The 272,243-nt window shown below is 47.5% G+C and overlaps 1 protein-coding gene across 2 annotated transcripts; it reads left to right on the top strand.

The window, feature by feature from the left end:
- The first annotated feature begins 79,727 nt into the window (after positions 1-79,727).
- On the top strand, positions 79,728-250,962 carry LOC146800040 (uncharacterized). Of its 2 annotated transcripts, none has more exons than XM_085620943.1 (7): positions 79,728-79,951; positions 104,737-104,863; positions 126,506-126,613; positions 127,643-127,750; positions 151,293-151,388; positions 159,501-159,596; positions 249,564-250,962. In XM_085620943.1, the coding sequence occupies exons 1-7, from the start codon at positions 79,928-79,930 to the stop codon at positions 250,481-250,483; spliced, it is 1,479 nt and encodes a 492-aa protein (XP_085477069.1). In that variant the 5' UTR covers positions 79,728-79,927; the 3' UTR covers positions 250,484-250,962. The 2 variants fall into 2 exon arrangements, with proteins under 2 accessions (XP_085477069.1, XP_085477070.1); XM_085620944.1 differs by lacking the exon at positions 249,564-250,962 and adding an exon at positions 226,311-226,416 and having other exon boundaries at positions 79,748-79,951.
- The last annotated feature ends 21,281 nt before the right edge of the window (positions 250,963-272,243 follow it).

Genomic DNA, 272,243 nt, shown 5'->3' with positions numbered 1-272,243 from the left:
AAAAGAATGTTCAGCAGTAACATTGTAAACATGTCTAGAAATAGGATAATATATGTGCAATAATATACTTGCAGTAATTATTAAAAGACTTGAGAAAAACAAAATTAATAACGTCACTATGCAATGACTACGCAGTGATTTACAGTACGCCTGTCGTTTCAACATTTTTCGGGTGCTTTCTCTATTCAGGTCCAAGGGATACATGTCAGAGACAATTCAACCGCTTCACCTTGGAGAGGACTTAAACAATCAAATTGCTCGACTGATTGGGCCTGAGCTTTAATTTATAAAGTTCGGAGTCACTTTTTTCCACAAAAGGAAGTTTTGAGTCAATGGGTGAAGACACACAAGGTGTGCTATTCACATCTGATTTCAGTCCATGAAATTTCTTGATATGACTTGAATGAATCCATCCTTTTCTGCCTTCGATCTTCACGGCTGTTCTTGTTGTGAGCAACACCAGCTGAGGTGACCTCCACCTAGGTTCCAGCTGCGTCTTTCGATCAAAGTTCCTCACGAGGACTAAGTCTCCCGGAACCACGTCATGGGGTTTCACCTCAGTATTGTCAGGAAAAGCTGCAGCTACCTGTGAACGACAAGATTGTAGTGCAGACATCAAGGAAGCCAAGTAATCTGTCAGCATGTTACAGTCAATATCAGTTATTTTGCGTGGTATAGGCGTCCCCCACATATTTGGTGGTCTGCCGAAGATCACTTCATACGGGGATAGCCCTGTTCGAGAGTGTGCTACCATTCTTGTGTAAAAGAGTGCAACTGGTAATGCTACTACCCAGTCGACACCTTTTTCTCTGCATATTTTGGATAATCTTATTTTCAGAGTCTGATTATGTCTTTCTACGAGACCCGCTGCTTCGGGGTGTCGGACACAGTGGAATTTCCACTGATAGCCTAACAAAAGTGAAACGTGTTTCATTAATTCGGATGAGAACGGCTGGCCGTTATCTGAGTGAACAACACGTGGTAAACCGTATCGTGGGAAGAATTCTCGAACCAACTGTTTGGCAGTAGTCGGGGCAGTGTAATCTGAAACCGGGTATGCCTCCGTCCAACGGGAAAGAGCACACACAACTACGAGAACATATTTGAATCCTCTGCATCGTTCCATCTGGATATAATCCATCTGGAGGACTTCAAAAGGGTGATCAGGAGGCTGAAATCCACCCTGTTCTACGGGAACGCTTTTTCCTGGGTTGAACTGGCAACAGATCAGACAGGTACGAACCTTTTGTTTGGCTGCAGCTCGTAAATGCTTGTTGAACCAAATATGTTGAATGCTGTCTAGCATAGCTTTCTCTCCTAGATGCGCTGGACTATGGATAGTGTTAATAATGACTTGGACCATTGAATCAGGAAGGAACCACACAGACTTTTCCTTCATCAACCATCCTTGATCCGTTTGGATCCCTCCTAATTCCGTCCATTTCTTTATTTCTTCTGGTGTAGCATGTGTCTGTATATCAATTACGTCAAGAGTAGGATCTTTAACCGTCATACAATGTGTTGGCGTCGGGACTATTGTCTTTGTCATATCGGATGTTTGAGTTTGAGCAGTCTGTTTAGCTGTTCTATCAGCTAGATCATTGCCTTGAGAAATGATATCAGTAACTTTCGTATGTGCTTTGCATTTCATAATCGATATTGCAATGGGTAAATGTATTGCATCTAATAAGGCATGAATGAGGGGTCCGTGCTGAATGTGGGCACCGTGAGAAGTTAAATAACCTCTCTCTCGCCACAGCACGCCGAAGTCATGTACGACTCCGAATGCATAACGTGAATCAGTGTATATGTTGACTTTTTTATCTGTGGCTCGAATACAGGCTTGTGTCAGAGCGACGAGCTCTGCTGCTTGAGCGGACAAGGTATTTATGCAATTTGTTTCAATGATTTCAGTATCTGTTGTGACTGCGTAAGCGGCCACTAACTCTCCTGTACTTGTTCTCATACATGAACCATCTACATACAACGTCAGGTCTGGGTCTGACAATGGGACATCTGTCAAGTCTTGTCTGGGTTTCGTCGTGATTGTAATAACATCAATACAGTCATGGGCTAGTGGGTCTGTTCCATTTACAGGTAAAAGTGTGGCAGGATTCAATGTGTTACAACGTCTGATTTCTATATGTGGCTGAAACAGTGTTAGTTCATACCCTGTAAGTCTTGCTATAGTCAAATGTTGTGTTTGCGTTCGATTCACAAGAACCTCCACTGCATGTGGTACTTGTACTGTCAATGGATGTCCTAACACTATGGCATCGCTTTGTCTGATTGCTAAAGCTGTCGCTGCCACTGATTTTAGGCACGCAGGCAGAGCCTGAGCTACGGGATCTAATGTACTAGAAAAATAAGCACATGGTTTGTGTGATCCTGCTTGTTCCTGTGTGAGTACTGACAAGGCAGTACCTTCGCGTTCTGTAATAAAGAGTGTAAACTGTTTACTGTAACATGGTGTTGCTAAAACAGGTGCTTGGCATAGAGCTTTCTTTAAGCTTTCAAAAACTTGTGTATGTTCCTGAGTCCAAGGGAGAACAGTCGATGTGGCTGCCTCCTGTGTTGTCAACTGAATGAGTGGTTTTGCTAGAAATGCATACTGAGGGATCCACTGTCTACAATATGAAGTGAGGCCTATAAAAGCCCGCACCTCCTTTTGTGTCTTGGGTATTGGCATGTTAGCTATTAACTGAATGCGGTCTGGTGTAAGCTGCCTTCCCTCCTTGGACAGCGAGTGACCAAGGTAAATAACTCGCTGGACACAGAATTGCAGCTTAGAAGGGGACACCTTGTGCCCCTTTTCGGCTAGAAATTGTAAAACTGTCAGTGATGATGAGATATCGGGGACCACAGGGAATTGTGGCACAATACACTTATTTAATTCGCGCAGATCAACAACCAATCGATATACTGGCGGGGCCTTCGGATCTGTTCGTTTGAGAATCGGAATTATCGGTGAATTACATATATTGGAGTCGGTTTCTACAACCACTCCTTGGGCAATGAGTTCGTCAATGATTTGCAGTAAAGCCACTACAGCATCTGGTGGTAACTTGTATTGTCGCATTCGTGGTAGTACCACTCCTGCCTTTAGTGTGACTCGATATGGTGTAATATTCATACAACCAACATCAGTAGGGCCTTGTGCCCATAAATGTGTAGGTAAAGTCTGCAATCGGGGATCCATGTCTCTAGACACATAATGACCTTTAAAATCACGTAAAAACAATCTTACTCCTTCCGGAGAACAACATATTATAGCTCCTAGAGCCTTCAGTGTTTTTATTCCTAACAGGTTTTCTGGACATGATTTAGTAAGCAATAAATCTGTAGTTCGGGTCAAAGGTCCTATCGTAAGTGGAAGAGGTTGTGACACTTCATTAACAATAGGTTTTCCTGAAAAACCAAGGGAAATATTCTGTGAGCCTGAGAGGGGTGCCCCTGGAACTTCACTACGTTTTATGGTTGTTCGACTTGCCCCTGTATCGAGTAAAAATTTTCTGTCTTGGCCTAATAATTCACTATGTACATAAGGTCCTTCTTGATCTACAGGGATCTCGATAAGGGGTAAGTCAACTTCCCTCTCTAGGCTGGTTCATGCATATCGTTGATAATCAGGATAGTCATACTGTGCGGTCTGGTACAGTTGTCGTGTCGTGGTTTGCGTGGCAGCAACAGGCAACGCTGGTGCAGCTGGCACAAACTGTATAGACTGTTGTGGAGCTGGCATGGACTGTGCATGCTGCGGTGCTCCTTTTTCATTCTGATCCTGTCTAAGTGGCCGTGGTCTTTCTTTTGTAATGCCCGTGGCGATATTACGTTTCAGGACTGGACAATCGTGTACATGATGACCTAGTTGTTTACAATAGTTGCATGTCCCTTTTACAGGTCCCGCTAAATCGCCAGAATGTGTCGTACCCTTTTTATGTCCTTCAACTGGAACTGTCTGGGAGACTAGCATTTTCATTTTCGTGTCTTTCATGCGTCTTTGTTCATGATCTTGTTCCTCTCTAATTCTATTGTGATGATACTGTAACATTTGTAACATTTGTGATGGAGTGTTACCTTGCCAGGTACTCTCGAATTTTAATACTCTATTCTTCACTTGGGGCAAGGAATTTTCAACTAATTTTGTCACAAACAGATGTGGGTATGATTCGCTACTTGCTTTTATACCACTATTTATACCAAAACATTTTTCAAATCGTGCATAGAAATCACTAGTGTCTTCATCTTGCTTTTGTTTACAGGCTGAAATTGCACCCCAGTCTTCCTTTTTCGTGGTTAATAAACGTGGCAGTACCTGTACTAGTAGACCTGGTAGTGCTTTAGTTTTGTCCCCAAGCCCCGAACCTGGACCTCGGGCCTTTTCTTCTGCTTCTAATGCTGTCCAATCTATCTTTTGGTCTCCTACCTCCCACTCTTTTTCCTTGAGTTTTTCATAAATGCCAGCAGGCATCAATACCTTTAATATTGTCATAATGTCGGGATAGGTATACTCTCCCATGAGTAACATGTCTTTAATTTCTCGGTGGAAACCCGCTGGGTCTTTGTCATGACTGGGTACCACTTTCTTCATTTCCAACAATTCTATTTTCGATATGGGCGTATATACATATACACGTTTAAACTCATTGTCCTCGCCCTTTATTGGGTGCACTTCTCGTAAGGGATTCTGTCTGTCCATGTAATACATGGTTCTTTCCTTGATGGGCAGTGAGACATGTTCTGGGCATATAAAAAGAATGTACTGCTTTCTTGATTCTAGTATTTCTTTAATTAGCTTAGTACCTGAACCTCTCCATCTATTCGTGAGTAATTCGGTCAATATATCAGGTAGGGGACCAGGATCTGAATGTTGGCTTTTATATAGTATAAGAAGTTGTTGAATCATATAAATCCCAGCTAAACGCTGTTCATCTGGGGTGAGATTCAAAAATGTGTGTGCTACTGTGTCATCACTATACTTCCCGGGACTGTCAACCCAATGGACAGCTGACCTGGCTAATTCTTGTTCATCCATAGAATCGAGAAAATGATAACCCCTTCGTTCTCGGAGTAATTTATCTGCTGCTTGGAATGAATGCTCGTTAGACCTTATATTTATTATTGGTGTTTGAAATTTCCTGTTATTTTCTAGACACATCGGACGTATCGGATCAGTAAGACATCTAGTACTATTACAAGATCTTCTTCTACCTACATAGGCTATAGTTTCTGACTGTCCTGTGGGCAGTCCTGATGCTTCTTCCTCGCTTTGTTCGAACTGGTCTACCGCTAATCTTTCTTCGTGTAGGCGTTCTATTTCTTTACGGATCTTTCGGCACATGGCTATTATACAGTTTTGCTTATCATGTCTCCCTTCTGATATATTCTGGCTCCATCTGGTAAGAATCTGCATTGCTTCCGAGTCTACCCCCGGTCGGTCTTGATTTCTGATCACACAATTTATGAGGAAACGCAACAGTTCCCCCTGTATTTCCACTTTCTGGTATTCCATAGCTCTGTTAATACATTCAGAATCTCGCCCGGTTTGGACAAAATGATATATATTATCTAGATGTGCAGTCATTCCTGGTAATTTCCCTAAATACACAGCGGCTCGTCTGATACGTAATGATGCTAGGGTCATTTCGTCCTCTTTTCCGGGCACAGGGTCATATCTACAATCTATAAGAAGTTCCTTAAGCGTACGGGCATTTATGAGTTTGGGGGTACGTGAATGTGCTGACTCTTGAAAAGTAAGTTTATTTATTCTAGGTGGCGTAGAAAAGATATTGGTAGCACCTCCGGTAGCCCCATCTGGGGTATCGGGTGTGAAAGGATTCGTTGAACGTGATACAGCAACTATAGGCATGGATACAGCTATAGAAGTAGCTGTAGGAACAGATGCAGAAACAGATGTGCTTGCCGGAACTTGTGTCAGAACTTGTTGCTGTAGCGATACGGGTACTGGATCTTGGCGTTGAACCTCCCTGGCAGGCGGTCTATGTGGGGCGGGATGAGCATACTCGGGAGCTGCGTCATCTAAATATGAGGAAAGAAAAACATCTTCTGCGGTTCTAGGATGCCCCTTAGGATGTACCTTTATTGGAAATAATAGGGTTGGCAAGTCTTTTGGTATCCCTGGGGTAGCCTTAGGTAATCCTTCGGCCAGAAGGGGATACATACCATTCATAAGGGCATTTCTTTGTCTGTCTACTTGTTCTGATTTCACTCGTGCACCTTCTTCAATTAGTAGATTTTCTCGGACTTCATTGGAATTCTCTTTACTCTTCTCTTCCTGTCTACGTGCTTTTTCTGTACGTCTATATGATTCTTTACGCCATAATTCAATGGCGTCTTTCTGTGATTGTCTAGCTTTCTTTTTCCATAATTCTTCCTCTACTTTCACGATGCACTCTGCATCCCAGGTCCCCGCTGCGGGCCACCTCTGACTTTCTGGTAATTCCTTAGTGTAGTCTACCCATAGATCAAGAAATAATATGGCGTCTAGGCCATGTTTATGATACATGAAGTACCCTGGAGTGTCCCTAGGAGGAATGGGAACAGCTTCTTCGAGTACCCCTTTTCTAGTTGTGATCTGTCTTAGTTTCGAAAAGAGCGGCATATTGAGAACTGATCTGATACTTGATCTTGAACAAACTTAATACAGTAATCACAATAATGAACAGTCATTCATACCACAATATGCAGAACGTACTATAAACATTTAACATTTAACATTTAACTGAGCAACAATAATGATGACGATCTAAAGAAAACTTAATCATTAAACATGATACTCGACTTGAACTGAATTATTCTGAATTTATATACTTGATATACTAGATATACTGCTAAACAGTACAGATACACTGCTGAAACAGTGCAGACCGGATTTGTGTACCCAAACCCGTCTGGACCGGCACAACTTATGTGCACGCCAGAACGCCTCCCCAGTAATGGTACTCACCGGGTAGCTCGGAAACGGAAGGCCTCAGAAACTGGACTGAACTTGAACCGGACTGGACTCGACTCGAACGCTTCGGACACTGGACTCGACTGGGGACTTCGGAAACTGGTGGGCCTCTGTATACCTCGGATCTTGCTCTCTCAGCTAGGCTCTGGTCGGGATACTTCGCACTTCTCACCGCCTCGTCTGGGTGTTGATCGCAGCCTCAGTCGCCCCCGCTTGACCGGAGGGAGACACAGGAAATCCTGCTGGTACGCGTTATTGTCCGTCCAGCTGTGGCAGGAGACCGGGCCTGCAACGCACCGCCGGCGCGTGAGATGAGAAAGTGTCCCTATTCGGGCGCCATTCATGTGGTAAATAATTTAATTACCGGGACTTAATTTGATACGGAAACATAATAAAAATAGCTCAGTAAATAAGAGGCAGAATCCGTGGTATTAGAGGTTCGGAATGGGCTTTATTCCAGAGGTCGATTATAATCGGTTGCTCCAGGTTCCATCACCACGAAGGTTCAGGAAGTGAAGTACATACGTTATTGACAATCAATTACTTTTATACAATAAGCATTACAGTGAGGCCAATACAAGAGGCGTAACAATTGATAGTGGTGATAATATATTCATACGTAGCAAAAATAGGCGTAACTGGGAGTGATGAAAGAACGTCATCAGATGTGATGTCATAAGAGGGTGGTTACATGAAAGAATTTCGCAATGTCAGCAGAAATATTTGGCTGATATGCGCGCGCAGCAGTATGACGTGTGATTGACGTGCAACTAGGGGGTGAAGGGGACTTGACATTTAGCTCTACATATGGCGACAGAAGTCTGGAGGGTCAAGTCAACCTAATCCCAAATCATATCTAACATCCTATGTTTAAAGAACTATGTTATCCAAAAGAGAGGTCTCTTCGAGTGGAATCTTATTCTATACTGACTATACTGACTGTTAGTGCGTGTACAAGCGTCTAAGTGTCTACACTAGATGCGAGGGCGGAATCTTCCATAGTAACAGGGCTATGAATTATTTGCATGAAGACAGAGAAGCCGGGCCTTTGCTTGGTAGCTGGAAGAATGTTTACTTAAGCTACTAGACAGGAATGCATTGGGCAGGGAGCGGGGCAGATAATTTTCGAAGGTGAAATACAGTTTTTGGCAGGCAGCAGGCTGATGTCAGGCTTCGTGAGCCGCGCAGAGAATGAGACAAAGTTCATGGTCACAGATGCAGGCTCGGACTGGAGCTTCAGAGACAGAAAGCAAGAAAAGCTTGATGACAGAATCAGGGCCTACTTGCCTGGACTGTAAAAATGGCATAAGTGAACCATATAAAGGCAGTGGCCTTTCGTACTTAGGAATGGAATATCCGGCCCATTCATGGCGGATCAACAGAGGACATGTTAACGGTGGACGCACATGTATTTGCGTCTTCATAACTGGAACTGGAGGGAACATACATGTACTTGTAACATGCACATAGAACCGTTGGGGTCCAAGATAGGGGACATAACTGACCAGAAAAATCCATATTTCCACACCGGAACAGGGCATTTGGTAGACCATTGGGCCCTGCAGCACCCTCTGATTTTAAATTTGTAATGATTTTTAGCACTGTTCTTGTGGGGTCGGCACAGAGACTTCAGGTAATTTGTGAGTCGAGTTGTTATTGACTAGTCCTGCACCAACAACCCCCTTCCCTTTTGGTGTTCTGTTATTCGGGGTGTTTGAGAGTGGGATTTCGTTATATAAGAGTTCAATATGAGCTCTCCAAGTGGCTTTCATTATGTCCGAGTTGTGGTGTCGTTCTTGCCGTTTTGTAGCTGGTTGATGTGTTCCCAGAAGAGCTTGGAATCCCTTAGTTTACAGGCGTGAAGCAATTTCGCCCAGATGTGTTCGTGGAACTCTTTCTTGGCCGCGTTAGTATCCCTTTTTAATACTAAGAGCAGGAGTTCCTGGGGGGGGGGGGTTTCTCGGCCCCAGGTTTGTAATTGCCTTAAGTACTTGTTTAACTGTTGTTTTTGTTTACTTAGTCTTTTGGTGAACCAAGCTGCCCCTTGATCTTCCTGCTTTATGGCCATGGGCATAATTTGAGAATGTTTTATTTACTTCCTGAATGAAGGATTCCCAGGCCTTTATGCTCAATGGCTCCACGTTGAATCTCTCCAGAAGACTGGTGTATGTACCAATGATATCCTAAATGCTTTCCTTTTTCCAGCAGAGATGTTTTAGGTTGTAGCATTGTATTTGAAGAGACAGCGCCTTAGCTTTCGCTGGAATTGCGAAGGTTCCTAATAGTGTGAAAGATTGTGGTTGATGATCACTTTCCGCCCTATCTATTATTTGAAAATTCACAATGTACGGGAGATGATCGTTGTCCGTAAAGGTGTAGTCGATGGTCGAACGTGTTTTATGAGTAACCCTTGTGTGTGCTGCGGGGTAATCTGTCGGGCTTCGACCGTTAAGTACACAAATTGAGAGATCGTCCAGACGGGCTGCGCATCTGTAACCGAATGTATTGTGTCGACTAGAGACTGGTGTGGGCGCTATCGTGCCCTTTTTCCTGTTATGCTGTAAGTTCATATTGTAGTCACCCGACAATATGATGTTAGCGTCGGGATAGGCAAGTTTTAAAGTTACTAATGATGTCATTAGTTGTTCAATTCTTAGCCTCTTTTGTTTAGACACAGGGTGAATATAAATATTCAGTATTAGCAGACTGTTGAATGGTAAGGCGTCTAGTGTGACGCATAGCAACCAGGAACAATCTAAGTCTATAATAGAGTCATGCCATGGGATATCTGTCGAAATGAAGGTAGAGAGACCCCCCCCTTTGCTCTTCCATGTTTTGTGGCTCTCATGGCTGAATTCCTTGTAGCCAACTATTGATGAGGGGATTTTCTGCCAGGTTTCTTGAAAAAGAAGGATGTTATGCTGTGTAATAAATTCCAAAAAGTCGGGATCTTCTAATTTCGTGCTCAGGCCTTACACGTTCCAAGAATAGATGTTGCAACCCTGATGTGAATTTAGAGCTATTGAGGGGTTCGTTATTGCCATTCCAGATGATGTGCCTGCCGAATTAGAGTGCCGGGAACCCCAAGGCTTAATTCTGGATGTTCAAAGGTGATATTAATTTTCCTGGCCATGTGCTCAATGCCCTTTAATGGGCTATGTTGGTCCGGGCCTTTTGCTCCCTTTAGCAGACCCTCTTTGTGAATTGGTGGTTGTGGCGGGCTGGGGTAACGTGGAGGCACTATCTTTTTTAACTCGATGCCCCATTTGGCGAAAGAATTCCTCTGCTGCCAGATCTGCTTGGTGAGGATGTTATTAGCAAACGTAGCTGTTGTAATTTCTTTAACATTGGGATTCGGGTTTTGTTTGAACTCAATGCTTTCAATGTCGCTAGTGGTAATATGGCTTAGTGGAGGGAGGACTTTGAATAGTTTAAGCAATATGCTTCTATTAAGGATATCATGGGTTTCCCTTGAGACATATTGGGGATTGAAATCCAATTTGTTGTTATTTGGAAGGACACACTGCGACACATTAGCTAAACCCGTTTCCATTACTTTCTTTACTACCGCAAACTCCGAGGGGATCGGAGATGAATTCTGAAGGGCCTGTGTGTTTACCTGTGGATAATTTTTGGTATCCCTTAATTGGAAACCTTTGTTGCCTCCCTGGTTTTGGCTGTACGGTGTTTCCGGATTGCGTCTTTCTTCTCTAACTTTTTCCTCAGCCAAGTTGACCTCGCCTGGGCAAGTGGTTCTGGTTGCAGTCGTGGTGCTCCCAGCTATTGCTGTAGATTTCGCAATTTGAAATTTTGGCCTGAATTTTTAAATTGTGTTTCTCCTTCCTTACGGGAGGTTTGAATAGACTATATATTTTTTTCTGGCAGAGATTGCTCCCTTGTGTTATGATTTGGGTTTCTAGGGATGGCGGACGAATTAGGTGATGAAATCAATTGCTGCTTGATGCTTGCTGCTTCCAGGGTGGTTCGAATTACTTTGTCTTTGCGTTGGTTCCCTTTTTGAGCTGACGGTACTAGGGGTAGATTGGGTACCCAGCTTGTTTGTTTGCCTTTTCTTGCCTTTCTCAGGCATTTTCTCTCCCGTTTGGATAGCGGCTTGATTTGTTTTGATTGCCATGCTGGTGACTGCTTACGTTGGTTAGTGAATGAGAGATCCGAGACACCTGAGTTGTCAAGTAGTCTTGATGGATTAGGTGTGGTTGTGTTTTCCTTGGTTGACGCTGGGTTTGGTTCCATTTTGCTTGTTTTTTGCCCCTTAATAGGACTGGACCATTCCAAATCCGTTTCCCTTGATACTTCTTTTTCTTGTACTGCTAATGTTGAAGGCCTGGTTAAAAACTCCCTAGTTGTACCCAGTAGTTCTGTCAGCAGGGTTGGAACTGTAGCTCATTTATCAATTATTTTAGTGCAATGGCAGTGACACATTTGATAAGTTGTTTCCCAATCTCGCTGCACCTTTAGAATCATCTCATTAAAGTTGTGCAACTTTTGTTCGCCCGCCTGCATGTGAGTTGCTAGGACATTTAAAAGATCTACTTGGGTATCCCACTTGTCTGCATGGTAAGTCATTGCTTTGCCGATTGTATCCATGGTGTTTAACAGGAGCGGCCAAATTGAAGGTGTTGATGAGCAAGTTTGTTCCACTGTTGGTGAGTGAGTGCTATGTTCCCGTGAGACGGGCTCTCTGACAATGGCTCGCTCAAAAAGCACTTAAGGCAGTGAAAGCCACGTGCAAGAAAACACTAAAGGCAGAGACGACAAGCTGCAAAGAAACGCTAAAGGCAGTGACGACCAGGTACGAGACAGCGCTAAAGACAGTGACAACCGGGTATAGAAAGTACAAGCATACTTACCAGCACAAGAGAGAGAAGTGCCACACGACCTTGAATGGGGTGTGACGACCCAGCTCGGTTGAGCAGCCGATGCGTGCCAATTGGCCCGTGGCATCCGACACACCGAAAGGCCTTCAGAATAGTGACATTTTTCAATGGCTGCTGAGAGGAGTGCCAGATATGGTGCAGCTGGGTTCCTGAAACCACCACTTCCGTTCAATATCACCAAAAAGCAAAAAATTGGCACCAGATGAACTGCCTAGATTGAAACGTTCGATGACTATGGAAGAAGTAGATGACAAAAAGTTCATATAAATACTTAAAGAACCTTGCAGGTGACGGAGTAAAAGAGTTGATGAAGAAAATATTACAAGCTGATGAAATATTATACCGTCAAATCAAGAAGACGTTAGAGGACAAGTTCAATCCAATGCCGAATGTCGACTATGAAAGGTTAATTTTCAACCAAGCAAGACAGCAACCTGGTGAGACGATGGATGAGTTTATTGAGAGACTTGATACACTTAGAAAAGCACTGCAAATTCAATGATTATTCTTGCTTTTATTCCTACTTAATGTCGATATTGTATGTATTACCCTCATTCCATCCTTTTTGTAAAGCACTCTGATATCCTTCGGGATCTTGTTCACACTATAAAAAACTTTATAAATAAATAAAATAAAATAAATAAATGATGAAGAAGCCATGCGTCTTAGAGTTATTGATGGTTGCCTCGACGCATGCAGAGAGAAACGCTCAGTTTGGAGAAAGTGCTCAGGGCTGCATGAGCAGAGGAACGTGCCGACAGACAAGCTGCTGATTTGGCGTTGTTGAACAATTTATGAATACTTTGAAAAGTTCAATGTGCTGCGCTGGAAGGCATCAACCTCAAGTCTGCTCTGTGCCCATCCCTTCGGGCCTACCATTCCAAGACAGGAGAAAGTCCTGCCACCTTGCTGTTTGTGAGAGCTCTTGGAACGAAGATACCTCAATGGACCACCAGCCGGTCAATAGACCCTGATCAAATTCATGTCATTGACATCTCTCACAAATGCAAAATGAAGGCATATGCCGACAAGTGCCAACATGCTCAGGACACAGTTTTGGAGAAAGGAGACTTGTTAAGCAAAAGTGAAAAAGACGGACACTCCACTTGATGCTGAACCGCTAAGAGTTGTGGCGAGCAAAGGACATAGGGTAACTGCCCAACGACCTGGAAAATCCATAACCAGTGACTCGTCACACTTTAAGCTTTTGCCTCGATGTTCGTCCGCTCCAGACCTTGCGAGTGAGGCAAGTCCACCTGAGTGCCCAGTCAAGCATCTGACTCTTCTCCAGAGGTGCCAGATGAAGGTGCCCCTCCTCTTTTTCATACAACTAGATCTGGAAAGCCGATGTGAGTGTCAAATCCACAGAACCCTCCTCGGGATCCGGTCGATGCTCAAAGGGGTCCACATCTTGACATCTCCAACTCTGACCCTTGAGACACAGAGTATTGAGGCGATCAAGTGAGGGAAAGGAATTAGGGTGGGAAGAGCCAGGAAAGGGACACCGATAACCAAAAACAACATAGGTTATTACGCACCTACAGTTCTAGCTACTCTCAAAAGGTCTCAGTAAGGGGTGACTAATACCTGTTATACATGTTCCACCAGCGTGGTGTTCCTTGGCGACCTCTCTACCTCACACGCGATTCGTCTCGCACAGGAGGAGGTTTCACCTTTAATACAAAGCACACACATTACTCCACATTCATAACCCCTTCCTGTTCTTATTCAACTTCTTTCATACTCATACATACCCTTGTTGTCCATTTCCCCTTTTTTTTTTAAATAAAACTCAGAAATAACCAAGAACCAAATTGTCACCAGCAGAGATAAGGAACTGTAAGCATCACAAAGTAACAGTATGGACTCCCATACCCTGTGGGTCTTTAAAGAAAACAAAATCCCTTGAGTAGATAATCCAGCAAATTACTGCATTCGCCAGCACCAAAGTAAATCCAAGTTCTAATCCAACACTTGGATCCAATATATATAACTCTGCCTATATCCATTCTAATATTGTGCCAGTATCAGATGGAGGTACGGTATTTCAAAAAGTATAGTTTTGGATCATTTCCAATGTATTCACCATCTTTACATGACTAATAGTTCGTCGCCTAGACACATTTCTATAGTCGTAATACAATAGAGATAGGCCTGTATCCAATGATAAAGCATTCCTATACAGTTGACACAAATCCAAATTTCCATAAATTAAAGCAGTATTATATATCTAATCAAATGATGTCAATTGAATAAGTCTTCATTTAAAGGTCTGCAGTGGTTTAAGAACCGGTAATCACTATTAATTTAGAACTAAAATTCGTACCTTTAGTAATTTAAAGTGAATCTCCTCATTAAAACGTTCAAATGCACCGCATGAATCTAATATTGAGTGTGCTAGTATTTAGTGACATTGTGTTACTAAAATCTATTGTATTGTACATTGTTTTTGAATTGTTTCATAAATAGATTGTTCTCGTTAAATTATATTTACAATTAGTTTTATCATATGCGTGTGTTTCGATTAAAAGGCACCATTATGAATCAACAAACTGAGGTACAAGTCCTTCTCATTGCTTGTAATATATACAATAAGAAATATATGTCATGTCATAATCAGCACTTTTAAAGTCTTGCCTGCTTTTCTCAATAGCAGGTTTGAACGCGTGGAATTGGGATCACTTGGGTTGTTAGGCTGGGCGTCTCTCCCTTGTGCTAACTAGGTTCACAATAGTAATTGGAATGTGTTTATGGACTAATTCTTACTAGTACGTTGATAATAGATGTATTCTTTTCTTTGACTCCTCCCAACTAGAAATCTCCTCTCCCTTAAATATATATTTTTTCTTTTAAATAGACGCCCCTATTTTTAAATAAACTCTTCCAACTGATAATTTTCTTTAACCACAATAAATATTTTCTTTTTATACTCTTTTGCATTATAAAAGGGAATACAGTGGGTCGGTGCATTTCTGCTTCTCCTTCCTGATAGCAGATTCAAACTCGTGAGGTTGATGACTTTGGGTTACTGAATTGGACACCGTAACCAATGGACTAATTCGGATCATGTTAATAGCATGATGTGTTTTTGCCTTAATTTTGATGCCAATAAATTTCAATGACTAACATTGGCTTAAGGGACAACCAGTGAGAGTCAGGCTTTTTGTTAGAGCATGTTTTCTTGCTTTACAGCTACTGGCTCACGCACTGGTGAGTACTAACTAGAGAGGGAAACGTTTATCCAAATGAGGAATAGAATAACCATTGTTTCGATTGGCTACCATATATTTAGCGGACCAGAGAGGAAACAGTTTATTTAAATGAAGAATAGAATAACTAACTTTACGATTGGCTACTCTATATTTCGTATCAAATTAGGTATTGGATAATGGGAGGTATTTAAGATGCTAGCTTTGACCATACGGTTGCAGCGGGATTTATTCAGCCATTTTGGAATTGCACTACAATTTAGTCATAAGTTAACCTATAGCTTTGAATAATTGTTTATTATTCAGAAATATCATCACTAAAATACTCCATGTGTTTATCTTTAAGAACTTCACTTCCTAGCAAGATTTGAATAAGATCGCTTGTTTGAAAAATAGATGCGCAAAATTAACGGATATTAAATAGGTAAGAATCATTTAAGTTAGACCATCAAATGTAACCATATTGGTCTAATTTGACCACAGCCTTAAAGATTTGCCATGTTTCTTCTTTTCCCCCCTTCATCTTAGATGAAACTTCTCTAAGAATACTAGCGCACTCAATATTAGATTCATGCGGTGCATTTGAACGTTTTAATGAGGAGATTCACCTTAAATCACTAAAGGTACGAATTTTAGTTCTAAATTAATAGTGATTGCCGGTTCTTAAACCATTGTAGACCTTTAAATGAAGACTTTTTCGATTGTCATCATTAGATTAGATATATAATACCTCTTTAATTTATGGAAATTGGGATTTATGTAAACTGTATAGGAATGCTTTATCATTGGATACAGGCCCATCTCTATTGTATTACGAATATAGAAATGTGTCTAGGCGACAAACTATTAGTCATTTAAAGATGGTGAATACATTGGCAATAATCCAAAACTATACTTTTTGAAAAACAGTACCTCCATCTGATACTGGCACAATATTAGAATGGATATCGGCAGAGTTATACTTTTATTAAGATCATGTTTCTCTTTGAAGTGACAATTGAATAGTTATATTTGCTTTTTCTATTATTTCAGCCCTGATTTTTTTTGAAAACTTTCTTTATTGGCATTTATAGATAGTATAACACACGGGCACAGGCGATATCGGCATTATCACATAGGTTTACATTTCAAGTGCACCCGTGCACCGTCCATACAATCGTGCAGCCTTCTGGCCCTTCAAGCCATTCGTCGCTGTCCTGAGTGGGGCTGCAGATGTGTGCCCGGGCCAGCCTCTGGGTGCACCCTACTGGAGCGCGCCATAATCGCCTTGCCGCAGGGGTGTCATGCAGTAGGACTACCCCCCCTGTGAGGGGCGTCGCAGGGGCTATGGAAGTGCAGCCATTAAGTAACCATGAACTAACTGGGGGCGGAGAAACCGGGGAAAGGGGAGGGTGCACTGTGTCGCCTTTCGGGAGTACTGGGAGCTGCGCGCTCATACGCTGGACCATCGTGTGGGAAAGGACCGGGGTAGTCGCGCACGCGGAGGTGAGGAGGGGGGCAGGGGGGGGCGGGAGCATCAAAAATGGCCTATGAGGGCTCTGGTCGTGGGGCCCGGGGATTATTTCAGCCCTGATGACGTCTTTTTAAGACGAAACGCATTGGCTGAATTAAGTATCACAACAAAGAGTGATCTGATTTATGCAAGAAAGCTGCAAGTCTTTAATTTGAAAAATCGAATGACTATTCATGAAAAGAACTTGACTCGAATTACAATAAAGAAGATTGGATCTGAATCATGAACTATCTGCCTAATGACTTCTTTTCGTTTTGAGGATTTGATTCTAATATAGATATTATTGTATTTAAATTGTGTTGCTCCTTCTCCTTGCAAGTGAGTATTTATTAGTGTGGTTGTTATGCGGTAAACCACGAGAAGTGAGCATATTATAATTTGTTTTTTCTTTATTACTTAATCTCTTTTGACATATGAAAACGCCTAGTGCGCTAGAGCTGGAAGCCCTACCGCTTGAGTTCTGTTGAATGTATTTAATCAGGTCTCTCATTCCCTTGAAAGGTAATCCCAGTATACCAACTGCATCAACAGGTGTGGCCAAAAAAGTAAGTAAGTTAGCTCAGAAGTGTGGGCTTCCCAGTCCAGTGTCTCTCACGCCACCATAAGTACAAGGACATCAACAGACGTTGAGTTGAGTCCCGCCTTACCCGGTACCGCAGTCCAGGATCCTTGATGCCGCAACGCCCTCCCAGGCACTCGTAGAAATGAAAATGCAGACTCCGGTTAAGCACACCACCGCGAGTCTGCTACTGAACCCGCAATGGCTAACCACAGACCAACTGGTAGCTGCTGGAATCCAAACCGAACCGCTCCTTCCTTCAGGACGGACAAACCTCCACAGCCAACGTGATGACACGATTTCAGAATTACGCACGCTGCTTGCCGTGCATTCACAATTTAAATACCTGGAGGCCCTTCCCCTATGGCCTTCTGGGAATTGAAGTTCCAGGAATGTCTGCCTTAATAACAGCACACTAGGCAGGCGCTCTGGGTCATTACCTGACAGTGAGCACCTCAACCACCCATCGAGGAGTTGTAATGTGTATATATTTGTTCGTACTTTTTATTTACCAAAAGGTAGGGATGATTTGTCCTGCGTTTATGTGCATAAAGACTCTAGTGGCACTCGGCAGACTCCTTTCAAGTGTTATGTAATCTGATGGCTGGGTGTGGTTGATTGTGTGTGTTCAGTTAACGGTTGCATGCTGACGAATAATGACGTGCAAACAAGAGCTCTGTGTGTGGCTTGGTCTATTACATGCTACCGGGCTGAGGAGGATGCTACAATTACATTCACCTCCCTTTAGGCAATCCAAGGTGCAAGGAGGTGGCTTACTCAGTAAACCAATCATTTAAGTGCTTCAATGAAGTGGTAGTGGGCACTCAAGCACATACCAGCCAGGACCTCAGTGGGCATGGCACATAAACTCCATGGCACAGAGTTGTTTACTGCAGAACTGCTTTCAGTTGTAATGTATTTAAAGACAGGCTCAGTAGGCACAAGAATGTGATGCTGAAGGGAGGTATGAAAAAATGCAAATCTTGGCTGGTGCATATTGGAACAGTCATGAAGCTTGGGATTGGGTGGTGTCGGGATGGATCAGGGTGGTATTGTGTGGTGTAGGGATGCAGCAGGAAGATATTGTGAGGTTTGGGGCTGGAACAGACACAGACTGGGTGGTGTAGGGACAGAGCTACGGTTGCTAATGGAAGCAGCTAGAACTGCATAGGAATGCACGAGGCAGGTAGACCTGGGTTTTCCTGGCACTAGAGTAGCAACGCTGCAAGGGAAAAAGAACACCTTCCAGAGAATACCTGCCCACCCTCCCCATGGCCTCATAAAGTGCTATGAATCCCAAGGAAGGGATCTTACTCCCCAGGCCCTTCCAGCCATGATCTTGCACAGCAAGGCCCACGAGTGGGGGTCAACCCTTCCAAATATCACTCATCAAAGGTTAGATGAATGCATGTGTCAGTCTTCTCTGTATTTCTGCACTGAAACAGTTTATCACTTAATTCACAGAGTTCATATAACTTGAAGCAATTTATTATTTTGGACCACAACTTAGCAGTTTTTTGCCAGTTTGAGCTTGGAGAAGACTTGACAGCATTTAACTGCTACTTGTGGGTGGGGCCCTGCTGGATGGTCTCAGTGTGAGGAAAGGTGGGCGCTGTGTCAAGTAGCTTATGAACAAGAAGGCATGTATTAGCAGAAAGGCTCCATTTAAAGGAGATATGTTGGTGCAGAGTTGAAGGTTTTTTTTTTGCAATAGATCTGGCCAAGAGGAGGACACACCCCAAAGAGAAAGGCTAGCTCCATCCACCCGCTCTGTGTTCTGGTGCTTTTAGTTCTGCATTTTTTAGCAGGGAGGACTACAAGTCTGAGATGCAAAATAAGACAGCTTTTCCTTTCTCCGCTTTATTATTATGTAAAGCTCATAGCAGCCAGAAAAGCAGAACAAGAGTGAACTTATAACCAGAAATAGGAAAAAACATCCTTTGGTCACCAGAAAACAACTCGAAAAGTTCATTGCGTAAAACATCAACTCCCATCAGTCCGAGGGATAACCCAGCGTCCAAGTCCTTTCACGCTGTCCATGACCCCTAGAAAGCTCCTCCATTCCGTGAAGCCCTCCTCTTTCTTCGCGCAATTCACGCCTGGACATCACTGATCTTGTTTAGCTCCATCATTCCCTGCATGTAAAGAAACACGAGACTTTACTACTGGTTACGCGGCCCAGCCGGCAACACAACATCTCATAACAAGGTCACAAAGCGGCAAATCAACAGCTGAGTGAAAACTGGAAACTGGATTACTTACAGCAGAATGGGGGGGTTCGCACCATCGTGCAACGGGAGGGATAATCCTCGCCTCCGTGTCCTTAATAGAATTGAAACTTACCGTTACCCTGCTAGGCAAATTTCGATTCTATGGCAGGACCGGAGGCTCCGATTATGCTAGTTCAAAGCTTACTTACCACCAACTGAGCCACATCTACCACCGGTTTAAAATAAAACCTCTTGAAGGTGGAATCGGAAGACCAATCTGCCGCTCGCATAAGATCCTCCAAGCAAGCTCCCAAAGAAAACGCCTTAGACGCCATCGCGCCTCTGGCCGAATGCGCTCCAAACTGTTTAGTATCAATACCCGCCTCTTGCATGACCCACCGCACCCACCTGGCTATCGTGGGCAAGGAGACAGCTTTGTGCGGTTTTCTCAAGGCAATAAGAAGTTGCCTTTCGCCCGGAGGGCGTAATTCAAGAGTCATGTCCTCATACGTCTTTAGACAATTTACCACACACAGTTTGGGCGCATCCGTAAAAGCCGGATAAGAGATAGTCCTTGAATCCGATTTGGTACGTCGACCCAACGTAAAAGTAACCCCTTCCGGGGAGAAGGTTTGTGCCGTAACGTCCAACGCCCGGACGTCAGAAACCCGGCGACAGGAAACTAGACATAACAACATGGCTAGCTTACCGGAGAGTTCCTTCAATGAAAGATACTTATTTCGCTGCCAGGATAAGAAAAGATTCAAGACCAAATTGACGTCCCAGAGGACCGAGTAGCGCGGTTCCGGAGTAAGAGACAGACGGATACCCCGCAAGAGGCGACAAACAAACGGGTGCTCCCCGATCGGGGCTCCGTCCACCGGATAATGAGCTGCAGAAATCGCCGAGCGAACCGCGTTAATAGAGCGGTAAGCCAGACCCTCCGTGGCCAATTCAGCCAGAAAATTCAACATGGGAACGACGCCTGCGACCATGGGATCAAGACCCCGTCGAAGACACCAACGCATCCACTTAGTCCATGCGGACCGATAGCGTTTAGAAGTACTGTCGGCCCAGGCCCTTGACAAGAGACCTTGAGCCGATCCCGAAAGGCCTGGGAGCGACCAGCGTCTCCTGAAAGCCTCCATGCCATGAGGCGGAGAGATCCTTGGCGAATGAGGTGGTGCTGCTCCCCTTGCGGATTCAGAAGAAGATGAGGAAGCGGGGGGAGTAGGATTGGAGAATCCCAAGATAGTTCCAGAAGAACTGGAAACCAAACTTGAGACCTCCAACAAGGCGTCACCACCACTAAATCCGCTTCCAGGAGCCGGACCCGGGTTGCCGTTCGTATCACCATCGAAAACGGTGGGAAGGCATAACCGTTCTCGTGGCTCCAGTCCTGGAGAAACGCGTCCGTGGCCTCCGCTAGCGGATCGGGCCTTCAACTGAAGAAGCGTGGGAGCTGGTGGTCGAGGCGAGACGCAAAAAGATCCACCGAGAACGGACCCCAGAGGCCGTCCAACCACTGAAAGACCAGGACATCCAGCTGCCATAGGCTGGAGTCCCTCAGATGCCTGGAATGCCAATCTGCCACCTGGTTGGCCTGGCCCGGCAGGTACTCCGCCGTCACCGAAATTTGGTGTGCCAAGCAATACTCCCAAAATTCCTTCGCGAGATGCGCCAAGGCCCGGGACCGGGGACCTCCCAGTCGGTTGACATAACGGACCGCTGAAACGTTGTCCATCTTCAAAAGCACACACGCGGTCGCTTGGCGCTTGGTCCAACAACGGACAGTGAACGAACCCGCCAAAAGCTCCAAAGCGTTGATATGCAACTTCTGCTCCTCTGACGACCAGACGCCGCCTGTAGAAAAATCTCCGCACCGGGCACCCCATCCTGACCTGCTTGCGTCCGATTCTATGTCCAACGCCCGGACGTCAGAAACCCGGCGACAGGAAACTAGACATAACAACATGGCTAGCTTACCGGAGAGTTCCTTCAATGAAAGATACTTATTCCGCTGCCAGGATAAGAAAAGATTCAAGACCAAATTGACGTCCCAGAGGACCGAGTAGCGCGGTTCCGGAGTAAGAGACAGACGGATACCCCGCAAGAGGCGACAAACAAACGGGTGCTCCCCGATCGGGGCTCCGTCCACCGGATAATGAGCTGCAGAAATCGCCGAGCGAACCGCGTTAATAGAGCGGTAAGCCAGACCCTCCGTGGCCAATTCAGCCAGAAAATTCAACATGGGAACGACGCCTGCGACCATGGGATCAAGACCCCGTCGAAGACACCAACGCATCCACTTAGTCCATGCGGACCGATAGCGTTTAGAAGTACTGTCGGTCCAGGCCCTTGACAAGAGACCTTGAGCCGATCCCGAAAGGCCTGGGAGCGACCAGCGTCTCCTGAAAGCCTCCATGCCATGAGGCGGAGAGATCCTTGGCGAATGAGGTGGTGCTGCTCCCCTGGCGGATTCAGAAGAAGATGAGGAAGCGGGGGGAGTAGGATTGGAGAATCCCAAGATAGTTCCAGAAGAACTGGAAACCAAACTTGAGACCTCCAACAAGGTGTCACCACCACTAAATCCGCTTCCAGGAGCCGGACCCGGGTTGCCGTTCGTATCACCATCGAAAACGGTGGGAAGGCATAACCGTTCTCGTGGCTCCAGTCCTGGAGAAACGCGTCCGTGGCCTCCGCTAGCGGATCGGGCCTCCAACTGAAGAAGCGTGGGAGCTGGTGGTCGAGGCGAGACGCAAAAAGATCCACCGAGAACGGACCCCAGAGGCCGTCCAACCACTGAAAGACCAGGACATCCAGCTGCCATAGGCTGGAGTCCCTCAGATGCCTGGAATGCCAATCTGCCACCTGGTTGGCCTGGCCCGGCAGGTACTCCGCCGTCACCGAAATTTGGTGTGCCAAGCAATACTCCCAAAATTCCTTCGCGAGATGCGCCAAGGCCCGGGACCGGGGACCTCCCAGTCGGTTGACATAACGGACCGCTGAAACGTTGTCCATCTTCAAAAGCACACACGCGGTCGCTTGGCGCTTGGTTCAACAACGGACAGCGAACGAACCCGCCAAAAGCTCCAAAGCGTTGATATGCAACTTCTGCTCCTCTGACGACCAGACGCCGCCTGTAGAAAAATCTCCGCACCGGGCACCCCATCCTGACCTGCTTGCGTCCGATTCTATGACCAAATCCGGTGCCGAGCCGAAGATTGCACGGCCGTTCCAGGCCTCCATGTGTGTCAACCACCATGACATTTCCTCTTTGGCCTCCTCCGACAGGGGGACTGCCTGGTCGTATGAAAGCCCCCTTCTGAGATGATGCGCCTTCAGGCGCTGCAATGCCCGGTAATGAAGGGGTCCCGGAAAGATTGCCTGGATGGAGGAGGAAAGAAGTCCTACTACCCGGGCAATCTGACGGAGAGAGGTTTGGGGTCTGGAGATGGTCTGCCGCAAAGTATGGCAGATTTTGGCCATCTTGCGAGATGGGAGGCTCAAGGAGGCCTGAACGGAATCCACGATGAAACCGAGAAAGACCAGACTGCGCGTTGGTGTTAGGACCGACTTCGTCCCATTGATGACAAACCCCAGGCTCTCCAAGAGGGAAACCGTCTGCTGCAATTGAGCCGTCAGCCTCAGGGGGCACTGCGCCATGAGAAGGATGTCGTCTAAGTATACAATCATCCTGATTCCTTGCCCCCTCAAAAACTCTATCACAGGATGAAGCACCTTTGTGAAGCACCAAGGTGCGGAAGAAAGCCCGAACGGAAGGGCAGTGAACTCGTACACCTGGCCCCACCAGAGAAACTGGAGAAATCTGCGATGGGGAGGATGGACCGGAACTACCAGATACGCATCTTTGAGGTCTAGCCTCACCATCCAATCGTGCGGCAGGAGTACATCTCGAAGAAGGTGGATCCCTTCCATTTTGAAATGCCGGTAGACCAACCACCCGTTGAACTCCTTGAGGTTGATCACCGGACACCGCCCCCCATCGGTCTTCTCGACCAAAAAAATATTGCTGAGGAAACCGTGTGGGTGCAGAGCTGATCGACAGATGGCTCCCTTCCCGAGCAGGGCGGATACCTCCTCGTCGATCAGCTGCGCATCGGGGGCGGAAAAAACAATGGGACGTGGAAATTCCGTCTGAACGGGCAAGTCGTAAAATTCTACGTGAAATCCCTTTACAGTCTGCAAGACCCAAGCATCCGCCGTAAGCTGCGCCCAAGCGTCCTGAAAGGCCGCCAAACGGCCCCCTATACGCACGTGCTCCGCTTGCATGACACTCACCGCTTGATTGGCCTCCGCCGGTATTGTTCTTAAAGCCACCACGGCCCCGGAAGCGTTGACCTCTGGTAGGGTAGAAGTTGTTGTAGTTGGCCGAGGAGTTGTACTGCCCTCGCCCGGAGCCTTGTCCCCTGTTACTAGTCTGCTGACCGCCACGGCCGGTCGCGCGGCCCCTCCCGCGACCGGCCCCTTGGGAAAAACGAGTTTGGAAAACTCTTTTAATGTTGGATTGGGCCTTATCTAAGGAGGTGAAAGTGGCCACGAATTTTCCCAATTCTTTCACAAAGGGATCCCCAAAGAGGCCCCCTTGAGCCACCGCGCCTGCCTCGGAAGATGCCAAATCGCCCAGTTTTGGGTCGAGTTTGATCAGTAATGAACGGCGGCGTTCCGTTGAGAGGGCGCAATTTGCATTTCCCATAAAGATTATCGCCCTTTGCGCCCAGTTGGAAAGCACCTCGGGGGAAATATTAGAGCCCGTGACTTTTGCCTCCTCCGCCATATCAAGAATCTTGGTCATAGGACCTATGGCATCCAGAAGCTTATCCTGGCACGATCGCCAGGATCGGTCTATACCCTTGTGGGGGTCCTTCACATATTTAGCTAGAAAGGTAGCCATCTTCGAGTCTAACTCTGGCGTAAGGGCTACCTTCCCCTCCAAAGTGGGGCGCGGACACTCCGCTCTGAGACATCCCCGTGCTTCCTTCTCTAGAGGCTTGCGGAGGCGTCCCGCCACAAACTTGGCCACCTTGTCCCCCGGAGCCCAGGCTGCGGAGCGCGGATGCATGATCTCATCCGGATCCAGCATACCCGTATCATCCTGGGGCAATGCGCCCTTGGAACTGGCCGGACGCCAAGAACGCGAAGACCCCTCCTCATCATCGGTATCCGCCGGGGAACCCCCAGTCTGGGATGGCGAGGGGGGTGGCGGTGGGAACTGCGGGCACCGGCGGTGGAGGAGGCGCCGAAGGTGGTGGACCGGATTTAGCCAAGAAAGCCTGCCTCAAGCGTTCAAAGGCGTCCTTGTCCACTCCCTGCGACTCCTCCATGGCGCCCTCCCTACATACTTTCTTGGGGGACGGCCCAACCTCCTCAGGTAAAGGACCTGGTACAGGAGAAGGATCCCCCCGATAGGCCTGCGCCAACCTAGCGCATTCCGCCACTATGCGGTTAGACAGGCGTTCTTCCATTGGGGCTACCACCTCACTAACACACCTAAAGATAGAACTATCTACCGCTTCATAGAAATCGTCGTCCAGAGGTAAGTACTGCGTCCCCTCTTCCTCCTCATAATAGTTCCCTTGCTCCATACTGCTTCCAGATACTTTAAGGCAATGCCGTAACCTCAGAAGCTGGGAACTTCGTAACAGGTAAGCAATAGTGCAGGCTGGGACCAACAGACAAAGTGTTTAGCAGGGCAGACGTGTACTGGCAGCGCCAGGACGAATTTGGGCAGATCGAAGGAACTGCAAGGATTTAAGTGCGGTTTAGCCGCTGTGGGTGGCACACACACCCCAAGCGCGCCGGCCCTCAGCACCTGACAAGGCCACACCGCCACCCAGCGCGCTGACAACCAAAAGTGCCAAAACTTGCCCTCAGGCGATAACGGGGCTCGGAGACCTCCGCTTATAAATACGGACCCTCGCGGGCGTATAATGTTGAAAAATTCGGGACAATACTGACCCCGAAGGGCGTCTTGGTGAGGCGGCAGGGGGACAGGCTCCGGCGGACTCGGCTCTCTCGCAGCGGCTCCCTTTGAAGAGACAGCCGCGCTGAGAGCAACGAGACGCACGGGCTCCCCCTAGAGGCCAGCAATGGCCGCCGCAGGTGGGACGGCCGCGAAAGGAGCGAAAGAAACGCTCTCGCGGCCGTAAAGGGACTCTGTGGAAGGAAAAACCAATACACCGCATCTAAAAACACAAGCGAGCCCCTAATTTATAACCACCAAAGCGTCAAAGCACACAGAAACATAACAAATCCCCAGAGAAACAAGTAAGGGACTTAACTGGCTGCCCATCACGAGTCTGGCAGACCTCGGAGTGCCAGGCTTGTAATAGGTCTCTAAGTGTTTCTCCTGGGGGGATTTGTTTTAGTTTGAGTGTGTGCCTCTTTGGAGTGGATTCCTGCTTCACGATCACAAGTGGGGCTGTGGAAATCGGAAATAATTGCTGTTAGCATGAGCTGAGGCCATCCATTTTGTTAGCCTTGGGATTCTTCCGTCTTCACTGTTGCTTGCTTTTCTATTCTGCTTGAGCTTTAGTTAACTCCTTCTGTACTGAGCCAAAGCCAGATGTGCTGAGAAAAGGCCTGTAGCTGCTAGAATGCACCTGGCTAAAAATGTTACTGTCTACCATTTCCTACTGATGTAAGCAGTTATGTTCCCCCTCCCACTTTGCTGACTAAATAATATCCATCTGCCCATGTTTGTCAGTAGTTATTCCTGTGTATGCTTGCACCTCCTATGTGTAACTACATGCTTACTCTGTAACAAAGGGTGTATATAAGCACCATGGTCTGTGTATTCCATGTACTACCTCCTGCAGCACTTGAGGGTGTTGTATTGACGTAGTCCCACTCATGAGTGAATAATACACTTGTTGTTTTAATTCCAGCTTCAGTGCCAATCTCTTCTTTGTTAGTCTAAGGACCCGTGGACAAAGATAAGGGTGAACCCTGCCCCGGTGTGCCCCTTAAAAGGCACACTTCCACAGTTTGGCGCCTGACTCGTGGGGCTCATCGGAGACACAGCCACCCGAAGGAGTGGTCTTGACGGAAGAGTGGAATTTTGCTGAGGAGACGTCCTGCATGAGGATATCCTTGTCTTTGCAGACCGAAGTGATTTTTCCGTTTTTTTCGATTTGACCCTCCAGGTGGTGGCCGGTCCCGACTGAGACTTCCTTTGGCGCAAGTTTTGCAGTGATCATTAGGTCGACCAAGAGATTGGCAGTTGGAGGTTGGAGACTCTTGTTTGGTAAGGTCGCTGAAGCGGCACTCTTGATTTTGGATTTGCTTGGCCAAGATCCTGGTTTTGTTTGTTTGTTTGTTTATGTATCTATTGCTAAAGATAAAGGCAGCTAATGTGGAAATTTTTCTCTACTTTGACATATCTGGGATAAGTAATATTTTACAAAACTTTGGTAGCATGCCTGCTCCTTGCACACTCCGTAGGTTGTGTTGTCGTCTTGGAGGTACCAAAATGGATTTAGAAAGAAGTCAGCCGGCTCCCCCAGAGGGAACACCTAATAGGCATATGTACATTAAATACGGTATTTTTTCCATAATGTATAGTACACTGTGGAACAAATATACGAAAAAGGATCCTGACTTACTATAGCCTGTGAAGGGGTCATTCGACTTTAAAAAGATTCAATATTTAGAGCAGTGTTTATTTAAGAAAGAAACTCGACAAGATATGTTTGATTGTGTACGAATGTGGGAGAAAGAAGTGCATGAGAGTGAGGAAAGAAGAAGCTATAGCAGAAAAAGAACAGCGTAAAACGATATATCAAAAAGCGTTAGAATTAAAAAATAAAGAGATGAATGCAATAAAAGAAAAAGAGGAAAGGGAGCTTCATTTGGAGGTAACTGGCCAGTACCCTATTAGGCGCCCCATTTATCCCATACTTAATAAACCTCAGGAGGATTCCATCTTGTTAGATCGACCTCCACCCCCGTATAAATTCCCTTGTGCCCCTGAGAATGAGGTGTCTGATGAAGAGCATTTGTCTTCAGAAGAAAAAGATATAGATAAGCAAGATGGGCGGAAGACTCGCCCTACTTTGACAACTGAAGGCAAGGCTCGTAAAGCAGCTCGTGGGAGTGCCTCTGCTCCAGAACTCATAGTAATGGTTCAGCAGTGGAAAGATTAAGAGCAGTTATATTTTGTAGAGACGTTTACTTGGGAAGTAATACTCAATTTTAGAAAACATTCTGATGATCTAGAGCCCTCTGATATAGATTTTGATTCTAAACAATTAAGTGATGGCATCTTTCTTCCTTCACAGGTGCCTGATCTAATTAGGCGAGTGGTTAAATTGCGCACTGACACGTTCCATCTGCGAGAGGAGAAAAAAACAGCTGGTAAAGCTACAACTGAACAAACAGTTCAGACCCCGGAGCGACAAGAGGGAGCTACAGGGACAGATAAAGATACTAGTGATACTGTAGTTACTATGAAACCCATGTGTGAAGCAGTAAATATTCAGATGATGCAAAGGGATATTTTGTCTATAATTGGGTCTACACTCCTTGGAGTAGAGCAGATGTTATGGCTCTTAAAGTTGCTTTGCCCAACCCGCGGAAAAATCCGGCCGCTTTTTATGAAGAAGTGGAAGGAGCTATCAGCTCCTGTACTATGACTCTGCCAGATATTGACATGTTTTTTGGACTTATTTTGCCCCCTGATATGTGGAGATCAATTCGGAAGGTAGATGATAATGTAGCCTATGGTGATACTTGGGTGCATTTAGAGGAAATAGATGCGGCTAGAGAGTCTGCGCATAAATCACGACAGGAGATATTAGATCTTCCCAAAGCTATTGTGACTAAGTTGAAAACTCTTATACACCCCAAGAAAATAGATTGGACTACATTAGCGTCTTGTAAACAGAAAGCGGAGGAGTCAGTTTCTTATTTCTTTACGCGATTTGAAGAGACATTCCATGACTTTAGTGGGCAGTCATTGACAGATGACACGGGTAAGCATCTGTTCGTCGACAAATTTGTCGCCAACATGTTGCCAGAAATAGCTAGTCGCCTAAAGGCCAGTCAGAGTTCATGGACTACGTCTTCCCCGTCTCTGTCTTGACTATGGCCCAGTAGTATGAGCGTCAGGAATTGGAAGGAAAAGGCAAGGAGGAAAAAAAGGTTAAGGATTTAAAAACAAAAGTTATGTTGGCTCAAGTATATGGTCCACCATTTAGAGGTGGTGGAAGAGGAGGACGTGCGATGTATCGCCCTGGTGTACCCCCTTTCCCTCTAGCAACTTTGTCTTCTGATCAGTGTGCTTATTGTAAAGAGATTGGACATTGGCGTTCTGAGGGCCCCTGTTGGACTTGGCCCTTTTTTGCAGGGTCATCCCTGAACTTTTTGTCTTCCTCCTATATTTTTTCTGACCTGTTGTTGGCTGTTTTATGACTCTGGGCACTTTACCACTGCTGTTCAGTGCTAAAGTGCATATGCTCTCCCTATTTTAAATTGATATATGGATTAGTGATTCCATAATTGGCTGGTTTGGTTTACCTGTCAGACCCTAGTACAGTGCACCAGGAGTGCCCAGGGCTAGTGATCCAAATGCTGCTAGTGGGCTTGCAGCACTGGTTGTGCCACCCACAGAAGCATCCTGTAAAAGTGTGTCTAAGGCCTGCCATTGCAGAGCCTGTATGCAGTCTGGTACTGTCATGCTGACTGGGCAAGTGCACCCACTTGCGAGTCCCTGAACCTTCCCTTTTCTTCATATCAGACATGGCTGGGTGCATTGTAAGTATAAGGTAGGACAAGCCCTGATGTGTGTGGCATGTCCTAATAGTGAATTACAGCCATTTTTGTTTTTCACTATTGCAAGGCTACCTGTTCCCCATAGGCCAGAATGGACAGTTTGATTATTACATCTTATAATCCTAACTGACTCAGGGAACATGGTAGAAATTCGAGTTTAGTATGCCTGAACTCAGAATGATAAAATGCATCTTTTAGTGAAGTTGGTTTTAACATTCTGTGTTTGAAAATACCACTTTTAGAAAGTAGTTATTTTCTTGTCTAACCATCCAAACCTGCCTCTGCTAGGTTGTGTATTCCTTGTCTGGAGTTTGAGTGACAGGGGCTGGGGAATTCCAGGGGGCTGGGGAATTCCCGGAGACAGGGTGAGTCAGCACAGGGCAGAATAGAGAGATCTCCATGTAGATGGGTGGGAGGAGTTGCACCTGGGACCTGAATAGGGCTGTGCTTTCCCTCCACAATGCTGGCTCCACCTCCTGTGGTACATCTGATGTCTCTGCCCTGCACTGTGAAAGGAAAGAAGGAGTCATGTCAACAAAGTGCTCCAGGACTGACCAGAACTGGTTTGGACTAGTCAAAGGCCTCTCTGCCTTCAGAGAACAAAGATAAACTGTGTATAAAAAGGGGGACCCAGACTCCAGAACTTTAGATCACTTTGGGAAACAAGAAGAAACCTTTGCTGAGGAGGGGAACCAGAAGTGACTGAGGAGAGTCTATCCCTAAGCTTGAGGGATTGGCCTGCAGTGGTTACCTGACTGCCAAAGAGAGGAGAAAAGGAACTTTGTGTACTCTATTCAACTTGTGAAGGATCTCAAAGGGCTTGAGAAAAGAGCTTGCCTCCTGCTGAAGTCTCAGGGACAAAAGACTTCACCCACCTGCTCCCCAAGAGTTCTTTGGAAGTGCCTGCTGTTTTGCAAGGCTTTCTGAGGGATTGCGTGTCGCAAGGAGCTGGAAGTGTGACTCACGAGTAAGAAGCGTGTCGCCACACTGCCACTGCCGATTCACAACACAAAGCGCCTCGTATCGCCAGAGAAGAGGATCGACGTCGCAGCAGACGCCGCCGCATCACCGGGAAGCGGGTCGCATCAAGAAGAAAAGCGCCATCTTTGTTTCTTTGCACCAGATCTTCAACGCATCACCGTCCTTGTGTGTAAGGGACTACTGCATCACCTTCCCTGCAACACTTTTGTTGACTTGCGTTACGCATCTTAAGTAGGGCTCCCGGTTTTATGGTATTTATTTTTTGGCCATTTCCGTCTGTATTTATCCGTATTTTTTTTTCGACCATTTAATCTGTATTTATCCATATTTATTTTGTGTTTCACAGATAAATTAAGTTGTGAAACTGTACATTTCCATATCTATTTAACTGATAAGACGCGCACTCATACTTTGATGTCTGACGTGTTTTAGCTATTTAAGCTGCCAAATATTACATAACAATACATCCACTGGTGAATACTAGCATTATACCATAGATGTATATTGACATATGCTGTTATTTAAAGTAATTTCATCCTGTTTTTTAATTTCCCATGCAGTTTATCTGCTCAGTTGCTGGTCTATAATTCATGAAAGACAGCACGAGAGTCACTTAAAATAAGCAAAATTTTCTGTATTTAAAAATAAATGCAGACAGACAACACATTGTTTTCTGTCTGTATGTATCTGTAAAAATCCGTAAAAACGGAAAACAGGGATCCTTAATCTTAAGGTACATTGAACTCAGAGTGTCGCACTTACCATCTTAAGAGAACTAAGCTTATTCATCCATTTTAAGTACAGTATTGTGGATTTTTGTCGTTTGTGGTCTTGTGATAAGTCTATATAAAGAATACTTATTTTTTATATAAAACTTGTGTGGTGTCAATCTGTAGTGTTGTCACTTGATTACTGTATGTGTTCACAAATGCTTTACATACTACCTCTGAATTAAGCCTGTCTGCTCGTGCCAAGCTACCAAGGAGGTGAGCAGGGGTTATTTTAGGAGTGTACCCCCTTACCCTGACTAGACGCAAGGGTCCCTATTTGTCAAAGGTACCTACCTCTGCCAACTAGAAACCCTCAAATCTAACAGCCCCCTTTTGCGAGGTCAGCAGTATCAGCGGGGTAGAGGAAGTATGAGAGGCCACCCAGGGAACTCAGGAAATAGGGGAGGCATGGATAATCGTACCAAATTTGAGGCAGTTGAACACAACCCAAATTCTTCTAATACCTTTGATAGACGAAACCAATATCAAATGTCTGATTATTCGGTTGATGGTCTCAAGGATTCTGATTATGCATAGGAAAGCCTAGGATGGGGTAAGGAACCGGTTGAGGTCCCAGTAGATTAGAAGGGTCCCTGTGTTGATGCAAATGTTTTGGGTTCTACTGATCGGTTTCTGGTTGATACAGGTGCTACTCGTAGTACTCTGTCTAAACAATTGGTTCCTAGGGATCCCCTGTCTGGCACAATGATAACATCGATAGGGTTCGACGGGACACCTACACTTAGCCCACTGTCACAGCCACTTGCATTTAGTCTTGATAAATTCACTGCAGAATGTCCATTTCTGCTTTCCTCTAACACACTGGATACCATTGTGGGTATCGATATGCTTAAACATTTCCGTGCTACAATACGTTGTTCCTCAGAAGGTGTGCGTGCTATTTTAAATGATAACTATCCAATGGTTGGGACTCTTGTCTCTTTAAAGAGGATGTTGCTCTGGCATCGTTACCTAGTACTTTGTGGGCTACATCAGATACCGATGTGGGACACATGGTTATTCCACCAGTACATATTCAAGTGATGGAAGGTGCTTCGTTGCCTCGACTTCCCCAATATAAAATATCTCAGGAAGGCGAAGAAGCATTAATACACATTGTTCAGGATTTGATCAAGGTGGGGGTTGTGGAAGAAGTCACTTATAACATTTGTAATAGCCCTATTCTTCCTATTTTGAAAAGAGACACTGACACTAAAATTTACAGATTCATTGTTGATTTATGAGAGGTTAATACAATTGTGGTGCCCCAATACCCGGTAGACATCACAACACTCCTTACTATGGTTCCTCCTACTTCCACTACATTTAGTGTCATTGATTTAAAGAATGCATTTTTTTCAATACCTATTCACCCTGATAGCCGTTATTTGTTCGGCTTCACTTTGAATAATAAATCATACAGATCCACAGGGTTATACAGAGGGTCCTAGCATTTAAAGTCAGGCACTGAAAAGGCAACTTGATTCTTTTCCTGTACCGAAAGGGGTGGCTCTTATTCAATATGTCGATGACATCTTGCTGGCTGCCGAGACCCCTGAACAGTGTGAAGAAGGTACACTGTCCTTATTGTCATTCCTTGCCTCTCATCATCACAAAGTCTCTCGGAAGACGTTGCAATTTTGTAGACAGCAGGTTACCTATTTAGGTCACCTCCTGTGTAAGGAGGGACGTGCACTCACACCAGACCATATTCAGACCATTTTAGATACTCCTGTGCCGTACTCAGAAGGACGTCCGTGCATTGATTGGCCTTACTTCCTTCTGTAGACAGTGGATCCCTAGTTTCTCGTACATTATTAAACCCTTGTTGGCCCTTTTGACTGAAGACACTCAGATGCCTCTCCCATGGACTACTGAATGCCAGAATGCTTTCCATCAGCTACGTCAAGCTCTTTGTTCTACACCAGTATTAGGAACTCCAGACTACACTAAGACTTTCACACTCGAAGTACACAAGAGGGAAGGTTGTGCCCTCTCGGTTTTAGCATAGACACACAGTGATAAACAACGTCCATGTGCATATTTCTCAGCTGTCCTTGATCCAGTTGCCCGACCGCTGCCTGGTTGTTTTCAAGCAGTGGCGGCAGCAGCTGTGTCCATACGTCAGAGCGAGGGAATAGTCTTGTCACATAGATTGTTTGTGTTAGACTGAATCCTGCTACATTATTGCCACTTCCAGCTACTCAGTCTCGGTCACAAGAGTTACATGACTGTATATCCCTTACTGAAGAACAAGCAAAGGGTTGTGTTGATCTACAAGATACACCCCTTTCTAGTGTTGATGGGGAATTGTGGGTTGATGGGTCCTGCCTGAAGTTGCCTGATGGCACTACATCTGCTGCTCATGCAATCACAACACTTCAGACAGTAGTTGAGACGGCTTGTATCCCACAGAAGTTAGCTCAAGCAGCTGAGTTGATAGCACTGTCAAGAGCATGTGAGCTTAGTACAGAGTTGCTTGTTAACATTTACACTGATAGCCAATACGCCTTCGACGTGGCTCATAACTTTGGGCAACTCTGGAAAGAAAGAGGCTTTCTCACTTCACATGGGACACAAATAATGCATGGGGAATTAGTACATAATCTTCTTACTGCCTTGACATATCCTAAGAAAGTAGCAATTGTTAAGTGTAGCACACACAAGAAAGTGACCGATACAATGGGGCAGGCAAAGCCTTTGTGGATCACACAGCTCGAGAGACCGCAATGCAGTGAAGTACCACATCTATGTATGTAGTCAAATCAAAGGCTAAACATTGGTATGATGCCAGGCAAGAGGTCCTGGACATGCAACAATCTGCTTCTGTTGAAGAATTAGACCAATGGTCTAAGGAGGGAGCATTGGATGATAAGGGCTATTGGAGGAATAAATAAATGACAAAATGGAAGTTACCCACAGCCTATTTACATCCTATGATTCACATGGCACATGGGCCGGCACATGTTGGAGCATCTTCAATAGCAAGCAACTTATGAAAGTTTGGGATCATCCAGAGATTGTCAGTACGGCTAAGAAATTAGTTCAGTCCTGTCTGATGTGTCTCCAGTATAATCCTGGAAAGGGAACACGAATTCCAACAGGAGGGTTTGCAATACCTACTGCATCTTTTGAGGTCCTGCAAATTGATTACATCCAGCTTGAGCGCTGTAACAACCTGAAGTATGTCTTGGTAGTGGTTTGTGCCTTCAGTAAATGGGTGGAGGCATACGCTACGAAAGATAATACAGCTCTTACTACAGCAAAGATGCTCCTAAAGAAGTTCTTTCCCTGATTCGGCATTTGTCGAGTTTTTTGGAGTGACAAAGGACCCCATTTCATTGGGCAAGTTGTTGATTACCTCATGAAAGGGTTGGGAATTAAGCAGAAGTTTGATGCTGCTTTTCACCCACAATCAGCAAGGCTAGTGGAACGTTACAATTCTACCCTCAAATTGAAGTTGGCCAAAATACAGGCTCCCACATCTTTGAAATTGCCTGATGCACTGCCCTTGGCATTGCTATCTAATAGATCAATACCACATACACAATCTGGCCTCACACCGTATGAGGTGGTTTTTGGAAGGCCAATGAATACTTGGGGGATTCCTAAGCCACGCCCCATACATGATGTACCTTATGTATTGATGAATGACTATTTGTCTCAGTTGACTGACAGTTTGTCTTCTATTTCAGGAGACTCTACCAGACGAGTCGCAAGGTGAGGGCCACTGCTTGTGCCCTGGTGACTTTGTGGTCGTAAACTTCTTCCAGAGAGCCAGCTCCCTAGCACCGAGGTGGCGAGGCCCTGAGCAGGTGTTGCCAGCTACCAGGACTGCAGTTCAAGTGAAGAACCAGAAGAACTGGGTCCCTGCGACACACTGTCGAAAAGTGTTGCAGGATCTAGTGAGCCCAGCTGTGTTGGCAGATCATCGCGATCTTCTGGTCACCGAGAAAGGAAAAGCTGTGCCACCTGAAGGACCTGAGGAAGTCTTCCCAGACCACACGATCCCTGGTACATCTCGATATCAGCTGCGACCCAGGAAGAAAGACATTTCGGTGCTGAAAAAGAATGTTTGAGCCACTGTGCTGGGTAGTGAAAGCCTGAGTTACAAAGGGGGGTAACCTTTTAGTAACTACTCGTCTCAATCTCAGTGAAGAAACCAACGTCTGCCCAGGACCTTAGGGCACCATCTGTTTTGTCGTCTGACACGAGGTGAACATGCCTAAGGAAAAGAAGCAAGCTGCTGCAAGAGTTTGTGATCGAAAGAGTATGTTCATTATTGGACTCACTTCGATTGTTGTTATCATTGCTACAATAACATGGGTTGTAGAGAGAGTAGCTCCTGCTCCAAAATTACTGACTGTTACTACTCCTGTCCCCATTGAACATCATTATTTTTCTCTTCCTTATCATGAGCAGAAGCACAGAATGTCCTATCTCAACAATACGTTCATTCAAATGTTGCATCACACCCACAATGCTACAAACATTACCAACTGTTGGGTGTGTGGAATGATGCCAGCTCAAAGGGAGGAACACCTTTTATTCCTTTGCCGTTTTCACACAATTGCTCCTACAAAGCCTGGTTTGCATTGTTGTGGGCTTCTGAAATTGCTAACATTACTTATGCTGATACTTAAACAGAGTTTGTTACCCTGCTGAGGAAGGAGATCCACAAGCTGAAGGAACTGTATGGGAAATGGAGGAGTATCGCCGAGGAAATTCCTCCACACACTATGTTTTCCCCAACACTCGAACTATCAAAGGTAATGGACCTCATGTTATAGCTGTTACTAGAGCTCGAGCAGACCTTTGTGTAAGCAATATTGGCAGTATCCCTGTGGGAAAAAGTGACTGTGCTACAGTGCTGAACATTACTGGAATGATCAGCGATCCTTCTGTTTCTGCTGGGGGCTGTACTGCTGGCCGGGCCCTGCTCCGCCGGTCTGCTGGGCCGGGTTGGACTCCGCCTAGTTTTTACATGCAATCCGTGGACCCCTGGCTTACCTGCAGCTGCTTCCTGCTTTCTGCTTGGGGCAGAATTCCGGGCCAGGCTTGGCTCCACCGTTCTCCTTGGCCGGGCTTGGCTCCGCCATATTGGCACTACATTTCCCGTCATCCCCTGGCGAGGACGCCGCAAATGCCATCTTGTAGCGCCAGGAGGCGCATAAAGGATTGGTTGGCTCCTCGTCACGCGGGACGTGCCGGGAGAAGCCCGGGACAAGGGCGGGCCGTCTGGGACCGTCAGGGGCTGTCGGAGGCTGGGCTGGGCCACACCTCTTTCAAGTGTGCTTTGAGACTATTATCTCCAGCCGTATACAACCACAGAGAGAGGTACTTTATTGTTGTACGGGAGGGCCATTGCACCTATATAGTCCAGCTACCAGCGAGGTGTTGTGATAGACCCTGTTCTTGGTGGCGGGTGTAGTGTTGTATTGCCTTCTTCAAGAGCTCTTGTTGATAATGGGAAAAAAGAAATTGCCAGATGCATCCGGTGGAGCCCCTAGTAACATCGGTGGGGCTGCCAAAAGGAAAAAGGCTAGGAAGTCTACTAAAAAACAAACTCCTACTGGTACAATGGACCGTATCGAGTCACTGGTTAATGATTGTGAAGTGATTCTTGATTCTGCTCAACATCCGTTGTTGAAAAATGTAGCCACTGGCGTATGTTTGAGCAAAAGTCCACTCCGCTCAGTGACAATTCCACAAATGTTTTGTAAATTGCCATCCCGCCATCTAGCTTCTAGTAATGAAAATATGTGTGAAAATGTGATTTCCCCTGAGGTAGCTTCTCCCGTTCCTAATACTATTTTAGATGGTAATAATCACATACCCCTTGAACCATTAGTCGTAGTTTGGGCAAACCGCTATGCGGTTCTGGCTGATACTCTTGACACTCTTGATGTACCAGATGAGCCTGAACAAGTTAAGGAATTAGATCCACGAGCTACGGCTTTTAGGGGTGTGGTGGGGAAGCTCCCTGTTGTGGGTGGAAGGGAAGCATCTGATGTCATGGAAACTATTGCTTCCCTTAGGCAAGAAGTTGGCAAGATGAAGTTACTGATCCTAGAATTGCTAACTATTGTCAAAAAATCAAACGTGAATACTTCTTATTCCAGCTTAGGGGGCCCTCCTCTACCTCCTCTGATACCATCTTCACAATCTCACTTCTTACTTTCAAATCACATTGGCAATGAGTTCCCCTCTGCTATTTCTCCTAGCCATGGTAAGAAAGACTCAAGGCAAATAGGTAACAGGAGGGTTTACCCCCCCAATCCAATTATGAAGCCTAGTCTGACTTCTAGCACGACAATTTTGTCCAGACCGCCTAAACTACCTAGTAACACTTCTGAGCCTTCTCCCTCCTCTCCCTTTCTAAAGAACCAGATCCCTAATGTCCCCAAGCAGCCTACTGTATTTATGGTTCCTATCTCCACGGGAAGAGAAGACGAAGGTTCTCTTATAAACAAGGTTACACATTGGATTCGCCACGTTAGGGGCTGCCGGTCTTTAATAAGGAAGGATATAGTCAGAGCCCAGAGGTATAGATCTGAAGATAATTCTACTGATACTATCAAACTTACCTTGGCCAGTCACCCATTGGCTGAGGGTCTCTTGGCACTGGAATTTAGAACTTCTTCTCCAGGTTCCTCGCCTATCCAGTTCAGGCGTTTTCCTCTTGTTGAACCACTAACATCGAGGGGCTTTGAATCAGACCCACTGAAAGTGGGTCAATCTACTCTTGACAACAATGATTGACTTACTTCTGTATCTTTAGCTGCGAATTCTGATATTGTTTGCCCATTAGCTCAACCCCATAATAACATAGTCTTACCCCGCACTATCTGTGAGAATAATGGCGATGGATATAGTGATTCTTTACCACGCAAAATGTTTGATCATGTTGATGATATCTTAACGCTCTCCACGTCAAATCTTAAAATAATCTCATGGAATATTGCGGGTCTATGTAATTAAATTGTTGTTGCCAGACTGGAATAATTATATCGAAGAACACAATATATGTATTTTTCAGGAGACCTGCAGTCTCATGCCATTATATAAATCCTGCTTTACTTGTTTTTCTTACCAGCAACTTCTATTGCCCGTGGCCGACCTTCGGGTTTGGGTTAGTAGTAGTTTTAATTGTGGGGTAAAACATCTTGAGAGTATATCTTTGGATTTGATGCGGCTAACATTGACAGGGACTAGAGGGGGTCCTGTCATCGAGCTTTTTAATGTTTATGTCAGAGGTATGAAGGGTGGTCAGAAGTCGCCACTTGCTACAGCTTTGGGTGACGAACTTACCTCCTGTCCGCCTGACTCTTTAATTTTGCTGGCGGGGGATATGAATTGCACCTTCGAACCTTTGGCATCAGAAGATCTGCTAGAGACAGAGGTTGAGGATGCCAGGTGGGGCATTCCATCCCTCACTTTACCGCCAATTAAGAAGTGGACACAGCAGGCCATCCAAATGAACGCTTTAACACTTGAATTTGGCCTAAGAGCTGCTAACGGCAGAATGCCCTCTGATATCCCTGGTGCTAACACCTTCAACAGAGTATCATGCCCATCTTGAATCGATTATATTATAATTGATTGTAGATTATGGAGATGCTTAGTGGATTTGGTTATAGTTCCTACCACCGAAACTGATCATAATTCTTTATGTTTGCCTATGAAGAATCCTTGGTCTTCTGATTTCTCTCATTTTGGTTCTGATCGCATCATGTCTTCAAAAGAGGTAGTTCCTTCTAACTGCAGGAGGTATTTGAAATGTCCGAAAATTGTCTGTGATGCTCAAAAACTGAATGCTATAAAAAATGTCCTGCTGGCTGAAACCACAGAACTGCATACAGTATGTAGCGTCGTGGGTGGACCCCCTAATATCGGGAATATCTACCTAGAGACAGTTGAGTCAATGGGTTCTTTTTTTGTGGCATCACCAACTTATAGTAACTCCAATAAGTCCCTTAAAGTCTCATGCTTATGGTATAACTCGGCGTGTAGGCAAAAAAACGTATCCTGATAGCTGCTGTTAAAAAACGCGATTGTCACTTGGTACAGAGTGCTAGGAAGGACTATAAAAAGACAGTATTAAGAGCTACGCGTGCCTGGGAAGAATCCTTTTGGTTAGATCTAAAGGCTGCCAGTCTGGCCAAAGATGGGAATGCCTTTTGGAAACTGTTCAGGAAGACCAAGGGCCAGGACCCCGATATAATTCCCAATCATATTACGAACCAGGAGTGGTTCGATCAATTCAAAAAACTTTATTCTGGGGATGTCGCTCATAGCTCAGGAGACTTCTCTGGTTCTTTTATGTCATCCTCTCTTATAGAGGCATTTGATCCTTTTGTGGAACCTGAAGTCTTGGCTGCTATTAATAAAATAGCTCTAGCCAAGGCTTCCAGACCAGATGGCCTCCCTGGTGATCTGTTCCGAGCTGATCCTCAAAAGTGGGCCAGGTATTTCACCATCTTGCTTAATGCCCTTCTTAAAGGATCCCCCGTCCCAGAATCTTGGAAGGGGGCGGAGGTGATCCCAATATTTAAGGAGGGACTTAGGGGAGACCCTGCCAACTATCGACTCATCAGTCTTATTGACGTTGGTCAGAAGATAGTTGGCTGGGTCTTGTTAGAGAGAATCTTGACATGGGTCAGCGATAATAACATTCTGTCTGACTACCAAGCGGGCTTTAGAGCAAATACGGGTACTACTGACCAGGGCTTTAGGCTCCTTCTTTTATATTGGAAGGTGGTCTTGATTGGCAAGGGCAGTCTTTATCTGGCATTCATAGATTTAAAGACTGCCATTGAAATAGTTCCCCGCGATCGCCTGTGGCAGGCCTTGAACGAAATGGGTGTTTCGCTGCCCATCCTAGACCTTTTGATCTGTCTCCATGTGGGCAATTATGCCCGGGTGAGGTGGGGTTCTCAGGAACAGAAAACGGATAAAATCCCCGTTAATAGGGGAGTACGCCAGGGCTGTGTTATGGCTCTCACCCTAATCTCTTTGTATGTGAATGGGGTGGTAAGTTTCCTGCGGAAAACTCCAGCTGATGCCCCGACCCTGGCGGGTGACAAAGTTCCTGCCCTACTCTTTGCCGACGACACCCAGTTAATTTCTAAAACACCGGCAGGACTGCAAAAACTTTTGGACAGGTTTAAGTTGTTCTGTAGATTGAGAGGCTTGACCATTAACACTTCGAAGACTAAACTTCTCTCGTTTAACCCCTGTAGATCCCTTAAAATAACTCCCACTCTGGATGGTGTTCCGCTAGAGCTTGTTAACACTTTTGATTATTTAGGAATTGGGTCACGGGAGCAATTGGGAAGGAACATCGCTCTTCGCAGAGCAGGCCCATTGCTCCTGCCCTTGTGATTTATGCTGTTAAAGCCGTTAGTTCGGCACTTTATGGGGCTTCGACAATGTCGATGAAATCTCAAGATCTGAAAACAAATTCCTCAGGGACTTGGTCTCGCTCCCCAGGGGTACTCCTCTTAAGCCCCTGATGAGAGATATGGGCAGGCGCTCATTTAGGGATCTTGCTAGACTACGTCCCTTGCTCTTATGTCGTACCCCTGAGCTATCTAAATATGTTGATGGCCTAAAAGAAGTGTTGAGCTTGACGGGCTCATATAGGATTGGTTGGTTGTCCAATGTTAAAAAAGCTTTCTGCTCAATGGGTCTAAGTGAAGTTTGGGAGTTTGAAAAACATTTGAGTAAGGCCGATCTTAAGAAGGCCTATTGGACCTGGACTGACAACCTGGAGTATAGTACTCCCACTATAGGTAGTCTGACTGGGGATTTTTATTTACATAAACAGGTGGTTAGGCTGGAGCACTATTTTAATTTTATTCAGAAACCTAGAGATAGGACACTCTACACCCAGTTTAGGTTTGGCACACTCCCTACTCGCGAGTTTTCCAGCAAATGGAAACCCCCCCATCAAACTATTGCAAACTGCCCATGTTGCAATGGGGAGGTTGAGACTATAGCGCACCTTTTGTTCGAGTGCCCTGCCTACAAAAACCCTTGTGTAAGATGGCTCAGTCCCGTCTGTAGGCAGTTGGGCACTGCGAACTATCGTGTTGCACTTAGAATTTTACAGTCAGATACCAGACCACTGCTGGTATGTGGTGTGGCCAAATTTCTTGGCTGGTCATGGATTATTAGATTTAGGTCTCTCCATTTTCTGCTATGATTTTTTTTTTCTTTTTAAAATTTAATTATTTATGGCTGTTTTTTCGATTGTCGATTGTCCTTTTGGGGGGTAGAAATGTTTGGTGTAGCAATGTATCCCTCATTTTATGCTTGCTCCCTTTGAAACCATACTCCTTTTATCTTCTTTTTCTTTCAATTTCAGTTATTTTATTTTTTTATAACAAATTTGTATGCTTTTATGATATGTTTTTTATCGAAATAAAGCTTGGATGATGATGATGATGATCAATAGTAGTTTTTTGTCCTCATATAACACCCATTTCATTTGCAGAAATAAAGGTTATTACCATCTACCTATTGGTTGGTCAGGTAGCTGCTATGTGTCCTTTTTGCTACCACCTGTGTTCTTGGCACCTGCATCCTACCACAAAGACTATAAACTGTATAATTACATTTCCAAGAGTCGATTTAAAAGGGCACGATGAGGTGGATCAAACTGATACTGCATTGCAGCAGAACATTGACTTTAATTTGGGACTATTCTTCTTTGTTGGTGTGGCTTTAAACAGCAGAAAGATAAGGTGCTTGACACTTGTTGTAGAGGCTGTAACCAATCAGACAGCCATGGCACTTGGAAATATCACGGAAGAACTACAAATTGCAAGAATTGTGGCGCTCCAAAACAGGATGGTCCTCGATATCAGCCTGGCCGACCGTGGTGGAGCACACAGCATCATTGGAAGCAGCTGTTGTGTGTACATCCTTGACCACACCCCTTCAGTTTTTAAAGCAATTTCTAAATTGCACAAAATAGCCACTGAAATCCATCAGGTTTCAGGGACATGGACTTTGACTGGATGGCTATGGACTATGTTTACTGTATGGGGCTGGAAAATATTGTCAGCCCTATGTATATTTTTTGCAATTCTTTTCACCTGTTGCCTATGTATCCAGTGTGGCCCGATGCTCTGTTCCCTTTGTATTTCTAACTGTACCTCATGTATACCAGCTAAACAAAATGTTAAGAATGTAAATGCCCGCCTAGCAATGGACCAGGCAATTAATGAACTCATGAGAATAGATGTACAGGATATCTTCCATGCCCCTTCTGAGTCGTAGAGATGTCTTCAGCCAATGCTAAAAGGGCCGTCTGTGGAAATCAAAAATAATTGCTGTTAGCATGGGCTGAAGCCATCCATTTTTTTTGCCTTGTGATTCTTCTGTCTTCACTGTTGCTTGCTTTTCTATTCTGCTTGAGTCATCAGCTTTAGTTAACTCCTGTACTGAGCCAAAGCAAGACGTGCTGAGAAAAGGCCTGTAGCTGCTAGAATGCACCTGGCTAAAAAGGTAGCTGTCTACCATTTCCTACTGATGTAAGCAGTTCTGTTCCCCCTCCCACTTTGCTAACTAAGTAATATCCATCTGCCCATGTTTGTCAGTAGTTATTCCTGTGTATGCTTGCACCTTCTATTTGAAACTACATGCTTACTCTACAACAAAGGGTGTATATAAGCACCATGGTCTGTGTATTTCATATACTACCTCCTGCAGCACTTAAGGGTGTTGTATTGACATAGTCCCACTCATGAGTGATTAATAAACTTGTTGTTTTAATTCCAGCTTCAGTGCCAATCTCTTCTTTGTTAGTCTAAGGACCCGTGGACAAAGATAAGTGTGAACCCTGCACCAGTGTGCCCCTTAAAAGGCACATTTCCACAGGGCTGCGATCATGGAGCAGGAATCCCATCCACCGGGCAACCAGGGATGTTTTTCAGTTTTTTGGGGAAGCTACCATTTAGGCAAGGGTCGATCCCCTGGGGGCATATACTATCCATGTTTCGGCCCCCCTCTGGGCTAGTTTGCCCATTTGTCGATCTAGACGCCAGAGATTTGATTTTATCAATTTGCTGGGAGCAACCCCTTGGGAGCAAAATGTTTTTTCTGTTTTTCGGCCCCCCTGGAGGTTAGTTCTGACATTTCTTTCGGACAATCTGTTCCCTAGGGAAGTCAAACCCACTAGATGCCAGGTATTTTACTTTATAAAATTGTGGGGAGCGACCCCTTGAGTAAGGGTGGCTCCCCTGGGGAGCAAAATATTTTTTCTGTGTTTCGGCGCCACCTGGGGGCTAGTTTGGCCCTTTTTTGGGTGATCTGTCTCGAACGGGAGCCTAAGCACACTAGATGGCAGGGATTGTTTGTCATTTTATGTAATTAAGTTGTGGGGAGCTACCCCTTGGGCAAGGGTCACTCCCCTGAAGGGCCAATATTTTGAATCTGTGCTTCAGCTCCCCTGGGGGCTAGTTTGACCCTTCTTTCAGCCAATCTTTCCCCCAGTGGGCTCGAAACCCACTATACGCCAAGGATTTTATGTAATGAAATTGCAGGGAGAGACCTCTTGGCAAAGGGTCGCTCTCCTTGAGGTATAATGTTTTTTTATATACCCCACCCCTTGAGGGCAGTTTAGTCTGCACGTTGGGGTTGGCAGAATAATTTTTTGAAGGGGAGCGATTCCTTCTGGTAGCCATTTTATTTTTTCTATTCTGCCCCCAAAGCCCATTAGACACCAGGGATTATGTTTGCTTCTTGGGGGCCATATTGTTTTGGTCTTTTTTGAGTCGTTGGCCCTCAGGGTGGGTGGTAACAGTTGAGTCACCTAGGAATAAGGTTATGGGATCAGCTTCTGGGGTAAGGTTTACTTTCATTTGGTGGTGTCTCTGTATTGATATTTTATCAATTTTATTCATGTTGTAATTTTCTTTTCTTATTGTAGAGCCAATCTTTTCCTTTGTCTTTTTGGTGAATCCTGTTAGCGGGTGCAGCTTTGGCAGATATGCAATTTTTTGGAGTTGTAGTTGGTAAGCAACTCATTTTGTAATCTTTTCATCTAATGTGCATCCTTGGCCTGTTTGTACAATTTTCTTTGAGAGCTGTACTAATGTTTGAATCCTCAGCTTTTTGTGAGATTGTCTTCCAAAGTAACTTGTGCACGTTCTTAACTCGTTCTTAACTGCCTTGTGATATGTGTGATCTTTTTTTTTTCTTTTCCAGTGGGTTTCTTTGGTGCTTGCTGTCTCTGTTTAGAGTAGGTGCAGTTGATCCTCAGATTTGCTGTCTCTGGCAAGTGAGTGGTATCGCTCTTGAGTATTTAGGGATTTGTGTGTTTTGTATTGATTGATCTTTTCTTCAAGATTAATAAATGCTAGTAGTTTACTTTCTGCTTGATAAAGCTACACTTTGCTTATTACTTAATTTACACAGCGTTGGTTATTGTTGACTTAGTTGTTGTATTTATTTTATTAGTAAAGAGAAAGGATTCTGGCTAGCAGCAGGATTAACGATCAGCAGGTTGTTTGCTTGCTTTTTGAATCTCCCTCTGACCATGGTACTGAGACTGACTCTGCATCTGAGGTGGAGGAGGAAGTCCAAAATTCTGGTAGTGAATTTTCTGTCAGAGAGTAATCATCTGAGGATGAAGCCACTTTCCGTGCAGAGGAAGTGCCTACTTTAGACACTGTTATGACAATAGTGCAGAAAAAGGCCTCTGGAATGCAGCCTGGGGCTGAAAGTCTTCCTTTGGAAGTGCTGAACTCTGTGTTTCCCCAAATGTGGTGCAGCCGGTGTTGCCCGTCTTTAGTGGTGTTACAGGGTGTAGACTATGTTTTTCAGATGAGATTGTTGACCAGACTCATTCGTATGCTGATCATTATTTGAGGGACAACAGTGCCAGACTTAAGCCCCACTCTCGAGCTACCCGGTGGACTGCGGCAAATCTGGTTCAGATGAAGAAGTTCTGGGGTTCAACTGTTTTGATAGGTTTGATAAGGAAGCCATCGCTTGCTTCATATTGGTCTACTAATCCCTTGATGGCAACAGCTATATTTCCTGCAACCATGAATTAGGATCGATATTAGCTTCTGCTTTGCATGCCGCATTTTGTTGATAATGCCTCAGCATTGCCACAGGGTCCTACTGATTGTGACCGTCTATTCAAGATTCGGGCTATCCTTGATTATTTTGTAGATCGCTTTCCAGAAATCTATTTTCTAGGGAAAGAAATATATGTGGATGAGTCTTTGGTTCTGTTCAAGGGCCGTTTGGTTTTTAGGCAGTACATTCCTAGCAAGTGAGCATGTTATAGAATTTGGATGCATATGCTGTCTGAGAGCAGTACTGGATATGTATATCATTTCAGGGTCTACACTGGTAGGGATTCCACTATTGGCCCCCTTGGTTGTCCATCTACTTTTGGAGTCAGTAAGAAAATTGTGTGGGCACTTGGTAGAGGGCATTTTTAACAAAGGACACCATTTTTACATAGATAACGTTTACACTGGTGTGCAATTGTTTAAGGAATTGTTCACAGTGGACACTGTTGCTTGTGGCACAATCTGCTCTAACCCTAAAGGTTACCCTATAGAGCTTGTTTGTAAAAAAAACTTCAGAGGGGACAGTGTAATGCCTTGCGTAGGAATTAATTCTACAGTGAAATCTTCAGAGAGGAGAGATTCATGATGAAAGTACTGCACCTGTGACTTTTTGGGGTCAGGTGCAGAAGTGCACAAACCTGCAAACATTTTAGACTACAATGAGCACATGGGTAGTGTAGAGTAGCTTTTCAACGCTTTTTAGATGACACTTTTTATCTGCTTCTACACTGTTTTTTTTTTAAACAAATGTTATTGTCAAATTGCACAGAAGACGCAGGGCTCTGTACCCCAGAGTTCTACACTGTTTTAACTCGATAGATTGATGTGCAATTAGTTAGCCTGCGTTCTTTATATTAGTCATTACTGTGACATGAGTGTGTTTATTGTATTGCTTACTATTGCCACTGCTTCTGCTCCTCCTGGCGTTTTCCCACCCTATTCCGCTGCGGCTCTGTGCCATTTGTGCGGCAGGCCTTGCAACTTCTTTCAGGCTCCCTCAACTACTTCCAGTCTTACTCTTGGCACTTCCTGTGGTGCGCGGTCTAGTCTTTACCGCCACCACACTATTTAACTCATGCTGAAGCAGAGGCGTGCAGCAGGCGCGCCAAAGGCAAGCCCGTCTGCGCCTGGACCGCGCCCCAGGGCCAGAAAACCTGGCTCGACTGAGTTAGGACCCATAAGGTATTCAGGTAAGAAACTACTAGACCTCGCTCATAATATTTGATTGCTGCTTCCAGCAGAACAGATGGTCAGGGCATGTTATGAGCTTTAATCTGAAGTGCCTACAGACCTCAGTTTTGGCAGACTTTTGCTGCGGTCTTATTAACGTTCGATCTCTAGCCAAACATAAATATGAAACAGCGGACCTCATTTCTCATTATAATATGGATGTTTTATTCCTCACTGAAACCTGGGCCGACGCAGCGTCATACCCGGGCTTCGTGATAGCAGCACCCCCTGGATTTTTATTCTCCAGGGTGGACAGACCCATTAAGAGGGGAGGTGGGCTAGCTATAATATATTGTGAGACATTTGGAGCCACCTTTTCCTCAGCTCCAACCCCCACTGTGAAGCACTTCACTTTGCCCTAGAAATAAATCCGAAAAGGATCTTCAGAGGCATCCTTCTATATCGCCCCCCAGGCTCAAGGGTCAGCTTTGTTAGCAACTTAGATTCCCTTCTTGAATACATTTTCACTACAAATGAGTTCACAACTCTGGGCGATTTTAATGTCTCCCTAGAAGATAATGTTGATAGATACCTTAGGGACTCTAGGACTATCACAGATGGTGCACAAACCAACACATGAGGCAGGACACACACTGGATGCTATATTTACGTCAGAATCGAGCCTGACAGTAAAGGATATCTATCCTCCTACTTGGATAGATCATCTTATAATTCCATTTAATCATACCATCCCAAAATCACCAGTGGTAGCAACTGCTAGAGCACACCAAACCGTTTATAAAACCTGGAACAAAATTGATGAGGGCTTGCTTCAGACACAGCTGGGTATGTCACTGCCTATGTTAAGTTCAAATCCAGATTTGGCGGCCAGCGAATTTACAGACTGGCTCAATGAAGCTTTAAATGTTACGGTTCCCACTTGTAAAAATTCAGGTAACTGCAAATTACCCTCTGCTCTTTGGTTTACAGAGGCACTGCGGCAAGAAAAACAAAAGTGCTGCAGACTAGAAAGACGTTGGAGAGTACAATATGTTGAATTGGAAAAAAGCAGCTATAAGTCTGCATTTGGTTAAATACAAAACCATGCTGATCACCGACAAATTGGCTTTTTTCACCAACCAGATTGAGAGAGCCATGAACTCAACTAAAGAATAGTATGGGTTAAAGAAGCTCACCTCTGTGCCTAGTAAAAAGGCCAGAGAAAGCAATTAATACTTCTGCGACGATATTGCTAATACCTTTAGGAATAAAGTAGATTCCTTTAACCGCCATCTCGCACAAACTAACTGAGGAAACCCCTAATATTGACACTGACAAAAAGATGCTTCTGGGCTTTTCCCCGGTATCTAGCGAGTTAGTGGAAAAACTTAAATCTGGGTCACCTTTGGACCCTTGTCCTCCCGTAGTACTGAGAGGCATAGCTAACAAAGTTAGTCCTATTCTTACGGAAATCTTTAACGCCATGTTCACTTCATGAATTTTCCCTGCCTTATGGAAGGATGCATCGATCCTTCCATTAATAAAGAAATCTAATTTGGACCCATCTAATCCAAGCAATTACCGTCCCATCGCCAGGCTGCCTTTTCCAGCTAAGATAGTGGAGAAAATCGTGAATCAACAGCTAGCTCAATTTGTCCAAGAGAACAGTTCACTTGATTCCTCCCAATTTGGCTTTTGTCCGGAACACAGTAAGGAGAATGCCTTGATCAAGGGTACTGAGGAGATTAGGACAGTGATGGATAGAGGTGGTGCCTCTGCCCTAGTTCTCCTAGATTTGTCGGCAGCTTTCGATACTGTTGACTATAGTCTGCTACAATTGCGCCTGGAAAAATTAGGGGTTAAAGGTTGGGCACTTTCCTTGCTATCTTCTTTTTTGATGGAAAGTAGACAAACAGTAACCCTGGATCATTTTAAATTGACCCCTTGTGTTTTGTCTTGTGGGGTTCCGCAGGGTTCCTCGCTTAGCCCATACCTTTTTAATATCTATGTGTCGGAACTGGCTCCTCTGATCCAGCAATTCGGCTTCAGCTTAACCTTTTATGCCGACGACACACAGATTGTGGTAGCTGCTTATAAAGATCAAGCCTCCCCTGTACCTCAGTTTCAAAATTGTATGTTGGAAATTAATAGTTGGATGGGCAAGCATTGTCTAAACCTTAATTCGTAGAAAACCAATATAGTGTTCTTTGGTAATCTCTAGCCTAGATGGGATGGCTTTTGGTGGCCTGTTGAGATGGGAGAACTACCAAAACCAGTAGAAAAAGCTAAAAATCTTGGGGTACTGATTGATAACAAACTAGCATACTCACTGTAAACTAATGCTATTGTTTCCGCTACCTTTTATTTGATAAAGAAACTGAAGAAGGTTATTCCGTACATTGCTATCGATTCTAGGATGGTTGTGATTGCACTTGTGCTATCAAAGCTGGATTACTGCAATGGACTGTATCAGAATATGCAGAAACAACATCTAAAAAGGCTGCAGATGGTACAAAATGCAGCCGCAAGACTCTTATTAAATCTGTCTAAATACAAGTCAGTCTCTAAGGATATTCGGAAACTCCACTGGCTTCCTGCAGCAAGCCACGTCAAGTTTAAGAAGCTATGCTTAGCCTATAAAGCCTTGAATAATATGGGACCTGTGTTCTTAAAAATATTTTCTATTGGTATCTTCCTGGTAGACAGTTACGTTCTACGGGTACTCGGCTTATGATGGTTCCTAGGATTGGCACCTCCAGTTGGGGGGCACCGAAGCATTGGTTATGGCATGGCCAAACTATGGAATATGCTTCCAATGCATATTACGTCAGCATCAGCAAGTACACTAGCCTCATTCAGAAAGAGTCTTAAAACCTGGTTTCTCCAGGATTAGTTCATGATCCTTTGGGCTTACTTTAGTTTCAGCGCCAAGACACCTCCGGGATTTGTGGGCTCAACAAGTTATACTAACATAACATAACATCAGAGGTTGGAGCCTCACAGTGCTGTTCATAAGTCAGACATTTGGTATAAGAAGTTGGCTCTCCATTTGTTTCTTTTGGCACCCTTCAATGCTTCTGTTGTATTCGAGGATTGTTCTCCAGATTCAAAGGTGACTTTTGTTCAGTTTCCGTGGTCTGTGATTGGCAGCCTTCTTGTAGTGGAGCAGGAAAGTGTTCCTAGAGTTGGAGTGGTGGAGGGTTTGGCTAGATTGAAAGATCGCCACTTTCCTGATTACATCCCTCCCACACCCAAAAAACACTTTCCCTGTAGGAGATGTAGAAGGGGCTGCTGCCAGGCCCATACCTCCCAGACACCATAACTCCTGCAGAGTTGAGAATAGGAGATCCCCACTAACCCCATGCATAATTGAGGTAATACCGGGGTTGGAGCTAGGTATTTGCCACACACAATTGATGTAACACGTGAGGCCCATTGTCTACAGTGGTCTCCAAACTTTTCTGTACTGAGAGCTACTTATGTTCAATGAAATGCTTTGAAAGCTTCTAATATTATTACATAGTAAAGGCAGTCCCCACATGCACATCGTCTGTTCGTCCCATTAGGGGCCGCGCTTGTTGCTCTTGCAAGTACACTTGCTCAAAATAAAATTCCAACGGGCCTGAATCTGACTCTGTGAATCAGGTGTTCGCGCTCGGCAACTGCTTATGTACACCTCAGTTGTTATTGATGAGCAATAGGCATACATTAACTCATACTTTTTCGAATAAATTAAGGATAAAAAAACAAACACACAAGTACCAAGTAAAATGATGCTAACGGTACAGATGGAGTTGCAGGATCGCAAGGGTCACCAGCCAATAAATAGGGCACCAGTTGGTGGCTGCGCATTTGCCGAGAGTCTCAGTTTACAGTTCTCCTTTCAGAGCGTGGTTTCGACGTGGTCGTTCGTGCTTGTCGCAGTTTACCAGACGGAAACACCGAAGGGGGGTCAGGTACACACGCAGATAAGGTCAAAGCGACAGGCAGTGACTGCGCTTCACATTTAAAAGTCCGGCGGCGTCCAACTTGGAAACGAAGGAAGGGGAGACGGCGAGAGGCGGCAAGATGGCCGACAGTGGTTTCCGACACCCACAAAACCTGCTTATTCATTTGTTTTTATCTGTAATTACTTATTAATCAGGAATATTAAACAGGAGCCGCTGATAGAGATCAGGGTGTGTATAATATTCCCACTACCACGGATAAAGTAATCTCACAGTTACACGCACATGCATACATCATACGCTAGGGCCCATTTCACTAACATACGCTCAAATACTCTACCAGCAATAAACCTGTGGAAGGAAAAACACTCCTAAACACCCTGCATCTATACCGAGGTCGATAAGACCTGGTTTTTGTGACTGTCCCTAAGCATAATCTATACAATATATACAACAATAATCAATAATGCAAACCCAATAATTGACAAGAAAGAATATCCAACACCATGTTTAAAATTATATTGCTTTATCTAAATTAGTCAAGGAAATCAATCAGAGTAAATCATTTCTCATAGTTACCTATTCTAGCTAAATGTCAGAACGGGTCAGGACAAGTCTCTCGGTAAATGTCTCTCAAGACGAAGTCCCTTCAGCATCAATCCTCAGCAACGCAGATTCGGTACGCGGCAAAGGCAAAATGGCAAGTGGCAAAGACCCTCTCTAGGCTAACATCTCTTATAGTTTCTAAACAATAGAAAGATACATTGGGAACATAGAAAAAACTATAATGTCCGCCGGACCTGCTGAGCAGAGCGAGAAGGAAAGGATGTAACATCGCTACATTTGAGAATCTCCGCTCAGGAAAAGTACACATAATGAAAACTACGGAACAGGAACCAAGAAAATAAAACATGTATCATATTAATCCTGCTTCTCCTCGGCTATCGAGCCACAGTTCAGAGCTTCTCTCTAAGGCTCCTTTGTTTCCCAAGGCTGCCAAGGACACTTTCATTTCACTTGGAGATTTCCCAAAAACTGCTGCTGTCCTCATGGAAAGTTTTTCAAACACGCAAGCAAGGACCATGGTCAGTTAACTTCAGGACCATTTCCAGCAGGGGTCTCCCTCGTCACAGTTTTCATATTATAAATCACAGCCAGGCTCACAAGTCGGCCATCTTTTCTTAGGCCAACATAGGCCTCAATAGACCATCTTAATTAAAAGAGACAAAATCAACGTTACCACAGCATAGTGATTAAACAGTGTTAACCCCACTAATACCCTTATGTGTATGCATTTATCTAGCACTTGCAACATAAAAAAGCATTAATTCAGAAAGCGTTTTGTGCTCAAAAATAAACAGCACATAGCAACGTTTAAACATGAAAACACGCACGTTATTTTTTAAACAGCATATTTATGCACACCCACGTGTAACTCTCTCCTCTCTTGTTAGGACAAACGGATTGATTAATATAAACGCACTTGCACAAGACAAATAATTAATTATTAATTATTAATAAATTAGTACAACGAATAGACATGCCAGAGATTTCAAAAGCCACAGAATTTTCAAACTGAAAACTCTGCTCCAGCAATCCCCCCTTTGGTGATTTTATCACCAAATAAACCCAAAAAAAAAATTAGTGAAATTTAGTCCCATTTTAGGAGAAATCGGAAATGTCTTTTCCCCTTTACACAAAATTAAACACCAGTCACTCTTTCATCATCCCTTTTTGTCTCTAAGTAAACACTCTCCCTCAATTCTTCTAGTTCAATTTCTTGAGGTTCTCTTTTCAATTTCTTGTTTTTCTTTTCTTTATTCAATTTCTTCCCTCCCCTGTTTTTACAACACACACACACCAATCTTATTATTAATAAAGCAACAATTATACAAGTTAAGGGAAACAGTATTCTACCTATAATAGTACTACCTATTTTTGCAATAAAATCCTTAACAGCTATCATTTTATTAGCTATTTTAGTCCATAAACTCTCAGCTTCAAGTGGTACTAATTCTTCATGCAAATCAGTAATATTTTTGATATAGACTTTCAGGTCTTTGCTTTCGTCTGGAATGTAAGTGCAACAATGTTGAACTTTCAGCATTCCACAGACTCCACCCTCCTTGGCCAATAGAATATCAAGGGCAAGTCGATTTTGCATAGACATGGCACGTACGGCACTTAATTCCGTATTCACCAAAAGAAACCCTCCAGCGGTATTTGTCGATAAGCGATCAACCACTGTGGACAGTTTCCGAATTCCATAAGCATTCAAAGAAATTCCCACTGCTGGAATCAAAACCCCAAAAATATCACCCACTATTTCAGACCAAGTTTCTCTCTTAAAACGCATTAGTAAGTTAATATGTTCTACATCTGTTATTTTATCTATATGAAAAATCTTTGGAAAAACTAGGCCCACATAACATGTGCCATACCAATGGTCAGGCAACTTGTAATAAGCCTTATTCCCACAAACATAATATACTCCTGGAAAAATTGTATCTTCTCCACCTCTGAAACCCCAACCTGTTGCAATGAAGTATGTATCATGGCACTCACTAGTCCCGACAAAATATGTATCATATTGGGATTTCCTTCTCGTAATACAAAGTTTACCCTTCTGTGGTGCATCTAGAGCTAAAGTTGGACTAGCCCCATTCTTCAACTCTTTTCCCATCTCAATGTCCCAAATTGTCTCACTCACTTTATATTTTCCTGCTTTCTCATGCATGTTCAATCTCCTTTCTTCTACCATATCCAGGAAAGCTTTCTCCTCTCCTTTCAAACTGCAAGTTAAATTATTCTTAAAAATATAATCTAATGTTAATCCTTTTTCTTCAATAAAAATCTCACCAAAAGTGTTAGCTTCTTTAGCTGGATTCAGCTCTTTGTTCATTGGCAAATGCCCAAAAATACTATCCCTGTTAGACATCTTATAATCTACTTTCCCTAACAAATAAAAAACACTACTTAAAATACTACAGGAAATACCATATGTAGCTGGTAAATGATGATAAGTAACACCCTCTGAAACAGATGCAGGTAATTGCATACAGACGTAGCAATCCCTTACTTCCATTGTTTTCACATATTCATATAACAGTTTTGAAAAAACATTACTAGAAAAGTTATTAATTGACCTATCTTTGTATATGTATGTATTACTAATTCTAATTGGAACTACTTTTTGTGAATTCTTCTCTACATTTGTCACATTCTCTGTATGCATCTCAAACTCTACTTTAAAAGTCACTAATAAAACTAAAACACCCCATAGAAGCATTAATAATCCAGTACAGCAGCAGCACATCCTACACCACCTTTTAAAGAAAGCACATCTGTTTCTATTATCCTCTATGTTAGCCATTTTAGTTTAGCCTCTACTACTCCACTACTGTTTGAACTTCTTCAATTCTTCAGCAATTCTTCAGCTTTCAGTTTTTCCAAATGATCTTTCCGTTCACTTAATCCAAGTGAATCCTTCCTTTATTCAGTTTGGATACTTGTCATTCTTCACTTCAATTTCTTCAACATCAAATTGTATTAGATCTCCAACATCAAAATCCTCAGTACTCGACTCTTCTCCAATGTCAGTCAAGAGTACTTTCAGAATTTCACCAGTATCTTCCTCAACCACTTCTCTCAAGATCTCTTCCGGATTATCTCGAGTCACTGTTTCTTCTTTTCCTCCTTCAGACAGTGCCACATAAGACCATTCCGGTGATCTGTACTTTTGGTTGGGTCTTCTTACTCTTTTTATTTCCACTGGTTCGTTTGACTCCTTTGATTCTTCTCCTTCAGCCTTTGAACTTTGACTCGAAACTTCATTCACTTGTTCAGCTTTCGATGTATTTGCTCTTATTATTTTGTATCTCAGCCTCTTAACTCTGTTGTTAGGCCAACGGTCTCCTCTTAACACCTTTTTCGGCTTTATTTCTTTATTACTTCTTTCTCCAATCCAAGTTCTCTTTCTCAGAACTCGACCCTCTGTTTGTTCATCCTCATCATCTGTTTCAAGTGCCTCTTGTTTCCGTTTTCCAGCAGCTTTCTTCTTTTCCACAGATTTTTTCACCACTCTTTGAGACTTCCCTACTCCTGTCCCTCCTCGGGTCTCCGACACGCAATCTTCTTGCTGTCTACTTGTCCCTTCACCTGGCTCATCAAGAATGTTCCCTACACCTCCTCGGGGGTCTTCCGCAATCTGTCCCTCTCTATCTTCTTCTGACCCTACTTCTTCAAGTATAATCTCAAGTGGTTCTTCAATCTCCTCCTCTTGTGATTCAGGAGTAGTCTCTGTGTGATTTCTCTTTTCTTTTCTTTTTCCTTCACTGCTGTTTGAAACTTCAGGCTCTTTTACAGAATTTGATCTCTTCTCTGATACTCGCAGTGGTTCATTCGAAGCTCTTCCTACTTCTTTCCCCACTGATTCTGTATCTTCATCATCGCTGGAATCTGACTCTTCAAAATACTCTTTACCAGTCCCTTCTTTTGGGTTTGGAACTCTCAGAGTATGACTTGCATGTACCCAGTGCTTCACTCCAGCACACTTTACTGCAGTCGTCGTAGTCAGAATAACTTGTCTCGGCCTTCCCCACCTTGGAATCAAGCAATTTCTTCTTCTGTGAACTTTTATCCTCACCCAGTCTCCTGGACTCAGATCATGGGCTTGCTTCTTCTCAAGTGTGGTAGCTTCTTCTCCAACCTGGTGAAACACAGAATGAACTGCGTCAGCCAGGCCTTTACAGTAATCCAAAATCATGTCATCAGTTATTGTCACCAATTTATTGACAGGCACGAATGCATGGCGCATTGCACGTCCCATGATTATCTCGTGCGGGCTCAAACCAGTAGTTCTATCTGGAGTAGATCTCATAGTCATCAGAACTAGAGGTAAAACATCTGGCCATTTCATGCCAGTGGCTAAACACATTTTTCCAATTCTATTCTTGATTGTGCCATTAATCTGCTCAACCACACCAGAAGCCTCTGGTCGGTATGCACAATGTAGCTTCTGCTGTATTTTCAATGCTTCACAAATCAAAGCCATAAGCTCATTTTGAAAATGTCCACCTCTATCAGACTCAACTGTTACTGGAAACCCGTACCTAGGAATCAACTCCCTTAACAGTAACTTTGCCACTGTTAATCCATCATTTCTTCTAGTCGGGTAAGCTTCCACCCACCTTGAAAACAAACAGACTACCACTAGAACATACCTCAGTCTGTTTACTTGGGGCATCTCAATGAAATCAATCTGCATTCTTGTAAAAGGACCTCCTTCTCTGCCTATTGTCCCCAGACTCACCACTGTCTTTTTCCCAGTGTTAAATTGCTGACAAACTAAACACCTCTGACAGATGCTTTCTGCAATTGTCCTGAACTTTGCATTGTACCAGGTTTGCTTGAACGACCTAACCATCGCGTCCCTCCCCAAATGTCCCTGGCCATGATACATCCTTGCCATTGACGACAAGATGGAGTTGGGCATCACTGGTCTGCCATCTCTGTAGACCCAAACATGGTCTGTTTCTCTTGGAGCACATCCTGCCTTAATCCAATCTTTTTTCTCTTCCTCTCCTGCCTCATCTTGCAACTGTTTCACTTCATCCCAGGTTTCTAAGACATTAGTAAACATCACAGAGAGTAAAGACATTTCCCCTTCTCTGTCCCTGTTGATGGACTGATTTGTTTTGGCACAATATTGTGCAACATCGTTTGCATAACGGTTTCCGACCGTTATAAAATCCTCCCCTAGTCCATGGGCAGCACATTTTACAACTGCTAACTCCTTAGGCAGCTGTATCGCCTCAAGCTATTTACCAATCATTTCAGCATTCTTTATCGGAGTTCCACTCGATGTCAAGAAACCTCTTTGTAGCCAAAGTTGGCCAAAATCATGCACCACTCCAAATCCATACTGACTATCAGTCAATACAGTCGTCCTCAAATCTTTCCCAATTTCGCAAGCTTTTGTCAATGCCACCAATTCAGCAACTTGCGCAGATTTCACTCCTTTCAATGGTGATGCTTCCATGACCTCTGAAACTTTGCATACCGCATATGCTGCACATAGCACACCATCATCATTTCTCAGGCATGATCCATCCACAAACAACACATGATCACTCTCATTCAAGGGTAGATCCCTTATGTCTGGTCTTGGTTTTGTACAATACTCAAGCACATCCAAACAATCATGATCATCTTCCATCTTCACACCCACATTTTCAATATCTGGTAAAAGCGTCGCTGGATTCACATTTACACATCTCTCAAGAGTCACATTTGATGCTCCCAGAATCACTTTTTCATATTTAGTCAATCGACTATGTGACATGTACTGAGTCCTGCTTCTTGTCAAAAGAATTGCCACATTGTGAGGTACGAATACCCTTACAGGATATCCCATTATGATTCCCTCACTCTGTTCCAGACTCCTGCATGTTGCAGCCACAGATTTCAGACAACCTGGTAAACCCACAGCTACAGGGTCAAGTGTCGATGAGAAGTACGCAATAGGCCTTCTCAGTAATCCATGCTTCTGAATTAACACTGAAAGTGCACATCCATTTCTCTCACTGCAGTACAGCTCAAATTCTTTTTCATAGTCAGGCATACCCAAAGCTGGAGCCTCACACATTTTACTTTTGAGCTCTTCAAATGCTGCCATTTGTTCTGCATCTAGATCCAATGGATCCGTCATTTCACTTTTTGTCAGTTTAATCAGTGGCTTTGCTATCAAGGAAAAATTAATTATCCACTGACGACAATAACCCACCATACCCAGGAACATTCTCACTTCTCTCTGGGTTTTTGGAGCTTTCATTTCTCTGATTATTCTGATCCTGTCAGTAGTCACTTTTCTCAGACCCTTTTCAATATTGTGTCCAAGATAATGCACCTCTTTCTTGCAAAATTGTAATTTGGCTGGAGATACCTTTAACCCTCCATCTGCCAGATGATTCAGTAAAGCTATGGTATCTACTTCACAAGCTTCACGTGTCTTTGATGCCACCAATAGGTCATCAATGTACTGCACTAGCACTGAACTCTCGGGCATGATCAAACTTTCCAACGATTTCTTCAATAACTGATTGAATATCGAAGGACTCTCCGTATACCCCTGTGGGATTCGACACCATGCTAAGATACGCTGGCCAAACCTAAATGCAAAAATCGGCTGGCTATCATGATGCAATGGAATTGAAAAGAACGCATGACACAAATCAATCACTGTATACCACTCAGCATCATGTGGAATTTGATACAGGATCACTGATGGATTTGGCACAATAGGACAACATGCCACCACAATTTGATTAACTTTTCTCAAATCCTGTACGATCCTAAATTTCCCATTGGGCTTTTTTAGTCCCATTATCGGTGAATTACACGGACTACTCAGTAGTTCTCTCAGGACTCCTTGCTGAATCATTTTCTCAATTATAGGAGTTATCCCTTCAATTATTTCTGGTGTCATTTTGTATTGAGGAATGTTAGGATATGTGATTCCCTCTTTTACTGCAATTTTCACTGGATCTACATTATTCATCAATCCCACATCCTCTCCAGTAAAATCCCAAACTGTCCTTTTCACTGTGTCTCTCAGCTCTCGAGGCAAATCCTCCGGATTAAACACAGCAAATGCACCAATTAACTCACTTTCTCTATTTTCTAGAGTCACTCGGTACAAAACATCTTCATCTGGTGTCTCAAAGGCTATTCCATCCGGTGTACAAAAAATTGTGCAGTTCATTTTGCACAACAAGTCCCTACCCAATAGGTTCACTGGACTCGTGTCACAGACAATGAATCTGTGCATGTCTGAAAATTTCCCTATCTGTACTCTTACAGGTTCAGTAAGACGTGTTTTGATTTGTGTATTGGCTACACCAACTACTTGGATTGCTTCATCCGAGAGAGGAAGATTTCTAACATCTGTTGACCTGACAGTTGATCTTGTCGCACCTGTGTCTACCAAAAAAGTAACACTCTCCTCATTTATTTTCCCATCCACAAATGGTCCTGCCTGGTCTATTTCTAGAGTTGCACCAAGTATGCACTCTTCTTCCTCTCCTCGGCACCGTCAATAATCACCTTCAGACTCACTCCCTTCACTCTTTAACAAGTACTGCTGTACTTTGTTAGAACGTCTTGGTTTGTTTACCTGCTCATCATTGTAGAATCCTGAATCCTGATTATATTTTTGTAACCCTCTATTCTGCGGCAAGGGCGGTTTTGGCTCTTGACTCTGCTGTCTCACAACTTTCTGTTGTTGCTGCTGTTGATTATTTCCTTCGTTCTGCACCTGTTGATTTAAGGATTTGTTTTCATTACTTACTAATGGTGGATTAGGACACTCCGATCTCCAATGCCCCAATTGGCCACAGTTGTGACAAGGAAACTTTTTCTTCGCTTCCTCAAGACTTCCTTTTCCTTTCCCTGCATATCTAGGTCTATTCCCTGCATTATTTCCTGGATTATTCGCCTGTTCCACTAACTGTGCTTCCTGTCTCTCCGCAACTTTCACTTGTGCCCACATTGCTTTCTCTTTCAGCTTTCTTTGTTTTGCTTCAATTTCATCACTGAAGTATTTTGCATGTCTCAGGATCTCATCTACTTTCTTACTCTGCCAATCCACTGTGTGCTCACGAATTCTCTCACCAATTTCAGGTCTAAGGCCATATACAAATCTGTATACAAAATGACTCAAATCTTTGTCACCCAGGTGTTCATCCCCACTGAATTGTTTAAATGCCAGTATCAGCCTCTCGTAAAAAGCATGAACTGATTCTTTCGCTTCCTGTTGTGTTCGATCTATCTTTACCCAATCTGTCTCTTTTGCAGGTACTTTACTCTTCAGGTATACCATCACCTGATCATACTTCCTCATTACATCTGGATCTGGTGCCCCTGTTCTTGGGTCTCTTGGATATTCCTCAGTAGGCCAACTCACAACTATTTTACACTCAGTCCACAAGTCTGCTGGAACAATTATATCAAACAGACTATTCAGGTCAACCCACAGCACTTTTGACAATTTCACAAACCTATCTACCTGCCTATACCACTCGACGGGCTTTTCTCTCAATCGAGGGAAATCATTCGTAAATGATAAAATATCCTGTCTGGTCCATGGAACATGTACATATCCTCCTCCAGGTATTTCTCTCATAGGATAATTATCCACTGGTTTCTCCTTTTCTCTCACTGGAAATGCTGAATAAGTTGTTCTATCTTCAGCCTCATCTCTTTTCTTGTACCACCTATCCTTCCACTTTTCTACATCACCCCATCTTCGCAATAATGCTACCATTTCCTTAATCTGTCCTGTTCTACCAGTAGCATTCAAATTTTCAATATCCTTCTCTGTAAAATCCATCCTGTAAGTTCTTTGTAAAGCTTTCACTTTATCAATGTCAACTCCCTGCTCATTTGCTATTGCTCTTAGCCTGTCATGTGTATTTCTTGCTCTCCAGGTAACACTCTTGCACATAAACATTAGTTCACCATCATGATGACTCTTCAGAATCTCTGTTGGAACTGTTCCTGTGACAAGCTCTTCTAGTTCTACACGTAACTTAGCTACGTCAACTACTTGTGAATCTTTATCCTTTTTCTGTAGAACCTTCATCCAATCATTCAAATCATCAACTGTTATTTCAGCAGTTTTTCTCACTGGAACCACTCTCTTTTGCGGTTCTAAAATTGGCATCCCTGAACAACTAGCTTCACTAGCATCCATTATTTCACTACATGTGTCATGTCTTGATTGTCTCAGGTCTCTTCTTTCTGCTCTTTTGCCTGAATCTCCTGAAGGACCAACTGAATTTGTCAGATTATTCCCAACATATGGAATCACCAGTCCATTCTCACCTGTTCTCTGTTTGTCAAACACAGGCATAACTGGACCTATTGTTACAGGCACTGTAACAGCTTCTAGATTCTTCGTTAACTCCCTAATCTTCTCTGTCAACTCTGTTGTAGTTCTGGCTAATTGTCTGGCATTCTCATCAAGGTAATGATCACTCCTTACCTCAGGTGTCTCATTTTCCGTCTCACTAACACAAACTGTATCTCTTATCGGAGAAACAACTGGTGTACTTTTATCCGGTTCTGGTCTATATGGAGGTGGTCTCTTGTAAATCATGTCATTCAAGACCTCATCCTCATACTCATTAACTCCATATTTTCTTATTTCTGACTCAGGAACCCTTTCTGCTCCTCCTTCAACTGTTCTCATCGGATATAATCCCTCTGACATACTAACATCTCGCCACCTTTTCATTTGATCATGATGAGTCTCACGATCATGTCTCCTCCCAAACATATACCTATAATACCCTCCAGATCTTTGTTTTTCTCTCTCATGTACTTCTTCTTCCCATTCCACTAAAGCCTCGAACTGTGTAGGTCTCGGTTTCGGGTCAAGACATAGCATCTTTTCCCGTAAATTTCTCAACACGGCCAGATTAAATGAACCATGTTCTGGAAATGCTAGAACACCATCTTCTTTAGTATACCTAACCCAATTCTCCAACCATATACAGGTATGAAACCCATGTCTTGCAGCCATGAAGGATGCAGGTGTTTTCGGTGGAGGTAACAACTCACCCTCTCATGTTTTAACATTTTTATCCTTGCTAAACCACTTTTTAATTTTACCAAAAAATGTCTCCTTCTTTTTCTCTTCTTGGTAATACATTTTAGCGTTTACAAAGAACTCTCTACTCTTTCCGTATTATAAATATACAATACGATTTTTCAACCAATTGCAGCGCGACTCACACTAACACACCAATCCTGGAACGTTTACGTCACTAAATAGCCCTTCCAATCCTTGCGCGGCTCACACTAACGCACCAATCCTAGCGCGAGCACTATTCTGATCTACCATCCAATCAGAGCGCGGTCTTTCTGACGTCAACAGTCGCTGCAGTTTGTCTCCTGTCTTCTGTCACTCGTCTACCCCTCCTTTACAAAATCTTTTCAGTAGACTTTGTGTCAAAATTTCTACAAAATCTATTAGTTACAACATAAAAACATCTCCATTGTCTGCTTCGCTAACCACAGAATAGTAAAAGAGAGTCTATTTCATAAGAAACCTTTCATTGACACAGTAGTACTTCTTCTACTCTGCCCTACTAACATACATTCATTAACTGTTTCCTCTAGGACTTGTCCAAAGAGTCTTACAATCAACTAAATGTACAAATATTCACGCACATTCATACAAGGAAATATAGTACATATGCACAGAATCCTGCTTCCCGAGAACAGACAATCTGCTCCACTACAGAATTATAACATACATCAACTAAGCAAGCTTTCTTTGCCCAGTTCTTCAAATAAGCTTAGAGAATACCTATTACTCCTCCCGCGATAAGCTTTAACGGAAATCCTTACGGATCCCTGGGACTTAAGACCAGAGTTTCACAGATAACCTTCACTATCATACACACTCCTTATATACCAGAAATATCTAATAGTAACATACGACGATGTCACTGATTCCGAACCCAGACAATGTGACGCACAACTTCGATTGTCACACGTTATTCCTCAATTCCGTCTTTCCCGAGAGCAGCATATACTTCCCTCTGCCCTACTACGGAACTGCTACAGCTTCCAAGTTCCAGAAGCACTACATATAACTCAACATTACGACTTCAACATATAGTATTAGTACATATACCAACATGAACCAATAATCAATAATCAATAAAAACAATCTTATCAGATCAAGACAATCATCAAAAACCATCAAACTCTGCTACCAGGAAATTGATAGAGATCAGGGTGTGTATAATATTCCCACTACCACGGATAAAGTAATCTCACAGTTACACGCACATGCATACATCATACGCTAGGGCCCATTTCACTAACATACGCTCAAATACTCTACCAGCAATAAACCTGTGGAAGGAAAAACACTCCTAAACACCCTGCATCTATACCGAGGTCGATAAGACCTGGTTTTTGTGACTGTCCCTAAGCATAATCTATACAATATATACAACAATAATCAATAATGCAAACCCAATAATTGACAAGAAAGAATATCCAACACCATGTTTAAAATTATATTGCTTTATCTAAATTAGTCAAGGAAATCAATCAGAGTAAATAATTTCTCATAGTTACCTATTCTAGCTAAATGTCAGAACGGGTCAGGACAAGTCTCTCGGTAAATGTCTCTCAAGACGAAGTCCCTTCAGCATCAATCCTCAGCAACGCAGATTCGGTACGCGGCAAAGGCAAAATGGCAAGTGGCAAAGACCCTCTCTAGGCTAACATCTCTTATAGTTTCTAAACAATAGAAAGATACATTGGGAACATAGCAAAAACTATAATGTCCGCCGGACCTGCTGAGCAGAGCGAGAAGGAACGGATGTAACATCGCTACATTTGAGAATCTCCGCTCAGGAAAAGTACACATAATGAAAACTACGGAACAGGAACCAAGAAAATAAAACATGTATCATATTAATCCTGCTTCTCCTCGGCTATCGAGCCACAGTTCAGAGCTTCTCTCTAAGGCTCCTTTGTTTCCCAAGGCTGCCAAGGACACTTTCATTTCACTTGGAGATTTCCCAAAAACTGCTGCTGTCCTCATGGAAGGTTTTTCAAACACGCAAGCAAGGACCATGGTCAGTTAACTTCAGGACCATTTCCAGCAGGGGTCTCCCTCGTCACAGTTTTCATATTATAAATCACAGCCAGGCTCACAAGTCGGCCATCTTTTCTTAGGCCAACATAGGCCTCAATAGACCATCTTAATTAAAAGAGACAAAAACAACGTAGCACTTGCAACATAAAAAAGCATTAATTCAGAAAGCGTTTTGTGCTCAAAAATAAACAGCACATAGCAACGTTTAAACATGAAAACACGCACGTTATTTTTTAAACAGCATATTTATGCACACCCACGTGTAACTCTCTCCTCTCTTGTTAGGACAAACGGATTGATTAATATAAACGCACTTGCACAAGACAAATAATTAATTAATAATTATTAATAAATTAGTACAACGAATAGACATGCCAGAGCTTCAAAAGCCACAGAATTTTCAAACTGAAAACTCTGCTCCAGCACCGCTATAATGATAATTCAGCTAATGAAAAGACCTGCCACCCTTATTTTAATTAAGACACTCCTGCGATAGAGGTGAAATTCTTGGAAATGAAATTGTATATCTGTGTGTTTATCAGTGAAAAATAAAGAATTACCTAGCAATTCAGTTTCACTAATTAGATTGAAGCAATTTTAACTAGTGTGAAGAGGAGCTCTGACTCCAGCAGACAGCCTTCGACTTTGTGTAACTAAATTAGGCGTTCAGAAGGCAATGCGTAGTTAAATATAAGGTGACACGCGCGGCGAGAGCCTGGAGACACCTTGTCCTCCAATGGGGGAAAGTGTCGGTATACATTTTTTCCGCACACAAAACGTGGTGCTGAGAGGTCCACTTGGCCGTTAGAAGTTCGATAACAACATAACACTAAGCACAAGATATACATGGGCCATAAATAGGCTGGCCAGATTTTGAGAAGCAAAAACCGGGACAGGTCAGACATAAAAGTAGGACTAAAGCCTTTTGCCTCACTTTTATATCGGGCCTGTCCCGTTTTTGTGCCTACATAACATTGTATATGGCAAGACCAGGGCTTTATATGGGCCGGGTCTCACCGGTGCGGATCACCGGTAGATTTTTTAAAGGGGGCCTCGAAACGGGTCTCCATTGGGTTATGTTTTTTTTTTTCACGGACTGCAGTGACAGCAGGCACTTCGATGTACCCTGCTCACACTGCTCACTTCTCACTAGTGGAGAAGTTAGGGCATGACATAATGCTAGGTGAGCCTTGTAGGGGAAGGGAAATCCTTTAAAGAGAGTCATTTTCTCTCTGGATTTCCCTTCTCTTTTAAAACTCAAAAGCAGCATTGTCCTGGTGTCACCACCAGGGCTTTAAGTGGAAGCTTTTCAATATTATATACAAGCCATAGAAACCAGGTCAGCAGAGCTGCCCTAGAGCCAGAGAACCAGGTCAGCAGAGCTGCCCTAGAGCCAGAGAAACCAGGTCAGCAGAGCTGCCCTAGAGCCAGAGAACCAGGTCAGCAGAGTTGCTGTAGAGCCAGAGAAACCAGGTCAGCAGAGCTGCTCTAGAGCCTAAGAACCAGGTCAGCAGAGCTGCTGTAGAGCCTAAGAACCAGGTCAGCAGAGCTGCTGTAGAGCCAGAGAAACCAGGTCAGCAGAGCTGCCCTAGAGCCAGAGAACCAGGTCAGCAGAGCTGCTTTAGAGCCAGAGAAACATGTCAGCAGAGCTGCCCTAGAGCCAGAGAACCAGGTCAGCAGAGCTGCCCTAGAGCCAGAGAACCAGGTCAGCAGAGTTGCTGTAGAGCCAGAGAAACCAGGTCAGCAGAGCTGCCCTAGAGCCAGAGAACCAGGTCAGCAGAGCTGCTTATGAGCCAGAGAAACAGGTCAGCAGAGCTGCTCTAGAGCCAGAGAACCAGGTCAGCAGAGCTGCCCTAGAGCCAGAGAACCAGGTCAGCAGAGCTGCTTTAGAGGGAGAGAACCAGGCCAGCAGAGCTGCTGTAGATCCTGAGAAACCAGGTCAGCAGAGCTACTCTAGAGCCAGAGAACCAGGTCAGCAGAGCTGGCCTAGAGCCAGAGAACCAGGTCAGCAGAGCTGCTGTAGAGCCAGAGAACCAGGTCAGCAGAGCTGCTGTAGATCCAGAGAAACCAGGTCAGCAGAGCTGTGTTAGAGGGAGAGAACCAGGTCAGCAGAGCTGCTTTAGAGACAGAGAACCAGGTCAACAGAGCTGCTCTAGAGCCAAAGAAACCAGGTCAGCAGAGCTGCTCTAGAGGGAGAGAACCAGGTCAGCAGAGCTGCTTTAGAGCCAGAGAACCAGGTCATTAGAGCCAGAGAACCAGGTCAGCCGAGCTGCTCTAGAGCCAGAGAACCAGGTCAGCAGAGCTGCTTGAGAGCCATAGAACCAGGTCAGCAGAGCTGCTTTAGAGCCAGAGAAACAGGTTAGCAGAGATGCTCTAGAGCCAGAGAACCAGGTCAGCAGAGCTGCTCTAGAGCCAAAGAAACCAGGTCAGCAGAGCTGCTCTAGAGGGAGAGAACCAGGTCAGCAGAGCTGCTTTAGAGCCAGAGAACCAGGTCATTAGAGCCAGAGAACCAGGTCAGCCGAGCTGCTCTAGAGCCATAGAACCAGGTCAGCAGAGCTGCTCTAGAGCCAGAGAACCAGGTCAGCAGAGCTGCTGTAGAGCCAGAGAAACCAGGTCAGCCGAGCAGCTTTAGAGGGAGAGAACCAGGTCAGCCGAGCTGCTCTAGAGCCATACAACCAGGTCAGCAGAGCTGCTCTAGAGCCAGAGAACCAGGCAGCAGAGCTGCTGTAGAGCCAGAGAAACCAGGTCAGCCGAGCAGCTTTAGAGGGAGAGAACCAGGTCAGCAGAGCTGCTTTAGAGCCAGAGAACCAGGTCAGCAGAACTGCTGTAGAGCCAGAGAAACCCGGTCAGCAAAGCTGCTTTAGAGGGAGAGAACCAGGTCAGCAGAGCTGCTTTAGAGCCAGAGAACCAGGTCAGCGGAGCTGCTCTATAGCCAGAGAAACAGGTCAGCAGAGCTGCTCTAGAGCCAGAGAACCAGGTCAGCAGAGCTGCTTTAGAGCCATAGAACCAGGTCAGCAGAGCTGCTTTAGAGCCAGAGAACCAGGTCAGCAGAGATGCTCTAGAGCCTAAGAAGTAGGTCAACAGAGCTGCTCTAGAGCCAGAGAACCAGGTCAGCAGAGCTGCGGTAGAGCCAGAGAAACCAGGTCAGCAGAGCTGCTTTAGAGGGAGAGAACCAGGTCAGCAGAGCTGCTTTAGAGCCAGAGAACCAGGTCAACAGAGCTGCTTTAGAGCCAGAGAACCAGGTCAACAGAGCTGCTCTAGAGCCAGAGAACCGGGTCAGCAGAACTTATTTAGAGCCATCGAACCGTGTCAGGAGAGCTGCTTTAGAGCCAGAGAACCAGGTCAGCAGAGCCGTTGTAGAGCCAGAGAACCAGGGCAGCAGAGCTGCTCTAGAGCCTAAGAACTAGGTCAGCAGAGCTGCTCTAGAGCCAGAGAACCAGGTCAGCAGAGCTGCTGTAGAACCAGAGAAACCAGGTCAGTAGAGCTGCTGTAGAGCCAGAGAAACCAGGTCAGCAGAGCTGCTTTAGAGGAAGAGAACCGGGTCAGCAGAGCTTCTTTAGTGCCAGAGAACCAGGTCAGCAGAGCCGTTGTAGAGCCAGAGAACCAGGGCAGCAGAGCTGCTCTAGAGCCTAAGAACTAGGTCAGCAGAGCTGCTCTAGAGCCAGAGAACCAGGTCAGCAGAGCTGCTGTAGAACCAGAGAAACCAGGTCAGTAGAGCTGCTGTAGAGCCAGAGAAACCAGGTCAGCAGAGCTGCTTTAGAGGAAGAGAACCAGGTCAGCAGAGCTGCTTTAGAGCCAGAGAACCAGGTCAGCAGAGCTGCTTTAGAGCCAAAGAACCAGGTCACCAGAGCTGCTCTAGCTGACACTGACTGACTGACACTGACTGACACTGACTGAATGACACTGACTGACACTCAATCAATCAATCAATCATGGTATTTGTAAAGCGCACTACAGACCCGCGAGGGTCTCAAGGCGCTGGGGGGGAGGGGGGAGGCTGCTACTGGTTGATTGTAATTCCACCTTTTTTCTGTATCCCCGAGTGCGTGGCCCCCCCCTGTGCGCCCGGTGCCCCTGCTCGTTGTGCTTGTTTTTCTCCGCCTTTTTTCTCGTCCTTTTCCCGCCTTTCTCGTCGTCCGCATCGCTTCTTCCCCTGTTTTCTCGCCACCTTCCCAAAGCCGTTTTTTCCTCGTTTTTCCCGCCGCCCGCCTCCCGCTTTTCCCGCCGTTTTTGCGCTCCTCAAGCGTAATCCCATTGGCCCACCTACCCTCCCGCCTCCCGCCTCCCAGCTGACCCCCCCTCCCCGGCTACCCCATATATGGCGGCCGCTGCGAGGCCGCGCAGCGGACGCGCGCAGTGGGCGCGCCGCTGGCGCGCTGAAAGCGCGCCTAAGGCAAGCCCGTCTGCGCCCGTCCGCGCCTGGACCGCGCCCAGCACACGTCCCCCTGGTCCCCACGACCCCCACCCCCTCCGCCACCCCCGCCTGACCTACGACACCACCACCCTCACCGCCCTCAACTCCGGCCGCACGCCCGGCTGCTACCGCGCTACCCCGAAGCGGACCCACGGATCCTTCACCTGCCGCAACTGCCGCTTTACCTGCCTTCAAACACACATCGCACCCGACAAGAACGACTCCCCCGGAAACAACCTCGACTGCATCCTGATCAACACCCGATCCGTCCACAGGCATGCCATCGAACTATGGAACCTCATCGACGCAACAAACCCGGACATCGCCTTCCTCACCGAGACCTGGATGAACCCCTCCTCGACACCCGACATCGCCATAGCCATCCCCGACGGCTACAAAATCATCCGGAAAGACCGCACCAACCGCACCGGAGGAGGCATCGCCATCGCACACAAAAGCTCCATGCGCATCTCGACCCACGTCGACAACTCACTCCCCGACGCCGAACACCTCCACTTCGCGATCCACATCGACCCCAAGACCACCCTCAGAGGCACCCTCATGTACAGACCACCAGGACCACGCACTAAGTTCAGCGAAGACATCGCAGACTTCGTCAGCCCACACGCACTCCCGTCCACCGACTACATCCTCCTAGGGGACCTCAACTTCCACCTGGAGAACCACACCGACAACAACACCACCGCCTTACTGGACAACCTCGCCAACCTGGGACTGAAACAGCTAGTCAACACCCCCACCCACTACGCCGGACACACGCTCGACCCCATCTTCTCCTCCAGCAAACACATCTCTTTCAGCCACACCACCGAACTCGCCTGGTCGGACCACAGCTGTGTCCACTTCAGCTTCAAGAAGACCACTGTGCACCACCACACCCAGCAACCACCAAGAAGACAGTGGAATCGAATCACCACGGAACAACTCACATCGACCCTCTCTCAGAAGCAACCCACCAGCACCACAGACCCCAACGAAGCCACCAACAACCTCACGAGCTGGATCTCCGACTGCGCCAACCTCCTGGCCCCCCTGAAGACCCAAGCACACACCAACAACCACAAGAAAAACTCCTGGTTCCCACCCGACCTCAAGGACTCCAAAAAAGAATGCCGCACCCTCGAAAAGACTTGGCGCCTCAACCAGACCGAGGAGAACATGTCTGCTCTCAAGAACGCCACCCGCCAACACCACCAACGCCTCCGCGCCGCACGAAAATCAGCCTTCCAGAACAGACTAGACAACAACGCCCACAACAGCAATGAACTATTTGGCATCGTCAAAGAACTCTCCAACCCCGACGCAGAAAACAACTCCATCCCTCCCTCACAGGACCTCTGCGACTCCCTCGCAGCCTTCTTCCACCACAAGATCACCGACATCTACAACAGCTTCACCACAACCAACACGAACCCACCACTGGAACTCGCCACCGACAACACCACCATCCTCACCTGGAACCCAACCACCACCGAGGAAACCACCCGCATCATGAACTCCATCCACTCAGGATCACCATCCGACCCCTGCCCGCACCACATCTTCAACAAAGCCGACAACATCATCGCACCCCACCTCCGAGACATCATCAACGCGTCTTTCACCACCGCCACCTTCCCGGAGAAATGGAAACACGCCGAACTCAACGCCCTCCTAAAGAAACCAACAGCAGACCCCACCGAACTCAAAAACTTCCGGCCCATCTCGCTCCTACCGTTCCCCGCCAAAGTGATTGAGATAATCGTCAACGCTCAACTCACCACCGCCCTGGAAATCAACGACTCACTCGACCCCTCACAGTTCGGCTTCAGAGCTAACCACAGCACCGAGACCGCCCTCATCGCAGCCACGGACGACATCAGATCCCTGACCGACAAAGGAGAAACCGTGGCCCTCATACTCCTGGACCTCTCTGCAGCCTTCGACACGGTATGCCACCATACCCTGATACGTTGCTTCAGCAACGCCGGCATCAGAGGCAAGGCCCTGGAATGGATCATCTCCTTCCTCTCCGGAAGAACCCAGAGAGTCCGCCTCCCCCCCTTCAGATCCACAGCCACAGAGATCATCTGCGGCGTCCCCCAAGGATCCTCCCTCAGCCCCACCCTCTTCAACATCTACATGACCCCCCTGGCGAACATCGCACGAAAACACGGACTCGACCTCATATCCTACGCCGACGACACCCAGCTCATCTTATCCCTCACCAACAACCCCACCTCAGCTAGAACCAGACTACACGAAGGCATGAAGGAAGTAGCGAACTGGATGACAGACAGCCGGCTTAAACTGAACACAGAGAAGACGGAGGTCCTCATACTCGGCCCTACACCCTCCGCCTGGGACGACTCCTGGTGGCCTCCCGCCCTGGGCAGCACTCCCCAACCCACCGACCACGCACGCAACCTCGGCTTCATCCTGGACTCATCCCTCTCCATGACCAGACAGGTCAACTCGGTGACCTCGGCATGCTTCAACACCCTCCGCATGCTCCGCAAGATCTTCCGCTGGATCCCCACCGACACCAGGAAGACCGTCACCCATGCCCTCATCACCAGTCGCTTGGACTATGGGAACACTCTGTACGCCGGCATCACCATCAATCTGCAGAGGAAACTGCAACAAATCCAGAACGCTGCCGCACGACTCATCCTGAACATACCCCGCCACCACCACATCTCCGGACACCTGAAGAAACTTCACTGGCTCCCAGTCAACAAGAGGATCACCTTCAGACTCCTCACCCACGCACACAAAGCCCTGCACAACCTCGGACCAAAACTCATCAACCACCGCGTCTCCTTCTACACTCCTCCGCGCACCCTACGCTCGACCGGACAAGCCCTGGCAGCCGTACCCAGCATCCGCAAAGCCACCGCCGGAGGAAGATCTTTCTCTTTTCTGGCAGCGAAGACCTGGAACTCCCTTCCCAGCCACCTTTGCGCCATACAGGACCACCTCTTCTTCAGAAGGCAGCTCAAGACCTGGCTCTACGAGCACAGACCACCCCCCCCTCCCCCCCAGCGCCTTGAGACCCTTACGGGTGAGTAGCACGCTTTATAAATGTAACTGATTTATTGATTGATACTGTTCGAAGAGCCAGGTCTTGAGAAGTCTTCTGAAGGTCAGAAGGTATTCGGTCTGCCGCAGGCGGATGGGGAGGGTGTCCCATGTCTTGGTGGCGAGGTGGGAGAATGATCTGCCGCCGGCGGTCACTCTTCGGATGCGGGGGACGGTGGTGAGGGCGCGGTCTGCGGAGCAGAGCTGGCGGGTGGGGGTGTAGAGGCTGAGTCGGCTGTTGAGGTACGTTGGTCTGGTGTTGTGGAGTGCCTTGTGTGCGTGGGTGAGGAGTTTGAAGATTATCCTTTTGTTGACAGGGAGCCAGTGTAGGTCTCTCAGGTGGGGTGTTATGTGGCTGCGATGAGGGATGTCGAGGATCAGGCGTGCTGAGGCGTTCTGGATGCGTTGGAGCCGATTCAGGAGTTTGGCCGGGGCTCCTGCGTAGAGTGTGTTTCCGTAGTCCAGTCTACTGCTGACGAGGGCCTGGGTGACCGTCCTTCTTGTTTCGGTGGGGAGTCACTTGAAGATCCTGCGAAGCATGTGGAGGGTGTTGAAGCAGGAGGAGGAGACGGCGTTGACCTGCTTCGTCATGGAGAGGGTAGAGTCGAGGATGACCCCCAGGTTGCGTGCGTGGTCGGTGGGTGTTGGGGGTGTTCCTAGTGCAGTCGGCCACCAGGAGTCGTCCCAGGCCGAGGGGGTGGATCCGAGGATGAGGACCTCCGTCTTGTCCGAGTTCAGCTTCAGTTGGCTGTTCCTCATCCAGTCGGCGATGGCCTTCATTCCTTCGTGGAGGTTGGTTTTGGCGGTGTGGGGGTCCTTGATGAGGGAGAGGATCAGCTGGGTGTCGTAGGCGTAGGAGATGATGTTGAGGTCGTGCAGTCGTGCGATGTGGGCGAGTGGTACCATGTAGACGTTGAACAACGTTGGGCTGAGGGATGAGCCTTGGGGTACGCCGCAGAAGATCTCGGTGGCTTCGGAGCGGAAGGGGGGGGGGAGGCTGACTGACTGACTGACTGTCGCGGCCAGGAATCCTCAGGATCGTGCGTTGCTCTATAGGGGTCCACCTCTCGACACCCTCAAGGTCTGAAATAGATATTCACAGACTCTCTGAGGTGGTCCAGTGGGGGAAGGAAAGGATGGGGACAGCAGGGAGGGAGACCTGAAACGAGAAAGAAGAGGAAGATCAGTACACCCCTGCCCTATCTGCCTTTCTGCTCTGTCCCGGCCCCTTCCCACTCCTAGTGCCCCGACCCTACCTGTAAAGGAAAATAATGCGCTGCTCTGGCTGGAACCTATTAGGCATAGGGAAGGATTCCCTGAGTTCTAGAAGAAAGATAGGAAATGTTACAGGAGCTGGCACCCACCCGTGAGCCTCAAGCGCACTAGACTGATAATGGAGGTGGGGTAGGGACATACCATACACTCAGAGTCTTGATGTAACACAGGGGAGCGGAAGAGCGGACCTCCAGCTCACTCACAATACCCCTGCTGAATGATAAGAAAGAAAATGGTAAGTCTTTTGGCCTTACGAAGGCCCACAATCTCCGGGATCACACAAGGTTCAAATGCGTGCACATTAGTATTACATCATGCGGACACTTTGAGGCATAACCAGCATTTTCCAATGACAGTGATTCAGCATTAACAACAGTGTTTCTCGCAAGTACTAATACCCTCTCGCAATGCAGGCCAAATGTACCACGCCCTTTCTGTCCCCGCATGAACCGTGGAAGCACCGGTTCGCCAACGCGGGAGAAAGGCGTACAGGGGTCACCGTGCAAGGCGACCGTAAGGAATTGTATCCGTTAGCTTCCAAACACGGAATGGTTTGGTACTCGAGAGGTAGGAACACAGGGGTCCCCTCAATGGTTACTTGTTGTTGCTTCGCAAGGAACCTGAAGTCGGCTCCGCCAACGAAGCAACGGGGCAATTATGAAGGACTCGGGTTTGCTTCGCATGGAACCCGAAGTAGGCTCCGCCAACGAAGCAACGGGCAGTTATGAGGGACTCGGGGTTGCTTCGCATGGAACCCTCCTGGGAAACCGCCAACGAAGCAACGGGGGGGACAACGAGGGATTGGCTACAATACCTGAGCTGTGCAGAAGTCTCCGAATAGGAAGCGTGGTGCTCACAGCACCCTTACCAGCCTCCTGCTCGAACGCGGCTCAGCTCCCGGCATGGAGTAATCGGCGCCATGACGGTGTCCTGGAAGCCCTTTGTTAGCTTCCGCCCCCTGGCGTCATGACGTCACTGCCGTCTGCCGCCCGCAAAGGCTCTTGGGGATTGAAGTTTTCTGTCCCTTCGGTTGCGCTCGCGCGCGGGTCGTCAGTGTTCCTAGGACCCTTCTCCCATGAGCCCTGACAGTACATCCCCTTCTCGAAGAACACTGACAGAGGCAGGGTTTCCTGGGATAGCGTTGATGAAACAATCTAACAAAGCGTGGTGCATGAACCCCTTCCGCAGGTTCCCAGGAGTTCTCTTCATCTCCGTACCCCTTCCACGCTATGAGATACCACAACTTAGAGCGGTGGATTTTGGAATCAAGAATACCCCTGACTTCATATTCCTCTTCCTCGTTTACCACCACTGGGGGAGCCCCCTGATTTCTAGCTGAACGCGCTGGTTTTAGTAAGGAAGTATGGAAAGCAGGATAGATTCGTAGAGAAGAGGGGAGTAGCAATTTGACCACCACAGGGTTGATGAGTTTTACAACGCGATAGGGACCAATATACTTGGGGTTGAAGATGCTGTATTTTTTAAAACTGATGTTTTTGGTGGACAACCAAACGTAGTCTCCACATTTGTATACTGGCCCTGGTCTCCTATGTTTGTCCGCATAGGCTTTATATCGCCCCTTCGCTTTTCTCAACATGTCTTGCACGAACCCAAGGGTTTTCTGGATACGCCTGACTCTTTCCCGAACTTCAGGAACGTTTTCTGCTTGCCCAGGATGTAAGAAGGGGATAAAGCGGGGATGAAAACCGTATGTGCAGAAGAAAGGGGAAAGCTGGGTGGAACTATGTGTTGCGTTATTATATGCAACCTCTGCCAACCATAACGTGTCGACCCATCTTTCTGTTGTGCGATCTACATAACACCGTAAATACTGTTTAAGTGTTTGGTTCACTCTCTCCGTCTGCCCGTCGGTTTGGGGGTGGAAACTGGTGGAAAGATCTGGGGCTATTTGTAGAGAGGTACACCATTCCTTCCAAAATTTTGCCGTAAACTGAGGTCCCCTGTCCGAAACCACCCTCCGCGGCAATCCGTGTAACCTGACTATGTGTGTCAGTAATAATTGCGCTAACTGACCGGCGGTGGGGAGCTTTTTACAGGCTATAAAATGTACCATTTTTGTCAGATAGTCAACTACTACCAGAATCACCGTATGTCCTTGATCACTGGGCATGCCAGCAACGAAGTCCAGGGAGATATTCTGCCAAGAGCCTTCTGGAGTGGGCATGGTTTGCAACAGTCCTGCCGGACGGGCGTGAGAGGCCTTCATCTGTTCACAGACCACACACTTCTGGACCCATTGACGTATGTCTGCCTGAATTGACGGTCACCAAAACTGTCGAAGAACTCTTTTCGTGTTTTTTTCCACCCCTGTATGACCAGCGCTTGGGAGAGTGTGATACCATCGAAACACTTGTTGTCTGAGGGCATTGACAGGCACCAACAGCTGTCTTCCTCGAAGGGGTAACCCATCTTTCAGTCCCCACTCTGGATGTTGCGATAACCATGTTTTCCATTTGTCTGTTTTCATCGCGTTTGCCACGCTTTTTAAGAAAGGTTCGGTGACCGTAGTACATACGACCTTGCGCGGGTCAATAATGGTCTGTTTGAGTGGTTCTTCCCTGATCTCTGAGCTGGATTGCCGTGTTAGCGCATCTGCCTTTTTATTGTCCTTTCCAGGACGATACGTGACCAAAAAGTTGTATTCTGCAAAGAATAATGTCCACCGCAACTGACGGTGTGATAGATGTCTAGCTGCCGTCATAAACTGGAGGTTGCGGTGATCCGTGAACACCGTTACCACGTGTTTGGCTCCGAGAAGATAATGTCGCCACTCCTCAAAGGCGTCTTTGATGGCCAGAAGTTCCTTCTCCGCGATGGTGTAGTTGGATTCTGCAGAGTTCAGCTTGCGGGACCGATAGGCCACCGGGTGTAATTGACCCGTTGAGGGGTGGCGTTGTGACAATACCGCTCCCACCGCATAGTCAGAGGCATCCGCCTCTACTATATAGGGTCGGTCCGGGTCCGCATGTACCAATACCGGTGCAGACATGAATGCCTTTTTGAGCTCCTCAAACCCCCTCTGTGTTTCTTCTGTCCAATGAAAGGGTACCTTCTTCCGCAATAATCGTGTCAACGGGGTTGCCAATCCAGAAAAATGCCCAATAAACCTCCTGTAGAAATTGGCAAAGCCGTGGAAACATTGAATATCTCGAACGGTCTTGGGGATGGGCCAATCTCTTACTGCCGCTATCTTCCGCTCTGACATCTCCTGGCCGTGAGGAGTTAGTATCACCCCCAGGAATTCGACGGTGGAAACTCCGAATTCACATTTGTTAATCTTGCAATAGAGGTGATTCTCCTGTAGTGTCTGCAAGATGGCGCGCATGTGATGTACATGGCTCTCGACAGAGGGGGAATAAATGAGAAGGTCGTCGATATATACCACCACGATACGATCAAGATTTTTGCGGAGGACGTCGTTCAAGAAGAAGTGGAAGGCAGCGGGCGCGTTACATAACCCAAAGGGCATGACGAGATATTCGTATAATCCGTACCGCGTTTTAAACGCGGCCTTCCACTCGTCGCCCTTTCGCATGCGTACCAAGTGGTATGCCACTTTCAGATCCAGTCGAGTGTAAATGACGGCCTTCTGTACTTGTTCCAGTAGTACCGTTATTAATGGGAGAGGATACCGGTTTTTCACGGTAATGGCGTTTGGCGCCCTGAAGTCTATACAAGCTCTTAGTTCACCGTTAGCCTTGGGAATGAAAAACAACGGAGAGGCTGCAGGAGACATAGAGTTCCGGATAAAGCCAAGAGCAAGATATTTGTCCAAGTACTGTTTCAGAAAGATGTTCTTAGGCTCTGTCAAAGCATAGACTCTCCCTGTGGGTACCACCGCTCCTGGGATCAAGTCAATCTGGCAATCGTATTGCCTATGAGGGGGTAGCTTTTCCGCTTTGTCTTCATTGAACACGTCTTTGTACATCTGGTACGCCTTGGGCAACGTCACCGGGTGTTCCGCCGCGGTTGCTACATGGTGTATTACCGCCAACATCTTTGCTGGGCGATGATCTTGGGGTAAGCACTGCCTCATACAATACTCTGATGTGAAGCGCAGTTCTTTCTTCACCCAATCCATGTGTGGATTGTGCTGTTGTAACTAGGGCAACCCCAATATCAATCCATATTGAGGCGCCTGGATGACGTTAAAAACCAGTGTTTCGGCGTGTTCCACTCCTATGCGTATTTCCAGGGCTTCCGTCTGAAACCGAATGGGTCCTGCCGATAGTAGTTTCCCATCGACGGCATATACGTTTTCTGGAGTCTTCTTTTCGTCAAGGGTAATGCCTAAATGAGATACCAAAGATTGATCAATGAAACATCCCGTGGCTCCGGAATCCAACATGGCCACCTCGTTATAGGATTTTCCTCTAACGAACAGGGAGAGGACAATGTTGAAGTGTGGATTAGGGATCGGTGTCTTCGAACACAAGGAAGGGATGTACCTCTGGCTTAAAGAATTCCCTTCTTTCTTCCTTAAGCAGACTCGTTTCCCAGGGCTCCTTCTGAAGTAGCCGCGAGTTGTTTGCGGGGCTCCGCGCGGGGATTCTTGCTTCTTAAACTGCATTCTCTAATAAAATGCCCTTTCTTCCCGCATTATATACACAGGCCTTTCTTCCTCCTGTAGTCACTCTCTTCACTCGTGAGGGTGGAACGGACCGCTCCTACCTCCATAGGTTCATCTCTAGTAGTTGGTGTTGTCTCCGTGCTACGGGGAACCTCCGCCCTCCAAGACCCACGGTCCTTTTTTCTAGTGTCACATCTTCTTTTGCTAAGTCTATGATCCAAGCGAAGAACCAACGATATCAACTCTTCGCATGTAGCTGGCTGGGGGTCAATCTGAGCTAAGATGTCCTTCATCTCCTCCTTGAGCCCTCGATGGAACACTGCAGACTGCTTGACCTCGGGCCAGTCTGTTTCTGCGACTAAGCGCCTGAAATCGTTAAGATAAGCGATAAGATCGCGGTTCCCTTGTCTCAGTTCTAGAAGGTCTTTATCCGCCGAAAGAGTAGCGGCTCGGCGGTTGAAGGACTTCTCAAATTCCCTGATGAACGAGTCCCAATCGTATAATAAGGGATCATCTCGTTTCACCAACGGAACTGCCCACTGAGCTGCGTCCCCTGCCAAGTAAGAGATTAAGAACGCCACTCGCGCATGATTGGTGGAAAAGGCCTTGGGTTTGCATGAAAAGTGCAGCATGATCTGCGTGAGAAACACTTGCACCATGCTCCCTTCTCCTTGGAACCTTTCTGGGGTTGCTAAGGGAAGCGGGGTGGGGATTTCTACCACTAAAGGAGCCGAATGAGAGGCTCCGGGGTTCCCGATACTAAAAGGGTTTCTTTGTATTCTGTCTACGGTGACCTGTAAAGCTGCGGTTTCCGCTCTGGAGGCAGCTAACTCCGCTTGTACTAACTGTAAGGCAACGAGGACGTCTTCTAACGTTGCCATTGTATCTATTACCCAACGCACAACCGGGAGGATAGAAATCGTGGGCCGATTACTCTGTCACGGCCAGGAATCCTCAGGATCGTGCGTTGCTCTATAGGGGTCCACCTCTCAACACCCTCAAGGTCTGAAATAGATATTCACAGACTCTCTGAGGTGGTCCAGTGGGGGAAGGAAAGGATGGGGACAGCAGGGAGGGAGACCTGAAACGAGAAAGAAGAGGAAGATCAGTACACCCCTGCCCTATCTGCCTTTCTGCTCTGTCCCGGCCCCTTCCCACTCCTAGTGCCCCGACCCTACCTGTAAAGGAAAATAATGCGCTGCTCTGGCTGGAACCTATTAGGCTTAGGGAAGGATTCCCTTAGTTCTAGAAGAAAGATAGGAAATGTTACGGGAGCTGGCACCCACCCGTGAGCCTCAAGCGCACTAGACTGATAACGGAGGTGGGGTAGGGACATACCATACACTCAGAGTCTTAATGTAACACAGGAGAGCGGACCTCCAGCTCACTCACAATACCCCTGCTGAATGATAAGAAAGAAAATAGTAAGTCTTTTGGCCTTACGAAGGCCCACAATCTCCGGGATCACACAAGGTTCAAATGCGTGCACATTAGTATTACATCATGCGGACACTTTGAGGCATAACCAGCATTTTCCAATGACAGTGATTCAGCATTAACAACAGTGTTTCTCACAAGTACTAATACCCTCTCGCAATGCAGGCCAAATGTACCACGCCCTTTCTCTCCCCGCATGAACCGTGGAAGCACCGGTTCGCCAACACGGCAGAAAGGCGTACAGGGGTCACCGTGCAAGGTGACCGTAAGGAATTGTATCCGTTAGCTTCCAAACACGGAATGGTTTGGTACTCGAGAGGTAGGAACACAGGGGTCCCCTCCCCTCAATGGTTACTTGTTGTTGCTTCGCAAGGAACCTGAAGTCGGCTCCGCCAACGAAGCAACGGGACAGTTATGAGGGACTCAGGGTTGCTTCGCATGGAACCCGAAGTAGGCTCCGCCAACGAAGCAACGGGGCAGTTATGAGGGACTCAGGGTTGCTTCGCATGGAACCTTCCTGGGAAACCGCCAACGAAGCAACGGGGGGGACAACGAGGGATTGGCCACAATACCTGAGCTGTGCAGAAGTCTCCGAATAGGAAGCGCGGTGCTCACAGCACCCTTACCATCCTCCTGCTCGAACGCGGCTCAGCTCCCGGCATGGAGTAATCGGCGCCGTGACGGTGTCCTGGAAGCCCTTTGTTAGCTTCCGCCCCCTGGCGTCATGACGTCACTGCCGTCTGCCGCCCGCAAAGGCTCTTGGGGATTGAAGTTTTCTGTCCCTTCGGTTGCGCTCGCGCGCGGGTCATCAGTGTTCCTAGGACCCTTCTCCCATGAGCCCTGACACTGACACTGATTGATTGACACTGACTGACACTGAGTGACTGACTCTGACTGACACTGACTGACTGACACTGACAGACTCTGACTGACTGACTCTGACTGACTGACACTGACTGACTGACACTGACTGACAATGACTGACTGACACTGACTGACTGACTGACACTGACTGACTGACACTGACACTGACACTGACTGACTGACACTGACTGACACTGACACTGACTGACATGATTGACACTGACTGACTGACACTGACTAACAATAGGTCTCGCCTTTCATTAAGTTAAAGCCATTTGCTTTGCTATACAATACCCTTAGCAAAGCAAATGGCTTTAACTTAATCAAAGGCTAGACCTATTGAATTTTCAATGCTTGTTTCTTACTGGGAACACAACGCACTAATGTGATATTATTTCCTTGTACATATATTGATTTCTTTCAAGAACTATATAAACTTGATTGTGAAATACAAAAAGTAAGGTGTATGAGGTCTTTTCCCCTTTTGACATCACTCTAACCCTCTTCATTGCCATTGTGCATAAGTATTTCAATATCACTTTGATATTATTCCACAGGAGCCATTGGCACTACAAAAGGGGCAGTCACTGCCAGCTTTGCTTCTCTTAAGCAACAACTATTATTACAAAATCCATATTTATGCACACCTTGCAGGTTTTCGAAAGGCATAAATTAGAAGCATTGTCATTACAATGACAATAGCTCTCAACATCTTGCAAATTAATTAGGTATCGCATTTACTTGAGTTTATGCTATTGGCATTGTAAATGCATTATATTTATGTTGTTTTTAAAAAAATAACATTAATAAAAGACATAATCATTTACAATGCCAATAGCTCAAACTCGTCTAAATGCAATGCAATGGGTTTGGCATTTACAAGAGTTTAAGCTATTGGCATTGTAAATGACAATGCCTTTTATTAATGTTTAAAAAAAAAAAAAGCATTGTCAGTTACAATGTCAATAGCTGAAAATAATGTAATTGCGAGACCTATTGAGACCGAGCCTCGGCTCGCACGTGAAAGTGCAATACACCAGCGCGTCAGAGCACACGCATGCGCAGTGCACACTGGACACTGGAGACAGCATGACACGGACAAGAATACGCTCAGGATGGGACGTGGTGCTGCGTAGACGCGAAAAAAAACCTTTCTAATGCTACTGCTTGCGACAATGAGAGATATAACCAACCTATGAGCGTGCGTGATAGAAGTGATTACTTCAGCGCATGCTCAGTCGTGGGTTCGCTAATAATGCGCATGCGCATTCAGTCCGAAGCCCCTACCGCCCCCTTTCGACTGTTTGGTGCTCTTGCGTGGGGCCGTTGCTTGTTGGTGTTTTGGTGATTTCTGTCAGCGGTTGTTCGGAGAGGAGCTCGGAGTCTGTGCTCTTCCACTTCAGCCTCTGTCCACTCCTAACTCGGACTTCACGTCTTCACCCGTGGAGTTGCAGTGAAGAGCAGGAAGGAAATGTTCCACCACGAACCAAAGAATGTAAGTAATAAATGTGCTTGACGGCAATACGCGCACTATATCCAATATGGTCACAGAAACTGTTGTGTCTATACCCCGTGCCCCTGTTAACGCTGGGATGCGGGGCTGGAATGCGGACTGTCGAGGGAAGATGGGATCTGCAGGCTGAGCACAGAAGGCCTTGCTCTGGTGGGTGTCCTGTGGATCAGCTTACATCACGGGTGTGGAATTTTATGAAATATCTACGTGCTTAAAGAACGCGATGCCTCAGGAATCCACTTGTCCCTTTTGGTGCCGTGCAGTTCGGTGACAAATTATAGCATCCTCTCAGATTATGCTTATATTGTATCAGGGTTTTGATTCTAGCAGGGCCCAGGTTTTTCCACAAATCTGCAAATGTACGTGTAAGGTCTGGAAGTAGGTGAGAAGTGATAGTTCCAGGTTTGGAATGCCCTGTGAGATTGCAAACACCCACTAACTTGCATGTTGGCGAGTATTGACCAAGTCTGTTCCAGTATCTTCCCATACTAAAAAAGGTTGGAAGTATATTTGTGGCAAGGCCAGGCGAATAACTTTTTCCAGGGTTGGAAAGATGTTTTTTTATTTAAAGTTGCTGACGAGACTTTTGCATGTACAAATGAATAGAAATGTTTCCAGCATATGCAACACGTTTTAGATTCTATTAAGGACACGGAGGCTAGGATTATGCTTCTCAATCTTTAATACTCACTTTAACAGCAGCCAACCAAAATACAGTAAAACATGTAAACACTACCAATTCCATGAAACTTTGAACCACGCCTCCATAAACCACCAATCGGAACAGTCCAATGTCTACAAAATATCGAGGCACCATCTTACTGCCTCTTTCTGTACAACAAGAAGTCTTCCTCAGTGTAAATCCAACAGGATATAGTTCTAGCTCTCAACGGAGAGAAAGTCCAAAACACGTCCCAGAAGAGACAATTTATCCATAAGTAGCACAGAGATTTCCAACCGGCACTGAAACTTCAGATTCAACTCAGTTTTAAAGCCGTTCCTGAAAACGGAAACAAGTTTTGAAAATCATAAAACCCAAGAACCTTATCATATCAAGGGAGGGAAAAACAGGAATGTCAAAATATATATCGTATGACATCATGGCAGTTAAGAACCATTCTTACTTGTCCCACTGGGTGGGATAATCCTTGCCTCTGTGTCCTTAATTGAATCTAAAATTCTTATTGCATATGCTGGAAAATGTTCTATTCTATGGCAGGATTGAAGGCTCTGATTATACTGGTTCAAAGCTGACCAACCACAACAGAAGAAACCTGTACAATCGGTTTGTAATAAAAAAATGTAAACTTTGAAGCAGATGACCAATCAGCTGCTTAAAGAATGCTTAAAGAATACCTTCCAACCTGGATCCCATAATGAAGGCTTTGGACGCCATTGTGCCTCTAGTAGACTGAGCACTATACACAGAAACATCTATACCAGCTTCAGCCATGACCCAGCGAACTAACGTAGCAGCCGATACCTGGCGGAAGGGTTTTTGAATTGACAAAAGCAAAGACCCTAAGGTTTTAAACATTTAACCACATATAGCTTGTCATTGTGAGGAAAAGCAGGATAGTCAACTGAATGTGACATAGTCTAAGTTCTCCTGGATATAATGAATGATACACCATGTGGAGAAAATAACCTATCTGCTAAGTCAAGTGCATATATGTCTGACACTCTCGTCAAGAAATGAGAGACAAACGCACGGTAAGTTTAACAGAAAGTTGTTTTAATGATAAATCTTTATTCTCTGGCCAAGACTCTAATAAAGATAACACATTAGAATCATTTCATAGAGTGTTATATCTGGGTTTCGGGGGTCGAGTGACTCTTTTGCCTTTCAATAATTTGCAAACAACCAGATGAACACCTACCGGTTTCCCATCTATGTGATTATGCCCGGTAGACAAAGCAGATCTAAAGTTGTTTACCGACCTGTAACATAGCTCGGACTCTGCACGCTCTGATAGAAAATTCAAGACATCTTTCAAATCAGTTTAAAGTTGTTTACCAACCTGTAACATAGCTCGGACTCTGCACGCTCTGATAGAAAATTCAAGACATCTTTCAAATCAGATCCCACGGGATCCACCTCGCGTTGAAGGCACCAACCCACCCAAATATCACCAGAATATCGTTTACGGGTGGAAGGAGCCAAAGCCTGTTGTATAAAACCATCAGCCGCCGATGAAAGGCCCTCAATTTGTTTGTGTCTCCTGACCAGACTGGGTCCAGGAGTAACTGTGGAAATACAGGAAGTCGAAAAGGTAGATCTACTGACAACTCCAAGAGAGTCGGAAACCAGGATTGTGTCTTCCAAAGAGGTGTGACTAAAACCAATGATGCTGACTGGCGGCGGACTTGGGCCGCCACTCTCGTGATTATTGCAAAGGAGGGAAAGGCATAATGCGTCTGAGGTCCCCCAAGGATGAAGAAAAACATCTGTTCCCAACACAATCTGATCCGGTCCCCAGCTGAAGAACCAGAAAAGCTGAGCGTTCAGACGAGAGGCAAACAGATCCATGAGGCAAGGGCCTTGAATAGCCATGATCTCTTGAAATATTGAAGGACGGAGCTTCCAATCGCTAAAGTCTCTCTGGAATTCCAATCCGCAACTAAGTTGACTAAGTATTCCGCTAGCACCATGATCTTCTGAGATAGGCAGAAATGCCAGAATTCTTGAGCTATGTAAGCTAACGGACATGATCTCGTACCTCCTAAACGATTTATGTAACGCACCACTGACGAATGAATGACGTTTCTTCGCATACATTCACCACGCATGGCTTTACAACGCGGTCGTTACAACGCGTGCCATTACATCGCAAGTCATATCAACGACTTGCTGTAGGGGGAGCGCTGGACTTAGGAATAGTATTAATTACTATTCCTACTCCAGTTTGTGCAACAGCAGGGAAGGTGTTGAATTTAAAATCCAATACCTTCCCTGGTGTTGCACGCCCCCTACAGCAAGTCGTTGATATGACTTGCGATCTAATGGCACGCGTGGTAACAACGTGGTCGTTGTAGAAACCCCGTTGTAAGGCCAAGCGTTGTGGAAACAGCATTGTAAGCGCTGTTTCCGACCGCTGACATATTGTCCATCCGCAGAAGGAAACAACAATTGCTCTTTACTGGGGAAATCGACTTGAGGGTGAACGAGCCTGCCAACAGCTCCAGACAGTTGATGTGCAGGTTCAGTTCTTCTTCTGACCTACGACCGCCGGTAGCGAATTCTCTGCATCTTGTGACCCAGCCCCAACGACTGCCATCCGATTTGATCACTACATCGGGAGAAACTCCGAAAATGGCCTTGCCATTCCAAGCCTCCATGTGGTTCACCCATCATTGAAGCTCCTCTTGCACTTCCAGTGTCAGGGCAATCAAGTGATCGTAGAGTAAGTTCTGCTGGAGATTAGTTTTAGGCGCTGTAACGCTCTGTAGTGGAGCGGCCCAGGAAAGATCACTTGGATGGAAGATGCCAGCAGGCTGACAATCATCGCTAGGGATCTCAAAGAAACAGTCTGTCTCGACAACATCGATTTGATTTCCCTCTTGATGGATTGTATTATGGCTAGAGAAAGGAATAATTTGCTGACACTGAATTGATCTGGAATCCCAGGAAATCTACCTGCTGAGAGGGAATCGTCATGGACGTCTTGAGATTTATTACAAAGCCTAGGTTCTGTAGGAGAGAGACAGTTAATTGCAGGTGTGTTAGTAGCAAGGAGCGATCTTGTACTAACAGAAGCATGTCGTCTAGATAAACGCTCATGAAAACTCCCATTTCTTGTAATCCAGTCACCACAGGTTTCACTAGTTTGGTGAATACCCAAGGGGCGGAGGAGAGACCAAACGGTAGAGATTGGTACCAGAACCACCGGTCCTTCCATTGAAACTGGAGAGAACACTGTGAGGAAGGGAAAATTGGGACTATCAGATGAGCATCTTTTAGGTCTAACCAGGCCATCCAGTCTTTTTCCAGTAACAGATCTCTCAGGAGATGAATGCCTTCCATCTTGAAGTGTCAGTAAGTCACGAAGGGATTTAAAAGTCTGAGTTTTAACACCAATCTCTGACCACCTCCTTTCTTTCGAACCAAGAAGATGTTGCTGCAAAAACCTTCTGGCTGGAGAGCTCCTGCAGCAATGGCCTGTTTTGTCAAAAGATCTAGCAGCTCGGAGTCTATAAAAGACTCTTCTTGTTGGGAAAAATGGAGAGGTGGAGGAAGGGCATGTTGGGTCGGTGGGGTTGTCAATTCTGTCTGATACCCTTGAACAGTGTTCAGGACCCATGTATCTGATGTGATCTTTAACCAATTGTGTATGAGATGCATCAATCTGCCCTCCAAGGAAATCAAAGGAAGAAAAGGTTGAATCAGTACCTGAGGACTGGGCGTAGTTGTTGCGGAAGCCTCTGTTGACGAGGCCCCTTAAACCTCGTGATCTGGTGGGATAGAAGCCAGCTTGGGCCGGATTCTGCGCATACCCTCTGCACCTGGGGTTGTAGCCGCAATGAGGACTTTGCTGGTTGAAGCACCCGGTCGAGCGTCCCCTACCATGACTGGCCCTATCAGAGAGGGGATGGAATACTCTCTTGAGAGATGACTGCGATTTGTCCAAGGATGTAAAGGTATTGACAAATTTAGCGATGTCCTTAACAAAGTGATCTCCGAAAAGTTGAGCTTCCGCCAAAGGACCAGGTCCTGCAGAGGCCAACACGGCTAGTTGCGGTTCAATCCTTAGAAGAACAGATTTGCGCCTCAGAGGAGAGCGCGCAATTTGTATTGCATAGGAGGCAAATTGCCATTTGAGTCCATCCAGCAAGGACTTCAGGGTGTATTGCTGCACCCGTCTCTTGAGCTTGAAGAGACAGTTACAGTATTTTGGGCAGAGGGCTGGACACATCTAAAATTCTGTCTTGGCATGCTCTCTGGGCTCTATTGATTCCCTTTTTTTGACCTTTACGGAATTTCTTGTGGAAAGTTTGCATAGATGCATCTATATCAGGAGTGAGAGCGGTTTTGTTAAGGAGGTCTGGGCGGGGACATTCGGACCTGAGGCAGGATCTGACCTCTTTGTTGAAACTCTTTTGCAGATTAATCTGCATATATTCTGCCACGGCCGGGGCCCAATCTGAAGATCTAGGGTGAACAATGCTAGCCGGGTCGAAAGTAAAAGGGGACTGAGTCACTGGAGAAGAGAGACGCTTGCGTTTCTTAGAACGTTTATGGGGATGTAACTCCTGTGAGGAAGAGGAATTTGTATCTGCGGTAGGGGAAGGCAGAGGGAGAGACTGTGGCGGCAGGGTCAACAGGTCCGTATTATAGTCCTGATCCCTTGCTTTTTCCGTAACTTTAGTGTAGATTTTAACATGAGGCCAGGAGTGGCTGGGGGGCACTCAGCGGGGAGGGTTGGAGGGTGGGGTGGAAGGAGAAAGTGGGGGTTGCTACCTGCCAGTTAGTCAAGGTGTTGCGATATGAGTAAGAGGGCAGAAGACAAGGCTTTGTCAAGTTTCTTGTCTAGGGTTTTGTCAATCAAGGTCTCCATATTCTTGTCATTATAAAAATCCTCCTCATCCTGTGGACCATTAACAGCCAGGTCGTGCTCACACACCTCATAATCAGACATGACGTATGGAAGAAGATTCTTCCCAGCTCAAAATCCCCAGAGGGAAGCCAATTGATTACAGCCTTTAACTGCTTAGATATAGGGCGTAAGGTAGGAGCAACACAGAGCTGTAGCAGAGATGCCCAGGTACCCTAGACTGCTTTCACAGGACTTCAGAGCGGTGGGGTCCTAACAGCCTAAGCCGCAGCTAGGGGTTTCAAAAATTATTAGCAACATTCTCAATTGCCAGACATGTGCAGGATGTCGTCCGATTTAGAAAATATGTAAATTGGCCCTGTACCGGCACTACAATCTGCTGATGAACCTTGTTTTTCGAGCCCAGGTTAGGCGTCACCAGCTCAGAAAACGGGATACTGCCGCGTGCACTAGCGCGTGCAGTCTTCTGAGGTACGCATATGCAGCCCAATTGGGCTGCCTATGCGACCTCGCTCCTGGGAGGGGCCACTCCCTGGGCGAAGAGTGCATCGTGCGTCCACTCAGACAACGGTCGCGGGCCAATTGAAAGGAAATATGAGGGTGTGGACGGCGCAACACACGCCGAAGCGAGGGGACAGAAGGTCCACGGGGGGGGACGGGGACACTGGTTTCCATAGCGGAATGAGCAAATCAAACGATCCTCATTTTTTTTATAAACTCTTTTTATTGGCATTTGTAGTATAAACATTGCATACATTTCCACAATCGAATTTACAGTAGATACGAGCCCTTGAACCGGAGTGTACTGGCGCTGCTTGTATAATCAGCAGAGCGTGCAGGCGTATAATGTTATGGTCTCAACCTTATCTCTGAGTTGGGAGCCGCTAACTAAGCCTATGTCTGGGCCCATCCCGCTAATGTGCGCTGTGGATGCCGCCCCATGCGGGGGCTGCTACATGTATCCTTAGCCCCTGTGTGGGTTGTCACATAGGTCGTGGAATTGCAGCCACCGGATTGCTATTAATGAACTGGGGATATATAAACTGGGGAATGCACCAAATCTGGGAATAGAAGCATTGTGAGTCTAATGTCGGGAAGCAGTCTCTGTGCCTGTTGCAGTGTTAAGGTTTCGCAGGCGCGGGGAAGGGTCGGGGGAGGGGGGTAACGGTGGGAGTATTGCTCCTCTTCCGTGTACAGGCCCAATAGGAGAACATTTACAGTCTGCATTTAGGAACCGCCGGGCGCCTGGGACTCTTGCGTGCCGCCCCGATTGGCCTCCTGAGTCGCGGAGGCCTCCTGGGAGCCAATCGTTCGCGGACCCACCGCCGGTAACGTTTCCTGTGCGAAGGAATGCATTAGCATCGCCCAGGGCAGGGAAATCGGGTGTTTGTGGTGTCCCCGAGCCTCCTCCGTTCGAAGTAGCGTTTCCTCCGCTTTCCCCCACTTCTTAACTGCCCCCACCCACGCCGCCAGGGAAGGTCCTTCCGGTGCCTTCCAGTGCATAGTAATGCAGCGTTTGGCCAGAATAAGCCCCAGGAAAGCAAAACGCCTCTCTACCTTCTTATTCGTGTGCCGCCCATGTATGCCCAGGGCGCTGGCCTCCCATGCGTGTAGGTCTTGCAACCCCGTGACTGCACGAATGGCAATATGCACCGCTCTCAAGTAATTATGCAGTGTCGGAAACTCCCAGAGCATGTGTAGGAAAGAGGCAGCCGGCTCCAGACACCTAGGGCAGGCGAACGTCTTATCAGGAAAGTATTTCTGTAATTTTTCAGGAGGTACGCCCTATGTAGGATGTGTAACTGTATATTCTTGAAGCAGTAGTTACGGGACACTTTTTTTGTATATTCAAGGGCCCTGATCCATTCCCTGTCGTGTAGTGGCCTACGGAAGTCATTTTCCAGTGTTCCCTTAAGGGTGCAAGTGTGGGTTGCCTCGGGGTCCGGACGGCTTTGTATATCCAAGTAACTAGGTGTTGCCCAGGCCCCATCTGCAAAATCGCGTGGATGACCGGGTGTGTGGGGGGTTACGTATCAATCACGCGCCACTGTTTGCGACAATCTGTGAGAAGCTGTCTATGTCTTGGGAAGCTCGAATTCGTCTACCAGCGCGTCGAATGTCTGTAGACGCCCCTCACAATATAACATCCCCACCTCCGTCACGGCATCTAAATCAAAAGATCCTCATACAGACACAGTAAATAAATTGGGCAACGTGCGAAACCAGTAGAAATCGTGAGCACAATCAGTTAAGCAATACACATTAAGCATAAACATTAATCCATAGTCCAAGCATATCATGGATATCAAATGACCATAAAAATAACAAGGCTCTTATCGTGACTGCGGAGCAGCAAACAAAAGAGACAGTAAGATGGTGCCTCGATATTTTGTAGACATTGGACTGTTCTGATTGGTGGTCTATGGAGGCATGGTTCAAAGCCTCATGGGATTGGTAGTGTTTAAATGTTTTACTGTTTTTTGATTGGCTGCTGTTAATGTGAGTAGTAAAGATTGAGAAGCAGAATCTGAGCCTCCGGTCCTGCCATAGAATCATAGCATGTGCGTACATTCACCCTAGAGTCACTGCAGCTAATCTGCACCTGAGGTGATCATATCCGGGGGTGTAGGTCACCTTTTCTACCCAGAACCCACAATAAATTTTATTTAACAATTATGTGAGGAGCTCAGAGTGCAAATAGATTTTTTTTTTTTAAGGTACTGACTTTAATTTGCGGAATGTACCATCTGTGGCACAAGTGCATGATTAGCGTACTTGGAGCCGTACTGTTTAGACAGAAGATTCCGAGCTATGCTACAACATTACTGTATAGGAATGTTTAATTAACACCAGTACCCACTGCTATGTTAATACTCAGAAATTTACTCAATAAAAGGTCCATCCCCTCATTATTTTAATCAGAATTAAAAACCTTTCTCATCTCAAGCAGCCTATTGGTTTTAATTCATTTTCACAAATCCAATGTAGTGCTTTTATATTCAGACTTGTATACAGATTAATTAAGAATCAGTTCCAGAAACCACAACCAGCATTGCATGTGTTTTGAATAAACTGTCATTCTCAAGGCGACCATCTTCTCTCTTTTTCTTTTTCGTGTAACTTGCCTGTTTTAAAAAAAAAATTCAGTAGTTGGCCCCAGGAAGGTATCAGCAAACAAGCCGCAGTAGAGGATGTCCTCATGATGGACCTAAATGCTTGTTCGATTAATCCTTAATGAAGAAGTCTGTATACTTACCTGCATTTTGCGTGGGGCTTGTCACACTAGGCCAAGGGATTATGAGGTTGCTTCTCGCTCACACAGGAGTCCCTCTGTCTCAGGGAACTTGCCTTAGACTAGGATGAGTCTCGTTCATGCAGTTCCAGGAGAGTTGTCACAGGTGCAGAGTATCCGCCTTTTGCTTTGTGCAAAGTCCTGTTGTCACAGACACAGGTCCCTTCTTTGTCCTCTTTGATGCAAGTTGGATCAGAGCTGAGTTTCTGAAGTCAGAGGTGTCCATTAAATCCTAGATTTAGGGGAGGTGTGGGTAGTAGTCAATGGGCTGCTAGTACCTGCAGTTAGTCTGCCCCTGTGGTAACCAAATCCAGGGGTGTAGGTTACCTCATCTACCCAGAACCCAATATTTCTACCACTTATACAAATGAGAGAAGACTTTCTTAGGTGTACAGTCCAGGCAGCTCACACTAGGAGCATTGCTAGCCTTCTACGGGTGTGCCCTTCCTGACTACCCAATTCTCCAACCTGCCCGAGTGCAGTTGTGCCTGGGGCAGGGGGAGGCTATTCCTTCAGTGGGGAGCCAGCTCGGATGCATATCAGAGACGGTGTATTTAGCCTTTGAAGCTTAACCTTGTTTTGCCACTTCACTGGCCAGCCTGGGAGAGAGGAGGTGTGACCTCCTTCCTGCACAAGCATTTGTTACTGACTCCTGGGAGTGATTGCACTTCCTGGCAGGAGGTCAGAATCCTATCTTTACAGCAGCTAGCAGGGTCTGTCAGCAAGAGCACAGGGAAGGTGGGGGCAATCAGGTGGGCCAGCTCTAGTGTGCCACTGGGTGCATACCACAACGCTCCTGGCACGAGATTTGTGCCAGGGTTGAGGAGGCACGTTTTTTTAATACCAAACATGACATTTAGGTGATACCATAATGGAGCTGCCAACCTCGAGTTTGCCCAGGTGCCAGCCCGTGTTATCCTATCGATTGTCTATCAATTTTAGTGCCCTTTAATGGTAAAGGGCAATATAGGGTCATATAAGCTTGGACTTACATGTTCACACTCTTTATATAATGCACTCTGCCTCCTGGGCTTTAGGGGGCCTTCCTTAGGTGTGACTGGCATATATCAAAGATAGTGCATTGACTTTGCCCCAAATCGTGATTGCAAAGTCGAGTTCGACCAGATTGCATTGCTCCTGCAGTCTGCAATAGTAGGGCTGCTGTCAGTAGTTTATTTGGGTCACTCAGAGTGGCACAAATAGTGCTGCAAGCCCTGGGGACCCCCTTACCACCCGTGCTCTGGTACTATTGGTACCATATACTAGGGACTTATAAGGGGGGGTAAAGTCCTTGTCAATTGGGATTTCCAATTTACACATAACTGTTTTAGGGAGAGAGTACTGGCATTGGGTCCTGGTTGGCAGGCTTCAGTGCACTGTAAGTCTAAAACCAGCATCTTGTTGTCCAAGTGGGGGGCATCTGCAAAAGGAGTCTGTTTTCTTACAATTATGATTAAAATGAGTAGACAGACCTACTGAGTACATCACAGGTTCCAAGCTAAACCACCTGGACTCTATAGAAAGAAAACATTGAGTGCTTGAGGTTTTTACAGCAGGATAGGCAGGCATTCATTTGTTACTTACAGAATGTTCTGGCACGGCTCTACCAACATTTAACAGAGATTTGTACTGGAGGTAAGCGACACAATGCTCCTGTCAGGAAGAAAGCTCCCATTGTAGTACAAGTGTCCTTTGCAGGAGTTTAATGTGAGAAAGCCAGTGGCTTCTGGGTTTAATATTCAATGTTTCTTTCAAACCGGTCATCTGCCACCCGCTGAAAGTCAGTACATAGTTTATTTTGGGACTCGCTTCTTGGTTTCTGGTATTGAAAAATGACAAACTACAACATCTTTATGACAAATGCACTTTTCTAACACGTCTGTTTTGGCCTACTGAAAAATTCTTTCAGCTATGTATCTTGAAACAGATGCCCGTGGTTAAAGAAATAACATTGCTCAATGTTAGACTGCGTTTTAATATAGGCTTACTCATCGAAATTATCATTGTGCTCATTTTGAACTTGTGTTTACAGATTGTGAATTTGTTTTAGCAGGGGATGATGTCTACCAGTAGTGTGTATATGAGAGTACCCAATGTTGCTGATGTGTTAGTACGAGAACGAGAGTACCCACCCAATACTGGTGTGCAAATTACAAGGCAATGGAAAGTATCTGTATTGTGCATATGAGAGGGGAAAGAGAGTACCTAATGTCACTCATGCGTTAACCGCTGATTCGTTAGTAGGGGAATGAGAGTACCCCATATTGTTTTGCATATGATAGGGGAATGGCAGTACTCATATTTTGCACATGAGAGGGGAGTCGGAGTACCTGGTATTTTTGTCCATTTGAGAGCAGAATGGGAGTAACCCATTTTGCTGATCTTAGTGCTGCAATGAGAGCGCCTGATATTGTGCATAAACCAGGGGAATGGGATTACACTTAATTATATTTATTGTGACCAGAATTAGAGTACCCTCCATGTTCTGCACATGTATGTATTGATTGTAATTGTACAGATTTGTGGTGGCTGCTCTTTAGCGCTAATGAGGGAATGTTGGTCGTAACATGGGTTGTGATTCGTGAGTGTGCTTAGCGAAGGTGGAAAGATAGTAGTGTGGTTATGAGTTGCACAATAGTAATATGGTTTAGTGGATGAGTATGCTGGTGTACAGACATGTAGTTTAGGTTTTCATGTGTAGTACAAGGGGTGGTTGTGCAATAATTATGTCCTTGTAAAGAATGGAATGTGTTGTGTCTGTCTCTGTTGTTATACTGAAAATGAATGTTTTGTATCTGTGTCCTATGTCTATATTACTTCTCGGCCTGCATGAGTGATGACGCAGGAATGGAATGTTAAGTGTGGAATGTTGGCTCTTTTCAGAGAGAGGCTGAGCAGAAAACTCTTTGCTTTGGTGGGGTGTCCTAGTCACCAACTAATATCATACATATTCTTTCCCCTTTGAGTCCACTTGGAACCACAAAATATAGAAGTATCCTTCATGATCGGGTGGGTTCTGCCTCTTGACTGAAAAGGTACTTGAATTCTAACAAAGCCAATACACAGTAAGCCATACCATTGCATGAATGCAATGCATTTGTGATAATCTACTAATATCTAGTTTACTTCTACTCAGTTTACCACTAATGGAAGAATGTGTGGGCTACAGATCACAGCTGAAGTTAGTGAAGAGCGTATAACTCACAGAACCATCTTTCTGGCACAAGTCTTTTTATTGTCATTCTTTGACTTGGTAGTGGTTCTGATGGGTGTTAATGCAAAAACGTTCCTGAGATAATAGTTCTCTTTCAAGAAGTTCATGTGACCGGAACCATGTTTTGAGGCTCTAGGCAAAATAGCATTTTACTTTTGTGAGCTTCCCTATTGCCTAATAAAAGCCGTTTGGGGCGTTTTCTTTATATTTTGGTGTCACCCATTACCGTTCAACTTCCCGAAGCACCTCCTGTGCCCAAGATTAATAGGAGGAGTCTTTATTATGTTGAATTAGTGAAGTACAGTACATAATTACGGCTATTCTTGGGAGTCAGAGTTGTCTGAGCTTTGTGGTGTTGCATGTTTTCCTCCCATTTACTGTAGCAAGTACAGCAATGCTGCGTTTTTAGTCTATTCATTTTTTTCGCAGACTTCGGAGTAGAATATTTAACTAGTCTGTATCTCCCAGACAGTTGCATAGCCTATATTGTCCAGTTAATTTCAGAAGGAAATAGCTGCCAGTGTCTTAGTAGTTCTGGTCAGATTGTATAATGTGATATCTATAGATGTCATCGTGTAGTGGGAGGTCTATACTAATAGTGCTTTAAAAAAAAAATGTAACTCATAAAAGCCCATGGAGTTAACGACCCTTGCTAGAAGAAGTTTCATCCTGGTGTCTTGATTTCCTCATCTACTTTTTACAGCGATATTACATCCTTTGTAGATACTATTAGCGTCAAAACCTGCACCTGGACTGGTATGCACAGATGTCACTCAAGTCTCACACAAAGTCTGGTTGGTTTTTGTCACAACAACCAAAGATGTCCAACTTTTAGTGTCTTGTGACGAACTTCTGGTGCCTTAACATTCTTGAAACCATCACATACAAGAACTCCTTCAAATGTGAGTTCGGCATGTCTTTTGTACAAAAAACTCTTTAGTTTGATGTAATAGACCAGGGATCTCCAACATTCTCTCTTTTTTATTTTAAAACTTTATTTGGATAAAGACACGTTACAGGTTATGTATTTAATTGCATGTCTTTTAGCCAAGGCACTTTCAAGAGGCATTCAAGTAATAACAGGAGATTAAATATGCCTAACGGTATAATTACAAACTGGACACAGAAACAACATTGTGATTAGCATACCCGATGTTCTCTACGTCTCATTATCGCTGGGGTTAAGTCTGCCACGCTCCATGTCAGCTTGCTCGTTTGTGGCTACAGTGTCTAAGAGGTGGTCGGGAGATTGGTCAGCCCCATCTGTCTGTTGGAGATAGGACACCAGGGGGGCCCAAATGTCATGTGGTCTGCTCGCTAGGGGCAGTAAATTCCAGTACTTACACAAGTGCGACTGACAGTGTGCCGCGTCTGCTAACCAGGTTTTTGAAGATGGTGTCGGCTTACGGCCCCAGTGAATCGTCACCCTGCGCCTAGCCAGTACCAGCAGCATCGTGACCAGTCTTCGGTTGGTATCCGAAATATCCTTAACATATCCCACGAGGCATATGAGGGGATCGGGTGCAAGGGTGTCAGAGGTGATGCTGCCTATAATGCAGCATAAATCTTGCCAAAAGGTCGCTATTCTCGGACATGCCCAGGCGAGGTGCACAAATGTTGCGTTGGGGCAGAGCATCTTGCGCACTTTGCGTCCTCTGCCAGGCCCATTCTGCAAAGTGCTGCAAGGGTGCGATACAGTCTGTGTAGAAATTTGAAATGTATCGGGCGTAGTTGATAGTTGGGAGAACGGTTTTTGGACGGATTGCAGCAATGCTGCCACTGTTCTGGCGTGGGCTTGTCAGCTAAGTACATTGTCCATGTGAGGCGTGCCCGTTCGGTGTCTACCGGGGAGGCTGCAAGAGTCGGCGCATATAACCTAGTTACAAGTTTGCGCGGGGAGGCCACTGTATGAATGTATTGGAGTGCAGTGTTTGGTTGTGGAGGGCTGGGGAATGTGTCATTCATGTTTTTGCAGGTTGCTCTTATCTGATAATATAATAGCTTATCTAATGAAGTCGCATTTTCGGGGAGAGAGAGAAATTAGCTGTTAGGATAGAGGTCGGCATTAGTGCAGATGCCTAACGCTGCGGCGAGCCATGCTACCAGTGGGGGGAGAGGGGGGGGGGGAGAGAGTGGTTATTAGCCAGCTGCAATGCCAGGGCGTTTCATGTGAGTGGGGGGAAGATGGTCATAGTCCCTTACTAATCATGTAATAAGCATAGATCTTTCTTGTACTGGTTCTGGCCCAGAAACAGGGGGAGGGGCCCCTATCCCCCTAATTTGACATAGAACTTTGAAGATGTATCTGGGCAAGAGTAAAGTCTTAGATTTCTATGGAAGAAATGTCCAAATCAATGCAGATAGATCCGATGTTTAGTCATATATTCGTACTTTATTCGCCAAGTATGAATAAAGAAAAGAGAAAGGCACAGCCAACACGTGTTTCGGTCCCTAACAGGCCATCAGGCCTGGGGCTTCCTCAGGGCGGGTAGTCTCGTAATGGGGTTTCAAATGAAGAGAAAAGGTCAATAAACCCGGGATTCTCAGGTCTCGGCTAATGCCAGAATCAGTGAGTTTCTTCGGCTTAATGTGATTAATTGAATTAATCACATTAAGCAATGCGCGGTTGGCGTCCTGCCCATAAAAGCGTAAACATATTGGAGCTCAGTGTCTTGAAGAAGTGAGAGGTGAGGGGCAGCGGTTAATTTGTATGACAGAGAACCCTCCAAACCACATGACCTCTCTGGTGAAGAGAAAAGGCCATTCTAGAGAGTCAAATGCCTATGTGGCGTCCAGCAGGGCCGCTACCGCCGGCAAGTCGAGATTGATCTGGTGCATAATCCGTTTACCGTGGCGGTAATTCTGCCGCGGTGTGGGGTATTTCATTGAGTGGGCGGGGCAGTATCGGCCAACGGACGTGCGCGGCACTACCGAGGTAGTGCTCGCGACAGCTGTTGGCCGACTGGCGCAACAAAGGAGTTATTGGAGAAAATGGTGCGCAAATTATGCTACGGATTGGTCCGGGCGATTAATAAGAGACATGAGGGGAAGAAGGCGGTTGGCTAATAGTTTTGCGTAGATCTTGTTGTGAGTGTTAATTAATGATAGAGGGCGATACGAGTCGCAGCACTCCGGCAGTTTATCAGGTCTGAGGAGAAGAATGATCACTGTCTCGCGAAGGGTGGTAGGGAATTGGCCGATCGTGACGGACTCATTGTGCATCTCAGCGAGATGAGGAATGAGGATAAGCACCTATTCCTCATAGAAGGCGGCCGTCAACCCGTCCGATCCGGGTGCCTTATCCCCCGGGAGGCCCGAGATCACTTGCGCATGCCTTATCCCCCGGGAGGCCCGAGATCACTTGCGCAATCTCCTCAGAGGTGAAGGGTTCATCTAAATATTCGCGATGAGCATTGATGAGCCATAGCAGCTCGATAGTGTACTGTTAGAAGACTTCCTTGTATTAAAAAAGAATATCTTTATTGGGCATTTTCAACAGTTTTTTACAGGAACCAAAAACCCAAACCACCCGCGGCCCCCGTCCGGCCCCCCATCCCCGGGTCAGGGAAAAAAATATCAAACCGTACATCATCATCTTCAATATATCAGTTGGAAAGAGACTGGGGTAAAACCTGCAGTAATAAAACACAGATGTAAACAACAGACCATTATTTAAAGTGCAACGTGCAGAATAAATATAATGACAGGGCTTACAGTAATAAATATTAACAAAGCTTCCAGCAGTTACACATACTATTTCCTTCAGCACAGTAATATAGTAAAAGACCTGGACTTCCATCACGGGAATACAGCTCATATACACTATATCACAACAGAATTCAAGAAGCCTGGGCAATCCCACCTGTATGTTCAAAAACCCCCTCAATTTTCTAATCTGGATAAGGGTGCCCATATTAACTGTCCTTTTTTCCTTGTTTTAACACCCTTCCTGGCATAAATTGCTTTCTCCAAACTGGAGATAACTAGTAAACCGGCAAGCCAGTGTTGAAATTGCATAGGTTGTGGATCTAGCCATGCTGTATCAATTATCAGTCTAAAAATCGTCATAGCAACAACCAGAAAATAATCTATCTCCGGAGTTTTTTTCTCGTCAATAACCCCTAGTAAGATTACCTTTGGGCTCAGTAAGACTTAAATATCTATTTTAGTAAGGAAAACGTTTTGTATTTCATTCTTAAGAAAATTCAAAGATGGCTATGTTGCGAACGTATGAACAATGTCGGCGCTAAACGTGGAGCAGCGCGGGCACTTAGTACCTTGCTCCAAGCTCCACTTTGCATTTCTTGCAGGTGTATAATAAAGCATAAAGCAAGTTTTAAAAAAACACTGTTCGAAGACTTCTGATGGTGTCTCAGCGCAGACGGTTTATGGGTGAGACTAGAATGTAGAGATTCTATCGATTATATCTCGGATGGCGGGGGGAGTGGTTCTGCCCGCAGTGTCAATATGTAGTTCCTTTATGTAGGAGGAGGCAGGTGGCTTTCTCAATAGGTTTGCCAAGTTGCCAGGCCGGTCTCCCTTGCCATAGCGGTGAGCCTGTGCTTCGCGACCGAGGTGTGTGACCTCGTGCTCCGCTTCGGCTTGGTATTCGGTCATCTTTAAGCATATGTCCGCTAGCGTAGCAGGGGAAGTATTGCTAATATAGCTGTGGTCAAGTTGCTTATGTTCTGTTTCCAGCTTCTCCAGGGTGCCCCTGATAGATCTGAGCACACCTAATTGTCTTGCAATACATTCTCCCCTGACCACCACTTTAAAGGTCTTCCAGAGGGTAGAGTGTGAGTCCACTGAGCCGGTGTTTAGTTCGAAGAATTCAACAATGGATGCATGAAGCTCTTCTCTGAAAAAGGCATACCGAAGTGGTGGGGGGAAGGCGCCATGCAAGAATACGGTGAGGGGTCTGCGGGAGTCGGATAGCCAGACTCACTTGTGAGTGGTCCGATAGGGTGCGTGCTAAGTGTGTAGTGGAGGTGGTCCAGCCCAGTACGTCCCGAATAACTATGCACAGATCAGTACGGGACCAAGAGCTGTGTGTATTGGAAATGCAGGTGCGCTCACGCTTGTCGGGGTGAAGGTGCCTCCGACTAAGCAATTGTCCTGCATAAGGATATGCAGTGTGGCAGTGACCTGTGGATGAAGCACGCACGAGCCCGAGCAGTCTAAGGTGTTCTGTGGGGCAATATTGAAGTCGCTGCCCCTTATCAATGGTAGTGGGTTGAAGGAGGAGGTGAGTTTCAAAATTTGAGTGTAAAAGTCTGGATTGTTCGTGTTCGGGCCGTAGAGAGCAGCCAGAATCACGAGATGGGCGTAAAGGGTGCCAGTGAGGATCAATATCTCCCCTCTGCGTCGATAAGGGTGTGTAGAATAGTGACACTCCTCCTTTTATTCAAATTATGCAAGGGGAAAGTGTCCCCCCAGTGTCTCGATCAGAGTCTGGCGGCGTTATGAGCCGTCAGATGAGTCTCTTGGAGAAAACGGACGTCGGTCTTGTGCCTAGCGAGGTATGTGTATGAGATGTGCTTTGCGGAAGTCGTTCATTCCTCTGATATTCCACGTTAGAAATGTTAGCTCAGTCATGGGGGTGTTTCTATTATGGGCATGAGTGCGTGTCTGTGATTATCTATCCTGATATCAAGAATTGGTGCAACATAAAATGCGGTGTCATTCTAATCGAATGCCATCACATTCAAGTTTAAATTGAAACATGTTCAACGATAAAACATGGCCCTGGTTGTGAATCTGCAGCATCACCCATTTCTGGGACATCCCCTCCTCCCATTCCAAACGCCCAACATGGTTGAGAATCAGCCCTCCCCTCCACACAGAAAACCCCAACGTGGCAGGTACCAACATGAAGCAGGACTTATTCCCGATGAGGTACGTGTGCTCAACCAGTCCTCCCCATGCCGTGAGGCAGGGTGGCCGAGCGTGGCAGGTCGCAACGAGGGGAAAAATAAGTATGGTTAAATCACAGCAGTTGGTATTAAGCAGGAATGCAGTGAAGGATTTTACTATTAAACTAGATTAGTTAAGGCCTATTGGCAGTAGGACCACATCAAAGTCACTATCAGTCATAGATAAATTCAGTCATTGTCACTTGCGTGGGTTTCTTCAGTATGCGTCTGACGGTCTTGGAGGAGTGATTTTTGCAGTTTAGCGAACACCAAGGCAGCCTTAGGGTCGGGGAAGTAACAAGGCTTGTTTCCAGAGTCTATGCGCAACTTGGCAGGATACATGAGCACATTTGTAATGTGAAGTTGTTGAAGTATGCGCTCAGTTGGGTGGAAGTCTCTAGGGGCAGCTTGCACAGTTAGTGTAAAGTCACGGTAGAAGGATAATGTGTTACCTTGATGCCTGCTCTCCCCCATTTCTCTTGCCTTCCGGAGTATTGAGTTGCGGTTGTTCAGCAGACAAGCTGCTATTGGACATGCGGGAGTTCCCTGTGAAGGCCGCGGGCCAAGTGATCTGTGCACCCCCTCAACTAGGACGAGCTCTCATAGGGCCGCGCCGAACAGATCACACAGCAAGGATTCCAGGTAAGTCTCCATTTTGTCAATGGCAGTGGATTCGGGGAGTCCCACGATGCGTATGTTCCTACGGGAGCGGGATTCAAGGTCTTCATTTTTTTGCGCGGCTAATGTCCAGCACTTTGTCCATTTTCAGGAGTTGCTGTCGGTTCTCCACCCCGGTATAATCTGTGTCAGAGAACCCCGCCTCCAGTTGCAAGATGCTGGGTATCATGAGTGTCTACCCGTTGTTTGGCCTGGTCAAGATGGGAGGTGCGATTGTTAAACTTGGAGTCTATGGTCTTTAAACTAGATTTAATTTCGAGGAGCAGGGAATATATAATGTCCTCTACTTGTGGAGCTTCCATCTGCGTAGCCCGCTCACCAGCCTCCTGGGGTGACTCCGCGGCCCTGCCAGTCATGCTGCCATCGAATGTAAACCTGGGGTTTACAGGGGGTCCAGGACCCGCACCAAGAGCGTCGATGGGGACAGAGCGTGTCAACGTCAGGCAGAGGTGGGAGCAGTATGTCTAGTTGGCCCGACCACCATCGCGACCAGCAACTCTCAAGCAAATGGTGCCGGTGGGCAGAGGTAGTGTACATTTGGTTCTGTGTGCTCAGGCGGGCAGGGGGTGCGTCCCGGTGTCCTTCGGAACTTCGACAAACAGCTCCCCACGAAAGCCACCTGGTTACTGCCCGACCTACGAGAATCCAGACGCACCTGCAGATGACTTGAGAAAATCTGGAGAACAGCAAAACCCCTTCAATAAGAACGTCATGACAGAATACCACCAACACATCAGATACACCAAAAGAAACTTCATCCAGGACAAGATCCTCACCAGCTCCGGCAACTCGAAGGAACTGTTCAGCATCATTCCGGAATTTACCAATCCCCCCAGCGAAGCCTCAGACGTCCTGCCCTTCCAGGACCTCTGCAACAAACTCTGCTCCTATTTCCATCTCAAGATCATGTCCCTCTATGACAACTTCAACAAACACACACTAGACACCTTAACCGTACTCACCTCCAGCTACACCAGCCAGCCTTCAACAGCTACATGACACCCCTCCCTGCCATTGTCAGACAGCATGGACTCAACATAGTATCCTACGCGGACGACACTCAGCTCGTCCTCTCCCTCACAAAGTAACGTGACACCACCAGACTCCCCATCGAGGAAGGAATGAAAGATGTCACTTCGTGGATGAGCAGCAGCTGCCTGAAGCTCAAGTAAGAGAAGACAGAAGTCCTCGTCCATGGACCCAGCCCCTCCGCATGGGACAACACCTGGTGGCCCTCCACCCTCGGCAACCCTCCCACCCCCACCACTCCAACGGACCACGCCGGAAACCTCAGCATCATACTCCACTCATCCCTCAGCATGACCCGACAGGTCAACAGTGTCTCCTCTGCATGCTTCAGCTCCCTCCGCAGTACCTTTAAATGGATTCCATCCCCCCCCCCGAATCCAGAAAGATCATCACCCACGCACTCATAGCAAGCAGACTGGACTACGGGAATGCCCTCTATGCCGGAATCATCAAATCCTTGCTCCGAAATCTCCAGACCATTCAGAACACTGCCACCAGACACGTCCTCGGCATCCCACGACAAGACCACATCACCTAGCACCTACGAGACCTCCACTGGCTCCCCGTCGAGAAGTATTGGAGGGGATGCCCTAGGTCACCTAGTGTGCTCCATAACTTCGAGAAGAGAGTGACCTTCAAGCTACTCACTGATGCCTACAAATCCTTCCACAACATCGGACCCCAGTACCCCAGCGAAAGAGTCCCCTTCTACGCACCCAAGAGAACCCAAGAAGAGTGGGCGAGTAGTTTTCTCAAGGTCTGCTTCTCCCTGAAACTCAAAATTTGAAGGATCTGCAGAAAATCTTGCAGTCCATTAAGTTTCTCTATGGGTGAAAAAAGTGCTTTACTGATACTGAGACCGATACTGACACCATGGACCAGCCGATCGGTGTTGTGGAAATAAAGTTGCAAAATTCTGTGATTGATTATGGGAGGCACAAACACTTTAAGGAATGACCTGTCACTTCTATTCAAAAATTAAAGTTGATGGTTTTTCACAAGGACACTATAGTGTACCGCCTGTGTTTAAATTCTTAGTGTACCTTCCTCCACCAGTGATGGAGACCAGAAACTCTGCTGACAGAGGTTTATAATGGTTGATTCAGAGATTAGAAGGACTGTTTTACATAGTCCAATGAGGGTAGCAAAACTCCTCTCTGTGATTTGTGATTTATTGAAACATCTCTTACGCTAACCCTATATATTGCCAACTCCGGCGTGGACCAAATTCGTAGCCAGTACAAGATGGGTTTCAGATCTGCTAGAGATGCAACTGACCAAAAGCCTAGATCATGTTTAATAATCAGTGGCGTACTTTGGGGCAATTAAAGGCTACTCTTATAAATGTATTCTCAGCCACCTCCAAAGCTTTTAGATTTACATATCCTAGAGTTCTGCTCCGTGTATTGCTGCAACTATAGCTTTGGCCCTTCACACCTCAAGAAAGGGGGAAATTGGGTGGAACAAGGACTTGTTTTAAATTTTAGGATGGCTTCTGCCCTGTGCCTTCATATAAGAGTACTTTTGGTAACCTGGGTACCCCAAGTATTAGCACTAGAGAGGTGAATACCAAGATGATCAAAATCTAGTACTTTCTTAAACTCCTCACCTTCCAATATCAAAGATCCTCTATGGGGATGGATGGCCATAAATATTGCCGTACTCGCGGTTATTGCCAATCTGTGATTTAGGCAAAATATGTAAAACTTACTCAAGCGGTTCTGTAGGCCCTTGGGGGTTTTTGATACTAATAAAGTATTGCACGCAAACGGTAGGGTGGGTATTTTGGTTCCCTCTTGAACCAGGGAGTCGTTATCAAAACCCAAAAGGTAATCGATGCATCCATTTATAATCAGCAGGAATAACATGCAGGCGAGGACACATCCTTCAGCAACCAGGAAGGGATCTGTATTTTCCCCATTTATACCCCATTTAACTTGTGTAAAACTATCATGGTGGAGCCTAGCAAGTAGTTCGAGGGGTAGGAGGGGATGCTCTAGGTCACCTAGTGTGTGCCATAACTTATCCTTAGGGACCAGATCGATTACGCCTTGAGGTCAACAAAAGCGACAGAGGCTATCCCTTTTTTTGTCTACTTATTTCCACCTTTTTTAATGGGAACCTAAAAACTTTGTCGACTGTCCTAATTTTGGGACAAAATCCAGCCTGAAACTGTGTTAAAATGTTATTTTCATCAACCCAGGCCTTACCTAGGCTAAGAAAAGCTTGCTAAGGATTTTTTGCCTTGAATCAATAAGACTAATTTAGCGTAGTTGGCTGGGTCAGACTTTGGTCCTTACTTATGTATAGGAATGAGCTCCACCCCTTTCCATGAGGTTGGAATCTCACCTCCTGCTAAGAATGCATTGAAAACGCCTGTAAGGTAGGGTGCCCAAACTACTGTTTTGGACTTAGAGGTCCACCCGTATTCCATCTAACCTGAGCGCCTTGCCTGCTTTCTGATACCTAATTTCCACAGTCACTTCTGCCACCATGAATGTCCATCCATCTTTAAGTGTATCTGGTTTAAAAGAAGACTTGCAGGAAATGAGGATGTGCATGGCACCAGAGAAATCTGGGTTTGCAATGGTCAGAGGAAAGTTTCTATATAAAGATTTAAAATGATTTACCCAGTCGTGTGGAAGAATGTGTGATTTTGACTTCAACCTTTTTGTCTTGGTGCCAGGTGCTATTATATGCGAGAAAGCTAACTGGTCCCCTCAGCGCATTGTAGACAAAATGTCACTCCAAATTGCTCTAGCCCATGTGGATTTTGCTCGCTTTAAGGCTAGTTTGTAGTCCGCTCTAGCTGACTTTGCAGATGACTTAGTAGCCTGTGATAGCCCTTTTAAGAGCACTAAGGCGATTGCTCTTGGCTGCCCTACAAGCCATATCGTACCATGTAGGGTCTGCCTTCTTGGGGAGGTTAGGAAATGAAACTCCTTCTCAATTTCCCAAAACACTTGAAGTGGACATCCATAATCCAGTCTGGTGCTACCTCTGAGTTAGCCATGTAGGAAAAAAGGGGAACTAGATCTTGATATAGTGAGGCATACTTGGACTCATTGTCCTTAATGCTCCTTAATGCTCTCCCACTTAATTCTCCTCAGATTGTTACTGCCTGAAAGGACACCCTGAGACAGTTGAGGAGTCCTACTCCCCCCTTTGCCACGTTCACAAAGGGAGAGGTGAAGAGGGAAGTGGCCACTCTCATATCTTCCATATCAATGAGATTGCCCCAGAGTTGGACATCTAGCAAAATGTAATCAGTACAGCTGGTGGATATTCCTTTTAAAGATGGGATGCAATAAGATTTAGTTATACTGTTACAAGCCATCAGATGGCAACTCATAAAAAGATCCAGCATTTGCAAGGCAACCCATGGGAGCGAGGTTAACAATGCACGTGAAATTTGGGCGATACCCCAGTATTGATCTTCCTCTCCTGCTACTTCATTGTAGAGTGCCAATGGGTCAAAGCCTACGTTGAAATACCTAGCCACAATCTCAGCTGCTTTTTTCCGTGATAAAGTGGAAATGTACTCAATCAAAAGATGGAGGACATGGGAATTGGCTGATTTGGGAACACTCCTGCTGTATACATTAAAAAGAAGAATTTCCGTTTTATCAGAGGTGGAGATCTCCATGCCAAATGCGGACAATTGATAGTTAATTGGCTAGCATGGTACTCCAATGAAATCTTAACCCAAATTATCAGCCGACCAGACTGTCTACCTGATTTAGACATACGTGCTGTGACATGAAAGGATTTGTAGCCCTGCCTATATGAAGGGGAGATTCCCAAGTTTCTTGAAACATGATAAAGCCAGCAGTTTTTATGATTTTCCCCCAGTCCTCTTGAAAAAGCTTGCTGCCACGCCCACAATGTTCCAAGAAATCATTGTCAGGTTATTCGTATGTGTAGGAAGCGTTTCTGTGAGGAGCCTGTGTGTTGGACTCAACCAGCAGCTACCTCCCCTGCACGCTATAATCGTTCCTTAGAGTTTTGATGAGAACCTCCCTCTGGTTGAGCCTTCAGTGTACAGTAATCGGCCTTGGGCCCTCTGAAGTTGGGGCCCACTATGATTTCCCCCGATTGCCCCCTTCAACATACAATACAAGCTGGTATTGAGCCGGGTGTGGTTTTAAGAGAAAATACGGGTATTTCACTGGGGCAGGAATATGAAGGTCAATGCCCCATTCTTAAAAAGCAGCCCTTTCGGTCCATATGGCCTTCCGCTAGGACATTCTTTTCCAAATTGTCTTGGTCACATCCCCAGTTGAGTTTAACAGAGACGGTTCAAATTTGACCCAATCCAGGTCTTCTGTAGTTATGTTCTTAAGTGCAGGGATATAAACAAACAACCGCAACAAATTCCCTTTGTTTAGGGTATCCATAGAAGCCTTTGGAATGTATCTAGGAATAAAGAGCAGAACTAGATGAGAACTGTCCTCCTGGTTGCACTTATGGTGGTTAAGATCATGGTGCTCATTCGACTGAGCTATGGTGGGGGGCCCATGCTGATAGCCGTAAGCTGTAAGCCGGGGAGCTATTACCTGCGGAACTATTGGGCTCGCCTCTCGGATGCTGACTAAATAAAGGTTCCCGGCAGGTTGGGACCAATTGGGGCCCAGTATTTTCTGTCTACCGTGAAGGCCTCTCTCTTCCATGCACTGAGGGTGTGACCCCGGCCAATCATTTGTGATGCTCCCACAAAATGGTTCAGCCATCTTCTTTCTTTCATTTTTGCTTCCGTCTCCAATAGATGAATGACAAATCACAGTGGCATGTCTGACAAAGACCATAATAAATAGTGACCTATTTGTGAGGATTATCATCTGGTGTGACTTTGCTCTGGCATCTTAGCAGCTAGATTTTGATGGTGCAAATACAGCACTGTTCTGCACCATTGATGGATCTTAAGCTGTGTTAATCTGGCACCGTATTGAATCATCATGTAGTACTTGTGTGAAGCACTAGCTGGAGAGAAGAAAACCCTGTGTTATTTGAACACATTCTATTCCAAGGCATGATTAACTATGTTCATTAATGACTCTAGAATTAATGTTTATGATTAATCTTTCTTCCAGGCACTGCTCACATTCCAAGATGTTGTTGCTGGTTTCTCACAAGCGGAGTTTGAGCTTTTACAGAACTGGCAGTCAGATCTTTATGCAAACCTGATGAATGAAATTCACCAAGTCTTCCTGTCACTCGGTAAATTCACCTTTGTAATTTATAACATTTGAGTAGTATGAATTGCCAGACAATTTGCTGGTTTATATTGTCACTGTGTACGTATTGCTAATGGTTTTTCTATAATTGAGTTAATTATTTAGACCTTTACAAGCTGTCAAGTGGACTGGCTACCTCCAGGTTTGCAGGGTAGAGCATGCATACTTGTCCTACTCTAATCATATAGTTAGTTGGCTGTGACACCAGACTTTATTCTGTGCAGTGACCTCTGGATTCCTTTAATAGTCCATGCTTCAAGGGTTGCACAGCTGGGGCGAAGAATATAATAAATGTGTGGTGGAACCGTAACAGTGGGTTAAGTTAAACACGGGTTATCTGAGAGGGTGCAGTCAAACTGCAGTGGATACATCCTTTAATCTGTCACAGAAGATTTTTAAAAGCCAAGTGGCGGGGGGCGTGGCCAACCAAGATGGCTGAGCGGACCTAATCCCCCAAGGCTCCGTGACGAGCAAAGAGATAAAGTCACCCAACTACCTGCAGGGGTGGTTCTCCTCGCTGCCAGAGGAATGCGGGGAGGCCAGAAGTACCGAGGCACTGAGAGGAGACAAGGGAACTGCTAAAAGGCATTGTGCGCCAGCAGAGTAACAGAACTACATGGCAGCTGGGTGGTGGTGGGAGGCCCCCGTCGAGAGTAACAGTAGACGGTGAGACGCTGGGAGGAACTGAGACCCGACCCAGGCTGTGGGAAGGGAGCAATCGACGGAAAAACTGAGGTAGCAGAAGATGCGGGAGCAGTGATGAAAGCTCTGTGAAGCTAATAGGGGATGACCAGACAGGTGAGCCTCGGCTGCAGCAAGCGTTCTCAGGCGAGGACTCCCTAACGACAGGGGAGCGAAGCAGTAAAGTGAGGGGGTTGTTGTTCTTCCCCCACCACTCCCTGCGCCCCCCTCTGGTACCGGGGCGGCCACCGGGAAAACATGTGGAGACGGCAGGCTGATGCCTGACTCTAAAATGGCGGCTCGGTGAGCTGAGGCGTGCCCAGAGACACGAGGGGCACAGTGAGAGCACAATGAAGCGACAAATCTGCCAGCAGCAAGACGGGGAAGGCAGGTATAAGCAGGCACTGAGTGATGGCAGCGCCAAGGCACACTATAGCATAGGTCGATTATCATGGTGCCTGACCTCAACATGGCGGCACCCCAGGGGTCTTAGAGCTGCACTAGCCATAATAAGCACCACCACTGGACCACAGTGATTGGGCAGGGATGGCCTTTACCTACTGCGGCACTGCTCCACAGCATGGATGTACAGGCTGAGGGGGCGATAGCGCAGCCAGGGAGCTTCAGACTACAGGGGCGCACCAGGCCTCTCGATTGGCAAATGGTGGACGGGCCTCAACAAAGAACAAGTGGATGTGAGGATGGAGGGGTCCTCGCTGGAGCACCTTAGTAGTTGGAGATGGACACTGGGACCACAGCCACGCGTGTGGGCCCAAGACTGCAGAGAACCTCGTGAGACGACTGAGAGATCCAGGCGCTGGCCGTCTTGTTCAAGCGAAGGGAGAACAGCACGACAAGAAGCACCACTCTGGCTTGAGGGGGACTCTCATGCCACCTGCGGACCCGCGGACCTTATGCCACCCAAAAGTACGCAGACAAATGGAGTCTCCAGCTACTTTACCCCTACGAAAGCGATAGGGAATCCGCCTGAGGGCGGATAAGCTCTAGGACACCCCCGCGCCGCACGGCCACCAGCTGCTGCGTGCGTCTTCCCCGCCTTCTGCCTCGCTGGCCGAGCCTCCGCCGCGTGACCACGCCCCCTGCCTTCCAGCGGCGTGGTCCGTGACCGCCTGACCTGCCCCCTTCGTATTTGCTGTTCTTTATTGTGTTTTGTTGCCTGTCTCCCTGTAACTTGTTTTTTGCCTTCTGTATTGCTTGCTTCGTTTGGCCCCTTCGTCCTCCCTCCCCGCTCCCCGCTTCCCGCCACAGCCGCTAACCCCGCCCCTTTTGCCTTCTGTACCCTCCCCGCTCCCGCCTCCCAGCTGCTCCGCCCCCCGCGCACTTCGTCATATATGGCGACCGTGCGAACGCGCAGCCGTCACGCGCAGCGGGCGCACCGAAGGCACGCCGAAGGTAAGCCCGTCTGCGCCCGTCCGCGACTGGACCGCGCCCAGTGCCAGGACCCCTGGCCCACGAGGACCCCGGCCAACCCGCCTGACATACACCGCCGCCACCCTCATCGCACTCAACACCGGCCGAAACCCGGGATGCCACCAAGCCACCCCGAGACGCACCCACGGACCCTTCAGCTACCACGCCTGCAAGTTCACCTGCATCCGGACCTGCCCGGCACCAGCACCTGCCAAGCCGAACACCAGCAGCAAACACCTCAAGTGCATCCTGCTCAACACCCGCTCCGTCCACAGACACGCCACCGAACTCTGGAACCTCCTAGACGCCACAGCCCCTGACGTTGCCTTCATCACGGAGACCTGGATGAACGCCTCTTCAGCGCCCGACATCGCCATCGCCATCCCAGAGGGCTACAAGATCACCCGGAGGGACCGCACCGCCAACCAGATGGCAGGAGGCATCGCCATCATCCACAGGAACACCATCCGAATCACGACTAGCACCGACAACACCCTAACCACCGCCGAACACCTGCACTTCCAGATCCACACCGACCCGAAGACCACCCTCAGAGGCACCCTGATCTACCGACCCCCGGGACCACGCACTCAATTCAGCGAGGACATCGCCGACTTCGTCAGCCCGCATGCCCTCCCCTCCGCCGACTACATCCTCCTGGGGGACCTCAACTTCCACCTGGAGAACAACAACGACCGCAACACCAGCACCCTGCTCGACAACCTCGCCAACCTTGGACTGAAGCAACTGGTGAGCACCCCCACCCACCTCGCCGGACACACACTCGACGCCGTCTTCTCATCCAGCAAAGACATCGCCTTCAGCCACGCCACAGAACTCCACTGGACGGACCACAGCTGCGTACACTTCACCTTCAAAAGAACGACGATCCACCACCACCAGCAACAGGTTGCCCGTAGAAGCTGGAACAAGATCACAGCCGACCAGCTCGCCGCTTCCCTGAGCCAGCACCCTCCTGCCAGCTCAGCGAACCCCAGCCAGGCCGCCGACAACCTCACGAAGTGGATCAGCAACTGCGCGGACGAACTCGCCCCGCTGAGGACCCCGCCCGGCAGCAAGAAAGCCCCATGGTTCACCGACTAACTCAAGAGCTCCAAGAAGAACTGCCGAGCCCTCGAGAGTCTGGAGAAAGGAACCTACACCGGACAACAAGACCACCCTCAAACTCGCCACCCGGAAGCACCACCAACTGATCCGCGCCGCCAAGAAAACTGCATTCAAGGACCGGCTGGACAACAACGCACACAACTGCAAGGAACTCTTCAACATCGTGAAAGAGCTCTCCAACCCCAACGCCGGAAACAACGACATCACCCCTTCGCAAGACCTCTGCAACTCCCTCGCCTCCTACTTCCACAACAAGATCGCGGACATACACAACAGCTTCAGCACCCAACCGACGCACGCCACGACCACAGCCAAGCCGCCCACCGCCGCCCTCCGAGCCTGGACTCCGATCAGCACCGAAGACACCGTCCGCATGATGAACTCCGTCCACTCCGGATCTCCGACCGACCCCTGCCCTCACCACGTCTTCAACAAGGCCGACGCTGTCATCGCACCCCACCTGCGGGACATCATCAACACCTCCTTCGACACCGCCACCTTCCCCGAGAGCTGGAAGCACGCCGAACTCAGCGCTCTTCTCAAGAAACCTACAGCAGACCCCACCGAACTCAAGAATTACCGCCCAATCTCGCTCCTCCCGTTTCCTGCCAAAATCATCGAGAAGACCGTCAACAAACAGCTGGCCGCCTTCCTCGAGACGAACGGATCCCTCGACCCCTCGCAGTCCGGCTTCCGAGCCAACCACAGCACCGAGACCGCCCTCATCGCCGCCACCGACGACATCCGAGCCCTGATGGACAACGGAGAAACAGCGGCCCTCATCCTCCTAGACCTCTCCGCGGCCTTCGACACTGTCTGCCACCGCACCCTAGTGCAATGCCTCAGCAACGTCGGAATCCAGGAGAAGGCACTGGAATGGATCGTCTCCTTCCTCGACGGAAGAACACAGAGAGTCCGCCTACCACCGTACAAGTCAGAAGCCACCGAAGTCATCTGCGGCGTCCCTCAAGGATCCTCGCTGAGCCCTACCCTCTTCAACGTCTACATGAGCCCCCTCGCGGCCATCGCACGCCAACACAACCTCAACATAATCTCCTACGCCGACGACACCCAGCTGATCCTCTCCCTGACCAACGACCCCACCGCCGCCAGAGCCAACCTGCACGAAGGGATGAAGGAGGTAGCCGAGTGGATGACGACCAGCCGCCTGAAACTGAACTCAGACAAGACGGAGGTCCTCATCCTGGGCTCCACGCCCACCGCCTGGGACGACTCCTGGTGGCCCCCCGCCCTGGGCACCGCACCCAAACCGACTAACCACGCACGCAACCTGGGCTTCATCCTGGACTCCTCCCTCTCCATGACCAAGCAAGTCAACGCCGTCTCCTCGGCGTGCTTCAACATCCTGCGCATGCTACGGAAGATCTTCTGGTGGATCCCCACGGAGACCAGGAAGACCGTCACCCAGGCCCTCGTCACCAGCCGACTGGACTACGGCAACGCCCTCTACGCCGGAACCACCGCCAAGCTCCAGAAGAGACTTCAGCGGATCCAGAACGCCTCCGCCAGACTCATCCTCGACATCCCACGTAACTGCCACATCTCCGGACACCTGAGAGACCTGCATTGGCTCCCCGTCAACAAAAGAATCACCTTCCGTCTCCTCACCCACGCACACAAAGCCCTACACGATCAAGGCCCGAGCTACCTCAACAACCGAATCAACTTCTACGCTCCCAAACGCCACCTCCGATCAAACGGCCACGCCCTCGCCGCCGTCCCACGCATCCGTAGAGCGACAACAGGAGGAAGGTCCTTCTCCTACCTGGCCGCCAAGACCTGGAACTCCCTCCCGACCGACCTGCGCCTGACCCAAGACCACCTCTCCTTCAGGAAGAAGCTCAAGACCTGGCAGTACGAGCAGTAACGGCACCCCCCCCCCCCCCCTAAGCGCCTTGAGACCCTACGGGTATGTAGTGCGCTCTATAAATGTCTTTGATTGATTGATTGATTGATAAGGGGGAGAGATGACTCTCACCTGCTGGCCCCCTTGAGAGACTTTAAGAAGGAGCTCAGGGAAGAAATTAAGGCAGACTTTGAGGGGTCAATGGAGGCACTACGTTCCGACATTCAAGGCAAGCTAACGACGTTACAACAAGATGTCGACTCGGTGGGCACCCGTACTCTCGAAGTGGAATCTAAGGGGCTGGACCTGGAGTTTAAAATGGCGGCGATGGAAAACAACAATATTGGTGGGAGAGGCACACTGGTTTTAATTTGAAAGGTTAATGTTTCTTTGTACAATCTTAAACCTTTTTAAATTCAAGCGTGCTGCAGAAGGGGCATGCAACAGTCATGAATGCCAACTATGCTCAACAATTTCGGGGTCAGTGAGACCCGACCTCTACGCACTGTTACTGGCTGGTGAAAGTACCTATTAGTTTTTCTACATTTGTTATAATCACAAACTTTGTAATAAAAAGATTTTTTCACATTTTCGTAAACATCAAATTCACTGAACAATTCGACGATTAACAAAACCTTGTTATGAATACATTCCAATTTTATTCATTGAATGTCCATAAAGTTCATCTTGTTCAATCCAAGGGTTTAAATAAATGAGATTTTAAAAATATTTATCTTGCTGCCCAATGCATTTCGAGCGATGGAAAACAAGACAAAAGGGCTTCACAAGCAGTTGCAAGTGAATAACCTCAAATGTGTAGATCTCGAACAGAGCCCAGAGGGATTATGTTCGCTTACGGAACCTGGAAGAAGGTGCAGAAGGGCTAGATCTGGAAGCCCCAGTCGTGGGAATGTTCAGGAAGGTATTGGGCCCGGGAGGCATGAAGCAAAACATTGACAGGGTGCATGGAGTGGGTCTACCACCATCCGGGGAGCAGAAGCGTCCAAGAGATATCCTGCCTAAATTAAATTCTCCCAAGATGCGGGAGGCTATCCTCATGGCGAATAGATCAAATGATGTGGTCTCTTTCCAAGGTTTCATATGGGATCTTTATCAAGATGTGTACACAGCAACACTAGCACGCCGACAACTGCTTCGCCCAATTGCAGAGAAGCTGCGGCAGGATCACATAAAATACAGATGGACCTACCCATTTGGCATCACCTTCTACCTACACAATAGGCAACACCACTGTACCTCCTATACCGAAGCGTCAGAGCTACTGGGCCTGGTGTCATCTGAAGACCCGGAAGAAAGAGCTAGACAAGGCGACGCAAGGAGAGGAACAGCAGAATCACACGCAGAAGGACTATGGCAACAACAAAGAACAACAAAAGCGGAAGTGACACTGCTGGGGCGAGACAAATCAAAATGAAAGAGCACTCAGACCGATACCTGATCTCCAAGCGTTGGGTTACAGATAAGGGTCTATAACAGTTGCACTAATATACCTGTGAGGCTAGAAATATCCCAGAACGGGGAGAGACTTGACTATCACCAGGGGGGACAAGATAAGTTGAAGGTAGAGGTGTAGCATCTCTTGGGACTAGGACTAGATCTAACGGCTCAAAGGGGCTGACCGCGGTGGATGGCTGGGGCTGGCACCTTGGGGCCAGGACTGAGGTGATGGGGAGGGGTAGGGGGAGGGACTCATCATTAAACTATGGGGAGGCCCCGCAGGGTGAGGACCGAGGGGATTACATCATTGGAGGCCTGTGGGTGTCCACTCAGGAGCTTGTGACTTGATTATCGCATTCTATAGATCGCCATAAGCGGACGTGGACCAATACATCCATGGTAGGACATGACAAATGTATTTAACTAAAGTCTTTTCTAGGAAGTTGTGTCAGGTTGACCCTAAATTTTCGGGTTTGGGTCTTTTATGTTGTTCTTTTTGGGATGCACAGGGGACATTAATACTTTACGGGACATGCGCAGCGAGGATGGGGAGCATGAGTAAGAGATCGCTCGCGACAGGGAAGGGATGAAGGAGGAGCTTTAGAGAGGGGCTTACCCTATGGTTGTTCATTGAGCACCGACTCCTACACATTCATCACAAGTGGTGCTCACAGTATTCACATGGAATGTGAAGGAGCTTAACTTCCCGGGTGAATGCCAGAAACTATGGAAATACCTCCAGGACCAAAGGCATGATGTCGTAGCGTTGCAGAACACGCACAAGAAAAAGGCAGAGGACCATAGTCTGAAACACAGGGTCTATCGGCTTGTCTATCCATCATCCACCACAACTAAACACAACGGGGTTGCAGTGCTCTTCCATAGATCCCTGAGAATCCAGCCAGATGGCAGAAAAATGTAGAAGGAGTGCAGAATAGTTATGGTCCAGGGGAAATCGCAGGGTCGTAGATGCACCTTTGCCTCCATCTACGTGCCCAACTCAAATCAAACTACATTTATCTCCAAGGTCCTATTGTGGTTGGGGGAGGGGGTTCGTGGAGGGGGACATTTTCTTACTAGGGGATTTAAATTTGACATGGGAGGCGGGTGTGGATAGCACACAATCCCAAAGCGCAACATATAGCACCTTCACTAAAGCCCTGTAAAAAGATTTTAATGAGCTGGGTCTAATGGACATGTGGCGAATGAAGCACCCTAACGATAGGGATTACACATAGGTCGTATTCTAGGCTAGACTATATCTCCATGCATAAAACCTTAACCCCAGCAATGCAGGCTACCTCCATACACCCCATTACTACATCAGATAATGCCCCATGCGCCTTAACTTTGACCTGGGATAGTCCCCCTCCAAATATAAGAGATGGTTCTTTCCATTGGCTATCACACTGGACCGCTTGTTGCGGGATGGTTTACCAAGTCTATTAAGGAGTATTTCCCGAGAAATTATCCCAAAGATACCTCCCAGGCTACTAACTGGTACGCCTTCAAGGCGTTCCTGAGAGGACAATGCATCACGCTTAATGCGGAATTGACCAAGCGCAGAGTACAAGAGGGATTGGCACTGGAGGCTGAACTGAAAGAGGCAGAAAGGGAACACAAAATACAGCCTATTATTAGTTTGCAAAGAAAGGTTTCTGCCCTTAGCGGTGAAATAAATGTTATACATAGTAATAGAGCGGAACCGCCCCTCCAACCTCTCAAATGCTCCACATGCGCTCCCACCTTATTACCCTTCTCGTATCTCGCCAGGCAGTTGAGGATAAAAAGGGCACTGAATTATATAGGAGATATATGTACACGGGGGGGATATGGTAAACACAGAGACTGATAAGGAGCATGCATTTGGCCACTTTTACCAAAAACTTTATCAAGCAGACAGCTATGAAACAGTGGCACAAGTACGACATCTAGAGGACATAGAATGCCCCAAAATTTCGGCAACTCAGAATGACGACCTAGGGGCATAGATTACATTTTAGGAAGCTAGTAAAGCTATAACTAATTTAAAGCCGCACAAATCGCTGGGCCCAACAAAACATATGGGGCGGAGGTTATCCCACACCTGGTAAACTTATACAACTCTATGGGGAGGGTGACAAACTCTATGGGCTAGGCTATTCTTTCTGTGCTGCCCAAGCCAGGGAAGGACCCTCAACTATGCGGCTCCTACCGCCCGTTAGCGCTCCTCAACCTGGATGCAAAAATCTATACAGAGATACTGGCTAGTAGGCTAGAATCACTAATGCCAGAATTGATCCACCCGGACCAGTCTGGGTTCATTCACGGCAGGCAAACTCATGACAACTTGCAGAGGGTCTTCCATCTCGTGGGAAAGGCAAATAAAAAATTGTTACCGGTGGTCTTCCTGGCGCTAGACGCTGAAAAGGCCTTCGATCGGGTGGATTGGCCCTTTCCCTTCCAGGTTTTGAGGAAATATGGGTTCAGTGACAGATTCATAGCCATGATAAAAGTGAAATATGCATGCGCTAGCACCAGGGTCCTGGTTTACGGGGTGAGCTCAGCAGTATTCGCCCTGGAGAGGGGGACTTGCCAGGGATGTCCCCTCTCCCCACTGCTGTTTGCACTCAGTATAGAACCGTTGGGTTGGCTGTTAGAATTCGTATGACGCCTGTGATCCGAGGCATTCCATTCAGAGAGGATGAACATAAGATCTCACTCTTTGCGGATGATATGCTCCGGTCAGTCACAGCGCCGGATACTTCATTGGCGAGGGTAATGGAGGAACTGCAGAGGTTTGAACAGGTGGCAGGGCTACGGGTTAACCTGACTAAATCCTACCTGCTGAACCTGACATCGCTGCAGAGGGACATGGAAACGTTAGTTAATTCCATGCCCTTCCAATGGGCTAAGAAAGAAATTGTTTATTTGGGAATTAGTATAACCCCCAAGCTTCAAGACCTCTACAAGGCAAACTATCTTCCACTTTTCCAGCAAATAAAAACAGATCTTCAAAGATGGACTCCCGCATACCTCTCGTGGATAGGCAGAATCCAGGCAATTAAGATGATGATACTGCCAAAGTGCTATACCTTTTTCAGGGCCTCCCGATTGAAGTAGAACAGGGGTATTTCACAGCATTAAAACCGCTGATCACTCACTTTGTATGGGGAGGGAAAAGGGAAAGACTATCTTACCGCCAACTGCGACTCCCTAAAAATAAGGAGGGTCTGGCATTGCCAGACATGAATCTATATTATAAAGCAGCCCAACCCCGGTTGATTTCAGAATGGTCAATTGAGGGTGTCAGATAAACACTGCCTGCATATGGATAGAGCAGTGATGGGGAGGAGTATCTGGGATCTTTTGTGGAATCCCAAAGCAGAACGCCCGCCTAATGTTTATATAAGTACACCTACTAAAACGACCCTCAAAGTCGACATTCACAGGCTGGCGGCCTTGACCACTTTCCCTTCACCGTTTACCCCAATACACTATAATCCCGCATTTGCACCAGCAAAGGCCCCAGGTCCTTTTGACGCGTGAAGGGAAGGGGATGTCTCACGATCTCTGACCTGTTCCATAGGGGGAATTGGAAAAATGGGTGCCTTAGGCAAGGCGATAAGTAATAGCTAGAGTGGGCAAAGAAACCAAAAAGTAAGTGATAGAAACACAAAATAAACATTGATTTTCAAATAATTGATATTGAATGATTTATTGTATAAAACATATTAATATATATTTTATATAAGGTTTTTTTTGTATGTATTTAAAATACATTCATTTTTCTCTTATAATTGTTTACAACGGAGACAATATTCTGTATATACATAACGTGTTACAAAATGATGCAATCAATGTTGTTGTAGATACCACCACAAATTTGCCATCAGGGTCTATTATCTGCTGGACACATTGAAAGGGGACCCCCACCCGCACCCATATTAGGGTCCCTCTCGCAAAGGCTGAGTACGTAGTGTGAAACACCTGCCCCCTCCAGCGGCGCTATAGCGCTGCTCCTTCTGTCTTCATGAGGTGGGTTTCTTGTAGTAATGCAATTTGCACCCCTCTTCATGTCAGATAAGCATGTATTTTGTGCCATCGGCTCAGAGTGTGCATCCCCCTAACATAACCGGTCATAATTTTGATGCCTACAGAGGTACCCATAATACAATCCCTAGTCTCTGGCAGTGTAATTCTCCCAAAGCGACATGCTTGACCCCCGAACCGGTTGTCCCCCAACAATAAAAACGACCCAACTCCCACTCCCCAGGACAGGCGCACAAGAACAGGCCCCCATCCAAACAAAGTCATTCAAACAATAAGTCATAAAGGTGGTGGTGCGTGCTCTGCTACCGGTGGGCCCAGAACCCCCCCATACATAAATCTCTCAGTAGACCCCCATGGTACAAACATGCCCACCCGCAGTGCACAAACTGGGCCTCTAGAGCCAAGAGCCAGCCTCGGTCAACCGGTCATCCTCTGCCCACACAACCTGAAGCCGATCAGCCGAACACTCAATCCGCCGTCTGTGGGGTAAAGTCCGGGAGTTCAGTGTCAGAGAGCTCATGGGCACTGCTCGAGCTCTCAGACGGGTCTCTCTCAGGGTCCGTGACGTTGCTAGCCGGACTGGCATCTCCATGGCTAATGTCCGCTACTGCTTGGACCGCCCTGTCTCGTTCATGTCGCCGGCCAGCGGGTCAAGGGGCCCTCTGTGACGGTGAAGTGGAGATAGACCGCCGCCGGGGTGTATTCAGATGCTGAGAGCGTGTTTCATTGCCACGTTGGGTTTCTAGCCAGTCCCAGTCTGCAGTTACCGTAAGGCGGGTTGGGAACAGCATGGCGTGAGGGAGATGAAGCTGGCGCAACTTCCGCTTAGCAGCCGGGAAGGAAGATCTTTGTCGCTGCACTTCCCTAGTGTAGTCCGGGAATATCATCACCCTGCTGTTCCTGATCTGTAGATCCCATTTCTCACGGGCTCATTGTAAGATAAAATCCCGATCTCGATAATGTAATAATCGCACCACCAGTGGACGGGGTGGAGCACCAGGTTTAGGCGGTCTAGCCGGGACCCTGTGGGCACGTTCCAAGGCATAGAAGCGGGAGAGATCCTCTGGGGCCACCTCCGTTTTCAGCCAAGTTTCCAAGTACTGGACCGCATCAGTCCCCTCCTCTCGTTCTGGGACTCCTACTATATGGAGGTTATTTCTTCAGGAGCGCCCTTCACTGTCCTCAGCTCTGACCTCGAGCACTTTGATCCTGTTTTCCACTTCTTTCAGGGCACCTTGCAGGGTGGCGACAGTGTCCGGTATGTCCTTCATGGCAGCCTCATAGGTCACCACTCTCTCTTTAAGTTTTCGGTGCTCATCTTTCAACAGGGTGAGATCCGTCCCTATGACGTCCATCTTCGCCTCCAGGGCCTCCCGGGAAGAGGTGATAGCTTGCATGATGTCGGCCAGGGTGGGGTCACCAGGTGGTCTCGTCCCTCGTCCCCCAGACGTGCTCTCGTCATCGTCAAGTGTGTTGTTCCGGTTCATCCATCCGCAGGACCTCATACCCCTTTTTTCTCTACACCCTTCCCATTATGCGACCTGTTGGTGAAAGTAGTGGACTACTGGTGTAGTTTTTGTAAGTCCCAAACTCCCAGGTCAAGTGTTATTTGAGCTCGCACCAGTAGGCGCAATGTCGTCTGATCTCCTGCCTTCGTGGGTCTTCGTAGGGGGTGCCTCTGTCTAGTGAACGACAGTAGGGGCCCCGCACGCGGGCCGGCCAATTTCGATATATAGGGACTCTGGGTGGACGCCTTGGGGTTCCCAGGAGCGCAGGAATGAGCCGATCCGGAGCGTAGGCTCAACGCCATGCAAAGGTCGAACAAACATGCAGCAGCGCAGCGGTACCTCAGTAGTGCCCAGTGTCCCTTATTCACGGAAGGTCCGTGCAATGATCAGCAAGTCTGTACTCTCTTGCTTCTAGTGCGTTACCCACCACGCGACCCACCTGACTTCCCTCCGGCACTTCTGAGCGTAGAGGAGCAGTGTCGTGAGCAGCTCCGCGCCCCACCTAGGAGAGCCACCGTTCTCTCAGCTCCAGACTCTGGGTGCTTCCTCTCGTCCGGTTGTGGGCCTCCAGACCGCCCGGTGCGCAGTTGCCACTGTCTTTAAGGCTCGCAGCATGCTCCGACGTCCTAGCGTCCAGGGGAGCTCTCCGATTGCAGTCCTGTGTAGGGAGGTCTCCCAGGTACTTTACAGCAGGCCCGCGCAGGGGGGTATCCGAGCCGCTATCCTCGTCTCCGCAGCGCTCTCAGGACCCCCCACGCCGCCATTTTAGAGTCCGGCGTCTTCTTTGTTTTTGGGCTCGCGCAAGACATTCTGTAGTGCTTACCGCAAATTGGCCCCGCTATCAGGCTGTCATACGGGTGAATTCCTGTCCCCGTTCAGGCCCCAGACTTCAATCCGCCAGTCGAGAAGTGCGCTAGGCTCAGTAGCGATCTTCGGTAGCGGGAGTGTCTTCCTCAGGACACGGCCACCATTTTGATCGCGGCCAAGTCGGAGTGCGCCATAGAAGGAAAATCGCTGTTTTCTCTGTATTTACTCACTCCAGCGCCTTGGAATTGCAGCCAGGGGAGCTCCAAGCATTCCACCACAGTATGCTGCAGCAGGGGCTACTTCAGGGTTACAGGATTACTTGCGGTGGAGGGAGGCCACGGAGGAGCTCCGAGGTCTGCTGCTCCCTACATCGGCGCCAAGCCACGCCCACTTACGCAATGATAACATCGATAGGATTCGATGGGACACCTACATCTAGCCCACTGTCACAGCCACTTGCATTTAGTCTTGATAAATTCACTGAAGCATGTCCATTTTTGCTTTCCCCTACCACGCCGGATAACATAGTGGGTATCGATATGCTCAAACATTTTCGTGCTACAATACGTTGTTCCCCAGAAGGTGTGCGTGTTATCTTAAATGATAACTATCCCATGGTTGAGAGGTCTTGTCTCATTAAAGAAGATATTGCTCTGGCATCTTTACCTAGTACTTTATGGGCTACATCAGATAATGATGTGGGACAAATGGTTATTCCACCAGTGCATATTCAAGTGAAGGAAGGTGCTTCATTGCCTCGATTGCCCCAATATAAAATATCTCGGGAAGGCGAAGAAGCATTGACGCACATTGTTCAGGATTTGATTAAGGTGGGGGTTGTGGAAGAAGTCCCTTATAACATTTGTATTGGCCCTATCCTTCCTATTTTGAAAAGAGACACTGATACTAAAATGTACAGATTCATTATTGATTTACGAGAGGTTAATAAAATTGTGGTGCCCCAATACCCGGTAGACATCACAACACTCCTTACTATGGTTCCTCCTACTTCCACTACATTTAGTGTCATTGATTTAAAGAATGCATTTTTTTCAATACCTATTCACCCTGATAGCCGTTATTTGTTCGGATTCACTTTGAATAATAGAACATACAGATTCTGTAGAGCTCCACAAGGTTATACAGGGAGTCCTAGCATTTATAGTCAGGCATTGAAAAGGCAGCTTGATTCTTTTTCTGTACCGAAAGGGGTGGCTCTTGTTCAATATGTCGATGACATCTTGTTGGCTGCCGATACCCCTGAACAGTGTAAAGAAGGAACACTGTCACTATTATCATGCCTTGCCTCTCATCATCACAAAGTCTCTCGGAAGAAATTGCAATTTTGTAGACAGCACGTTACCTATTTTGGTCACCTCCTGTCTAAGGAGGGACGTGCACTCACACCAGATCGCATACAGACCATTTTAGGCACACCTGTGCTCCGTACTCAGAAGGACGTCCGTGCATTGATTGGCCTTACTTCTTTCTGTAGGCACTGGATCCCTAGCTTTTCATACATTATTAAATCCTTGTTGGCCCTTTTGACTAGAGGCACTCCGATGCCTCTCCCATGGACTACTGAATGCCAGAATGCCATCCAACAGCTATGTCAAGCTCTTTGTTCTGCACCAGAATTAGGAACTCCAGACTACACTAAGACTTTCACACTCTATGTACACGAGATGGAAGGTTGTGCCCTCTCGGTTTTAACAAAGACACAAGGTGATAAACCACGTCCTTGTGCATCTTTCTCAGCTGTCCTTTATCCAGTTGCTTGCACGCTGCCTGGTTGTTTCCGAGCGGTAGCTTCAGCGGCTGTGACCATACGTCAGAGTGAGGGAATAGTCTTGTCACATAGATTGTTTGAGTTAGTACCTCATTCAGTCGATGCTTTGCTAAATCAAACAAAGACACAGCATCTGACTAGTGCTCCCTTGACAGGATATGAATTGACACTTTTGGCCCCCAATATCACGTCGAAAAGATGTTTGACTCTGAATCCTGCTACATTATTGCCACTTCCAGCTACCTAGTCTCAGCCACTACATGACTGTATATCCCTTACTGAAGAACACACAAAGGGTCGTGTTGACCTACAAGATACACCTCTTTCTAGTGTTGATGGGGAATTGTGGGTTGATGGATCCTGCCTAAAATTGCCTGATGGCACTACATCTGCTGCTCATGCAATTACAACACTTCAGACAGTAGTTGAGACAGCTTGTATCCCACAGAAGTTAGCTCAAGCAGCTGAGTTGATAGCACTGTCAAGAGCATGTGAGCTTAGTACAGAGTTGCTTGTTAACATTTACACTGATAGCCAATACGCCTTCGACGTGGCTCATAACTTTGGGCAACTCTGGAAAGAAAGAGGCTTTCTCACTTCACATGGGACACAAATAGTGCATGGGGAATTAGTACATAATCTCCTTACTGCCTTGACCTATCCTAATAAAGTAGCAATTGTTTTAATGTAGTGCACACAAGAAAGTGACTGATAAAATAGGGGCAGGCAAAGCCTTTGTGGATCACACAGCTCGAGAGACCGCAATGCAGTGAAGTACCACATCTTGTATGTAGTCAAATCACAGGCTGAACGTTGGCATGATGCCAGGCAAGAAGTGCTTGACATGCAACAATCTGCTTCTGTTGAAGAATTAGACCAATGGTCTAAGGAGGGAGCATTGGATGATGAGGGCTGTTGGAGGAATAAAGAAATGACAAAATAGAAGTTACCCACAGCCTATTTACACCCAGGATTCACATGGCACATGGACCGGCACTTGTTGGAGCATCTTCAATAGCAAGCAACTTATGAAAGTTTGGGATCATCCAGAGATTGTCGGTACGGCTAAGAAAATAGTCTAGTCTTGTCTGATCTGTCTCCAGTATAATCCTGGAAAAGGAACAGTAACTCCAACAGTAGGGTTTGCAATACCTACGGCACCTTTTGAGGTCCTGCAAATGGGTTACATCCAGCTTGAGCGCTGTAACAACCTGAAGTATGTCTTGGTAGTTGTTTGTGCCTTTAGTAAATGGGTGGAGACATATGCTACGTAAGATAATACAGCTCTTACTACAGAAAAGATGCTCCTAAAGGAGTTCTTTCCCTGATTCGGCATTTGCCAAGTTTTGTGGAGTGACAACGGACCCCATTTTATTTGGCAAGTTGTTGATTACCTCATGAAAGTGTTGGGAATCAAGCAGAAATTTCATGCTGCTTTTCACCCACAATCAGCAGGGCTAGTGGAACGTTACAACTCTACACTAAATTTAAAATTGGCCAAGATACAGGCTTCCACATCGTTGAAATTGCCTGATGCACCTCCTTTAGCATTGCTATCCATTAGATCAATACCACATACACGATCTGGCCTCACACCGTATGAGGTGGTTTTCGGAAGGCCAATGAATATTTGGGGGATTCCTAAGCCACGCCCTATACATGATGTACCCTTGGTATTGATGAATGACTATTTGTCTCAGTTGACTGACAGTTTGTCTTCTATTTATCAACAGGTTCTGGAGACTCTTCCAGACAGGTCGCAAAGTGAGGGCCACTGCTTGCGCCCTGGTGACTTTGTGGTCGTAAAGTCATTCCAGAGGACCAGCTCCCTAGCACCGAGGTGGTGAGGACCAGAGCAGGTGCTGCTGGCTACCAGGACTGCAGTTAGTGACGAACCGGAAGAACTGGGTGCACACGACACACTGTCAAAGTGTTGCAAGACCTAGTGAGCCCAGCTGCGTTGGCAGGTCACCGCGATATCATGGATACAGAGAAAGGACAAGCTACGACACCTGAAGGACCTGAGGAAGTCTTCCCGGACCACACTATCCCTGGTACATCTCGATATCGGCTGCGACCCTGGAAGAAAGACACTTCGTTGCTGAAAAAGACTGTTTGAGCCACTGTCCTGGGCAGTGAAAGCCTGAGTTACAAAGGGGGGTAACCTTTTAGTGACTACTCGACTCAATCTCAGTAAAGAAACCAACGTCTGCCCAGGACCTTAGGGCACCATCTGTTTTGTCTGACACAAGGTGAACATGCCTAAGGAAAATAAGCAAGCTGCTGCAAAAGTTTGTGATCGAAAGAGTATGTTCATTATTGGACTCACTTTGACTGTTATTGTTGCTGTAATAACGTGGATTGTAGAGGAAGTAGCTCCTGTCCGAAATCTACTGACTGCTACTACTCCTGTCCCCATTGAACACCACTACTTCACTCTTCCTTATCATGAGCAGAAATATAGAATGTCCTACCTCAATAACACTTTCATTCAGATGTTGCACCATACCCACAATGCTACGAATATCACCAACTGCTGGGTATGTGGAATGATGCTAGCTCATCAGCAAAAGGGAGGAACGCCTAATATTCCCGTGCCATTTTCACATAATGGTACAAAAGGGGGTGGTGATGGACTGTTCCCATGAGGCACAGGGTCAGACTGATTTGCATATGGCCATGTCTGAACTGGGGTGGCAGAGTGGGCTAAAGAACGGTGATGGATCAAACCCAGATCTGTTGACTGGGTGTGAGTGTTTGATTGTTTCTGATGCTCCATCCATCACCACCCTCTTTTGTACCGCTTTGTTCGCCATAAGTTGGCAGGGTATGCTCAGACGTGAGTCCCTTGCTCACTTTGCCACTGGATTCAAGCAAGCCTGGCTGAAGACGGCTGAAATGCCAGAAACCGGTCCTAGGAAGCTTGTTTCCGGTCCAGGGAAGGCATGGCTTGGCAGTTCGGGCTGGACTGTTCCCATGAGGCACAGGGTCAGACTGATTTGCATATGGCCATGTCTGAACTGGGGTGGCAGAGTGGGCTAAAGAACGGTGATGGATCAAACCCAGATCTGTTGACTGGGTGTGAGTGTTTGATTGTTTCTGATGCTCCGTCCATCACCACCCTCTTTTGTACCGCTTTGTTCGCCATAAGTTGGCAGGGTATGCTCAGACGTGAGTCCCTTGCTCACTTTGCCACTGGATTCAAGCAAGCCTGGCTGAAGACGGCTGAAATGCCAGAAACCGGTCCTAGGAAGCTTGTTTCCGGTCCAGGGAAGGCATGGCTTGGCAGTTCGGGCTGGACTGTTCCCATGAGGCACAGGGTCAGACTGATTTGCATATGGCCATGTCTGAACTGGGGTGGCAGAGTGGGCTAAAGAACGGTGATGGATCAAACCCAGATCTGTTGACTGGGTGTGAGTGTTTGATTGTTTCTGATGCTCCGTCCATCACCACCCTCTTTTGTACCGCTTTGTTCGCCATAAGTTGGCAGGGTATGCTCAGACGTGAGTCCCTTGCTCACTTTGCCACTGGATTCAAGCAAGCCTGGCTGAAGACGGCTGAAATGCCAGAAACCGGTCCTAGGAAGCTTGTTTCCGGTCCAGGGAAGGCATGGCTTGGCAGTTCGGGCTGGACTGTTCCCATGAGGCACAGGGTCAGACTGATTTGCATATGGCCATGTCTGAACTGGGGTGGCAGAGTGGGCTAAAGAACGGTGATGGATCAAACCCAGATCTGTTGACTGGGTGTGAGTGTTTGATTGTTTCTGATGCTCCGTCCATCACCACCCTCTTTTGTACCGCTCTATTTTCACATAATGGCTCCTGCAGAGCCTGGTTTGCGCTATTATGGGCTTCTCATATCGCTAATATTACTAACTTTGATGTAGGAAGACTTAACACTCAGTTGTATAAAATCTGTTATCCTGATGAGGAAGGAGATCCACCAGCTAAAGGAACTGTATGGGAAATGGAGTATCGTCGAGGAAATTCCTCCACACACTGTTTTCCCCAACACTTGATCCATCAAGGGAAATGGGCCTCCTGTTATTGCTGTTACTAGAGCTCGAGCGGATCTTTGTGTAAGCAGTATTGGCAATATCCCTGTGGGAAAAAGTGACCGTACTTTAGTGTTAAATATTACTGTAATGAACAATAGCAATTTTTTGTCCTCACACAACACCTATTTCATATGTGGAAGTAAAGGTTATTACCACCTACCTATTGGGTGGTCTGGAAGCTGCTTTGTGTCCTTTTTGCTTCCACCTGTGTTTTTGGCACCTGCATCCTGCCATAAAGACTATAAACTGTATAATGCCATTTCTAAGAGTCGATTCAAGAGGACAATAAATCATGATGAGGTGGATCAAACTGATACTGCACTACAGCAGTATATTGACTTTAATTTGGGACTATTCTTCTTTGTTGGAGCAGCCTTAAACAGTCGAAAGATCAGACGATTGACACGAGTTGTAGAGGCTGTAACCAATCAGACAGCAATATCACAGAAGAACAACAAATTGCGAAAATTGTGGCGCTCCAAAATAGGATGGTGCTCGATGTGATCCTAGTCGACCGTGGTGGAGCAGGTCGCATCATTGGGAGCAGTTGTTGTGTACATCCCTGACCACGCCCCTTCAGTTTTTGAAGCAATTTCCAAGATGCACAAAATAGCCACTGAAATCCATCAGGATTTAGGGACATGGACTTGGACAGGATGGCTATGGAACATATTTTCTGTATGGGGATGGAAGCTGTTATCAGCCCTATGTATATTTCTTGCGATTCTTTTTACCTGTTGCCTATGTATCCAATGTGGCCCAATGCTCTGTTACCTTTGTATTTCTACCTGTGCCTCATGTATACCAGCTAAACAAAATGTGAAGAATGTAAATGCCCGCCTGGCAATGGACCAGGAAATTAATGAACTCTTGAGAATAGATGTACATGATACCTGCCATGCTCCTTCCAAATCATAGAGATGTCTTCAGCCAATGCTAAAAGGGTCGTCTGTGGAAGTCTGAAATAATTTCTGTTAGCATGAGCTGAAGCCATCTTGGTTATGGCATCCGTTTTGTTGGCTTTGTAATTCTCCCATCCCTGCTGCTCGTCTTTTTCCCTGCCTGTGCTGTCTATTTTAGTTGACTTCCTGATTCAGCTAAAAGCAATATGCATGCTAAAGAGTTTGTAGCTGCCAGAACACCTGGTCTCAGACTCCACTGTCCATCTTCTCTTAATGCTGCCATAAGCACTCCTGCTCCCCCTCCCACTTTGCTGACTAAGTGATTTCCCATCTGCCCATGTTTGTCGGTAATTATTCCTGTGTAGGCCTGTACCTTCTATTTGTAACAACATGCTTACTCTGCAACAAACTCTGTATATAAGGCCTGTGTTCTGTGACTTCAATGTACTACCTCAGGCAGCACGTGAGAGTGCTGTGTGGATGTAGTCCCACTCATGAGTGATTAATAAACTTGTTATTTGAATTCCAGCTTCAGTGCCACTCTCTATTTTGTTGGTCTAAGGACCCGTAGATGGAGAAGGGTGACCCCTGCACCTGTGTGCTCATTGTAAAGCACATTTCCACAATACGAGAGATTAATCGGCTATTCTAGGGATCCAGGTCCTGATGAAAGCCTGGGCCCCAAATGGGCCATACTGCTGCTGAAACATGTTGACTAAGGAGGTGCAGGAGTAATAATTCTTCTCGGCATCTCTACTTGCTGTTAACTATCACTCTTCCCTTCCAAGAATGATGACTGAGTTTTAGGTATTTTTACACTCCCTCACATGGACCTCACACGCATAAAAAGTAGTTCCTTCAATCATGGAGCCTATTTTCACCATAATCATTTCTGGCCAATGAAGCAGCCCAGGGATGGCGGGTGAGGGCTCATATATTAAATTTTTTGTGAAATCTCCTTGTGTATTTTTGGCCATAATCACTGTAATAGTCAAATGGATGACCCTTTTTAGTCCTAATTGCCTTGTGTGTATATAATATACATTTTACATGTCCCTGACTGTGGATGGCTGTGTTTAAAATTTTCTGTAATAAGGTAGTTTGGAGCTAAAATTGCAGCGCAAAAAGGCTCTATGTATAGAAAGAAGTATGATATGACTGGAGCCCATTACTTCTGCATCGAGAATTGGGTGATGTGTGAGAGGCATTAGATGGCGTCTCATAAGGAACCTAAACATTTTCTACTTTGCTGTACAGGCAGATTTTGTCCAACTAGTTTTTTTGTTCACTGCTGGGGGTTCAGTTCTAACCTTGGAAACATAATGACTAGCAACTTATTTAGTTTGGATTTTAGGAGCTGTGCTGCCATCCAGCTCTTAATGCCCTCTAGCCAGATGTTCAGTAGTCCAGTAAATGGACTTCTCTAACACACCTGTTATCAGTACATCAGCAGGCCAGCTGCTGTTTAGGATATTACTAAACAGGCCAGCTCTTCTCTCAAAAGTGATCTTTGTAATCCTGTCTTCAAAATCCTCACTCCTTCCAATCCAGCCCCAGCCCCTCCCAACACTTCCCTATTTGTATTTACGATAACAACTCAATGGCTACCTCTTCAGTTAACACGTGGCCTTGTCATCTTTCCTCTGAATTATGGATCACCACTGAGCTTGCTTACACATTTACATATACCAGCTAGTATTTACAGCTGACTGCCTGTTTATTACTGATATGACTTGATGTTGGTTCTGCTATCATTTACCAGTATAAAACATGTTTGCCATTTACCTCAAAAAGCACACTTGTTGCAGTGGTTGCCATTACACAGGAAGCTTGTTTGCCCTTCATTTCCCTTACTCCACTTTTGCTAAACCCCCATATTAACTTTATCTAAATTCTATTTTGAGTTAAGTATCCGAGATCAAGCACACGCTTAGTTTAATTTTTTACTTCTTTTCTTTACCCTAGGCCCTGTGATATCAAACTTTGTTTTTTCGTTAAAAGAAAAAGAAAAGGAAGGTTTATGCTTCGTGAATGATGACTCTGACAGAGGACCCAGTGAAGACTATTGTCCAAGTGAGTGAAAAGGAGGGCATGTATGTTTAATCGGTAAACTGATGTGGTTTTTCAGACAGCCACATGAATATCACAAATGGACAAAATTGTACAGATGCACAACGTGCCTTCCCCTCTTATAAACATCCACTCATTTCCTAATCCTTAACATTTGCAGGCAACACACTGCATAATAGGATCAAATCTGGGTGATCCCTTTGACAACGCAAGTATACTGAGCCTGACTCTCACAATGAAATATTGCGAATTGATTGACTGTATTCGATTTCCCTTTTCATTGCAGTGTGTGATTAGAAGGGTTCCCTCGGATAAACCCTCCATGGGGCTCTAATTCCCACATTTTCAGGGTAAGAGTGTTTGGGTGAAGGACACAATTGCACAGTGCACAGTGTTATGGGTGGCTTATTACTCCACACAGCCCACAGGCCTTTGCCACATTTGTTTGTGTGTGGTTTGCAGTGTATGTTTGCACACATTTTGCTGTGGCACAATGTGTGCATTGAGTGACATGACTTGGAGCATCCTGCCTGTCTTTAATATTCTCTTGAATATTTGTGCCTCACTATGTGCATCTACTTGGAGGGCTATCCCCGCTAAGAACTCGACGAGGTACTGTGAGTATTCCAGCTCGCATCGCAGGAATGATTAGTGTGAATGCAGCATGCTGTATGAGAGATTCATTGGGAATTGCAGGGATCCCAACGGTGACCAAGGAGATGCAGGGGTCATCATTTTTCTAGGCATCTCCACCCGCTTTTAACCATCACTCTTCCCTTCTAAGAATAGAATGACTGATGTGGCTCTATTTGTTCTTCTGTGTGTATTTACCAGTATAAAACTTGTTGACTGTTTGCCACACAGCACATTTGTTGCAGTGGCTGCCATGGCACAAGCTTGTTTCTCCTTCATTTCTCTTAGTTCACGTTTTCTGACCCCCATATTAACTCTGTCTGTAGTGTATTATGACTTGCTTATCTGAGACCTGACACATTCTTATTTTTTCAATTTATCCTTATTTTCTTTAACTAGGCCCTGTGATATCAAACGTTGTCTTTTCGTTAAAAGAAAAGGAAAAGGAAGGCTTATGCTTCGTGGATGATGACTCTGACAGAGGACACAGTGAAGACCATTGTCCAAGTGAGTGAAAAGAGGGGCATTTGTAACTGGACGTAGTTTTTCTTACAGCCATATTAATAATCACTAACGGACACAATTGTACACATGCATAGACAAGCATTCGGGTAGGGCTTCACTGTGTAAAAGGACCTTACATGTTTAGTATGTTGAAGTTAAATACAGAGACTGAATAAGCCCTTTGCCCTTCCAAAGGAGCTACCTTTCTGCGCCAATTTGCTATTCTCTGTGAACCCTATAAGAGGTACACTGGCTTGAACCCATGTTTCCTGTATCATTATTTTATAAAATGAGCTTGGATATTACAAAACGGAGGCATCTTCAATTTTTGACTACAGACCTCCCAAGTTCCATGAGCAGATAGTTAATTCCTTGGCTATTGGTTGGGCAGCTGTTCAGTCTTTGGAGGCTGTCTTAGATAAAGCAGGTGGCAACCAGCTCCAGCCATCCCGGGCTCCTTGCATCCTTATGGTCTTTCGCTGTTCCACGTATCCCCTCTCTCTGTTTGGACTGTAAATCCGGGGTCCTTTGTGAGGCTTGAAGATTGAATCACAGGAGGGTTACCTTCCATTGCGCCGCTGTGTACAGATGTTGATCTGCCTCCTTGACGGGGTGCTGCTGCTCTATCAGCTGTGGGTGGGGGGGTCAAGGGGATGCCGGTTCCCCTGGAACACTATTGCTTCTATTCCCCAGGACGTCAACAACTTCTTCCACTCTAAAACCCGTGCTGGGAGGTCCGGTGTAGAGAACATAATGAGCATGGGTTCTGAGGTCTGCCTTCTTCTAGCTGGTAAGAACTTAATAGAAGGAATATTGTCTGATTCTATCCGATTCAGGCCTGGTAATGCCCTTATCGTTTTTAAAACGTTTCTGCAAATTAGTACATATTGCATACCCCTGAATTTAAATTCTGGTATCCAAAGGAGCTGACGCCCTGCTCTTTATGCTCAACTGATGCTTGGCTCAAATCATTCGGTCTTAGCATACCACTGGGCCTGCCCCATTGCCTAGGGAGGCTGGGGCAGTTTTCAGTATAGGCCTTTTCTAACGTTTAGTCCAGGATTGCTAACTCAATTGGCCCCCTAGATGCTCCTCCGCAGTTCCAGGACACCACTTCCTACACGATGATGACCTGGTGTCCTCGGGAAAGATGATATCTTCATTGCTTGCTATTTGATTTGTCTCTGCTTTATACTTTATTGGCGGGCTCTCATCCATGTTGCCCTCCTTGCCTAGTGGGATTGCCTCAGTTGCAGATACAGGCCCTACATCAATTACTGGCACACACTCGACCAGCCTCGAATCATCACCCTCTCCTTCCCTGAGAAGGGAAGTCCTAGGATAGACTTTGTTCCTGTCCTTCCTGGCTTGCTTCCGTTCCCTCTTCGTCAGACGAGTAAGGTGCTGGGACTGAGTCCCGACGCTGGCTAGGTGCACAGACTGCATACCGCTATGGATTTGTGTTCAACCTGCCCCATCGCCCACAGACACCTTAAATGGTGGGTCCCTACTTCTTTCCCCCGTTCTGGGAGAACCCTGATGTACCATAGTCCTGGTGGCTGTGCATTAATCTGATGTTATGCATGTAGTAGGACTAGAGTGTGCACCCTGTATAAGGTTCGCTTTTACTTCTCCCAGTATTCCTCAAAGATCACTAGAAGCTGCACCAACTTGTAGACCACCCCCTTGCAAGAGCTGGTGCACTCATTATCCTTATTTCCTAGCACCCGAGTGATGAGAGCGTTTAGTCTTTCAAGCTTATATTCATTGCCTGACACAAAGACTGCCAAGGTATTGAGTAGATCCACCTGAATAGCCATTTTGTTGGTTTGATGATTAAGGGCCGTAACTGTCGTTTTCATAGAGCTCAGAATAGCTGCCCACAGAATGTTGGTATCGGTCACACTTTGGGTACCGCCATTATGTACTCCTATCCCTGCCATGCCCTTTGGATGCCGAGCCGGAGGGATTATACCGCCATCTTCCAGTGTCTGCGTGAGACAGGTTTTGCTAGTGCTGCAGCTTCAATCCGGCGAATCAACCCCCACGACTTTACCAACCTTGAACGCTGGAAAAGAACAGCTAATGAGCTGGGATTTTGTGTATGAGCTGAGCTTGCCATCGTGCACATGAGATATCTGGGCAGTATGTAGGTCCGCTGAACACTCCACCCCCTTAGGGATGTAGCTGCATAAGGCTTCTGCGGCCAGCTCCTAGATGGTGGACCAAGGGGAGGGGACATTGATTGTTTAGGACAAAGGAATCTGAGTAAACGTCTCCCTTTTGGCCACATTATTTCCGTTGTTGTTTCCATCGTTTGTGAGGCCAATTGATGCATGACTGTATGATATAAGTTCGCATGATAGTGATATACCAGCGTTCTTCACAAAAAAGAATTCCCATTGACCAAGTACAAGTTTTTGTATTTCTTTCCAGGCCTTCAAAGCTCTGCCTCACCTCTTCCTGGATGCCACTCGCCTCCTTCTGTGTGTGGGGAGAGGGGAAGCGGAGGGGTGGGACGAGCACATTAGGAGTGCCGCCTTGCCCCACTAAATGCCACTTGCTTCCTCGTATATTGCGACGGGGGGCAGGAGGGTATGCACAAGCACGCTAGAGGCTGTACAGTTCTTGGGCTGTTCTCTGCCGGGGGTGGGCCTCACCTAGTCGCAAGCCCGCACCCTGGCCTAGCCGGGCTGCTTCCGCAGCACAGGGCTCAGCCAAGCTAACTGTGGATACCAATACCAGTATTGAAATTACAGTACAGGCTGCAAGTTACAGGCTGTGATTCAGTTGAGTTCAGAATCTCCAAATATATTTAATTTTCCCCCAGAGTTTGTGCTTTGCAAATCGAAGTCTATTACAAGCTGTTGCTGCCTGGGCCCGCGACCCGCTATGACTTAAGCCAGTTGCCCGGTAAACAGTTACTCAGCAGTTACCCAGCTAAAGGGAAAAGGAGCAGTTAAATGGTAACTGTGTGGCTGGAATGGGGAGCAAGACCACAGATGGGAAGGAAAGGAATGGGCTCAAAACATGGCCCTTGTGGCCCTTGCCTCACGCTCTGGTGGCTATGGCGATGACGATAATGGTGGAGGAGGAAGCGGTAGCCGCAAGGGGAAGGGAGGGGAAAGGTTTCAAGGGAAGCCCCTGCCCCTGCGCTCACCTGTACCCCCGTCCATCCGCTGTCCTCCGCATTCTGTGAACCTCCAACTGCTGATTCCCTCACCTACAGCAGCGGTGATGTTCGACGACGAGCCCAGCCGGCTGCACACTCCGTTGTGCGAGTGCATGTTGTCATATCGCGAGAACCTCAGTCAGCCAGCATGCATGTCGTTGTATGCATCGTATATGCGTAGTGGCTAGAGAAATGTTCAAAAGTATAGCCAGTTTTTTGTAACTAAAGGCTTACCAAATACAGGCTGGGGAAAGTTTTGTATGGCATACGTATGCTATGCTAAGACACCAATTGTGAGGCTTGATACTGTACTGTATTTTACACTTCCTGTAACATGAAGACGGATGATCACCTACCTGTGTCAGAGGAACTTTCTGCCACTAAATCAATTACAGAGTATGAAAATTGTCAGATAAAATGAAGTTGGTAGCCCGCCTCTGCCTAAAAAGACACAAAAATAAATTATCCCACCCCTGGTTCAACCAAAATCTAAACAAAGAAAGGTGGAGACTCAGACTCTCTGAGAGATTGTGGAGGCACGGTCCCTCCTCATTGCATCAAAAACAGCTACGGTAGCGAGGAATCACCTACAGAAAAGGTCGTATGGAATACCAAAGCTTCTTACTTCAGATGCCGACTAGACAAAGCCAAAAAACAGGCGGGAAACTCTGCAGGATTGGTAAGCAATAAACCATGACCTTCAGTCCCACCATGATCACAAATACCTCCATGGAAATCTGCAAAGCCTTCTCAACCTTCCTTCAGTAGAAGATAATGAAAATTGAAACAGAAATTGCTTCTGAAAGAGATGCTACAGAATTCAACCATCAACATACACCACGCTCTTAAGGAACCCACAATCTTTTATGCAAGTATACATTCAGTCCGCTGATACCGGCAATGAGGCTGTTTGGAGTGAGTTCAAAACCCTCAAGGAAGATGAGATCCACAAGATCAGAGCATCTCTGAAGCCAACGTCCCATTTCAGTGATCCAGCCCTCACGACAATCATAGAGGACATCAGTCAACTTCTCTCCCCCTCTTGATGAAAACCCTAAACTCGTCATTAAACCAAGGAACTACTTCAGGCTGCTTAAAGATAGGACAAGTGACACCACTCTTAAGAAAAGCAGGCCATTCCGATACATCTGAATAACTTCCGTCCAGTATCAAACATCCCTTTCCTCACAAAAGTGTTGGAAAAATACATACACAACAAGTTATGTTACCCATTGAACAGTTCAACCTTCTGGACAAGTTCCAATCTGGTTTTAGACCAGGACACAGCACGGAATCGGCCATCCTACACGTCATGGATGGTGCTCTCACCATCCTGGACCATAACGACTCGTGCCTCATTGTACTTGACTTGTCTTCACCACTCGACACGATCATTCATGACTGCCTCCTAGAGTTACTAGAATTCACAATAGTGTTATCAGGAAACATACTCAAATTGTTTACTTTTATTCTACAAAACCAGCAACAATTAATCAAACTGGGAGGATCACTATCTAAAGCGTCCCTGGTGAGACTGGGAGTCCCTCTGGGATCCACCATCTCCTGCACAATTTTTAAACTAAATCTAGAACCACTGACAGAGATCCTCATACAAGCGAACCTGGCTTACCACATTTATTCTGATGACACTCGGCTATACTTGTAGATTTCCTCCATGTAAGACATCATCAGACTCAATGACATCCTAGTGAAAACCCCAACTTGGCTGTCACAAAAGAACCTTAATTTATGCACCCTAAAAACTAATTTCCTACTCGTCCAGCCACCCTACAGTTCCTTCCTGACACAAAAATGGATTAAACAGCTACACATATTCGAGTGCAAACCTCACTATAGAATAAATGAAATCCTTTGGGATAAAACAGGATAAAAAAGTCTTAACATGCAAGCACACATCAGCGCATCCACACAAGGTGCATTTCTCCAGCTTAACCTGATCAAGAAGGTAAAAACGTACATACTGTCACCAGACTTCAAGTTTGCAGTTCAATCCCTAGTCTTATCCATACTGAACTATGGGAGTGCAACCTTAACAGATTTACCTAAATCAAGCGCCGCACCACTCAAGGCGATCCTGAATGCAGCATTGGGACTAATAACAGGAACAAATTGTTTGGACCATATAGCACCCTGTCGAAAGTCTTCCAACTGGCCTCCAGTCAAAGCTAGGACCCTGTTGAAGGTAGCATGAATGACGCACAAAGCCCTGCACCATGATGCACCCAAGTACCATACAAATAAGCTGAAGATCTCAGGGGGGCAGCTGCTCCATACCAAGTGTCTACTCCCTCCTGCTGGAGCCACCTAGATTCTGAAAAAAAGACGACCCACAACTACTCTTTCTCCAGATCTGCCCAAGAAAATGGAACGCTCTCAAGTCAGAGATCCGGGCTAACTTGTCGCCAGTTGCTTTCAAGGAATAGGTTAAGAAGTTTTTACTAAGCAGCTTTTTAAATATTCTGAACCAGCCCAATTTGGAGACCTCTTGGACCTGGCACGTTATCTAGCCTAGATACACATATTAAGTAGACTCTCACGCTGCCTGGAGAGCAGTCTTGGCCAACAAACATTTTGGTTTTCTTGTTTTTTTTGTATGTTTTGCTATGGGACTCTAGACGTTTTGTAATGAGTTTTGTGGGTTGCTCTGTACAGTCGTCTAATACCCTTGGGTCATGTTTGTGCTTTATAAAGCTCTGTAAATAAATAGAAATAAACCAGACTTTTATATTAGCATGTGTACTCATTTTTATCAAACATAAAGCATGAAAGGCTGAGTAAACTCCATATCGTATTTCAACCTATAACCATAAGGTAAATACCTTACTGTTAAATACAGTTCCTTTAGTTCCTGCATTTAATATGAAAAGGTATCATCAAGTTCGGTCCCAAGGATGAGCTCTGCAATGGTATGTCCGAAGTCAGTCCAAGTCTCACCTCTTTTTATTAGGCAGTGCATTTATGTACGTATCAAAGCACTTTTAACTATGGTGTAAAATATAAAGACATCGTGTGTTGTATCCGAAGTTCCAAGTGCATCACAGATCCCTCATAGGGTGCCTGTCAGGTATTGCAGTGCCGACCTGATGAGGAGCAAGCCCTATGATGAAGCATGACACCCAGCTGGCTGTGTGTGAGGGCCCTAATTCCGAAAGGAGGAATCCCCCTTTCCTCCTGCTATTAATTGAGGACATTTCCACACTTAGCTAACCTCATATCCCTTGCCTTTCAGGAACTGCATACCAATTTTCTTTTTTTACTTCATTTGGGCATGTATGCTGGACCTTTATAAAAGCCCTTATTCCCCTCTTCTTGTTGTAGAATATGAAGGAACCCATCTCCTCCAAGGATGACTCCCCGCAAGGGATGTCAGACTTCAGCGTGTCGAAGATTCAGCTTGCAGGACCTCCGTGTCAGCATGGAAGGAATTCTCCTCTAATTTCCAGGGGGAAATAAGGGTCTTCTATACTAGTGGTCACTCCAGGGTTTCTTCTAGAATCGATGTCTTTTGAAAACAATCATAAATGTTTCAAACAATCATAAATGTTTTTCTAAAACAATGCGATCATGCACATGGGGCTTGTTGGCCAAGGATGAAAAAAGTTGTGACCATTATACAGAATAATTCTGCAGTGCCTGTGGACATGTTTATGTACGTCAGGTACAGGGATTATGATAAAATACTAAGAGCCTGGTGTCGAAGAGACCGGAGAAAGCTACTAGGTAAAAGGTCACCTGTTCAGAACCATTATTGTTGTGTGGATGGGACAATGTATGTAAAAAGGGGGCATACATGACAGGACTAGCCTAAAGTACATGACAGACTCTGCTGCATATGCTGCTGCTATGGTATATTTTCCCTGGTTACACTGAAGTGTACCTATGTGTATGCTTCCTCTGTCTAATTAAGATATCTATTGTAGTTCACCAGTAATTTTTGTCTATTGTAATGCCGGGGTAGAGAGGAGATAAACTCTTTACATGACCCTACTCGATGAGAGCAAAAAAGTCAGCATTTCTTTTTTTTTTTTATTGAATTTTAATAGCATGTAATCAGAACATACAGTGGTAACATGTAAACCAAAATACAGGTCATGGCACATCAACATCCTTCATCCAGCATGCAATAATTATCTTTATCCTCCTATGTCATCTTGACCGAGGTTACCTTGCAGTAAGAAAGTTTACACAGGTTGGTGTGTTTGTAAGTATTGAACCAGGTATGTCCAGTAGTCCCTGGGTTTTGACCCTGTGGGCAACTCCTCCTCGTACGTTTGCAGCGTGTCTCTGCAATAAGTCAAGTCCTGAAGCCATTGCCTGACCCTGGGCTCCATACGGCCACCCCAACATAACGACACCCGTCTCTTAGCAATTAGCAGTGCAATTAGGCAGAATTTGCGCTTGGTAGCCCTTATTCCCGGCAATAGGCCCAGCAGGCATGCATTAGCCGAGCATTCGAGTTGCGTGCCCACCATGGCACCCAATATGTGTACCACCCTTTGCCAGTACTCCGCCACCGCCCCACAGTGCCATGCCAAGTGTATGAAGTCTGCCGGATCTACCCCGCAGCGCTGACATTTAGCGTCGTCCCTCAACCCATACTTATAAAGTCTTGCTGGGGTATAATACGTCTGATGGAGGTATTTGTAATGCAGCATGCGCAGGTTCCCATTCGGTGTCCGCATCCCAGTAATCGCACATGCCACCCCCCAGTCCTCATCCGACAAGGGACTCAGCAGGCAACCATTCCAACGTTCCAGCGCCTTGTGTGTCGTGTCGGCAATGTCTGTCTGCATCGCTACGTAGAATCTAGATACCAATTTAGCGGCAGTCGGTGTTGCAATCACCAATTGTAAGGCACTAAATGGGGGCGGTTCCTCTGGGTACGTGGGGTACAGTTTCTGCAGCGCCCTCTGTAGTATGTGAATGTAAACAGTAGTGTCTGGTTGCTTATGTATGTCAGTTCCTCATGCGTCCTAAAGGCACCACCTTCGTATAAGTCCCCCATGGTCAACCTGTCGAAGCAAATCCATGCCGATCTTTTCCTGAGTAACTGAGAGCTCAGGATGATGCTGCAGCGGTAGTGCCGGCGCATAAAGGGGCAGCTTGTGTGCTTTCTCTCCCATGGTGTGCCAAACTCTATTGGTTGTGTCTATCGTGTTGATGTCCCGAGTATGCAATGGAGGTCGCCTGTGCGTTATAATAGCACTTAGTGGGACAGGGTGTGCATCCCCTTCTTCGATAGCGGTGTGTGTCAGAAATGGGACCGGGTGATACCAGTAATGCGCATATTGTGCTTGCGCGCAAAGATAGTAGAGCAGAAAATCCGGGACCCGAAATCCCCCCTGGACGTATGGTAATGTGAGGGAACGCAGTTCTATCCTAGCTTGCTTATCCCCCCATATAAGGCGGAGGACCATGGCTGAGATTCTACGGAACACCTCCGCCGGTGGCTTAATCGGAATGTTATTAAATAGGTACAATAGCTTGGGGAGAACGACCATTTTGACAATGGCTATACGATCTGCCAATGACAATGGCAGCTGGATCCAGCGCCCTATTTTACTTTCTAAGGTCTCAATCGCCCGCCCATAGTTTGTGCGTATCACCACCTCTGGGTCTCAGTGATACCAGACCCCCAAATATCTCACCGGGTCCGACTGCCATTCCAGCGGAAAATCCACTGGACAGGGATCCATGGTGTCTGTCAATGGTATGATCATCGATTTTGACCAGTTGATAGTGAGACCAGAGTGTTGGCCGAACTTTATATATTCTCGCAGTAGGGGGCTTAGGTTCACCTCCGGATCTCTCACATACAACGTCATATCGTCGGCATACAGCGAGATATGAAGCGGCCTCTGTGGGAACTGGAGCGCCGAGTAATGTTGTTTTTGTCTGATTTTGCACGCCAGCGGTTCCAGTGCTAACGCAAATAGTAGCGGAGACAGCGGGCAACCTTGCCGCGTGCCTCTCGCGATCTTGATCGGGTCGGAAACGTATCTATTAACCTTTATCCGCGCCGTCGGATCTGTATACAGAAGCGCCACCCCCTGCAGGAAGAGCGGGGGAAAGCCCATACGTTGCAGTATGGTATATAGATAGGGCCATTCAATGGAATCAAAAGCTTTGGCAGCATCTAGTAATATCGCCGCCGCCTTCGTGGTAGGAAGCAGATAATGTGATAGGGCGAAGAGTGTCCGGGTGTTATGCGTGGTAGATCTGGACGGAATAAACCCAGATTGATCTGGTAAATCCAATTTAGGCATCAGCGGTTTTAATCGGTTGGCAAGAAGCTTCGCCAGGATCTTAGTGTCCACATTAATAAGGGACAACGGTCGATACGACTTGCATTGCTCCGGGTCTTTGTTCGGTTTCAATAATGCAATCAACATTGCCTCGTGCAACGTGGGTGGCAGCCTCTGTTTTTCGTGGGCGTCTCCATACATGTCAACAAGATGTGGCGCCAGTTGGTCCACAAACGCCTTGTAGAATTCACACGTGAATCCATCTGGGCCCGGGGCCTTCCCATTTGGCAGGGATTTGATCACCTCCGTCACCTCCTCCTCCTCCGTGATCGGGAGCGATAAATATTCCCGCTGTCTGTCCGACAGCCATGCAATTGCGATGTCTGCTAGGTACTCCTCAATCACCTCTGGAGGCTCTGTAGGGCGTGTGGAGTATAATGCCGCATAGGTAGCCATAAATTCACCTAATATGCCCTGCATGTCGCGTTTGAGCGACCCTGTGGGGTCCCTCGCCTCCCGCACAGTGTGGGGGCGGAATCCCGAGCAGATCCTAGCGGCCAAACACCCGCCAGGTCTACCGCCCTCACCATAATGTCTTGCAGTCGCGCGTTTGGTGATATATTTAAGCTCATCCTCAGCGTAGGATTGATATTCCGATAGTACTACCCTGATGTCTCCCAGTATCCCCGTGTTGTGTGTCCGCTCATATTCCGACTCCACTTCGGGCAATTATTATTTTTTTTTTTTTTAAACCTTTATTCATCAAAATCAGGGACACAGCTATTCAGCCGACAACCCGGAGGTTCGGCAGCTTCAAAAGAGCAGTACAAATGAGCGTCCACAGTGCACAGAAAGGAGAAGCAAAAAGGTTCTATTTTAAATAAACACAAACACAAACCAAACCCAAGCAAGGCGAAAAAAAACACTGAATACACCTGGTGATTGCCCCTCAGGGGAGACCGGACCCCCCTCGTCTATCAGTCACAGTGCTGTGATAAGAGGAAAAGGAGAAAAGCAGAGACTCAATAAGTCAATTATCAATCAAAAAAAAAAAATAATTTACAGAGCTGGAAAGAATGCTAAGGAGAGAGCTGCTCCTCGGGGGGATCCGGATCAGGAGCCAGACATATGCCCCCCCCTATATTGGTTCCACCGCCCCCAAATAGCATGCCACTTCCGAGGGCGCCCTCTAGCGCAGTATACTGTCTTTTCCCTAAACATATTCCAGTCCATGTTTTCCTTCCACGCAGCCAATGTGGGGGGTCCCGCGGAGCCCCACAGGCGCGCGATGTCTCGCTTAGCCACCATGTTACCCAGAGTCACCCACTGGGTCTGTGCCTCATCATAATCAGTAGGCCCCCAAACATTCAAGAGACAACACCGCGCCTCCGGCTGCATAACAATGCCCGTCACCTCCCCCATTACCGCATGGACTCTCCTCCAAAATTCCATGATGACGCCACACTCCCAAATGATATGCAGGAAGGTACCCACCATACCACAGCCCCTCCTACATAAGCCCTCCTCAGAAAATCCCATACGAACCAGCCTTGGCCCCGTAACATAAACTCTGTGGAGTATTTTGAGCTGCACCAGCCGCAGACGCGACGGAATCGCGACCTCCTTAGGAGAGGAGACCGCAGACTGCCAGTCCTCGTCATCCAGCTCAAGACCGTCCCTAGTCCATTGATCCCGCAACCCCAATAGCAGGTCAGCCCGAACATTAATCAATTTCTTATAAATAAGAGAGATCGTACTCTCTGGCATATGGCCATCGAGGATCCGGTCCTCCAAGGGAGAGGACTCAGGCACCCTCTCACCTTCTACGAGAACTGACCGCAGGGCATGACGCACCTGGACATAGCGAAAAAACTCGGATTTCCCCAACTCATACTCCTTCTGCAGCTCTTCAAAGGACTTCACCCTACCCTTAATCAGCAAATCTCCAACCCTGGAGATACCGATCAAGTCCCATTTCTCAAATCCTTTTGTATGCCAAAGCTTCCCCAATTTTTCAGAGTCAAACAACGGGGTAGCAAGGGTGAGCCTATCCTTCCAGCCCAGCGAGTCAGTAGCCAACTTCCACACCCGCACCGCCACCCCCGTAGGCCCTGTAAGGGACGAGTCCAGCGACCTCGAGTACAACGCTCTGTGATAATTACCGCCGCGCAACAACCACCGGTCCATGGCGTAGCCGGGGCTTAGTGCCGGACCATAGAAACCATGATTAATCGCGCTCAGCTGGGTGGCCCAGTAATAACGTCGAATGTCCGGAAGCGCAATACCCCCGTCGTACCATGGAAGCGTCAACTTAGCAATCGCTATGCGCGGCCTCCCATCCCACAACAGCGATCGTTGGAGGCTTTCGACCTCCCGAAAGTAACTGGCCGGGACCCAATCGAGAGTATTCTGCAAGGCGTAGAGGAATCGGGGAAGAGACATCATTTTGAACAAGGCGGCGCGCCCGAGGAGGGAGATCGGCATCCTCCGCCAGCCCGCAACAACCCGCCGCAAACGCGCCAGGGGAGGGAGCAGGTTCCTCTCATACCGCAAAGTGGAATCAGTGGAGATAAAAATCCCCAGGTACAAGAAACCCTGCTGGGCGATCTGGATCGAACAATTGCGCGGGACAGGTGGAACATCGCCACTCAGAACATACAGATATGACTTACTCCAATTGATGACAAGACCAGAGTTCTTACCAAAAGATGTCAGAACGTCACAAACCACTATAAGCGAGTTCTTGGGCGAGGCGAGATATAACAGGATATCATCGGCATAGAGCGAGATACGGTCCTCGTGGTCAGGCGACCATCTAAGCCCACGTATATCCGGGTGCCAGCGTATCCACGCCGCCAGCGGTTCGAGAGCAAGGGCGAACAACAAAGGCGACAGGGGGCAACCCTGTCGGGTGCCCCTCCCAAGCTGAAACGGAGTCGACGCCCGCCCGTTTACCACAACACTCGCAAGGGGACCCTCATAAAGCAACCTCACCCAGCTCACAAACCCAGGGCCAAAGCCGAACTTGGCAAGCACAGCCCACAGATATGCCCACTCCACCGTATCAAAAGCCATCGTGGCGTCAAGAGACGCCACAATAGCTGGTTCTCGCAGCGTGCTCGCCCTGGCAATCACTCCATGAAGACGTCTAAGGTTTAACGCAGTGTTACGGTGCGGGATAAAACCCGATTGATCCGGGTGGATCAAATCTCCAAGTACCCGGACCAAGCGGTCCGCCAGGATTTTAGCCAGAATTTTCGGCTCAGCATTAAGGAGTGATATTGGCCGATAGGAGGCACACTTGTCCCGGGGTTTACCGTCCTTGTGTATCACCACAATCGTCGCCAGTCGCTGGTCCAACGGAAGGAACCCCCTCCCCCGCGCCTCCACAAACATGGCGCGCAGGTGAGGAGCGACCCTATCCGGGAACAGCTTATACAAGTCAATCGGCAAACCATTTGGACCTGAGGCCTTGCCCGAGTTCAGCGCGCGGATAGCACCCGCCACCTCATCAACCGTTATATCTGCATCGAGGTCCTCTCTATCTACGTCAGAAAGGCAGGGCAGAGAGATGTCACGCAGAAGGTCACACGAATCCTCAGTTGGCCTATCCGAAACCGAGGCGTAAACCATACGGAAATAATCCGAAAAACACTGTACTATACCCTCGGGATCAACAACCACCTCTCCCCCCTCTTTCGTCAGCTCCGGCACCACTCTATTAACACGTTCTTTTTTTATCCAGCCACGCTAGGAGTTTCCCAGCCTTATCACCAACATCATACAAGCGACCCTGCTGTTCCCTACTGAGGGTCTTGGCGGCATTCGCCACCAGGTCCCTATATTCCGCTTGCTTCAAGCTCAGATTATGCAGTGAGGCCGCTGTAACCTCCCCCTCCAGGGCCACCTCTAAAGCCGCGATCTCATCCTCAACCTGTATAACCTCGCCATCTCTCCGGCGCTTGGCGGCCACTACCAAGGAGAGGGCCTCCCCTCTCAACACGGTCTTAAATGCTTCCCACAACGACACAGCCGAGTCAACGGAGCCCTGATTGTCCTTAAAATAGTGGTCAACTGTCTTCAGCAGCGCACTACGCATCTTGGGATCACGAAAGTACCAGGGGTTAATAGGAGCAACACTACCCCCTCCCTCGCGACCGACATCCAGCCGGACCCACACTGGCGAATGATCAGATATACCCCGTGCCATATGCCTAGCCTCCGATACCAATGAGGCATGCGCAGCCAGAGTGAGCAGATAATCAATCCGAGAGAGACTAGCATGCGCCCCGGAGAGGAAGGTATATTGGCTCTGCGTGGGATGCCGGAGCCTCCAGCAGTCAACCAAGCCGAGAGTATCTATCTATAAAGTCTGGAAGCCACTTCTGAGCCCCCCCGGTGTCCCTGGGCGGGTACCTATCCAGCAACCCAGAGCCAACAGCATTAAAGTCCCCCCCCCCACCACTAGCATACCCTCCGGGAGGTCCAACAAGGCCCTACCCAGATCTGCAAACGTGGAGGCCTGCAGGGCGGGAGGGACATAAACCGAAGCCAACACCAACGTTCTTCCCTCCCACCTCCCCGCCACCGCCACAAACCTCCCCCTATCATCAACAATGGTGGAGTCCACCTCCAAAGGTAGTGAAGCTCTAACCAGGATGCCCACACCCCTGGAGCCTGAGGAGAATCCCGAATGAGCGATGAGTTTGTAACCTTTCCTATTGAGAGCATAGCAAGTATTACCTATGAGGTGTGTCTCCTGCAGTAGGGCCACATCCGGCAAAGACCGTTTCAAGAACTGCAAGACTATCCCCCGCTTAATACGATCTCCCAAGCCATTGACATTCCAGCTAATAATATTTAAGCCCCTACCCCCCATCCCCACACACAAAGAGGCCCACCCCCCACCCGAAGAGCCACCATTGAACAAGCCTGACAACCATTACTACGCCTTGCAAAAACAAACCCCCCAACAACAGCCCCAACATCCCAACTCTCCCCCCCACCCTGCACCCCTGCTGCAGCTTACAAAGCCCCCCCAACTTGCAGTGTGCCTGTCGCCCTACCAAAACACAAAACTACAAAAAGTACCCTGAGGGAGGAAAGAGCTCCCATCTTCCCCCCGCAACCCTCCGTAGTACTGCAATCAGCTGCAAGTCATTGCCCGGGACCAAAGCAGGACAGTCCGGCTCCAAAGGCATCAGCCCTGCCCATCCCGGTCACCTTCCACGTCTGTGGCAGCATCCCCGCCAGTCCGTCGCCGGGGCAGAGCGTCCAACCAGTCCCCGGCCATGGCAGGCGACTCGAAGAAGAAAGTCCGGTCCTCATACACCACACGTAACCTGGCAGGGAAAAGCATAGCATACTTCAGGTCCCTCTCCCGAAGACGTCTCTTCACCCCCAGGAAACTCTGCCTTTGCTTTTGCACCAACTGGGTGAAGTCAGGATAAAAGCTCACTGAGGCGTTCTGAAAAGGGACCGGGCCCGTCACCCGCGATGCTTGCAGGATAGCATCCCGATCTCGGAAGTGAAAGAGCCGGGCGACAATCGGTCTCGGGGGGGCTCCCGCCCTGGGCCTCCCGCCAGGAACTCTGTGAGCCCGCTCAACTGCAAAAAACTTCCCAAGGCCCTTAGGCTTCAGATGGTTAAGCACCAAGTCCTCCACGAGAGGTCTACGGAGATCTCGCCCGAGGATTCCGGGACCCCAATAATGCGCACGTTGTTACGCCTGGCCCGGCCCTCAAAGTCCTCCAGCCGGCGGGCGGAGAGGTCGTTCTCGGCCCGCAGCTTACGAACTTCGGTCTGAAGTTCCGAGACATCATCAGTGAGGCCAGTGGTCTTGAGATCAAGGGACTTAACCCGCTCATTGGTTTTGCCCAGATCCGCGCGGATCAGGTTGACATCCACCAAGATAGTATCCACTTTATGCGCCAGGGCATCAAACTGTCGCCCAATCGAGGTCTGCATCCCCTCGAGCGCTCCCATGACATCCTGCAACGAGAACTCCGAGGTCGGGGATGAGTCAGCTTTCTGTGCGTCCAGCGACTGGCCCGATCCACCAGGCGATCCCTTCTGCTGGGCATAGCGGTCCATATTGTTGGATTGGGTATAGGCTCCCCGTCTGGTAGGCTTGGGTTTCGGCCTATCCACCTCTGCTCTACCCGACATTGCTGGCACAGAGCGATCCGGTGCAGAGAGACGACCCTCTCTCAGTCAGAGGGAACAGGAGAAGCCGGATCTGCAATAGCCAGTCAGAGTAGGGCGCAAGGCGTCCAGAGGATAGTGAAGCATCAGGATGCACTCCCGGGCCTAGGCAAACAAAGGGCGAGAAAGTGAAAGTGAAAGTACGGCATTCTCCGTCCGCCAGTTCACACCTCGCCAGGCCGCTGTTGTTCAATTAGTGGCCGGGCATCCTGCCAACTCCAGCCCCTGGCATCCCTCGGAGGTAGACCTCAATCTTCCGCCGTGCACAACTCCGGTCACCGGTGGGCGATCCGACCCCGGACAGCATCAATCGCCTCAGCAATGAGTCATCTACAGGATGCCGTGCATGTATAACAGGATTTTAAGACAGGATAATCGACGGAGGGCGCGTGGGTCCCGGGAGCTCAAAGCTCACGCGGCCATCTTGGTCAAGCGCTAGGCTCCTCCCCCCAGTTCCCGCAATTTAACCTCACGTCGATTCAGTTGGTGTCTAATGTCTTTCAGGATACCCGCAGTGGTACTCAGGCACACCCCTCAGATAGTAGCCTTGAATGCCTCCCACAGGAGCCCCGGGTCATCCACCGCGGGGGTGTTGATGTCGAAATATTCCTTGATGACCTTATGTATAGTGTCTGTATAAACTGAATCTAGCAGGGCCCGCGCATTAAACCTCCAGCTATAAGGCGGCGGCGTGTAATGTGGGATTTGTAAGGACAACAGTACCGGGTTATGGTCCGAGAGCGTTCGTGGTAGGTGCGTAATGGAACTCGTCCACAACAATGCCTCGGCCGAACCCACCCAGTAGTCTAGCCTAGACCAACTACCATGCGCTGCTGAAACGTGTGTGGCTTCCCGGATCCCCGCGTGTCTGTCCCTCCAAATGTCTGTTAAGTGTCTGTCTGCTAACACTTCCCTTAGCTTACTCAGCGCCTTCTTGTGTGGTTCCGTTGAGCCCTCCGACCTATCAAGCTGATCATTGAGTGCAAGATTGAAATCGCCCCCCCCCCATATCACAGGAATGTCAGGGAGTTTACCCAGTGTGCGCCATATCGTGTGGTAAAAGTCCGGGTCATCCACATTCGGGGCATATGTGTTCAGTAACGCTATTTGTTGCCCTCGTAGTACCCCTGTTATGAGGACAACCCTCCCTGCATCATCTGTAGTAGTGTCTATCACTTCGAACTGTGTCCCTTTTTTAATCAGTATCAGAACTCCCCTAGAATAAGATGAGTAGGAGGAGCTTTTTATGACCTCTGCCCATCTTGTACCCACTTGACTTGGGGGTGCCGGTGCAAGGTGTGTTTCCTGTAAAAGAGCAATGTCGATGTGGCCTATCTAGATATGCAAATAGCTGCCTAATCTGTCTAGGGTTGTTTAGTCCTCTCACATTCTAGGTCAGCAAATTTAAAGGTGTATCATGTTCTTTCCTCCTAGCCATCGGACACATTGCAGAGTTCTAACAACACCCGATATTACCGCACACCATAGTAATCAGTAGTAACTCGATCCGAGACATACCACCTTACGCAATACCGGCACGCAGCCATGCTTCTCATGCACCATAACCTGCAATATACACCCCAACATTTAAACACCCACCCCCCTCCCACTTCAGCAACCCAACCATGCCAAAGCCATACCCTACCCGTAGAGAACAACATCTTTTAACTTAGAGTAGGTAGCACCCGCTGCGGGGAATCCACCGAGAGCCCAACACTACATCCATTGATATGGATGTGACCAGGCACTTGATTACACATGCTAGGCATCACATACAGCACCTCGCCCGCCCGTTGAACAGGTCGTGGACTTTGGTAATCTCAACAAGCACATGTCACGAGTTAGCCGCCATGTCGTACACCCCCAAGGCCAGCCAGTGCACCTTCCCAATACAATGGGGTGATAGGACAACCGAGCCCCCAGGGGCCATCCCCGCAGCCCATCCCGCATGGTAAGACAATCCTGCAGTTCAGATAGCCGGGCAGCCGGGCAACATGTGTGAACCCATCGTTCGCCCTCGGTACACGTTGTGCTCGTGTAAGGGTAGTCAGTTCTAGTTCAATTGGCACAGTACGGGGGGTCTAAATCCGGATGGCCCTTCGCATCCCGCATCTCCGCTGCCAGATGCCTCAGCCACAGCGCGCCCCGACCCGGTCCGGCTGCCGTCTAGTCCCAGCAGGAGTTAGCGGAGCAGACCCCCCTAATAAGATATGCATAGTTCTTACCAGTTCTGAACCAACCAGACACCCCAGGCATCTCGACCCAGGTTCGCATCCATGTCAGCTTCCTGTCTCTGCTCTACCGGTCGTCGGTCTCTCCTCTTGCCCCCGAGCTTCTTGAGGAACTCCTGAGCCGCCCTCGGCGTCTGCAGGATCGTCTGACGGCCATCTTGTGTCACGCGAAGTCTTGCCGGATAGAGCATGGCATAATCAATATTCAACTCCCTGAGCCTCTTCTTTGCTGGGTTGAATTCTTTGCGCGCCAGTTGAACTGCCAACGTGAAGTCCGGGAAGAACTCCAAATTGTTGCCCTGGTACGTGATGTTCCGTTTCTCTCAAGCCAGCCTCAGGATTGTATCCCGATCGCGGTAGTTCAGGATCCGGGCGACGACCACCCAGGGGGTCGCCCCCGGCTTCGGGCGTGTGGCGAGGGTCCTGTGTGCACGTTCCACAACAAATATAGCTGATAGATGCTCCATGCCAAACACGCCGCGTATCAGCTCTTCGAAATAGGTCTCCATTTTCCCTGTGTTGGTGGATTCTGGAATGCCCGCGACGCGGATGTTGTTGCGCCGTGAGCGCGCCTCCAAATCCTCTGCCTTGTTGCGGATGACCTCCAACAGCTTCTCCATCTTGGTGCACTGCTGCTGCGTGCCATGTGCTTCGTCCTCCACCGCCGATATGCGTGACTCTGCTTCCTCCAGGCGCAATTCGTGGCCATCTAATTTGGCCGACATGTTGTCCACTCGCAGTGTGATAGTGTCGAGCTTGCCGTTGATGTCCTGCAAGCTACGCTGTATGGCCTGCAGCACTCCCTCCATACCCGCAGACGCGTCCACGGGCACTCCCTGCGCCGGCGCCGGCGCCGCCGCCGTCGACTGCTCCTTCGTGGGCTTTTTGCCTTCAAATGGCAGCTTTGACTGTGTTTTATCCGGTTTCCCCATCGTGATATCGCACGGGGGGTCTCCCGTGCCGCAGCCGCCAGTCCGAGGAGCCCACACCAGTCGTCAGTGGCCAGGAGCCCCACAGGCCCGGAGAAGATCCCCTGGAGGCGGGGTCGCCCCCAGCAACAGCAGCGATGACCGCAACCAACCCCGGGCTCAGCGATCCTCAGGGGCCACGATGACACCAGCCCAGCCGCGATCCGGCCCAGCAGAAGAACTCCGGCGGCGCCAGCCGTTGGCCTACCCGCGTGCACCCTACGTGGACAGAGGTGCACCGCATCCACCACAGCTTGCCTGTTTCCACATACCTCTCGGGCGCCGTATGCTATGTAAGGAGGACCGGGTGCAGTGAGCACACGCAGGGCAGCCTCCACAGGGGTGAGCTACACGACCTCCCAGCTCCTCATGTCCACGTTGCCTCCCCCGCAGTCGACCATGCGCGGATCGTGGGACGTGTGCCGCTTGCTCAGCGTGATCCCCGGCCTCCGGCGTCCAAACGCCCACAGTGGTCCCACGCGAATGATGTGTCCGCAGGCAATCCAGCCCCCGGCCAGCACACCTCGGGTCCTCCTCTGGGGTAGGCCGTCCACCTCACAGTGCCTCCCGGCCCGTCCGGGTGATCGCCGCAGGCCGCGTACGTGCAGTCCCCCACCGCGCCCGCATACCACAGCGTGGGTTAGGCAGCGGCGTCAGGGTCCGTTGTGTGCCATTGTGCCACTGCCACAGGCATTTGACTCGCCTGTGAGCTCCACGCTGGTCATCTGTGCAGGCCTGTGCCTCGCGGGAGCCACCGTTCACCGCTACTCGTCCGTGCTCCAACCGCCGCAGGGCGCCGCCATCTTGGATTCATCGGACATCGCGTCCACGGCTCGGGGAATTATGCCGTTTCTTCAGCAATCGCTCGTCGGCGGCCCTCCACCGGTCCACGCATTCCGAGCCCTGTTCCTCCGACGTCAGTAGTTGGCGGCAGAAGGCAGATGTGAGCCTGCCATCACTCCTTTTTAGCCGTTATTCGAGCCTGGTCGGTGGAGCTGTCTCAAGAGGCAGCCATTCCGCTGTGGGCTCTCTAGCGTCCCCCAAAAGTCTGCATTTCTGCACAATGAGAGTGCAAACTGTACATTTCCTTTTTATTCACCTCGGAACAGATTTAGTGTTTTAGTTCTTATTCCGAGGTTTGCAACTTGGAATTAGGCACACATTGCGCAAGTGGTTTTTACCACAACATACCTCTGTACTGGTCGGTAGGAAACTCGGTTTTGTGCAGTATATCCCCCCCCCCCCGATGCGCGCACACACACACTTTTTATCCTGGTTTTTGATGCAACTTTGGCTGAAGTGTCATGGGTTCCAGCTAACCAGGTCCCTGGTACCAGTGTTCTTTCCCTAACTGTACAATTGTTCCCCCCCCATTTGGCAAAACCTTTAGCACCCTTTGTAAGTCCCTTGTAAATGGTACCCTGGTACCTAGGGCCTGAGGCTCCTAAGGGCTGCAGCCCGAATTGTGCCACTCTAAGGGACCCCCTCACCAAGCACATGCAAGACTGCCCTTGCAGATTGCGTGTCTTAGTGCAGACAAATCTGAAAACAGGACATGTCACATCCCTGTTTGCCATGTCCCCTACCACAGCATGTAATATTTGTAAGTCACCCCTACACCAGGCCTAACAGCCCTAAGGCCGGGTACTGAATATTATATGTGAGGGCATACCCGCATGAGCAGATATGCCCCTGTGCTGGTCCGTCCTATTACTGCCAGTACAAGGGACCAGGGAAGGCATTTTAAAACGTGCTGGACACTGGGGAAAACGAGTTCCCCAGCTACATGATGGCTTCACTGAAAATAGAGATGTATGGTATCAAACATCTCGGATTAGTAAACCCACACTGATGCCAGTGTTAGATTCACCAATACATGCACATAGAGGGAAACATACAGGTGCCCTCTGAAAACCTACAGCCTCTGGTGTGCTTGCTGACTGCTTTCTGCCATCCGGCCACCCGAGACTGTTCTGACCTCCTAGGTGAGAGCCTTTGCTGTCAGCAGGCCCAGAGCAAAAGCCTGTATGGAACGAAGGTGCAACACCCACTCCCACAGGATGACCTGCTGATTAGCCTCCTTGGGCCGGTGAGCTTCAGAGAAGCAGCCACCTTTGGAATATGAATCTGGAGCCACCACAGCACCCGTTGTCTCCAGCCTCAGTTGAAGAGGGCCAGTGGTGCCAGTAAGGTTCTCCAACCCTCCAGAGCTCGAGTCCATTGTGGTTACACTCCTCCTGGACTCTCCGACGTTGCCTGCAGCCTCTGCACACAGGCCCCCTCAACTGCGACTGCTCTGGTAAGGAAAAACGTGACACCTAAGGACAACCCTGCACCTGTTGCCCCTGGGCCTTGGAGAACAGGACCAAAGGTTAGCCCCCTCCTCCCTCCGCCCCTGTCCCCTGGTATCTCAAGGCCTGAGCCCACTTGCTGGTTCAGCCCGACTAGCTCCCTAGCCAGAGCCTGCAGTCATTTTTTTTTTTTTTTTTACAGTGACCGATCCCCATTTAAACGCATTGGGCATCCAGACGCTGATTTGCACCCTGCACCTGACCACTGGTTGTGTATTGTTGGTGCTGCCTTAAATCTTGTCCACCACTCACTTTAGGTCCTGGATGAGTCCTCTAAGACAATGTACTGTACCTGTTTGCAGACCTTGTTCTTCCTTCCATAGGATGACATTGCAGAACTCCGATACTGCACTGTCAACTTTTTAAAGTGAAAAGATTTTTTATTTTAAAAACTTATTTACCTGAACCATTTTTCTCTGATGCCTAAACATATATAAAAGTACTTGGTGTTTTTATGAATTGGAGTGGATCTCCTTCTTGAGTCTGTTTGTCATTTATTAATCGTGTGTATTTTGCAAATGTCTTGCACTCCCCTGTGTTTAGCCTAGGGCTGCTCATCCACACTACCCCCTAATAGAGCACTTTGGGATTGCATAGCAAGCCCTTGTCCACTCATAAGGGAACCCCTGGACTCCTTACACGGTATATCAACTTATTAATATATCCCATAAAGTGCCAGCTTCCTACATTCTTTATCAAGAGAAAAGAGCAATGTCTGGCTTGAAACAGTCCCTTTGTAGCCACCTTTGGTATGATTGCGCCTCTAAAGTCTTTTTATTTGATCAGGGATTAATCCTTGAGGCCCTCTTTGCCATTATACTAACATTTGCCAGCCTCCTGTTATTGAGGCCACCTCTGGTGTGATTGAGCCACTAAAGTCATTTTTATTGGAGCTGCAACTAATCTCTTGAGATCCATCTTTGGCAATTGTCCTGACATTTGCTGTTGCTTTTATTGTGGCAATAATCAATACATCTACTGAAGATGGCGCTCTCTGTATGTGCTTGAAGTCATGTCCTCTCATGAACCTGTTGTCACAGACTGCTAAAGTTCATCCATATGCACAAACCTCCTCACTTACTCCTGGAGAATAACAGAAGTATGTAAACGCCCCGAAGTGTCAGAGTACATGCATGCAGCAGTTGCAAAAATTGATGTTCTTTCATCAGTTCAGGATGATTTGATGATTATTGTTGAGATGGGGGCTTTACAGTTGCCTCTACTAAAATTCATTGTGCTCTGGTTTTAAAGAGATAGGCACCAGGGAGTATAACCTCAACCCCTGCAGTTACTGTGACTCCCCGTCCCACAGGGAGCTCCTTTATACCCGAGGTATTTATAGCTGTGAGGCAGACAGCTTAATGAAGTTTTAAAGTCATTGCTGCTATCGTCACTTTTTGTGGATTCTGGCAGAATCAGTGGTTACTAGTCAGTATCCGTGGTGGGCACTCTCACTTGTTAATCGTGTCCTGGTGCCTTGAACATTGTTGCACCAAACACTCCAGTGTCTCCTAGACTAAACCTGGGCTGATTAATTGCTCCACATTTGCAGATTGAAAAGGTGAAAGCGGGTATCTTGGTTCTCAACGTAGAGTGCACTAGTGTTTTTGACCCTCTCAATCTACTGTTAGGCTGTTTTCTCATATTGGATATTGTCCTGTACCCACTTACACCCACTGAGCTCAGAAGAGCCCCAAAGAAGAGTGTCTGACAGTAATTGTCCGTGTTAAAGCAAGGTTGTCATTGGGGGGGGCGGCAGTGGGCACTTATTAGCTCTCTCCACTGATTACTGACTGGTAGGCTATAAATTGAAGTCATCACAAACTTTCATTAGTCCAGGGCTGCTCCTACCCTTCACATGTAGGTCTTAATCCTAATGTGTTAGACAACTGGAGAAGTCCAGGTATGCTGCAGTTTTCGTGTCCACTTAATGCTGGGCCGACCTGCACTGTCTGGTGACAAGTCTCAGGTGGAGATTGTAGTTTTAGTGACCTGGGCACATTGGTCTAATAGAATGAGCCAAGGCCAGGCAGTAATTTTAAACAACACTCTATTTGTGGTTGTCTTATCTGGATTACTTGTGCCAACAGAAGCATAAAGAGGAAATAAAGCAGTGATCTACTGACCAGCTTTACCACTATAGAGTCTTCCAGTTTCAATATGAATCAGATGTGTTTTTGGATGTCCAATGCACACAATTATGAAAAGTAAATGATAAAGTGTCACATGAAAAATATCATGGATCCCATCCACTCTCATTATATTATGCATAGTTTGCTTAAAAATGGCATTGCAGAACAGTCACTGTTCAGTGTTTCATAGGATTGTTCCTAATATCCTGTGCTTCTTGCAGGTGATCTAGTTGCTACACCTGTGATTTCACAGAGCTTTACAACTGACAACAACACGCTTTTCCAGCAAGAGATGGAGGATGAACAAGGAAACCCAGGTGAGTCATATGAGATTCTAGTATAAAACCACTGGTTAAATTGTGTTCCAAATGTTCTTATATTTCCAAAGGTTTATTAAAATGTCCTACAGCAGTGATTCTGACATTCTTTAGGCCCACAACCTAATTTATAGAACAAGCTAGTGTGACCCACCTAGCTTCAACGGACATGAGGCAGGCACTTTAAAAAAAAATGTTTTGGGGTGTAACTAAATCATTCTGTGGTAGCACACTGTCATATGCAGGCAGCACATGTTCCATTGAAATGGCCACTAAATATGCACAGACATGCACTTTTACTGATTACCAAGCTTCTTTTATTGTTTGGGCTTTCCAAATCCATCAAATATCGGCTCCCGCTGAATCAGTTTGGGAAGCACTGTCTCGCAGAAAAGGCAGATCTCACGCTTCTTAATTTAGCAAACCTGAAAGAGGAGTATTTTGTAGAAGAACTGTACAACTGAGATAAAAAGAAGCATTGATCATCTTAAAAACAAGAAAATGGCATCCTTGTGAAACAGATATGCGACTGACCTTGTAGGAAAATTGGATTTCTGTTGCAGTGCCACCCCCCACTTTTTGCCTGGTATCATATGCAACTTTGACTGAAGTGTACTGGGTTCCTGCTAACCAGCTCCCCCCAGTACCAGTGTTCTTTCCCTAAACATTTTCAATTGTTTCCCTCAATTGGCAAAACCTTTTAGCACCCTCTGTCAGTCCTTAGTAAATGGTACCCCATGGTACCTAGGACCTGAGGTACTAGGGAGTGTCCCTAAGTGCAGCGGCACGAATTGTGCCACCCCTCACCAAGCACATGCAGGGCTGCTATCGCAGCCTTCATGTCTTGGTGAAGATGAAAGTGAAAACCCAATATGTTACACATCCCTGAGTGCCATGCCCCCTAACACTGCATGTAATATGTGTAAGTCACCTCTAATGCAGGCCTGAATATTACATGTGAGGGCATTCCTGCAGGAGCAGATATGTCCCTGTGCTGGTCAGTCCTATTATTGACGGTACAAGTGACCAGGAAAGCCATTATAAAACATGTGCTAGACACTGGGGAAATCGAGTTCCCGAGCTACATGATGGCTTCACTAAAATCGAGATGTTTGGTATCAAACATCTCGTATTAGTAAACCCACACAGATGCCAGTGTTAGATTTACAAATACATGCACCCAGAGGGCACCTTAGAGGTGCCCCCTGAAAAGCTACCAGCCTCTGGTGTCCTTGCTGACTGGTTTCTGCCACCCAAGACAATGTTCTGACCTCCGAGGATAAGAGCCCCTGCTTTCAGGAGACCCAGAACAAAAGCCTGTCAGGGAAAAGGGTGTAACACCCCCTTCCACAGGATGACCTGCTGATTAGCTTTCTTTGTACTGCAAGCCTCAAAGGGCTTCCACCCTTGAAATGCGATGTCTGGTTCCCCCTCACAGTAGAGGATGCCAACCCCTTAGTCCAGGGCCCCCTTGACACCTGGACAGGCAGAACAATTAGCTAGTCAGGTAGGTGTGCCACCTCCAGGCTAGTACCAACCCTAAGGTGGGCTACTGAGAGGTGGACACAATTTTTCAGAATTAGCCATCTTTGCAATGGCATACTTAGGAATTCTGGCGCAGGGTTATGCCCACTTCCCACAGGAAGTGGTCATTTAGGGGGTGCAGTGACACAAAGAGTCAGTATCCCATTGGCTGTTACCCTACACTCCCTTAACCCCTCAATTCAGTATGTAGGGGAGCCCCTGGCACCAGAGAAGCAGATCCTGACGCCCAACGAAGAAGGGCACTGAAGAGCTGCAAACGCAAAAGACTGTGGAGATCAACTGACTTTGCCCAGCCCTGCCGGCCTGTCTGCTGTTCTTTGCCAAAGATGTCTCGTCCAGCAGCTGTTGTGCCTTCAAAACCTGGGAGGAATGCCTACCTTCAAGACAAAGACCTCCCGAAGAACAGCGGAACTGGTCCCTGCATCCTGCAGAAACTCCAAATGAAAAGACTCTAAGACCTCCGAAACCACCAAAACCTGATACCCGAAGTTACCAGTGGGCCACCTTGTGGACTCCCTGACGTCGCCTGCAGCCTCTGCAAGCAGGCCTCTCGATTGCTTCCGATAAGAAAACCTGATGCCTAAAGACACCTCTGCATCTGTCGCCCTCGGGCGTTGGAGAAGAGGACCCAAGTGTCCCTACGTCCCCCAGCATCACAAGCCTTTATCCCCCCTGTTGGTTCTCCCCGACTGACCTTCCATCCAGAGCTTGCAGCCTCTTTCTGCAGTGACTGATCTCAATAGAAACCTATTGGGCTCTGTTTTTGCACCCTGCATATGGCCGCCCTAGTGCCCCTGGTGGTGTACTGTTGGTCCTACCTTGGACCTTGCCCACCAGTCAGCTTAGCTCCTGAAGATTGGTCTTGTAAGTCGCTGTACTATACCCGTTTGCAGAACCTGTTCTTCCTTCCTTGCACTGTGCCCACTTACTAAAGTGTAAAGAATCTATATTTAAAAACTTACATACCTGAACGATTTTGTCTGATGCCTAAACATATATAAAGATGCTTGCTATTTTTATAAATTGGTGTGGAGCTGCTTCTTCTTGAGTTGTCATATACTGATCATTGTGCGTATTTGCAAGTGTCTTCCAGTCCTCTGTGTTAAGCCTAAGGCTGCTCAACCACACTACTTCCTAATAGAGCACTTATAGATTGCATAGCAAGCCCTGTCCACTCACATGGGAACCCCTGGACTCTCTACACGATATATCAGATTCTTGATATATCACATAAAGAGCTAGCGTCCTACAGACATCCTTTAAACCTGGATTAGGATAGTTTACTTCTATGTTGATTAGTTATTGCATTCTTCTCATTCTTCATGACTTCACTTTTCCTAGTTACTGCTTTGTGATTAGTTTGTTTATTTTATTTTCCCTCATTCCTGAATTCTCTGTTTGTCAGTTATTCATAGCAGCCTGTTTGGGAAACATGTCTGCCTTTGTTGCTCATATACCTGATTGGCAATACCTTCAATACCTATTACTGTTCATGTTGTTATATTTCACATTATGTCCCTTGTATCAAGCAGCGATAGAAGGTGAATTGAAATGTGGCTTTGTATTTCCTGTTCATTATTTACTAGATATGTAAATCTGCCTGCAGTTTCAATGGTTGTTCACTACCCATTGTAGCTGTGCCGTCCTTCCTGGTTTAACCGTTTTCTGCCTGGCTTCACCTCTTTGTGCCTGTTCTCTGGTCCTAATCCCACGGCAAATCCTCCTCACAACATTTATTCAACAACAGTGGAGCCTTTTTTTAGATGATCAAGGTGATCATTATGGTTTAGATTACCACCTGCAAAACCGAAGACTCTCTGGCTTGGGTACACCCAAAGTGTGTGTCGGCTATCTGTTCTATTCTGAAAGCACTTATAAAGCACGTAGCTACCTGTAGGTATTCCAGTGCTAAGAGTGTAACACAGAGGAATACAGTGGCCATACAGAGATTTTACAAAGATCTGTTCTAGAAGAGACAAGTTTTCAGTAGTTTCCGCAAGGGAAGTTATTTTTCAATAGAGGAAGTGGATGGCTATTCCACAGCCTAGCGGCATTAAATGAAAAAGCGTGCCCTCCCTGTCTAGGTCTCTTAATAGCAGGGATTATGGCGAGAAAGGTATTAGTGGAGCACAATCATCTTGCAGGAGTGTAGAATGAAAACAGTGGGGGAGTGATCATAGGTCCTTTCTCACAGAGAGCCCTGTAGGCAATACAAAGAGACTTGAACTTGATCCTCTCAGCCACAGGAATCCAATGGAGAGAGCACAGAGCTTGTCGGGCAGAAAGATGTCTCAGAATTTGATAGAGCATCCGAGCGGCTGCATTCTGAACTATTTGCAGCCTCTTTATCATTGCTTTAGGTGAACCAGATCAAGAGAATTGCCGTTGTCCAAGCGACAAAGAATACGTGACTGGACAACCAGCCTTTTCAAGATGGGTGGCAAAAGAGGAAGAATTTTGCTCAGCAGCTTAAGCATTCCTGTAGCAGGTAGCGGCTTGGAAATCTGAATTTAAGAGAGGCATCTAGCCACATTCCCAAGCTCTTTATAACCGGTTTGGAAGATGGAGGAGAACCTAGGCAGCTTGGCCAGCCCAGATTGAAGGGTAGCTTGGAGTTATTGCCCAGAACCATTAGCTCCATTATGTCTCCATTAAGTTTAAGACAGGAGCTCTTCATACAATTAGCGACCGACTCTAAACAAAGGCCAAGGGACTAGGTGGCGGAACCATCCCTTTGATAAAGACAAAAGATTAATTGCGTATCGTCCGCGTAAGATATTATGGAGAGCCCAAAAGGCAGGATGATGTCAGCCAGAGGTCTTTAGTAAACAATAAATAGAATAGGGCTCAAGGATGGGCCCTGAGGTACTCCACATTTAAGGGAGGAATTGATTGATGTGCAGTCACCCTGGAAGGTCTGGAAAGTCATATTTTCCAGCAAGGACCTAAGCCAAGCTAGGGTGGTTCCAATACCAGATTTCTGCCGTCTATCCACCAAAATATTGTGAACGACATTATTGAAAGCTGAGCTAAGATCTAGAAGGATTATTGCAGTAGAGCCACCCTTGTCTAGGAGTTGTTCAGTTGCTTCTACTACTGCCAGAAGAGCAGTCTCTGTACCAAATAACAGGACGGAACCCTGTCTGCATGGGATGCAACCGAATATTTTTCTCGAAAAATTCTGATAGCGGAGGTTGATGTGCCTTTTGAGTATTTTACTAATCCCAGGCAGAAGGGACATTGGGCGAAAATGTCAGAGATCGCCATGGTTGAGGTTGTGCTTTTTCAAGATGGCTTTGACCTTGGCATGTTTCCATGCCGCTAGAACAATTCTTGTGGTTAACGAGAGATTCAATAGTTCAAGCAGGGTGGGAAGAATCGCCTCTGCAGCTCTGAAAAGAATACTAGGAGAGCCAGATTTAATTGTGCTCAGAATATCGGCGAGGCTGTCGAAGGTCAAAGCAGGAAAGGCACCTCGGTCAAGAATGTCTCCAATTCATTGTCCGTCTACAGTATCGTTGACCGTAGCAGCTGATTCTAGAGTTCAGGAACATGACCTCTCTAATACCTGTAACCTTGGCTGGTCAAGAGATGACCGACAGTAATTCCCTGGTAAAATATGCTCGGTCCTGCTTAATTGAAGTTGTTACTTTGTGTGTTTGTGCATGCATGTGCGCTGAGGTGTAGTCACATTAATGTCATTTTGTTGTGGAGTCCATTTAAGAGATTTCCTGTGGAGAGCCTAATGAATGTTGCAGAAAATTGTGGCTCTCCTTTAAGATGTTTTTGAAAAACTGCTGCAGTTTCTGGGATGTTGACTCTGAGGCCCCAGGGAGTTAGAACTTCTGAAAAAAACAGTACCTGAGTTCTTGTTTCCCCAAGTCTCGTCCTGGGTTTTACCTGAGTAGCGGGTACCTCTCTTTGTTCAGGGAATCTGGCTCATGACTCCTTTTCCACATCCACAGTCAATTTGGTGTCTGCTTCCATTCCTATTGTGAAGATGACAAGGAGGAAAATATGCAAAGATGCACTCTGTTATGGTATTGTAAGGATTCTTAGTTTTGAAGGAGATCAAGACTTGCTGGCTATAGATTCCAGTCAGTGTCCTAACCTGACATAAATATTGGTGTCCTTCAGCTAGTAATTTGTAGTTGGACTACAAAAGGATATCAGCTCAGATAAGTCTAGCCGAAGCTGGACATTGCACGTGGTTTGTCATCAAGGCCAGTACAAGACAAATGATCATGGACACACTACCTACCTTCAAAGTTTAGTCTACATGAACAAACGTTTACAAACATCCTAGTTCACTCTTGGAGAATGACATATCTGCTACCGCCCCAGAGTGTCAGAGTATATGCATGCTGGAGTTCCCAAAAATATTTCTCTATTATCAATTCAGAATGCTTTAATGATTATTGTTGAGATGGTGGCTCTGCCATTCTGGTGCTTTTTTCAATACTAAATACTAAAACTCATAATACTTTGAATGTAATGAGGTAGGGGTATAATCTCAACCCCTGCAGTCACTATGACAACACGTTCCCACAGGGAGCTCCATTTAACCCGAGGCATTCTAAATGTGAGGCAGACAGCTTAATAAAGTTTGAAAGTGATTGCTGCTGCTTCTACCAATGTGCGGTCTTTTTGTGAATTCTGTGGGAATCGATGGTTACTGGGCAGTATCGGTGCTGGGCCCTGTCACTAGTTGTGGCCCAGTGCTGTGAACACTGTTCAACCAAACACTTGAGTGCCTTCTAGACTAAACCTTGGCTGCTCAATTGCACCTCCCTTGGAGACTGAAACGGCCAAAGTGAATATCTTTGTTATCAAAATAGAGTGCAGCAGTGATTGTGGTCCTTTCAATCTACTGTATGAAAAGCCCTGTCAGACAGTAATTTGTGTTTATAAAGCAGGGGTGTCATGAGAGGGTAAGGGTGGGTGTCATAATTGCCACCAATTTGCTGCTATTATGTCTCGTAGGGTACCCCAATATAGGCTTGAGTAGTCACCTGACCCTTTACCTACATTTACAGTACCGTTATACTACATAACGAGTTTTGGTGTTGACCTTTTACCTAGTTAAGCGCTGCATAAATGTCTTGTGGTCTAGCCTCCTTATGGATGAGAATTGTCAATCACCGCAGGATTACCATCTTCTTCATAATAACTATGTATAGAGTTCATCGCTTCCGTCATCCTCGGCTGACATCACACAGCAAGGTAGAATCCCCTGGGGGTACCTTATGGGTATATATACACCACATCTTTGCCGGGGTAGGAAGAGGAAAAAGACTTCCATGCTGACACAATGACGTGAGGCGCAGAAGTTCCTGCACGCAGACACTCAAGCACGCAGTGGTCTGACATCCCTCGCGGGGTGTCCATCTCGATACAAAGACGGGGTGCTTCATTCTCTCACACCAGGTAATGGGGTTGGCTCTTTCGTAGGGGGATTCTTGGCTCTACAGCTACATACATGCTAGGTACACTTGGGTACATCTAGTTAGGGTTGCATCGTAGGAGTATACATTATTATTGTCATGTATTTATATACCTGCCTATGCTCCTTGTTTTAGCACTTAGGTAGAAATCTAACATCCATTTACTCTGTTGGTGCATATAATCATTTGTATCTGTTTCTGTGTTATGGTTGTTGCAGCACACCTATTTAACACTAGGATGAGGCTGGCTCAATAAATGTCTATTGAAAACGTCTCCACTGTTTATTCTGTGTATCTCTCTGAGACCAAGTGAGCAAAAGTAACTGGGCGAAAACTACTGTACTGTTTCCACGATCTCTGATGGGACATGGCTGTCGTGTTCAATAGTTGCCAGGAACTATTCTCTCCTTGGTAAGAGGAGTTTACAGTGGCACTGTGAGTTAGCTGGTATACAGGCGAACCTATCCGGTGGGGTGTCTGGAATCACCAATCCCACAGTTTGTTGTCTAAACTCGCAGATCCTATGTAGATATATAGGAACTACCAACACTTCCTCTACTGATTGCTATTTGGTAGACTGGAAATTCAAGTCATCAGACTTTAATTAGTCCAGTGCCCCTCCTCCTCTTTACATTAAGGTCTCAATGCCAGTGTGTTAGGCAACTGGCAGAAGTCCAGGAATGCGACCGTGTTCATGGCCAATGGTGTAGTAGTAACTTTGAGTTGTAGATTGTGGGTTTAGTGACTTGGGCACATTGGCCTAATAGAATGAGCCAAGGCCAGACAGTAATTTAAACAAGACTCTAATCGTGGTCATCTTATCTGGATTATCTGTGCCAACATCAGCGTAAAGAGGAAATAAAGCAGTGATCTAGTGACACTCTTTACCACCAAGTAGTCTTCCAGGTTCATTATGAATCAGATGTGTGTTGTGATGTCCCATGCACACAGTTGTGTAAAGGAAATGATAAAGTGACACTTTAAATATATCATGGATTACAGCATGCATACTCTGCTTACAGATGGCATTGCAGAACAGTCACCATTACGTATTTCATCCACTTATGCTTGTGCTCTGCTGAGATTTCGTAAGAGTGTTCTTATTATTCTGTGTTTCTTGCAGGTGATATCGTTGCTACGTCTGTAATTTCACAGAGCTTTACCAAATACAACAAACCACTTTTCAAGCAAGAGTCTGAGGATGAACAAGGTAGCGCAGGTGAGTCATATGAGATCCTAGCATAAAACCAATAGTTAAAATGTATTCTCAAGCTTCCTATATTTCAAAAGATTTATTAGAGTGTCTTACAGAAAAGGCATTTAGCATAGCTCTTAACTCAACAAACTTGAAAGAGGAGAGCGGATTGGTTTGTAGATAAATTGAACTCCAAGATGAAACGAAGAATTAATAATCTTAAAAACAATAACTGCATCCTTGTGAAAAGGATATACAAGTTACTTGTAAACCTGCGCTAGGATAGTTTACTTCTATGTTCCATGGTATTTGCTTTCTTCCCACCCCATCATGCCTTCACTTTACCTAGTTACTGCATTGTGATTCCTTAGTTTGTTTTATTTTCCCTTATCTCAGAAGGATTCTTTTTGTTGTCAGTTATACATGGGAGCTTGTATGGGAAACATGTCTGCCTGTGTTGCTCATATACTTGATTGACTCGTGCCTCAATACCTAGTACTCTTCATGTTCTATTTTACAGTATGTCCCTTGTATCAACCAACCAGAGATGGGGGGGGTAAATTGAAATGTAGCTTTGCATTTCCTGGTCATTATTTACATATTTAGTAGATATGTGCAGGAAACTGGAATTTTGGTGCAGTTGAGCCCTCCCCCTTTTTGCCCCCATTAGAACTACTTGGTGCTGGTTTTCGACTCTGACAGCGCACTGAAGACTGCTAACCAGGGTCCATTGCCAGTGCTCTTTGCCAATTAGACAATTTTGCCTTGTTTTAGGGACACACTTTGACACCCCTGTAACTCCCTAGAAACTGGTACCCCTGGTACCTAGGGCATGGGTACCAAAGAGGGTCCCTAAGGACTGCCGCATTAATTTTGCCACTCCAAGGGACCCCCATACAAATTGCATGCAGTCTGGATATTGCAGACGGCGTGTCATGGTACGAACCATGAGTGAAAACATAACATGGCACACTACCTGTGTACCATGCCATAGTCACTGCAGGTAATATATGTGAATCAGCCTTACCCCTAAGGCAGGCTGCATTATATTACATGGGAAGGCATATCTGCATGAGCAGATAGGCTCCTGTGCTGTCTAGTTCAATTACTTGATGGTGCAAGTGAACAGGGAAGCCATCTTAAGTACATGTACTGAACACTGGTCTTTACATGTTCCCCAGCTACATGATGGCTCCATTGACACCTACGGTGTTTGTTATCTAACACCTTGCCTTAATAAATCTGTACTGATGCCAGTACAAGATTTATTATGACATGCATCCAGAGGGCACCTTAGAGGTGCCCCCTGAAAAACCTTCTACTATCTAGTGTGCTGGCTATTTGATAGAGACATCTAGCCGCAGATTCCTTAACTTTGAATTCTCCCCAGGGGCCAGACTGGATTTTTTTTCAGCAGTACCACTGCACGCCGGGGGACTGCATCATACTGCTCCGCTATGATGTCGTCTCCGGACATGACGTCAGTGAAACCATGTATGTCCCCTCCGGCGCGCGAAAGTCAGTTTCTTCTTTTCCGCGCTGTAACGTGGATTCGGAGAAGTGGTTTCTCAGGTCAGTTTTTTGACCAGCTTAGACACTTTGTTGTCAGTGGAACAGTGTGCCCTCCGTCTATGGCTTCAGGTTTCAAACCTTGTGGGTCTTGTAGCCGATAGATGTCAGTGATGAACCCACATACAATTTGTATGTGGTGTTTGGGCGAGCACCACAATGCCGAAGATTGCGGCACCTGTCAAAAGCTGAAGCCGAAGGCAATTAAAGAGCGTTTGAACTTGATGGCGGCGTGGGGGTCACAGTCCTCGGAGGCTTTTCAACCTCGTTCTTCGTCGTCTCAGGAAGAGTGTTTGCGGGGTCAATTAAGGAGCCAGAGTCTGACTTCACTGCGCGGAGGCTCCGTCTCTCATGGCTCCTGAGGAGAACGTACACAACTCTGCACCGGGTCTCCCGGTGTTTCCGGGAGCCAGGGCATCGATGGCCCAGATTAGGAAATATTATGATTCTTTGCATCTCATATTTGCGACCTCCTCTCCCACTGGAGCACCTTTAGGCAACCAGGAAGTGAGTGGGGTGCCGTCGGTGGGTTTGTCCTCGGTGAGTCGTCGGGCCGCCGCTGGTCGACGTCTGCTTTGGTGCAGGTTCACAGTCCTTTGGGATCTTTGCCTACGAGGCCGGTCTTTGACCAACTGACAATGACATTGACGTCGGCGGTGCCGGTTGAAGGCACCTGGTCTTCCTCAGTCGATGCCGTGATGGTACAGTTTCGGCACCTGGTGTGGAGTCGACTATGCAACCTTAGGGGAATGTACAGTTTGTGTTCCCTTTTCAGGAAGAGAGTTTATACGGTCCACTTGTCGACTGGGGCAGGGCTTCTTCAGCCCATTCCCAACACCAATGTGTTTCAGGTGGTGGAGAGCTGGTTGACCGCTCTTGGTGAGGCCAGTGGACTGGATTCTTCATCAGCCTCTGGGTTGCTTTCTCCCGATAGTCTTGCCAGCAGAGGCAAGTTTCTCCTATTCAGGGGATTATGGGCGCTTCATAAGCGAGCTCCTTCAGCCGCTGAATCTATCCTGAAACATCCTGCGCCATACACCAATTGCAGGGGACTCTATCACCCGTCCTGATGCGCTTGAGTTGATCCGACACGACTAGGGGTTACAAATCTATGCCGGAGCACCAGAGACTGTGCGACATCATAGGCCGTAACCAGGCAGAATGGGAAGAGCCTGTGCCAGCCGGTGCAGAGGAGGAGGAGGAGGCGACGTCTGCTGGTGGGTGGCGTGCTCCCCCAGATCATTGCTCGTGGGGGTGTGATCCCGTGCCTCGTTGGACGGAACCCCACAGATGCCATGGAGCCCGGTGTTTGAGTTGGACATGCCGGACTGCAAGACAGTCGACCGGCTGCCCAGAGGCGGTGAGTGAGAGCGGGCGCGGCCCGCTGTGCTGTGCCGGCGGTTTTGAATGGTGCGGTCTGCACTTTGGGGGCCTGTGCGACTGGAGTGGTGGAGATGCTGATCCCCCTTCTGGCTTGCCTGCCGCTCCGGGCTCGGATTGCCTTGGTCACTGAAGAGCCTGCGCATTGTTTATAACTGTGGGAAGGGCTCGGAGGCCTGGTAACGGCCCGCGATGCCGGCCGCTCCAGGCGGGTTGCGCTGCACCTGCCAGAACCATCGCTGAGTGCCTGGAATGAGACCACTGTTCTCCTCCCAATAACAATTGAAGAGGCTCCGGGGCCCAACTTACGATTGGGTTGCTGCAGTAGGCCTGCAACCTAAAACGTGCTGACTACACACAGATAATCATTTGACCTGGCGCTGGGAATGAGACTATATGACTTGAAACAGGTGTGGGAACATTGTGGACAGATCATAGATTACAAAAGGTACTCGCAATAGCGAGAGCAGCGCATGCCCTGCTTTCGCTAGGCGAGACCTAACAAGCAGCAAAGTCACTCAGGGATGGTATGTACGAGCAAACTTTGATTGATCTTTGGAGACTTCAGCACTCGGACAAACAAGAGGGCACTTATTCCTCATCCACACAACTCTTGGTCTAGGATAGATTACTTTTTGGCTACCCGTGAGGTTAATGCCTGGTCGGAGACAATAGAACACATGCCAAAGTCTCTATCCGATCATGCCCCCATCCATCTGGTGTTGATGCTACCCAGTCACAAGCCCCGACAATTCACATGGCACTTCCCGACAGCAGCAATGCTGGACCAGGTCTACAGGGCCGAAATACGACGTGCCATTGTCAAGTAATTTGAGTATAATGCGTGTGCAGTGGTGCATACACAAACACTGTGGGAGGCCTTTAAGGAAACACTGCATGGGGCTTGTATCAGCAAACAAACAGGTGTTTTACATGACATCCGCCAGCAGCTCACTATGCTTGAAAACAGTATCCAAGCATAAGAGAGAAAACATGAACAAACACTAGATGCCACGATTAGAGAAATTATGTTTTCTATCGCATAGACACACAGAACGGATGTATGGCGAGAGTGGCCGACCTGGCCGCACTCTTGCAACCAGGCTGCAACCAACACGGACCCCCACACAAATCGTGCAGATAATAGACGCTCAGGGTAGGGAATGGTACGACACGCCGTCTACATTACGGGTGTTCATAGACTATTATTCACAATTATACTCCCCAAAACCTGACTGCTTGCGGCGATGAGTTTGCAAACTATTTAAAAGACATTGCCCTGGCCTGGCTGTCTGACTGACATATGGAATATTTTATAGATCCCATCACAGAGTATGAGATAAGGAGATACGGGACGCGATCGGCTCCCTGCCCAACGGCAACGCCCATGGGACGGATGGCTTGCCAGGTGAATTTTACAAGGAGTTCAGCGACTTCTTAGTCCCACATCTGCTTGTAATGTATGCGGAAGCCTGTGAGTGAGGTGTGCTCCCCCAATTCCCTGGGGCGCTCTGTTAGTAACCTTACTCAAACCAGATAAGAATACAGATCATTGTGAATCTTACCGACCTCTCTCACTTATCAACACTGACACTAAAATCTTAGCAAAAATAATAGCCACCAGGCTACAACCCCTGATGCAATACTTAGTTTTACCTGATCAATCGGAATTCATTCCTGCTTGCTCAACAACGCATAACTAGCTCGGGATATTTGCTCTGTTTCATCGGCTGGACGCTGATCTGCCTGCAGCGGCTGCATTGGTAGATGTTGCCAAAGCATTCGACTCTGTAGAGTGGGAATTCATGTTTGCTGTCCGGCCTAAATTGGGGTTTCCACACACCTTCCTTCACTTGATCCAATTATTATACACTGAACCGGATGCCAGAATTCGCATAAAGGATGACACAGCGGACCCATTGCCATTTATAGAGGGACAGGGCAGGGCTGCCCCTTGTCGCCACTGCTGTTCACTTTGGCCCTCGGGCTACTGGCATGCAAAATACGCCAACAGCACACTGCATATTTGATTGCGCCCTATAAGCATCTCCCTATACGCAGATGATCTGGTCCTTTATGTTCACAACCCAGCAGATAATCTAACTCCACTGATAAGGGAATATATTCGTTTTGAACGTTACTCTGGTTTGAGTATAAACTGGTCTAAATCAGTAGTTATCCCGCTAACACCATGCACACAACAACTCTCCTTGGACTTTTCCTTGCTCTGGTGAACAGACCCAGTTAAATCCCTAGGGATCTGGGTGCACTGTGATCCGGAACTGGTGGTTCGCAACAAGTATGGGAGAGCACTGTTCTAACTGGAAGATCTGGTGGCACGTTGGATCCGGTCACCGCTGTCTCTGGCAGACCACATAGCGATTCAGATAATGATAGTACTACCACTCTTCTTGTATCTATTCCTCCACATACTTTTTACCCTAACACAGCACTTTTTCGTGAAATTTCACTCTCATTTGAGTACTCTCACATAGGCGGGCTGACAGCCAAGAGTCTGCTGGAGGGAGCTCGCACATCCGTATGCCCAAGGAAGCTTTTGAGCCCCAGATCTCCATCCCTATTATCTCTGTGCTCAAGAGCATTTTGTGCATTACTGGCTAGACCCCAGAACCATCTTCCTCACGTAGTTATAGAATCAGACGAAGCATCCACCGCTCTGCGATAAACCCGACCTAGAGTATTAGACTTGTCACTGCCCATAGTGCAGAGGTCTGCAGACCCTCTGATAGAAGTCATTTACCAGGGACAGACCGGGGAAGAGCCTGTTCTTCTGTATAGTGAGACCCTATTCGACATTTTGTTAGATGCTTGGGCCAAGCCTGAGGTCTCAGTGGGCCGTGATGTTGCACGCAGATATCTGCCTGCACCTGGGGATCCAGTTTGTTTACATAGGGATCCTTCCACTTGTGGCCTGGTGACTCAGGCTGCAACGTCTTCCTAGGATGTAGATTCTATTCCTAAGATTCTAGGTGTCCTAATGCTTGTGGTAAGCATATATTTGCTTCAGCCAGCACAGCATTAAGATCCACTAACACGTCCTGTATGCTGTTGCACTTTTCCTATTCCTTATGGGATTCTTTACAGAACATGCTCCCATCTCTTCCGGATATGGATTGATTAAAGGTTGCCAGCAGGTGTGGGATGGACATCACTGATTCTGTGGGGCGGGCCATGGCATCTGCAGTGGTGCTAAGGCGTCGGGCCTGGTTGAGATCTTTAGGCTTTTCGGAAGCTGTCCTGTCGGCTTTGTCCGATTAAACCATTTGATGGTGCCCAATTTTTTTAACGATCAGGCAGATGCAGCATTAAGACGCTTCCAGGTAAGGCGGAGAACTACAGAGTTGAAGTACTACATGTTCGAGGCATATGAGCTGTAGATCATATGCGTTAGCATAGATCGCCATCTGGTGTTTGGCTCGGATGTTTGCACTTTGTTTTTCTTCGAAGAAGTCTTCCTAGTCACGAGGTAGGTGACTCCTCCTTATGATGATAGTTCACATGGGCATCGACTCCATCCCCAGATTGTTTTTTCCGCCATCCGGTTCAGATGTGTATTGCGCCGTTCCGGTTCGGGATCGTCTTTGAACATTTTCGATGCGCAATCCTTACGACTCGACGGTATTGTTTTCAATCGTGGTTTCCCTTTCGACACGCATTGTAAAATTCTACTCCTTCGATCGATGCGTGCCATGAGGCCTACCTGCGCCGACCACGCCAGCAGTCCATGGAATGGACTCCATTTAAGAAATGCCCCGGGTGTGGTGCTAAGTTCCCACTCACAGACCTGCACGAAGTCTGTAACCTCTGCCTCTCCCCGGAGCACGAAGAAACCAGATGTGAGGCCTGTCATCATTCCGATAGAAGAAAACGACTCTTGACCGTCGGGCTTGACGTCACGAAATGAGACGCGGCACTAGTCCAGTGCCAGATATCTTCGGAGAAGATTTGGAATTCCAACCCGGCGCTGAAGGATACATTTCTGTGTCTGAAGCCGATGACTCCGACATGGAAGAGGACTCGAACGTCACTCTGGCTCAACGTACTGTGAGTAACGAGCCCCAACTGCCCACAAAAACACCAAAGACTCTGGTTACACCTTCAGGCTCAGGTCAACACCGTGATACTATTTCAGATGCCCCGGCTTCGAGCCCGGCTATGAAACATAAAGACAAGTCTTCCGGCTCGGGATCGTGCCAACCCCATGCAAGTGCCAAACGCACATCTTCAACACCGAAACACAAGGCTAAGCCTGACGCTCCACTGTCAGCACCGAAGCCATCTTCAGCACCGAAAGATTCCCATAAACCAAAGATTTCTGAGCCGAAACCAAAAGCTTCAGAACTGACACCGGCTAAACTGAAAGCATCGGAACCGAAACCAGATAAAGGAAAAACTTTGCAACCAAAAGAAAAGCCTTCGGATATGAAACTGGGAAAAGTCAAGCCTTCGGAGCCGAAACATTCTGCACCGAAGATCACCGACCCTAAAAAGCACGGAAGCCCTCTTAAACCTTCAGAAAATAAACAGTCTCCATCCAAAGAACTTCCTCCACAAGAATCTTTGGATCCGAAGCAAAAACAGTTGCATATTGACCCAGACACTGGAAAACTTCGAGCAACACTTCCTAAAAAATGGAAGCTGGACCTCCCTGATGACTACCACATACCTCTTAAGAAAAAAGACATGGGTACTAACCTCGCTCTCCGCCACCTTTTAACCCAAATCTGCTAATTTCACCAGCAAACTCACCACCACGTTTTTCACCTGACCATGGGATGATAATGGGGATGGGGACGGAGATTGAGACTGAGATGGAGACGGGGAAGGCGGCGGGGATGATAATGAGGACAACATTTCACAGGACTCATTCCCCTGGTATGATTATGATAAGGACCCAGATCATACTAATGACCCCGTTCTATATCCCTCCAGACCATCACCACCCGATGACAATATTGGTTTCGCACAGCTCATTAATAGAGCTGCTCAATACCATGGGGTGGAATTACATACTGATGAGGCTTTTTTAGTGGAAACTTTCGCTCCCTCCTGAAAAAACACAAATACTTTGCCCATGCTCAAAGGTATGATAAAACACGCCAGTGAGGTATTCAAAGACCCTGTTAGAGCTAGAATACTTACACCAAGGATAGACAAAAAATATAAAGCTGCTCCTACAGACTCCATTTACATCAGGGGTTAGGTACCTTTAGATTCTCTTGTTGTTTCTAATGCACGGAAAGGGGCAAATTCTCAGGCAACAGGTGACGCCCCTCCTCCTGACAAGGAGTCAAAACATATAGATTCATCAGGCAAGAGAATCGCATCTCAAGCTGCCAGTCATTGGTACATTGCCAATGCATAAGCTCTCCTGGTGCGTTATGATAGAGCTCACTATGATGAGCTAGAAAAACTTATGCAACACTTACCAGACCAATACAAGGCTAAAGCTCACGACCTCATTCAAGAGGGTAAGCTTATTATAAACCCTTCCATCAAATGTGCTCTTAATGCAGATGATACAGCCTCGCGTGCCATCAACAACAGCGTTTTGCTACACCGACATGCTTGGCTTCGAATCTCAGTATTCAAACAAGAAGTACAATCAGCACTGCTCAATCAGCCATTTGATCAAGAACTTCTGTAGTAGGGGATCTCTGTGTATAGTCATAATCTAGTGAATAGTCTCGCCCATGTGCGTGGACCCCGGAGCAATAAAAAATAATCTCTAAAGGTGACAAATCATGCAGACCTGCATACACCTTTAAGAGAGAATTTAATTTAAGGACAGATAATGCAGCCTATACCCACAGGCTACACTGTCCAGTACTTCAACTAGAATTCCACCAACATCCACAAACAGCACTGCCTGTCCAGCTTTTCTCCACATAGGAAAAAACCCTGCCTCTACCAGCAAAAGCCTCTGGAATGATAGAGAGGAAGGAGTGGACAGACAAGCCCCATAGGCTGCCATTATGTGGGTTAGAACAGGATACTGTGCCTTTAAGAAAACTTGCCAGATTTCCAGAACTTTCCCCAGTATCCCAGAATGCCCAGCAGGTCCCATTTACTTTCAGTTCTTTTTTCCGGCTCCTGCTAGCAGGACGCTGGAGCATTGAGCTCTCCCCTTTTCAAGGGTTTATTGTGGTTTTTGTCAATTTTTGTCACTTTTTCAAGTGCTTAGTGGCTGGTACTGTCAACATACCTGGCTTGTTCGACAAGTGCCCGGAATGTGGTAGAAAAAAGGCTAAAATAGATCCACACGAGGTGTGTATAGGTTGCCTTCCCCAGTCCCACGTGCCTGAAGACTGTGATATCTGCCACTCGTTCTCAGCCAGGACCCTGAGGGACAGAATGAAAATCAGGCTTCAAGTCCTGGAGGAGAGAAGGCTGAAGGCACCAGGTGGGTCTGGAGGGGCTGATTTGGCCCATACTGAGGCCTCTGGGGGGCTCCCCAGGGGCAGGAAGACCAGTAAGCGTTCCCACTCCCCGTCGACGTCGAGGGCGTCGACGGCGGCGTCGAGGAGGATGACTACCATCTGTTCGCCGTCTCCCCAGGGCTCTGGGGAGAAGCGGCGTCGACGTCGAGGGACCTGAACAGGCCGCCCTCGACTACATCGGCATCTTCGGCGACGAAGCCGTCGACGTCGCCGTCCAGCAGTCGGCGTCGAGATCGGACCCGGCGTCGGTGCTCGCCGTCGAGGGGAGATCGCCGTTCGCCGTCGGTGAAGAGGAGACGGTCGACGTCGCCGTCGAAGAGAAGATCGACGTCGGACGCTCGAGGTCAAGAAGATCGCCATCGAGGCGCAGATCGCTGTCGAGGCGCAGATCGCTGTCGAGGCGCAGATCGCTGTCGAGGCGCAGATCGCCGTCGAGGCGAAGGTCGCCGTCGAGGCGAAGGTTGACGTCGAGGAAGAGAGAGTAATCGGGATCGGTGTACTCTGTGGTGTATACGCCTCCTCGGATACCTACGTCACCGCCTCCTCCCCCACCACCTCCGACTCCGCCTCCAACACCACCGCCAACACCACCACCGCCACCACCGCCTCCACATCCGCGGCCACTGTCTCCGCCGCCCCCACCTCGGTCGTTACCACGCACTCCATTGGGGCTGCCGGCGGTTCCCCCGCGGTCGGTTTCCCTTCCGAGGTACCCGACTCCGCCGCAGGGGACTCCGAAGCCGCGACGCCCGCGGTCGCCGGGACCGGCTAGACCGGCGGGCAGACCGAAGCCGAAGAGGTCGTGCTCCCGCTCTCTCAGGAGGAGAAGATCACGGAGCCATGGACGGTCATCGTCGGACTCAGGACGACGCCGTAGGAGGCACAGGTCCAGGTCGCACACGCGATCCTCGACCAGAGACTTTTCCCCGACGCTGTCGGATTTGCCGGGGACTAGGGTGTCTCCGGTGGACGATTTGGTCTCTTTCCAAGAGGTGCTGTTGAGAGGGGCAGCAGAGTTGGGTATCACGGTGACGGTTCCAACACCCACGACGTCCGTGATATTCGAGACACTTCATAAGAAACATCTCTCGCCCTCTACTGCCCCTTGTACCAGGACTGGTGGAACCCGCGTTGGAGCTGTTCCTCACTCCCGCGGTGACGAAGGCCGCCCCCTCCAGGCTCATGAAAAAGTATAGGGCCCCGGAGTCGGACCCTACCTTTTTGAGGGTGGACCCGAAGCCGGATTCGGTCATCGTGACGGCGGCGAGGAAACAACATGCGACCGCCCCTTCATCGACGGTCCCGCCTGACAAAGAAAGCCGCTGGCTGGATTCTGCGGGCAGGAAGGTGTGTGGGACCGCCGCCACCACCATGAAGGCGGCGAGTGCAGGGGCTTTGTTGGGCCGTTACGACCGGGCCCTGTGGGAGTCCCTGCAGCAGTATGCGGACCTGCTGCCCCGGGACAGGAAGGAGGACTTCTTGGAAACAGTGCGCGAAGGCATGCTGGTTTCTAATCAGGTGATCGGCGCGGCGGCGGATGTATCCTTGTTGGCCGCCCACGCCTACTGTCATGGCGTCCACCAGAGGCGGCATTCGTGGCTGCGCCTGACGTCCCTCAAACCAGAGGCGCAGCACAGAGTGGCCAACCTGCCCTTCTCGGGGGAAACCCTGTTCGGAAAACATGCGGATGATGAGATGGCCCGCATGAAGGCGGAGGCGGAAACCCTGACGGCCGTCGGGTTGGAGAAGGCCGAGAAGAAAAAGCGCCCGTTCCAGAGGCGGTTCGGGTCTTCGGGCAGAGGGCGTGGGCAGGGTTCGGGACAGCAGCAGCACCAACAGCAGCAGTTCCGGAAGCCCTTCCAGAAGCGCCAAAGGGGTAGAGGAGGCCAGCAGGCGACTACCACTACCAAGGGCCCGGCCGGGTCTCGGCCCTGAGCGGCTACTTCCCCCTCAACCGTTACCCACTCCAGTGGGGGGAAGAATTCAACTTTTTCCGGCAGAGTGGAGAAAAATTACTCAGGACAAGTGGGTGCTGAATATTGTTTGCAATGGATACAGTCTTCGGTTTATCAGCCCGCCTCCAGCGATTCCGCCGGTCAGCTCTCAGTTCCAGCTGAGAGAGCTCCAGGCGGAGGCAGACATCTTGTTGAGAGAAAAAAGGCGGTAGAAGAGGTACCTCTGTCTCAAAGGGGAAGAGGTCTGTACTCTCGGTTCTTCCTCGTTCGCAAGAAGGACAAGAACGAGTTCAGGCCCATTCTGGATTTGCGACAGGCAAACAAATGGATTCGCAGAGAGAAGTTTTGCATGCTATCGTTGCACCAGATTTACCCTCAGCTGCAACGGGGAGACTGGCTCTGTGCCATAGATCTACAGGATGCGTACTTCCATGTGCCCATAGCACGGAAGCACAGGAAGTTCCTGCAATTCCAAGTCGGCGCCAATCACTATCAATACACAGTACTGCCATTCGGGCTAAAGTCTGCGCCCAGGACCGTCTCGAAGTGCATGGCGGTGGTGGCGGCACATCTGCGAAGGAACAAGGTGTTTGTCTACCCGTATCTGGACGATTGGCTGATCAAGGCTTCATCCTTCTCGGAAGCGCAAGATCACTTCCGATGGACGTGCGCTCTCTTGCACAAGCTGGGGTTACACGTCAACATGTCCAAATCGGTCCCGACTCCGGTCCAGTGCATACAGTACCTGGGAGCCTCCATCGATATGCGGTCAGCAAGCGTGTCTCCTTCGGAGGAGAGACGGTTATCACTCCTTCGGAAGGCTCAGGACCTCAGGACTGCTCCATCGACGACAGTGAGGAAGGTGTCTTCTCTACTGGGATCGATGGCCTCCTGTATCTTCCTCACGCCTCACGCACGGCTACACATGAGACCACTGCAGGAGTGCTTGGAGGATCAGTGGGATCAGAGGACAGGCTCTTGGGACGACAAGATACGACTGTCGCTGCATGCTCTTCAGTCTCTGAAGTGGTGGTGTTCGGCGGAAAACCTCCTCAAGGGGGTTCCCTTCCACAAGGACATTCCCACGACGAGTGTCGTGACGGATGCGTCTCTCCAGGGCTGGGGAGCGCATTCAGGGGATTTGCAGATTCAAGGAAAGTGGTCTCCTTTGGAATCGACGTACCACATCAATTTCCTGGAACTCAGATCTGTCTCCCTGGCACTGAAGGCCTTCCTTCCGTCCTTCCAGACCAACTCGCTGCTGATACAGACGGACAATACAACCACGATGTATTACCTCAACAAGCAGGGGGGGTCGAGATCGCGCTCTCTGTCGCAGGAGGCGCAGGCGATCTGGCGCTGGCTGCTGGCCCGAGGACTGACTATTACGGCCACGCATCTGCCAGGGGTGCAGAATGCTCAGGCGGACGCCTTGAGCAGGCTGATTTCAGGGAAACCACGAATGGGTCATAAACGACGAAGTACTAGGAGAAGTCTTCGCAAGGTGGGGGACTCCAGACGTAGATCTGTTCGCCACCGCCGAAAACCGCAAATGCCGAGACTTCGCATCCAGGTACTACCAGCGGGGGACGCTGGGGAATGCGCTATGGATCGATTGGTCGAACAGCTTTCTGTACGCTTTTCCACCCATTCCCCTGATTCCGGCAGTGCTCATCAAGCTGTCCCAGTCCAGGGCGTGGATGATCCTGATCGCCCCGGAGTGGCCCAGGCAGTGGTGGTTCACGGACCTACTTCACCGGTCTCTCCTTCCTCACATACGGCTGCCTTGCAGGCCGGACCTTCTCACGAAGTTCGGGGGGCGGATGGTGCACCCCAACCTCTCGTCTTTGAGTTTGGCGGCATGGCTCCTGAAATGGTGCAATATGGCCATCTGAATCTACCAGAAGATTGTATGGACATACTGAAGGAGTCTAAACGGCCTTCCACTAGGACGTCGTATGCCTATAAGTGGAAGAGGTTCTGTATCTGGTGTAAGTCCAAGAACTTTGATCCTACGACATGTAAGGAAGATGTCATCCTTCCGTACCTTTTACATTTGGCGCAGTCTGGCCTTAATTTCCATTCCATTAAGGTGCATCTGGCTGCTTTGACTGCTTACAGGAAATGCCCTTCACAGACTTCCTTCTTTCAGATCCCTGTGGTCAAGGATTTTTTGGAATGCTTGAAGAAAGTGTTTCCTCCTGTCAGACTTCCCTCGCCTTCCTGGGACTTGAACGTGGTGCTGTCCAGACTGATGAAGGAGCCTTTTGAACCCATTCACAAGGCTTCGTTACAGCACCTATCCTGGAAGGCGGCGTTCCTAGCGGCCATTACATCGGCCCGCAGGGTGAGTGAACTTCAGGCATTATGTTGTCAAGAACCTTATACTGTATTTCATGCTGCTAAGGTTGTGATGCGTACTCACCCTAAATTTCTTCCTAAGGTTATCTCTGATTTTCATGTCAACCAGACCATAACTTTGCCTACGTTCTTTCAGAATCCCTCTTCGCCAGCGGAAAGGTCTCTCCATTCCCTGGATGTTCGGAGGGTGTTGAAATTTTATCTGGATAAGACCAAGGATATTCGTAGGTCTGACCAATTGTTTGTTAATTATGGATCAGTCAGGACCGGTCTCGCGACCTCTAAGCAGTCCATTTCTCGGTGGATTGTGTCCTGCATACAATTGTGTTATCAAAAGGCTAATAAGACCTTAGGGGGTAAACCTAAGGCTCATTCCACCAGGGGCAAAGCTGCCACGACGGCTTTGCTGCGTAATGTTCCTATTGCGGAAATCTGCAAGGCGGCCACTTGGAAGTCGGTCCATATCTTTGCTGCGCATTACTGTCTGGACTCGGATGCCAGGGCAGATGCTCAGGTTGGGCAGGCTTCGCTGCGAAATTTGTTCGCACAGTAGTGGTATTTGTAGGAAGGTGGATATCTGACTATGGTTACCCCCAACTTTTTGCCTAGTGTCTAGCTGGTTTTTCGACTTAGTTGGCCTGAGATCCTGCCATTCAGGGTCTCAGGCTGTCTGCTCTCTCCTTAAAATGGACTCCATGTACCCTAGGTACATACACAATTGGTAAGGATCACCTTATTGGACCCTGTACAGTGTACCCTAGGTACCCAGGGCATAGGTGTACCCTAGGCCTCCCAGGGGCTGCAGCATGTATTATGCCACCCCTGGTCTGGCCTTCCAATCAGACACAACTGGCTGATCACTCAGCTGGGGCAAGGTCGTGTAATCACCCCTTGCTTAGATATAGTATACCTATATCTACCTTTAAAATAGACACATGTGTACCTATCAGCCACTCCTATGGCAGGCCTTAACAATCCTGGAGGCAGAGTGATTGGTAACGTGTGAGATGGTGCTCTAGCATGAGCTGAGCCTGTCTGCAGCTTTCGGAACCATGTCCTTATAGCTGTTCTATGATATAGCCTACCATATACTCTTAAAGTGCCTTATAATCTTAAACGGTTATGGTAACTATGGTTTGGCTTTATCAAAACATGTCGTGTAAGGTGTCTAACACTTTGGAATAATACCCCCATACCATTTCTGGTGATGAGGATATTATTCCTCCCTTCTAGAGGGAGAGACATGTTAAAATCCTACTTTGCTGTTTAACTCTAAACAAAGCCTCAGCATCACAAAATGGATGCTGCTGCCACAGACACGAGTCTGACCTCCTGCTGCTGGGAGTGATCCCGGCCAGGGAGGCTTGGACAATAGGTTTCCTGCTTGGGGAGGTGCTAGCACCTCCCCAGACAGACTTTAGTGTATTGGGGCAGGGAGGGCTGAAAGGAATGAGACATGCCTGGGGCACACAAGGTGTCCCATGCATAGTCCAGTTCAAACCGGTGCTGGGGCACTCCAGCCCCAGTCCTGGCGCGAAACTGGACAAAGGGAAGGGGGTGTAACCACCCCCCTCCCAGGTCCCACCCATAAGGCGTGACCTAGCAGGTATCCCAGCCCCCCAGATTAGTATAAGTGTGGTAGCTGGGCTCCAGGAGATTAGATTATCCTGAACCTGCAACTTGAACAGAAACTCTGGACCTTCGACATTCGACGAAAGAAGAAGACTGAAGAATCTCCCTTGTAGCCAAGGAGTGGCTACCCTGTGCAAACAGGCACCATCAAGAGACTACCCTTTGCTTTGCTAAAGTTCTACGAGGGACCGACTGCAGAGCCCGACCAGAGCCTTGACTTCCAGACTTCTCCGACCCTGATCCACATCCACAGCCGTGCTGAGATCCGTGGAGGCGACGAGAGACGTGGGACCGGCTACCTGGGAAAAGTGACTGGTATCTTCAAGCGCAGCTTCTGAGGCACCCTCGAAGTTGTGCACCGGGGATTGAGAAGCCCCAACCCCAAGCACCATCTGCACCGAAGATCAGCCCCCCACACTCCACGAGTCCTGCGTGGGGCCCTTCTGCATTTTCCTGCTTGCCGCGTCTGTCCGGTTGCTTGCCCGCTGGCTAGTGGCCTTTGAGACGACGCACCCTGCACTCTTCAGCGCTGGTTTGGCTCCTCCAGACTGGCTCCCGCTTCTTTGAAAAAGAGAAGCACCCCAGACCTTCCTGGTCTGCACCAGAAGCAAGTCCTCCGTTCTTCGTGGGTTCCGCTTGCCAAGGCTTGGTGAGTCCTAGTTCAACTTCGACGCCGCCGACAGCAAGAGCCTTCGTGGGACAGCTCGCCTCCTGGTCGTCCTCGACGTTCCCTGGTCCTCGTGGCTGCAGCGACAAGCTTCACCTTCACCTGCAATCTTCACGACATCGCCTGGTTCCTTCCTGGTTCCACGTGGTCACTGGCTAGTGACCTTGACTATGTCCCCTCTGCTTGCAGGTATCCTTTCTTCCTGATCCCAGCCTTGGGATCCACCGGACACTCTTCACTGACTGCCTGTCAGCATCTTTCTTCAGGCATCCATAGGAGTCGACAACGAAACCCGACGCAACTTCACACCTATGCACCCGCAGCCTGTGGGCTAGGTAACTTGGGTACTCCGGTGCTCATCAGGGTAGTGACTATCCTAGTGTCTAGTTTTCCAGTCTCGACTTCCTAGCTACTCCGGAAGTGTCCTAAATCTATTTAATTCAAAACTGTACTATTTCTATCGATTTATACGCATTACGCGTGAGTGTTTCCACTCTGCACCTGAATCCCGTGGGCCTCCCACTTCCTAACCTTTGGTAGTATAGTGTAGCCCCAGCGATTCCCTAGGCCTATCCTATTTCCGTGACAGTGGTCCTTATACCACTTACTTAGTATATGGTTTGCGTGGCCCCTAGGGCCTAACTGTATTACTTACCTGTGTGACTTAATGTATGCTTAAATAAGACTGTGTTGTACTTACCTCTAATCTCATAAAGAGTGCTGAGGGTTTGTCTAGAATAAATACACTTTATTTTATATATATATATATCTGTTGTGGTGTCCTTTCATTTGGTATTCAAGGGATTATATATGGTATCACAGCTGGCTTCACATGCCATTCAGAGTTTAGCCTAAGACTGCTCTTGTCCATGCTACCACTAGGATAGCTGGTCTATAAGGTTGACTTTACAACCAATCACCATAAGGGTTGTTTGGACTGATATAAGGTGTACACTAGAACTAGTGACATCATACATCAGGCCAACTTCTCACAGTATTGTCTTGTGTGTTCTCCACCGCTGTTGTTGTTGTGGGGATGTGCTTGCCATTCTATTCACTAGATTATGACTATACACAGAGATCCCCTACTACAGAAGGAGTAGTTTCTTTTCTGTAACTCCAGTTCTGTAGTAGGGGTATCTCTGTTATAGTCATAGGCGCCCGCCCTCCTCCCCGGTGGAGAGATAATTGTTCATGTGAAGAATGCTTCAGGTCTGGCGTGCTACGCCTTCAAAAAGAACTGAAAGTAGAAGGGACCTGCTGGGCATTCTGGGATACTGGGGAAAGTTCTGGAAATCTGGAAAGTTTTCTTAAAGGCACAGTATCCTGTTTTAAGCCACATAATGGCAGCCTATGGGGCTTGTCTGTCCATTCCTTCCTCTCTATCATTCCAGAGGCTTTTGCTGGTAGAGGCAGGGTTTTTTCCTATGTGGAGAAAAGCTGGACAGGCAGTGCTGTTTGTGGATGTTGGTGGAATTCTAGTTGAAGTACTGGACAGTGTAGCCTGTGGGTATAGGCTGCATTATCTGTCTTTAAATTAAATTCTCTCTTAAAGGTGTATGCAGGTCTGCATGATTTGTCACCTTTAGAGATTATTTTTTATTGCTCCGTGGTCCACGCACATGGGCGGGACTATTCACTAGATTATGACTATAACAGAGATACCCCTACTACAGAACTGGAGTTACAGAAAAGAAACTACTCCTTCCACTGACGTCCTGTCCAGAGACGACATCATTGCGGCGCCGGACGCCGTCCCCTGTCGCGCAGCGTTAAACTGCTAAAATGATTTCCGAATCCAGTCTGGCGCCTGGGGAGCATTCAAAGTTCAGGAATTTACGGCTAGACTGTGTCTCTACCAGATACTGCGTTACCAAAGGTAAGTAACTTGTACGACTGGTCTTGTCTAGCCTGCCACCACAGACATGTTTCTGACCCCTTGCAGGTGAGAACCCACACTCTCTGAGGCCAGAAACAATGCCTGCTCCGGAGGAAGGTGTTCACACCCCCTCCAGCAGGATGGTTCGTGATTTAGCATTGCAAGACCAGGGGCTTCAAAGCCCCTGCCGCCTTTAGTATGTGACCCCGACTTCCCCTGGACCTGGGAGATGCCACCCCCTTCCCAGAGGCCCATTTGGCACCAGGACAGGTGGGAAATTAGCTATGCTGTAGACGTGTTGCACAACCCTGCTAGTTACACGCCTAAGATGGGCTGCCTGATGTGCTCCACGAAAGAAGGATTCCACCATCTAGTTTTTGGTGGAGTTAGGAACTCTGGGACAGGGTTATGACACTACCCACAGGGACTGGTCATAATAGGGGGTGTAGTGACCCCAAGGGTAAGTAGCCCATTGCCCACTACCCTTCACTCCCTTTAACGCCCCCTGAATTCAGTATTTAGGTGGCCCTCTGACACCAGGAACTCAGATTCACCTGCTCCAAGAAGTAGAAGAAGGAAAACGAAGAGCCGGAGAACGTAGGAACTGAATACTAACTGTGGACTTGGGGACAACCCCTGCCTGCTCCTGCCTTGGCAATTGCACAGACCTGACTTGTCCTGCAGCTGTGCATCCTCCAAAAGCCTCTAAGGGTTGCCAGTGCTTCGCCAACCCATCAGCATCTCCCTTGAAGCGGAGGAGCCACTTGCCTGTCGGCACTGACCGCAATGTCCGGTTCACCGATCTGCTGACCACCTTGTCCACTGATGCAGCAGCTGCCCAAGAGGAGGTCACCATGTTCCAAGAGGTCATATCCGCCTCTCCACCAGGTTTGGAGACACCAGGACCCCCAGCTGCTGCCCTTTACCAATACCCAGAGTACCGAACCCCTTGCAGCAACCAAGGCTTGTTCAAAGTCCTGCCCAGACACCAAGACCGACCTGGGACATCGGCACTAGAGAGACTATCATCGAGAGTGGCCCTGCTGTCCTGTTATGCAGCATAAATCTTTTCTGGATTCACATTTGGCTCATTATTCTGACATCTAGTGGTTGGGTCCGTAATTGTCTCCAAAACATTTTGTCCTTTACTATTTTTGTGTTAGTTGTTGGTGGAAGTTGAAATACTTTCATTTGGTTCACCTTGTGACATCGTCATGTTTCCCTTGGAAGGTCCTTCGGTCACCATCTTCAGATTCAGTCGGCGTACACAAGCAAGTCCAAAGAGAAAGATATCCTTGGATCCTTCGAGAAGGAAACCACAGTGGTACAGACCCCTGACATATCTAAGAAATCCAAAGACGGTCGAGGACAGGATGCTTCTGCGTCAAAACAAGAGAGGTCTAAGTCAGAACAACACGGCCTGGGAGCATATTCTCAGTTAAGGATCATTGGCACAACAAACCCACTAAGAGCTTGACAGCCAACCCCAAGAGGCAGAGATCGAGAGGAAGAGGAGAAAACACAAGACCGAAATGGCTAATATCTTACAAAGGAAGAAAAATTTCGACGAAAGCCTGAAAAATATTGTAGACCAAGTAAGTCCTCGACATCAAAAGAACAGACGGACCTTGTGGAACTAGAGCCTCATCAAACCCCTGCGCCTCAAGAGGAGGAAACCTTTGAGGAAGAAGGGGGAGTAACAAGTGCAGCAGTTTTCTGAGCCTTCAGAGTACCAAGAATTTGGATGGCAAGACCTAGAGACAGACTCACCAGAGGAAGGGGTTAGCACATACTCTTCAAGACCTTCACCACCAGAGGACATTGGTTTCAATAATCAAGTCATAAAGAAGGCAGCTGATACAACTAGAGGAGGAAAAGCCACAATCATGTTTTCTGTTGGAATCTCTTCTAACAACTCAATCAAGGAGTCAATTCTTGCCAATGCTCCCAAGTGTTTTGGACCTTGGGAAAACTATCTTCAACTAACCAGCCACATGTAAGGTGATGGCCCCCAGGGCAGAGAAGAAATACAAGCGTTCTTCCAAAGACCCTAACTACATAAAGCAGACTCCATGATCACTTCGATTGCCAGGAAGAGAGCCAACGTACCAAGCACCTCAGGACCTCCTCCAGATAAGGAAAGCAAGAGGATGGACCTCATGGGACGGCAAGTAGAAAGGAGTGCGGCGTTCAAGTGGCGAATAGCTAACTCCAATGCACTGCTTAATCGCCATGCCTACCAACATTGGGAGGCGATAGGTGAGCTAATAAAAAACGTACTGGAGCAGTATAAAAGAAGGGCCTCCACTTGGTGGAAGATGATAAAAACATAGCCAATACATGCAAAAAATATGCTTGGCTGCAGCTGAAACTTCTGGAAGACAAATGATGATCTACATCACAGAGTGGCACCATGCCTGGCTAAGAATCTCTGGGTTCAAACCAGAGGTACAAGCCAATATACTGAATTCATCCTTCATTGGAGAACTGCTATTTGGGAGTGCAGTGGATGACACTCTGAACAAAATAAAAAACAGATGAGACGGAAAAATCAACGGGAGCGCTACTGTTCAGAGGCAACATGTGAAGAGGATCAATTCCATCAAGAAGACCAACTGGAAGATGATCCTTCCAGTCAGCAACATCCCATTAATCACGCCAGCAGAAACTTCCCACTGAGGCATCAAATCTCCCAGCATCTACGTAGCCTTCATTGGCTGACTGTCAGGAGGAGAACTGAATTCAAGGCACTGACGCTAGCCTTTAGGGCACTCCATGATATCGGCCCTCAAAATCTAAGGAAAAGAGTCAGAAAATACCGTCAGTCTAGAACCCTAAGATCTAACCTTCTTGAATGCCTTGTCACTCCATGCTTCTCAAAATCCAGAATAGCAGGCCGTTCCTTCTCCGTCAAAACCGTGACTTTATGGAACTCCATGCCGGAACACATCAGAAAGGCCAAATCAGAACTCACCTTCCGAAAGGCTTTGAAGACTTGGCTCTTCAGCCTCCCTTAGCTTCTTTTGGCTTAGCAACTCTAACTCACCCTCTCCCGACTCCGCCAGCGCCGGGACACCTCCGTTGGTGGTAGCTGCGCGCTTTGGAAGCTTAATTGCATTACAGTCATTTCATGGCGGTATCCAGACCAGACAACACCAAACCCACAGCTGGCAGTACCAACACGTCCTGCAGTCATTTCGGGGAAGTCCATGTGGAAGAGGACAACCACAAAGGGGGAAGGGGACCCCCGGTTAAGAAGTGACTTCACACAATTCATGAAAAGCACCTGGAAAACCCGAAAGACAATAACTACAAGGGTGCAAATAGAAGAACCCCTATGCTCAACACCAGTAGGAGGCAGATTACAAACATTTCTAGAAGAATGGAAGAAAATCACCACAGACAATTGGGCGTTAAAACTAATACAATTTGGAGATTGCATAGAATTAATAAAGGTCCCTCCAAGCAAGACCCCAAAGAAAAGAGTACACTCAAGACAGGATACAGCCCTCCTACTCAAGGAAGTGAAGGAGTTGAAGACAAAAGGGGCTATGAAGTTAGTGCCAAGACAAGAAAGAAACAAGAGAAAATACTCCACATACTTCTTAATTCCAAAGGTAAATGGGTCGCTCAGACTAATCCTTGACCTCCGATTTCTAAACAAGTTCTTAAGAACTCAAAAGCTCATAATAACCACACATTTTCGGAGATAATACCACAAATTCAAATAGGGGATTTTATGGCCACAATAGATCTAAGAGACTCCTATCAACACATACCCATGAATGCAAGCCACAAAAGATTCCTCAGATTCATTTTGAACAAGGAACACTACCAGTTCAAGGTATTGGCCTTTGGAATAAAAACAGCACCAAGAGTAGTCAAAAAGTTCCTACCAACAGTAGCAGCACACTTAAGGAGACAGGAAATACATGTTTATCTTAGACGACTGTCTGGTAAGAGCAAATTCATACCAGAAATGCAATCAGTATACGCAACAAGTGATATCAACACTATTCCAAGCAGGAATCTCCATTCACATGGAAAAATACTTACCAGAATAGGAAAATATCTTCCTAGGGGAAAGTATAAATACCATAAATAGGAAAGCCCTCCTAAGTGAGAAGAGTAACAGCGCTTCTGAAAGAGACACAACTCTACCAGAAGGGGCACACACTGACCGTGTGTGAACAGTGGGGAAGCTGATGGCAATGATGGCATCTTCCATCCCGTTAGTACCGCACACAATGCTTCACATGGGACCACTTCAGGAATGGTTGCAGAATCAATGGTCAGTCACAGGGAGTTGGGAAGACCTAATGGTTGTTACGCAGGCAATATAGAGGAAGAAATAGCGTGATGAAACAGAGCCCATATACCACAAGGAAGAAAATTTACATAGCCCGCTCCTACAGTGACCATAACCACAGATGCCTCGCAGAAGGGATGGGGGTGCACACAAGCAACCTCAAGATCAGTGGGGTCTCGAAGGACCAGGATGCAGTACAACACAGCAACTTCCTAGAACCAAAGGTAGTTTTCCTAGCCTTAAAAGCTTTTCAGAAAGAGCTCTGAAGGAAATCCATACTGATCTAAAAGTACAAAACAACCACCATGTTTTATATAAACAAACAAGGAGGGAAACAATCAATACCACTGTCAAAACTAGCACAAGAAATATGGATCTGGGCCATCCAAAAGAAGATGCACATGGTAGCGATCAACCTGCCAGGGAAAGGCAATACAAAAGCAGATAGACTAAGCAGACAAGCTTCATGGTCTCTCAAGTGGGAACTGAACCAAACAGTACTCTCAAAGATCTTTTACAAATGGGGAACTCCAGAAATACATCACTTCGATGCTCCCCAGAACGCAAAATGCCAGCACTTTGCCTCCAGACAACAGTGCCACCAATCAGGGAATTCACTGTTGATAAACTTGTCAGGGAAATTTGCATAAGCTTTTCCCCCGATACCATCACTCCACAAGGTGATCAGCAAATCCATAAACTGCTGTATGCCTCTTATACGGATTGTTCAGCAGTGGGCAAGACAAACGTGGTTCTCAGAGCTCATAAACCTGGAAGAGGGGAGGTTTTACAGTCTACCAGTCAGACAAGATCTGTTAATGCAAGGAGGAAGGGTTTTCCATCCAGAACCAGAGTCCTTGAGTCTCACAGCATGGCTTCTGAAGACTTAGAGTTTGGACACTTAAAACTACCTGAAAAAATAATGACATTCTTAAAGGAGGCAAGAAAGCCAACAACTAGGAAATGTTATTCAGCATTCTCTCAGGTGCAGAAAAGAGGGACTCCTGAAAGGAATATATAGGGAAATACAGTTTTAAGCTACTTAACACACATGATCGAATGTAAGCTAACCTACCCATTTCTCTAGGTGCATTTGGCAGCAATAGTGGCATACTCTAGTGGCCACATGGGAAGACATCTTTTCACATCCCCAGTCATCAAACAGTTCTTGGAGGGAGCAAAGAGAATTGCACCACCAAAGAATGGGTACCTGCCCCATCATGGAATATTAATATACTGCTCACACAATTAATGAAGGCACTCTTTGAACCATTACATAAAACTTCTTTGCAAATGCTCACTCTAAAGATTGCGTTTCTAGTGACCATTACATCACTATGCAGAATTATTGAGTTATAAGCACTCACATTACAGGAACCATTCTTTCAGGTGCACAAGGTTAGGATTGTCATGAGGACAGGCCCTCCGTTCTTGCCAAAGGTCATCTCACAGTTTCACATCAGTCAAACTATTCAGATACCAAGTTTATTTCAGAAGCCAAGGACACACATAGAAAGGATATTATACACCCCAGACGCAAGGCGAGCAGTAATGTATTACATAGAGAGAACGCCTCATAGGAAGACAAAGCAACGCTTTGTGTCATTTGCTAGCAGTTTTTTGGGAAGACCAGTAACCAAGACCTCCATTGCAAGATGGATTGCACAAACAATACAATTATGCCACACAGGTGGGTGTTACACTACAAAACAGTCCTGGTACACACTCAGCAAGAAAGAAGGGAGCTATGACCGCTTTCCTAGCTAATACTCCTCTGTAAGACATTTGTATGGCAGTGACATGGTCGTCTGTGCAGACATTCACAAAACACTACTATGTGGACATTCAGATGAACAAGGAAGCACAAGTAGGACAAAGGGTCTTACAATATATATTTGCTAATCAACGGTGTTCAACCCAGCCACTACTGTTGTAAAAACCGCTGCAAAATCAATTCACAGCATTTGAATCCATAAAAGATTCATGCTGCAAATCGTATAGTTTCTTATCTGTTGGTGTAGTTTTGCAGCTTGAAGATTTTCTGGATTCACATGCAAACCCACCTTCCTCTGCCAAGAAGATGAGAGAGGGAGAAGAGAGGGGAAAAAAATCTGAAGATGGCGACCAAAGGTGTGAGCTTCCAGAGGATGTCATAAGGTGCACCAATTGGAGGTATGTCAACGCCCACCAACAACGAACACAAAAATAGTAGAAGGACAATCCTCGACCAGGGCCAAACAGCAGCACTCATCGTCCTGGACCTATCATCAGCCTTTGACACTCCTCCCAATGCACACTAGCCGCCAGACTCCACGACGCTGGCATCCATGGAAAGGCCCTCGACTGTATACGCTCATTCCTCAAAGGCAGAAAACAGAGTCAGACTCCCACCCTACATCTCAGAACCGACTGAGACCAGATGCGGAGCACCCCAGGGATCCTCCCTCCGCCCCCACCCTCTTCAACATCTGCATGGCACCCGTCGCAACCATCGTCCGAAACCCTGGGCTCAGCATTGTCTCCTACGCCGATGACACCCAGCTCAGCCTCTCCCTCACCTAGAAACCCAACATCACCAGGCACAACTTCCAAGAAGGGATAAAAGCCGTCACAACCTGGTTGAAGAACAGCTGCCTGAAACTCAACTCAGAGAAAACAGAAGTCCACATCCTCGGCTCCACCCCCTCAGCTTGGGATGACACCTGATGGCCCCCCCACCCTCGGAAACACACTCACCCCGACAGACCATGCACGCAACCTCTGCATCATATTGGACACATCACTCACTATAAACCACAAGATCCAACGCCGTCTCGGCCTGCTTCAACACCTTCTGCATACTCTGTAAAACATTCAAATGGATCCCCTCCGAATCCAGAAAGCGGTCACACACACCGTAATTACCAACAGATTGGACTACGGCAAAGCCCTCTACGCCAGAATCGACAAAAAACTGCTCCGCAAGCTCCAGATCATCCAAAATTCCACAGCCAGACTAATCCTTGACATCCCCCGGCACAACCACATCACCGAACACCTTCGCAATCTCCACTGGCTCCCCGTCGAAAGAATAATAACATTTAAGCTGCTCACGCACGCATATAAGGCCCTCCACAACATCGGACCACAATATCTCTACAACTGTCTCTCCTTCCACACCGCCAAGTGAAGCCTCTGCTCAGCGGACCTCTCCCTGGCCACCGTCCCACGCTTTTACAGGAACAGAGACGGTAATAAGTCTTTCTCCTACCTCACAGCCAAGACCCTGTAACAGCCTTCACCTCTGACAAAGCCCTGCACTGCTCCAGGTTAGGAAAGACTTCAAGACCTGGTTCTTCAGATGACCCCAACGGAGCCGGAACCCCTCCCCACCCCCCAGTGCCTAGAGATCTTTATGTGTGAGTAGTGCGCTTTACAAACCCCTGATTGATTGACACACTTGGTCAACCTCATACACCTTTACTAAACATTACTGTATAGCTTTCGTACTCAGGCAATGATTGGCCAAACCATCCTGAGGCCGAAGATCCTCACATTTCTTGCCTTTGGCATCATGACTAAGCAAACATTCTGTAAATGGTCACCAAATGGATAATATAGTATTCACAGCCTATAGGACTGAGAACCACTGGCTAAATGACACAGTTGGAATGACTCTTTCTTTGATGCCACACAAAGCGCAAAATTAGAAATATTTGTGTTTTAGTTCCCGTGCATAACGAAACAGTGCACCAGAATGGACTACAAATTCAATAGCATTCTTCATTAACTCTGAAGATTGTAAAGATGCTTTTAGTATGCCATCTAGCAAGTGGCAGGATCTCTTACAGGGAAGCACTTCAGCTCAGGTATCAATTTTAACAGGACATAACACAGCTTTTTCATATACGTTTCTAAATTACTGCAAATACAAACCATATCACTGCTCTCTTTGTTTAACTTGGTAAGAAAATGTTTCGGCAGTATTCCAAGTGGCAATGCATTCCATGTTTTCCTGACACACTGGAAAAGGGGGCTGACGTATTACAGGGTTTCACCCATTCTCTGTCTGTGGGTAAATGTGATTATACATATTGGAAAGCTTCTTATGAAACCAGCCATTTTACCGATCAGTGAAAGAATCAAAAGTAGCCATAATATCAAATATGATTTTGATATTTCCTAGTTCTCTACAGTTTGTAAAATAATTAAATAAGACCTATAACATGCTTCTAAACCCTGCATCTTTTGACCAAAGACCACAAACTGAAAAAATCAAAAGGAAGAAGAAACCATATTTTAGTGACATCCCTAGGAAAAAAAAAAAAAGTAGAATGTTAGCCCAGTCCTTCTTGCTGCTGCCTTTTATAAAAAAAAGTTACATTATATTGACCTCTTCAGGAAGAAATAAAAATGACTTTCACTCTTCTTTTCCTTTCTTGGGCTGGCATTTAGTTTGTGGTTGCAAAGGTTTTTTTTCCAGTGTTTATATGTTTTCACTGGTGAGGGCTATTTTCCTTTCAGTGGGGTTTTATCAGTTATTATAGATTTAATCCTAAAAGAGGATAGCCGAAATAATATGTATAGCAAAATAACTGGTGGTGATGTTTTTGCAGAGGTCGGCTCCGTATTTCTGGCACGCCTCTCGGTCAGGAGCTCCATGACTGCCGACAATCTGTTGGTTGGATGCTGGGAAGCATAACGCGGCGCCCCCCCGGTCTGAACTTGTTTTGGCATTGGGGAGAGAGTAGCGGATTACCGCTGAAGGGGTCAGCAAATAGCAGGACACTTCCGCCCTGAATCCTGCATGGGAGAAAAGAGCTGGTACTATACAGAGACGACGAAGTCGCAGCTTTATCAGAAGCTTGGGCGAGGTACTTACTTAGCCTACATATGTTTAGTATCCGCGATTTTTAACTAGCAAGATCGGCATATTGGGGTAAAACGAAGGAGAGAAAGAGGAAAGGTACCTACCTCATGAACTTTCAAAGTCCTCTTTCTATGCAAATAACGCTGCTCCAATGAGATTCCTCCGTGATGGAAAAATGCAAACCCCCGCGAAATTTGCAATTATTGACAGTCGAGCGCAGTACTGGCAGGAAGAAGGCAATCGCCGAAACGCGTCCCAGGCGCGAGACTGATGCTTAACACGCTGTTATTTATATGCTGTATGGCGGATATTAAAGCCCTGCTGAAACGAGACCCCAGCTGTGTCAGACCTGGTTTCTGAAGAGGAAGCGGGATTGGTGGTGATATATATGTATGTGTATATATACAATGTATGTAATTAGTGCAGACTCGCTGTTCACACATGCTGGCCAGTGAACAAGGGCTGGGAAGTCCGAAACTCGTTTGGCCTGTGTCACGGCGAGATGTTAGGCAGTGTGTGTATGACGGATGGAAGATGCACTACATCTCCCAGACTGCCTATAGGGCAGTCTGTCCTTGTCCTTCCTCTCTGTTTACCCTTCCCTATGTAACCGCCCCTCTCCTGGGAATCAGGGCTCGTCACCTGGAATATCCGATTAACAGTGATACCACTGACTGCTCTACAGACGTCCCGAAGAACGGATTCCCTTTTGCGTCCAGTGGTCTACGTGAGCCGGCCTGAGCCTTTCCAGACAGACAGCTAAGCCTGTGCTCCAAAACGCGGCCGCCTCTGTGACCGCCACCTGTCAGCGTCCCTCGCTGAACTCTTATCCCGCACTACGCAGTGCTCTGCCTACAGCGGCGTAAAGCCTGCTCTGACTCCGGGCGGCTGCCCGGGCTTCATGGTGCCCCCAGTTAAGACGCTAGATACGAGACTGTTACCCTGCCTAGAAGAGCCGGTGCAAGGCTCGATTTCCCTTGTTGTTTGCGCAAGAAGCGCGTGTCTTTTGTGTTTTTTCGTTTCGGATCATTGAGCCGGTGCGTGGCGCGGATATTACGCACCCGCACGAGAAGTGCTTCTCTTTTCGTTTACTTGTCATCCTGGACCGCGGAGCCGTTGAGAGGCTCGGATTCCATGCGCGTAGAGCGCTCCCTTACTTTGAATATTCATAGGAGGAGCCACGGGAAGGCTCGGACTCTTAGTAAACCTAGTCCCGTTTTTGGGACTAGCCTTGTTCCTTTGCAACCCGGCGCGGAGAGCGCACTTCCTACAGTGTTGGCAAACTCAGGGACTGTGTCAACAAACACTGCTGCTGCTTCCTGCTTCCCGGATGTGGCACTAAGTCGCAAAGACCCCTTGTTGGTTCCTGATATCATCGATGATCCATTCAGATTCACGAATGCTTGTGGCAAGTACAGTGTGCAAGTGTCTCCCTTTTTCTTAAGCCTTCCTAACACTGTGGATGCAGAGATAGGGTCTTCACTAACTTTCCTTGTGTGTGTCTTTCTGCAGGAACACAGGGAGATTGGGAGTGTGATTGTGCCGATTCCTGAGTACCATCCACAGTCCATAGCTGCCACTGCCTGGTTACTTTGGTTATCCTTTTTTTTCCCTTTCCCCCCTTCTGCAGCATCAACTGTGGAGGAAGTATGTACTAATACTCGCAGGTGTGTCGCACAAAGGGGAAAGGGTTACTCACGTCTGTCATCGCTCCTGCTGTACCAAGCTTGAGGTTAGTTCCTACTCTCTGTTGTGACAGAGTGACGAGCCCACGTACTTTTGCAGCCCGAGCGATGGATGCCACCACGGTCCTTACGTCCGTGCTGGAAACCTTAACGGCCTTGAGAATGGAAGTGGATGCGTTTAGAGGGGAAAACCTTGAATTAAGGAATGAGATGGGCACCATGAGATGTGAAATGGCGGGCCTGTCTCGTGGAACTCCTGCAGCCACTAGAGGGCCCTCATATATGAGAAACTGGACTCTACCCCCACCAGCTTCCTCCATTCCGACACCTGATCAGGGAGGGAGTGGGGGGGGCTCTACCATCCAGGTTATAGAACCCTTACAATTGCCATTAGCTCCACCTGAAAGGTATTTTGGAGACCCCAAAAAATTCGGCATTTTTTGGGGGCAATGTAAACTAAACTTTATGTGTAAACCCGCGGTCTTTCCGGAGGATCAAGCTAAGACCGCGTTCATTTTTTTTTTTTTTTTGAAAAACCTTTATTGTGCACATTTACGTCATCTTACAACGCACAGTCACCGTCCAGGTGGTAAAGCAGTTAAGCAAAGTGTACGTTTCCAGATATTAGAACACAGCCATTTAGCCGACAACCCGGGGGTCCGGCGGCATCATACAGGGTAACATGCGCACAGAAGGGAGGTGCGTGCGTTGTGAAGGGAGTAGGTGCGTAATGCTGCGTATGTGCTTTTGAATTTAAGTGGTGTCCCAGGTGCATGTTGTCAATGGTAGAGGATGGCGCTGTGATCTAGCCCACTCCACGGCTACGCCGGCTGCCACCCAGGCCCCGAGCCAGTGACCCATCGGATGTCTCTGTTGCCCCAGAATGTGAAGGCCTCCGGGTGGCCGAGCGCCAGCAGCGCGCTCAGAGTGTGGGCCGAAGCGCGGCAAGGATAACGCAGTATAGCTCACAGCTACCTATATGGCAGCGCATAGATCTGGCGAGCCTGGTATGCAGCATCATAGTCCTTATCTATCCCGTGTATGCATGGCAATAGTATGTGCTAAGGTTAAGGTCGTGAACTCAAGTAGGGTGGAGGGGGAGGGGGGGAGATCATTCTGCGGCAGAGCAGGAGGGTCATCATCTGCCAGACTGGGCACAACAGGACCGCGTAGTGTGCGCGGGGAGTCGCAGATTAGGGAGGGGAACAAAAGGAAAAGAGGGCTTTCAAGTAGGCTGGAATTCCCCAGTGTCCGTGTCCGCACCCACCCGCCAGCACCCCCAGGGCATCGGGGGCAATCAGGGGCAAGTAGGGGGGGGGGATAAGAGTCGTCCTCCCAGCAGCCCCAGGGCCGTCGCCGCCCCGCCAGCAGAGGTGCGACAGGCCCCAGGGATTCAGGTTATCCCCCTATCTTGGCAAGCCCTCTGGAATGTCCCAAGGAGATTATCCCAAAGGTGTGCGATGGGGAACTTCCGGAGCCCTGCCGTTTCCTCGCGAAGGAGCACCGCGCTCTCTGCTTGCGCCCAATTAACAAAAGAGGCTCTCCAGTGGCGTACGTGTGGGGGATCGGTTGCCTTCCAGTGCTTGGTAAGCATGCGTTTGGCCGTGATAAGACCCATGTCCCAAAAGCGTGCCTGCACCTTATTTTCTTTTGTGCGCCGGTAGAGTCCTAGAATACATGTTTCCCATGTATGCGGGAGCCGCCCATCTGCGCCGCGCGCGAGCAGTGTCAGCACCGTTTCCCAGTACGCCTGTATCTCTGGGCAGTGCCATAGCATATGTAAGAGGTCCGCTCCCGGCAGTAAGCACCGCGGGCAGGTTGCATCTGTCCTCGCAAAGTATCTGTTAATTTTGTCAGGGGTGAGGTATGCGCGTTGTAGGATGTAGTACTGTATAATTTTAAAGCGGGGATAGCGTGGGATGTTCGTCGGGCCGGACAGTATCATTGCCCATTCTTTGTCCGTCCAGTCTCTTCCCCTGTCCGTCGTCCAGCGCTCCCTCAGTGTTGTTGTGGACAGCTGCGAGTGCGCCTGTAGCGCCTGCGCCAGCCAGTGTACGATGTGCGCGCCATGGCCCATAACGTGCAGGTATTGCATGAAGGTATGCATCGGAGGCTCCTCTGTCATGTCACCCCAGGAAGCCGTGAGCGTGTGCAAGAGGGAGGCGTGTAGGAGGAACTGTCCCGCCGGGAGAGTCGTGTCTTCAGCCAAGTTGGCGAACGTGAGCAGTTCGCCATCAGCATATAGATCGCTCAGTGTGTCCACCCCCGCCTGGTCCCAGCCAGCTAAGTGAGCCTCCGTGAGCGGCCCTGTCGGGCCAGGCATACCCAAGAGTGGCACGCTCGGGGCATAAGGTTTAGTAGCACGCGTGAGACGAAGGCTCCTCAGAAAGCATCTGCGCGCCACTGCCAAGTAGATCTGGGAGGGGCAGGGTGCGCGGGTTATCGGGTGGAATAGTGCATTAATTTGCGTTTGTGTCCATGCAGCCATATGTGTGGCAGTGTCTTCGAGTTGTTTGCCGCTCAGCCATCCCGCCACCCATTGCATCTGTGCCGCGAGATAGTACAGTTCCAGGTTAGGAACCGCCAGGCCCCCCGAGTCTGTGGGCATATATAATTTAGTCAGCGCCACTCGCGGCCTCCCCTTGTTCCAGATGAGGGAGCGGAGCAGCGCCTCTAGGTCACGAAAGAGCCTGACGGGTACATACAGAGGCATATTCGCGAAGTAGTATAGGAGGCGAGGTAGCACAATCATTTTGGTCAGCGCCACGCGGCTGGGCACGCTAAGGGGACAGGGTATTCCAAAAGCCAATTTGCGCTCGGACGGAAGCGATCTGCCGGTGTTCTATATATTCGGATCCCAAGGTATCGGAAAGTGGTGGGATGCCATTGCAGCCTGTCTCCTCCCAGCCGGATGTCACATTCCTGTACGTCTGGGTTAAAGGGGTACGCCCCCGACTTGGCCCAGTTAACTCTCAGGCCCGATATTCCCTCAAAGTTGCGGAAAATGTCAGCGAGGGAGGCAGGGATGGCAGCCATGTCCCTGACGTACAGTAGCAAGTCATCTGCATACAGTGACACTGCGTGTAAGCCATCCGCCAGCGGGATTCCCCACTCTAGCCCGTGCGCTCTGAGGGTCGTGGCCAGTGGTTCCATGGCCAGTGAGAACAGCAGTGGCGATAATGGGCAGCCCTGGTGGGTGCCTCTGCGGACTCGGATGGTGTCCGAGAGGAGGCGGCCCGTGCGGACCCGGACCGTCGGCCTGCCGTAAAGTAGACCAATCATGGTCTGGTATCCCCCCCCCAGTTGATACTTCTCTGTAACCGCCCGCAAGTACGGCCACTCCACGGAATCGAAAGCCTTCTCCAAATCCAATATAAGGCATCCCGCTCTCGGCCACTGCTGCGTAGCGTATTCCTGCACCCGGAAGAGGCGGCGTATGTTGAAGGAAGTGTGGCGTGTGGGGACGAACCCATTTTGGTCGCGGTGTACTAAGGTGGGCACATGGGGGGCCAGTCTCCTAGCCAAAGTAGAGGCCAGGATTTTATAATCAGTGTTTAGGAGTGCCAACGGACGGTAAGAGCCCACCTGTGTGCTATCCTTGCCCGGTTTAAGAATAGAAACTAGTGTGGCTTCATTCAATGTTGGGGGTAGAGCGGCATCTTCCGCTGCCGCGGTGTACATCCTCAGCAGCTCCGGAATGAGAACATCCGAGCCGGCCTTGTACATCTCCGCCGGCAATCCATCCGGGCCCGGCGTTTTGCCATTTGACAGATTAAAGATGGCTTCTCGGAGCTCGTCAGGCTCCAGAGGGGCACCCAGTTCGTCCTGCTGCGCAATAGTTAGTTGCGGCATTGGCAGGGGGGAGAGGTAGTCAGCTATAGCCATAGGAGGGACCGCCAAGCGGGAGCGATACAGCTCTTCATAATGAGCCGTGAAGGCATCGTGGATACCGATCTGTGTGTACACTAAGTCTCCCCCTCCCGTCCGTACAGCCGCTACTGGTGCCGCTACTGGTGCCGAGCGGGTCTCCTGAGAGATTAGCCACGCTAAAAGTTTGCCAGGTCTGTCGCCCAGATGATGCGTTCTCGCCGAGTGCGCGGCATAATTTACGTTCCGGAGTCGCTCTAAAAGGCGTGCATGTTCCGTTCGGGCCTCATGTAGCGGGCACCCGTCGCCAGCCACAGCCCCCTCCTCCCGTATCAGTAAGTCCGACTCTAGTCTAGTCAAGTCCCTCTCCAATTGATGCCTTATGTGTCCCTGCGTATGCAAGCAATGTCCCCGAAGCACTACCTTAAAGGCGTCCCATTCCGTCTGTGGAGTGGACGCCGTGCCAGCGTTGTCCTCGAAGTATTGCGCGATGCGTGTAAGCAAATTATCTCGGAAAGCCGCGTCTAGCAGCAGCGTAGGCTGTAAGCGCCAAGTGGGGACAGGAGGGTGTGGGTGCGCCCAGGCTATTGACATGAAGTGTGGGTTGTGGTCCGAGTGCGTGCGGCCCATGTATTGCGTGTCCGTCACGTGGGGTAAGAGGGCAGTGGAGGCCATGAACCTATCCAGTCGGACATGTAAGTCGTGAGCGCCAGAATAGTAAGAATACGTCCGCACTCCCGGATTGCGTTGTCGCCAGACATCATGTAGGTCCCATTGCGCAGCCCATTCCAGTAGCGCTTTTGTGGCTCCCCGTGTAGAGGCATTGGCGGGGGGTGGGAAGGAGCGGTCCAGCGCCGTATCTAGTGTGCAATTGTAATCGCCCCCTATTATCCACGAGGTTGCATGCCAAGGTGCCATGACCTGCGAGAGTCGCGCCAGAAAGCTGCCCTGATCTACATTGGGGGAGTATAGGGATACCAGCGTGAGAGGCTGGCCATCCAGTCTGCCCTGCGCAGCCGCATATCTGCCCTCCCTGTCCATTGCCACCTCTGTAGCTACCCAGGGGGTCCCAGGGCGGATCCATATCAGTGTTCCGCATGCGTAGGAGGAGTACTCCGTAGCGTAAAGCTGCCCCCGCCATCTATGGCGCAGCGCCTGCACCTCGGCACCGTTCAAGTGGGTCTCCTGGAGTAGCGCTATGTTGATTTTATGGCGCTTTAGGTATGAGTATATATGGTAGCGTCTGGCTGGTGTGTGCATTCCCCTGACGTTCCAGGTGCATATTTGTACATTAGCCATAGCAGCTACTCGTGCGTGCGCGCCTCCTTCCCTCCCAAGTTGTGGTCCCCCGCTCAGAGGCCCCCCAGCCCCAGCAGCCCGTCCCAGCCACGCAGCTATCGCAAGTGTCATATTCGCAGTACCATGATCTCCAACAGGGTAGTGGGGTAGGGAAAAGGGGGAATGTAAAAGGCCTTAACATGGCAACAGAGTCCAAATACCAAAAGGTCGGCCGCACAACAGGTCGCCGTCCAAACACTCAAGTGAGCTCGCGAACTATACAGTCTAAGGGGGTGCTTGTGGTTACGTTCTAACAGTAATCAAAACAGTTCAGTTGTGGATGTGCCCAGTGTCTCTCCCGGGTGTGGCGTGCAAGCCCCCGCTGGCCAGCGGACGTCCAGTGTCTCCTATTCCATGCCGTGGCAGCTGCACGCTCAAGCGGCAGTCAGGGGCGTGCAAGGGTGTCAGGGGGGGTGCAAGCCTCCTCCCAGTCAGGTTAAGCCGCCGCAGGCTGGCAGCGAGTCGCAGCGGGGCACTCCCTCGTTTCTGCAAAGGAGGTGTATGAGCCGCAGATGGATAAGTAGATAAAGTACTTACAGTGGCCAGTTCCGTGTTTCGACTCCCCAGGGCAGCGACAGTGCGAGCGTCGGCAGGCCCAGGACAGCCCCAGGGCCAGGCGGGGCAGCCAGGCAGGAGCCCAGGCGGGTTCGCGCTATGCAGTCGACAGCGGCCAGGCCCAAATGCCGTCAGCCAAAGAGATCCACCGTCTGGGGTGTGACCTCGGGGGTCCCCCAGAGCTCTGCGTGTCCGGCAGTCCATATATCGCCTCGTCGGCCGTAGAAGACGCTGCTGGGCTGGCGCCCGGGTGGAGCGACGGCGCCGGGGAGTTGCTGATTTCCGCCACCCTGCGCAAAGCATCCTGTTGCTCCTGTTGGACTAGGGCTGCCGGCGGGGAGCGGCGCACTGCCTCTCCGAGCAGCGGTGGCGTGGATGATCTTCGGCGACGTCGCCTCCCCGCGCCCCTGGGTCTCTCCATCGCGTTGGCTCCCGGCGCCCTTCGCGGCGCGTCAGGCATTCCTCCATCCAACCAGGCCTCAGCCTCCTCAGGGTTCATGAAGAAGTGTGTCTTGTCACGTAGCACTACTCGTAGTTTGGCCGGGAAAAGTAGCGAGTACTTGAGGTTTGCTTCACGCAGCCTCCGTTTTACAGCTAGGAAGGAATGTCTCTGTCTCTGGACTTTTGCAGTGTAGTCCGGGAAAAACATCACCGCAGCGTTTTCGATGGTGACCTCCCCGAGGTTCCTGGCTTCGCGCAGGATCGCGTCTCGGTCTCGGTAGTTGAGTACTCGAAGGAGGAATGGTCTGGGGTTAGAGCCCGGAGGGAGCAGCCGCATGGGCACACGGTGGGCTCTCTCCACCACAAAGTAGGGGGAAAGCGTGCCAGCTGGAAGTAGGTCTCGCAACCAGTCCTCAACCCTACGTGCGGGATCCGCTCCTTCCCATTTTTCTGGGATGCCCACGAGGCGAATGTTATTTCTTCGTGCCCGTCCTTCCGCATCCTCAGCCCTGCCCTCCAAGAGGTCCATTCTGGTGAGGAGGTCGTGCACCTTTTTGTCTGTTTGTGCCGTCAATGGTTCAATCACCGCCACTCTATCTTCCAGGGTCTTGGTGCGGTCTTGCAGTTTCTTGTGATCGGCGCGGAGGTGGGTCAGATCTGTCGCCACGCCATCGATTCTGGTCTCCAGAGAGGCGCGCGTCTGTTGCAGCGACTCTTCCATCCGTTCCATGGCTGCCAAGACGCTGTCCAACTTCGCCGCCACGTGATCGGTATCCATCTTGTGTGCCGTTTTCGTTTGCCTCCCCTTTGCCACCGCAGGTCCCGAGCCAGTACGTGTCCGCGCTCCTCCCGGCATGGAGCTGGTGGCGTGCGCAAAGTAATGACCCCTGGCGTTGTGAGGCAGGGGCCCGTCGTTCGTGATAGGTCACCTCAGCGTCTCCGGGGTCGCCGTTGTGGGCTGCGTCTCACCCGTCGCAGAGCTAGAGGCTCCGAGTAGCGCAGGGCAGATGTCTCTCCCCAGGGGATCAGGGCGCGTGTGCGGCCCCTATCCGCTCCAGGCTCGCGGAGCGTCGTCGCAGCAAGTAGGGCCACAGGTGATGCGGTGTACTGGTCTGTGGGGAGCCTGTATGAGAGAGGCCGGGTGATGATGCATCAGCCGTCAGGCCGGAGCGGGGGGAGGGGGGGGTGAGTTCCCTGTGTTTCGTCGCGGTTCCAAGGGTCGCCGTCTCCTCCTCGGATTCCCGCTTCCGTCCCCTCTCCGGCTCTACCCCGCTGGCCCCCAGGCCCCTGTCCGCCGACTCACGTGTATGCTGGGCATCCGCGTGGCTGCTCTAAGTCGTTCCCAGCCTGCTGTCGTCGTCCGGAGGCTCCCCACGGGGGAGGAGGGGCCTCCAGGTGCCCCCGGTCGCTGTGCCCGTCCCGTAGGGGTGCCACGACAGCAGCTGCGGGGCTCCTCGTAGGCCGCAGCGTAAGGCCTGTTGGGACGTCCCGAGCCGCGGACCCGCGTAGGCGTCGTCCCCAGGTGCGAGCTCGTCAGTGCAGCTCCAGGCTCACCGTCGGCGTCAGTGTTGTGCAGCGTCTCCGATGTGCCCCAAGTTCAGCCAGGGCGCAGAGCAGGGATCGGATCAGGGCCGTCTGCAGTGCCGGATCATGGGAGGCCGCGGGGCTCCTCGCAGGCCGCAGCCCAAGGCCTGGTGGGTCGCCCCGAGCCCCGGACTCGCGTAGGCGTCTTCCCCAGGTGTGGGCTCACCAGCGCGGCTCCAGGCTCGCCGTTGGTGCCGGTGGTGCGCGGCGTCTCCGATGCGCCCCAAACTCGGCCAGGGCATGCAGCAGGTGCCGGATCAGGTCCGCCGGCAGTTTCGGGCCGTAAAAAGGAGTTTTCGGCGGATAAAAGACCCGGGGTAGGCGAGCTCAGGCAGGAGCTCTACCCGGGCATGTCCGCTCTCGCTGCGTGCTAAGCCACGCCCCGCTAAGACCGCGTTCATGATGTCCTATTTAGGAGGAAATGCAGCCAGCTGGTCCTTTCCATTGATGGAGAGAAATGACCCAGTTTTACTAGACTTCTCAGCTTTCTGCGAGGAGATGCGCAAATTGTTTGACAGGAAGGCACACCAGCTCTCCTTAGATAGAGAGCTCATAACCCTGAAGCAGTGCTCACAAGATCTCTTGACATACATCACCACATTCAATCGCCTGGTCGTGGAAACCGATTGGCCAGTAGAAAAGAGAACCTCTCTCTATTACCAAGGCCTAAGAGGCGAATTGAAGGATGTTTTAGCCCAAGTGATTCACATGCCAGCAACCTGTGATGAATTAATAGATCTTACGGTCCAACTGGATCACCGGCTACAAGAACGGAAAGGGGATAGACAACGTCCAGAAGGCAGATTCCCCCCCACCTAGGCCTAAACCATCTCCCGACGGACTTTCATCGTCCGGCGACGGAAAAGAACCTATGCAGATCAGTGGCATAAGGGGACCTCTGAGAATAGAGGAGAGGAACCGGCGACGCAATCAGAAGCTCTGTCTCTATTGTGGGAAGTCCGGTCATTTCATTAAAGACTGTAGAACCAAGACCAGTGCCACCTACAGGGATCAGAATGAAATCCGGAACGTGCCTGTGGTGGATCGGCTGCCGGAGGCCTCGGGAAACGGCTACGCTCAAACAAGCCAGAGGCCCCTTGTTTAAGACAAAAGGCGGAAGAGGTCTTCCTTATGAGAGCTAATACGATACCTCCCCTGGCACCCCATCTGTTCATCTGCGTTACTATGGAATGGCCAGGAAAAGATCCTGTAGTAGGCCAGGCCTTAGTGGATTCTGGAGCGACAGGCAATTTCATAGATCAAATGTACGCCCAAGACATAGGAATACCCTGTCTAAAAAAGAGAATCCCTGAACCCGTGAAGGCTGTGGACGGGACCGATTTGTCTTCCAGTCCGGTTTGTTTACATACACATCAGATCCTGATGCGGATCGGAGCGGTACACTGTGAAAGAATCCAGTTTGATCTTATCAATGCCCCTCACTTCAAACTGATCTTAGGGATGCCATGGCTTACTCTACATGACCCCTACATACAATGGACGGATCGAACAGTAACGTTAACCTCCTCCTTTTGTATGGAGCATTGCATGGATGAACCGGTTCAGTCAATTACCTCTCCGGACAATCCAGCAGTCCTACTGGCCAGTGGGTGTAGCACACAAGAGAATATTCCCATCCATGCGCTCCCCCATGAATATATCCGTTACCAGGAGGTATTTAGGGAAAAAAGAAGCCAGTAAGCTACCCCCTCACAGAGACTATGACTGTGTTATAGATTTGGAACCAGGAGTCAGCATACCTTGCAGTCGGATATATGCGCTTACGGAGGCAGAGACCACTTATCTACATCAATACTTGGAGAAACTGCTAGCAGTGGGGTTCGTTCGGCCATCTACGTCTCCTCCTTCTTCTCCCCTGTTTTTCATACCGAAACGCGAGGGAGGATTGAGGGCATGCATTGACTACAGGGCCCTCAATAGCGTAACAAAGACGAATAGATACCCCCTGCCCCTGATACCGGTGCTCTTAGACCAGTTAAAAGGAGCCAAGGTTTTCTCTAAATTGGACCTCCGAGGCGCCTATCACCTGGTACGAGTAAGGAGTGGAGACGAATGAAAGACGGCGTTTCGTACAAAATTTGGGCTGTACGACTATACGGTTATGCCCTTCGGTCTATGCAACGCCCCTGCAGCCTTCCAATTCTTCATGGACGAAGTGCTAAGAGGACTATTGGACGTGTCATGTATTGTCTATATTGACGACATTTTGGTATACTCGAAAACCTTGGACGAACATAAACACCATGTAGAGGAATTGTTAGAGCGCCTTCAGCGAAATGCCTTGTATGCCAAACTAGAAAAATGCCTGTTCCATACCACCACCGTCGAATTTTTGGGGCATGTCATTGGCCCAGAAGGCCTCTGCATGGACGAGAAGAAGATCCAGGCGATTCTTCAATGGGATTCACCTTCTAGCGTTAAGGCGCTGCAAAGCTTCCTAGGCTTTGCAAATTTTTATATGAGGTTTATGCAAGAGTTCTCCATGATCATCCAACCTCTAACTCTACTGCTACGGAAGGGGGCTGTGTTTCATTGGACTGAGGCTGCGGAACAAGCGTTTCAGACCCTAAAAACATGTTTCACCACGGCTCCGGATGTCAGTCTCCCTTTCGTCATAGAAACAGACGCCTCATATTATGCTATAGGAGGCATCTTGTCCCAGCGACATCCCGAAACAGGACCGCTCCATCCAGTTGCCTATTTTTCAAAGAAACTGTCATCAAGCGAAGCCAACTACAGCATAACCGACAAAGAGTTGTTGGCAATAAAAAGGGCATGTGAGGAGTGGAGGCACCACTTAATGGGAGCTAGACATAAAGTAGAAATATATACTGATCACCGCAACTTACTCTTTCTAAAAAGTGTAAGAGCCTTGACCCCCCGGCAACTCCACTGGTCCTTATTTTTCGCGGATTTTGACTTTGTAATTAAATACGGACCTGGTCCACAGAATGGCAAGGCCGATGCCTTATCCCAGATTCCGCCTGTTCCTGACATAGAGACACAACAACCTGAAGAGCCTCCGTGTATATTGCACAAGGCTACGTTTCCGACAGAGGTCATGGCCGCCTCCACTTCTAACGCCTTCTTGGATGAAGTCCATAAGCAGATCGAGGACCTAGACAAAACGGCGTGGGTGGCTCAAGACCCAGCACACCGTTCTCTACAGAAGCAGTTGTTGTTTCACGACAAGCAGTTGTACGTCCCGGGGGAGTCCTTGCAATCCCAAGTACTATACTGGATACATGATACCCCCTTAGGGGGCCATGTAGGAAAACAAAAAACCCTCCAAAACCTGTCAAGATACTTCTGGTGGGAAACGTTACGGAAGGACGCTGAACTGTATGTCAAGGAATGCGCCATCTGTGCTCAAGTCAAAGCTTCTCACCAAAGACCCAGTGGGTTGCTAAGACCCATACCGGTACCCCCTGCGCCGTGGCACACGGTATCCATGGATTTTATTGTTGACCTGCCTCCCAGTGTAGGGCATACCACTATTCTCGTGGTTATAGACCATCTCACCAAAATGGGACACTTCATAGCCCTAACAAAACTACCTACAGCAGACGCATTAGCCACCATCTTCCTTCAACACGTGGTACGTTTGCATGGAATCCCCTCTGTTATTATCACCGACAGAGGGACCCAATTCACCTCCAGGTTTTGGAAGGCCCTATGTCACATCTTAAAAATCGAGGCCAGATTGTCGACAAGCTACCATCCACAAACGGATGGTAAAACAGAGAGGTTAAATCAGACCCTCGAGCAGTACCTCAGATGCTTCACGCTCCAGCACAGCGAGGAATGGAGAACCCTATTATGGACAGCAGAATTTGCCTATAATAATGCGGAACATTCCACCTTGGGTACATCGCCTTTTTTCTGCCTCCATGGATATCACCCAAATATGTTACCGTTCGAGAAACCTGGGGTGTCTACACTTCCTACCATACAAGAACATCACGCCCACTTACATTCAGTACTGGCAGATGCCAGATGACATCTGGACATAGCCCAAGCCAGAGACAAGCAGAATGCTGACAGATGGAGAAATCCAGCACCATCCTATCAAGTAGGGGACAGGGTATGGCTCAGCACGACACATTTGAGACTTAAGGGCAACACAAGGCTACAACCCAAATATGTAAGACCCTATTCCATAGTCAGCTTAGTAAATCCCGTAGCGGTAAAACTACAACTCCCTACTAGATGGCATATACACCCCGTATTTCACGTGTCCCTCTTAAAGCCCGTTCATACTGGCTCTAGAGCTCCTGAGACACCTAAGCCTGTAGAAGTGGAGGGGGAGGAAGAGTACTAGGTGCAAGAAGTTCTAGACTCCAGGCGTGTGAGGGGTAGGCTGCAATACCTCATAGACTGGAAGGGGTATGGCCCGGAAGAGAGATCCTGGGAACCTGTGGCCCACTTGCATTGTCCGAATCTCCTTAGACGGTTCCACAGGCGCTTCCCTACTAAGCCAGGTGGACCGCCGGGGCGTCGGTCATGGAGAGGGGGTTCTGTCACGGCGAGATGTTAGGCAGTGTGTGTCTGATGGATGGAAGATGCACTACATCTCCCATACTGCCTATAGGGCAGTTTGTCCTTCCTCTCTGTTTACCCTTCCCTATGTAACCGCCCCTCTCCTGGGAATCGGGGCTCGTCACCTGGAATATCCGATTAACAGTGATACCACTGACCGCTCTACAGACGTCCCGAAGAACGGATTCCCTTTCGCATCCAGTGGTCTACGTGAGCCGGCCTGAGCCTTTCCAGACAGACCGCGGAGCCTGTGCTCCAAAACGAGGCCGCCTCCGTGACCGCCACCTGTCAGCGTCCCTCGCTGAACTCTTATCCCGCACTACGCAGTGCTCTGCCTACAGCGGCGTAAAGCCTGCTCTGACTCCGGGCGGCTGCCCGGGCTTCATGGTGCCCCCAGTTAAGACGCTAGATACGAGACTGTTACCCTGCCTAGAAGAGCCGGAGCAAGGCTCGAATTCCCTTGTTGTTTGCGTGAGAAGCGCGTGTCGTTTGTGTTTTTTCGTTTCGGATCATTGAGCCGGTGCGAGGCGCGGACATTACACACCCGCACGAGAAGTGCTTCTCTTTTCGTTTACTTGTCAGCCTGGACCGCGGAGCCGTTGAGAGGCTCGGATTCCATGCGCATGCGCGTAGAGCGCTCCCTTACTTTGAATATTCATAGGAGGAGCCACAGGAAGGCTCGGACTCTTAGTAAACCTAGTCCCGTTTTCGGGACTAGCCTTGTTCCTTTGCAACTCGGCGCGGAGAGCGCACTTCCTACAGTGTTGGCAAACTCAGGGACTGTGTCAACAAACACTGCTGCTGCTTCCTGCTTCCCGGATGTGGCACTAAGTCGCAAAGACCCCTTGTTGGTTCCTGATATCAACGATGATCCATTCAGATTCACGAATGCTTGTGGCAAGTACAGTGAGCAAGTGTCTCCCTTTTTCTTAAGCCTTCATAACACTGTGAATGCAGAGATAGGGTCTTCACTAACTTTCCTTGTGTGTGTCTTTCTGCAGGAACACAGGGAGATTGGGAGTGTGATTGTGCCGATTCCCGAGTACCATCCACAGTCCATAGCTGCCACTGCCTGGTTACTTTGGTTATCCTTTTTTTTCCCTTTCCCCCCTTCTGTGGCTTCAACTGTGGAGGAAGTATGTACTAATACTCGCAGGTGTGTCGCACAAAGGGGAAAGGGTTACTCACGTCTGTCATCGCTCCTGCTGTACCAAGCTTGAGGTTAGTTCCTACTCTCTGTTGTGACAGCCTGATGCTATTGGTGGCCATGCTGTGTTTGCTGCAGATCTAATAAAGGACTGAATCTGCTATTGAGTGCATCTTCCTTCCAAGGACAAAGTTTGCTCATTATATGTGTTATATATATTCACTGAAAAAAACACAGGTTTCAGGGACGTTATAGTTACTTGGACATTTCACTCGTACAAAACCAGAGAAATCCGTCCGTTATAGTTAGTTGAGCGAACTATAACTTGCGCCCCCGCAATGCACTGCTGATTACATCACATATTACATTATTCATGACATGGTCAGTGACATCACTGATGACATCTCAAATGACATCACTGATGACATCATCCAGTGACTGTGTTCCTGTAAAGTTTAAATATGTTTTTTTATATACGCCAAGGTGTATTGAAGAATGAGTGGGTGTATGAGTGTCTGAATGGATGATTTAGTAGGTGCGTGACTGACTGTATAAGTGAGTGATTAAACAGGTCTTACTGAATGCATGGGTTAGTAACTAAACTGTGTGAATGTCTGTATCAGTCTGTCAGTTGGTGTGTAAGCACCTGCATGGGTTGGTAGGTAGCGTACTATAATGGCTGAATTTCGTTGGTTTTGTACGAGTGAAATGTCCAACTAACTTTAAAATCCCTGAAACCTGTGTTTTTTTCAGTGAATTTCAAAGGTTTTTTAAATGCTAATTTCTAACTATAATGTCACTGAAACCAATGTTTTTTTAGTGAATTTCTAAGGTTTTTTACGGGCCAAGTCCCCTTTCTCAACCAGTATGCAAATGCTCCTCTTGGCGCGTTCTAAGCTGGAGAATTACATCCCCTTGAATACTGAGGGTCCTTGGGGGCCAACTAGCCCACCAGGTACCTCCAGTAAGCCCCACACAGCTGTATTGCTGAGAGTGGTCCGAGGCCACGCCCCCTATTTACACCACTCTGCAAACGCTCCGCCTGGCGCACTGCTGCTCAGGGGATGAAGTCCATTTCATTCCTGAGGTCCTCAGGACACAAGGGAACCTCATCACCCCACCAGCAGTGCGCCCAGAGGGGCGTTTGCAGAGTGGTGTAAAAAGGAGCGTGGCCTCATACCACTTCTCAGAAATCCCACTGTGTGGGGCTTACTGGAGGTTCCTGGTGGACTAGCAACGGGGACGTAATACCCCAACGCAGAGCGCGCCAGTAGGCGCGTTTGTGGAGTCTTGCAGGGAGGGCATGGGGCCTCTAGCGAGTTGCCAGATTCTTTTTATTTTTATTTCTTTTTTTATATATAATGGGAGGGGGGCACATGGCCCCCATCCCTGGGCCACTTTTGGCCCCGGGGACCTCAACCCCAGGGGCAAACCCCCCCCCCCCCCCCCTTTTTGTAATTTTGGAGGGGGCCTGCGTTGCCCCCCTCCTCAGGCCAATTTGGGCCCCGGGGACCCCATCCCCCGGGGCCGGCCTTCTTTTAAAAAAAGAAATTTGGGAAATTAAATTTAAAAAGAGAGGGGGCAGCGTGCCCCCCCTCCCGGGCCATTCTTGGGGCTTGGCCTTGCTTTTTCAGCCAATCAGATCTCACAATTTTTAAACATCGATATCTGTAAATGTTTAAATATCTCAAAAACTGCTGAACAGATTTACACCATTTAAAATAAGCGTGCTTTCTGGACCAAGAGCTGTGTCTCTGCCAAATTTGGTGTAATTACGTTCAGCAGTTCAGGCTGTAGCCATGTCTAAAGTTTCCTATGAAAATTAACATGGAGAAAACACTTTTTGGGACCTCCCCTTTTTTCTCTGCCCCCGCTTGACGAATCACCCCGAAACTTTCAAGACAGGAGCTGACCTGACTGAACAATTAGTTTTGAACATTTCGTGAAGATTCGTCAAACTGCGCCAAAGTTATTGGCAAATAAGAAAATGCTTTTCCTATGGAAACAAGGTTCTAACTATAACTACCTACTGGTTACAGCCGATAGAGATAGATAGAGAGAGATAGATAGAGAGAGATAGATAGAGATAGACAGATAGAGATAGACAGATAGAGATAGACAGATAGAGATAGACAGACAGAGAGAGAGAGAGACAGATATAGAGAGAGAGAGATAGGGAGAGATATATAGAGATAGATAGAGAGATAGATATGTATATAAATGTATAGATGTGTGTGTATGTGTATATATAAATGTGTGTGTATATATAAATGTGTGTATACGTATGTGTGTTTTTGTATATATAAATGTATGTGTGTGTGTATATATGTGTATGTATATGTGTGTATGTATGTGTATTTATATATGTATGTATGTGTATATATACTAATTCTTCATGGGTTCCAGAGGAGCCTGCTACTTGCTGAAAAAGCGCTTCAACACCCTATCAGGGGTAGCAAACGTTATATAAATGCAAACCTTTTCCCTCTTCTGTCCCTCCATCATCTTTCTGAATCCAAATAACTGACTAACACAGTGGTTCCCAAACTTTTCACTCCTGAGGGCCCCCCATTAAGTCACTATTGGAAGCCGGGAACTCCCAAGCAATTTGTATGATTTAAATGTCTCGTGTGCACATCAAACAAAAACTAGACTTTAATTACTAAATATTTTAGTATTTTTATTTTCAAAAATTGAAATTTTTGTTTTTTTTAAAACAATTTTTATTGAAAGAAAAACAAAACTCACAGCAGAGCAACAATAATGTCACATTAGGTAAACCCATCCCCGGCAGAGTATACAAACAGGCACTGGGGACTACAGACCTCGCATGCGGGGCAGTCTACCTCCTGTCAAACCCATTAGCGCGGCAACCTATAGATGGACTCACGCATCCACAGGGATCAGGGAACCCCTTCTCTACAGCATATACCTTGTGGCTCAGGGGCCTCAGGTCACCTCGGCTGCCCCAGCTGTGTTCAATGCAGCCAGTCTTTCCCTCCTCAGTTCCACAGTAGGAGAAATACAGATGTCCCCCCGATATTTGTTCCAGCGTCCCCACTTATGATCCCACTTCCGGGGGCATCCTCGACTTTTATATACTGTTTTTTCTGCCACCATGGCCTGATCCATATCAGTGGCCCATGTTCGCAGCTGCGGCACCGTGTCCACCCCCCACTTCTGGGCAATGTTCTTTTTGCGATGGCCCACCCCATGGCCGACCATTCCTGCTCCGCCTGAGTCAGGTCTGTGGTTTCCCAAATGTTGAGGAGGCAGAGCTGGGGAGAGGGGGTCAGGGGCTTGTCAATGGACCGCGCCATCTGACGGGTGACGTCAGTCCAATATTGCTGGATGTGGGGGCATGCCCATAGAATTTGTATAAATGTACCTATCTGGTGACAGTGCCGCAAGCAGAGCGCATCCACTCTCCTTCCTAGTTTACAAAGCAATTCTGATTATTGATCAACTTTTTATATGTCAGGGAGATAGCCTTGCGGTCCATTGGATCCAACAGCAGCCTGTCCTCTAAAGGAGAATAAGCCGGGAGAGAGGCGTCATCAGGAAGGGCGCCGTCAATAGCGTGACTAATTTGAAGGTAGCGAAAGTACTCCGACGGGGCGAGCTGGTACTTGAGTTGGAGCTCCGCAAATGTCGCCTTCCTACCCTTGATCCACAAATCTCCCACAGTCGCGATACCGATCAAGTCCCATTTGTCGAACCCTGCGCAGGTACTCAGCCTTCCTAGACAATCAGGTTCCCAGAGGGGGGTAGCCTTAGTCAACCGCCCATACCACCCCATGCGTCGCTGGAGTCTGTGCCATATCTCCACCGTCCGGGCAATTGGGCCAGTGAGATTGAGTTTTTTTATAGTTTGAATACAGTGCCCTATTGTATCCCCCCCTCCCCAGGAGCCATCGATCGGTACGGAAATTGGGATCATCATGGGACCCGAACACCCACTGGTTAATTGCTACCAATTGCGATGCCTGGTAGTAGAGTCGCAGGTCCGGCAATCCTATTCCGCCATCATACCACCCCATAGTCAATTTTTGCGTCGCGATCCGAGGCTGTCCACCATCCCATAACAAGTCTCTAATGGCAGCTTCGATCTGTGAAAAATACGACTCTGGAATCGGGTGGGGCGTATTTTGTAATGCGTAGAGAAAGCGTGGGAGGGCCAGCATCTTAAATAGCGATGCCCGACCCAATAGTGTAAGGGGCAGCGTCTTCCAGTGGACCACATCTGCTTTAAATCTCAGTAGCGGGCCCAGTAGATTGCGATCATAGAACAATTTGGAGTCTAATGTTATATGGGTGCCGAGGTATTGGAAACCCTGTGGCGCCACCGGTATGGTGTATCCTCTGGGACTATTGGGAGGGTCGCCCCAGAGCGGGTACATCTGGGATTTGGACCAGTTAATCTGGTAACCGGAGTGGGCCCCAAAGATATGGAAGATGTGGAGAACCCGACGGATAGAGCGGGCCGGGGAGGCCAAATGCAGCAAGATATCATCTGCGTATAAGGATGTACGATCTTCGTGTTCCGAAGTCCACTTGAAGCCTCTAATTTCCGGGTCACCCCTGATCCAGACCGCGTGGGGCTCCAAGGCCAAAGCAAAGAGAAGCAGCGACAGCGGACAACCCTGTCTCGTGCCACGGTATAGGGAAAATGAGCCCGATCGGTGATTGTTAACAGAGACATGGGCCAACGGTAGCTTATATAAGAGTCTGATCCATCTGATCAGCCGGGGCCCTAATCCAATCCGGGCCAGGACCGCGAAGAGATACTCCCAAGCCACAGTATCAAATGCCATCTTAGCGTCGAGCGCTAGTAGAAGCGCCTCCTCTTGAAGAGTGGCGGCCCGACCCAGTGCCCCATGCACCCGACGAAGATTTCGTGCCGTGTTACGGCCAGGTATGAATCCCGATTGATCTGGGTGGATCAAGGCGGAAAGATACGGAAGCAAACGATTAGCCAGCACTTTGGCCAATATTTTGGCCTCTACGGTAATTAGGGTGATAGGCCGGTACGACGCGCACTCATCCGCTGGTTTACCAGGCTTACGGATAACCACTATTGTGGCGGTACGAATATCTGTTGGGAGGGTACCAATCTCATAACACTCATTATACAAATTCAATAAGTGGGGTGCACCCCTCACGGCCATAGATTTCAGGAGTTCTATCGGGAGACCATTAGGGCCCATTGCCTTTCCGGACCGGGTGTCTCGTATGGCTTTTTGGATCTCTTCAATCGAGATGTCCGCCTCCAACACCTCCCTATCCTGTTGCGAGACACCCTGGACATCAATAGTAGCCACGAGGTCTGTTGCCCACCTTGCTTGTGATTGCTGCGGCGTAGTGTAGATCTGCTCATAATACGCTGCAAATGTCTCGGCGATGTTTCGAGGATCAGTGATCAGTACACCATCTGGCCCCTTAATCGCGCCCACCCACCTCGCCGCTGCCTCCTTTCGCTCCAGCCATGCCAACAGTTTCCCCGTACGTTCCCCTAACTCATAAATAAAAATTGAAATTTTTTAATGAGAAGGTTGATGCTGCATCTCGCGACTAACTTTTCATTGTTTGGTTGTATTTCGCTGCCCGATGCGGCTCCTCCTGCCAAGGATGGACTGGAAACCTAAATCTGCTCTGGCAAATGTTGTCAGACCAGTCCCTCTACAGTGCACACCAAGTGCAGCGAGTGAGCCTGACCACTACAAAGGGGGCTTTGGGGGACTCTCGCCCAAGAAAATTGGAGGGAAATGGTGCATTTTACAAAACATTTGACATTATATATTGAATTGCATTAGCTTTTAAAGCATAGTAAATAAGCACCTTTCTATGCACCAGGATACAACAATCTTTTGTCAATCTTCAATGATTGTCAGTCTTCAATGATTCCCTCACTATTACCCTCCAACAGTGCCTCTCATCTCTCCATAGCCCCACTGTCACATGTATTTAATTTATTTTATAGCACCTCTCATACCACTGTAGGGTGTCAGAGCACTTTACATCACACACATACAGAGACAATGAATCATACATGTCTAGATCAGTGAATATAAAATATTACATAAGGCAAAGTGGACCACAAGGTGTAGGATTCACATGTCATCCATACCCGTAAGGCATTTCTTAAGAGGGCTTGGTCTGGAGAAGCACAAACTCAGGATTCAGAACATAACACAGGGGATAGCGTTAACTTTAAGAATAAGGATTTATTTCTACCAAACAAACCTTTTTAGCAGCAACGGGATAATGAAAGACTGGGAAAAAGCATAACTTACTAATTTGTACCATGCAGTTTGCATGCAGCTCTTTGATGACAGTTTATAGCTCACTGTACTAGATTACGATTGGAACTTGTGAACTGCACAATAACAAAATAATCTCTGTCTCAAAAGGAGGAACCCACTGAGCTATGCACAAAACAAAATACTGTTTTTTTAATGCATGGTAGACATTCTTTGCAGCAGGCATATTAACCACCTGTGCTTCCTTAGATGAGTTAAAGCTGCCACAGGACAAAACCCCCATCTCTCTCCAGCATGTACATTAATCACTGGAGTTATCTTGACACTTTTATTGCTGCCCAAAAACTGCTGATTATAAACGGAACATTGCAACTGCTGCCTGCGGACCCCCGGGAATGTGTCACCGACCCCAGTTTGGGAATCACTGGACTAACATATCCACCACACAAATTACTTTCATATTTCACTATACTAATTTACCACCAATCCTTTATGGATTCACGAGTAGCGTGCTACTTGCCAAAAAAGAGCTTTGACGCCTTGTCAGGGTAGTAAGCGCTATATAAATGCAATATGTGTGTATATATTTATATATGGTTTTATACACATATATGTCTGTATATACATATACATCTCACCGCACCTGAAAGCACTGAACTGGCTTCCTCTCGAAGCCAGAATCCAACTCAAATTGGCATGTATCACACACAAAGCGCTACTTATGAAATTCCCTGCATATCTTGTCCAGAAAATCACGGTTTCTGGAGAGCCTGAAACTCCCGGCCCGCCAGAGACTTTGTGCTCCAGCCACCCCACTTCCGAACGGAAAAAACAATTGTGCCTTCTCTGGGGCCGCACCACGAATCTGGAACTCGCTGCCGTCTTTCATCAGAAGAATTCCCTTTCTGTCAAGATTTTAAAAAGAAGCCAAAACCTTCCTAATGGGCAAGTTCCTCCCATAAATCATGCATTGCACACGCCATTCAACAGCATTGCATTATTTGTGGTTGCTGCTAGATTTTTGACTGACTGGCTGCTATCTAGCTTGTACTGACCTGGTACTCCCACAAATGTAATTGCTGGATATCTCTGCATAATGATCTGAATATTGTATACACCCTGTTAATCTCAAAGTGTATTCACTTCCTTCTATGCCTACTTATGTTTTTTTTTGTGTCTATTTCATACTTGTATATAACGTGTTATCCCTGTAAAGTACTCTGATACCCTAACGAGTCATGTTCGCACTCTATAAAACTAAATAAATTAAATAAAAATGTGTATACATATATATCTGTATACATGTGTATACATGTGTGTTTGTATGTATACATGTGTCTACGTGTGTTTCTACATGTGTCTACATATGTATGTGTCTACATATGTTTGTGTCTACATATGTGTTTGTCTACATGTATATGTGTGTGTCTACATATATATGTCTGTATATGTGTGTCTACATATATATGTGTGTGTATATGAAACGGAGAACTCTGGGTAGTTCCCAAGTTTAGGTGGAAAAAAGCTCCTGTATAGAGCACCCTACAACACCAGCGACACTCTTAATTTGCTCATCTCAAATGTCTGCTTTTCTATCAAAGTTTTTAAGCATAGGATTAGCACAGTGCCGTCCACGCCGACATAGGAAAGAAGAAATTATTTTGCCATTTCTACTGTAAAGTCTTTAAGCCTAGCACAGTGCCAACCATGCTGAGCTGTAAAATGAAAAGTATGTTCGAGGCATATGAGCTGTAGATCACACACTTATGCATAGATCGCCGTCTGGTGTTGGGCCCGGATGTTTGCACTTTGTTTTTGTCCTGGAAAGTCTTTGGAAGTCACAAGATGGCTCCTCCTTTGGACAATGGTGCGCATGGGCATCGACTCCGTCAGATTGTTTTTTTCTGCCATCTGGCTCGGATGTGTTCGTTGCGCTCTAGTTCGGTGCCGCTACCGATCTAACTTTCGGCGTGCAATCCTTTACCCTTTCTCCAGTATTGTCTCGAGTGCGTTCCCTATTCGGCGCGCATCTCTACAGAATCAAAACCGTCGATTCCGGTCGTCGACGCAGGCCCTCGGACCTACCTACGCCATTAGACCTGGCTCATGGAAAGGACTGCTTTTAAAAAGAGTCCTCAATGTGGATCCAAATGTCCACACACAGATCTACATGAGGTGTGTAACCTCTGCCTTTCGCCGGAGCACGAGGCCAAAGACTGTCCAGCTTGCGCCTCTTTCCGCTCCAAGAAAACGATCTGGGATAGTCTAGCTCGAAGGAACATGGCTCGATCCTCAACATCCATTCCGGCGACATCCTCCAAGAGGGCATCGATGTACCAGAGCAGGAGCGGGTCGAAGAAGGCATCAATCAATCAATCACATAATTTGTAAAGCGCTCTACACACCCGGTAGGGTCTCAAGGCGCTGGGGGGGGTGCTGTTACTGGTCGAAGAGCCAGGTCTTGATTTGTCTCCTGAAAGTCAGCAGGTCTTCGGTTTGTCGCAGGTCGAGGGGGAGGGTGTTCCAGGTCTTGGCGGCGCGATGGGAGAAGGATCTGCCTCCGGAAGTGGTTCTCCGGATGCGTGGGACCGTGGCCAGGGCGTGGTCAGCGGAGCGGAGTTTCCCGTTGGGTACGTAGAAGGAGAGTCGACTGTTGAGATAGGCTGGGCCGGTTTTGTGGAGTGCCTTATGTGCGTGGATCAGGAGCTTGAAGGAGATTCTTTTGTCGATGGGGAGCCAGTGCAGGTTCCTCAGGTGGGGGGTGATGTGGTCGCGGCACGGGACGTCGAGGATCAGGCGTGCGGAGGCATTCTGGATTCTCTGTAGTCTGCTGATGAGCTTGGATGGGGCTCCGGCATAGAGGGCGTTTCCGTAGTCGAGTCTGCAGCTGACTAGGGCCTGGGTGACTGTTTTCCTTGTGTTAGTCGGGATCCATCTGTAGATCTTGCGGAGCATGCGGAGGGTGTTGGAACAGGTGGAGGAGACTGCGTTGACTTGTTTGGTCATGGTGAGTTTCGAGTCGAGGATGACTCCCAGGTTGCGTGCGTGGTCGGTGGGGGCCGGGGGGGACCCCAGTGATGTGGGCAACCAAGAGTCGTCCCATGCGGAGGGGTTGGATCTGAGGATGAGGATTTCCGTCTTGTCTGTGTTCAGTTTGAGGCGGCTGTCCTCCATCCAGTCGGCGACGGCCTTCACTCCCTGGTGGAGTTTGGATCATCAGCGCTTCCGAAGCAGACGACTCAGACATCGAAGACATCACTCCAGGGCAGCGGGTCGTGAGTACTGACGTCGACCCCACACCCAAAAAGGCTTCGATAACACCTTCACCTTTGGGCCTAGGTGCACACCGGGGCAAAACTTCCCACGCCCTGCCTTTGGCAAAGAAGTCGACAAACAAGCCTCGGGATCGAGTCAGCCTGTCGTCCATACCGAAACACCATCCCCGGCACCCAAAAAGAAACTGCCGCCCCCCTCCGTGCCGACGATTAGTTCCACACCGGCACATTCGGCACCAAAATCTCCTGATACTGAACCCTTCACACGGAAAAAACCATCGGAACCGACCAAAAAAAAACGCTTCTGAAGAGCACAGACACTCAACCTTCGGAACCAAAAAAACCCTCGGAGTCGAACGAACAATCTGTTCCAAAGACTCCTTCGAAACCAAAGAAACCTCACGATCCAAAGCCTAAGCAATGTAAACAAGCTCCGGAACCGGTGCCACGTAAACATTCGGAACCAAAAAAATCTGCACCGAAGCAACAACCTCCACAAGAAGAGCTTTTCCTACCTGGCCCAAACCACAAAACTCTTCTAAAAGACCCCAAAACAGGTCAACTCATACTCCGCTCCAGGAAAAGGAAAATGGACACGTCTGTACCGGCTCCATTACCACCAAAGAAGAGAGACATTGCCACATCTCTTCTCAGAGTTCCTTCTCCACCTCCTCCTCCGTCTCCCCCTCCACACCACTCTCCTACCCCATCTCCACTTCCCTCACCATCTGCTCCACCACAGGACGATGATACCTCTGAGGACGGAGGAGAAAATGAACCTTTAGATGAACCCGGTCATCCTGATTCCCCAGGGGACCCATGGGACAACTGTGGCACACCAGATGTCCCTGATGTACCACAGGAAGATATATATCCTTCTAGACCTTCCCCTCCAGAAGACACTATGGGGTTCACACAACTTATACACAGGGCTGCACATTACCACGGGGTAAATCTCCACACAGACTCTGTAGAAGATTTTCTAATGGACACATTTGACACATCTCAAAGATCCACCTCTGTTCTCTCTATGTTAAAAGGGGGTAATTAAACACGCACTTGAGGTGTTCAAAGATCCCATAAGGACTAGGGTTATTAACCCCAGAATAGAAAAGAAATATAAAATCTGCCCCAGCTGATCCTGTTTATATCAAAGGTCAGATCCCATTGGATTCCTTAGTGGTCTCCAACGCCAGGAAAAGGGATAACACCCAAACATCAGGCGATGCTCCTCCTCCTGATAAGGAGTCAAAACTATTAGATGCCTCTGGCAAAAGGACAGTGTCACAAGCAGCCAACATATGGCGAATTGCAAACACACAAGCCTTGCTGGCTAGATATGTTAGGGCACACTGACGAACTAGAGACCCTATTACAACATCTTCCAGATAAGTACAAGACAAAAGCCAATGACCTCATTCAGGAGGGTAAACTTAAAACCAATACCTCCATTCATTGTTGAAGTATACATAGGCAATAACCTATCCTCACGTTAATCTGAGTCTATGTCTGAATCCAGGTCTATATTCACAAAGTCGTTGAGATGTTGCTGTAGCATCATCCTATTACTTAGCTCGTCTCTTGATACAGGTTTCCTTACACACGATGTAGCACAGAGGCCACATATTGCAGGAGCACACTGTACACACAGACAGAACAGGAAAAGAATGGCTAAGATCATCCCAATGACTATCAGAATCTTCCATCCCCAGGCGGATATCAGTTCCCAGAACCACCCCATCAATGACCAATCTCCTTCATCCACATGGATATATTCGGACATCTTATGCAATTTGGAAATGGCCTGGTAAACTGTCGGAGCGTTATCTGGAATGAAAACACAGCAACTTGATTGGATCACTGTACATACCCCACCTCGGTCTGCAAGTATGACGTCTAATGCGACCCTGTTCTGAAGAGTCATAAGGCGATCCGACTGGAGCTCAGCAGTCAAATTACTAAGGGCACCGGCGGTTTCATCTACCGTGGATTCAACCACCCTTGTCAATTGCCTTATGTTCCTGCTGTTAACCATAGGCCCCCAAAACGGCAGAAAACCCTTTACGAAATCTCCAAGTTCTTGTCCTGCAGTGTCTTCTTTACTGATGACACCTCTAACTATCCTTGTCTTATGGTAATCTGCCGCGGCCGTGTAGGTGGGAGGCAACAGGAACGAAACAAAACATGTGCCTGAGAAGTCAGGGGGCAACCATGTATAGGCTTTATTGTGGCAGATGAAATAGGTACCCTTAGCTGCTAAGAACGAAGGGGAAGTCTGAGACGTAAAAACATATGTTTCAGTGCAGATACTTCTCCCTAACTGAGCTCTGGGATTCTTGCCATTACCTTGCAGACATAGGTGACCCTGATGGGGTACAATCCAAATCGGGGAGTATCTCTTTGCTCGCTGGTTCTCACTCAGAGTAACTCCATATCCTGTTTTGTTCCATCCAATATATGCTAGTGTCTCATCTCTCTGGATAGACTCATAGGAAATATCTTCCCTAATCATATCTACTATGCCCTTAACTAGAGCACTATTCTTAGCATTATCTTTCACAGAACGTAGGGGTTGGCTTCATGAGCGTATATGAATATCGTTCTATATGCCCACACAGAACCATTATGGCTGAAAGGCAGGATCAGATAAGGGATACCTTTATCAGTAGTATGAGGCATAAGACCACACACCCAACAATTAGTTGTGTTAACTACTAATTGGTGTTGGTGTAGAAGCTGAATGAATGAATTATTGACAAATTCTAATCTTTTGGAGACTCGTGTTCAGGCAGAGGGTGAAAAGAATGCGAGGAAACAGTAGAAGGAGGTATGGGCTGTGTAGTGGGTGCAAATGTCACTTGAAAAGAGAATAAAACCTATCCTATTAAAAACGTCAATACACTAAGCAACATGAAAATACATAATATCAAAAATCGTTTCTGTGTCATCATTATACATATTCTGGCTTTAAAGTTCATCTGTTTGGCAGGTCTCTCATTCTCGAAAAACTCCATCCTCTCTAATTGCTGCTCGTGGTGGTAGGGTGTTCTATGCTAAGGAATGCTTCTGTCAGTCCAGGGCAACTCCCTTAGACCGACCAGAACTGTTGACCTAACGTCTTCAGCTGCACTCCAAAGACTTGGGCAACCACGACCCTACAGCTGAACCCGGATGGTGGTTCGAAAAATCAAAAATAAGAAAGTTTCCCAGATGAGAGAGCTGCACTTTCAAAAAATAGCAAAGAAAAGGAGTTTTTTATTTGTCCGTAGTTCTCGGCCTCAGATTGTAGCGAGTTTTTCCAGGTACTGTCTGGTCCTGGAACAAAAGTTCAGGCTCTGTAGTGTTCAATCGAATTGACGGTGGCACAGCTTCTTGCAAAATACTGTCACTTTCTTGCTCAGAAAGTGTTCCTTTTACACGTGCGTCACTAAAAGGCAGAAAACGAGGCACGGTCTCAGTCTCAGAGTCAGCGATCCCCTCCTGGACCCACCGGTCATACGGTAGAGGCAAAGGGACCCTCTTGCAGTGTACGCCGTGGATCCAGTTCTTTTTCCCGAACAGCTGATCTTGTTGAGAGAAGGACGAGATGGGGGCTGGTCATTGCTTGTCCGTTGGAAATTTTTGACCAGCACCCATGATCCAGGATCGATAAGATGTCCTGGAGCTTCAGAGACCTGAGGCAGAGTATCGTAAACCTGTTGGTGTAAAACACGCAATTTAGCCGTCAATTCATACAGATAATCAAGCAGTACAGGGTGTTCGATCTCCCTGAATTTTGTCGGCCTTGGCACTCCCCATATGTTAGCCGGGCGGCCGAACACAATTTCATAGGGACTAAGTCCCACTCGCGAATGCACAGTCATTCTTGTTGATAGGAGTGCCAAAGGCAGAGCGTCAGGCCATTTAAGACCAGAGCTCGCTTGTATCTTTGCCAACTTCAATTTGAGAGTGCCATTATAGCACTCTACTAGTCCAGCTGATTGGGGGTGATTTGCAGCGTGAAATTTTTGCTGGATACCTAGCCCTTCACATACTTTCTTCATCACTCGACCCACAAATTCACTCCCATTATCACTCCAGACCATTCTCGGCATTCCAAACCTAGGGAAGAATTATTTGGCAAGGGCTTTAGCTGTGGATAAGACTGTGTTGTCTTTTAAGGGATATGCTTCTACCCATCTTTAAAAGGCACAAACAACAACGAGTACGTATTTCAAATTGTTGCACCTTTCCATGTGGATGAAATCTAGCTGCAAAACCTCAAACGGATAAGTTGGAGGCGCAAAATGACCAGCTGGAGTTTGGGTTCCCCTACCAGGATTGTATTTCAGACACACCATGCAATTCTTAACCACATTCTCTGCACATTTAGGAATTCCAGCATTTTGCCATACTGGAGCCAACAACTTACAAATCTCTTTCACACTGATATGGGCCATTCCATGAGCCATTGTCACCACTGCAAGCACATACGCATCGGGTAACAACCATCGCTGATGTTCTGACAAGTCAACCCAACAACCATTTTCATCCAATTTACCCGTACTTTCTCTCCACACATTCAACTCTTTCTCTGAAGCTTCAGCTTGAAGAGACTTCACACTCTCTATCGTATCTTCACACATTCCAACGTCACCAACCCATCTTGCAGGGCCTGCAACATACATTCGATTCATCACATCTTTTGCTGTTTCTTTTGCGATTTCGTCAGCAAATGCATTACCACGACCAACATCATCAGTCACCTTCTTGTGTGCACTGCATTTCACAATCGCAACTTGTAGTGGCAAGGTCAGTGACTCAAGAAGCTCATTCACCAACTGAATCTTAGCTCCATGCGAAGTCCGGAACCCACGTTCTTTCCACAATCGTCCAAAACTATGAGCCACACCAAACGCATACTGGCTGTTGGTATATATGGTCACTTTCATTCTTTTCGATAACACACACGCTCTCGTAAGTGCAATCAACTCTGCTGCCTGAGCTGAATTATGTGGTATACGTGCAGCTTCAACAATCGTATGCAAGGTCGTGACAGCATATGCTGCAGTCGTATCACCATTCGGAAGCTTGAAGCATGAACCATCCACCCATAAGGTACCATCACACTTTACAAGAGGAGTATCTTTAAGATCTATTCTCCCTTTCGTTTCTTCTTCTGTCCTGAGAAAACAATCATGCTGTTAAACATCATCTGTCTCTACTGAAATTGGCAATAACGTGGCTGGATTCAACGTATTGCACCTCTTTATGTGCACATGGCTCGCAAACAGTGTTAACTCGTAACCTGACAATCGAGCACTAGTTAAGTGCTGTGTCTTGGTTCTGTTTAACAACGTGTCCACTGCATGTGGAACCATCACAATCAACATATTATTCATCACTAACCCAGCAGACTGTCGAATAGAAACAGCTGCTGCCGCTGTGGCTCTCAAGCAACTCGGCAATGCTTTAGCTACTGGATCCAAAGTCGACGAAAAATACGCGCATGGACGCTGCTTGTCTCCAAAGGACTGTGTCAGAACTGACAATGCACAACCCTCTTTCTCATGGACATACAGTGTAAAGGGCTTACTGTAGTCAGGGGTACCCAACACAGGAGCCGAACATAATGCATCACGCAATTCGGAAAAACTTTTCTGACAATCTTCAGACCATGGAACGGGATTCGGTGTATCTTTACAGGTCAAAGCTACCAAAGGTTTGGCCAGCAAAGAAAAATTCGGTATCCACTGTCTGCAGTATGATGTAATGCCCAAGAAAGCACGTACTTCTCTCTGTGTCCTTGGCACACTCAATTTTGCAATTGCCTGAATTCTTTCTGGGGTCAGTTTCCTTCCCTCCTTCGATAAGAGATGACCTAAGTAGGTCACTTCTTGTCGACAATATTGCAGTTTTGAAAGCGACACTTTGTGATGTAAATCAGACAAATGACGCAACAACGACAAGGTGGCTTCTTCACAAATTTCCTCAGTATCTGCAGTGATTAGCAAATCGTCGACGTATTGAATAAGGGTAGCGCCATCAGGTAAAACAATTGCATCAAGCTGTGTTTTTAAAGCCTGACTATATATTGATGGACTTTCACAGTAGCCTTAAGGAGCGCGTTTGAAGCGGAAGCTTCGTCCTCCTAAACTGAAGCCAAAAATATCCCTGCTCTCCTCGGCAATCGGGATGCTGAAGAAAGCATTCTTTAAGCCAGTCACCGAGAACCAGGTGGCGGAAGCTGGAATCATAGTCAATAGGGCAGTGATATCAGGAACAACTGGAAACTGTGGCACAACTATTTTATTGACCTCTCTAAGATCAATCACGAACCTGTAAACAGGTGGCTGAGAAGGGTCAGTACGTTTCAAAACAGGCAGAACAGGACTATTACAAACGTTGCCTCTTGTCTCTTCAATTACATCTTTTTCAATCAAATCATAAATGATCGCTAGCAACGCCTTTTCACCTTCACTAGAGATCTTGTATTGGGGAATGCGTGGCAATTTAACATTGTCTTTCAACGTCACAACATATGGCGGTATTTCCAAAAGACCCACATCATTAGGACCAGTAGCCCAAAGAATATCAGGAAGAAACGACAATTCTGTCGGAAGTTTATCCTTCGACAAATACATTGGAGAGATCACTTTCCTACCCAGTGTAAGTTGTACTCCTGAAGGAGAACAATATAATGTTGCATACAATCTTTTCAACAAATCCAATCCTAACAAGTTTTCACCACAACCTGTCGTCAGAATAAGGGGTGCTTCCAATTCACAAGGCCCAACAGAAAGGGACATAGGACTAGTAATCGGGTTTCTAACCGGGGCGCCAGAAAAACCTACTGAAACATTCATCTCGCCAGACAAAGGTGCGCCAGGGAGTTTTGAGTGCATAATAGAACTCTTTGTAGCACCAGTATCCAACAGAAAAGGCTCTGACACACCTGATGTAATCACCTTAACATAAGGTCCACTCTGATCTACTGGAACTGAAACAACTCCCTCTCTTTGTCTATGGCTGTCCTAGCAATCATTACCTTCCATATTCTCATCTTCTGCATAGTAGTCATCAGCATAGTACTGAGCCGTCCTACCAGACGCGTTATTTTGCTGGTCAAAACTATTCATTGAATTCTGAGGCAGAAGGGAACGCGCGTTCTGGGGCAAACTTCCACGTCCTCTACCTCTAGGAGCTTGTTGAACACCTCGACCTCTTGTGCCAGATGCACCATTCGCACGCTGTAACAAAATAGGACAACTATACTTGAAATGACCCTCTACTTTACAATATGAACACTGATTGGGACCTACAGGAACACGTGGTTGAGAATACTCGAACCTTTGCGTGTTTCTCTGAAACTGTTGAGGTTGCTGATAGTTACTCTGACCACCACGTGGCGGATACGCCTGTTGTAAAAGAACCTTCGTCTTCAATTCTTTAGTTTTCTTTTCTGCTCTATCCTTCTCATCTTTATCCCTATTTTCGTAGTACTGCGCAGTAGCCAATATTTGTGCTGAAGAGGAAACGGCCCAAGAACTCTCTGAATCTTTCAATTTCTTACACAGCTCGGGAAGCAAATTGTGCACAAACTTGTCAACGAACAACCGTTGACCACCTTCTGTACTCATATCTTGACCACTGTGGTCGATAAACGTTTCCTCAAACCTGGTGAAGAAATCAGACACTGTTTCATCTTTCTTCTGCTTACACGCAGACAATTTATCCCAATTCACTCGCATCGCAGGCATTAAAGTCTTCATGTAAGTAATGATCCTAGCAGGAAGTTCTGCTACCAAAGGCTCAGGCTTGGCACCACCAACTTGTCTATCATTTGCAGTACTAATATTAGCCCATGTATCACCTAATTCTTGCGCATGATCTGTATGGCGAATCAATCCCCACAAAGGCTGTGGAACAACATTCCCAAATAACATGTCTATGTCAGCTAAATTCATAATGCATGAGTCTGCAGTCTGTGATAATTCCTTATAATATCCTGCAGGGTTTTTACGGGGGTCAGGCAAAGTCTGCTTAAGGGCTAAAACTTCAGCTCGCTTCCAAGGAACATGTACCCAAACACGCTGAAAATGAGCTGGAGCAGCAACAATGTGATTAACGGCATCAGCCGCAACGGCTTCCTTCCATACCGGAGGGACTTCTCTCATTGGGTACTGTCGCACATTTTTCCTAACTGAGGAGTCAGGCTCAAACAGTGACTGGGAAAGATCTTTATTTCTAAAGGACAACAGCGTCGCAACTGCTTTCTCAACGTCGGAACCCACAATCGTGCCCTTTGAAAACTCAAACCGTACACGACACAACTCAGGCGTATTTGTTTCTAACTCATTATCCTCCAATTCCTCACAAAGGAAAGTACACATTTTCTCAAACGTATCTTTGTTTCGGTGCTTCCCAAAGACGGAAGACATCCATAACAGACTCTACATCATATTTAAAAGGGAAAGTAACCCATTTACGCGCCATATGGTCAAACGCTTCTCTCTCTCTCTCGAGAATCAGGCAGTTGACTACGCGACTGCTTACGTTCCGAATTAGGGGTCACACCAGCTGACCCGAAGAGAGGAAATATAATGCTAGCAACAGTGTCAGTCATTCTCTGTCGGATAGAAGGAGAAGTCGACAAGACGACAGGAGAAAAAACAGAGGGAGGCAAGGCAGACGCAGAGGCAGTATCAGGAAGAACACCAGAAGAGGCAGTTGATGTAGTTGGCAAAGTCGTAGGGAGTGCAGATGAAGCAGGTAGCGAAGTCGGCGGCCCTTGAGGGGGCTGCGCCATAGGAGTAGGAGCCAACGGAAGAGGAGCTGGCGGCTGTGAAAGAACCTGAGGCACAATATTTGGGGGTTGCACAACTAAAGGTTGCGGTGGTGCTGTAGCACTCTGCGCATAAGGGGGTGGCGAACTCAACAAGTGTGACATTAAAGGATCTTTCTCAATTTCTTTTGCTGCATCTTGCTGAAGAAGCGGCAAAACTGGATAACATTTATCAATCACCATTTTACGTTGCCTGTGCAACTGCTCACTCATCTGTTCTTCTTCATTATCTTTAAACTGCATAGCAGCTTGCATTATCGACATACCCTTTTCTCTCTTATTTCTCTTTGCTAATTTAATTTCCTTCTGTTTGGCTTCCTTACGCCATAGGCGGAAAGAGTCAAACATTGCCGGCCGGGCTTTCTTCTTAAAAAGTTTAACCTCTAGATTATCCAGAATCTCTGTGTCAAAACTACCATATTGGGGCCATTTTAAAGCACCATCTTTCCTGGTGTATCGGATCCATACTTCATTATATGTGATAGGGCCTACACCATGTTTCACATATAGTTCATAGGTTGGAGTTCCAATCGGAGGAACCGGACACGAGTCCTCCAATCGGGAATCCCTATGACAATCAAGACAAAACAAATTTCCAAGTCTGCTAAGACCAGGCATCTTCGCTCTCTAGTCTAGCTTCAAACTTCAAAGGATTATGGAATACGATAGTCTCGTGAATACACAAGTCCCTCGGCTTTGGTACTTGCAAGTTCCAAATCAAAGATACCAAGGGGATACCAAACTAAGAACCAAACTAAGGACTGGGAGACGCTCCACTTATACTTAACTGAGATATCGATGACGTCACCAGAAGACTCGTCTATCGTTTCGCTCTACCAATCATCAAGGGTCCAAAACAGGGCGATAGTCAGGGCAGCAGTCCTTCGTAGCCGTCGGGAAGCGGGGAACCTCGCAGCAAAGACTTTCGGACCACGTCGACATACAGGGGTCGATGAAGTGGCGGCCTTCCTCCAGAATTTTCACACGAAGCTCCTCACGAACCTCTGGCTTGGACCGGTACCGCTGAAATCGCCCAACGATGGGCACCAACTGAAGTACTGGGTTTTTCAGAACCCAGCGGTGCCAGGGAACACACCCTAAGACTTCGAGTTCTTCCTGTTTCAGACTACAGAAACACAGTCTTCTTGGTGAAGTCAAAGATCGTATTTATTGGCTGCAACCAGTAACAGGTATCCTAGAAGTACAACACGGTGTATATTCTCAGGAGACTGCTCAAATTTACAAAGCCAGCCTTCTCCTTTTATACAAAATATTGTGCTTTAGGCAAACATTCCTTATTTTACAGTTGACCATTCACATATTTTCACTACAAAGAAAAAGCAGAGTCATGATGACAAGCCCATATTTCAGTTTGTCCAGCCCTCAATCAATTACCCGGCAAGGCCCGGTACTTTCATCAGATATCGACGGACCCCCAATAAAAACGGGCACCTCCTCCTCGTAAAGCAAGTCATAAAGTAAGAAACAGGGACAGGTGTGTGTAAGATTAGGCATGGTTTGTGTGTGATGAAAGGTTTTATGATATGTTGTGCCTTGATACTAATCTCATTCGGCCACTGGGAAAGGAACTGGCTGAACAGGTTTGGCTTCAGGCAGTGGAGTCAGCTTGCCCAGGTCACAGATTTTTGGCCTAGTCATTGGCCTATGTGAGGGCAATCACAAAATGGCTGCCGTACAATGGAAACCGAGGGATCAGAACGGAAACTATGATTTCAGGGTGATTTCTTCACCCGAATATGGCTAAAATGCTTGTGCATAGTATCCTAATCATTTGCGGTCTGCTGATACCAAAATCGTCATGATACGACGATGTTTATAACACGGGTCCAGAATTTTCAGTACCACATTGTGCTCTAGATGTGGCAGACACCGCCTCCCGAGCCATCAACACAAGTGTTCTTTTACGTAGACATGCATGGCTACGTATTTCAGGGTTTAAGCTAGAAGTACAAACTTCCATACTCAACCAACCATTTGATCAGGAACATTTATTTGGCCCTGCTGTAGATTCATCTTTAGAAAAGATGAAAAAAGAGACGGACACCGCCAAAGCAATGGGAGCCTTACAATTGCAAGCCTACAGACGTTCCTTTCGTCGCTCTTCTTATAGAGGCACCTCTAGAGGTTATTCCTCTGACAACCCCTCTACTTCCTACAAAAGTCCCACCCAAACAACCTTTACCAGAGGTTACCATAGAGGAAGCTACAGAGGCAATAATAACAAAGGCAGAGGCAAAACTAACAATTCTCGCTCCACCCCCACCCAGTGACTTCCCTCCACTCCCCCCAAACCATTCCACTCTGGTCAGTGGAAGACTGCTACAATTCCTACCTGTCTGGAGCAACATCACTACCGACAGGTGGGTGAGACAAATCATTGAAACCAGTTATTGTCTAGAACTCACCTCTACTCCCCCAAACATACCACCCAGACAGCGCCCAATGTCAACAGAACATTTATCGCTGCTAAAGCAAGAAGTGTTTTCCCTCCTACAAAAACATGCAATAGAACCAGTTCCCCTGCATCAGCAAAACACAGGAGTTTACTCCCTGTACTTCCTCATTCCAAAGAAGGACTGAACCTTGAGACCCATCCTGGACCTCAGACCCCTAAACCTGTACATACAATCAGACCATTTTCACATGGTCACACTTCAACAGGTCCTTCCTCTGCTCACACAAGGCGATTTCCTTGCCACCCTAGATCTCAAGGACGCCTACTTCTCATGCCAGACTTCACATGCGTCCCCTACAGGAATGCTTAGCACGTCAGTGGAACCAGGCTCAAGGTCAGCTGACAGATCTGGTGTTGGTGGACGGCCACACGCATCGCTCTCTGCACTGGTGGAACACACAAAACCTTTCCAAAGGGCGACCGTTCTTAGAGCCGGTTCCACAGATTGTACTAACAGCAGACGCATCGCTCACCGGCTGGGGAGCTCATCTATTACATCATACCGTCCAAGGCAAATGGACCCCTCAGCAAAAATTACTCCTCATCAATCACCTGGAGTTACTAAGCAATATTTCTGGCATTAAAATCATTCCAGAAACAAATATCAGGCAAAGCTGTCCTAGTCCGCACCGACAATATGACAGCAATGTACTATATACAAAAACAAGGCGGAACACACTCCCCACAGCTCTCTCAATTAGCGCAGAGTATATGGTGGTGGGCTATTCCTCAAAACATTTTTCTCCTAGCCCAACACGTTCCAGGAGTCCAAAACAGCATAGCGGATCTCTTAAGTCGTCAGACACAACAGATTCACAAATGGGAACTTCATCCACAAGTTATTCAACCGTTTTTCCAAATGTGGGGGCAGCCACAGATAGATCTCTTCGCCACATATTACAACACAAAATGCCCAAGCTTCACCGCCAGATATCCACACCCATTGTCCAAAGGCAATGCGATATGGATGAATTGGTCAGGCAAATGTGCGTACGCTTTTCTGCCTCTCCCACTCATTCCATTGGTGGTGCGCAAACTGCAGCAGCACTCACTGACACTCATCCTAGTTGCTCCAACATGGTACACAACGCTGCTGGAGCTATCAGTGGTCCCACACCACAAATTACACCTCTCCCCACGCCTCTTAACACAGAACTGTGGAGAGATCAGACACCCGGACCCAGCACAGCTCAACCTAGCGATCTGGCTCCTGAAGTCTTAGAATTTGGTTACCTTAACCTACCCCCTGACTGTATGAATGTTATCAAAGAGGCTAGACACCCCACCACTAGAGCCTGATATGCAGCCAAGTGGAAAAGATTTATAATATACTGTAAGAACAACAGCATCAATCCTTTAGATGTGTCTATTCAGCACATCATATGTTACCTAATACATCTTCAAAGGTGTAATCTAGCATACACATCTATTAGGTTACACCTTGCTGCCATAGCAGCTTACTCACAAAATAGACAACACTTGTCATTATTCAGGGTACCTGCCATTAAATCATTCATGGAAGGCCATAAAAGAATCATTCCTCCTAGGGTACCACCCTCACCAGCGTGGAATTTAAACATTGTCCTCACAAGACTAATGAGCCCTCCATTCGAACCTCTGCATAAATGCGAGCTACAACTTCTTACATAGAAAGTTGCTTTCCTTGTGGCCATTACTTCTCTTAGAAGAGTTAGCGAGCTACAAGCACTAACTATTCAAGAACCATTTTTACAAGTCCATCATAACAAAGTGGTTCTCAGGACAAATCCCAAATTCCTTCCTAAAGTTATCTCCCCTTTTCATCTCAGTCTGTTGAGTTGCCGGTATTCTTCTCACAACCACAAACAGTCGCAGAAAGAGCTCTTCAAACTCTAGAAATAAAAAGAGCACTCCTTTATTATATTGACAAAACAAAACCTTTTTACAAAACAACTATTTGTATCCTTCTCGCCACCACATAAAGACAATCCTGTGTCAAAATCTGGGATTGCAAGGTGGATTGTCAAATTTATACAAATTTGCTATCACAAATCAAAACGTACATTATCTATCCCCCCTAAAGCCCACTCTACCCGAAAAATAGGGGCTTCAATGGCGTTTTTAGGAAACATTCCCTTAGATGATATCTGCAAGGCAGCTACATGGTCTACACCGCACACATTCACAAAACACTATTGTGTAGATGTGCAGGCAAAACAACAAGCTAGTGTGGGCCAAGCTGTACTTAAAACACTATTTCAAACTACTGCAACAGACACTGGTAATCGCCACTAAGGAGGAGTACTTCTATGCAATCTATGCATAAGTGTGTGATCTACAGCTCATATGCCTCGAACGGAAAATGCTACTTACCAGTATGCATCTGTTTTTGGCATGTAGAGCTGTAGATCCACACACGCCCACCCACCTCCCCGGCTACCTTTATCTGTTCCAGTATTATCTTATTTAGATACAACATACATGGACATTTTCTGTTTCATACAAAACTTCATCATTTACCTTCTTGGTGAAAAAACAATCTGACGATGGAGTCGATGCCCATGCACACTCTTGTCCAAAGCAGGGGTGTGGAATTTATTAAAATATCTACTTGTCCGTGGGGCAGGTTGCATCATAAATCTACTTGTCCTGTAACAAAATCCACTTGTCACTTTGGTGTCATGTAGTGCGGCAACAAATTATGTCAGCAATCTCATTATATAAGAGCTTTGATTTAGCTTCTCTGATTATGCCAGGGCTCATACCATAGTAGTGTTTGAATACTTGCAATGCCCTTCTGTTGCCTCGTTTCCACAAATCTACATACTGGGGCTGAAGGTAGTGGTAAGCAATAGTTCCAGGGTTAGAATGCCCTTTTGAGTCTGTGCAAACCTACTAACTTGCATGTTTCAAGGGTTTTCAACAACTCTTCTCTATTCTATTTCCATACTGAGAAATGTTAGAAATTTACTCCTGACAATGGCAGATGTAAGTCTTCTTCCAGAGTTGGGAAAAAAGTGGTTGGGTGGAAAGTGAATTTGCAAACTCAGATTTTCACATGAGCAAATCTACACATGCATATTTGCTAATGCTAAAATGCAGTTCACTAATATTTTCTAGGAGTACTATTTCTTGTCCTACTTTTGTAAATTCTTGGGAATTTACAAAAGCCGTATAGCAGCACTTAATGCAAGGACATGTACCATGGGTGCACTTTTGACCCTTTCTTTAATTGGGCCCCTAATTTAGTTTGGTCATGACCTTTTGCGCTTATTAAAATTCTGTCTCTCTCTGTATCAGCTGGCTTCAATGTGAGTGACATCAATCTGCTCTTTCACTGTGGCAGTGCGTGCTTTTTGAGACCCAAAACAATTTTTGCTTTTGCCAATGTTTGTTATAATCGTGAGGACCTGGCAGCTCCCACACCAATAGGGTTTTACAAAAACTATGCCAAAACAAGTCACACATTGACAAAACAAAAAAGCTAACCACCAATTTCAGACCTACTGACTTTGCCAATGATTGTTTATTTTTGTTTCCCATGGTCTTATTGAAACTGATTTTCCATTATGAATGTTTTGGGAAATACTAGCATGCACCAACACATATTACTAAATGATGCTGCAAAGAAAAGGTACGTGAAAGTTTACAGTAGTTTAGCTAAATGTTTTTTTCCTGGATGCAGACCGGCCTGGCTGGGAGTGCAGCAGAGGAAGAACAGACACTGCAGCTGAAATAAGGTGGTAGGCTGCGTATTCGCAACAGATTGTCCGGCTGGTGCCTCTTGTCAGGTACTGTCAGGTTTGTTAGTAGCCCAAGAATACCCACAGCCACTAACCTGCCACTTGTGACCAGCAGAGACGATGGCAGTTGAACAGTTCCCCCAATTCCCCCGAACGCTATCCCCAGCAGAGGGCGGAGACCCGCCTGCGTGAGATAGAGCCCAGGGGAAAAAGGGAAGGGGATAAAATAACAAACGAACTGTGGCCCTTCGTTTTCTGTAGGGTCTGGTCAATGACACTGGGAATCCTCTTGAAGGAGAAGAACCTGCAGGTAAGGGAATGAGAAAACACAACAGTTGTAGGAACACTTTAAATAACTGTCCTAAGCGTACCCCCCCCCCGCAACTCCTATGTCATCTCACCAAAACCTCATAAAAGCCATTACCTAAGCTTCACCATCAATCCCATATCTGAAATGGGGGAGCGGGGTCAAATGGAAGACCAGGAGGCTTCCTCACTGTGAAGTTTTAACTGTGGAAAGGCAGAACTCCTCTTCAAGGGCACGGATACCTCTCCGCAATCCCCAGAAGACTAGACGTTCTACCACAAAAGTCTCTAAGGTGTCCACGAGTACAACATTAATCTTGGAATGGAACGACACCGAAGGGACTGATTGCCCTCTAGTGTCGAATACCGGTATTTAGGGGGCAATACTATAGGAAAAGAAAAGATAGATACGCCTGCCGCGTATTGTAAATAATGCGTAGCCCCTGATTTCCTCTGTCCGAAAGTGTCAGTGGGCTGATTGACTCTCAGCCGATCCTTGAGCACTGTTACCAAATGTCACGGGCTGTATGTGTGGCGCGCTCCGGCGTCGGCCGTACACATCGGCATTAGGCACTGAGCGGGAACTAACAAGTCGCGCTAGCGGGAGGAAAGTTCCATTGCTGCTAGTGCGATCGGAATTAAACAGAAGTAACTGTACAGGACGGAAGCACGCCGGCTTCCCCCTAATACCTGTACCGTGGGTTGAATCGTTCTCTGGGCATCGGGAAACGGCTTCAGGCGAAGTTTCTTCAGGAAACGGCACTGGAGCGACGCTGCACGGTCTTCACGCTGGGATCCGGCGGGGAGCACCATCCGCCATGATGGTAGCTTCAACGACGAGATTGTCAAGCACTTTCTGCTTCCGAAGGAGGGGCTTATGAATGGTCCGCCTTCTGACTCGCCCCTCTGCATTTTAGGAATTGTAGTTCGCGGTTCTTTTCTTGTATCTAAGCCCTAGTGTGGGTGTATGGTTCCTGCGGTGAACTATCTGTCTTCCGGCTCTCAGGTAAGTGATTGCTACACCTCTCTGGGGCCAGCGGGCATTCGTGACTCGTGGCGGAGCTAGTAAGAGGGAGCAGCAGCCTCAGACACCCCAGCGGGAGAAGGAGAGCGGCAGAGCAGAGCACGGCAGACGCACAGTCCCCTCCCTGGTGGAGCAGGAGGTGAGCAGGAGAGACCGCTGCTGTTTGCTTGCATCGCGGGCACAGAACGGAGAAGACAAACAGTACCGGAGGCGAAAAAGGCCCGAGGAGGGGGCTCTGTGAGTGGCGTACTGCCTGGCCTCAAGATGGCGGTCAGAGGCTAGAGGAAAAGGTGAGGGGTGAACCGAGGAGAGGGAATAGCCACAGAGGAATAGCTCGAGAGGTGATAGGACGGTGTTGGTTGGGCGGTCAACTGCTATGTAGCTTTCCCTTCCGAAGGAAATGAAGGAGAAAATGATGGATATAGCCTGACTTAATCATGGCGAACATAGGCCTCTCATAGGGGCCTACTGGGGGTCATTTTGAGAGACCCGGAGGTGCCAGCTGAGGATCAGAGACCACCGAAACAGGGTGGGGGCGCTTCACTGCTGCCTCCCAGTCACTTACGCACTAATACTTCCCCTTGGAGAGATGAAGCAGTACAAACAGCGAGGGGGATAACTCCGGCGAGGAAGGGAAGATGTCCTTGTTTTCCCTGCAGTGAACACGAGAAGGGGAAGGGCTGTTTTGGAAACATACTTGTGGCCTTCTACCATATAGTTCTCTTCACAGCAGATGTCTTTATGCCGCCATAAAAAACAGCAGAGCAACAGGGTATCCAGCAATTTTGCCCCCACAGAGGCTGGTGGGAACCATCGAGACCATGGAGAGCTGGAGACAATAGTGCTTACGAAGGAGGAGGACTTCCATGCTTCATTAAGCTACTTCAAGAAGGAACTACAGGAGGGACTCAAGGGGGATATGGCATCCTCTTTAGAGACGCTGAAGGCTGATCTCTCCGAGAAACTGACAGAGCTGGAACAAAGTGTGGAGCGCATTAATTAAACTACCGCCTCTCTTCAAACCCAGCTGTGGGTGGCTATCCTGAAGGACGAAGATTTAGAGAACAGATCTCACCAAAATAACATTAGGATCTGGCACGTGGAGGAAGGGACGGAGGGACAAGATCTGAAGGCCTCTGTGATAGGCCTCTTCGTGGAACTGTTAGACTCCCCCCCCCCACAGCTGAAATCAAAATAGAGTACACAGGGTGGGAAGATTGCTCCCACGTGAGAAACAGCATTTGAGAGATATCCTGGCCAAACTGCACTCTTTCAAAACAAGAGAGGCGATCTGCAAGCTTCCAGGAAAAGAGAGACCATGTCATTTTAGAAAGCCACCTGCCTGCTGTTTCAGGATATGGCCCCAGCGACACTGGCACGTATTCAACAGTAAACTTAGACAGGAAAATATCAACTTTCGCTGGACATACCCATTTGGATTTGGCTTTCAAATTCCAAAACAGAAACTACCACTTTACAGAATTAGATGATGCCTTGAAGCTCCTGGGTGTGGCACCTCAAGAGTATAGGGACACAGATTGTGAACTCTTAGCAGCTGGAACAGCCTCCCTGAGAGCTACAGGAGGGGGCCCTTGGCTCTCCAAGCAATCTCACAAGCAGAAGAGGTGATGAGATGAGACCTGGGTACTGACATAGGCTCAGAGGTGGCCGAGGCAATGGGCAGCATATATGGGACTATGCCTCCGAAGGAGTGCTAATATTCACCAAGGACATTGCCTTCCTCAATCTGGCGGGGACGTATTTCCCCAATGAACACTTGCCAGACTGCCAAACTACAGAAATCTTCGATAATGGGAGATTGCCTTGAATAATTTTGCAGCAACGAATATGGTTCTTGCATGTGAAAGCAACAATAGAGACAGGGTCATTGGTCTGAATCGCCCCATAGCTATAAACTATGGTGTCATTAGACTAACTTGGGGACCTGTTGTCCCAATTAGTACTACTTGGGGTTTTTATTCTCTGTTTATGTTGGGTGCAGGTACTCAAGGTGTTTATGAAGATTTGAATCATGGGATATCGAAGATTTTAGCTGGTGAAGTAGTGGAAGGGGGAGTGTCTATAGAACGAGGAGCGGTTCCAAGGAGGAAAGGTTGCTGGGGAGTGGTGTTGAACCAGAGGCAGGAGGGATTCCCACGATTAGCATAATGGTTCTTACAGTACTCATATGGTATATTAGGGGGCTGAATACTCCAATCAAACGACACAAACTGTGGAAGTATTTATTAGACCAAACACTATGATATAGTGGCCTTGCAGGAGACTTAAAAGATCAGAGGACCACAGGCTAAAACATAGAACGTGCCCTTTGATAGACAACCATCCACCTTGACGAAACATAATGGGGTGACGCTCTTATTCCACTAAGCATTAAAATTCCAACCTGAGGGCTACAAAACAGCTAAAGAAGGGAGAATATTCCTGGTGAAAGGGAGAATTGGGCGGCGGGTATGCACAGTAGCAGCGAGCTATGCTCCTAACGTCAATCAGGCAACCCATATCTCAACCTTGTTTACACTTCTATGAGTTTTTGCAGAAGGAAATGTCATCCTCATGGTAGACTTTAGTCTTACCTGGCACTCTGGTACAGACAGTACACACCCGCGCAGGACAGAAATGGGCAGCTTCACAAAAGGCCTAAAACACGCCGTTGACGAGCTGTGTGGCGTTTGATGCTTGGAGGGAGAAACATCCTAGAGATAGGGACTACACATTTTTCTCCCATGCCCATCGCACTTACTCCAGGTTAGATTCAATCAAGTTCTTATGCACAAAATTTAGCAGGCAGAAATCCACTCAATCACCATATCGGACCATGCACCAGTTAGCATCTCACTCGAGTGGACCAAGCTCCTGCCGAAAAGTAAACTTTGGTTCTTTCCCCAGGCTTTACTTAGAGATAGGACGTCACAAGATGAGCTCTGCAAAAATATGAATACTCCTCCGGAAACATCCCCTTCCGACAATTGAGATGCCTTTAAGGCGGTCCTGAGAGGCCAATGTGTGGCACTAAACTCATCCTTAAATAAACAAAGGACCAAGGACAAACTGATCCGAGAGGAGGAATTACGCTCCTTAGAGAAGGCCCACAAGCAGACACCTACCCTAGCCATTCAGACAAAAGTGACAGAGTAAAGGGGAGACTGAACGCAATCTATGCGAATAGGGCAGAGCTCACACTTCTTGGGATCAAGCAAACATTTTACTCACAGGGCAATAAGGTGGGGGCACACCTTGCGAGGCAAAAGAGGATAAGCAGGGAAAATGAATATATAGGAGAGCTACGCCTCCGTTCAGGAGAATTGGAAACCTCGGAATGGGGAAAGGCGCAGGTACTGGGGTAATTCTACTCAACCTTATATACCGCAGATAGGGCAGACCTTCGGGCTCAACAGGAATACCTACAGGGGATAGATCTGCCGAAAGTGATACACACAATATAAACTCTTGGGGGAAGCCATTGACGAAGCGGTTAGACAGGCCATCGCCTCATTAAATTTGCACAAATCTCTGGGCCCGGATGGCTTTCAGCATATTTTTACAAAATGTATAGTGTAGAACTGATCCCTCATCTAACCTCTCTCTCTTTAATCACATAGCAAAAATGGGGATAGTGACAACAACGATGAGAGAGGCAATTATCACAGTTGTGCCAAAACCAGGTAAGGACCTGCGGAACTGTGGTTCCTATCGGCCCATAGCCCTCCTTAATCTTGACGCAAAGCTCTACTCTAAGATCTTAGCCACATGTATAGAAGATTTCATGCCCAATTTGATCATCCAGATCAATCCGGCTTTATTAAAGGCCGGCAAGCTCACAATAACATACAGAGAGTAATACACTTGATTGAGAAAGCCAATAAAAAAAACATCCCGGGGGAGGAGCCTAGCGCGCAACCAAGATGGCCGCGTAGGTGCGAGGCTCCCGAGGACCTCCGCGACCTCCTGCATAAATCCTGACAGAATCCTGTCCCAGATGAGGGGACTGTATTTGTGAGCCCGAGCAGAGGTGACGCCCGTTTTCCGTTTTTAAATCGGACCTCGGACACCGCCAGGAGCATCGATTGAGGTTTGCGGCCTTCTCTACACCGGCCCCCCGTACTGGAGTTGTGGGGCGATCCGGACACAAAGTGAACAACAGCGGCGGGCAAGGCTGGGTGACTCGCGTACCCCGCACTTTCACTTTCGCTTTTGCGCCCTCCTTGCTGCCAGGCGAGGTTGGGTTGCGGGGCGGTGTGCGGTGGTGTGGTCTCGCTGGGGTGCCCTGCCGGTCCGCCAGCGGCGGTCCGTCCTGCGGAGCGGTGGTCGCTCCCCCCTGGACCCCTTGAACTGGATTGTCGGCCCCCCGTTTCTTGAGGAGATTGACTCGTCCTGGGGATTGAAACCATGTCCACAAAACAAGATGGCGATCGGGCTAAGATAAAATCGACCCGCCGTGGCGCGGCCCAGCAATCCAACAGTATGGACCGCTACACCCTCCAGAAGGGATCCCCAGAGGCGCCGCGTAGGTCCCCCACGGGCCCGACTGATGCTTCCGCTCTGCCCACGGACCTGACCCTCCGAGACGTCATGGGTGCCATCGCCGAGATGAAGGCCTCGGTGGACCAGCGCTTCGACACTCTGGCGCAGAAGATTGACTCGGTCCTCGTGGATGTGGGCCTCGTGAGGGCTGATTTGTCTAAAACCAACGACCGGGTCGACTCTTTGGCCCACTCTACCACGGGCCTCACAACGGACGTAGCGGCCCTCCAACAGGAGGTGCGCAGGCTTGGCCAGGCGAGCGCCCTGATGAATCGTCGGCTGGAGGATTCCGAGGGTCGGGCCCGGAGGAACAACGTCCGCATTATCGGGGTGCCGGAGGGACGCGAGGCGGAGGCAGCGGATCTATTTGTTGAGGACCTGGTTCTCACCCATCTCCAGCCTCGGGGGCTGAGTAAATTCTTTGCGGTGGAGCGTGCCCACAGGGTCCCCGGGTGTAGGCCTAAGGTTGGAGCCCCTCCGAGGCCTCTCATCGCCCGGATCTTCAATTTTCGGGACAGAGACGCTATCCTACAGACTTCCAGGCTACAAGGGCCGGTCAAACTTGACAATATGGACATCAATTTCTATCCTGACTTCACTCCGGCAGTCCAAAAGCAGAGACTGAGCTTTCTCGGTGTTAAACGTCGCCTAAGGGACCTGAATCTCAAACATGCGATGCTTTTTCCAGCAAAGCTGAGAGTGGAGGTGGATGGCCACGCGCACTTTTTTGATCGACCCGATGTGGCCGGGGACTGGCTAGACACTTTGCCCGGAGATCGGGACCGGGGGGGTGGGGGGGGTGCGGTTGGTGGGGAGGGCCCGCCGGATCAGGACTGAGGGACTAATGGTAGGCCTTGCTCTGGACTGCGTTGTTGTCACTATTGACTGTTAGGGTAAGTTCCCCTCCTGTGGAGGTCGTGTGGGGTCTCTTGGGGGATCTCCCTCCTCCTCTGGGGGACTAGTTAGTTTTCTTATCTATGGGGCGACAGGCACACTGCACTTTGGGGGGGCTGTTTGGGCTCATGCAGGGGTGCAGGGTGGGGGGGAGTTCTGTTGGGTTGGGTGGGTTGGGGTGGGGTGTGGTTCGTTTCTACCGCAAGGCAAACCCGTTATTGTATTGTTGTTTTTGAGATGCTCTGGGGGGGACAAATGATGGCTTCGTTATGTGATGGGGGGTAGGGATTTGACTTTGTTGTCCTGGAATGTTAACGGACTGGGTGATAGGATCAAGCGGGGTGTGGTCCTGCAGTATTTGAAACGGATTTCGCCTGATGTGGTCTTTCTGCAGGAGACACACCTTATTGGTAACTCCTTTTGTGCCATGAATCGCCGTGGCTTTCGCTTGGTGGCCCACTCGGGCTTCACATCAGGCTCGCGGGGGGTGGGCATCATGATCAAGACCTCGCTCCCGCTAGAAATAGACGAGGTGCGCCATGATGAGAGGGGACGCTACACTGTCTTGGTGGGGAGGATGGAGGGCAGGGTAGTTGTCTTTGTCTCTGTGTACGTCCCACCGGGGCTACAGTCCACCACCTTTGCAGATCTGGGACGCCTCCTTCTTGACCTCCCGGGGAGGCTTCTGGTGGTTGGGGGGGATTTCAATGCGGTGGCTTCTGGGACTATGGATCGTCATCCCCCTAGGGACCTCCCCCGGGCACAGGCGTGGTTAGCGGGCCTTTTGGACACACTGGGATTGGTGGACTGCTGGCGTTTAAAGCATCCCACCCAGCTGCAGTACACCTTCCATTCGGGTGCCCATGGTAGCCTCTCGCGGCTTGATTATGTCCTTGTCCCTGCGGCCTATGCTGGGAGGGTGGGAGAGGTGCGCCATCTGGCGCGGGGTATTTCAGATCATTCCCCGCTCCTGTTGCACTTGGGTGTCTTCCCGAGGGGAGAGGGCAGGGTAGCCCCAATCAATGCTTGGTACCTGCGTGACCCCACTATTCGCGCTGACCTGATTAAATCATTGCAACGGTATTTTGAGGAGAATGTGGGGTCCGTTCCGTCGGCTATCTCCCTGTGGGAAGCCTTTAAAACAGTTCTCAGAGGGGAGGCCCTCTCCTTTATCTCCCATGCCCGCAGACGCGCACAGGAGGAGGTGACCCGGGTGGAGGCCGAAATTACTGAATTGGAGGGGGATCTGGGGAGTGGGGTGACTGACGCGGCGCTGCATGTTTTACACCTTAAACAGGCGGCCTATAGGGCCCTCGTCACGGAGGCGGCCAGGGGCCTTAGCAGAGAGCAACAGGGGCGACTGTATGATGTGGGTGATAAGGCTGGCAAACTGATTGCGTGGTTGGATAAGAAGGAGAGAGCTAGTCGTGTGGTCCCGCTGATTGAGAGGATGGATGGTGTACGAATTACTGAGCCGGAAGGCATTGTTTCTTGCTTCGCGGATTATTTCCGCGAGGTATATTCTCCGGTCTCTCCCTGCTCGGAGGAGGACTCCCATGCCCTGCTGCGGGACATCGCGCTGCCCTCGCTCTCAGTGGAGGACAGGGATTCGTTGGATGCCGCTCCCACCTCGGATGAAATCGCCCTCGCCATACGTTCGGTCGCCTCGGGCAAGGCCATGGGCCCGAATGGCCTTCCTATCGAATTGTATAAGCTGCGACCGGATGTACTGGCACCTCACCTCCGTGCGATGTTCCTTGCGGCCCACTCGCGGGGCTCCCTCCCGCCGGACCAACGTCTAGCTACCATCGTGGTTATCCACAAGGAGGGGAGACCGCGAGACCGTGTTACATCCTATCGGCCGATCTCGCTCTTGAATGCGGAGCCTAAAATCCTCGCCAAGGTGCTTGCCAACCGGCTGGTCGGCGTGGTGGGCGATCTGGTCCACCAAGACCAGTCCGGCTTCATTCCCCATCGCAACACGGCTCTTAACTTGCGGCGCTTGCACGGGGTGCTCGCGCGTGTTCCATTCGTGAGGGAGCCGGCCATCTTGGCGTCCTTGGACGCCACCATGGCGTTCGACACGCTCGAGTGGCCGTACATCTGGGCGATGTTGGCGAAATTTGGATTTGGCCCGGGATTCATCAGCTGGGTCAAATTGTTGTACTCTGACCCATTGGCGCAGGTGGTGGTGAATGGTCGAGTCTCGGCCCCATTCGTGCTGGGACGGGGCACGCGACAGGGTTGCCCCCTGTCACCGCTCTTGTTTGCACTGGCCTTGGAACCCCTGGCGGAGTGGCTGCGGTGGCACCCTTCTATCCGTGGTCTCCGTTGGACCCCTGAGTATGAGGACCGCGTGTCCCTCTACGCCGACGACATCCTGTTGTACTTAGCCTCCCCGCGTAAATCACTGATTGTCCTGGTCGATGTTCTGCGCTCCTTCGGCCGTAACTCAGGTCTTGTCATCAACTGGGCTAAATCCTGTATCTATGTTCTTTCCGGGGAGGCTCCTGTTCTCCCGCGGGGCTGCTCGATCCAGATTGCCTCGCAGGGGTTTCGTTACCTGGGCGTCTATATTACGCTGGACCCGGTGGCCCGCTACGAGCGGAATTTGCTTCCCCCCCCTCCAGCGCTTGAAGGAGGACGTCGCGCGCTGGCGGCGCTTGCCGCTTTCACCGCTCGGCCGGGCGGCATTGTTCAAGATGATGTCCTTGCCGCGCTTTTTGTATGCTCTCCAGAATTCGATGGATCTGGTCCCGGCGCGTTACTTCCGTGAGGTGGAGAGTTTGCAGCGCCACCTGTTCTGGGACGGGAGGCCGCGTATAGCCCTGGCAAAGTTGACGCTCCCGTGGTATGACGGAGGGATTGCCCTCCCGGATATTAAGCGGTATTACTGGGCCTCCCAACTAGCTGCAATTAATCATGGCCTCTACGGGCCCGCCTTAAACCCGGCATTTGAAATGGACAAGATGCTCCTGCCCGGTGGCGATTATAATCGAGCGCTCTATACTAGCGTGCCCGATTCCCGCCTTACGGGACCCACGCGTGTCATGGTGCGAGTATGGCACGCGGCCAATGCAGCTATGGGATGGAAGGACCGTTTGACCCGGGCGTCACCGTTGTATGCGTCTGAGAGGTTGGGCTCCCTATGGACCTCGAAGGGCTTCGATAGGTGGGACACGATAGGCATTAGTACAGTGGGGGACCTCTGGACGAGGGGAGGATTCAAAACATTTGAGACACTGCAGGCGGAGTTTCAGCTGCAGGGCAGTGAATACTTTCGATACCTGCAGGTCCGTCACGCTCTGGGTTCAGTCTTCCCAGACGTGGCTGCCATCCCGGAGTCCTCCCCATTGGAGGAATGGAGTGCTAGATGGCCACGTTCCGGACAGCACGATCTCCCTCATCTACAAGAAGTTGATTAATGACCGCTCGGGCTTACTGACTGGGCTCCGCGAGGCCTGGGTTGCCGATGGATTGGAGCTGGACGACGAGGACTGGATTTCCGCGGTGGCCTCCCCGAAGGAGGTGGCCATCCCGGCTCGCCTTCGCTTCGTCCAGCTTAAGATACTTCACCGGGTGTACATGACGGGGCCAGGGCTTCTGCGTATGGGCTATGCCGAGGATGGACTGTGTAGGCGTGGGTGCGGTGCATTGGCGACTTTTTTACATATTCTGTGGGAATGTCCGAGGGTGGAGCGATTCTGGCGTGGTGTGCATGAGGTCCTGCGAGCGGTTACGCATGTCGTGCTGGTGCCTGAAGCAAGGAGATGCCTGCTGAATGTGTGGGAACCAACCGACTACTCGGTTCCACAGACGCGATGGGTGACGCTGGGTTATATGATCGCTAAACGTGACATCGCTCAACTGTGGGGATCCCAGAGGCCCCCGGCAGTGTCGGCCTGGAAAGAACACATGGATTGGTGCATGTTCCAAGAGAAGGTTGTGTATGTGGCGCGGGGTAAGCCTGGGGCGTGGCTGAAGGTGTGGGGCCCCTGGAACGCCTACCGCGGGGGTATTTGCGAGCCGCCATTGTTGCCTCCCGCTTCACCAGCTCCGTCTCCCTAGATGACCCCCTCCCCCAATCCCGGGCACAGTGTTTTCCCAGTCCCGGACCTATTTCCCTTCACCTCCTTCGATGTTAGTATATGGTTGGGGTCCCCCCATTTGAGGAGCATATGTTGTCACTCTTGCTCTCGGGTTGCCTTGCGGGTGTGGTTTTATGTTGTTAGTGTTGTATAAAACGAAACCGTATTGTGGGCTCAGAGTCATGTGGCCCACGTTGTTGATACCTCCTGCTTTAGCGTCTCTGTAACGCCAAGTGCCTTATTGTATATATGTCACTAATTGCTGTCACTTTAGCGGCCGGCCGGAAGGTTGTAGGCCCATACCTGTATATATTCGAGATTGTAATAAACGGTTTCAAAAAAAAAAAAAACATCCCAGCAGTATTACTCGGGCTAGACTCCGAGAAGTCGTTTGACCCGGTGGATTGGCCCTTTTTAATTAAGCATTCTGAGCCGATTAGGCTTCTGCGAGTCATTCATCACTATGATCCAGGCTAGCTATGGGACTGCCTGTTCCAGGGTCGTTGTAAACGGAGTGAGCTTGGAGGCGTTTCAGCTGAGGAGGGGGCTGAGACATGGGTGCCCGCTTTTCCCATATCCTCTTCACACTGAGGATAGAACCTCTCACGGCAAAGATATGGGCAGAGCAAGCAATTAGGGGGATACGTTTCGGGTCAGTCAATCATAAGTTCTCACTGTTTGCCAATGATATCTTAATGACTTCAACAGATCCCCGAAATTCCCTGGCCACTTTACAGAAAAAACGTAAGCTCTTTGAGGAAACAGCGGGCTATCGTATCAATCTATCCAAATCTTCCATTCTTCATTTAATACTACCCGTTGCGGAGATGGAACAGCTGAGGTCCACGACTCCCTTTCATTGGACACAGAATGAACTTTCATATCTCTGGATCAATCTGACACCCAAGATTACTAGCTTATTCGCAGCCAATTTCCCCCCGCTTCTGTGCACAGTACAAGGTGATCTAAAGCGCTGGGCCCGATTATCGGCAGACCGCTACCTAACACAAACATTATCACTGCCACAAGAACAACCCTACAAGTATGGGATGAGGTGGTTAAAACGGCTGACTGGGCAATGTTTCCCTCCCCATTCACTCCTTTACATTACAACCTAGCCTCCCCGCCGGTGCAGCAACAAGGGTCTTTCTATGCATGGCAGGAGGGGGTGCCTATTCCTGTCTCACCGATTTCATAATTGGAACATTCTCACCTTTCAAGGGAACTGTAAACGAGATTACCACTACTTGCAACTACGACATTGGGCCGTATTGCAAAATGTTAGAGAGGCGGCAACAAAGGAACTCACGCAAATAGGGCACTTCACCAAAGGAGTTAAAGCGAATAAGGGCACAATATCTTTTCTGTATTCCCTACTGCTTCACACGCTGCCCTTCCCACGACACATGGCTTTTTGGGAGCATACAATGGGACAATCGCTCCATAGGCTTGCAGGAAGCACATTACAACCTTCTCTATGATTGGTATCTTTACCCTGCTAAATGACACCGTTTTTTTCCCAATAGATCAGATTTATGCTAGAGAGGTTGTGGCATGCTGGGCGACTTTCGTCACATATGGTGGGACTGCCCCACGATAAGAACCTTTTGGGCTGGGATTTTGGCCCAGATCAAAGACATTTTAGGATATCCACTCCCAGACTCCCCCACACATATCTTGCTGGGCCAGCAAGACTCTTGTTTGAAATATCAGACGGGGTCAGATCAGGATGGGATTTTGCTCCGTTTAGGAGCAGCTAAACTGACAATTGCTGCAGCATGGAAGAAGAGAGAGGCCCCCAATGTGACACAATTGCAAGCAAGGCTGTGGCAAGCAGTCACAAAGGAAAGAATGAGTGCCGTATTTCGAGATGATTACAAAATGTTGAATATACATGGGGCCCGCTTATAAGCTATCGCTCCTGGGGGATCCTACTCGTGGCCTTTCTCACTAGAGTACGAGCATTACATCTATTCCAGTTCTGAATAATCACCTTTAATAAAAAGAAATATCCATATACATATCAACTTGAGAGCATCACACCCAAGTAACTTGCAAAGTTTTGTTATCTTTTTTTCCCGATTCGTTTAGGCAGGAGCGGTAGAGATATGGAGGGAGGGGTGGTTGAATGGGAACAATTGAAGTTATACAGGCTCAGAGTGTTAGTAACAAGCAATAACAAATCTGGCTAGACAATTTCCATGAGAAACGGGGAAATGCTGTATACTCTTATAGTGAAACCTCCTCATGGTTTTGTGATATGAGCATGACTGACCTGTATTGAACGTTTGTGAGTTATATGCCAAAATGATAATAAAAAGAACTTTGACAAAAAAACAACTTGGTGGGGCCCCTGCACCTTTGAGGGACACCAGGAAGCACAAAAAAATAATTGCAACTCCTTGCAGGGCATTATGGGGCACTCCTTGCTTGGAGGAGGAAATAATAAATGAGCGGCTCCTGCTGCAAATTTATTATTAATTTATTCTGGGCTTTTATTTCTGAGTGGCCTGGTGCACCCCCGGGACACCCTTGTATTTGAGGGGGCCACGAGGGGAGCCTCAGGGCCTACGCATGAATATGCAACCCTTTTTTTGTACTCTTGGTTTAGACTGGGTGCCCCAGTGACCACGTGGGGCACCCAATAGCATTTTTAACGGCTGAGGCTGTGGAGGGAGACCGCAGTCCCTCTGCCAGCACCCATCCCAGGTGCCACGTGAGCAGCTTTTCTTGTGCTCCCACCAAGCTGGAGCAATTCTGTTTCCCTGCCTGAAAGAGCTCAGGGAGAAACATTTGTGCTCCCACCAGGCAGGAGCAACATTCTGCTCCAGCACGGTGGTTGCACAGGAGACTTTCCAGTCTGCACTTTCACGAGCAGGAAGACTGTGGCGTACCAGTGAACGTGACTCCAAGTGATGGGGTCCATGGGCCATGGTATGGCTTGGGAAGAGGGGCTACATGCCCCCTCCCCTCAATTTAAACATCGCCCCTGTGGGTGGGGTTTGTAGGGCCTCCGGTAGGTTTGGGGAGGGGGATCCGCACAGCCCCTCCACCATTTAAGAAATTGGCCTCTGGGAGATGATTTCTCCAGGGCCTAAAGGAGGCGTAGGGAAGGGGGTCACACTCCACCCTTCCCCATTAAATACATTGAACTGGGCCCTGGCTCACCACAGGTGTTTTTTGTGTTTTTATTCTACCACTGATCCACCACAAATTTGCAGTAACATCTTTAAAAGATGTTTTTGGCCTCAGTGTGGATTTCCTTTTTCCAGCACAGTAGACTGAGACTCTGAGTCCTGAAATGGCTGCCATCATATATTTGTTGATGTGGTAGCAGCCAGTCAGATCTTATTTCAAGGTCTGTCGGCTCTGCGGATCCTTCACTGCATGAAATATGCCAAGTATTGAAGCCTTAATTTCTCGAAAACCACTAAACGGAATTACACCAGATCACAAAAAGAAAGCTCTCGACCAAGATTTTGTTTCTGCCAAGTTTGGTGTAATTCCGTTCAGCTGTAAGTGTCTCTAATTTTCCTATGGGGAAAAGGCATTTGGGGTTCCTCCTTTATTTCGGCCGGCGCGCTTAATGGATCACCCCTAAAATTTCCAGGAAGGAGCTGACTTGATGGATCACCCCAAAACTTTTCAGGAAGGAGCAGAGGTAGATGGCCCTTTTTTTGTGGATGGGGGGGGGATGAGGGGTCATGAAGATCTGTCAAATAGAGCCAAAGTTATAAGCAAAACAAAAAATGCTATTCTTCTAGGCGGTTGCCAGTGGGTAGTTATTGGTAGGACCATGTTTCCGTAACAATTTTTTTTTTACTTGGTGCCGTTTGACAAACCTTCACGAAATTTGCCGAAAAATATGTCAAGTTGGGTCTTGTGCATGTAAAGTTTCAGGGTGATCTGTCAAGCATGGACCGAAAAAAGAAGGGTGGGGTAAAAAAAAAAAGTGTGATTCCAATGTTAATTCTGATAGTCTGAAGACACGCCTGCAGCCCAATCCGCTGGAAGGAATTACACCAAATTTGGCAGAAAGGTAGATTTTGTTCCGGAGATCACCCTTTTTGTTATTTGGTGTAAATCAGTTCATTAGTTTTGGAGATATTGAAGGAAAGCCAGATTTGTCGATCTGGGCGGAGCCTACGCACAGATCTCATGGTGGGATCTGTTTGGCTTCCAGTACTTCAACCAGGAAGTTACAATATAAATCATTTGTTGATAGTACTATACAAGTTTTTAAATTTGGATTTATGATGTGTTCTTAGGTGATTTTTACCCTGTGAAAAAGCCCTTGGCTGAGATTTCATGAATCATATTTGAGAGAACTGTTTTCTCATGATTTTCCCATAGAGGTTATAGAAGGTACTCCAGAAGTTAAAAGCAGAGCATATTTTCTGTAAATTTACAATGTCTTTCTCAGCCGTATGAAAATGAAGTCTCACATTCTCAGTAAAACATGTACTTTCAACAGGAGCAGCCAGTGAGATGATTCTCTTGTGTTCTGCTGTAACCTCCCATAGTGTTCCAAAGAACAACTAGAGTGCTAACAATGTTACTTATGACCAGTGTTTCCACTAACGTGCACGCCCGCGCGCACGTCTGATCCCTCGAGCGCGCAGTGCTGCGTGTAGAGTGCGCATCCACAGCACATCTCAGGAGAACATTCGCGCCGCCGCGTTTAGAAAAGGAGCGGAGCGAAAAATTGTAATTTCCAGCTTGTGGTGGCTCCTGCACTTGCTGCTGTTTTTCCCTCTTAATGGAGCGCAGCTGGGGGCTGTTTGTGGACCATTGTGAAAATATTTCTGTTAATTGCAGCACCGTCATGCGCTGCCATTAACATAAATATTTTCACAGTGGCCCATCAGCCTGCAGCCGCGCTCATTTAAGAGAAGAAATGCAGAAAGTCCAAAAGCATGACGTGTGCTTTACACGTCGTTCTTTTGGGCTTGATGCAGGCCTTCTCTTAATGGAGCGTGGCTGCGGGCTGATGGGCCATTGTGAAAATATTTATGTTAATGGCAGCGCATGACGGTGCTGCAATTAACAGAAATATTTTCACAATGGTCCAGAAACAGCTCCCTTCCGTGCTCTATTAAGAAAATGAATCCAGCCAGCACAAAAGAACAACGTGTAAAGCACACATTGTGCTTTTAGGCTTGCTGCACACCTTTTGTTAATAGAGCGCGGCAGACTGTGACTTTTTGAAAGTTCTCATGTTAAATGCAGCCCTGTGTATTAGTATGTCGGGCTCTGCAATTAACATGAACACTTTCCAAAAGGCACGTAATCTGCCGCCCTCTATTAACAAAAGGCATGCAGAAAGCCTAAAAACATGACGTGTGCTTTTACAATCACTAAGATATGTTAGTGATTCTGAAAGCACACATCCTGCTTCTGGACTTGCTGCATGCTTCTTGTTAATAGAGCGTGGCTGCGGGAAGACTGTGTACATTTTTTAAAGTATTCATATTAATTGCTGCAATGAACATGTATACTTTCAAAAATGCACACAATCTACCCGCAGCCACGCTCTATTAACCAAAAGCATGCAGCAAGGCCAGGGCTTTAAGTGGGCTGGGTCCTGCTGATGTTGAGTTTTTAAGCCGGTGCTGAGACCGGTCCCAATCAGGCTCTTCATTTTTGCCCTCACCCTTAGGGTAAAAAAAAATCTCAACTGCTGAAAGCCTTTGGTATAACTTCAGAGGACTTTTTATAGATCATTTTAGAACTGAGGCATTTTCAATATTTTTAACAAAGCTGTAGTTGTTGCTTATTTATCCTATGCAACTAACAACCATTTGCAAAGTCAATAGTCCTGGGTTGTTGTAGGTATAATGTTACTTATTGTATTATATATCTGGATGCAGTGACAGAGGCAGCACAATAACGGTCGGGCAGCACACTATGCTAAGCAAAGATTTTTAGATTACGTGTTTTTACGCCACGCCCTTAATTACATCAGCATGCCCCTTTGAGACCCCCCAGTTTTTTCATCCCACTTAAAGCCCTGAGCAGGCCTAAAAGCACCATGCGTGCTTTCAGAATCACTAACATATATTAGTGACTCAGAATGCACACATGGAGGACATCTATGTACATTCCCCCCTGCGTATATAAGAAACCATCTTCTGAGCGGATAAGTGAACTATGATTATCAGTTTTAAAAAGTGGAGTAACCCTCGCTTTGGTAGAGCCAGCTCTGTTCTGCAGAGTCTTGCCCTGATGACCTTGAATAATTCTTAAACAGATTATTGCAAATAGCATTCTCCTTTCATTTATTTAATCTGGGTAATGTGTGAGATTGTATTATAGACATTTTTTGACAAATGTGGTTTTGTTTCATCCATTAAAAAATATTATTTTAGATTTAAACAGGATCTCGGATATGAGAAATGGGAGGATGTCAGTGATTATTTGCAGTAGTATTATTGGGCTTCTACTGTGTTACAATATTGGAAAAATACATCACTATCCTGAATATTAACTATAAACACATTTGGAATTTGAACCAGTGTGTCTGTGCACTGTTTGTGATCTGGCCAAAAGGACACGAGAAAGATGAAACTGGATCATAAATTCAAAGCTGATCCACACAGAGGCCCTCAAAATACGTTTGGCAGAGGGCGATCAAAGTCCTTAAGATGTCCCTGAGCTGCCACTGTGTAGTTAGTAAGTAAAGAAGAGGTTCGCTGGCACTGTGGAATGAGGCCGGTTGCTCCGTTTTCCTAATATAGATATTGGTGTAGCTTTGTCGTGGTTGCATATGCTCTGCACTTTCTCATTTCAAACATGACACAACCATTGTACGCCAGTCACCAATACGAAGGCCACCCCCCTGGCTGGACTGGCCTTAGCAGGCATCAGGCGTTTGCCTGGAAGGCTGGCGGTCAGTTTTGGAGCAGTGGGGGCCAGATGTGTTACTGGGGGCAGTTTTGCAGCGATGCTGCAATTTGGGCCCTCAGTAACAAAAGCACCAGTGCTGGGGACCGGGTTTAAGCAGTAGTGCTTGACACTTGCCCCACCCCCCAGCCCGCCTCTGGTGGGAGCCAGTGTGGCAAAATTGCCAGCGCTACTTTGGGTTCCCAGTCCGGCCCTGCCTACCCCATGAAACAGGCCTCCTCCGTTCCAGTACCTAGGTCATTTATCTGCACAATCAAGCAGGAACTCCAGTGTCAGAACCCCTGTCGCTGCACCCTCACACGCGGTCGGGTTTTTGGCGCACATTGCCATGGCTAGAGCGCACAGAGACCTCACACTGCCGCACACAGAGTTAAAAAATTAGAGGGAACATTGCTTATGACAAGTAATGTTGATTAAATCAAACTGGTAAAACTTAAAACATTTAATTTAGAAAGGAAAAAAATGAGGGGGATCCGTTTCATAGAAATTATGGTTAGTGCTGTAGGAAGAAATTAGGACACATTTCAAGTGAATTCTCAAATATCGTGATCTGCTATTTCATTAAAACATTCTGACATGCAGACTCAAACATGCACTTTCAACAGCAGACTGCCTGTTAACGCCCAGGTGATCAGCAGCTTAATTACTACTGTGTTCTAATGGGCAACTACAGTGCTAACATTCAGAATTTATGCCAAAAGTGTGGTACATATCATGTCATCTTGATTGAATTGATGTGGAAAACTGAAAGCATTTTCTATTGAGGTTACTGCCGGAAATTAGGTAGCTTTATAACAAATATGTCTCCCAAGATGGCAACCAGAGAAGAAAGAGCCGAAATGTCACCCAAATATAGTGCAGTATAGACCAATGACAGAACTGTGCAAAGCACTTAATTCTTTTGTTTTTTTCAGTTTTATATAGAGCAGACTTGACCTGAAGGTATTGAAGTGCTTTGCATGACCATCAGTTACGTTACATAAGGACACATTCATTTTTGTTTTAGGCATGGGGATATTAAGTGATTTGCCCAGAATCACAAGTTGTCGAGCTGACACCAAAACTCAAACCTGGTTCCTCAGTTGCAAAGTCTGTAGCTCTGGCCATAACGCTACATCCGCTTCCTTAAGTGTAATTTATAATCCAGTGATCAACTGGATGAAAAAAACATAAAGATAGCACATTATTTTAAAGTGTTTTATCTCAATTTGAGAACTCAGAAAATATGTCCTGATTTTAGTTGTTTAGAGCACCAACCATAATTTCTATGAGAATATGACTCTCTCATGGAGGAGGGTGCAGAGGCAACAAGTTGATCACCCTGGACAGGCGGGAGGGGCAGTGGCAGCACAACTTACCATGAAGGGCAGGGGAAAGAGCAGAAGGGGCAACAAACCAACCAGGGCAGGGACAACGAACCAACCATGCAGTACACGCAAGAGAGGCTGTGGCAGTCTAAAAGACCATTGAGTGCAGAAGGGAGAGTTACATACATGCCAACAAAGCTGATTCAGGCAGGAGATTCCTGATGTTTTTAAGCCGAAAAGTGCTTTATTTTATGTGTCTCCTGCCTAAAATCTCCTCTTTTTCAATGTAAGTCAATTTGGAAAATTAATTCCTCAGGTTTTTTCGCCAAGAAATCTCCCTAAAATATGTTTCACGGAGGGCAGGAGGAATGGGGTAGGGACATGGGTGCAGATAAAAGAGGGCAAGAGGGAGATGGGCAGGGGCACCAAACTGACCTTACAGGGTAGGCGTTGGGCTTTGCAACAGCACAATACACCACACAGGGCAAGCAGGATGGCAGTGCAGCACAGTGGACCATGGAAAGCAATATGGAGGGGACTGGGTCATGCACATGGACAACAGAGAGCAGAAGGGAAAGAGACGAGGGCAGCAAGCTGACCATACTGGACAGACAGCAGGGAAAGTTGCAGCATAAGGGACCATGAAGAGCAGGAGGGAGCAGGCAGGGACACGACTACGGACCAGACAAAGGAGGAGGGAGGGGAAAGGGATCTGCACATGGAAAATGGATGGCAGGGGCCAAGGGGGCAGGGCAGGAGTAGCAAGCTGACCATGGAGGGCAAGCAGGATGGGCACTGGAATGGGCAATGGAAGCAAAACACACCATGGAGGGCTACAGTGAGACTATATTGACATACACACAGCAAATGGAGGGAAGGTGGAAGGGGTTCACAGGCAGCAAGTTGACCACACAGGGACGGTGGAAGGGACTGCACTGTGTCAGCACTGAAGACCATGCATGGCAAGCAGGAGGGTTAGGGGCAGCACCGCAGCCATGGTGGGCAACAGGGAGAGGGCAGAGGCATGTACAAAGGACCATGGAGACAGAAGGGAGCTGTAGGGGCTGGACATACCCAAAAGAGGGCAGGGATAGGGGCTTCAAAACAGATCACGCAAGGCATGCAGGAGGAGCAGCGGCAGCACAAGGCAGAAGGGCGTGGCAGCAAAATAGACCATGGAAGAGAGGAGGAAGGGAGTAGGGGCATGGACCCGGGACCTAGGACAGGCAGGGTGGAGGTGGCAAGGACAGGCAGCAGCCATCTGACCATGCTAGGCAGATGGGTGGGGCAGTGGCAGCTCAACAGAACAGAGTAGATAGGAGGGTGGCAGGTCCATGAAATATGGTGAGCAAATAGGAGGGAGTAGGGGTACGCACACAGACATCGGAGGACAGGGGGAAGGAGAGTAGGGGCATAGGCCAAGCAGGAGGGCAATGATGTGGAATGGAAGGAAGGAGGAATGGGCAGGGACAGCAAGCTAAATGAAGCTCAGTGGCAGCACATCAGACCATGCAAGGCAGGAGGGATGGGGCTGTGGCATGGACTCGGACAGCAGAGAGTAGGGAAGAGGTAGAGGTAGATGGAGCAGTAAGCTAACTGTTTAGGGCAGGCGGGAAGGGCAGTAGCAGAACATTGGGCTCACCCAGCTGTACTGAGGGAGCGGGGCCATGGGCTTGGACAGTGGATGGCAAGGAGGAGGTGGGGGCAGGAGCAGTAAGCTTGGTTAGGGATAGCACAATGCTAGGGCCTGTGTTCAACCCACCCCCTCCCACTCTGCATCACGATGGGAATCTTCACTGGAAAATAAAAGAAAGGTACTGAGACGTTATAGTTAGGAAATAGAATTTGAAAAAACCTTAGACATTCACTAAAAAAACAAAGGTTCCAGGGACGTTATAGTTCGGCTCAGATTTCACCTGTACAGTACCTCTGAAATTCAGCAGTTATAGTTATCTGAGCTAACTGTAACTTACGCCCCCACAATGTACTGCGTATGACCTCACATATTATATCGCTCATGACCTGGTCAGTGACATCACTCATAAAATCACTGATGACATCATCTGGTGTTTGTGAGTGTTTTTAAAATGTTTGAGAGTTAAACATAATTACCAAGTTACTACAAAAGTTAAATTACTATACTTTTTGTACTACTGAATGATACTGTTTCTAACATAGGTTATGTGAGTGGCTGTGTGTATCTGTGTGTGAGTGGATGTCTTAGTGGCTGTATAGGTGTGTGAATGGCTGGTTGAATAAATGGGTATGTGAGTACCTGTATGGGTGAATAAGTTTGTGTGAGTAACTGTATGAGTGTGGAAGGGGCTGTGTGGCCCGCTGTATTGGTGTGTGAGTGTCTGTACTGGTAAGTGAGTATGTACGAGTGGCTGTATGGGTCTGTGAGTGGCTGTATGGGTGACTGGGTGGCTGTTTGAGTGGGTGTTTGGTTAATTGATTGATTGTGTGGGTGATTGTAATGGAGAGTGACTGAGTAGCTTTATGCATGAATGAGTAGTCGTGTGAGTGCTTGTATCGGTAAGTGAGTGGGGGGTGGGTGAGTGAGTGGGTGGGTGAGTGACTGTATTGGAGAGTGAGTCTGTAAATTGCTGTTTGCGTGAGTAAGCGGATTTGTGAGTGCTTGTATGGATATGTATGTAACTGGTTGTGTGGGTATGTGAGTTAGAGTCTATGGGTGAGTGGGTGAGTAGATGTATGGGGGTGTGTGGCTATAAGGGTGAGTGACTGTCTATGAGCAGCTTTATGGATGTGTGAATAGATGTATGGGAGGTTGTATAGGGGTGTGAGTGGGTGTGTGAGTTGTTCTGTGGATGTCATCAGTGATGTCATTTGAGATGTCATGAGTGATGTCACTGACCATGTCATGAGTGATTTAATATGTGAGGTCATATGAAGTGCATTGCAAGGGTGTAAGTTATGGTTAGGCTCAGATAACTATCCTTTGTATTTTCATTGTATAGATATTTATTCTTCCCTCAAGTAGAAAGACCTAATTCAGCAAATGTTTGCCATTTGTGTCAAGTACACGGCAGTAGGTCAGTGTGAAATGCCCACCATTAACATTTTATCTGCTAAAGTGGTGCAAACATATCTCCATTCATGCATATCCTCGACATGGAGTGGGACTTGACTGCTAGGAAGAGGGTTTGAGTACTGGAAAGTAGACCACCAGAGAGCTGAGACAAATAATGAAAAGTTACTTAAAAGAGCTAATTCAATGAAAGACACAAAGAAGGGAAGTATGTAGGAATAATTCCTAATATGGATAAATGAAGGAAGAAAGTAAAAGTGACCGCATGTCTTTATTAGCAATTGAAAAGCACCATCCCAATGATTATGTATGAAGCAAAACAGAATAAACACCGATAACCAATGTTTTTACAATTTTTGATAACATTGGAAAAAACTGTAAAATACCCACCAGAATTCACTATAAATATAAATTGAAAGTAGAAAAGTCTACTCATAAGTGTCACATCCACAGTAGAAGTTTGGGCAATCTCACTAGAATCCCAATGTGTACAATGCTATTTACATGCCACACAGTCTTCTGATTTCTTATGGACAAGTGAAATCAACATTGATTCTAAAAAGAAAGGTCTTGTTGGACATTTTCTTTCCAGAAGAATAGGTAAAGGTTAATATTATAAATAGTACAAAGCAACTGCCAGGAAGTGTCAGTCTGTCCAGAGACTAACATAATGAGGTTAGTCACCACCATTGACTATTCGTATGGACACATTTTGGCCCTGCAGAACCTGTACTCTCCTAGCAAGCGTCAAGGCGTCTGGAGTACCTCTTAGATTATTGAGTCCTTAGTAGAAAATCACTAAGCTGATCTGAAAAAGTTGAACGTGGGCATGTTGGTTCAGTTTCCTGGGCTAATGTGAGGAACTGTAGGCTCTTGTTTGTAAGGGGGGGGGCAAAGAAGGTGATGGGGTATAGATTAGTAGAGTAAATGGCAGCATCAGAACTCTGTCCCATAGCATCATCCTCTTCCTTTTCTCCAGTTGCTGTTGTAACATTACACTGCTGTGGTGTTGTTTTTTAAGAAAGTTTTTTTAACAAAATATTTTTCTTTAAACATTTTTAACTATTCTTTTTATTCTTCAGTGCACGAATCAGAGACTGGACATATGAGCAACAGAGAGTCCTTTACATGCTCAATAAAAAATCTTCAAATAATCCACAAGAGTGAGGGATGCTTTGCTTGCACTGAATGTGCAGGAATATTCCACAAGAAGGCACTCCTTGTGGCTCATCAAAGAATTCATCAAGAACAGAGATCTTACCTCTGCACCAAGTCTGAACGTCGCTTTACTGAAAACGCAAGTCTGCAAAAGAACCAAAGGTTACCTACTCGAGTGAAGCCCTCTCATTGTAAAGAGTCTGAGAAGAGTCAGAATCAAAACCATGAAACACTTACTGTAGGAGGTCCACATCACTGCACTAGCTGTGATAAAAGCTTTACTCGAAAGTTACATCTTCGATATCATCAAAGAATACACACAGGAGAGAGGCCCTATCACTGCACTGAATGTGAGAAAAGCTTTGCTCTCAGGCAAAATCTTCTAGAACATCAACGAATACACACAGGCGAACGACCCTATCAGTGCAAAGAGTGTGAGAAAAGCTTTACTCAAAAGTCACATCTTCGATATCATCAAAGAACACATACAGGAGAGAGGCCTTATCACTGCACAGAGTGTGAGAAAAGCTTTATACGCATGTTCGACCTTAAAGACCATCAAAGAAAACACACAGGAGAGACGGCCTATCACTGCACCAAGTGTGAGAAAAGCTTTGTAACTATGTCAAATCTTAAACGGCATCAAAGAACACACACAGGAGAGAGACCCTATAAATGCATGGAATGTGAGAAAAGCTTTAATCTCAAGCAAACTCTTAAAGTCCACCAAAGAATGCACACAGGAGAGAGGCCCTGTCACTGCACTAAGTGTGATCAAACATTTGATTCCATGTCAAATCTTCAACGCCATCGACAAACTCATACAGACATAGAACCCATTTAACTGCATTGTGCATGAGAAGAACTTTACTACAAAGTCATCTTTTCTATAGCACCAAATGAGAGACAGGAGTGAGTCCTTATATCTGCACAGATTGTGAGGCAAAAGCTTTTTCACAAAGTCAGATCTTTAAATGCACCAAGGACATTCATTCTTGAACTGCAGTACACAAGAGAAGATGTTCACACAAAAGAAAATGTCTCTCCATCACCAATTACTGCATAGGAAAGTGACACAGTGTTATACATTTATTCAAATCATCTTCAGTTAATTGAAACCTTTACACGCACACGAGAAGATAACATTGGAAATGATTTACGTTTAAATATTTTTTCATTTCTACACATTAATTCTATTGTAAAACATAGATCAACTGTATGCATAAGTTATATTATTAAAATGAAGCTACTAGCCCCTTCCAAAGACACATACGGTTTGATGTGATAAAGTGCAAATATTAATAAAGTGCAAATATTGATAAAGTGCGTTGTAGGCTATAATAGAGTGCCAGATCTCAAGAGGGTACTTTATGGAACATTTGGAAATTGGCTTACTGTTTGAGGGAGGTGGAACCCTACTCAAGTAGCAACCAAAATCTCTTGTCAGGTGAAACTTGAGCAAACCCCAAATTGACCTGTGCTAACCCCTCTTGTAGCTTGGTACAAAAGAAGTCAGGCTTAACTTAGAGGCCATGTGTTAAATATTTATGCAGCATTTCAAACAGAAATAAAGTGAAAATACAACACAAGAAAAATCCCACACCAATTCAGAAAAATAGAGTGAAATGTAATCAATTGTGCGGCACCAACCAGGCATATGTAATTTTAAAGGTATAGTTAAAAATAGTGCTTGAAAGCACAAAGCGCCAACTGTGGTTAATTGGTCAAACCGGACCCAGACAAAGTCACAAGTTCAGGCCGATCGCGATAGAGCGCAGGCCAGATACAGGGACCAAGTTAGTTAGCTGAGAAATATACCCTAAATCCTGGTTGTGGGGAGTATTGCGCTGTGCTGCGGCATCCTTGAAGAGCTGCGAAGTCTGCATGCAGAATGCATTGCTCAGCATGTTTCTGATGAACTGTGAGGGCTGTGGTGTGGGCTTGCTTCGATGCTGTCACCCTTCATCGATTTCGGTAAGGCACTGTGTTGAATTTCCGTCAGGCTGCGTTGGTTCTGATAGAGACTATGGCTGGGCTGGCAGAGCACGTTTAGCTCCACTTCCAAGAGTCCAGGACTGGATAGGGCAGAGTCAAGATGCAGGGTTCAAGATGGTTGACACCTTTTCTGTCCCTGAGGCTCTGATCAGAAGGTCAGCCAACTAGCCCTTGGAGTCGCTCATAACCAGCAGACTAGACTACAGAAACGCCCTCTACGCCGTGATCAACAAGTCTCTGCTCTGCAAATTCCAGACCATACAGCATACCGCGGCCAGACTCTTCCTCTGCATCCCTCTGCATCCCTCAACATGAACACATAACCCAGCACCTGCGTAACCTCCATTGGCTCCCTGTCGAGAAAACAGTAACTTTTATTATACTCGCCCACGCCTACAAATGCCTCCACAACACCAGACTCCAATACCTCAATGACAGAATCTCCTTCCACGTACCCCAGAGGAACCTCTGATCCGCCGACATCGCCGGACCCCCTTGCATCTGCAGAGTAAGAATGGGTGGAATAACCTTCTCCTACATCACTGCCGAGACCGGGAACGAGCTGCAGATCAACATCAGCCACTCCCCCACCCTGCACATCTTCAGGAAGACCCTCAAGACTTGGCTCTTTGACTGACCGGAACTGCCCCCTCTCCCCCCAGCGCCTTGAGACCCTCACAGGTGAGTATCGCGCTTAGAAAAAATCCTGATTGATTGACTGGTGGTCCTGGGTACAAGGTGCAGATTTAGTCCTTCTCACTCACGCAGCACAGTAACAGAGCAGTCCTAGCTACAGACCCGTACTGCAGTCCTTCTGCATCTTCCGGAAGTGTACTGAAGAGTTGGATCTGATGGTCTTCTATTTTTACCTGGTGCCCACTTGAATTGGGAGAAGCTTCTAGAGTCCTCTTCCTACAGAGTTGTCTGGAATATCCTGCCTCCCTGTCCTCGCTCCAACTGTCTGGGGGCACAAACAACGTATGAAATCCTTTGAGAGTGAGCTGTTGCAGTGTCTTTCTGATGTTCAAGAGTGGTAGGTGACAGCTCTTCCACCTCATAAAGTTAGAGCTAGCCCATCCTGCCAACACCTATTACCCTCTTTGTGCACCAGAGAACTGAGTAAGTAAGTGACTTGTCGGTGTGAGAGGTTTATAAAGTCATGTTTTTTTATTCTGTTAATGGTAGTCTTTAACGGGCACTAAAGAAGCAAAACTGCAAGTCTCAGAGAGTGGAAAAAAAGCTGTTCATACATAGCATGGGACAACTTGAGATCTTTTACCAAGCGAATGAGTAATTCGATTTATATGGCATACTTTACTACTAGTCAATCACTTGGTGCTGCGGCTAACTTAAGAAAATAAAAGTAGCCATATCCAAACAAGTCATGTCTTTGCAAGCAATAGCCCTGACAGAAGACGTAAGAGAGGAACTTCAGTGGTGGCTAGGCCATGTGGAAGCCTGGAACGGTCTCCCAGAGATAGTGATAGAGTCCGATGCCAGCCGTTGGGGTTGGGGAGCCCATTGCGGAGAAGTACCCACGGGGCAGATTGTCCCTCCAGGAATTGTCTCTTCACATCAAATGCGTGGAGCTCCAGGCGGAATCATTTGCGATTCGGACTCTCTCTCCCAAATCCGTATCTTGTTGCATCCTTCTATGGATGGACATTATATCAGCAGTGTGATACATAAACAAGTTGGGTGGCATAAGGTCCCCGATGTTGGTGGAGATAGCCATGGACTTCTGGCATTATTTCTCACCAGATTTCAGTAATAGCAGAGTACTTACACAGTCAATCCAACACAGTGGTGGATTGGAATTCCCATCATCTGAAAGATTACGGCGATTGGCAGCCCCATACATCCTTATTTCAAATGATTTATTCAATTTGGGGTCCATGCACAATAGACCTATTTGCCTCCAGGCTCAATCCCCAACTGGAGATTCTCTTAAAGTTGGAGGCCGGACTGTATGGCAAAAGCTACGGATGCCTTTTCACAGGAATGGTCGAAGACATTCAATCAATCAATCAATCAATCAAAACATTTGTAGAGCGTGCTACTCACCTGTGAGGGTCTCAAGGCGCTAAGGGGGTAGGGGAAGCAGCTACTGGTCGAACAGCCAGGTCTTGAGAAGTCTCCTGAAGGTCAGTAGGTCCTGGGTCTGGCGCACGTGGACGGGGAGGGTGTTACATGTCTTGGCGGCCAGGTGGGAGAATGATCTGCTGCCGGTGGTCGTTTGGTGGATGCGTGGTATGGTGGCAAGGGCGAGGTCGGCAGAGCGAATTTGGCAGTTCGGGGTGTAGAAAGACAGTTTTTCGTTGAGGTATGCTGGTCTGGCGTTGAATTATGCGTTTCCTCCATTTGTTCTTATTCCCCTGGTGGCGAGACAGATCTCCCGCCAGAAGGCGGAGATCCTGATGGTTACCCCCCCTTTGGAAAGCTCAACCCTTGGCGTCTGATTGTATTCTCCTTCTTCTGTGTCTCCGACGATGCTCCAGGACACTGAGGCAAGGATTATCCTGCCCAATATGTAATTGTCATTACAGTTAATTGACGTCCCGCCCTTATGCATGGGTGCAGATGTAGAACAGAAAGGAGAGTGAATTTTTCTTCACGCTGTGCATCTATGTCGACACTTTGTGTCCTGGTTCATTGTTGACCTTAAGTTGAGGTCGGATTGGTTTTGTTCAGAAAGGTTGAAGTTGGCCGTTTGCAGAAGTTACAGACAGTGCTCGTTTTGAGGCAAAGAAAGAGGAGTTGGTCACGTGAAAGGTCCTACTTGTAGGGACACAGAGACTATGATTGGTGGATATGCACCATGGCATTATGGGAAATGTAGTTTTTTTTTTTGAAAGATGTTGAACATTTTTATTGGCTGGTGAAATATTTACAATAAAGAAAGAGAAAGCATAATCCTCGCCGCTGTGTCCTTAAAGGAATTGAAAATTCTTGGCACGAATGCTAGCAATTTTTTTTATTCTATCCGTAGTTACAGCCATTGTCAGTAGCCTTCGTGCGTGGCCAGAGCCGTTCTCACGTCATCAGTACTTAAGAAAATATAGTGCATGGGCGTAGGGAGGGTACAGCAAGACAATTAAGGAAGTGAGAGCATGGCGGATGTCAGACCAGGAAGATTGTATCTCGGGGTAGTATGCAATGGTGTCGCAGGCCATCCGTGAGCACCAACGGTGTCGCAGGCCATCCCCGAGCACCACCAACAGTTTGAGGGATGGAGAAGGCGGACGCTAGCTAGGGTAAACAGACATAATATCGAGTTGTAAATGTCGACTTGCACTGATATCGAGTGCAAAGTATGGTAATACAAAAATATTGACTGTCAATATCGTTGTCAAGAATATAGAGTTTAAGGTAAGTAAAACCGTTTTTAAAAATATCGACGTAATTAATATTGTTTGCAAAAATATTGTTAAAAAATTGTTGTTTTAGTTAGTGGAATGTTATTTAGTGTGTATTTTAAATATGTGTTCTATTTTTTTGTGTAATTATTGCATTTGTTTTTTAATGTATGTGTTAAAATGTTTAGAAGTAATTCTATTTTTTTTTTTAAAGTACATTTTGCGTTTTAGTTCCATAGCGGGTTCTGGGTTTGTACGGGAATAGGGTGGGAAGTAATTTAATTATACTAAATTTATTAATTTTAGAAATTATTACTTTTATTTTTTTTTATAACATTTTGCGTTTTTGTTCCGTAGCGGGTTGTGTTGTATTGTAATTGCATTTGTATAGAACTTACTACCCCTGACAAGATGACGAAGCGCTTTGCGGCGAGTAGCACGCTACTCTGGGACCGATAGAGGATTAGTGTTGAATTAGGATAGTGAAACATGCAAGTAAATTTTAAGTTGTGGATATGTTAGTCAGTTATTTGGATTCGGAAGGATAGCAGCAGGATAGAAGAGGAAAAAAGGTTTGTATTTATATAGCGTTTCTTACCCCTGATGGGGTATTAAAGCGCTTTTTTTTTGGAGAGTAGCACGCTACTCCAGAAACCCATAAAGGATTAGTGGTGAATGAGTATGGTGAAATATGAAAGTAATTTGAGTGGTTGATATTAGTCAGTTTTTAGAGTGAGAAGGATAGCGGAGGGATAGAAGGGAAATAAAGGTTTGCATTCATATAGCGCTTTTCTGGTCAGTAGCAAGCTACTCCGGAACCCATAAAGGATTAGTGTTGAATTAGTATAGTGGAATATGGAATTAGAGAAGTGATTGAAAAGGATAGTGGAGTGATAGAAGAGTGAAGGATTTCTTTCTAAGGTCATAGCAGTAGGAGGCGGCTTTTGGATGAGTAAAAAGGGTTTTTGGAGGGGAAGAGTCAGAGGGGAGAGTTCAGAAAGGATTGTTGTGGGGGATCCGTATAGTAAAAGAAGTGTCAGATGATGCAAGGAAGGGGAGAGTAGGAGAGAGTCAAGAAAGGGTTATTTTGGGGAACATAGTAGTGGGATGGGGTTTGGGATAAATGAGAGAGTGGATGTAGAGGATGTAATGATAGATGTATAGGGTGAGAGTAGGGTAGTGCATTGGAAAGAGTAGTAGAAAGAAGTTTGAGATGAGTCACAAAGTTGGGCTAGAAGATATATAGAGAGAAGTACAGGCTGAGCAATAGGTAGTGCATTGGAAATGCTAAATTGGAAGAAAGTGATAAATATATAGATCCATAAGTACATTGAAAGTATATAGATACATAAAGGAGGTAAGTATATGCAGATTAAATATATTGATGGAGGTATAGGATGAGAAATAGGGTAGTGCATTGGATATGCTTTTTCAGGAGAAAAGTAACAGACACCCAGATCCAAGTACATGGAGGTACATAGGTGCACAATGGAAGCAAGTACATGTAGACCAAAGATGATTTTTTGTTGTTGTTGTTTTTTGTTTTTATAACAACATAATTATTCTACATGTTTATACAAAGCGATACACATAGATAGGTATATATCTATAGTGAAATTAATGCTTATAGACAAAGGGGCACATACATAGGGTGGGTATTAATAAATGGGAAAATGGGCAGCATTTCCTGCCCAGGTCCCGACCAGTCTCAAACAGGCACCCACCCTTGTCCTCTCCACCTTTAGCTGAGACGCCCGGGCTGAGACACCCTAAGACTTGGCCATTTATAGCCCTAGTAGTCAGGTGATCCCTTCAGCCAATGGGAACCCTAGCCCTAACACTATCTAATCACAACACTAGCCCTAAAATCTAGAACCAATAGGAGATCAGGACCTTACAGCCAATCTTAGCCCTAGTCCAAGCACCCAATCAGTTTAAAAAACCCTGATCTCTACGTCCAATAGAGGCCCTAGCCCTACCAGTAGTCCCAACCCTAGTCCAAGCAACCAATGGCACAGGAAGCCCTAGGCCCTACTTCCAATAGAAAGCCTAACCCTACTTAGTCCCACACCTAGTCCAGCAACCAGAAGCCTTAATCGCTACTTCCAATTAAAGGCTTAACCCTAGCCCTAGTCCCAACAACCAATAACACAGGACGCCCTAGTCCCTACTTCTAATAGAAATTCTAACCTTAGCCCCAACCCTCCATTGATTGAATCACAGACCCAGAAACAAATCCGAACCCTCAAATACCCAACCAATGAGGACACTAACCCTAATCCAATAGAAACATCAGATACAACTACCAATCATTGTACACATATACCAAACAATTTCAGACTATATAAGGTCCCAGCTACCTCAGACAAGGTTTGCTGGCCAGGGAGTCGGAAGCTGCTCCTCTAGTCAGAAATCTCCTAGAAGATAGACCGGCTCAATCCACACTTTGAACTTCTGCAGGTAAGGCCCTGACAAACTTGTCCTCCAACAACACATAGTGCACAGTCCCTATTAAACACAGTTTAAACCACTTACAGCAGATTACTGCTGTCTCATGGGGAAGAGGAGGCTGGTTTCACTGACTTGTTAACACAAAATTGTCACTGGGGGTGCACTGCTTAACATACAGGTCTTATCACAGAGCAAAGGAGACATTTGGAGCGAAAAACTGATAGTCACGGGGAATGAGAGGGAAAAACTACAGAGTTTGAACTTCAAATCCCACAATTCAACAGGTTTAATAGAAGCAGTCACGGGAGGAAAAACCACAAGTTTAAACACAAAAACATGGGATAAATTATGCAATTACTGGCAGGTTAAAACTACATGTTTAAACTGTAACAACCATAGGCAAAGACAGGTAAAGAAATTTAAAAAGAAACAAATAAGATGATGCAATCACAGGTAGGGAAAATCGTTTTTTAAAAACTTTTTTAGGTAAGAGACCGCACTCGTCTGCCTCCTTACCACTTCCTGGATTCTGCTCACTGCAATCGGGGCACAGGTAGGCTGCAACTCACAAGATGTGCCCCACCGGTGTGCATACACAAGTTCTTGCATGGCATTGACTTTACAGAACTGTTTTAGCCATTTGTGGTTCCATTTTTAGAGGCACTGTCGTGGGAACGCGATAAGAAAAGCACGCCAGACAGGAACAAACTGCTAATCTGGCAGGTGGCCTGACCACGGCTTTGGTGGTTCGGCTGCAGGACTGACCCGGCGCCGTACATTAAAAGTCGTAATCGGGCCCTAAGTCGGGAGTCTAGAAGCACACTATATGCTTAAGAGGATGTTTATTTTTATGTGGGAAGCTTGGAATAGAACGATTCTTTTTAGTTTTCAAACTCTAGAAATCGTGAAACAGTTACATACAGAGAATGCAAACGAACACAGAACGAAGGCCAGAAACTGGACTAATAGAAAAACATAGGCAGTTAAACTGGACGACACAATGAAAGATCGTTGTTCGCAGTTAATGGTATAAATTCACCTTTTACTCTATCTTGTAGCCTATTAGAGATGTGGCACACGAGGGACCTTAGCTTATGCATGCTCACCTAGCTCCTGCCCTGCAGAGCAGAACTGACGCAGACCAACAGCAAGCATCCTTCAAATCGTGCACAAAGGCCACATTAAAATATGTGGGGTTCAAAGAATAAGGCATGTTTGTTGTGAATTTGCAGGTCTGGTTTGAACCTTAAATGGATCAGTTCAAACCAGACAGCTACAGCCTCTATGTTATCTATAAAATCTGGATCTCCCCCGGATGTTGCCTCTACTGCTATTCTGGTGCTAGGAATTGAGGAGAGTCTTCCGATGCTGGACAAACTCTTTAATAATTGCTTCGCTTCAGCTCAGGTTCCTACACAATGGAAGTATGCCTCAGTAGTTCAGCTCCTGAAAAGCCATTCCTTGACCCCTCTAAACCTGAGAATTATAGGCTCATCTCATTGCTCTCCTTTTCTGCGAAAGTTGTAGAAAAACTTGCTAACAAGCAACTCTCAATGTTCATCGATTCTAGGGATTTATTGCATAGAACACAGTCAGGCTTCTGCCCTCGCCTCGGTATAGCAGAGTCGGCTCTGTTGCGTGCCTCAGAGTCCTGCATCAGATGCTGTACAGGGGGCGATAAAGCAGCATTACTGCCGCTGGATCTGTGCGCAGCCTTTAACACCATATCCCACAGCCTTCTTCTGGAGTGGTTGTGGAACTGCGGTGTTGGGTGCAAAGCCCTGCGGTCGTTGGCGTCCTTTCTGCAGGACCGTACCAACTTTCAAGTCATGCAGAAGCCTTTTCAATCTGATGTCTTTACCAATGCAGCAGGGGATGCCACAGGGCCCTTACTTGAGCCGTACTTTATTCAATCTATACATTTGCCCCCTGCTGGATATTAACTAGCGGCACGGTTTTGACATCATATCATATGCCGACGATACTCAGTTAATCATCACCCTGTCACAGAATTCAGCTGCGGCCTCTTTCAGGACCTACCTGCCAGAGGTGGCCCTCTGGATGGACCTCAGCTGCCTGAAATTAAATGCAGGCAAGACTGAGGTCCTCATCTTGGGAGGGCAGTCCTCCATAGGGTCGCCCGATTGGTGGCCTGTATCACTTGTTCCCCTCCTGACATCTAAACCTAAAGTAAAAAACGTAGGCATCCTCTTTGATGCTGGCCTCGTGTTTGATTGTCAGATCAATACCTTAGCAGGCAAATGCTTTGGGATATTAAAATCCCTTAAGAAGATCATTGGTCTTCTGCCTGAAGGTGCCAGAAAAAATTTAATTGTAAGGCTTTAGTAATTTCCCGGCTGGATTACTGCAACGTCCTATATTTTGGAGTCTCTCAGGCTCGGCTGTTGAGACTTCAATGCGTTCAGAACTCGGCAGCTCAGCTTTTGCTGAACCTTCCCAGACAGGCCTCGATGGGCCCTGTGTTGCATAAACTGCACTGGCTACCAATGAAGAAGCAACTGTCTTTCAAAGCTCTCTGTTACTGCTACAGGGCCTCTAATAAAACGGGTGCTAGCTAGCTTCACCGTTTCATTAATCCCTATCGACAAGCGAGGTGTCGGAGGTCCACTGGGGCACGATTAGCAGATGTCCCCCCAAAAAGTTAGAATCAGGAGTAGATCTTATAGGTTTTTGGCACTCAAGCTATGGAACTCTCTTATGCCTGATCTGAAGACCGAACTTAAACCTCAAAATGTGGCTTTTTAGATAGATCTTCCTCTATTCCTCTAGGCTTTCTGTGTCTTCTCCTCGGAAGCTAGACCTTATTAGCACTGTAACACTTCTTCCGAAGTAGCTATGCGCCATAGAAGTCTTCCTATTATTACTATTGTATTAGAATGTCTCGCCTTTTTAGGATTATTAGCTGATATCTGACAACACACCGTATGCATTTGGGGGTGTGGGTTTATAGGGGAATAGGGTGGGAAGTAATTTGATTATAATTAATTAATATTTTTTATTAATTAATATTTTTGTTTTTAATATTTTATACTGCTGTGGTAATTAAGTTCTTGTTAGTTATAAATCGGTTGTTAATTACTAATAATTATTTGGTAAATGTTAATTGTCATTTTGTTAGGAGTGGTTTGTGGGTTTATAGGGGAGTAGGGTGGAAAGTCATTTAATAATAATTATTTTATATTTTTTACTATTTAATATTTAAGCATTTAACATTTTATATTGTGGTAAATAATGTATTATGAATTGGTTATTAATAATTATTAATTATGTTTTTTGTGTCGCTTTTTTTAAGAGCGGAATGTGGGTTGATGGGGGAGTAGGCTGGAAAGTAATTTAATTTTAATATTTTTTTTTATTGTATATGTTGTAAAGGAAGATACAGAGTCCATCTGTTCATGTAGGTTACTTCTTTAATGGTAACTTGGTTCCAGCATAGGTGGTCAGGATAGTAGGATAAGGTAGATGGTACAAAGATAGCCCCACCAGGAGCAAGCTCCTTTCAGCTCAGCCTGAGTACACCAACTGACAATCTCCCCTAGAGAGGCACCCAGGCATTCCATGATGTCATGCAACATTCCAACAGAGCAGTACAGTGAAGAATAGCTTACAAGTAATTTACCACACATCCTCTTTCCTTAGGGAACAAAAGAAGTAAAAGTAAGATACCCCAATAAACCTTTGGCAAGAAGGTGCAGCAATGAGGTGCACCTATCCTCAGGTGTAATGCATGAGGTATCACGAATATGACTGGCATGAACAGAAATGTGTTAAAGATCACAAACAACATTACTACACGCCCCATTCCCCCTCCCTTAGGGAAAACAATGCATGGCACAGATGAAAAACACAATGCAACAAGAAGGGCGGACACCCACCCAACCTCCCCAAAAGCGGGTACACCCAGGGTAAACACCCTGTTAACCAGGTGGATGTAAATACAGACCCTTGGGAGAAAACAACATCCCCAATAAAAGATACAACAAGGATTAGAATCACTCTAGTTAGCCCAAAGAGAGCAACCACAACCGGAAAGACACTAGAGAGAAAACATGTTGGAAAGACACAAAAATTCCCCTGATTAGACTAGAAGGCATGCTGACGCTTAAGATCCACTAGAAGTAACAAAAGAGATCTAAACACAAAAACTGCACATTCAAAGTACTCCAAACATGAAACCCTTGGCCACGAGTTCCATGGAGGCGGACTTCGACCGGAACACAGTGTCAACTCGAAAAGAAGACCCATTGATAGCGCTGGAAATTAATCAAGCACGCCAAAAATACAGGGTACTAACCCTTGAAAATAGAAAAACCTCCACTAGACAGGGTAGATATCTTGAAAACAGCAACACCTCCCCTAGAGTACACCACAGAGTAATCACCCTGGAAACTAACATAAGGCATAGACTACCTACAAACGCAACGTGAACCACATCCCCTAACTAGTTTACACCTAGAAGGGTACACCACAGAGTAATCACCCTGGAAACTAACATAAGGCATAGACTACCTACAAACGCAACGTGAACCACATCCCCTAACTAGTTTACACCTAGAAGGGTACACCACAGGGTACTTACCATGGAAAAATAGCTCATAGGCATTGACTACCCAGAAACAACGCCACCTCCCCTACATAGTGTACCCCGGAAACAACCTCGACTAAAAATAGAGTACAATGCAGGGAAATAACCCTGAAAAAAAAACACAACAAAACTACCACCTCCCCTACATAGGGTACACCACAGGGTACTTACCCTGGAAAACTGAAACTAAATTGGAAGCATTGACTACCCCCACAACCTCCCCATTAGCAGGTACACTATACGTACGAAGACAAACAAGAGACACACACTGTCCAAAGGTACACTACACCTGTGAAGTGTACGTCTGTCTCACCCCACACTGGGAAGACAAAAACAAACAAAACTGAATCAGAACACAGACTTTTCTCTGAACCTCCCCATGGCTGGGTACAACACCCCCAAAACCACCCCATAAACGAGTACACACTGTCCTAAAAACAAAAAAAAACAAAAAACCCACACACTTAAATAGTATAGGACATGCACCACGATGACTAGTAATGAAATGAAAGAAAAAGTCAAAAAGTCTGGTGAGCGATCTCTCACCCGAAGTCCTCTCACGAAGATAGGTAGTTGTTCGCATCAAACACAGTGTAGCGCAGTGACTCTCTCAAGGAAAATGTTCAGTGACCTTCCCAAGATATAACGTCCAGTTGCCGTGGTTCGTGAAGTAAGAGTTACTTTCAGCGCAATCAGCACAACAAAACGAGATCGCAAGCAGAAAGAAGACCGCAAAGTACTGTGACGACATGGATGAACTGTGAAGGAAACGTGGTTGGCAAAAGATTGCACGAACATCATACGGTGCCAATTCCAAGATGGCGGGACGCTGCATTACGCTGAGCCGAGTGGCTCACGGCGCGCTGCTGCAGGCAGGCGTCACTGATCAGCTATGAGGAGCAAGAGAAGACGTCACCAGGATTTGCTCAGCCTCCACGCGGGACTAAGAGAACGGTGAGGTGTGCGTGGGCTGGTTTGAATTTTCACAGTTCACATTTCCACAGTTTGACATGGAGGGTCCAAGCAATGGGGAAAACGGCAAAACGAAACGCACACACACCCCAAAACACAGTCTCTGCCCCCACAAATATGCCCAAGCGCTCACCAAAGGTGCCGTTCTTCAAGACACCAATCGCTCGTCAGTTTCTCCAGAAAGGCTCCGAGGACGATTCAATGCCGTCACTGTCTGCACAAAACACCAAGAGCGAAACACCACCAAAGTGTTCAGTGTCTGACTGTCAGATATAGCCCGCAGATGAGTACACTGCTGCTCACAGACACAGAACCCGTTTAGATCCACAATCAATCAGTCTTTAAAGAAGACGCTGTTTGAGCACACTGCGAAGCCCTGTTGGAAGCTCTAGATAAATCCGTGGTTCACTGCTGTGCCTGTTGTACCTCATAGAGAGTGGCTGAAGTCTTTCAGAAGCCAGCAGTGAACTTCAGAAACTAACGCCCAGGCTGCAGGCTGTCCAGATGGTACAGGACACTGGTGGGGCTGACCGGGGCGTTACTTTTAAGTTTCAATTGACGTCTTGAAAGTCCTTAAAGTCCTTAGTTCCTTGTCTTTTGGTTCCTTAGTTCCTAGTAGTCCTTACTCCTTAGTGCACGCGTCAGTCCTTAAGATCGTCGCCAAAATGTTGTAAAGGAAGATACAGAACCCGTTTAGAACCACAGTATATATAAAATTTATTTTAAGTTGTTTTACAGTGTTAATTGTGTGATTTAATTTTACTAATTGTTTTTAAATTGCTTGTTAATTGTTATTAATTCATTGTTAATTAATTGTTGTGTTAGGTTTCACAACATTGGTGGTGTCATTTATAGGGAAATATGGTGGGAGGTAAAAAAAAAATTATTAATTAATTGTTTATTAATTAATGTTAATTATTTTGCTGGAGTGGGAATAAGAAATTTTTCCCCTCCGCTATCCAAGACTTTCCCTACTGTTGCACTTGCTGGAGTGAGAATAGTAATTTTTACCCCTACGCTATCCAGCACTTTCCCTACTGTTACACTTGCTGGAGTGAGAATAGTAATTTTTACCCCTACGCTATCCAGCACTTTCCCTACTGTTACACTTGCTGGAGTGAGAATAGTCATTTTATCCCCTCCTCTATCCAACACTTTCCCTACTGTTGCACTCGCTAGAGTGGGAATAGTAATGTTATCCCCTCCGCTATCCAACATTTTCCCTATTGTTGCAATTGCTGGAGTGAGAATAATAAAATATTCCCCTCCGATATCCAACAATTGCTGGAGTGAGAATAGTAAATTATTCCCCTCCCCTATCCAACACTTTCCCTACTGTTGCACTCGCTGGGGTGGGAACAGTAATTTTTACCCTGATGCTATCCAACACTTTCCCTACTGTTGCTATCCCTGGAGTGGGAATAGTCATGTTTACCCTTAGGCTATCCACCACTTTCCCTACTGTTGCACTCCCTGGAGTGGGAATAGTAAATTATTCCCCTCCGCTATCCAAAGCTTTCCCTACTGTTGCACTTGCTGGAGTGGGAATAGTAAATCATTCCCCTCCACTATCCAACACTTTACCTACTGTTGCACTTGCTGGAGTGAGAATAGTAATTGTTACCCCTAAGCTATCCAACACTTTCCCTACTCTTGCACTCCCTGGAGTGGGAATAGTAAATTATTCCCCTCCACTATCCAACACTTTCCCTACTGTTGCACTCCCTGGAGTGGGAATAGTAATTTTATCCCCTCCACTATCCAATATTTTCCCTACTGGTGCAGTTAATGTAGTGTCCAATGTAGTTTAAAAAATATATATTATTTTTATTTTATATATGTATATATATATATATATTATTTTTTTTTATTATATATATATATATATATTCTTTTTATTTCACAGGTGTATGTATATATATATGTATTTATAATTTTTAATGTGTTTCTAACATTTTATCATTTATTAAAATAATTATGTATTAATATTAAGTACATATATTATATTTTATATATGTTTAATTTATTAAACATTTTTTAATAATTCTGGTTTTTATTATATGTATTTATTTTATTTTACATTATTTTTTTTAAACATTTTTAAAAAAAGATAATTTTAACAAAAATATTTTTAACAATGATATTTTTTTCTCGATATTTTTGTATTTACCATTATGAAGATAGGAGGCCGATATTTTTGCCGATAGTTTTGTCACAATATTTTTGTAGGTCGACATTTCTTTTTCTTTTTTTTTTTTTGTTTGTTTTTTTAATTTTTTTTTTTTTTTATTTTTTTTTTATTTTTTTTTTTAGGTCGACATTTCTGTTGCCGATATTCTGTCAGTGATCCGCTAGCTAGTTTTGCAGAGTCTAGTACCCACTGTTGTGAAGAGACAAAACTTTGTTCTAGCTTTGCGTGTTGCCCTGTCTAGGGTCATCCATGTCTCCCCCCATTCTTGTTCCATATCGTCCTGTCGTACCCATTAAGGTCGTTTCATCCACAGCTGGAAGGAAAGGTTTGGAGTGTATGTGATACACCAGCAGATTGTAAAAACAGGACATGACCCCTTTGTTTACTCTCCAATTTTGCAGCTAATTTATGATTGGTGAATCTTGTACGTCCAGGGTTTAGTCCCCACCGCACTGTGGAGACAGTGCCTTAGCTGTAAGTCGTGCCACTCTTGCACCGTGGCAGGTGGTATTTATCTCTGAGGGCGGCAAACGTTTTCATGTCCCTGGCCAAGAGCAGGTGGGTGATCGTTTGGATCCTGGACATTTGCCATGGATCCCAGTTAACAGGGGCTCCTCCCAAACGTATGCCTACATTATCCTATTAGGGCTGCATGTACCCTGGCCTTCCAGCCTAGCAACTTGTAAACAGAATTCTAGGTACAGAGGGTGTTTTGTATGATAGTTTGTCGTGGATGCCGTTGGGGATGCAAATTTGTAAAACCACTGCAAGCCTCCTCCACTGTGCATTTCGAACTGTTTCAAGTGCATCCAGAAAAGGACATCGTGGGTCCTGGGCCACATGTATGACAGTTTCAAGATGTTTAGTGCAGTGTAATAGTGTTCGACGCACAGTAAGCCCAGACCTATCAACTTACAAATTTTCAGTCTCAGCATCATAGTTCCCCGGATGACATTATTTATATCTTTATCTATGGAGATCAGCATTGATGTTCTCACCAACAAGAGTAACATGCCGAGAACATGTGTGAAGCGGGCAACGACTACCATTTTGACCACTTGGACCTTTCCCCAGAGCGAGAGGTTGAGTTGATCCCATTTTACATAGTCCAATTTGGATTTATTGATGAGTGGCTCTAAATTGTTAGACACAATACTCTCGAGCTTGCAGTTAACTAGTATCCTCAGATATTTAAGGCACTCGCATTTCCATTTAAATGAGTACCCTTCAGTGGCCGCCTTGATGGTAATCTGTAACCTGTGCAATGCTTCACTTTTAGCCCAGTTGATTTTATAACCCGAGTTGGCAGAGAAGGCTGTTGTGCGGGACAAAAGTGCATGGCGGCACCTCTCTAGGTCGGCGAGGATCAAGAGAATGTCATCCAGGTAAAGCAGTATTTTAGTTCGGCCAATGGGGGTATCCATGCCTGTAATCTAGGGTGAGTGTTGAATGGCTGCTGGAAGGGGTTCCATTGCTAATAAGAAGAGCAACGGGGACAGGAAGCCGCTTCAGTGGGAACCCCTATGTATTGGTAAAGTATCCGAAAGGAAACCGTCACAGTTACCTGTGCCATAGGGTTATGGTACAGACATTTTATCTTGGAGATGAAGTTATCTCCCATTCCCAGTTACCGTAGTGTATGGAACATGGAGCCCCATTCAATGCGGTTGAACACCTTCTCAGCATCGAGAGATAAGGCCAATGAGGTCTCGACAGAATTCTTAGACATACGGAGGAGGTGGTACAGAGTGCGAAGGTGGTTGCGAGAAGTCCTCACTGGTACAAATCTCACTTGTGAGTGATGCATTAACCTAGGTATGACCTGTTTGTGGCGTGCTGACAAGATGCTGGTCAGAATCTTTATATATCCGTATTCAGGAGAGAGATCAGCAGATAGCTGCTGCACAACAGGGAGTCTGTCGCAATCTCCTCCTTCGTGATCTCGCCTTCCAACAGTGCCCTGTCATCATCATTAAGGCTGGGGAGATGTAAAGTGTCCAATAATGATTCTTCCGGATCCTCATTGGGATCCGTTTCCGAGCTGTGAAGTTGTGTCTAGTATCTGGCGAAAGTATTTACGATGCCCTACGTGTCTCTGACCGTCTGGCCCTTCTCCTTAATTGCTGGGATGGCCATCAACGCCTCCCGTTGTCTTAGCTGGACGGTTAAAAACCTCCCGGCCTTTTCCCATTGCTCATAGTGACAAGCCTTAAGTTTATAGAGCATGCGTTCGGCCGTGTACAGGTTGTTGAAATCCATGTTGGCCTTTTCTAAAAGACTAGTGTTCAGCTGTTGGCCCTTTCGTATATAGTCATGTGTGTGCCTTAATTGCTTGTTCAAGGAAGTACTGCTGCTCTCTCTGCTTTTTATTGGCCAGTGCTGCATTTCTCACCAGTTTACCCCACGGGCGAACCTTAGCTGCCCTCCATGGGATGTGAGCCAGGTGAACTCGGCCATTGTTGTCTTAGAGGTAAGTGGTGCGCATTTAGCTGCATCTTTTCACACAGTTTGGGCTAGACTATTCCCATTGGAGCAGGGTTTAGACTCACTTGCATATGGCTAAGTCTTAACTGAGCTGGCATGGTGTGCAAAATAACGATGGTCTGGGATGCGGCCCCAAGTAATTGCCGGTGACTAAGATTAATTCAAGCGTTCCATCCATCACTTTTTATATACTTTAGTGTGTTGCCCTAAGTGGGACGGGTATGCCCAGACGGGGGTCCCATGCACACTGGGTCATTGGAATCTAGCTATACATGGCTGATGAGCCTTAACTAGGGCAAAACTGGTCCTAGGTTGCTTGTATTCCGGTTCAGGGAGGACCTGGCCTGGCAGTTTGTGCTTGACTGTCCCCATTGCAGTGGAGAAAGGTCAAGATTGATTTGCATATGGCATGGTGTGCAAAATAACAATGGACTGGGACGTGGCCCAAGTAATTACCAGTTGCCGAGATTAATTCAAGCATTCCATCCATCACTTTTTGTATACTTTAGTGCATCTTTTCACACAGCAGCTTGTAATGGTCAATATTGAGGCACCAGGGTATTCTTGTGGGTTTGCTAATATTCCATTCTACCACTAGACTAACGGTGTCATGATCAGAGATGGAACCCTCCAGGATAGTACCGCCTGGGGCCAATGGTCTTAGTGGATGAACTCCGAGAAAGGGATTTGAACAGGGGGAAAGGGACGGGCAGGGATGTAACAGCTGTAGATGACTTTTCCCACCCACTACCTCTTGAGATTTCCATGGGGGTGAGACACGTCTCTTAAATGAGGGGTTTATCAGTATGCTTAAAAGCCAAATAGGTCAAGACCTTACTCTGTTTGACGAAGTTTGTTAGACCAGTTACATTCAGGGTGAGGGTGAAGAGCAGTTGAGTGCCATGCAGGAAGCCGGGGCAAGGGTAATGAGGCTGAACGAGGGTCAGTTGGCTTGAAGGGTGGGTGGGTAGGGGGATGAGTAGACGCAATCCGTGTAGTGCTTACCTCAGACAACCAAGGTAAGTTGAGCAGGATGGGTATAGGGGAGAAAATGGGGAGGGGCGTAGGGAAATTGAGGTCATAGACATTAGTGAAGGGGGAGTAGAAGGGCCTAGAAGGATGGTAGAGGGGGTGTATAAGGCGTACGATTACCTACCAGAGGTATGGAGTGTGGACGTAGCAGGATCAAGAAACGGGGTACAGATAGTGGGAGGAGCTCCGACAGATCTAGCTTCTTCGAGGGTCCAAGCCCCCACACAAGAGGCTACAGCTAGAGAAGTAAATAACAGACATGGCCCTTCAAGAGAACAGTAAGATCCGGTGAGGGCACAGCGAGGTCTGTTGGAGAGGACACAGAAGGTACACAAAGGTGCAGGGTCATTGGGTACAAGCAATATGTCTGTGAAGACCGACCCAGTGTGGGGAAAGAGGGAATAGGCATTGATTTAGATCACAGGGAATAGAAGGTGACAGTTACATATATCTGGGCAGAAGGCGGGTGGATGGGAAGGAGCTGGTGGGGGCGAGTCAGCAGTTAGTATAAGAAGTACAACAGCAGCAGTCTCATGGGCCTCCTATACGTATCTGTCTGGACGTTTGCAGGTGTTGTATCGTTCAAGATGGGGCCGATCAGGTATCCACTGGAGGCAAAGTCATAAAGGGTGTCTCTGCAAAGGATACCGTTTTCAACGGGTACCAAGACATTTCCTGAGGCAAAGCCTATGTGATCTCCTCCACTGTTGTAATCGCATTGCCTCTGTCAGATTGCCTCCCGAAGGAGCTGGCCTGTGTTCTGCCCTAACAGCGGCCAGGAGTTGAGACAGGAGTTGAGACAAGGATTTGGGCCTCCACGGTGAGGGTGGAATCGCTTCTAGTGTTGTGTGAGTTAGCTTTGAAGGAACCCTTTTGGCTCCTGGTGGACTCCGTACAACTGTTACGTAAGTGCTAGAGAGTAGTGTAGTGAAGACAGGTTTAGAATGTTGAGTTCGCGGTGGGAAGTAGAACCATTTTCTAACAGTGTGCAAGGCAAAGGAAAAAGTAAGTGCATCACAGCTCAAAGAAAAAATGGCTGCCCGAATGTTACAGAAGCGACGTTGGACGCACTCCCACAGGGCCATGCGGCAACACCAGTTGAGACATATTGACACCAAACAAAGTCAACCGTCATCTAAATCCTAGCCAAAAGTTCTTCATTATCAATATCAAGTGAAAGTGAAGAAGATGGTTGTGCAATGTTAATGTTTACCTCATACATGCGCATGTTGGAAAAGCCGCATGTGAAGAAAAATACCAGTCAAAGAAAAGTCGACATAAAAAAGCAACATTCATTCAAACATTGTCTGAAAATTACACTGAAAGTAAACGGTTGTTCAATACCTTTCATTATCAGAACAAAACAAAAGTCCAAGCACCCATTCATGTACTTCAATGTACGGCATCAAGTGCCTGCTTACTCAGTTTCGATACCAAAGGGGATGATGGACGGAGCGTTTGAGCTAATCAGACACTCACCCCCAGTCAACTGATCTGGGTTTAATCCATCATTCTTTAGCTCACTCCACCACCCCAGTTCAGACATGGCCATATGCAAATCAGTCTGACCCTGTGCCTCCTGGGAACAGTCCAGCCCGAACTGCCAAGCCATGTCTTCCCTGGACCGGAAACAAGCATCCTGGGACCGGTTTCGGGTTCATAACCCTCATCAGCCAGGCTATCTTGAATCCAGTGGCAAAGTGAGCAAGGGACCCACGTCGGGGCATACCCTGCCAACTTTTGGCGAACAAAGCGATACCAAAGGGGTTGATGGACGGAGCGTTTGAGCTAATCAAACACTCACCCCCAGTCAACTTATCTGGGTTTCATCCATCATCATTCTTTAGCTTACTCCACCACCCCAGTTCAGACATGGCCATATGCAAATCAGTCTGACCCTGTGCCTCATGGGAACAGTCCAGCCCAAACTGCCAAGCCATGTCTTCCCTGGACCGTAAACAAGCATCCTGGGACCGGTTTCGGGGTTTCACCCCTCTTCAGCCAAGATAGCTTGACTCCACTGGCGTAGTGTGGTGAAACCCCGAAACCGGTCCTAGGATGCTTGTTTCCGGTCCAGGGAGGACCTGGCCTGGCAGTTCGGGCTGGACTGTTCCCATTGGGCACAGGGTCAAGACTGGTTTGCATATGGCTGGGTCCAAACTGGAATGGCATGGTGAGCCCAGATCTCTGTACTGGGTGAATGTATGACATTGTTCTGCATTCTGTCCATCAATAGTTCTTTTTGCATTTGTCACCCCGAGTGGGACGGGTATGCTCAGACATGAGTCCCGTGCTACTGGAATCAAGCTATCCTGGCTGAATAGGGGTGAAACCCCGAACCCGGTCCTAGGATGCTTGTTTCCAGTCCAGGGAGGACCTGGCCTGGCAGTTCGGGCTGGACTGTTCCCATTGGGCACAGAGTCAAGACTGATTTGCATATGGCTGGGTCCAAACTGGAAAGGCATGGTGAGCAAAAAAACGATGGATTTAGGCCCAGATCTCTCTACTGGGGTGAATGTATGACATTGTTCTCCATTCTGTCCATCAATAGTTCTTTTTGCATTTGCTTACTCAGTTTCAGCACAGCTGCCGATAGTGGACTGATATTAGTGAATCACCACATGAATTAAGCCAGTTCCTCTTCCTTGTTTGATAGGTTTCGAAAACTTAAGACTATGAAAGTACAATTGCATATTATTAAGGACGAATGTCCTGTTGCTCAAAGTCACAGACGAATTGCATTTCATTTGGAAGAAGCTGTTGAAAAAGAACTTGAATCGTCACTCAATCATGATATCATTGAGCGTTCAACTGGTCCATCGCCATAGGCTTCTGCCATAGTGGTAGTACCCAAAAAGGACAGTAAAGAAGATGTATGCATGAATTAAATAAAGGATATCATCAGTTGGAACTCAAGGAGGATTGCAGGTACATTATTACCTTTTCTACACATATTGGTCTGTTCCGACATAAATGACAAAGGGCCTGAATGCGATCTTGGAGGGCAGGATTACTCTGTCACAAATATGACAGCTATCCCGTCCGACAAATTACAATTCCATAGGATATAATGGAATTGTAATTTGGCAGACGGAATATCTGTCATGTTTGTGACGGAGTAACCCTGACTGCCAAGATTGTAATCAGGCCCTACATTTCGGTGTGTCAGCAGCTGCAGAGCTTTTTCAAGATGTCAATCAATGTATCGTACAGCTGGTCAAGTTCAAGTTCAAAGAATCTTTATTCGAATTGTAACAACTCTTAAAAGCACATCTTTTGACACATGAGAAAAATCAAATTTCCCAGTAAAAAGCGTGCAGATTAAAACACATCATTATTTACATTTCCATCGTTCTGCGCGCTTGGACAGCAATCTTTAAAAAACTACAAACACTGAGGAGGAGCCAAGATGGCGACCGGGACGGCAGCGTAGACTCCCGGCTCCGTGAACCTCCGCACCCCGCACGGATATCCTGCCTGAGATCCTCAACTTGTGCTACGTGGTCGTGTTTCTGAA

Source organism: Triturus cristatus, chromosome 8, assembly GCF_964204655.1.
Source record: "Triturus cristatus chromosome 8, aTriCri1.1, whole genome shotgun sequence".
NCBI classification, from domain to species: domain Eukaryota; kingdom Metazoa; phylum Chordata; class Amphibia; order Caudata; family Salamandridae; genus Triturus; species Triturus cristatus.
The sequence above is the reverse complement of the archived record's forward strand: the minus strand, read 5'-3'. Positions and strand labels throughout refer to the sequence as shown.

Bases quoted from the DNA above. Each gene is read 5' to 3' on its own strand.
- LOC146800040 (XM_085620943.1), top strand. From the start codon at position 79,928: ATGTTCCACCACGAACCAAAGAAT. The intron at 126,614-127,642 runs GTGAGTGAAAAG...TTCTTTAACTAG, and splicing joins CAGTGAAGACTATTGTCCAA to GCCCTGTGATATCAAACGTT. The intron at 159,597-249,563 runs GTGAGTCATATG...TTTATTCTTCAG, and splicing joins GGATGAACAAGGTAGCGCAG to TGCACGAATCAGAGACTGGA.